Source organism: Neofelis nebulosa, chromosome 2 (assembly GCF_028018385.1).
Source record: "Neofelis nebulosa isolate mNeoNeb1 chromosome 2, mNeoNeb1.pri, whole genome shotgun sequence".
Lineage (NCBI taxonomy): Eukaryota > Metazoa > Chordata > Mammalia > Carnivora > Felidae > Neofelis > Neofelis nebulosa.
Genome location: NC_080783.1, coordinates 56225106 through 56513463, shown reverse-complemented (window position 1 = coordinate 56513463; position 288358 = coordinate 56225106). Strand labels below are relative to the sequence as shown.

The window sequence follows — 288358 nt, the reverse complement described above, 5'->3', positions numbered from 1 at the left end:
TGGGCAAAGATATCACAAGTGCAGGTTATGAGGACATTCAAGTCCCTATCTGCCTTGCTCCATGGAAGCACAGTCGCCTATAACCCGGGCTCTGCCACGCACCAGGCCCTCTGTACTACCTCACTGCAGTTGCTGCAGTTGTGGTGCCTTGCACGATCACTGCACCGTCTCCGCAGAAGACAACCTCTCTCCTCATCTCAAACTCTCCATAGACACTCAGCATTCTAACAGGGAGGACCCAGGAGATTCTCTTGGATCTAGGCAATGAGGAAATCCATTCTGTAGGGAGCACAGCTGTTACTAAACATCTCAAACCAGTAGGTTTTGCATGTTTGCTTATTGCCACCTCCATTCCCCAAACAGTTCCAACATACATACGTTTGCAGCTTAACTTCTGCTCAAGCCTCCAGAGCAACTGGTACTATTGACTGTGCTCAGAGACCAAAACCTCACTGCAGTCCTGGAGGCCGTCCAACTCTGCACAGAAGGACAGTATGTTTTCCCCCAAAACTACACTCTCTTTGTCCAGGACTGGCAAGAGAGCCCAGTTATCTTCAAGGCCCTGGGCTTTAAATTTCCTCTGCCACATGCCTGGTCATGACTGGTCACCACCTTCTCTCTGGGTAAACCTTTATTCTTTTTTTAAATTTTTTTAATGTTTGTTTATTTTTGAGAGAGAGACAGAGCTTGAGCAGGGGAGGGGTAGAGAGAGGGAGACAGAGACTCTGAAGCAGGCTCCAAGCTCCTAGCTGTCAGCACAGAGCCCGATGTGGGGCTTGAACTCACAAACCGAGAGATCATGACCTGAGCGGAAGTCGACACTTAACCGACTGAGCCACCCAGGTGTCCCCAAATCTTTATTCTTAATGCTTTGGACCATTGGGAAGGATCCCAAAGGAGGCCTGGTCATTTCATTCTATATCAAAGACTACTCTCTTTTGGACCAGTTGGCTGGCTTTGATCCGTGGTAGAGAATCCTGCCCAGTGGGCATACAGACTTGAGCCACCGGTCACACAGGGTGAATGAGAAACCATGAATACAGTGAGAAATCTGTCAGCAAAAATGAATGAAATCTCAAAGTCCTTGTCTTTCTGAAGGCCACAAGTGCAATTGTACCATCATCCTTGAATGAATGTTACTTACTGACCTTCAAAAAAAAAAAAGCATTAATATACTTTTTCTAGATATTATTACTATTTTTTTTAAGTAAGCTCTATACCCAACATGGGGCTTGAAATCATGATCCTGAGATCAAGAGTCACATGCTCTTTGACTGAGTCAGCCAGCACCCCTATTATTATTGTTATACTGAGAATTGATCACCTGAGGAGTAAAGATACTTTAAATGTTTTCATTGTTGCTTTCTAAAATAAATGCTTTTAGAATCATAAAAGTAATTTTTGCTTACTGTGAAAAATTGGCCAAGTACAGAAAAGTATATAAAATGTTTTAATAACATCTATCTGCTTCTGTTTTGTGATATAGTTGGTATACTCCCCTCTACATTATATGTTTCTTGAGAAAAGAAATAGCAGCATTTCTTCATCCTTGTGTAACCCATTACACTGAGGCAGAAAGCCTTTAATACAGTAGGGTACAATCACTGTTTGTAGAATGAACACCATTCAATGAATTTAGCAAAGTTGGTATTTTCACCTACCTTTGTGGACCAGGGTTTCCAAAGGCTGAAAACAAAATTTAAAAAGATACCTGCAATAAAGACTGGGTAGAGTGGTGCATGACTACGGACCCTGAACTCAGACGGATGTGGTCTGAAATCCATCCCTGATCTTACTCACTAAATGTGTCTGTGGGTAACTTATTTCAGCGTTCCTAGTCTATGGTTTGATAGGGCTCTGCTTCAAACTGCTCCCACCCCTGGACTGGACCCAAGTTGGTGGAATGATTTCTGCCTGAAATGTTGATGCCCGGAACTGTCCTGATTTTAGCACTAAAAATCCCACATCTCAGGAAATTCTTCAATCTCAGGCAAACCAGAAAGTTTGGTCACCCTACAGAGAAGGAAGACAGATCACACGCTGGCTCTTAAAGCAAAGAAAGGACAACACTTCAGATGTTTTCAGTGACCCCAGCAAGTCACATGGCCACAGAGACCTCCGAGGGATGGTGCAAAGGAAAAACTCAAGTTTTTTCTTTCCTGAGTAGGAAAAAAAAGCCCAGTTCTTCCCTATTCTTTCTTCCCTGCTTATGTCCTTTACTCTCAGAGGACACTTCTGACACTTCTGGTCACCAAATGTGTGGACATGTTTTCCCCACCAACAAATTCTCTGATGCCAGATGGATATCCTACAATTTAATTCAATCCTTACCCTGTCTACCTGGAGATAGTGTCAGATCCCAAAGGCTCAGTCCCATAAGACTGCCTCCCCACTTCAGACTCTAGTTGCAAACCCAGGTTGCCGCCTGTGCTTCTGACCAACCAGCTATAGAATGGAGGTTTCAACGACCCCCTCCTTGGGTTCAATTAATTTGCTAGAGTGGCTCACAGAACTGAGGGAAACATTTACTTACGTTTGCCAGCTTATAATAATAGGATATGATAAGGGATACAGATGTAATCCAAATGGAAGAGATGCATAGGGCAAGGTCTGTGGGGAGGGGTGTGGCTTCCATGCCCTCTCCAGGTATGCCACTCTCCCAGTACCCCCACGTGTTTATTAACCTGGTAGTTCTCTGAACCCAGTTCTTTTTGGGTTTTTATGAAGGATTCATTACATAGGCATGACTGATTACATCATTGGCCATTGGAGGATTCAACTTCCTGGCTTTGTCCTCTCCTCAGAGGTTGGGGGCAGGGGAAGTGGAACTGAAAGTTCCAACCCTCCAATCACAGAGTTGGCTCTCCTGTCAACCAGCCCCCAACCATACAGTAAGGTCCAAAAATCACTTCATTAACATAACAAGAGACACCTCTGTAGCTTGCATCACTTAGCAAATTCCAAGGGTTTTGGGAGCTGTGAGTCAGGAACTGTGGACAAAGATCAGATACATGAGAAATATATTTTAGGCATCTGAATGACCAAATATATATTACTTATAAATCCCAATATCACAGGTGGGGATGTGCCATCCCCACTATATCAGGGGGAGAAAACCTAGACATATTTGGTTGCCAGCTCTTAGGACCACCATACCTGCTTCGCTCTTTCCTCCGCTATCTGGGTTTACAGTCTTCCTCGAGTGACATTCAGCTCTCTCACCTGATCCTAGCCCATTTATTGTCAATGACTTTTGTTTCCCATGTTCCACTCCCAGAACAGTATTGGTAGTAACTTGGGCAGTAGATGTCAAAGACGGAATCAGCCTCTCCTTCAACTGTAAGCATTCATTCATTTATTAATTAGTGGATTCATTTATTAGACAAATGCCAATTGAACGCCTAGTGTGCTGGAGATATACTATGTGATATGATGTGACCTTCAGTACAAAATAGTTAAGTCCAAGAAATAGTGAGCTGCTATATTAGGCTTTTACTATGCCATATAGATAGATAGATAGATAGATAGATAGATAGATAGATAGATAGATAGATGATAGATAGATCTCATTTCCTCTATTCAATTATTTTGTGGACAATTTGATATTTTCTCTCCTGCCTCTTTTCAACATTCACTAAAGACTGCATTTATATAGGGTCAAAGTAAATAACATTACTAAAGTACTCACACCAAGCTCATATCTGCTTAGCCAAACAGCACTGCCCACCTATGGCTCTGTCTCCTGGGTTAGGTGCTGGGTTTGGAGAAGGGAATAGGACTTAAAGTGGGGAAGTTGTGATGCTCTTACGTATTTGCAAATCCCTGCAGCTTGATTTTTATGCTGTAAGTGTGCCATCAGCCATTCCCAGATGCCAGTGGCTGCTTCAAATGTCTAGGTCACAGTAGTTTCCCATCATCCAGGAGACTTGGAAAAACCCGTGTTCAGGCCACATGGTGAATCAATTAGGTCATAATCTCTGGGGTAGGGTAAGACTCAGACATTGGTTATTTTTTACATTTGCCAGGTGAAGCCCTAGGCCTAGGACTGTGGTTTTCACATTCTAATCTATATCAGAATCACCTGGAGGGCTCAGAGATTCCTGGGTCCCACCTCTGGAGTTTTGTGATTTAATAGGTCTGGGGCAGGGCCTGAGAATTTGCATTTCTAACAAGTTCCCAGATAACGATGCTGCTGGTCTGGAGACCACAATTTGAGAATCACTGGTCTAGGAGACCCTCCGTATCCCTAACAACTGAGTAGAATGGGGATGGGATAGGGGTGAGGAGGCCTACTCAAGATTTTTATTACCTCTGGAGGATATGTTCAGGGTGCATGGCAGACTCAGATCTGCTTGAGAGTAATCTGTATGACGGTGGTAAAATAAAATGACCTGTATAGTTGTGTGGTTTAACTGCAAAAAGGCACACAAAGCCCTTAGCACAAAAGTGGCCACAAAGCGAACCCACAAACAATGCTAGTCCACAATGCTAAACTATGTTTCACCAGAAAACCAGAAATGAACTGGAACCTCAGAGAAGGGGGTGAAACCTCCATACCTCAGAGTCTTTCTTCTTTTTTTGCGCCCTCTCAAATAATTATTGAAATAATTATTGAAAAGGCAATAAACATTTAGGATTTAAAATATGTATTTGTACAAAAGGGTGAGAAGTAATTTTGCCTCTCCCAGGAGATCTCCAGTCCTGTTCTGCTCATCAGAGACGAGCCCTAGCTCCAATTTCTTATAGATGCCTCTAGAGATATTTGTTGTAGATACAACTGCAATTGTGTGTGTATATGTATGTGTGTGTCCATCTCTTTTTCAAAAGTAAAAATGATAGCATGCTACATATACTGTTTTACAATCTTTTTAAAATATACATAATTGTGCAAATTATGGGTTTTTTTCCACTCAAGATTGTATCTTGTGGATAATTTCATATTAATGCATACAAAGCTGCATTACTTTTTTTCATGAGTCTGCATCACCCTATTGCAGTTAGGTAGCATAAATTACTTAACAAGTTTCCTATAAATAGATGTTTACTTTTCCTTTTGTTATTATAGGCATTCAAACAACAAGTCAAACCAATCTATCAGATAAATTCGTTAAGGTTAAATGGCTGGGTTAAAGATCATGGCCAGGGGCGCCTGGGAGGTCAGTCGGTTAAGAGTCCGACTTCAGCTCAGGGCATGATCTTACGGTTTGTGAGTTCGAGCCCTGCGTCAGGCTCTGTGCTGAGATCTCAGAGCCTGGAGCCTGCTTTGTGAGTTCGAGCCCTGCGTCAGGCTCTGTGCTGAGAGCTCAGAGCCTGGAGCCTGCTTTCGGATTCTGTGTCTCTCTCTCACTCTCTCTGCCCCTCCCCCACTTGTGCGTGTGAGCTCTCTTTCTCAAAAATAAACATTAAAAAAAAAAAAAAGATCACGTCCAGTTTTCATTTTGACCCAAACTGCCAAACTCCCTAAGAATTATTAAGAGGCTGTACAGAAGCTGGGTTCTGCTGCAGTCTGCTTGGGATCAGCTACTAGATTAGCCACTTAACTAGCTGTGTAACCTGGGGTAAATTACTCAAAATCACTGTGCCTTATTTTCCTCATCCACAAAATGGTAAGGAGGACAGTTCACAGTGTTGTTAAAAAGACTAAATGAGAGAATACATGTGAAGTAGTACCTGACACAAAGCAAGTCTGGGGTAACTCTGACACAAAATAGAAAATACAAAGTCAGAACAAGGTAAGTAGAATCCCTGAGACAAGGGTGGGTGACCCAGATTATCCCATCTCGATTGGGCCTCTGTTTCCATGTAACACCGACAGTTCCCAATGACCCCATATTTGGGCGACACATTGTAGGCTGCATTGATGGGGTTTGTGTTATAGGGCACGGATGCCTAAGGGGCCTGGCAAAGTCACCAAGGTGACTTCCTTGAGGGTCTTGGCTTTCAGTCCTGTCACAATAATTAACATGAACTAAGAGTGGGGGTTCCAAAGGAGCCTCCAAAGGAGTGATGGGCCAAGAGTGAGATTTAATGCTGGTGGCAGGTATGGGAAGCTTGTTTGGGGAGGCTGCACTGAAATAAGTGACTTGCCTAATATTACACAAACGGAAATGCTGGAGGTAGAATTAGTATAAGAGAAAGCATTGTCTTTTCATTGTGGAAAACCATCTCTAGCTATCTCTCTTACTAAACGAATGGTGTTGGCCATGTAAGGAAATGATGGTGATGAGAATTAGGATGACTATGGGCCGGATGTTGTGCTAAACACTTCATATGGATTATTTTACTTAATTCTCACATTCCTTGATCCCTAGTACCCTCTCCTCATCAGTCTCTGCAAGGCCCCCATTGTTTTTATCTATCTATCTAATAATAGAAAAATGAGATTTTTATTTGAACCTCATTTTATTTAAACCTCCTCCCATTCTCCTCCCTCTGCCTAGAAGCAACCATTCTAGTATACTTAATTTAACGTATATCTTGTTTTCATAAGATGTTGCAAATATGTGTTGTAACACAGGTTGTGTTGTTATGTTCTGTACAGTTTTTCATCCACTTTCCAAGGGTAGCAAGGCCTGTGTCACCATTATGCAAGACTGCGGCTGTTACAGGCTGTCCCACGATGCTTGAACTACTGTACTAGAAAAGTTAACTCACACAGTGCGCTCTCTCTCTCTGTTGATGTGCAAGGACCCAGCAAGAGAGTCTGAGAATATGAAAATCATGTAGTCTTGGTTCCATTTCCAACTAACAGATTTGGGTTCATTTAGTTACAATAGATCTTGAAAGGTCAGCAAAACGAAAGGATAAACTAGAGATCAGTGGAAGTCCGCAGGTTGGCTGGAAGTATGGTCCGCTTTCCCTCCATCAGCTCTTCTAACCCCAGGTCACCTCAAATAACAACAAACTATGTAGATATGACCCATTTGCCATAAAACATAGCTTTAAGACAAGTCTCCTAGCCTCCCGCTTCCAACCAGAGTAGCATCCCAAGCCTCTGCAGAGGACCAGGTCCAGGTACACTGGTAATTTGGTAAAGCACCTAACTCACATATCCAAGTCAATTCCTGGTGGTTAAAAAAGTGATGCTCTTTTTATTTTCATTTTTTGTTTTTTTCTTTATTTTAAAGAAAGAGAGAGAAAGCATGAGTGGGGAGAGGGGCAGAGGGAGAGAGAGAGAGAGAGAGAGAGAGAGAGAGAGAGAGAGAGAGAGGATCTCAAGCAGGATCGATGCTCAGTGTGGAGCCCAATGTGGGGCTGAATCCCATGACCTTGGGATCATGACCTTAGCCAAAATCAAGAGTTGGACACTCAACTGACTAAGCCATGCAGGCACCCCTAAAAAATGATATTCTAAAGCTAGAGGTAGAATTAAAACTGTATAAACCAATATAGTCATACCAAACTAAAGACCCATTTGAGGCCAAAAGCCCCTCCATCATCCCCTAGTGTTTAAAAATTCTACCTGTACCTCTGCCCCACACTAAGCCCCATTCTCCCCCTCACCCCTACCTCACATTATTCTTCTTTCCCAGGTTGAACTGTGTCCCCTCAAAAAGATGTGTTGAAGTCCTAATCCCTAGTACCTCAGAAGGTGACCTTATTCATAAAATAGGACAATTGCAGATGTAATCAGTTAAGATGAGGTCATACTAGAGTACGGTGGGACCTTAATCCAACATGACTAGTGTCTTTACACAAAGGCCATGTGTAGACAGAGAGACGTACATGAAGGTGGAGGCAGAGATTGGAGTGATGCATCTACAAGCCAAAGAACACCAAGGAATGCAAGCCATCACCAGAAGCTGGGAGAAATGCATGAACAGATTCCTCCTCACAGTCCTCAGAAGGAACTAACCCTTCCAACACCTTGATTTGGGACTTCAGCCTCCAGAACTGGAGGAGTATACGCTTCTATTGTTTTAAGCCATCTATCCTATGGCAGTCCTATCAAACCAGTACAAGGCTGGACGATGCTTTCTGGGCTTCATAGGGAGACATTTTAACAAGGCTTTGACCAACATCTCTCATTCCATCACCCCTGCCCTCCCTGTATAGCCAATCCTGCCAATCCCAACTCTGATAGATCGCATCATCTAATTTCTCTGCTCCTGTTCACAGGCTAATAAGGTGATAGTGAAATTTGATGACTCGGTTGTGTTGCAAATTCATTGTCTCCAACAATAACTTGCCCCTCTCTGAGCCTGAGCAATCTTTCATCACACTGAACTAAGCACCATAGAGATTCTCCACTGGACAAGGGAGGAGTGGTGGTTAGAGCTCATAGTTTGAAATCAAAACTTTGCCTCATTGCTTTACTTCATTTAAAATTTATTTTAGGGGTGCCTGGGTGGCTCAGTTGAGCATCTGACTCTTGATTTTGGCTTGGGTCATGGGTCATGGGATTGAGCCCCACACTAGGCTCGGTGCTGAGCATGGAGTCTGCTTAAGATTCTCTCTCTCTCTCTCTCTCTCTCTCTCTCTCTCTCTCTCTCTCTCTTTCTCTCCCCCTCTGCCCCTCTCCCCTACTTGCACATGCTCTTTATATCTAAAATAGAAATAAACAAATAAACAATAAATAATAAACAAACAAACAAACAAATAAAATGTATTTTAAATTTCTTGGGGCACCTGGCTGGCTCAGGAGGTAAACAATGCAACTCTTGATCTTGGGGTCTTGAGTTCAAGCTCCACGCTGGACATAGAGCTTACTTTAAAAAAATAAATAACACAGGGCGCCTGGGTGGCTCAGTCGATTGAGCATCTGACTTTGGCTGAGGTCATGATCTCACGGTCCGTGAGTTCGAGCCCCGCGTCGGACTCTGTGTTGACAGCTCAGAGCCTGGAGCCTGCTTCAGATTCTGTGTCTCCCTCTCTCTCTGACCCTCCCCCATTCATGCTCTGTCTCTCTCTGTCTCAAAAATAAATAAATATTAATAAATAAATAAATAAATAACATGATTAAAAACTGTATTTTAAATTTCTAAAAACATTACAGGAGGTAGGTGATTTTTTTATGTTTTGCAAAGGATTGTAAAGGTCTGTAGCATTTCCCTTTGTGCAGTGTCACCTGTTTGAGGTTAATAAGTAGGAAAACCTGGGGTGCCTGGGTGGCTCAGTCAGTTGAATGTCTGACTTTGGCTCAGGTCATGATCTTGCGGGTTCGTGAGTTTGAGCCCCACATCGGGCTCACTGCTGTCATCCTGTCAGCTCAGAGCCTGCTTCAGATCCTCTGTCTCCCTATCTTTGCCCCTCCCCCCCGCCCCCCGCTTGTATTCTCCCCACAAATAAAAACAAAACAAAATAAGTAGGAAAACTTGGATTTGAATCCAGGTCTGCCTAATTCTACCCTACTCTACAACCCAGCTGCTTTTCTCTCTACTCCAATAAAATTGTTCACTGAAAGATCACCAGTAGCCATTTGGTGGCAAATCTAAATATCTTTTTTCTCATTCTTTGTTCTTAGCTTCTCTGTAGCATTTGAAACTGGTGACTTCCTCCTCTCTCTTGAAATGATCTGTTCTGCATCTGCTTCTCTTCTAGAACTTTCATCTCTCAACAACTGTCTCTCCTCCGGCTCTACTTCCTTCTCTCTTTCCCCAACAGGAGTGTACCCCAAGCACTCACCTAGGTCACCTTTTGCCCCTGGGTCTACCCCCTCTTGGTAATTTGATCCAATCTCCTGTTTTGCCATCTACTGGCATAACCTTGCAAGGCATCTGAAAATCTTTCCAGACCTGGCCTTTTCTCTCAAGGTCCACATTTCTAGCAGCTTCCTGGACACACTGCCTGACTGTCTCTCTACTTTAAACTCAATACGACAACAAACGAACTCACTAAGCTTCTCCCTCCAGACCTGCTAGGTCCTTACTTTTACTTTCCCAAGCCAAACACTTCTCTCTGACTTGTCTTCCACATGCAATACATGTCAAATTTAGCAAATTCTAACTGCTCCAATATCTCCTATCTCTTTTCTCTCTCAGTTCCCAACCACCTTTGGCTTCCTTACTATCAGTAAGGATTAGCACTTTATGGATTGTACATTAGCACTCAGCAGATGTCAACTATTGCCACACACCCATCTCTCTTCCTTCCAAGGCACGTCAAGCATGGTTGCCAACTCAGTTGTGAATGCATGGTTGTGAGCATGCCACTTTTCTGCTCAAAAAAGCTTCAGTGGCTTTCTATGGCCCAAAGTATAAAGTCCAGCCTCCCCTGCCTGACGTATGCACTGCACATGACTCCAACCTATCATCAGAGCTAACTTTTTCACCATTCACTTTTCTTTCATGTGCCCTCCCACCAGCTAAACTGAACTACTATTTCTGTTATGAACACTTCCCTTTCTCACCTCCTTTCCCTACCATCTTTGTCTATAGTCCGTCTTCTGGGACCCTCCTTTCTCCCAACTCTTCATTGGCAAATACTACTTATTTTTCGACGCTCAGTTACAATGCCACTTTCATAAAGCCATCAATGAATGCTTTGCTCTGCTTTGGCCCCTGAAAACTTATTGCTCCAGCCTCTGAGGTTTTGTAGCTCTTTATTTAGACCTCTGACACTTAACGTTTCCTTTTGTATTGAAGTTACTTGTATTAACAACAGGCATCCCTTGTTAAAATCTTAATGCACTATTTCATTTAATCCTCCTAATGGCTCTATGAGGTAACTACATTATCTCCGCTTTGCAGGTTGGGAAAACGGAGGGATGGAGGGACTAAATGATTTACTCAACAATGCATAAGTGGGGAAGCCAGGGTTCAAATGAATAGAGCCCCAGAGCCTACTTCTCACCGCTGCCATATAAGACACTATTGTGGTTTGCTGGACAAGGAGCTCTTGGATGGCAAAAATCCTTGTGTGCCCTATCTTTGCATCTCCCAATGTAGCTAATGACATTCACCGCACTTTAAAGAAGTTTAGCGAAAAGAGGAACAGACTTGGTCAAATGTTCCCTTTCTCTCATCTATAGGGGGGTAAATTAGTGACTATGATAATGGTGTTTCATACAAAGACTGCAGTTCCAAATACTGAATTTCCCTGCTGAGCCCTCCTCCTTGTTTCTTTTTGCTCCTTTTCTGTGTTCAGACTGTGGACAAGGCAATGTTTTGGGCAGAGTGTAAGGGACCTGTTTCTACTCTGAGACAACCTTACACGAGTTCTCTGGGGACTAGAGACTCCCTGAGCAGTTCTCAGGCAGCAGCCCTCTCTAGCTGGCATATGGCTACAGTTTGCAACCTCAGGCAATTCCAGAGAATGAACCTTTTGAAATGAAATAAACAGAGAGGAATGGGACCTTTTATTATCTCCAGATGGGACTGTGCTGCCTTGGAAGCTGTAGAAATAATTCTGTAATGCCTGGATCATACTTCTCTTATCTCCCAAAAGGAAAGAAAAGTTCCTTTCACTGAGAAGTGGTAAATTGTGTTAATTAAAAAGCCAAGATGGATTAAATGCTGCAGATTGAATCCCCATACCCCCCATCCAGATTTTTCTGGTTTGCTTTATAGTTACCTTTGCATTACTCTCCCTCGTTTTAAATAAGATATTAGGTTGAGTTGGAACACACACACACACACAATTGTAAAACTGTTGTTTATGAGTCATTACCCAAGACTTAGATGTTATTTTTAAAATGAGGATGAAATCTGGCAGTGAAATATCCCTTAGGGTATTATCAAAAAAGGAAATATGAAAAGTGTATCTATAGTGGTTTTTGTTTTTGTTTTTACTGTTGGTGGTGGCCAGCTGGGCAGCCTACTCATAGAAGGTGCCAATAAACATTTACTGAATGAATTCCATACTTAAGAATTTTGGGCTAGAACGAGATAAAATGTAACTTTAAAATTGATGGTGCCACCTATTGGTGAAGATATAAAATGTAAAATGATCACTTACATAAGAAATTAATGTTTCCCAGTCTTTTGTTACTTATTCCCACAGAGATTCTAAGAGATATCAAGGAGCTGGAAGGAATAGTTTGCTTGATCTGTGCAGACAAGAGGCACTAATGTTTTCAATTAGTTTGCTCTCTGCTGGCACCTACTAAAAGCTCAATATTTTGGAAGGTGCCAGAGAAGTAAAGACATGGCCCTTGACTTCAAGGAGCATCTTATCTAGCTGGAAAGAGAAGACCTACCTCCTGAAAACAATCAACAAATACAAAAAAACAATAAATACCCTGACATTAAAATGCACGATGTTCATTCCATGCCTATGGTTATATCTTGTATATTATAGAAGTATGGTAGTCAGACTTTTTGGACAGTCCAGGAAGAAATCTGTTTTGCTTACCACTTACTCCAGGCCTAGCATACCACTCCCTGGCACTTAATAGACAACGATAAACACTATAAATACACATCACTTATAGAATATTTAAAATCCAGACTGGCAAACAGATCAGAAAATACATGTGAACACAGGAAGTCCTATGGAGGAAGTGGGGTTTGAGTTGTGTTCTGTAAAAGTCCTCAAGGGATTTATAACCTAATACAGATGAAGCCATCTGTGCAGGCAGCCCTCTTGTAGTCATGGATTTGTGTTTGCACTTGAGATTTCTGTAGTTTGCTGTGCCAACCCACATTTTTTCCTGAGTCAGTGACTAGGTTTTTACTCAATATTGGTGAAGTCCAAAAGCAAAGGAGAAGAGGGCAGATGGTGGGTAGTTGCAAGACTGTAAACACACATTTTACTCCTGAAATCTTATGGACAGGAGTAGTTCCTGGAATACACAGGTAGCCTAGTTAGGTTCCTCCAACTATGTGTTCCAAAGTATTTCTATAATATTCGACAATATGTATCAAGCGTCTTAAGATGATGAATCTTTTGATCTAGTACTTTTTCTTCTAAGAAAGCATGCTAAGGAAATAACCAGAAATGTGAACAAATACTTTCTGGAACTAAGGAAAAATCTGTCCTCAAAATGGAAACAGTTAAGTAAGTTTTTTTGTTTGTTTGTTTGTTTGTTTGTTTTAGTTAGGTTAAGTTTGCTACAGATATAAGACAATTCTCACATGATCTTAAAAAATATGACACAAAATTTGTATATGTTATCCCTGACTAGAAGGAATATAGGTTGTTTTGGTTTTACTGTATTGTAAGAAAATCTTTGAAATTTAGTGAGTGAAATTTAGTTCATCCATTCTGGTTATTTCTGCTTTCATTGTTCTTGGCTAGATTATTTTACAACTTTGTAGAGAAAGAAATTAACATGTAGAAAATTGATAGTAATGCAAATATATCCTGTTGTAGCTGTGTAAATGATTCTTATTAATGTAATGCAAATGAATTTTGTCTGGTAGATAATATAAATCTCCATAAATCAAATCCATTTGAACTTGTTATAACATCTTATTGGTTGTAACACATTAATTAATGTGTTAAATAAAATCTTTGATGTGGGCTCATTTTATATTGATATGAGTCATGATTTTACCTTACTTGAAAGCTATGCTTTAACATTATATATTTTCTATATTCTAGATTTTATACAGTAAACGTGTGTTGCTAATTTTTAAATAAACTTTTAACACATTCTATACTTACATTTAAGTATAACATGTATGCATACTAAATTAAAACATGCATGTTTAATTTACATATGTATTCGTGCATACATAGATTTATAGCTCAGTGAATCACAAAATCTATACAACTATATAACCAATCCTTAGATCAAGCAACAGAACATCATTACCATGAACACCGTTACCACCTCAGAAGTTTACCTTGTGTCTCCTGCCTAGTCACTATCACCTCCCCACGAAATGGGTGAACAGTCCTGAATTCTAACATCAGAGATTCTTTTTGTCTCACCTTTTAACTTTATATAAATGCAATCATGTGGTGTGTACTCATCTGTGCCTGGCTTCCTTTACTCACTATCATGCTTGTAAGATTTGTCCACGTTGCTGTGTAAAGTTTTAGTTCCTTCATTTTCATTGCTATGTTGTATTCCATTCTGTGACTCAATTACGTGTTATCTGTTCTGCCGATGAGCATTCAGGCTGTTTCTGGTTTGGGCTATTGTGAATAATGTGCCTGTGAACATTTTTGCACATATTTTTTGGTGAAAATATGAATATGTTTCTGCTGACTAGTGCATGTATTAATTTAAAATCTGAAAAAATAAACCTAAACTACATAAAAAGTCATGTTCTCTTTTTTTCTCTACAGACTATTCCAACAATATGAAATTCTTTCAATTAACAAATTCTTTTAATATATAAATATATTCCAGAAGAATTAATCCTCATTCATGCCTTATTGTGAATTTCTATAATTCACAATAGTGAATTAGTGGAGCTAGTGGAGAAGTTTCCCCTGGTGCTGGAGGGTGGGTGGAAACTTGCGTGAGGAAAAAGGAGTGGGAGATTTGGGTGTGACAGAAGGCAGTGAGTGTTGGAACTTGATGAGTGCGGCCAGGGAGAAGGAGGCAGGAGAAGGGAGATGTACTGACTTTTCCTCAAGGAAAAGATGTACTTGACTTTTCACTCAAGGTCTTGGCTGTTTCCCTTTGAAAAGAATCACTACAATTATTAATGTGATTTATCTGTTTCAAATAGTTTAGTTGGCAAAGTGCTTTCATATCCATGACCTTGTTTGATCTCGCTGTCACAAGAAGGCTAGTATTTTCATAACTGTTCTTGCTTTAGATGCTTAAAGCTTAAAATTGGATATCACAGCTGGAGGGGTAGGTTAGGATTCCATGTCCTTTCATGGAGGCCAGGCTCCATAAGCTGAGCATATCTAGTTCATCCTCTCCAGATCAATTTGGTATCTCCCTAGTCAGTCCCCATCTCAGAAGTAGGGGAAGAAGGAGGAATTAAAGATCAGGAGGCGTAGAAAATATGCCTCCGGCATCTCTTTTATTATCAAGTATTGTAGACGCTAAGGGACACGCCGGAGGTCTATCATATGTGATTAAGGGGAAAGAAGAGTGGTATAGACTCGCAGAGTTTACACTCTGGCCTCCTTCAAGTGGGCACTGACTGGATGAAGCCAGTGGGGTAGGGAGAAGTGGCTGATGGGGGAGCATGGAGATCCAGGATAGGCTCATCCCAGTAGGCTTGGTAGGGATGGGACACGGGACTAGTGGTGAGAATGGCAGTGGAGCTGCTGAGCACAGTGTGAGCTGGAAAGAAATTTTAGCATATCTTAAGTTTTAGGTGAAATGGTGCAATAGATGGTATGTCCTAGACAGGATGTATTGAGTATGGGGGTGTGGGTGGGTACTAGGTAAGTGGTTTAGCAGCAAGTCTGAGATCTTGAAGGTGACGAACAAAGAGGCCCAGGTTGGGGTGTGGTCAGGAATCTCAGTAAATCTGAGGAGAGAGACTTTTGTCTCAAGAAGGATTTTCAGAACTTTTATTTGGACTTGTAGCTGTTTGAGATTCCTAGAATATGGTTCAGTTGAGCTTACTGTAAAGCACTCCCCATAGTCCTAACATCAGATGACAGGGGAGGTGGCTGTGGTGCAGGCCTCCTGTGGACCGTCAGGCAGAATGGGATTCACCTGCACACCCCTGACAGCTACTCCCCTGTGTCTTTTGCTTCAATGCCCTGAGAAAGAATTAAGGCTGATCCGTACCAACACTGTCAATGGGTTCACTCTACCTGGTAAGCAAATCGTTGTTGACAGTTTCTAGGTGTACATTTTCTTAGAGATGGATTCTATGCAAGAAAAATGAGATTGTTGTTGCCAAGGTATTAATTTAACAAGCAAACAAGTTGCAAAATGCTAAAGAGGAACATGAAAATGTTTCCAGTCTTGCTTCCCACTGGGCTCATCAGGAACTGCTTGTCTGCTACCTCCCACACTACAAAAGCCCAATAACTTTGCTATAGAGTGTTCTATCCTTTTTCTAAAATATGTATTTTAAAGCTTATGGTACCTTGGGACTCCAGCACTATATACCCATAAGGAGCCTCTCAATATGCAAAATAAATAAAGAGTATGTCTTCCATTTTAAATCTATAAAAATAAAGGAGTCCGGGAGATTAAAGCAAAGTGTTTTGCATCACAGAATAAGGATTAAAACTGGATCCTTGATTTGCGATTAGGTACCTATCCAAGTACCTATCCTCCACAGAGAACATGCAGTCTTGGAGTCTTGCTTTCTACAGACCCGAAACATTAACCCTGAAGCCTGGCCAGGCTATCAGTTTGGACAGATTTCATCAGGGCTTGGCCCCCGAAAGAGCAGACAGTGCTCAGCTGCTTCTTCCTCTCTAACTTCTAAAGTATCCAAAGGATTTGGCAATCCCATAGGCCTCTGAGATAAGTGCTTGATTGCCCTTCCAGGATTTCAAAGTTGTTCTTTGGGGACAGCCCAACCCTGATTGCTCAATGTTGTAGGCAGAAGCAACAGATTAATCATCGGTATGTGAGTTCCTCTTCTATGCTATCTGAAGTTTCTTGGATGACTTTTTAACTTATAAAATAAAGTAGTAGCCTCTTGAATGTTTCTGCTAAAAATGCCGTTCTCTATGTTTTTTTTCAAATTCCCCCCCCAAAACAATTTTCCTACTGATGAATATAAATTTGAGTTTCTTAGAATTTCATTGAAGCACTTTATATAAGGAAAAAGAAATTGAGGGACTAGTTACATATACCATTGATGCAGATTACAGTTGAGTGAGTTTTGTAAGGCATAAAATTAGTATGTTACAGCATCTTATTACTAAAAAAGGGCTCCATTTGGGGCAGCAGGAGGAAAGGAGATAGCTCTTCAAGTTGGGTCATGAAACCTGTTGCCTTTGGGAAAGAGGAGCCACTGGATGCCCACCAGCCAGGTGAGGGTGGGATGAGAGCGCTAGGTACTGTTACAATTTTTTTCAAATACAGTTTCCTTATTAAAAAGGAAGACTTTCTCATATTTCAAATAGAAAATATGACAAAAGAGGGGGAGAAAACAAAATACACCTTACTACCACCACTGATTACTAATTTCTGCAGTAGCTTTCCATAGTTTTGGGAATTGACTTCAAAATTCAGGGAGGAATGATAATTATCCTTGAAAAATACCCTAAGTCGTTCAGTGATGGAACAGAACGTTGCTTCCTCAGTTGAGCAGCTAATGAAGTAGTTGTGTTTATAAGCCATGTTATTTAAATGCAAACAAACAAATATAAAAGGTTCTGTTAAACTAGAATCACACTCAGCATGACTAGATCCTCAACGCATGAAAAGCACATGAGACCAGAAATGGATCAAATTCATATTATTTCCTTCATATTTACTTTGGGTTAAGTTTGAGCTAACTGAAAGGAAGGTAAGGCAGAAATCACCGTACCACTTAAAAGGTTCTCACTTACTCTCCCCTCCTCTTTTCCTTCTCTCCTTTCCCTCTTTCCTTTATTCTTTCTCTTTTACCACTAACTCTACTAAGTTTAGGTGAATCCTAGCTGAGGTAAATGCTAAATGTGATGCTACTGTATTAATACATTTGCATCTATCCTTCAGTAATTTTGAGTTATAAAAATACATACATATTAATGAAAACATTTAAATAGTACAGAAAGTATGAAATGAAAAGTAAGAATCTTTTTCCATCTTCTCGTCTCATTGCTTGGATTCTTTCCACTTTGAGAGAAGGAGTAAGCCCACTGGAAGTGAAGCTGGGGGCAGGGGGTAATTTCTGCACTCTTATAAACTGTGTTCTTTGTGAATGTGTGTTTTAAAATTATTTTAATGGGGTGCGCGCGCTCTCTCTCTCAAAATACATAAATAAACTTAAAAAAAAAGTGCACCTGGGTGGCTCAGTTGGTTAAGCATCCAACTTCAACTCAGGTCATGATCTTGCCGTTTGTAAATTTGAGGCCCTCAAGGAGAGAGGGATTCTCTCTCCCCCTCTCCTTCTGCCCCTCCCCTACTTGTACACGTGCTCTCTCTCTCTCTCAAAATAAACAAATAAGCTTAAAATAAAATAAAATAACTTTAGTGGGATTTGGAGAGCAAGAGGGGATTAAATGCATATTCTCAGCCTACTATCTTGAACCAGAAGCCCTTTAAGAGCTTTTAAAACCATACTTATATTCACACATTATTTATTTTATAAAATTGGAACCATTGAGTACATATTGGTTGTCACTCGTGTTTGTGTTTATTTTTTTTTTTTTTTGAGTTGACGGTAACTTTTATTTTTTTATTATTTATTTATTTATTTATTTATTTATTTATTTAATATATGAAATTTACTGTCAAATTGGTTTCCATACAACACCCAGTGCTCATCCCAAAAGGTGCCCTCCTCAATACCCATCACCCACCCTGCCCTCCCTCCCACCCCCCATCAACCCTCAGTTTGTTCTCAGTTTTTAACAATCTCTTATGCTTTGGCTCTCTCCCACTCTAACCTCTTTTTTTTTTTTTCCCCTTCCCCTCCCCCATGGGTTTCTGTTACGTTTCTCAGGATCCACATAAGAGTGAAAGCATATGGTATCTGTCTTTCTCTGTATGGCTTATTTCACTTAGCATCACACTCTCCAGTTCCATCCATGTTGCTACAAAAGGCCATATTTCATTCTTTCTCATTGCCACGTAGTATTCCATTGTGTATATAAACCACAATTTCTTTATCCATTCATCAGTTGATGGACATTTAGGCTCTTTCCATAATTTGGCTATTGTTGAGAGTGCTGCTATAAACATTGGGGTACAAGTGCCCCTATGCATCAGCACTCCTGTAGCCCTTGGGTAAATTCCTAGCAGTGCTATTGCTGGGTCATAGGGTAGGTCTATTTTTAATTTTCTGAGGAACCTCCACACTGTTTTCCAGAGCGGCTGCACCAGTTTGCATTCCCACCAACAGTACAAGAGGGTTCCTGTTTCTCCACATCCTCTCCAGCATCTATAGTCTCCTGATTTCTTCATTTTGGTCACTCTGACTGGCGTGAGGTGGTATCTGAGTGTGGTTTTGATTTGTATTTCCCTGATGAGGAGCGACGTTGAACATCTTTTCATGTGCCTGTTGGCCATCCGGATGTCTTCTTTAGAGAAGTGTCTATTCATGTTTTCTGCCCATTTCTTCACTGGGTTATTTGTTTTTCGGGTGTGGAGTTTGATGAGCTCTTTATAGATTTTGGATACTAGCCCTTTGTCCGATGTGTCATTTGCAAATATCTTTTCCCATTCTGTTGGTTGCCTTTTAGTTTTGTTGGTTGTTTCCTTTGCTGTGCAGAAGCTTTTTATCTTCATAAGGTCCCAGTAATTCACTTTTGCTTTTAATTCCCTTGCCTTTGGGGATGTGCCGAGTAAGAGATTGCTACGGCTGAGGTCAGAGAGGTCTTTTCCTGCTTTCTCCTCTAAGGTTTTGATGGTTTCCTGTCTCACATTCAGGTCCTTTATCCATTTTGAGTTTATTTTTGTGAATGGTGTGAGAAAGTGGTCTAGTTTCAACCTTCTGCATGTTGCTGTCCAGTTCTCCCAGCACCATTTGTTAAAGAGACTGTCTTTTTTCCATTGGATGTTCTTTCCTGCTTTGTCAAAAATGAGTTGGCCATACGTTTGTGGGTCTAGTTCTGGGGTTTCTATTCGATTCCATTGGTCTATGTGTCTGTTTTTATGCCAATACCATGCTGTCTTGATGATTACAGCTTTGTAGTAGAGGCTAAAGTCTGGGATTGTGATGCCTCCTGCTTTGGTTTTCTTCTTCAAAATTACTTTAGCTATTCGGGGCCTTTTGTGGTTCCATATGAATTTTAGGATTGCTTGTTCTAGTTTCAAGAAGAATGCTGGTGCAATTTTGATTGGGATTGCATTGAATGTGTGGATAACTTTGGGTAGTATTGACATTTTGATAATATTTACTCTTCCAATCCATGAGCAGGGAATGTCTTTCCATTTCTTTATATCTTCTTCAGTTACCTGCATAAGCTTTCTATAGTTTTCAGCATGCAGATCTTTTACATCTTTGGTTAGATTTATTCCTAGGTATTTTATGCTTCTTGGTGCAATTGTGAATGGGATCAGTTTCTTTATTTGTCTTTCTGTTGCTTCATTGTTAGTGTATAAGAATGCAACTGATTTCTGTACATTGATTTTGTATCCTGCAACTTTGCTGAATTCATGTATCAGTTCTAGCGACTTTTGGTGGAGTCTATCGGATTTTCCATGTATAATATCATGTCATCTGCAAAAAGCGAAAGCTTGACTTCATCTTTGCCAATTTGGATGCCTTTGATTTCCTTTTGTTGTCTGATTGCTGATGCTAGAACTTCCAGCACTATATTAAACAACAGCGGTGAGAGTGGGCATCCCTGTCGTGTTCCTGATCTCAGGGAAAAAGCTCTCAGTTTTTCTCCATTGAGGATGATGTTAGCTGTGGGCTTTTCATAAATGGCTTTTATGATCTTTAAGTATGTTCCTTCTATCCCGACTTTCTCCAGGGTTTTTATTAAGAAAGGGTGCTGGATTTTGTCAAAGGCCTTTTCTGCATCGATTGACAGGATCATATGGTTCTTCTCTTTTTTTTTTGTTAATGTGATGTATCACGTTGATCGATTTGCGAATGTTGAACCAGCCCTGCATCCCAGGAATGAATCCCACTTGATCATGGTGAATAATTCTTTTTATATGCTGTTGAATTCGATTTGCTAGTATCTTATTGAGAATTTTTGCATCCATATTCATCAGAGATATTGGCCTGTAGTTCTCTTTTTTTTACTGGGTCTCTGTCTCGTTTGGGAATCAAAGTAATACTGGCTTCATAGAATGAGTCTGGAAGTTTTCCTTCCCTTTCTATTTCTTGGAATAGCTTGAGAAGGATAGGTATTATCTCTGCTTTAAACGTCTGGTAGAACTCCCCTGGGAAGCCATCTGGTCCTGGACTCTTATTTGCTGGGAGATTTTTGATAACCGATTCAATTTCTTCGCTGGTTATGGGTCTGTTCAAGCTTTCTATTTCCTCCTGATTGAGTTTTGGAAGAGTGTGCGTGTTTAGGAATTTGTCCATTTCTTCCAGGTTGTCCAATTTGTTGGCATATAATTTTTCATAGTATTCCCTGATAATTGTTTGTATCTCGGAGGGATTGGTTGTAATAATTCCATTTTCATTCATGATTTTATCTATTTGGGTCATCTCCCTTTTCTTTTTGAGAAGCCTGGCTAGAGGTTTGTCAATTTTGTTTATTTTTTCAAAAAACCAACTCTAGGTTTCGTTGATCTGCTCTACAGTTTTTTTAGATTCTATATTGTTTATTTCTGCTCTGATCTTTTTTATTTCTCTTCTTCTGCTGGGTTTAAGCTGCCTTTGCTGTTCTGCTTCTATTTCCTTTAGGTGTGCTGTTAGATTTTGTATTTGGGATTTTTCTTGTTTCTTGAAATAGGCCTGGATTGCAATGTATTTTCCTCTCAGGACTGCCTTCGCTGCGTCCCAAAGCGTTTGGATTGTTGTATTTTCATTTTCGTTTGTTTCCATATATTTTTTAATTTCTTCTCTAATTGCCTGGTTGACCCACTCATTCGTTAGTAGGGTGTTCTTTCACCTCCATGCTTTTGGAGGTTTTCCAGACTTTTTCCTGTGGTTGATTTCAAGCTTCATAGCATTGTGGTCTGAAAGTATGCATGGTATAATTTCAATTCTTGTAAACTTATGAAGGGCTGTTTTGTGACCCAGTATATGATCTATCTTGGAGAATGTTCCATGTGCACTCGAGAAGAAAGTATATTCTGTTGCTTTGGGATGCAGAGTTCTAAATATATCTGTCAAGTCCATCTGATCCAATGTATCATTCAGGGCCCTTGTTTCTTTATTGACTGTGTGTCTAGATGATCTATCCATTTCTGTAAGTGGGGTGTTAAAGTCCCCTGCAAGGACCACATTCTTATCAATAAGGTTGCTTATGTTTATGAGTAACTGTTTTATATATCTAGGGGCTCCGGTATTTGGCGCATAGACATTTATAATTGTTAGCTCTTCCTGATGGATAGACCCTGTAATTATTATATAATGCCCTTCTTCATCTCTTGTTACAGCCTTTAATTTAAAGTCTAGTTTGTCTGATATAAGTATGGCTACTCCAGCTTTCTTTTGGCTTCCAGTAGCATGATAAATAGTTCTCCATCCCCTCACTCTCAATCTAAAGGTGTCCTCAGGTCTAAAATGAGTCTCTTATAGACAGCAAATAGATGGGTCTTGTTTTTTTATCCATTCTGATACCCTATGTCTTTTGGTTGGCGCATTTAATCCATTTACATTCAGTGTTATTATAGAAAGATACGGGTTTAGAGTCATTGTGATGTCTGTATGTTTTATGCTTGTAGCGATGCCTCTGGTACTTTGTCTCACAGGATCCCCCTTAGGATCTCTTGTAGGGCTGGTTTCGTGGTGACAAATTCCTTCAGTTTTTGTTTGTTTGGGAAGACCTTTAGCTCTCCTTCTATTCATATGACAGACTTGCTGGATAAAGGATTCTCGGCTGCATATTTTTTCTGTTTAGCACACTGAAGATATCATGCCAAGCCTTTCTGGCCTGCCAAGTTTCAAAGGAGAGATCAGTCACGAGTCTTATAGGTCTCCCTTTATATGTGAGGGCACGTTTATCCCTTGCTGCTTTCAGAATTTTCTCTTTATCCTTGTATTTTGCCAGTTTCACTATGATATGTCGTGCAGAAGATCGATTCAAGTTACGTCTGAAGGGAGTTCTCTGTGCCTCTTGGATTTCAATGCCTTTTTCCTTCCCCAGGTCAGGGAAGTTCTCAGCTATAATTTCTTCAAGTACCCCTTCAGCACCTTTCCCTCTCTCTTCCTCCTCTGGGATACCAATTATGCGTATATTATTTCTTTTTAGTGTATCACTTAGTTCTCTAATTTTCCCCTCATACTCCTGGATTTTTTTTATCTCTCTTTCTTTCAGCTTCCTCTTTCTCCATAACTTTATCTTCTAGTTCACCTATTCTCTCCTCTGCCTCTTCAATCCGAGCCGTCGTGGTTTCCATTTTGTTTTGCATTTCGTTTAAAGCGTTTTTCAGCTCCTCCTGACTGTTCCTTAGTCCCTTGATCTCTGTGGCAAGAGATTCTCTGCTGTCCTGTATAGTTTTCAAGCCCCGTGATTAATTTTATGACTATTATTCTAAATTCACTTTCTGTTATATTATTTAAATCCTTTTTGATCAGTTCATTAGCTGTTGTTATTTCCTGGAGATTCTTCTGAGGGGAATTCTTCCGTTTGGTCATTTTGGATAGTTCCTGGAGTGGTGAGGACTTGCAGGGCACTTCCCCTGTGCTGTGGTGTATAACTGGAGTTGGTGGGCGGGGCCGCAGTCCGACCTGATGTCTGCCCCCAGCCCACCGCTGGGGCCACAGTCAGACTGGTGTGTGCCTTCTCTTCCCCTCTCCTAGGGGCGGGATTCACTGTGGGGTGGTGTGGCCCGTCTGGGCTACCTGCACACTGCCAGGCTTGTGGTGCTGGGGATCTGGCGTATTAGCCAGGGTGGGTAGGCAAGGTGCACGGGGGCAGGAGGGGCAGGCTTAGCTCGCTTCTCCTTAGTGATCCACTTCAGGAGGGGCCCTGTGGCAGTGGGAGGGAGTCAGATCCGCTGCCGGAGGGTTGGCTCCGCAGAAGCACAGAGTTGGGTGTTTGTGCAGAGTGAGCAAGTTCCCTGGCAGGAACTGGTTCCCTTTGGGATTTTGGCTGGGGGATGGGCGGGGGAGATGGCGCTGGCGAGCGCCTTTGTTCCCCGCCAAGCTGAGCTCTGCCGTCCGGGGGCTCAGCAGCTCTCCCTCCCTTTGTCCTCCAGCCTTCCTGCTTTCTGAGCAGAGCTGTTAACTTATGACCTCCCAGACGCTAAGTCGCGCTTGCTGTCGGAACACAGTCCTTCCGGCCCCTCCGCTTTTGCCAGCCAGACTCGGGGGCTCTGCTTGGCCGGTGAGCCGCCCCTCCGCCCCGGCTCCCTCCCGCCAGTCCGTGGAGCGCGCACCGCCTCGCCGCCCTTCCTACCCTCTTCCGTGGGCCTCTCGTCTGCGCTTGGCTCCGGAGACTCCGTTCTGCTAATCCTCTGGCGGTTTTCTGGGTTCTTTAGGCAGGTGTAGGCGGAATCTAAGTGATCAGCAGGATGCGCGGTGAGCCCAGCATCCTTCTATGCCGCCATCTTCCGGAACCACTTGTGTTTGTCTTTAAAAGATTTTAGAAATCTTTATCACATTAATAAATATTTATCTATAACATTACATTAAATACAAATAGTACACATCATCTGGATGTATTTAACTAAACTCTTATTATTGGATATGTAGTTGCTTTTACTATTCCTGTATGATGCATATTGCTTCGGTGTGTTCCAGGTAGTTTCACTATAAACATCTTTGCTGGAGACATCTTTGCATTACCACAAACATTTTCACTGCATAACTAATTGACTATAAGGCAATTCTGTCATAAAATATAAAATAATGAAAAAGAAAAAAGGGATATTGAAAAGGACATAATGAAACATGAAAAAACTAATAAAATTATGTATTAATTTCTTCCTTCTTTAAGAGAGGTATCGGTTTTCCAAATACTAAGATGTATATTTGTAACTGAGCTTTGTATTGGGTTGTGAAAGCCTTCTACATGGATGTTCATTCTTCACCTATTGTCACACGTCCCTTGATGGATGTTCCAAAGTTCCATGGGAAATGTGGAAGAAATGCTAACTCTGGGATGCATTTGTAACTGAACTTTGTTATCATTGTAACTGATATGTAATCATTTTCTAGTAGTGTAGTGTGCAGTCTGGCTTTATACTCTCTTATTTCACACTTCTAGTAAGTTTTGTTACCATATTTTCTAATAAGACAATGTATGTATTTATCATCTACTATCTTAAGACCACTATGTCTACTCATCACTCTTCAGACCATTATGAGAGCTAGCCAAGATTTATATAATATAAAAATGGAAACTTTGCCAATGGAGAAATGAAACCAAACTGTCAACCAGTTATTTTATTTTTCAATGCAAAATTGCCTTATAGCCAATTATTACAGGGCAAAAATGTTGGTGGCAAAGATGTCTTTGGCAAAGATGCTTATGGCAAAAAATACTGGACATAATTGAGATGATCTGCCTGGTAGTTCAATCTTTGCATATATGCTTAATTATTTCTTTTTCTTTTTCTTTTTCTTTTTCTTTTCTTTTCTTTTCTTTTCTTTCTTTCTTTCTTTCTTTCTTTCTTTCTTTCTTTCTTTCTTTCTTCTGAAAGAGAGAGAGAGGGCACGTGTGCGTATGTGGGTTGGGAAGGAGCAAAGACAGAAGGAGAGAGAATCTTAAGCAGGCTCTAGGCCCAGTGCTGAGCCCAATGCAGGGCTCAAACTCACCAATGGTGAGATCACGACCTGAGCCGAAATCTAGAATCTGACACTTAACCGACTGAGCCCCCCAGCACCCCAATTTCTAAAGACAGAGTTCTGAAATTTAAATTGCTCCCCAAGAGATATGTGCATTTCTAAAGCCTTTGAGTGTGCTGGGTATTTACCGTTTTTACATCTTAACTGTGTACTCTAAGAAGTTAATTTAGCTTATTTTCTAGGGTGGGACACTACTTCAAACTTTTTTCATGTCAAGATCTGCCTCATCTTCCAAAATGGGGAGTTCCCAGCACTAGCCTTGTGGGAGTGGAAGCATGATCTATCTCCTTCCAAAAACTGGAGGGAGTGATTTATCAGCTTTCTTTTCTCCACCTTTATATCCCCTCCTTTTTTTTTTTTTTTTTTTTTTTTAAGAGGTAGAATTCAGCCTAAGGGTTCCATTGGATTGGAATTGGAAAGATGTATCTGTTCTAGGTCACTCTTGGTTCCAGACTGGAACTTATCTCATCTCTTAAAACAGCATTCTTAAGGTAAACTCTTATCTAACGGCTAATTTAAGATATCTAACCAATTTAACAAAGCAAAATGAAATCTCCACAAGTCTATGCAACTATTAGCAATAAAAATGGCTATTTCAGAAAATAATAATGACCCTTTCTCACTCCCAGCCATCTTGGCTGCTGCTCTCGGTTGGGGCCATCCCACACCTAAAGCAGGAAGATGGTAGCCACCAAGAAGACAAAAAGTCAGTGGAGGTGATTAACCCCAGGCTTCAATTCATTATGGAAAGTGGAAAGTATGTGCTGGGGTACAAGCAGACTCCGAACAGTCAGACATGGCAAAGCGAAACTGGTCATCCTCACTAACAACTGCCCGGCCTTGAGGAAATCTGAAATAAAATATTATGCCATGTTGGCCACAAATACAGTGGGAATAATGTTGAATTGGGCACAACATGTGGGAAATACTACAGAGTATGCACACTGGCTATCATTGATCCAGGTGATTGTATTATCATTAGAAGCATGCCAGAACAGACTGGTGGAAAGTAAATCCTGTAAAATTTTTCTTTAATAAAACCAGCCAGAGCTAGTTTTTTAAAAAAAAAAAGTGAACTGAACTTGCAATGGACAGTTATTTTGGTGGTAAGATTAATGTGAGTTCTGATAGCTGGGTAGATTGCCCATCTAATTTGTGTTCATTTCCCTTTGAACACAGGACAGCTTTCACAGAAAGTCTTGCGACACAAAGAAAATCCAGCACAGGGGACAGCACACACACATACCCCACCACTCATACTCCTCTTTCTGTTTTTCTTGCTATTGCTACTATCATCCCACCATCATCAAAGTCTAGCAATGCTTTTAAAATAGGTAATGGGGTCATTATGGCTGATCAGTGCATTTTCTAGGTTAAAAAGCAAAGGAAATATAAAAATGAATTTTCAAAATCTGTAGTGGTATATACTGTTTTAAATTTCATAGAGGAGTTTCACATAACTCTTTTGATCTTATAATATTCCTGTTAAATAGGTATCAAGACCCCCTTTCACATATAACAAAACTGAGGTGGATGGAGACTTAAAAATTCCTCAGGACAAAGTTTAAGGTTATCCTCCATTTCAGTACTCTCCCCTTCCTGCAGATTCTATGCTCAGGGATCTCATCTTACTGAAATTGTTCTTCATCTGAGGAGGAAGCAGTAAGATGAACTGATCACTCTCTGGGATCAGGAATTTTATATTTCTTCTTATAAAGCCCTGACATTCTGCTTTCCATCAGGATCATGGACTATTTGAGCAGGCTCCTGAACCAGACCTACATGACGGAGAGAAGCAAATGGTTCTGAGTTTCCTTTCCCTAGGACTAAGCTCATGGTCACAGAAATACAGAATAAAATGTTCCAGTAAAACTAGTTTCCACAGTAGGTCACCTTACATTCAGCTAACTGGGGATTACTTTTGAGATAAATAAGTGTAATTAGAACTCTGTAAAACACTTCTGTAAAGTCTTAAATGATTCCTACCAGAGAGCTCTGTTTTCCCTCAAGTAGCTAGAAGCACTAATTTGCTTAAGTTGAGAATTGGTGTCCAGAATAAAACATCTATTTCTGTCTAAGAATAGAGAAAATATCAGAAGTTTCCTTTTAAAGAGGCCAGGTTTAGGGGCGCCTGGGTGGCTCAGTAGATTAAGTGTCCAACTTGAGCTCAGGTTGTGATGTTACGGTTCACGAGTTTGAGCTCTGCGCTGGGCTCTGTGCTGACAGCTCGGAGCCTGGAGCCTGCTTCAGATTCTGTCTCCCTCTCTCTCTAACCCTCGCCTGCTCACACTCTGTCTCTCTGTCTCTCAAAAATAAACAAACACTGGGGCGCCTGGGTGGCGCAGTCGGTTAAGCGTCCGACTTCAGCCAGGTCACGATCTCGCGGTCCGTGAGTTCGAGCCCCGCGTCAGGCTCTGGGCTGACGAAGCCTGGAGCCTGTTTCCGATTCTGTGTCTCCCTCTCTCTCTGCCCCTCCCCCGTTCATGCTCTGTCTCTCTCTGTCCCAAAAATAAATAAAAAACGTTGAAAAAAAAATTAAAAAAAAAAAAAATAAACAAACACTAAAAAAAAAAATTTAAAAAAATAAAGTGGCCAGGTTTACAACTTAAGGTATCTGAGAAATGCGAAGAATTTAACATGGTTTATAATCGAGGAGTGTAACCAGATTGGATTCCAAATTTGTTTTGGGGGAATATGTTCCTATTTTTCCATAAAGAGCTTATATTTGGTGGTTAGGTTCCAGAGTCATCCCTAAAACCTATCAAAACTACATTGACTCTAAAATGGCACTTTGAATTTCTTAAAGATTTCATCCTCATTCTAATCCCTATGGAAGCCTTGAGCATATTAGAGAGATGGGAAATTGAGACTTGAGACCCACTGGACCCTGAGGAGGACTGTGGGTGGAGGTGGGCCCTTTGGGGTTTAGTAGCTCTCAAATGAGCATAAGAGAGTTATGCTACATCTGGGACGTGACCCAGAAGAAAGAACCATCAAAAACAACAATAGCTGTTTGTATGTTTGAGTCCCAAGTGTCAAATTAACAGTTAACGATTGAAGAGCTAAGGTTTCTTTCTAATTAAATTAAATTACATTTGTATTTCCTATGAAAGGGACTCTTGTATTTCTTTTGCACATTAGTCATCAGAATTTATGTTGAACATATAGCTGCTGCCTAGAAATACTTGCTTCGTGAGTTGAATAAGGAGATTAACTAAGATGACTAGCGTGTCTTGCTATGCTGGGTTTTCGCAAAGATAAATTTGAAAGCAAGTGGAAATGATAGCAAGGGGTTTCTCTAAGATCTGAGAGGCAGAACAAGAGTGGGAAAATGAATTATTAATGAGAATTCACACAAAAGAGTAAAGGGAATCGATCCACAGAGAAAGCTTTACCCCTAACAAGATAGGAGAGCTTTGAGCATATTACCTAACCTCAAAGTCCTCATCTATAAAATGTGAATAAAAATAGGTACTATCATATTAGATTATTATGAGGATTAAATAGGACAATGCATATAGAGTAATTAGAGGAGTGCCTGGCAAATGGGAATTGGAAGAACCTAGAATGGCTGTCAGGTGCATCTATGCAGTTGGTTAAAACTCTAGGGGACCCAGAAACAACAGAAGCTTCTTAGACATAAAGGGGCCATGGGACACCTACAACATATATCAGTCTTGGACATATCATTGTGAACTAATTAAGCACCAGCTAAGATACCCATCCCATTCTAGGGGCCACGGAACTATGTAAGATCTTGAAACTGTGTAGTCTGGTTTGGAAATGACCATTTCAGTGTGTTTTGAAATGACCAGTGTTAATTTTCCTAATGGTCCAGAGATATTAGGACATGAAATAGAAGTTGAGCTGAATAATAAAAGAGTCGTATTTCACAAGCCACTTCACCTGATATTATTTGGGAACAAAGGATATATACAAACGTCAAAGGGAAGAGCAGGGATTCAGGCACAAGGCAATTGAGAATTTTGCTTTAGACATATTTTATTGTTCTAGTGGCCACCCCATAATTTCCAGAGAAGGACCCCACAGGGAGAAGTCTGACCGTACGAAAGCTAGGGAACTGGTTTTAAAACCTCCTTTGTATAATACCATATATCAGATTGAGACATCAATTGCTCTACATGAAAAAACAAACTTCAAGAGTGGTTGTGCCTATAAGCAGGGAGAGGTAATAGCATTAAGGAGCTTGTTTAACCCACTTGGGAGAACCCACTTTTCCTCAAGTCTTTTATTTATTTTTTCTCAGTATTTTTGAGATATAATTGACATACATCATTGTTTAAGGTGTACAGTGTGATGGTTAGACTTGCACACATTGTGAAATGATCACACAATAAGTTTAGTTAGCATTCATCATCTCATATAGATGTAATAAAAAGCAAAAATATAAAAATAAAAATATTTTTTCCTTGTGATGAGTCCTCTTAAGATTTACTCTCTTTAAAACTTTTATATGCATCATATAGGGTGTTAACTATAGTCATCATGTTGTACATTACATTCCTAGTACTTATGATCTTATAACTGAAAGTTTCTACTTTTTTTTTTTTTTTTTAATTTTTTTTTTCAACGTTTTTTATTTATTTTTGGGACAGAGAGAGACAGAGCATGAACGGGGGAGGGGCAGAGAGAGAGGGAGACACAGAATCGGAAACAGGCTCCAGGCTCCGAGCCATCGGCCCAGAGCCCGACGCGGGGCTCGAACTCACGGACCGCGAGATCGTGACCTGGCTGAAGTTGGACGCTCAACCGACTGCGCCACCCAGGCGCCCCTGAAAGTTTCTACTTTTTGACCACCTTCCTCCAATTCCCCTCTCCTCCCTGTCTGCCTCTGGTAACCACAAGTCTGATCTCTTTTTCTTTTCTTTTTTTTTTTTTGATTTTTTAATGTTTATTTTTGAGAGAGAGAGAGACAGAGAGCAAGGGAGGGTCAGAGAGAGAGGGAGACACAGAACCCAAAGCAGGCTCCAGGCTCTGAACTGTCAACACAGAGCCCGACGCGGGGCTGGAACCCACTAACTGCAAGACCATGACCTGAGCCAAAGTCGGACACTTAACCAACTGAGCCACCCAGGTGCCCCCTCTGATCTCTTTTTCTATGAGGTCTTTTTTTTTTTTAATGTTTATTTATTTATTTTGAGAGAGAAGGAGGGAGGGAGAACACAAGTGGGGGAGGAGCAGAGAGAGAGGGAGAGAAGGAGAGAGAGAATCCCAAGCAGGCTCCGTGCTGTCTGTGCAAAGCCCAATATGGGGCTTGATCCCATGAACCGAGAGATCATGACCTGAGCCAAAATCAAGACCTGGATGTTTAACCAACTGAGCCACCCGGGCACCCCCTGGCCTTTTTTTTAAAGATTGTACATGTGAGATCATACAGTGTTTGTCTTTCTCTGACTTTTTTATAGATGTTTTTATTTATTTTTGAGAGACACAGAGACAGAGTGTGAGTGGGGGAGGGCAGGGAGAGAGGGAGACACAGAATCTGAAGCAGGCTCCAGGCTCTGAGCTGTCAGCACAGAGCCCGACATGGGGCTGGAACTCACGAACTATGATATCATGACTTGAGCTGAAGTCACACACTTAACTGACTGAGCCACCCAGGCTTCCTGTTTCTCCGACTTATTTCACTTAGCATAATGCCCTCTAGGTCCATCTGTATCTGTCACAAATGGTAGGATTTCTCAGTTTTTATGGCTGAATAATATTCCATTGTATATTTATACCACAACTTTTTTTTTATCTATTCATCTGTTCATGAACTCTTAAGTTGTTTCCATGTCCCCAAACCATTTAGAACAATGACCTGTACTTGACCACACTTTCTTAGAATGGCTAGTAAAACTACATTTCTTTACAAGTATACTGACATTCACATTTACCCACCAAGTCTAACTCTGGTCTTCTTTTCATTTATTTGAAAGCAGATCAAGTCTTGCTACAATTTCTGAAAAAGACCACAGTGCTCTGACCACAGTAATGACATTCCAAGAGGCGGGGTAAGAAAGGAGAGGCAAAGCAACTGCCTGAGGTGGATCGCTAACATTGGGGAAGGGTGGAATGTGGGAAATCACTATCATAAAAGATCACATTTGAAAAGAGGTTCAGGAAAATTCACAGTCTGGAGATACCTATTTTACAGTGTAAAAATTCACCAGCTCACTGTGTCAGACATGGTCTCTTGGCACTCATCATTCATTTTCACCACCTTCCATAGATACCCCATTCCCATTCTACAATATTACAGGAGATGGAAGGCTTAAAACTACATTTCTTACTTTTCTTTCTTTTTTTTTTAAGTTTTATTTATTCATTTTGTGAGTGAGAGAGAGAGAGAGAGAGAGAGAGAGAGAGAGAGACAGCAGGGGGCGGGGCAGAGAGAGGGAGACAGAGGATTCCAAGCAGGCCCTGAAACCAATGCGGGGCTTGATCTCATGAACCATGAGATCATGACCTGAGCTGAAATCAAGAGTCGGACACTTAACTGACTGAGACACCCAGGCACCCCTTCCTTTTCATCATACACAAAAATCAATACCAGATGAATTGTAAATCTAAATGTGAACAGTAAAACAATAAAGTTTTCACAAAAAAACATAGGAAAATACTAGAGTGATCTTGGAGTCAGCAAAGATTCTTAAATTGGATACATACAAAATAAATGATCCATAAAAGAAAACATCTGGTAAACTGAACTACATCAACATTATGAATGTCTTCATCAAAAGACACTACTGAAGGGATGGAAAAAACAAGCCATGGAGTGACAAAAGGAGTTCAACAAAGGACTCCTAGAATAAAGAACTACAAAGAAGAAGAAAAAGTCAGACAAGCCAATAAGAAATTGGGTGAAAAACAAGCATTTCATAGAAGAAGACACCCATATGGCCCATAAACATATGAAAAGGTGCTTCACTTGTTAGCCATCAAGAAAATAAAAACCAAAACCACAATACAATTTTAATACATTGCATTAGACTTTCAACAGAATAGCTAAAATGTAAAAGAAGAAAACACAAAGTTTTGGTGAGGATATGGCATATCTATCACTTTGGAAAATTGTTTGCCAGTGTCCAATCAAGCTAAACATACGCATCCCCCATAACCCAGAAATCCCACTCTTACATATCTACCTGAAGTGTATACATATATTCACCAGTGTTCATAACAACACTATTTGTAATAATCCGCAAATAGAAATGACCCAAATGTCCATGTGCAGTAAAATGTACAACCAATGTTATAGTTATCCAAAAGAATGCAATATAGCAATAAAAATGAAGATGCTATCACTATATACAATGTATGAATCACACAATTATAATGTTGAGTCAAAAGAGCCAGTCATAAAAGAGTACATACTGCATCATCCCATTTTGTCTAAGGCTTGAAAACAGGCAAAATTGCTCTATGGTGTGAGAGACCAAGATTGCAGCTACCTTCTGGAAATATAATGTCCAGAAACGAGTATGAGGAAGGCTTTCTGGTGTGTAAGTGATTTCTGTTGTCCAATCTGGGTTATAGTTACATGGGTACATCTGCTTTATAAAAATTCATCAAGCTGTACCTGATTGTGATTTGTGCATTTTTCTGTAATTATGTTATACTTCAATAAAAATTGACTTTGAAGGAGTGCTTGGGTGGCTCAGGCAGTTAAGCGTCTGACTCTCGATCTCAGCTCAGGTCTTGATCTCTGGGTCGTGAGTTCAAGTCCCACGTTGGACTCCATGCTGGGTGTAGAGCCTACTTTAAAAAATTGACTTTAGAAAACCCCAACAACGTTTCTTAGACTTCCCTGCTAATGGGATTCTGTATACAATTTACATTTTGCCAATCAGGTATAATGATGTGAGACTGGAAGGTAAAAGCGAAATGGAAGCTATTTTCCCTGCCTGTTAGTTTTCCTTTGTTAGTTTTTGATGAGCATGCTACATGAGGCGTGATTTTCAATGATCAGACTTTCTGCGCCTCTGCAGTGACACCAATTCTATTGGTGAGAAGTGGCTATGATGCCAGCTGTGTGGTCTCCATAGGTTCCTGATCTCTATCTAGGTTGTTGCTGTGTGGTCTGACTTGGAAGCGGAAAGGCAGCCCTCTTAGCCTCTGTTTTTCCAGCCCATCTGTTTTGTAAGCATCTAATTCCTTGTATTCAATACCTAGAGTGGTGTCTGCACCGAACCCCAGTTGATACATGAACTCATAACACAGCTGATAGGCAATGTAGGGTCCAGGTTGGTTTTAAAGATGTTTGAAAAACGAAATTTCCTTGGCAATCCTACCACCTAGGATCATCATTATCATAGGATCTGCTTTATTTTTTTAAGTGTTTGTTTATTTTTGAGAAAGAGAAAGAGCGTGAATGCGGGAGGGGTAAGAAAGAGGGGGGACAGAGGATCCAAAGCAGGCTCTGTGCTGAGAGCAGAGAGCCCAGTGTGGGGCTCAAATTTATGAATCATGTGATCATTACCTGAGCCGAAGTCAGACGCTTAACTGACTGAGCCACCCAGGAGCCCTAAGATCTGCTTTAGAGCTAACCTAAATCCATTCTGATGCCTTGATATGCTGCTTTATGCTGCCATTCGAAAATGATTCTTAAGGTATCCTTTGTCCCCTTTCCACAAGCTAAATAATGCCAGTTCTTTGAACTTTTCTTTGTACATTCTGCAGCTCTTTCCAGTAGTGGCTATTTGAATTAAGTATTCATATAAGGACTGCCTATTCTGGTAGAATGAGCTGTAGTTTTCTTTTTCTTTCTTTTTTAAAAATTGAAGTATAATTTATATACACTATATTAGTTTTAGGCATACAGTATAATGATTTACTAGTTGTATATATTGTGAAAGTGTCACCACAATAATTCTAGTTATCTGTCACCATACACAGTTACAGATTTTTTTTCTTGTAATGAGAACTTTCAAGATTTACTCTCTTAGCAAATTTCAAATATGCAATACAATATTAACTATAGATAATGCTGTACATTATATCCCCCTGATTTACTTATTTTATAGCTGGAAGTCTGTACCTTTTGATTCCCTTCACCTATTTCCCTTCTCATACCCCCCATCTCTGTGTTCTTCTATCTCAAGATTGCTTTGGCTATTCAGGGTCTTTTGTGTTTCCACACAAATTGGAGAATTGTTTGTTCTATTTCTGTGAAAAATGCCATTGGAATTTTGATAGGGATTGCATTGAATCTGTAGATTGCTTTGGGTAATATGGACATTTTAACAATATTAATCTTCTCATCCATAGGCATAGCATATCTTTCTATTTATTTGTGTCTTGTTAAATTTCTTTCATCAGTGTCTTACAGTTTTCAGTGTACAGGTCCTTCACCTCCTTGGTTAAATTTATTCCTAATTGTTTTCCTCTTTTTGATGCAATTGTAAATGGGATTGTTTTTTAAATTTCTCTTTCTGTTACTTTGTTATTAGCGTACATAAATGCAACAAATTTCTGGATACTGATTTTGTATCCTGAAACTTCAATGACTTCATTTATTAGCTCTAACAGGTTTTTTGGTGGCATCTTAGGGTTTTCTATATATAGTATCATGTCTTCTGCAAATAGTGATGGTTTTACTCTTCCTTTCCAACTTGGATGTCCTTTCTTCTTCTTGACTAATTACTCTGGTGAGGATTTCCAGTACTATGTTGAATGAAAGTGGTGAGAATGGGCATTCTTGTATTGTTCCTGATCTTAGAAAAAAAACTTTCCTCTTTTCACTGGTGAATATGATGTTAGCTGTGGGCTTGCCATGTATGATGTTTATCATGTTGAGGGATATTCCTTTATACTCACTTTACTGAGATTTTTTTTAGAATTTTTATCACAAATGGATGCTGAATTTTGCCAAATGCTTTTCTGCATATATTGACATGATCATATGATTTTTCCCTTCATTTTAAAAAAAGGTTTTATTTAAATTCCAGTTAGTTAACACACAGTGTAATATTAGTTTCAGGTGTATAATATAGTAATTCAATACTTCCATATAACATCTGGTGTTCATCGCAAACATGCTCTTTAATCCCCATCACCTATTTAACACATCCCCCCACCCACCTCCCCTCTGGTTCTCTATAATTAAGAGTCTATTTCTTCTTGGGCATCTGGGTGGCTCAGTCAGTTAAGCATCTGACTTAGGCTCAGATCACGACCTCACTGTTCGAGCCCCATGTTGGATTCTGTGCCAACATCTCAGAGCCAGCAGCTTGCTTCAGATTCTGTGCCTCCCTCTCTCTCTGCCCGTCCCCCACTTATTCTCTTTCTGTCTCTCTCTCAAAAAATGAATAAAAATAAACAAAAAGTGTCTGTTTCTTCTCCTTCATTTTTTAAATGTAATGTATCTTGCTGACTGATTTTGGGATGTTAAACCATCCTTGTATCTTGGAATAAATCCCACTTGATCATGGTGTATGATCCTTTTAATGTATTGTTGAATTTAATTTGTTAATATTTTCATGAAGATTTTTGCATTTATGTCCATCAGGGATATTGACCTCTAATTTTCCTTGTGAGACCCAGGAATGTAAGCCCCCCTGGCATCTAGATCCAGACAATCAAAGGGTGTCCCCTGGGTGGTAGCTGCAAAAACCAGATCACTGGATATAAAAACTGGGGCATCAGATGTGTGTAGTATCTCCCTGCTGGGAGATACTGGCACTCTGGAGAATGGCAGAGGGAGAGTGCCAAGTGGTGCTCACTGGTTGGAGCAGGGCAGATGGAAAATGCAAAGATGGCACCTGCCAAAAAAATGGCAAGCAAAGAAAATAAAAAAGAAATAGAAAAAAAAAAGGAAAGAAAAAAAAAGATGGCACCACTGGTTTTAGCAAGGTAGAGGGAGAGTGTGCAAGATGGTACTTGCCTCCAACCATGGAGAGTAACCCAGAAGGCCCCTGTCCCTTAGACCAGTGCTTTAAAATTAGGAAATAAGTCTCTTTCACATAAAGTCTGGGCCCTTTTTAACGGGCTGTTTCTGCCATGGGCCCTGGGAAGGGAAGCCTGCATGTAGGCCCTTTAATAGATGTTTCTTAGTTTATCACAGATCCATGGGCCTCCTGAGCATGAACCCCAGTGGTCTTCAAAGCCAGGTGTTTTGGACGCTCATCTCTCAGGTGCCATCTAAAAGGTCGGAGTGCCTCTTGTGGGGTTTGAACTCTTTGCTCCTCAGGGAGAAGCTCTGGGTTTTAGTTCACTCCCAGTTGTGGGTTGCTATAGCAGGGATGGGGTTTATGGCAAGATTGTGTTTCAGCCTTTCCTAACCCCCTTTGATGTGGTTTCCCTCTTGTTTGCCTGACGTGAAGGGGTTGCTCTGCCAATTTTTCCATATACAGCTGTAGATTTGGTGTGTCCCTGGGAAGAGGTGGGTTCAGGATCTTCTTATGTCATCACCTTGAACTGGAACTAGCTGTCCCTTTCTTTTGGTTATACTCTCAGGTTCATTCTTGCTTATCGGACCAAAGTCTTACACTGCTGACTCAAGTCTAGGTTCTGGTCTATAGTAAGTTACTGCTAGCCAAAATTTTCCATGGATTGATACAGACTTGTAGAAGGTTGAAAAATAAAACCTGTCAACCTTAAGCAAGAGTGTTTTTCTGGCTTTCCAATACAGAACAATATCCAACATAACCACTTATAAACAATGAGAATCAGGAGTCTAAAGAAAAATTAGTTAACAGGCAAAGACGGATTATTGAATTGTGGATTCATACATTTAGAAGGGACCTTAGAAATAGTCTGTATATACTAGGAAACTGAAGCTCAGATATGTATTCAGGCTTCTAGTCAGTGCTTATTCTGAATACTCTTGTGACTCAGAGTGTAGTCCTCAGACCAGCAGCATCAGCACCATCTGGGAGCTTGTTAGAAATGCAGAATCTCAGGCCTGAAGCCCCCCCCCCCAAATAAGAATCTGCATTTTAATAAGACCCCCATGTAATTTGTGTGCATGTGAGTATTTGAGAAGATACTGTATAGGCAAAGACACCCCAGATTTTTGTCCTGCTATTTAAAATCTTGCCTAAATCATATTACATACAAAATGTGATCTCTTTTGGGCAAGACCTGTATTGTTACAGGTCCTGGTCCAATACATTATTTGAAAAGCTGGATTAAATAAAAAGAAAAACTAATGATCTCTGGAAAAAGAGGCATCTATTTGAGCTTTGCTTGTTTTTAATGTACCCATTCAGATTTTAATTCCCTAGAAAAATTAATAGCCTATTTGGTGGTAGCATGTCCTGCAAAAAATAAGTGCAATAAAATGAAAGTATTTAAATGGATATTTAAACTATGCAGTCATCAGTGATTTAGTTTTCAATTACACAAAGGTAATTACGCTAGAATCCACCTCATTCACCCTTCCGTGAGAAAATGCTGGAGTGTTGTAATAAGCTGATGCTTTCAGGCAATGACTGATCTCCACTCCTTGTTGGCCAGGATCTGAATTCATTTACTTTAAACAGTTTAGGGTGTATGCTAGGAATATAAATGATGGAAACACCCTTTGTGACCCTTCTTACAAAGAAAGTCACATTACTAGTAAGGGGGCATGTGAGGCCACAGGCCCAGCCTCTCAGATTGGGAAGGGCTCACACAGCATGCAGATTGGGTCCACGAGAGAAAGGTGGGACTGTGGTAAAGAGGGCTGCATTGCTGGGCTTTTCTAACAGTGGTTCTGAAAGTTCATGTGTGGAGAAGGGTTTCTGGGGTGCTGGTAATGTTCTGTTTCTTGATCTGGGTGCTGGTTACATGGGTGTGTTCAGCTTATGAAAAGTTGCTGAGCTGTTCACTTGTAATAAAAATAATTTTCTAGGGGCGTCTGGGCGGCTCAGTCGGTTGAGCGACCGACTTCGGTTCAGGTCATGGTCTCACGGTTTGTGAGTTCGAGCCCCACGTCGGGCTCTGTGCTGACAGCTCAGAGCCTGGAGCCTGCTTTGGATTCTGTGTCTCCCTTTTTCTCTCTGCCCCTCCCCTGCTCATGCTCTGTCTCTCTATGTCTCAGAAATAAATAAACATTAAAAAATTTTTTTGAAAAAAATAATTTTCTAAGTGTGTGTTATACTGCAATAAAAAATTTTAAAGAGCTGAAAGTTAGGGGCACTGAGGCAGCTCAGTTGGTTAAGCATCCAACTCTCAATTTTGGCTCAGGTTGCAGTCATGAAATGGAGCCCCACGTCGTCAAGTCCCATTGTCAGCACAGAGCCTGCTTGGGATTCTCTCTCCTCTTTCCTCTGCCCCTCCCCTCAAAAATAAATGAATAAATAAAGTGCAGAAAGTTAGAGTTGCATAAGAGTAACTTTCTGTCCTCTCTCCCTCCTATTCAGATGCAGCTAGTCTGTGTCCCTTACTTTGAGAAATACTGCTTAGAGCAATCTAGGGGGCTACAATCAGGGAAAACTAATGAGCAAGCTTCATTAAGCCACCATATTCATAGAGGGGGACAAGTAAAACGAAACAAATAATAATGCATAACGCAAGGTGCACTATGTTCTAGGTGGTATGTAAATATATTCTTTTGGTCTTCATAACATCCTTGAGAAGATGATATTATCTTCATTTCACAGATGAGGCAAATGGTGTTCACAAGAGGCGGGGCCAAAAGTCCATGGCAGATTTATCAGGACCAAAGTTTATTATCTTATTTCCACTAATGCCACTACCAGGCAGCTTGAAGGAGCAAATAAGTCACAAGGACAGTCTGAGGGAAGTGAGAGTGGACAGAGAAGGAACATAGGACTCTTTGACAAGGTAGGAGATAGTCATTAAGTAGGCATCCCTGATCATTTTAGAATCTTCCGGGAAATAGATGGCTACCTCTCAGAGGCCAAACCCATGGGACCTCCAACCTCCTGGAGAGAATCCTGGACTGTATCCCAAACTTGGTTGAATATCAGTATCACCTTGGTAAGGTTTGAAACATACAGATTCACCAGCTCTACCCTAAAGTTCCAGATTCAGTACCTTTGCAGCAAAGCCTGAAGACTCTTTAAAAACCACCCCAGGAAATTCTGATGATCAGCTAGGCTTAGGAACCACTACTACAGTTATGCCGACTACATGAAAGAGTAGTAGTCAGACCTGGACTGACCTTGGTAGTTGTTCATCACAAGCCAACCAGGGGAGAGCAAAGGGCACATATGGGGCGCCCTCAAATTGTGTAACTACAACCAGATGTCAGGCCAAGAAACAAAGCAGAATAAAAGGAAACTTGCTATTGTGAGAGGGAAACTCGTGACTAGTTTACGTCTGCAGATAAAAAGCCTGTTCCTGTTGTGTCTTAGGCATTTACACTGAACTAGAGTTTTTCCTCTGCCTTGTTCATAAGGAGGGCATCTAAAGGGTTAACTTTTTAAAAAAAAATTTACCTGTTGAAAAATTAAGATATAATTGACATAGCATTTAATAGTTTTTAAAAAGATTATATGAGGATTTTAAAAAGTATTATAAAAAGGAGTCAAAAGGTACAAACTTCCAGTTATAAAATAAATTAGTCATGGGGATACAATGCACAGCATGGAGATTATAGTTAAAACTGTAAAAAAAAATGTAAACAGTAAGGAAACTTAATATCTCACATCTCAATATGAAATCCTTGGTCTAGGCTGTTTTTATTTTAGAAGTTTGAGGAATTGAACAGAGCAAAAATGGACTTTGCAAAATTTAAGGAGACAGTATTGCAAAGGAAACAAGATCCAAGGGCACCCTCTTCCATCCCCATCAACCTGAACTGGTTTATTCTAGATTTAAACGAGGACCTTGAACAACCTAGACTTCCATTTGACCCTACTGTTAAGTGGTAAAAGTACAAGGTGATTATGTACAGTCAATAACTTCCCTATCTCATCTGTCAACTAGAATAAATAGCTAAAACTGATAAGTTGATAAAGTACTTTTTTTTTTTTTATTGGAGAGTTAATAACTTACTCTGAAGTAGACTTTAATTACTGGACCTTGCTAACCACTGACATATGAATTAATTACCTTAAATCATCGCCAAGTTTAATCCCTAAGCAAGTTTAAAGGAGAACTTCACAGTACTCAAACCTAGAGGAAATATTTATGATATAAATGATAGAAAACAATTCAATCCATTGTTCATCAGTATAAATGGGAACAAAATACAGTAAACAATAACATAAGCCTAGAATTGAAGCTAACTGGGTTTAAGAAAACCGTCTCAATCCAAAAATGTTCTCATCCCAAACCCTGTCGCATTGGAGGAAACAACTCTAGTTCCTCATGTAGGAGAGTAGAGGCCCATGTTTAATTTCTTCCAACATATGAAAGTGTGGGAAAGGGATGCCTGGGTGGCTCAGTTGGTTGAGCATCTGACTTTGGCTCAGGTCATGAGTTCAAGCCCCACATTGGGCTCTGTGCTGACAGCATGGAGCCTGGAACCTACTTCGAGTTCTGTGTCTCCCTCTCTCTCTCTCTGCCCCTACCCTGCTCTCTCTCTCTCTCTCTCTCTCTCTCTCTCTCACACACACACACACACACACACACACAAATAAACATTAAAAAAAAAGTGTGGGGAAGAGATCTTTGAGCCAAGAAATATATTCTGGCCCCAAACACTAGAGAGATGATCAATCTCCATGAATTTTGTAAATGGTTAATATTACTCTTCTGGATATAAGAAAAACGAGGACAAAAAGGAGAAAATAAGATCCTTAGTGTGTCCTCAGTTTCCAGGTTTAAAAGATCTCTGTTTCCTGTCTGGGTAAAATGCCTCTAAAGAGAAAGAATGTTTTAGCTGCAAGTAGACTTTTCTAAATAGCTCTAGGGGAGCGAAAACAATTGTTAAAGTAGTTTCTTTCTTTCTTTTTAAAGAGATTTTATTTTTAAGTAATCTCTACACCCAACATGGGGCTTAAACTCAGAATGCCAGGATCCAGAGTCACATGCTCCACCAACTGAGCCAGCCAGGCACCTCCCAGGTAGTTTTTATTGCAAACCTTCTGATGTAAAAGAGTCATAGAAATCTGAGATATGACCTATTGCATATCTCCTTAGAAAAGAAATTATAGATCTCAGAAAAGGGGTATTTTAAAAACTCATACATCCTCATACTTAGGGTCAATTGATTTTTGTCAAGGGTTCCAAGATAATCCAATGGGGAAAGAACAGTCTTTTCAACAAATGGTTTGGGATAACTGAATATTATATGCAAAAAAGAAAGTTGGACCTTTACCTCCTCTCAAATATGAAAATTAACACAAAATGGAGCAAAGATCAAAATGTAAGATCTAAAACTCTAAAACTTTAGCAGAAAGCATAGGTATAAATCTTTGCGACTTTAGATTAGTCAATAGTTGGTTAGATATCACACCAAAAGCACAAGCAACAAAAGAAAGCATAGATAAATTTGACTTTATCAAAATTAAAAAACTGTGTTTCAAGGGACACCAACAAGAAGTTTACAGAATGGGAGAAAATATTTGTAAATCATGTATCTGACATGAGGTTTGTATCTAGAATACATTAAGAATTTTTACAATTCAATAATAAGAAGACAAACCAATTTAAAAATGGGCAAAACATGGGGCACCTGGGTGGCTCAGTATGTTAAGCATCTGACTCTTGATTTCAGCTCAGGTCATGATCTCATGGTTTGTGAGTTTGAGCCCCGCGTTGGGCTCTATGCTGACAGTGCAGAACCTGCTTAGGATTCTATCTCTCCCTCTCTCTTTGCTCCTCCCCTGTTCTCTCCCTCTCAAAATAAGTAAATAAATAAACATTTAAAAAATGGGCAAAAGATCTGAATAGAAATTTGTCCAAAGAAGATATATAAATGGTCAATAAGCATATGAAAAGATGCACAATATCATTAACCTTCAGGAAAATGGCAGTAAAAATCACAATGAGATACCACTTCATACCCACTAAAATGGCTAGAATAAAAAAGACAGCTAATAACAAGTGTTGATGAGGAAGTACAGAATTTGGAACCTTCATACATTGCTAGAGGGAATGTAAAATGATGCAGCCACTTAGGAAAACAATCTGGCAGTTTCTCAAAAGGCTAAAACACTGAGTTGCCATATGATCCAGCAATTCCCTTTTTAGGTATAAAACCCAACATAAATGAGAACATATGTCCGTATGAAACTGGCCTACAAATGTTCACAGTAGCATTATTCATAACATCTAAAAAGTGGAAACGGCCCAAATTCCATCAGCTGATAAATGGAAAAATTAAATGTGTTATATCCATACAATGGAATATTATTTGGCAATAAAAAGGAAGTGCCGATACATGCTGAAGCACGGGTGCACCTTGAAAACATTATGCTAAGTGAAAGAAGCTAGTCATAAAGAACCACATATTATATAATTCCACTTATATGTAATGTCCAGAACTTGCAACTCTAAAGAGACAGGAAATAGATTAGTGGTTGCCTAAGGCTGGGGCAGAGGGTCTTAAACTAGGAGTTACTCCTAATGGGTACTTGTTTTCTTTTGGGTGTCAAGAGAATGTCCTAAAGTTGACTGTGGTGATGACTGCACATACCTGTAAATATACTAAAAACATTCACTGATTCTTTTTACAAAATTTACCCTAAATATGGACATTAGTAAATCAGGGAAAGATACTCTATCAAATGACTTCACTTGATATCAAACATTGGGAAAAGTGCTTAGGGTACAAAAACTTTTTAGAAATACAGACAGGATTTTTAATGGATTTCTATTTTTTACTATCTGGGATACATTTTGGACCTATCATGTCAAATAAACCTAGAATAATAATTTTGAAGAGCTATACTTCACAACAGGTACGTAATATATTGCAGGAGCCAGGACCGCCCCTAAAATTTGTGGGACCAAGGGCAAGAGTACAAATGGAGGTCCATATTTCATATGTCTAACTACATAAAAGTTATAAATAATTTATGTCCTGTTTTCCTAACTTGATAACTTTGTCTCCCTAATGACCTAAAGGCCAAGTGTGAATATATAATTCTTGGACACCTTGGAATTCTGCACCAGGACATGAGGGCATGGGAAGAGCTGAAGCTGCTCCCCTTTTCTTCCCATCCCCAGCTCTGACTGAGAAAGGCCTGCCAGGCATGTGTGCGTGCCCCAGCCCACATATCCATACTCTGTGCATATCCCTGAGGCTTTGCTTGGCTGCCTTCAGGCTGGGGAGTGCATACACTAGTGGTATCCCTGGGGAGGATAAGACTGGAGAAGAGTAGGCAGGCCTTGCAAGTGGACTTGGGGCATTGAGGAATTCTAAGGTGGTCCAAGTTATCCAGACTGCGGTCTAGTAGTGATCAACATGAGTTCTGAGTGGGTACATCCCCTTGGTCCTAGCCTCCTTGTTCTGTGGTGGGGAGCTCAGCCAGGAAGGGTCAGAGCAGGGCCCTCTAGAAGCTGAAAGGCAGTATCAGCAGGAGCTCCACATTGTGGAATGTGATAATTAGTCTAAGACACGGAATCCTGGCGCATACCTCAGGCCTGCTTCAGCAGGAGGAAGGAGGCCAGATCAAGCTTGTCCAGACAGGGAAGATGGATCATGCCTCACTCACCCTGGAGGGTTCACAGAAGCTTATCAATTCTTGGCAAAACAGAACAACCCAACCTGGGAGAGTCTGCCCAGATTTGAATGCCAGTATAGTTAATGATTCAAAGAGGCACTCACTTTTCATTTTATGGAGAAAATGTCTGGAAGATTCTGATGTTATTTTTGTAAGGGCCACTGAACTCTCTGTTTGTCCTTCTCCACGTTGTGACTTTTGCTCTCTCACCCACCACTGTTCTCATAGTGCCAAGAACCCATCAGCCCTTGTCTTCCTCTCAGCCCGATATTAGCTTTCATGATTTCTGCAGTGATCCTCATCCCTTTGGCCCTTCATTCATTCCTGTCTTCCTAATCCCTACCCTGGATGAAATCCACCATGTATTTTCTGTATTTGCTCCCAAGCAGAAGATATTACTGGAGAAAATTTAGAAATCTGATCCAAGCTATGTCAGGTGACTGCTCCCAGCTCAGCCCTTATAACTAACAGCGATTCTTTGAATTTTTAATCAAGGTGTGTGCCTTTCTACCACATTCTCCATTGCTCCTTTTCTAAATCTTTCCTACTTCCCTCAAGTGCCAATCCTACCTCTTGCATATCACTCTCCCATCTTGCTTAATGGAAGAAATTAAGATTCTACAACATAAGCCTCCTCTTTCTGTTTCTCTTCCCTTCCCTACTCCCTTCCTCTCTTTCTGCCTTCCTCCTTTCCTCCCTTCCTAACTCCCTTTTTTTCTCCTTCCTTCTTCCCTTCCTTCCTTTCTTCCTTCCCTTCTTTTGCATTCACCAAAATCTGGAATGCACTCTATATTCCTCTCTTTATTTTCTACCCCAATCAAATTAGTAACCACATCCTGTTGAGCTTCCCTCCTAAACATTTCCTAAACCCATAATCCCCTCCTCATTTTGTCATTTTCTTAATTCAGGCCTTCATCAGTTCTTCCTGGCCTCACTCAATTGTCTCCTAAATGGTATACTGATACTAACCTCATCTCTCTCCAATTCATCCTGTAAAATCTCCCCAGAGGGATATTTCCTTAGAGAAGGAAGTAGAGGCTGAGTTGGGGGTGATGGAGCAGGGAGGAAGGGAGAGTCAAAAGGGAGGAAGACCCAACATGTGGAAATCAAAGAGAGACATTGAGCGGACACTAGAAATGCCTGCCATTTAAACCCACTCTGTCTCTTTATAAAATCTTCAGTCAAATCTACATAAATCTACATCGCTCACCTCTGCTTTGTGGGGTTGGCTTATGTTTAGAGAAATACAATGAAGTGCCAAGTCCTGAAGCCAGCTGTTATCTGGGTTGCAAGTTCAATTTATTCTTCATTCATTCATTCATTCATTCATTTGTTATTTAACAAATATTTAATGAGCACCTACCATGTATCAGACACATGTTAGGGGTTGGAGTGTATACAGTGATCAAGATAGAAACAATCTTTCCTTGAAAGCATTTATAGTCTAGTCAGAGAGCAGAAAAATTAAAAAAAAATTAAAATATGATAAGCGCTATGACCTGACAAAGTTGTGGGAATACACAGAAGTGACACATCAAAGTCAGGGGTGGGAGGAAGGTCAAGGAGGACTTCTGAGGAGCTGGCATTTAAGCAGAGGAATGCGTAGGAATTAACCAGGCATAGAGAAAAGTTGGAGGAAAACTTACAGAAATGTGAGAAAGTCCAGAGGCAAAAGAGAGCATGGTGAGCCCAGGGAACTGAAAGAAGAGGGAAAATTGTGGGAAATGAACTGGGAGAGGTAAGCTGGGAACGGATCTTAGCTTGTAAGTCAAGTTTAAAAGTTGAGATTTTGTCCTTAAGGCAATGGGAAGGTACAGACAGGCTTTTAGCAAGTGAATGACCTGATCAGATTTATGATTTTGAAAGAACACGTGATAGGATGATATGTGAAGTATTAATGGAATGTGCTCTCTCCGCTCATCTTCTTGGGTGCTGGGCTGCCAACCTGTACCCTGACACAAAACCAACACTCACACAAACACACACACCACCACCACCACTACCACCACCAGACTCTTATTAGTAAATTAATTCTTCTGGAGATAATCTGATGCTGAGAGAGACCCAGACTCTACATAATAAAAATGAAATAACAAAGGACTCTCCTCTTAAACTCCGAGATTAAACTGAACTTGAGAGAGCTTTAAATAATCTATTATTTGAGATTATCGCAATTCACACATGTGAGTTAGTGAGATTAAACACTTTATACAAATAGATAATTATGAATCGATTTTTCTTATCTGTGCTATGAGTGGAGAAGAAGTAACCTGATATGAAAGGGGATATGCTGGGCAAAAGGAAGAGATGTTTCTGGATTGCTTGCCGGGGTTGTGGGGAATGTGGCTGCCCCTCTGCAAGATGAAGCTACATGGGGCCTGTATGTACACCCCACCAGCCCATCACCATCCACCAGAGCCAACAGGGTCAAAAACCTGGAGGGGAGGCCACCTGGGTGGCTTAGTTGGTTAAGGGTCCAACTCTTGATCTCAGCTCAGGTCTCGATCTCACAGACATGAGTGCAAGCCCTGCAATGGGCACTGGATGTGAAGCCTACTTAAAAAAAAACCCACTTGTATATATAAAACAAACAAAACAATCCCCCCCCCCCAAAAAAAAAAAAACCCTAGAGGGCACACTGGGCCCTTCTGGTGCTCACAGAGTAGGCAACAGTGGCATTAACAACTCATGCCAGCATTCGGACCACCCAGATGAGACTAGATGAAGAGCTTAGACTTCATGACAATATGCAGCCAATCATACATGGACGTCCATCCTCTCTCCACCAGTCAGGGATGATACACAAGTTTCTGGCTGCATCAGTGAGTCTGTGCTCAGCACTCATAGGGGAAATTCAGGAAGAGGTACATGTTTGAAGAGAAAATGAATTCACTTTAAGATGCCAGTAGAACCTACAGGGTGAGCTGACTAAAAGGTAGCTCTTTGGGTTTGAAGCTCAAGGGAAAGGTCTGGGTTAAAAAGATATCCAGGAGCATGTAGGTGGTGTCACAGATGCCCAGGAAAGAGAAAGCACCAAGAACAAGAACATGTCAAATGCTGTATAGGGTCAAATAAAGAGAACTGACAAGTGTCCCTTGAGTTTAGCTACAGGGAGATCACTGGTTATCTTAGAGAAAGCAAATTGGGAGAGTGAATGGAAAGTGAGGAAGTTGAAACAGTGAGTGGAGATAACTTTTCCAAGAAGTTTAGCTGGCAAGGAGAGAGCAGGCTATATAGATGGAGGAGAATGTGGCTTTTCTTTTTTAACCTGAGGAGGAAGGAACCAGTAGAGAGGAAGTTGAATATATAGAAAAGAGTGAGAAGGAATAACTGAGAAATCAGAAGGAGATGGGACCCAGAGCATGGGCCAAGAGATGGGCCCTAGAGGGGGGAGGGCACATCTTTCATAAAGAGGCAAGGTTGAGGAAAGAGGTGAAGTGGGCAAAGATGCAAGTTGATAGGCTGTCATGGTACACTGAGGCTGCTCCCATCTCATAACTTCTATTTCACTCCCTTGGTAAGTGGAAAACAAAATCACCTGTAGAGAATAGTAAAGAAGGCGAGCATGGGGGTTTGGAAAGAGAGAGGAATTCTCAAAATAGCTGCTCTGGTGACTCAGAAAGAACGAGCAAGCAGGCCAGGGGAATGTGGTAGGATTGCAGGCAATACTGAAGTCCCACTTAAGGTTGCTGAACATGAATTTAGGGCAGCCCGATCTGCGTGACCATGTGGTTTTCTCCAGCAGTGTCCAGCAGCCCAGGCAAAAGAATGGCCAAGGCAAACAAGTAGATTCAAGTTTTGTCAGGAATATGAAACAAAACAATAATAGAGTAATGGACTGAGGCCATAGGGCTAAGATTAGAAAGCATGGAATATTTTCTGGATAGAGAAGGAAAAGGAGACAGCAAATGGATGACAGATAAAGAGAAAACAGAGTTCTTAGTAAGTTTCAAAAATCAATAGAGTAAAAATAACCAAAGGAGAAGAACTAGAGGAATAGAAAGTCATGGGTTCAGAGGTGCTATGGTTTCTTGATGACCAAGTCTGGAGTGGTCATGGGATTGGGTGACTGAAACAGAGTAGGGAAGGAAACCAGAGATGGAATCAAGGAATTGAAAGAGGTCAACTATGCCTCATGGATATACCAAATGTGCTAGACTGTTAGCAGAATTTGGAATGAAAAGGGATACTGGGGTTCGTTGCTAACGTCTCTAACAAACATAGGGCATGGCTAGGCAGTCAGTAGATGACAGGTGGGGTAGAGGGTGTGACCTGATAGCTATGTGGTCTGGGTCTCAGAGGGCAGAGAACTGAGACCCCTGGAAATGACAGTGTGTGACAGAAAGAACCCAACTCAGCAGCCTCCACTTGTAAGGGATGCAGGGGAAGCAGTGAGCTTGCAGGGAAAGCCAGGTTAGGGTTAGAAAGCTAAAGAATGTCCAGTGAAGAGGTTAGGAGTATCAGGGTTTTTGTTGATGATGAATGGGATTTCTGAGGTCACAGAAGAGAAGTTTAGGAGGAAAAGGAGGAGTTGGAAGCTGAATCAAGTATGAAGATGATGTTTCATAGAGGTTATAACTCCTTGAAAGGGCTTCCCTCTTGGGCACACATTAAGGATACCAAGGGTCTCAGGAATGGCGGGTTTGGCGGCTGTACAGATGCAACAAAATTAATGGGTCAGGACTCTCAGGATTCATCTTTGTGCTGGGTATGTGACACCTCCAAGAGTCCTGGGTCTCAGAAGGAGTAACCTGGGTCTTGGCTACACAGAAAGTCCCAGAGCTGAGGGCTGTTGGCCTGCAGCTCTGGATGGTGTGGGATGGTGTGGCCCTTGAGATGTATGCAGGCCAGTGACTGGGTCATACTCAATATGCCAACTTCCTTCACTCTCTCATATCCTGCATTACCTCAGTACCTCTCCATCTAGTCATTTTAGGACTCAGTTTTGTCTCTAAACCTACAGCCCAGGGAAAAGCATTCAGTAGCCTTAGAGCACCAGGAGACTCATCATAACTGATTATAACCTGAGGAATATTAAAAGGTATTCCTTCAAGGAAAGATGTGGTGTTCAGAGTAATTTTCTGGAATGTTTGCTTTCATTAAGAAAGAAGAAAAAGAAGAAGGAGAAGGGGAAGAGGAAGGGGAAAGGGAAGGAGAAGGGGAAGGAGAAGAAGAAAGAGGAGGAGGAGGAGGAAGAGGAGGAGGAGGAGGAAGAATTTAAAAAGGACTCTGATACACTGCAAATAGATTTTTTCTTGGATGTGAATGACAATCTACTTGGCCTCAGGTTGGTTTATTTATGTACTATAGTTATGTTCACTCTCCATGGTGAGAGTTTTTTGTTGTTGTTTGTTTAAAATTTTTTAAATGTTTATTTATTTATTTATTTTTGAGAGAGAGGGAGAGAGAGGGGGAGAGAGAGAGAGAGGGAGAGAGAGACAGAGTGTGAGCTGGGGAAGGGCCAAGAGAGAGGGAGACACAGAATCTGAAGCAGGCTCCAGGCTCTGAGCTGTTAGCACAGACCTCAACACAGGGCTTGAACTTGTGAACCATGAGATCATGACCTGGGCCAAAGTCAGATGCTCAACCGACTGAGCCACCCAGGTGCCCCTGTTGTTGTTTGTTTAAAGGCACAGGTCACCTTTTAGCTTCTATCCAGGTCATTGCACATGAACAATTTAGTGTTCTTTAGTGTACTCTTGAGCCCTTGAAATGCCATGTGTTGAAGGGGCACCTTCCCTATGTTATGTTTTTTTGTTATCAACATCTTGCTGGTAGACCCCATTGTTAAAAAAAAAGAAACAGCAGGCCCAAAATGGAGTCATTTGTGCTAAGCCTACATCACCAAACCAATACTTAATACCTAACCTAACTGCAGTTTCAGCCTCTCCCAGGAATGTAATCTTGAATCAATCAATCTGAAATTTCCTGGTTAGCAGTAGTGAGGTAATCCACCTGATAGGCCCCTTCCACCCCGCCAAAGAAAGATAAGGTAATCTGCCTTTTCCTTATCTCTGCCCCTACAAAAGCCTTCCATTTTGTATAGCTCCTCAGAGCTCCTTTCTATTTGCTTAAATGGGATGCTGCCCATTCATGAATTGTCAAATAAAGCTAACTTGATCTTTAAATTTACTCAGTTGAATGTGAATGTTGTTTTTTTAACACCATGAGGAATAATGTTTCAAAAAACCTTAGTGGGGCTTTGATGTAAAGTATAAAGGTCTGTTCCACTCCTTTTCTCTTCCATTATTAATTCAACCATAAGTTGCATGCTTTTAATGAAGTGTTACCTTCTTGCTAACTTCTTAAGCTTCAGTGCAGCATCTGGTGACATGGTGATCACTTTACAGCAGATTCAAAGCATCGGTTGACAAAAGGGTCAGTAAATAGCACTGTTTATATCTTAAATGAATCCAGTACTCACAGCAAAGCAGGTGGCTTGGAGCTTGGCTGTATCAGATGCCCAGTGTCATGACACAAATGACCATGCTTATATGACATTCTGCATGACATAGGAACACTGATGACATTATTGCTGAGATACAGAAAATACAACTATATGGGAGAGATGTTGCTAAGTGGTCAGTTCCTCATTCACTGATATCAGTTTGTCATTAATTCTTTACATCCCCATGTCACTGATTATTTAAAAAGGTTAAGTGTAATCATCATACCTTAGATTTCACTTTAAAAAAAAAAAAAGAAGGGTGAGCTGAGGGTAGGCAGTTGATAGCTGCTTGTTGCTCTGGAAGTCAGTTGGCTCCAAGCTTTTCTGGCATTTTTTCATCTGTGCTGCCATCTAGAGAGGAGAATTAGAAATACACAAAGGTAAACTGGAAGTCCCAAGATGGAGTTGTAGGAAAATGGATTCTGTGTATTAATTTGTAGGAAACTGTAAGAAACATCAGTGACATTTGGGGGTGATAATTATATGTTTTTTTTCCTCTTTCTCTGTCCCTCCCACATACAAAACAGGACTTGGATATCTGTATACCAATCCAATATTGATTGGTTTTTATGACAACATTCCACGCATTGCTGGGGAACCACTTCCTGGATTCAAAGTGACTTCTTACATAAGTAAAATTCAACTGTGTTAACTTTCTGGTACTTCCAGACTGGTGTCTTTAGTTAAAATATTCCCGAAAATGCTCACATTCTCAGTCCTGCGGGATTTAGAGATAAAATGCCAGGATTTTTGTATGTGTGTGAATCAACAAGGTAAGGAAGTCCTTTCAACACTGTGGGGCAGTTTCCTGAAGTCAGTGTGTTCCATAGAAACTACTAGTTCTGCTTATATGTGAAACGTTCGCCACATAAATTCAGGGGAATGGTAGGTAAACAATTTTAAACACTTTTCTTTATTATAGGCAGGACTTCTGGTAAGCTTTAATTTACCAATGTACACTGTGAACTTTCAAGACAGGAAAATGCTGGGCAAAATTTCCCAAAGTTATTTGACCTTGAAACCCTGGGCTTTTCCTAGAACTGGCATTGTGTGGAACAAACTTCAGGAAATATTCCAACAGAGAAAGGAAGTTGGCCTGCTGCATGCACACCATTTACAAACATACCCATTCTCTCCTGATCTGCCTTATTCCTTTTCTCTATGTCTAAATACTCTTGAGGCTTTGCTTTGGCTTGAGTAGAGATTGGGGAATTTAACTTTTTTTTTTTTCCCTAGCAGAAATGTTATAGGAGTAGAATTTGTTTGATAATTGCTATTTCTAGGTGAAACAAAGTAAGTTTACCTAGAATTTAGGCCAGAGTTTCTCTTGCAGCTTATATATCAAATAGCACATGATAAGATATGGTCTTCTTAGCCACACTTAGCACGCTCTAAGTCTATGCAAAGTACCAGTGGGTGGAGAGAACAGGGAAAGCTGAGTTCAACATGATTCCTGTCTTTGTCAAACCATTACACAGGTGGAGTGATAAGGTTAGATACAATTTACTAAAAGATCCCTTATAAATAATGGTTATACCAGATTTATTCATCATAACTGAAATAACAGGGCTTTGTCTCTGTGGAGCAAGGACATGTTCCCCCATAGAAGAAAAGAGCCTTAAAGAAATACTGTTATAGTAGCATCCACTGTTAGAGGATTTTGCCTTGTTATTATTATTTATTATTATTTTAAGTTTATTTATCTATTTTGAGAGAGTGTGTGGGAAGGACAGAGAGAGAGGAAGAGAGAAAATCACAAACAGGCTCTACACTGTTAGCACTGAGCCCGACGTGGGGCCTGAACTCACAGAATTGTGAGATCATGACCTGAGCCAAAACCAGGAGTTGGATGCTTAACGAACTGAGTCACCCAGGTGCCCCTTTATTATTTTTTTTTTTCAGTTAAAATGTCAGTGGCCATGAGTGTATTTCTGTATTAATTCTGAAAAGTGACATTCTTGGTGAAACTAAGTGAACAATATTAATGTTTCTCTTCCGATAACTTTTCTGCACTTTGGGAAAATAAATATATAATTCATGCTTTTGACTTAAGAAGTAGTGCCTCTGTTTAGGTATTAATAAGGATAATGATAAACTGTCATCATTCACAACGGATACTTATTATTTCATTTAATAGAAGAAACTGGGGCTCAGAAATCAGTTTGTCCAATTGCTTATAAATTGTGGGGTTGAGGTTCAATTCCAGTCCTGTTTGCCCCAAATTCTAATTGTTTATGTCCCTTATGGTGGGGCGGAGTGATTTTAGAAAACGTTTACATATCCTGATTTCCATAACCTAAAAATATGGCTTGCCAAACTTAAATGGGAAAAAGTTTTCTTGTGATTTTAAAAATTACACACATACATATGTATGACACTGTAGGCTTTATGAGAGCAGAAACCACGGAATCATATCTGTTCTCTTTGCCATACTAAACGCAGTGCTCAGTACCTGCTTGGCATATAGGTCCTCAATAAAGATTTGCTCAATGAAGTACACACACAAATGATAACGTTTGGGATTGGGTAGTAGACACACATGAACACCTTCAATATCCAATTGTCATTTTTTGCAAAAGAATTCACAGTGATGGGTCTGTAAAGTCTTCTCTTTTCATGGAATGATCTGAACCTGGTCAAGGGCAGTAAACACATTTGCAAATGTACTTTCCAATCAAATCTCAGTAATGGATTAATCACATTGTGAGTCAATTTGTGGATGACTGAGAACCTATCCTGGCATGGTTTACGGTCAGTCTAACAAATCCAGTCCCTGAAAATGGATAAAATTAGTGGGCTTGAAAGAAAACTAGATTTGAAGGCAAAGAGTAAATATTTTTGTATTTGTATTCTTAGTGCCCTGCTACATAATAGGTGTATAGCACATGTTGAAAAAGAAGGAAGAGAGCAAGCAAGCACGTGACCGCCTTGCGGTGGGGAGGGGATAAAAGGATGTTGAAGAGAAAGAAAAATGAGAGTTAGGAATCTTGGATTTTGGCCTTGGTTTGGCCATGTAAACTTGGGCCAATCATTTCTCCTTTTTGTTTCTCAGTTTGCTTATCTGGAAGCTAGAGTGTTTACCTAAGTTGATCACTAAAGCCTCTTCAGATTGTTTCCTGGTATAAGCAAGACCATATTTCTTTGTGTCCACTAGGGGGCACTGTAGTACTTGTGCAGTGGCCACCATCTTCCAATTTATCCAATTCTGGTAATTTTTTCTTGAATTTACTCCCCTTAGAAACATTCCTTACCCCTTTAACTTTCAAACTCAAATTTATACCACAAAGTATATGATTGAATTCAGTAATAGATGCTGGATAAACCTGGGAAGGATTTAGCTCAATGGTTCATAATTTTGGTAGGAAAATGGGAATTATACAAGGATTTGCATCATAAAATTATGAGATGTTGAGATTTTGCTCGAGCCAAAAGAAGGGCCTCGAAACTTTTAAAGGAAAATTAAATGGAACAAAGTCTAACCACCCTAACAACAAAGACGTAAACTTAAGAATTGTGCCAAATCTGAGTTAAGACAGCTATATAATTATCCAGGAGTATAAAAGAAGGCTTAAGAAAATAGAGACATACCATGTTCTTGGATAAGAAGATTCAACAGTGTAAAAATTTTAAATTATTCCCCAAATGTATTCAGAAAAATAATACAATTCCAATTCAAAATCCCAATGTGATATTCTTGGAAACTTGATAAAAGAGTTCCAAAATTCATTGAGAAATATTAAAATGAGAAGAGCCAAGAAAAGTTTTCTAACCTTTTGAGTTATCTGATGTTAAAACATATTATACAATGTCTGCAATTAAAGCAGTGTCATAGTGGCAACAAAATAAACAGCGCAATAAAACAGAATAGGAAGTCCAGAAATAAACCCAAGTATGGTGGCCTGGCCGTGTGTGTGCGCGCCCGCGCGCACGCGCCCGCAAGCGCATGCGTGTGTCAGCTATCTACCATCCCAACACTTTTCCCAGTATGGAAACTGAAGAAGAGCAGATCTTTACTCTTCTAGACAGCAAAGGTATCAGGATGTAGCTGAGGTTTTTTGAATGGGATTCTGACACCGAATCCAAAAGGATTGATACAAAGGTTCAGGGACTAGCAAGTTATTTACAGAAATGATAGTGATCTCAATCATCCAGGAGAAGAGAGTGTCTGCCGGTGGCAGTGTCACTGAAAACATTCTGCCTAGCCTCTTCCTGTAACAACTCTTGGCCAAGCTTTGGCAGCATTCTAACCAGACTGTTCCTAGAGGTTCTTGGCTGAGTTTTCTGTTGCCAGCCTCTTTTAGCTTCTATCTGTTTTCTGAGCCTGGTTTTTAACTTTCTCATAGATTTTGTGAGCCCATGGTACTCTTCCATCACATTCCATTCTGTTTCAGCTACCTAGAGTTGATTACTAATGCTTGCAAATATGAATCCTGACTTATAGAGAAACAGGTGATGGGGAGTTGGTTAAAAACAACAGACTCTTGAGGAAATGATGAGACACTAGTTATGCAGACTCATTATGTTTGAAGATAATAACCCAATTAAAATTCAGAGATGGGATGCTGGAAGTCCATGGCTTGCTATAGTGAAACAGCTAAGGAAATTAATGTCTGTTGACATTAGAACTAAGGTGGGCATTGAAGACAAGACCATGGAGGACCCAACTGTTGTTACCATAGAACAGCATGAAGAATATGAGGAATTCAAGAGCTGTGTGGTGAGGTTAGTTGTTTCCATTGAAGAGAATGACAAATGGAAACCTCAAGATGCTCATTTTTAAAACATGAACTGAGGGGCACCAAGCGTCTGACTCTTGATTTCAGCTCAGGTCATGATCTCATGGTTCGTGAGTTCAAGCCCTGCATCAGGCTCTGCACTAATAGTGTGGATCCTGCTTGGAATTCTTTCTCTCTCCCTCTTTCTGCACCTCTTCTGCTTGTTCATGTGCTCTCTCTCTCTCTCAAAATAAAGAAATAAACATTAAAAAAAGAACATGAAATGAAACCCAAACTGTGAACTTGTTAAAGGAAATTCTTATAGCCCTAGGACTGAGATAGCTGTAAACCAATATTTGCTTTTGCTGATTGCTTACAAATCAGTTGAATTCACCTCCTTACCTGTGTTATATAAACATACGCTAAGGTGCCGATCCAGAAAGAGTTACAGCTTTAAAGTTAAAATGCTACCTAGGAGAGAATTCGGAGAACTTAGATAACTGTCACCCCTAAACTCCACTGAGGCTCCCTTGCTGGCTGAAGCAGTTATCTCCTTTTGCTTATGAGGCTGTTTGTACTTTGTCTGATGATACTAAAGCACTCTAGCTTGAGGGAGTTACCTTTTAAGAGGAGGCCAGTTCTCTTATGTCCTACTCTTACTCTGCATATCTGCAGATCTTTAATTCGAGTTGAATTTTAGTTTAGTTTAGTTTAGTTTAGTTTAGTTTCAAGAGGCCAATTACAAAGTGAAATTCAGGAAGAGGTGGCTCAAGCACCAAAGGAATTGGAAAAGTTTTGCTAATTAATCTGTGGACTGTGGATTAGAATAGATTTTAAGAATGCGGAATGAGGAAGAGGACACAATTGTAGCATGGATGGATTTTACAAATAGGGCTCACAAAAGATTCTGGATTAACTGTTTTAGCTTCAGAAGCTGGGGGTAATTCTATTTGTTCTGCTAAAGGTTAACTGAAATCTGGATATAAGGGTGACTCACGTAAAATGAAGTTGAGATGCAAATCTCTTCGATAAAATGTAAAAGAATGAGTTTAACAATTTCAGGAGACAGGAATGATGGCATGGATTGATCATTTCTGACCCAACCACTCACCTCACCTGTGCCTTTCAAAAAGGTCTAAAGCCATTCTTCACAAAGGCCTTTAGAAACAAATCTGTAAGGGGCGGTCAGCATTGTTGAATGGGCTTTGGAAAATGTTCCCTGTAGACCAGGAATGATGGTGAAAGAGGCTAGAGCTGAATTTGGCTTACAGAGTTACATGGGATAGGAGGATCCCAGAGCAGCATGGGCAAAGTAGCAGCATTTAATATTTGCATGTGGCTAACTTGAAAGTAGTAGAGTCAGTGTGAAAATCAGAATGATGTAAGCCATAGGTGACTAGCTGGTTATGGAGTTCCTAAGACGGAAGTAGATGGGCAGCCCACTAAGGTCCTTCTGGATTTATATATCAAAGAAGCAAACAAAACCCCTCAGGTCTAGAAAAGAGAGACATTATCCAATTTCCAGACATAAATCTGTTCTCAGGCACAGTTTAAAAAAAATCTGAGTACCCTTGAAGTGCCTACTTGAATCTTCCTTCTGCCATGCAAAGGGACATGTGGCCGTTTATTATGGTAATTGTAAATGAAAAGGCAGAAAAAGTTTGCTTTCATCTGATATGGGCAATAGTGTATGTAGTTTTACCTTCTTGCCACAGGATTATATCACCTTTGAGGCTCTGGGCCACAATTAAACAGAAAGCTTGCTTATTTCCTCCTTACAGGACATCACACTGACTTACTATTAGATTGTTAATACTAGGCAGGCTGGGGGCAAAAGAGTAAAAGTATTATACATCTTTGAAATCTTGAAAAAACATGTAAGATCAAGAGAGTGGAAAATTTTCAAGGATCCAGTGGTATACAGAATATGTGTGGTTGTGATTCTAACGTGAGAGAGAGGGGTGCCTGGGTGGCTCGGTCGGTTGAGTGTCTGACTTCAACTCAGGTCCTGATCTCACAGTTCATGGGTTCGGGTCCTGCACTGGGCTCTCTGCTGACAGCCCAGAGCCTGGAGCCTGCTTGGATTCTTTGTCTCCTTCTTTCTCTGCCCTTCCTCTGCTCACGCTCTCTCTTTCACCCTCAAAAATAAAAACATTAAAAAAATAAAAATAAAATGAGGGAGAAAGCATTGTACCTGAGCCCTTGACCAATATGAAGAGGCACTATTTTGGTGGACCTCTTTGGATTTTTAGAGGCTTGCTACTGGGTCCCTGTGCAACAATTAACCTTGAGACACCAAGTGACTGCAATCTGAATTGCTCATCATGATCCAGGTGTTATCTGAGACTCTTGGCCCAAGTTGAAAACGTAAATATAGAACCAGGCCTGACTGGCCAGACTGACTCATGTCAGAATGCTGTCCCTTACATATATCACCTCATGGGAGTAGTCACAATGACCAATTAACTTAGGTGGAAAAAATTAAAACCAAGATTTACAAATGTTACTTACTGGCTTGAGGTGGATTACTCTAGCATTTACAGCTCACTCAGACACCAGAAGGATAAAGGAAAAGGATAATCTTCACAATGGGCAGAACTTGAACTAATATACTTCATTGTTCAATTTGCCTGGAATCATCAGTGGCTAATGGTTTGGTCACCTGACCAGCAACTTGGGAGGAGTAAGAGTAAGACTGGTGACAAGGAAGTTTGAGAAAAAGGTATGTGAAAGGACCTTTAGGAATGGGCCAGGAGATGTGAATATATCCTATATAGTTGAAAACAGAAGTAGAGATGACTAAATTCCCTGGTTATAATATGTAAAATTTTAATTAGCTTTGGAGCTTCTACTGAAGATTAATAATTGAAACAAACTTGATCCGGCAGTAGTTGACTGCGGGTGTGTGTGTGTATGTGTGTGGAAAATATCACTTATTTCTTCCTCACTCTTCTCTTATAATCCCCTAAACCAATCTAGTCCATCCTCATTTTAGAGATGAGAAAATGTCCAAAGAATTTGCTTGACCTGTCTCAGGCCATACATTAGTGGCATAGCCAAGATGAAACTCAGTCTGCCTTTTAAGTTAGTGCCTCTCCAGAACAGCATATTAATTCTGTAATTGGGAAAAGTCCCATTTAGTGGCTGCTCCATTCTTCCCCGTTACCTAATCTGTAACTCGTCATGACAGAAAAGCACCACCATTTACCATTCTTTAAAAACTGGAAAACAGAATGGCAGGGGCAGAATAAAAAAATGAAATATTTGAATGCATATTTGTAATATGTATGTAAGCTTTTCCCCTCAGACTTGAAATGGCCTTCCAGCTATAAGTGGCAAACACTGTGCGAAGCATGTTGTAGTCCTCATGTAATTTAAAGGGAAGGCAGATTAAGTCTTTTAAAAGATGCTGTCTCCAGTTGTAACTTTTCTCTTACCTAAGATTGTACTGTCCAATATGATAGCCAGTAGCCACATGAGGCTACTGAGCACTTGAAATTTGGCTAGTCTGAACTAAGATATGCTGTAAATGTAAAACATACACCAGATTTTGAAGTATAAAAAAAAGAATGTAACACATTTCACTAGTAATTTAAAAATACTAATTGTAGGGGTGCCTAGGTGACTCAGTTGGTTAGGCATTGGACTTCGGCTCAGGTCATGATCTCACGGTCCATGAGTTTGAGCTCCATGTTGGGCTCTGTGCTGATAGCTCAGAGCCTGGAGCCTGTTTCCGATTCTGTGTCTCCCTCTCTCTCTCTCTGCCCCTCCCTGCACATGCTCTGTCTCCCTCCCTCTCTCTCTCTCTCTCTCTCAAAAATAAATAAAAACATTAAAAAAAAATACTGATTGTATGTTCAAATGATAACATTTTGGGAAAATTGGTTAAATGAAATATATTATTAAAATTAATTTCACACATTTCTTTTTACTTTTTTCTTAATGTAACTACTAGAGAATTTAAAGTACAAACATAGCTTGCTTTAATTTCTCTTGATCAATGTTGATATAAGGAAATTAAACCAAACCGAGGGGAATTTGCCCAAAGTTCCTGGTAGTTCATTAGAGTTGTCAGAATTCTAAAGATATCAGTTTATTCCTGTGAGAAATAAGCCCACTGGCCCAATCAAAGGAGAGACGTGGAGATTCAGAGCACGTGAAACGAGGCTTGCTACATACTTGCAAGAGTGGGTGTCATATCCGGCAATTTATCTCCTAGTGTGCAAGTCCCTCCCCTGATTCCTCATTGGCTAAGTACTGCAGAGGTTACAGCCTTACCTGGAAGTCGCCTATGCCCATGTAGGGCAAAAAGTACATTCATTGAGGTGATGCAGACTTCAGTTCTTTGGCTCATGCTCATTGGCAAGCCGGAGAAAATAAGCGCTCGAAAACAAGCCTGCGAAATGGAGAGGGGAAGAAGAACCAGGAACTGAAGTGTCTAAGGACTTGGAATTCCATTTTGGGGGGTGGTGGTTCATACATATTTCCAGGAAGTTGTAAACCTATTGTTAACTAGACAGCACTGCTTTTATTTGTATTTCTGAAAATTAATCATCTCACTTACTTCTCACAATTCCCAAGTCTATGAGCTGCTGAGATTTTACTGTTGACAAAATTGCCATTCACAAATTGGAATCCTGCACTTTTCAGAAAATATTGGAATGGCAGTGAGCAAGTCGGGGCAGTGTCTAATTCTGTTTTTATTTTTTATTTTTATTATTTTTTTAAAATTTTTCTTTTTTTAACGTTTATTTTATTTTTGAGACAGAGAGAGACAGAGCATGAACGGGGAAGGGGCAGAGAGAGAGGGAGACACAGAATCGGAAGCAGGCTCCAGGCTCTGAGCCATCAGCCCAGAGCCCGACGCGGGGCTCGAACTCACAGACCATGAGATCGTGACCTGAGCCGAAGTCGGACGCTTAACCGACTGAGCCACCCAGGCGCCCCATCTAATTCTGTTTTTAACACAGAACAGATTACATTGTTGGCATTTGATAATTTTGCTTTAGAAATCAGGTAGATAAGAGCTCTTTAGCTCTCCTGGGAAGGTATAGTGAAAATGTGCCTTCTGGTTAATTGCTTTGAACATAGAAATATTTACACTGAAAATTTGAGCCTCATATCAGTTTATTATATTCTTTCCAATTTTATTTCACTATAAAATTTTAATTTGTCTGCCTGTAACCATGAACGCAGACTAGACAATTTATGGGATTCTTTATGATGTGTGATATACAAATTTTAGGTTGGCTATAATTATTCTTTTAGTTATATTCACTAAATAAAACCAATAAATAAATAGAATATACTATCTTAGATATATTACATATAAAATATATTATTCCAATACACACCAGCATGACAAGACCATGGTTAATGCCTTCCTTAACAGAGACCAAATAGGAATCCTAAATTTCCAGAATTTAATGACTTTCTTGGCCTCCTGCCTTGTGGAGGGATTCCAATAAAGTACAAACAACCTGCCAAGATATAATCATACTATGATTGTCTTTGAAATGAGAGAGATTGTGAGTGTTACATAGGGTCAGAGCAACCACATCTTCTAAAATGGACCATAAAGATCAGTGGTGATGTTCTGTTAGATTAGTGTCTTCTCAAATCTGTTCCTCTGCCTTCTCCTGTGTTGATGGTATCTCCATTTACTCACAGTCCTTCTATACTTCCTCACTTTCATTCCCTGTGTCCAACTGGTCCTTCAGTAGTGCCATGTCTACTCCTGAAATTTCTCTTGAATTCTTCCCTTTTTCAACCAGGTGAGTCCCTTATCAACTTGGCCTCAGATATCTGGAATACCCTTTAAGTGATTAGGTTTCCGGAATAAGGACCAAGGAAACTACTTTCCCATTTTAAATGAAGTTGCACACTGCCACCAGGATACCCCAAAGATCCAAATGCATCACTTCCCTGCTTGAAAACCTTCCAATTAGACTTCTAGTACTTACAAGTTGAAATCCAAACTTCTTAGCATGGCATTTAAGGCCCTACATGTTCTAATTTCAGTCTCCTTTTCCAGACTTATGTCCTGCCTTTCTACCACATCCCAGACTAAGAAAACCTAAGTTTAAAAAAAATCACATAATCAAAAATCCATTAACATTCTGAATTTTTTAAATTGATGATAGTGGGGAACTGAGAGGATTTATATGTAGTGTAATAAAACTGACATTACTCCAATATAAATCTATTACTTACAAAAAATGTATTCTATGTATTGCCTTTTGTCAAAGAAGTGAGAGTTCTTTTGATAGCAATTGACAGAAATCTAATTTCAATTAGCCTTGGTGAAAATTAGAAATAATTGGCTTATGGATGCCAAGGAAGCATTATGAAGCTAACCTAAGAGATGGGCAGGCTGCCGCTGGCCCCAGGAACAACTGCAGGAACTCCACTGCTGTCAAAATTCCTTTTCACAGTTGGTTCGGCTTTCCTCTGTGTGTCAGCTCCATCTGCTCTCATTGCAGACAGGATTTCCCCCCAAACCAGAAAACATGGACAACAGGTCTTTGGGTCAGTATCTTTTAAAAACCCTATAACTGACTCTCTTTCTTGACTCCAGCTTGAAAAATCCACAGGAAAGCTTCTGAATGTACTGGCTGAGGCCAGCTGCCTATCCCTGGACCCATCAAGTGTGCCCAGGGGAGTGGTGTCAGGTAGCAAAAAAACTTCTGCTTATAGCCATGTGATGGTAGTGGGGAAGGGGGATACCGGTTCTTAGGAAAGAACTTTTGGGGAAGGCAGCATCACTGACATCCACTATGGTAATTCTTCAGTGCTTTGAGTGGAATTAAATCAAAACAGCTGAAAATCGTAGAATTAATTACATTGAACTTCAATTATAATTACTAACCGATCTAGGCCTGTAGCTGGCTCCACCATTTGTAGGCCTGCTTGCCTACAAATCTGTGTTCCTAATTTGCTTATTCTATCTAAGATTTTCTGTTTGTTTTGTTTAGGGTATCCAATCATAATGGTTTCAAATACTGTTCATTTTATTTCCTAATAGTTACAACTTGTGTTTCTGTTTTGTTGCTTCTTTTATAGGCCAGAGCTTCCAGAATCATATAAAATAATCATTTGTATAATCACTGTAAAAATTTGTAAAATTTTCAGATATATGTATAAAAGTCTAACAGGGTAAGGAAGCAGGAAAAGGGTACCTCAATTGAGTGATGTATAGTTTCCTGTTGGAGCTAGAAGGGAACTCAGATACAAGATACCAAAGCTTAACACAAGCCAGGATGCAGAATATGGCATTCCCAGTTTTTAAAGGGTTGGAACAATTTTATATGGGTTGGTGAATGGCTCATGCCCTGAGATATTATCCCTTTACCACCTCTCCACAGTCCAACAACTAAAGGCTTATATCATGGTATAGTAGGGGGATGACTGGTTCCAGCTGGTTGTTTAATATTTTGAATACAGTGATATTAAAACACAGTGTATAATATGACTCCTGGTGGGAATATAGTACCAAAACCCCCCACAAAACAACAACAACAACAACAACAACAACAACAACAAACACACCACCACAACAAAAAAACCTACAAAAAAATGTTTCAAATTATCTTTAAAAACCAAATTATCCATAAAAATTCTGAAAGTCTTAAAGTATTCTAAAAGGAGGGACCAACATTTTTAGAAAAAAGAAAGGAATACAACTGGAAAATCAAAGAAATAAAACTCTGTATTCCTAAATTTGAATTGAAAATATCAGTATGAACTCATAATGCATTTTCCTATCTCTGTTCACTGAAGAGGCCCAGAAGTGAACAACTCCATAGAAGTGAATATTATTACTGCCCAGATTGTGATCCTTAGGGATTCTTAGAGAAATGTATGATTTGAAATCTGGGGCAAGAAATGTATAAGATGAGGCTGGACATCTTGTCATACAAAAAGTGAACAAGCTGTCAAAGACTACTCCAGGCCAAAGGACTCTGGAGCCAACTTGAGGAGGTTCCTATAATTTGAGCATCAGTAAGAATAACTGCAACTGATCGAACAGATCAAATGTGTTAAACTCCTGAGATCATAATGGTATTTAAAAAAATAGTTTCATCAGTCACCTTTGGAAGATGATAATGAACCAACTCATTATTCTGAAAATTGGTTAGTAAAGGGAGAGAAGCAAGCATTTAACCTGACTTTCTTTTATAAACTGTATCTCATGTTTATAAGTAGTAGAGTTCAGGAAAGGTATAGAAATAGATATTATAGAAATAGTATAGCTATTAAATGAAGAAGAAAAGATATAACTAGAACACTACCATTTTGCAAACCCCTGATGGAAATAGTGGAATTAGGCAATTAGCATCAAGGATTGTTAACAACAACAACAACAAAGACAATTAGACATCACTATATCCTGATGGAGATACTCATAACCCTTGTGAAGCATTTTTGTAAAGAAAAAAAAAAATCTAGTCTGAACCAAATCAAGCCTCTAGACTGCACTAGAAGGTTACAGGTGAGAAAGGGAACAGAGAAACATGTTAATCAATGCCACAAGAATGCAATCATCTCCAGATGTGGAAACTCTTTAGGATGAATACCCAGTTTCCTCAACAAATATATTGCAAGGGTAACAAAGATGGGGGACATGAGGAAACCACAGATTAAAAGAGACTTAAAACACACAGCAGCCACATACAATATGAGGACTTCAGTTTCTGATTTAAACAAACCAATCATTAAAAAATCAGGGAAATTTAAACACTAGGTATTTATGATATTAAGAAATCATTGGAGGGGTGCCTGGGTGGCTCAGTCAGTTGAGCATCTGACTTGGGGTCAGGTCATGATCTGACACTCGTGGGTTCAAGCCCCGTGTTGGGCTCTGCACTGATAGCTCAGAGCCTGGAGCCTGCTTCAGATTCTGTCTCCCTCTCTCTCTGCCCCCCCCCCTCAAAATAAATAAACATAATAATAAAAATTTTTTTAAAAAAGAAATCATTGTAAATATCTTAGATGTGCTAATGGTATTGGACTATGTTTTAAAAACTCTTTCTCTTTAGTGATAAATACTGAATGACTTACAGATCAAATAATATATTTAGACTGTTCCACAAGAATCCAGTGGGCACAGGGATGGGGGCGGAAAGTGGGTAGAGAACAGATGAAGGGGAGGGGCTGTGAGGAGCTTACTATTGTGGCTGGGGGATGGGTCACTGGTCTTGACTCTTGGGCAAATTTGAAAATTTCCATAATGAAGAGTCAACAAATAAGTTAAATTATTTAATATTATCAATGGATGTCACATAATTCCCCAATTTTACGAATGGTACAAACTGAGATCTAGAGAATTCAGTCAGTGGAAAAAACATCTCACTTACTCTACTAGCTGTGTGACCTGGGGTGAGTTACATAACTTCTCTGAATCTCAGTTTTGTCATCTGTATAAAAGGCTGATAAAATTTATCATGAAGGGTTTTGTGAGAATTAAAGGAAATCATACCCGTAAAGTGCCTGGCACAGTGAGCAGAGAGTAGGTGCTCATAAGTGGCAACTGTCACTTACAGCACCTAAGATCACACAGCTTGTAGTGGCACAGTCAGATCTAGAGCACATGATTCCTAACTGATAGTTCTGCCATATTATGTTATTTCTTTTGAGTAACAGTCTTTTAATAAATACCAGTTGAACTGGCGGCACCTGGGAGGCTCAGTCAGTTAAGAGTCCGACTTCAGCTCAGGTCATGATCTCGCAGTCTGTGAGTTAGAGCTCCGCATTGGGCTCTGTGCTGACAGCTCAGAGCCTGAGGCCTGCTTCAGATTCTGTGTTTCCCTCTCTCTTTACCCCTCCCCTGCTCACGCTCTGTCTCTCTCACTCTCAAAAATGAATAAATATTAAAAACAATTAAAAAAAATACAAGCTGAACTGAAAAAAAAAAAAACCCCACCAAAATAGAAATTAATTGGGAATTGACAAGAAGTTTTACCTGAAAAAGATTTATTTCTCCAGATATCATATCATATCATATCATATCATATCATATCATATCATATCATATCTTTGATAGTGGCAAAATGTAGTTTCTCACCTGACAGTCATGGCCTGACAGAGTCCTTCCACAAGTCCACACCTGATTCCATGAGGGCTGGTTTAAATAAAAGAAATTCCTTTAGGAGGCTTTCTATTTTAAAACGTGTAGCATGGGGCAACTAACTATAGATGGTAATCTGACTTGCCCAAGTCACTGTGCTAGACAGGGGCAAAAGGGATTAGAATGTGTTCCAGGTCTATATGTTTGGTTTCAGTGAACACATCATTTTTAGATGTTGACACGTTAGGGAGGATGCCAGAAGCCGAGCTATCCAACCAGCCTGATGGCAGGGCCCGGGTGTGGACGGATCGGGACTGCAGGGCGGCCCACCGACAGTGAAGCTTCTCATACTCCCGCTTTTATGTAATTTGGCCTTAGTAAAAGTACCTGGGGAATTGTCTGTTGGGGAACTGCCCTCGACAGGCCCCCTGGGAAAGAACCATTGGGGAAGGAAATAAGGTTCCGCAAGGAAACTGTGCGGCCCTACATCTAGCCCTTGCCACCCCCTATAAAGACTCCTCTACCTAAAGGAAGGATAGCCCCATACATTTCCCAGCCAAGGAAGGAATAAATGGATTTAAAAGCCCCACTCCGGCAACTAAGAAGTGAATCTATGGGCACAAGATACTCCAACCCCTAGGCCCACTTGGCCCCCAGGAGGCATTCCAGGTGATGACTGAACCTAGTCGGTTAAAGTACAGAATGGTTAATTAGTTCCTAGGTGCATTGTCTCTCTGAGAATGCATAAGGCGTGGGTTCCTAACTCCCTCTTGGCCTCCTCCTCACACTCGGACCGAGGCGAACACTTGTTCCTCAAACCACAAGTGGTTCAGGAAAACAACTAAGAGGTCATGTCCTGTAACTGTTCCACCTGAGGTGTTGAGAGATAGATGACCTTTCATGAAAACAGCAAAGCAAATGCTTTATAGATTACAGATAAATGTAGATACATAATGAACATAATGAAAATAATGTAAGAAATTAATCAATAAGCAAAGGGCAGAAGGGAATGTTATGAGAAAATAACCATGTTATTCCTTAAAAGGTGATTACACATAGGAACATTTTTAGAATTAGGTAATGCCAGAAAACATAGGTGACGCACGCTACAAGGAAATTGCTAACAAATATATAATGCCACATTTGCCACAATAAAGTGGTCAGTCCAACACACTGCTGTTGTCTGTGTCCATTTTTTTCATTTTATTTTATTTTCACTTTGTTGCCAACGCCATTCATCCTTCAAGAACCCCTGGACCTACTGGAGCGGGATTCCGGCAGGAGGATGATTTCCATTGCAAAGCATACCATGCACATTATTATCCTTCTAAGAATCAACAATAAGGCATGTTCAATTTGTTGGCACACAGGTTACTTCTTTTCCTTCTTTTTTTAAGATATTAGTTTTAGCAGATGCCCCTGCTATTTTAAACTTATCACTTTTTTTTTTTTTAATTTTTTTTTCAACGTTTTTTATTTATTTTTGGGACAGAGAGAGACAGAGCATGAACGGGGAAGGGGTAGAGAGAGAGGGAGACACAGAATCGGAAACAGGCTCCAGGCTCCGAGGCATCAGCCCAGAGCCTGATGCGGGGCTCGAACTCACGGACCGCGAGATCGTGACCTGGCTGAAGTCGGACGCTTAACCGACTGCGCCACCCAGGCGCCCCATCACTTTTTTGTTTAATGTTTATTTATTTTTGAAAGAGACAGAGAGACAGAGAGTGAGCCAGAGAGGGATAGAGAGGGAGACACAGAATCCGAAGCAGGCTCCAGCCTCTCAACTGTCAGACCAGAGCCTGATGTGGGGCTCAAACTTATGAATTGTGAAATCATGACCTGACCTGAAGTCGGATGCTTAACCAACTGAGCTACCCAGGCACCCCAAAACTTCTTATCATCTGATTTGGGAAAGAACCATGGGACTTTAAACGTGCACTACACCCAATGTTATGTATTTATTGGCATACTTGGTTTGTTCTGTAGTTTTATAAACTTCTTCTTTCTTCTTACCTAGTGATTTTGGCAACCGTTTGTAAGAAGGGCAAAGAGGACAGGATGTCTCTATTCTCTGCAGTTCTTTGTGGTAGCGAAGGAGAACACATGATGAAATTGATGAACAGAACCGATAAGGCTAAAGAACTTTGCCCCAGTCTATCACAATGGAAAAGATCAATTTAGTTTAATAGACACCTAACATTGTGTTAGATAGATACTGAGATACAGAGAGGATTCAGACAATATTTTAGTTCAGTGTACCTGCCCTCAGCACAGAATTTAGAAGGTTAGGTAGATGGGTATCAAAACAACTGTGATTAAAAAAAACAAAAAAAAAAAAACAAAAAAAACCAGAATATAACTGCCTAACAGGGGTAAATACAAAATGCTTTGGCAAGAAGAGAGAAGCTCTGACAAGATTAGGTGGGATTTCAGAGAGAAAGTGGCATGTGATTGGGACCGTGACAGACCTTGCTTCATCTGCCTGAGAATCAGAATTCAAGACCTGCCACCCAAAACTCTTAGTGATTTCAGTATATAAAGAACTGGGAAATGGCCGTGTGCGCTCTGAGAACACTGGTATGGCTGCAACTGCCAGTTGCAATTCCACCCGAGGGCTCTTTCTCGCCTTTTGGAAACAAAATATAAAGCACAGAGGATAAAAATTAGCAAACCAAATCAAAATTAAGAGTAACAACACAGGGGCGCCTGGGCAACTCAGTCGGTTAAGTGTCCAAATCTTGATCTCAGCTCAGGTCTTGATCTCAGGGTCATGAGTTCAAGCCCCATATTGGGCTCTGTGCTGGGCGTGAAGACTTCTTGAAAACAAAAAAGTAATAACAACAGACGATACAATAAGAACAGGGTGGTTTCTCTCTGCTCAGAACTAGTGTGTCAGGAAAGGTGCTATGTCCATCTGTAGGACACAAGTGTGGCCATTCATTCAACAAATATTTAACAAGCCCCTCCTTGTGCTGGGCACTGTGATAGATACAGGGGATAGAGCAGTGAACAAGACCACCATGGTTTCTGACTTCACTAAGTTTATATTCTGACTAAGGAGGCAGTCTTTAAACAACAGCTAAGCATAGAATTTCAACTGTAATAAGCATTGTGAAGGAGAAGTGCAAGATGTTAGGAGAGCTTCTGACCAGGGCCCTTATGTATTAGGGAAGTTGTCCCGAAGAAGTGACATTTGAGCTGAACCCTGAAGAAAAAGCAGGGGTGTGGGGGCTGGGGTTAGGGTTAAGGGCAGGGGGAAACAAGACTGGTGGTAACACCAGTGTGGGTGGCCCACAGTGAGAAGTCTAAGGAGGTGGGTGAAAGCCTCTTTGTGCATGGCACTGGGGGCCACACCATGATTTGGGTCATTACCCTTGCACACCAGGAAGCAATGCATTTTTGAAAGGTCGTTCTGAGTGCAGAATAGAGAAAGGACCAAAGTGAGACAAATAGGTGTAGAAAGGCCAGTCAGCAGGTTATTGAGGCCTGCCTGCTAAAGCCCAGGCAAAGAAATGAGGGTGATTTGGACTAGGGTGAGAGACAGTGAGATGGAGAGAGAGTCCAGAAGAAAGGGAGGAGGATGGCACGATCTGAAGAGAGCATGGCTTGACAAGGCCAGATAGTGTATGTGTATAAGTCAGGACCAGATTTTATATCAAGTCTGCACTGTTTTTAGTTATACTCTCCTTCTTTTCATGCCAGAATCCCCACACTCCCCACAGAGGCCCCAAGTCAGACCAGAACTTTAAGAATCAGTCATTCTTTTCCTAATCCCCATATACAGAAACTGTGCAAGATTTGGCCTGTGGGGTCACACCCTAGGCTTTCTCACTCCTTTCCCAGAATCTTGTGCTCAACTTTATTTATTTAATATAATTTATTGTCAAGTTGAAGAACATACAGTGTATATAGTGTGTTCTTGGTTTTCGGGGTAGATTTCTGTGATTCATCGCTTACATACAACACCCAGTGCTCATTCCAGCAAGTGCCCTCCTCAATGCCCATCACCCATTTTCCCCTCTCCCCTGCCCCCCTCATCAACCCTCAGTTTGTTCTCTGTATTTAAGAGTCTCTTATGGTTTGCCTCCCTCCCTCTCGGTTTGTAGCTATTTTTTCCCCTTCCCTTCCCCCATGGTCTTCTGTTAAGTTTCTCAAGTTCCACATATGAGTGAAAACATATGATATCTTTCTCTGACTTATTTCAATTTTGTGCTCAACTTCAAACAGAAGCAATAGTCAAGGATGCTAGGAAGATGTAAGAGGAAAAAGGAAACCTGTGATCAGCTAGAAAGAAAACAGAAGCTAAGTAAATGTGGGTAAACTGAATGCACTGAGTTGGAAAAATATATTAATATGAGTTCCCCAGCCTCCCTGTCTTGAGCGGAGATGAAATCACCCTTTAGAGAGAATGTTAGCTGCAACCATGGTTGAGGCTCTTATCTGCTGGAGCAACACCTAGTACTAGGCTTGGACCTTGTAGTCACTTAGTTAATATTTGCTGAATGGAAGCATGATTACAACAAAGTGTAAAGGCTGCCCCAAGACCCTGAAGGCTATATATTCTCAGCACAATTTACAGTCCTCAACTCCTATCATTTTATGGTAGAAAGGAGAAGGAAATAGGGAACACATAGAAGCTTGGTTGCTGTTGTGGTAACAGGAACTTTGTGGCATATGAAGTAAGTTTTGGGCCAGGAGTTCTAGTAATAACTAGCTGACCAACTCTGTGTCTTTGCTTTCTTAAAGTAAGGAGATTATATCAAATGGGCTCTAAATGTAATGTTTAGTCTAATGTAGTACAGAAAAGAAGGCCCCAAAACCCACTATGTTGGGGAGGGTAAAGAAAAGAAAGCAAACCAGTTACTGGAGGCAACTAGAGAGGTTTCCCTCCTATATTTCAAAATGCTCAAGTGAGCATTCTTTTTTTTTTTTAATTTTTTAATGTTTATTCATTTTTGAAAGACAGAGACAGACAGAGCATAAGCAGGGGTGGGGCAGAGAGAGAGGGGGACACAGAATCTGAAGCAGGCTCCAGGCTCTGAGCTGTCAGCACAGAGCCCGATGTGGGGCTCGAACCCACGAACCGCGAGATCATGACCTGAGCCGAAGTTGGACGCTCAACCAACTGAGCCACCCAGGCGCCCCTCAAGTGAGCATTCTTACGTTTCAAAATGCTCAAGTGCACATTCCAACATTTCAAAATTCTCAAGTGCTCATTCCTCTCTCTGGGCCCGACTAGGAAGGGGTTCCTGTTACCTGTTTTTGTTCATACCAGCAGCTATTATTGTCTAAAACAAGTATTTTCACTTCACCAAAGTCCTTTTTCCCAACAACTTTCCTTACAACACAGGAAACCCAGCCTCCTTGCCAAGGACCTGGGTCCATCTCAGTTTCTTCAGCTCTGTACAGCCTGTGCCCTTACCCAGGACGGCCAAACCTCCAGCCTCCTTTCCAGGCACATCAGTCTTTAAGGACCAAGGGGGAAATTTTTCTTTTAACCTTTAGCAATAAACATGATTTTATAATTTCTAATGAATTCTATTCTATGTGAGAATGAGCACAGGTATGGTGAAACTGGCCAGGGATCTCTATGCATATCTGCTCTTGAAAACAGTGGCCTCTGTAGCTAGGGGAGCTCACTGGGCTTTAGGCTACAAGTAATAGGTAACTGAGGCCCTGGCAAGCTTAACTGTTCCAAAAGAACAGTTAATATTTCATCAAGGTAGAAATTAATGGCTAGTGGTAACATGTTATAACCTTTTTATTTGAAACACTAATGGGCAAGCATTTCTCTTATCTTTTTCTTTCTTTCTTTCTTTCTTTAATTTTTTAAATGTTTTCCATTTATTTTTGAGAGACAGACTGTGAGTGGTGGAGGGGCAAAGAGGGAGACACAGAATCTGAAGCAGGCTCCAGGCTCTGAGCTGTCAGCATAGACGCTGATGCAGGGCTCAAACTCACAAGCCATGAGATCATGATCTGAGCCAAAGTCCAACACTTAACTGATTTTTTTAAATAGAAACTCTTATCTGAGGAGTCAGCAAGCATAATTCTCAAAAAGGGATTTTGACAAAGAGCCTTTAGGTAAAAATGTAATTATCATGGGGTGCTTCAGTGGCTCAATCGGTTAAGTATCCAACTCTAGGTTTTGGCTCAGGTTATGATTGCATGGGTTTTTGAGATCCAGCCCTGCCACGGGCTCCAGGCTAACAGCACAGAGCCTGTTTGGGATTCTCTCTCTCCCTCTCTTTCTGCCCCTTCCCAGCTCTCTCTCTCTCAAAATAAATAAATATGAACTTTAAAAAAAAGAATAGACAATAGCCATAGTCTCCTCATTCCATTGGTCAGAAAAAATTATGATTGCAGGGCATCTTTGGTCATCAGAAATCCTTTCAAGATCTTCTGCAATGAGGGTTGACAACAGAAACATGAAAAACTCCCAGTAGACACAAATTTAAGAAACCAGAAAGCATTAAACTGGCTCTATTTGGATCAGGCCTATTGGAGTCTAGTTAAATAGCAATATACTGGTTTGCCCTAAGTTTTTCCAATTGGGTTTCCATGGCAATTCTGCAAATTTTCTGGTTTGTCAATAGCAACTGCCTTTGAGTTGACAATTAATGTAATTACAATGGACCTGAAATTCTAAAGACATATTCACCCTACTTGGATGAAGTTCTCTTGTCAGGGTCAGAATAGGGTATTTGGCACCAAATCAGCTTCCACAAAAAATCATCTAGAATTGTGCTAATATCATATCCATTAGCCAAATATAGCTATTTAAATTAAATAAAAATTAAAAATTTGGTTTCTGAATTTCAAGTGCCATATTTCAAGTGCCCAATAACCACATGGGGCTAGTAGCTAACTCCTGGGCAGTGTAGTTATAGAACATTTCCAACATCATAGAAGTTTTGTTGGATAGCACTGATCTAAAAGAATCCTTTATTTATAAATATATCAATTACTAATTCAACCTGTAATTCATTTAAATTTAGCCTTACTTTTAGCCTCACTACAAAAACTGAAAAAAGCACCTCTCCACCTCTTAAAAGGGTTCATTAATATTATATCTCTTCTAAGGCTTGTAGTAATTGGAATGGTCTTTCTGTAAGTTATTAAAAAGTTAAAACTATATTCAAATGTAGCTCTAAGTAGAGAGAGAAGTAGTCCTTATTAGTTAAGCTTGGGGAATGCCCATATTAAAGACATAATCCACATTGTTCCTGAATTTGAAAGACTCCCGGACAAAGGCTCTCTGTACCTCGTATTAATTTAGGGAACTGCAGAAGATCATTTTGTCTTGCTTTAAATATGCCTTTTCTACCTACTTATTGATGTATGTTCCTTCAACAGGGAGAAAAAGCTTTTATTAAACAATTACATATAAAGATTTAGTACAAATATCCTTGGGAGAAATACTCTAAGCTGTAATGACTCCTATCTACCATTGGAAATGGAAGAGAAAATTCAAAGTTACTAAATTCCTAGATTGAGGGAACGATTGAGAAGAGAAGGATCAGAAGAATGGTATGGAGTAAGGATAGGTTTTTATTGCTCAATTTTGTGAAAGCTTGGCCTTTGGCATTTAGGGAATATATAATGACAACTGAATTGACAAGAGTATTCAGCTCTGGTTTCTGTTTGCTTTGAAAGCGGGGTCCTCTTAGACCCTCAAGAAATTTACTGATTGTTCTCAGCATGAGAATGGTCAATACTGGTTTAGGGTGGGATCTTAAAGATGCAGTTGGCTCTTGATGACATTATATTACAGAATTTCAGAATGAGGAATTTTGGGTAGCATCTGGTCTACTCCATTAAACCAAGAATTTGCAAATTCTCTTCTTTTAAATCTCAGGAGGCATTTCAGGGATATCACAGAATTTTACCTGAATTTCATTTCTAAGTTGTAAAACCCAGAAGACTAGACTAGATACTTCCTACATGTCATCTCTGGTCTCCACCACATGGCAAAACACCTACTAATGTTTGTGGAACTGTTGAGTTACAGTCCCCTACTTTATTTTTTTTTTTTTAATTTTTTTTTTCAACATTTTTAATTTATTTTTGGGACAGAGAGAGACAGAGCATGAACGGGGGAGGGGCAGAGAGAGAGGGAGACACAGAATCGGAAGCAGGCTCCAGGCTCCGAGCCATCAGCCCAGAGCCTGACGCGGGGCTCGAACTCACGCACCGCGAGATCGTGACCTGGCTGAAGTCGGACACTTAACCGACTGCGCCACCCAGGCGCCCCTACAGTCCCCTACTTTAAAGATAAAGAAAATGAAGGCTAGGGAAATTAAATGCTACCCCTAAGGTCACAGAGTTAGGTAACAGTAAGACAGTAGTAGGACAAAATCTCCTGTGTGTACTTTCCACTCCACTCTGCTGATTGCTCACGACTGCTTTCTTTCTTCAAATACTTAGTTCTGGAGGCTGGTACAACTCCCCACAGTTTAACTGGGTGCAATTATTGTTTCTCTTCTATTTTTGCATGTTTTATTCATTTCTTGTTCAGCAGTGTTGAAATTATCAAATGACACTGTTTTTCTTGTACTGAACAAACAGTGTAACATTAAAGAAAAAACAAATACTAGAAAGGAATACAACAAAATATTATCAGCATATCTTTCCGGATGGTGAAATTATAAATTATTTTTATTTTCTCCCTTGTCTTTTTTGGCACATTCCAATTTTTCTACACTGAACATTAATTTAACAACCTCTTCTGGAAGAATCTCTTCTGAAAGCCACTTCTTAGTAACTCTAAGAAAGGGGGTTTCAGGAGGCCCAAAGCAGTCAGGGAAGGCTTTTCCTTCGTGTCTCCCACTTCCCTGTGCCCCTGTCTCTCCATCTGTTGTCTCCATTTTTCTTTCTCTCTTCCTCCTCCTCTTCCTTCTCCTCTCCCTCTGCTCCTTTTATTTTTACCACCTTTTCTCCCTTTCTCCCTCCCTGCCTGCTATTGAATTTAGTGATGTAACAGATGGATGGGCCCTTTATCGTTAAGATCTTAGTATATAGCCCTCAGGGATTGTACCATGAGACTGTGGGAAAATAAACTCCTCACATTTACTACTGTTAATAACAATTTTTACCACTGCTACCAATAAAATTATTGTAACTATAACCATTCCTTATTTTCATATCATGATACTCATCAAATAATGTTTCCATCTGATATATATCTGGTTTGATGTAGGGCCACCTTATGAAGAAGGGGAGCAGGTATTATTTCTATTTTTCAGATGAAGAAATAAGACTCCAAGAGGTTGGCCTGCCTATAATAGCACAGGTAGCTAACAGTAAGTTTGGGACTAGGACCTGAATTCTGGTAGCTGTTTTCTTTTAGATGGAGTTGCAACTGGATTACTGTAATTTTAAGTTATGGTGAGCGGTGTCCAAGAAAAAAGGTTTGTGTTTAAAAATAAGTGCAAATGTAGATAAAGGAAGTGGTGCCTAACCAACAATTCTTTATACACTTGGCAGATGTAGTTGATGTGGCTTTTGTCTCATCTCACCTCTATAGGCTATTCCTAAAGTAGTCTTTGGTTGCCTCTACATGTTTGAGGCTTTTTTTTTTTTTTTTTTTTTAAAGAGAGACACAGCATGAGCAGGGGAGGGGCAGAGAGAGGGGGAGACATAGAATCTGAAGCAGGCTCCAGGCTCTGAGCTTGGTCAGCACAGAGCCTGACCCCATGGACTGTGAGATCATGACCTGAGCTGAGGTCAGACACTGGACTGAGCCACCCAGGCATGCCACACATGTTCGAGTTTTAAGATGGAAGCCTGGGATTTAATCAGGCAAAAACATACACAGGGAATGGAGTTTACTATAAAACAATTAAAAAAATATATATATATATATTTTACAAATTTGTTACTCTTGGGTTTCTTTATGTTAAAAATAGGCTTTTAGGGCAGAGAGGCATAAGTGAGGCAATGCAGGGGGTGAAGGACAATGAAGATGGCAGAGGTTAGAAAAAGTTATGGGACAGCATTGGTGCCTCAGGGCCTTGCCCAATCATCTTGGGCTTACTACTGTGTGGGGGAAAAGCTTAGGAATTCCCTGAGCTTGCACGAATGGGTTAACAAGGCATAAAGAAATAGAAAGCCACAGGATGTACACATCCCAGATTAGGTAATACAGATTAGGTGAATAAGGCAAAGGTTCCCAGTATAGGACAAAGGTATAGGAATAAGAAATCTCAGGATGGAAACATTCAAAATTAGGTAACCAAGATTAGGTACTAAGGGTGGAAGTACACCCCCCCCCCCCACCCCCAGCAACTTAGTACAATAGCAGAAAGCTGCTTTCACAGGAAGGAGGGACCAAAATAGGCAAACAGGTAAACAGGGCTATAGACCACAGAAGGGCAAAGTTGCCCAGAGCAGAGCTAATTAGCAAAAGAAAGGTGCTTTGTTGACCCTGAGGTAGCATGCTGTCTTGTCCCCTAGGCTAGCTAAAATAAAAAGATGTGGCACCTCATGCCTGCAGTAAACAACCAGCTGCCTGGCACCAGGACTTTGTTTTGTATTGACCCAAACCCCTAACACTGCATATGTTCAAAATCCCCTTTCCCCCACGCGCATGAGTTAATGTTCACGATTTCATTGTCTCTTTGTGCACATCCATCACGCTTCTAAGCCTTCTGATCCTAATAAAAACAGAGCAAGGACCCTTACTCGGGGCTCTTGTCTCCTCCTGGATATTAGCCTCTCTTGCATTTCAATCCTGCGTCTGCTCTCTTGCTGGACAAGAGAGAACTCCAGACCCAGAGTCTACGACAGATATTGAACCTGGAATAATTTTGCTGTAATCTGTGAGGCTGGCTCCAGGCAAGTTTGAGAAAGAAGGAAATGTTTGTTATTTTGTAGTTTTTCCAGGTACCACCTCCCTCTATATAGCCAGAAATCCTTTCTAGACCCCTTATGCAATCTCCTAATCACTCCTAAGGGCTCTACCAGTAACCCTTTACCCACTCCATGCCCTGAAAGTATTTTAGGCCTTTTCTCCTTTTCCATTGTGGTTTCACTGCCAGAGAACTGTGCTCCAGTGCCCAGTGGTACCATTGTGTTACTCTGATTATACCTCAAGTGGCCATGTTATCTTTATGCCCATATTTGTGAGGAAACTGTGAGATAGCTTTGTGTTCTCTTTCCACTTTCTCTGTGTGCCAGTAACTTGGTGTGTACAATCTTGAACTATTGCCTTTAGGTGATAACTTTTAAGTCCAAAATCAACATGTCTGGAAATTAGACTTATGGTTTTCACCCAAACTTGATCTTCCTTTTGTGGTCTGTCAATTCATTTCTCAGTAGAGTAGGCTTGATATTTGCTCAATTTTATATGGCAAGAGCCATATTTCCAAAATTTCCCTAATATCCCTAGATTTCTCCAATTCCCTCAATTGGAATGAATCGCTCTCTTAACTCTGTACCTTGGAGCCCTTTGCTCAGATCTATAGGAGAGCAAACCGAATTGTATCTACTGGTGGTCACTTCTGAGGATGTGTGCATCTCTTCTCAAAGAGCCTGCAAGACATAACCTATCTTTTCTCTGCCCTGTTATCTAGGTCCTAGTATAGCAAGTGGGGGAGCTGGTGGAATGGGCTGGAGTGTCACAGGTTATAGGAATTAGTCTCTAGTAAAGCTTGTTCCTCAACTTAGCTAGGCTCTCAAATGTGTCCTTAGGAAGAACTCTCCCCCATTCTTCTCTGCAGGTATTCTGATTGTGAGTATGCTGTTCTTTAGACATCCCTACCTGCCACTCCCTGGCTTACTCTCAGGAAATAGCCTTGCCTTCATTCTGAAAATTGAGAACACTGAGGAAGAACTTCCTTCCTAGACAGTACTCGTTAGGCCAGATTTTTTTTTTTTTTACCCAACTGTGCATCTTTACTATATGATGAGATGCCTTTTCTCTCTCTCTGTACTGTAATTTCTTCATCTGTAAAATTGAGATAATATTAGTGCCTTTTCTAAATGGTTATTTTAAGTATTAAATGAGACAACCTATCTAAACTACTTAGCACAGTGCCCGGCACAGTGAATATTAATTAATGTTGCTACTAATAACTTTCTTTCTTACCACCTACAACTTTTTCTCTTAGCCCATCTTTTCTTCTTTTTTTCTCTATCTGGGGCTAATTCCACCTCACCTGTGATTCGTTCCCTACTCTGTCTTCTCAGCTATGAAGCACCTCTCACCCCACTGCCCTGTTTCTTAATCTTTCCTCTCTATTGACTTCTCCCTCCACATACAAAGAGGTTCCAATTTCTTCATCATAAAATAACCCTCCTTTAGTGCTGCAACTCTTTCCCCTCGCTATATTACTCCCAACCTTTTACAGCCAATTTTCTCAAAAGACCAGTCTACACCTACTGTCTCTACTTCCTGACAGTCTCAATTCACTGCAATCCCAATGCCTTCCATTTCCTTGATAACACTCTTGCCAATGTCCCTAATAACCTCATGATTGCTAAATCTGGGGGCATTCTAATGTCTTCCTCTGGAGTTCTGATGTTTCTAGTCAACCCATCTTTGAAATTCTCTCTTCTCCCTCTGCTTCTGTTTTTCCACTTTGTTTGGGGTTTGCACATCCCTGGCCAGTTCACCTTAGTCTCCCTGTGGGCCACTCTTTTTCTACTCCATGTTTAAATGGAGTATCTTCCGGGGCGCCTGGGTGGCGCAGTCGGTTAAGCGTCCGACTTCAGCCAGGTCACGATCTCGCGGTCCATGAGTTCGAGCCCCGCGTCAGGCTCTGGGCTGATGGCTCGGAGCCTGGAGCCTGTTTCCGATTCTGTGTCTCCCTCTCTCTCTCTGCCCCTCCCCCGTTCATGCTCTGTCTCTCTCTGTCCCAAAAATAAATAAAAAACGTTGAAAAAAAAATTAAAAAAAAAAAAATAATAAATGGAGTATCTTCCTTGTTCGTGGTCCCAGTGCTCTGTTCTCCCTCCATTCCTCAGTGACCTCACCTATCTAGAGGTCTCAGCCACTACTTTTCTCCTGATGACTGGAACATCTCTATTTCACATCTGAGGTTCTCTACAGGTTTCTTTACCACACGACTCCTCTAAGACATCAGTGTGCTAATGAGCTTTGTGGCTCTTTGGCAGAGGGAATGACAGTGTCCAGGGTTTCTCATTTATTTGACCATGAAAACTTGTTTTTTCCTTCTTTCTTTTTCTTTCTTTCTTTCTTTCTTTCTTTCTTTCTTTCTTTCTTTCTCTCTCTCTCTCTCTCTCTCTCTCTCTCTCTCTCTCTCTCTCTTTCTTTCTTTCTTTCTTTCTTTCTTTCTTGGAGAGTCTTGCAGACTAGTGCTCTGGGAAGCACACTTTGAATGATGTTCCATTCCTTACTATTCCCAGTCTGATTTATCGGTGTTTTCCTCTGGGTGCCCATAGGCATTTGCACACATTCTATTCTATCCTCACCACACTGTACTTCTTGGAATCTCCCACCAGCAACTTGAAGGCAAGACTTGTATCTCTTTGTATCCATTGCACAATGCCTGGCACACAGTTTGCATGAAAATACCGGATGAGTGAATGATGCAGGAATGGATGGTAACATACTTCTTCCTCCTGTAGCACAGAATATTATACAGCACATTGAAGGTGGTACTAATTGGGCAGTACTTGATCCTGAGGGTTGGTCTTGGATGAGTCTTGTGTTAAAGGCTATAGCAGCTGAAAGAAAATATGAGACAAATTCTCTTTCCTCAAGGAAGGCAAAATAAATTCAAATAAAGCCATGTGAAAATATTTAAGGGTTAACCTGTATGGATGTAAGTATTATGGGTACTCTGAGTTTGTAGAGGTCACTGAAGTCTGGAGAAGTCAGAGTTGCTAAAGGGTTTTATATATGGCACCTTAGTAAGATTCTTCTGGCAGTAATGTAGGTAAGAATAATTAAAAAGTGGGCACCTGGAGAAAGTTATAATGACCAGGAGTGAGGAGATGTGGCCCAGCATAAACTGTGGTGGTGGGAATAGTGAAGAAAAGGCAATTCCTTTGCTGCTATAACTTGGTGATGGTTAGAATGGAAGTGGAAGGACTGGAGACAAGTAAAAGATGGTTTTCAGGTTTCTATCTGAGCCTGAGAAGAACAGTGGCAGCACCAGCAGATTTGAAGAAATTATTTATTGCAGGTGCAGCCAATGCATGCACTTGGAAGTTGCAACTCTAGAATATAGTGAGAAGACTGTAAAACTAATTACTATGCAAGGTATAGACCATACAGAGATTGTAAATGTAATGAGTATATCCAAGAAGTGAGCTGATATCACTGACTTGATAAGGTCTGTAGAAAATAATGACTAATAGCTGGCATAAATTTCAGACCAGGCTTGCTAAAAATGTTATGCATGACAAACCATGAAAACAGTAATGAGAAAACAGTTCATGATTTCACATAAGCAAGTAGTAATTCGTTTTGTGATCCACTAATCTTGCTGTTTGCTGCAAGTTCTCTGTCTCCCCAGCCAGGAGAGAGATTAATAGAACAAAACATGTCTTGACCCGATATGTCTTCAAAATACTTGGTATTTCCATGATAATTCAGTACAATGAAATCTGCTGGCACTGTAAGTTAATACTTAACAGAACTACTCGAGTAAATTAGTGAAACAAAAACCAGTATGTTTTAAAGCCCAAGACACAGGTTAAAAGCAATGCAAGTGAGGTCTGGCTTTGCTGGAAACTCAGACTTTCAGAGTCCTGAATTGAACCTTATTAACTCTGACTTTGCGCTTTTAATCTAAGCTTCTTTTTCATTGTTTGTTGAACACCCCCAGCATGCTTACACCCACTAAGAGCATGCCAAGGATGCAGTCTTAGAAGGTCACTTCTAAAAAAAAAAAAAAATGGAAAAATGTACAAAGATGGTTCTTTCCTGGATTAAAAAAAAGCTGAAAGAGGCGAGGATAGTGAGGATTATTCATGAAATCTAGGTGGGAAATTTATACCTAAACTCATAAAATTTACGTATAAAATCTGTCCATTTATACAAATATGACATTGTGTTCAAATCTGCCTATAACGTTGCCAATTCAAGTAAAATATCAAGGGCACAGCTGTTAATATCTCATCCTCCACCATATACAACTTTCCTATCATCTTCTCAAATGAGAAATACAGGAGTACCTTTGGAAGCATCGTGGTTCTTTCCATGTGCTGAGCTCCTTCCTTTCCTTTTTCCAACATTCTTATAAATCTGCACCCCTACCCTCCCTTCATCCTAACCAAGAAGTAATGGACTCGTTGCTTCTTCTATTCTACCATTTGTATATCATTAATTCTTGTTCTTTCATGCAGGGAACGAGCTCACAAACCTTGGTCACCCATCTTGATTATGGGTTCCACGTATAGAAACACTGAATTTATATGTGCACATTGAGTGTGTGCAGTAGGTTTTCTAGGTCTGTTTATACGGGTCAGTTATGCACAACTGACTGAATTTATGGCTAAGAGAAAAAGGTTTGATTACACAGATTAAGCTTTAGTCTCATATTCAAATGTTAAGAATATGCTCCCATGACCTTCATCCAGGACATTAATAATTACACTTCAGATTGACCATTTTGGGCCACCATTCACCAAATTATTCATTAATGATCACTGTTCTTTGGGTGCTGGCCTTGGTTATCCATATCTTGAGCACTTACTCTATAGGACCTTAAAATTAAGTCAATGTATCCCAAAGGGATATAAGTAGGTGTCGGAGAAAATCATTCTATGGATGAACACACTGTATTATACAAAGTTGCAAAGAATTTCAGAACCTTTAATAAGTAAATGGGCAATGTGACTTTTCAAGGCAGCAGAATTATAGTGGGAAGTGTTTCCCAAATTTATGACAGGAGAACTATATAAACATGCTCTGTCCCCAGAAGAACTAGCATCCTACAGAATTTACACTGGGAAACCTCCAACTATCTAAATTTCCAAAGTGGCAGATCCCTGCAATCCACATTCTTTTCCCCTCTTCTGCCCAAGGGAAAAATGTAGAACATTCCATAGGCCTCTGGAAAATGCCAAATGGTTGTTTGGTGTTGGGCCAACTTTCAGTCAGGCACCAGAACCAGATGTGTAACTACCAAACTGGAATGGTCACCTATTTAATTAGTTCTAGGGGAGAATGAAGGAATCCAGACTCAATGTAGACAGTTTTATCAATACACTTGGGGTGTGTGTGTGTGTGTGTGTGTGGGTGTACTTTACAACTGTATGGAATCTTCAACTTAAAAGATATTTTATATTAAATTTCCCATTTAGGGGCGCCTGGGTGACTCAGTCAGTTAAGTGTCCCGACTTCGGTTCAGGTCATGATCTCATGGTTCATGAGTTCAGGCCCCACATCAGGCTCTGTGTTGACAGAGCCTGGAGCCTGCTTCTGATTCTGTCTCCCTCTCTCTGCCCCTCTCCCACTTGCGCTCTCTCTCTGTCTCTCAAAAATAAACATTAAAAAAATTTTTTTTCCATTTAGCACTCTAGATACTTCAACACTCTAGCTTAAGGCTAAAGCCAAAAGCTTTGCCTAAACCAATTAGCAATTATTAGTCATAGGCTGAGAAAGGGAATGTGAAATAGAATATAAAGCTTTATTAGTTTTTCTACAATCATATTAAATATTTGTGAGCATTTGAACTGTGGCTGAAGCAGACTTACCTGTTATTTTTCTCTTATTTGGATAGCCTGTTATTATGTTATAAAATGAACCTATTTGTTGTCATTTCTCTTGAAGAAGCCATTTTAATTATTATCTTAGCAAGGAATTGGTACTTTCCTGATGGGTTAATATATTATTTTATTTTATTGATTTGTTTTAGTATTATTATTTTTTTTGAGAGAGAGAGGGAGCAAGTGAGAAAGGGACAGAGAGAGGGAGAGAGAGAGAGAATCTCACAAAGGGCGGGGGGGGGGAAGTGGGGGAGAGGGAGAGAGAGAGAGAGAGAGAGCACGAGAAGTGGGGCTCGTGTTCACCGAAGCCAAGCTTGTACTCACCTGATGGGGGACTCGAACTCACAAACTGTGACATCGTGACCTGAGCCAAAGTCAAGCGCTTAATGGACTGAGCCACCCAAGCACCCAGTTTTAGTATTTTTATGTATATCAAAACTAAAATAAACTGGGATTGTCCTTTCTCTTCTTTTTAGCGTTAATAGCCTTTTGCTAGTTTTAGGAAGCCTTGTTTATCTTCCAACGGGTAAAATAGAATGAAAACAACATGTTCTTAGGAATACTGATATTTTTACAGGACTATTAACTTTGAACAGTACTTTCATTTGCACTACTTCAACCGAATTTAACAATAGCCCAACAGGGAAACAAGATTAAGATGTCTACCCAAAAGGTAAGTACTGTGAATAAAGGTAAGGAAAAGAAGAGAGCACAAGCAGTACTCGTGGAGCTTCAATCCAGGTCTTCTGACTCAGAGTTTTGAGTTATCTCTATAAAAACACGTTTCTTTCCCTCTCTAGTATTGCCAGCTGTATAACATCAGACCCTCATGCTAAATATAATCAGCAGTTAAAAATATACATCCGCCATTGCCACCCCTGATCCAATGTTTGCTTTCTACTCTATTTCACCAAAGCCAACTGCTGTACCTAACTAAATTATTTTAAGATTTAGAGATAAAACAACCACCACCTAGAAACCATTAAAAAAGAAAAACAACATGGTCAATTATAATCACTTTTCCTTCTTTGTTTTGGGGAGTATGTGTGAGATTTTCCTCTCTCTTTCTCTAATATATACAATTGAAGAATGCTTTTCCTCTTTATATCCATTTTAAATTGCATCTTATTTTTTACTTATCTTTCTCTCATCTTTTTTTTTTTTTAATAAAATGAAAACCATCCTTCATGTTACTCAGGCAGCTCAGCCTCAAGGAGTCTTGTCTAAGTATCAGAGAAAATTACCTAAAATATAACTGACTTTACAATTAGGTTTTATTAAATGAAAAAACAAGGAAAAGAGTTTTAATGGGTTGACAATAGTTTTGAAGTCATAAGATGAAGGAAAATTTGCATATATTCATTTTGATTCCTCTGGAAGTCTTTGGGGAGCTCTGTCCTTAGGCAGAAACTGGATAAGAGAACAGGACTGATCTTAGATGTAGGTATGTTCTACCTGACCTCTTAACACCCTCTTAGGTGTCTGTGTGCTTGTGGTATCTCTATTTCTGACCTATCAAAATTTGCTGTTAGGAAGAATCTGATATTAACCACTTATTCTCTGGTGAGATGTTACCTAGCTTATTCGAGCGTTCTCTTTCATGTTTGTTTAAAACAAGATTTGTTTCCTATGCTACCCTCATTGTCACTTCACACACACACACACACACACACACACACACACACACACAATCATATAGAATAAACTTCTACCTATGGTTAAGGACAAGCCAGTCTGTGGGAGTTCTTCAAAAATAAACACATGAGAAAGGAATTGGACCTACTGCTATGATCAACAACACTGTTTTTCCCTGGGAAAAAGTGTCTGCTAAAGTGAACCTAAGAGGAAAACCCAAATAATTTGGCTGCATAAACATAGTTATGCATACAGTATAAATCAGAGAGGAGAGTCTCTTCATCCTAAACTATTTATTTTTTTTTTTTTTTAATTTTTTTTTTTTCAACGTTTTTTATTTATTTTTGGGACAGAGAGAGACAGAGCATGAACGGGGGAGGGGCAGAGAGAGAGGGAGACACAGAATCGGAAACAGGCTCCAGGCTCCGAGCTGTCAGCACAGAGCCCGACGCGGGGCTCGAACTCACGGACCGCGAGATCGTGACCTGGCTGAAGTCGGCCGCTTAACCGACTGCGCCACCCAGGCGCCCCCATCCTAAACTATTTAATTCTCTGTTAAAGAATAAAAAATTTTCATGGGGGGGGATGTAGTAAATACCTTATTCTTAGAGTGGTACCAAAAAACACCAAAAAACCAAAACAAACAACAACAGAAACCCCAAATCTCCTGTAAAGAGATACCAATGAATTACCCTGACAGGAAGAAAATATCTTCAATATACAACAATATACAACAATATAATTCCACATGTTCCGATAACATCAAGAGGACTCAAAAAGGAATCTGTACCTCAGAATTGTAGGATATTGCGAGAACCATTGGACTGGGAGGAGATAATGATTAATAGTGACTATTAGATTCAGAATGAATAGTCATATGCATCAAACTCATTCCATTAAAAAGAGTTTATTATTCAAATGATTGTAAAAATGATTAAGTCTCTTTTACCAATGAGTAAAATTATCATAAAACCTATTTCTTTCATGATAACTATTATGAAAGTGAGAAGATGTCACTCATCTGTCCATTTTTCTTCTACTATAGTTAAATAATCGTTCTTTGATTTGCACAGTTTATCAATTTTAGAGTTACTTTTGAGTATTAGTTTTTATTTTATTTTTTTTAGAGAGAGAGAGTGTGTGTGAGCAGGGAGAGGGGCAGAGGGAGAGAGAGAGAGAAACAGGGAGAGAGAATCTCAAGCAGGTTCCACCCTCAGTTCCACCCTCAGTGCAGAGCCCAAGGCAGGGCTCGATCCCACAGCCCTGGGATCATGACCTGAGCCAAAATCAAAGTCGGATGCTCAACCAAAGAGCCACCCAGGAGCTCCTAGTTTGTTTGTTTGTTTTTAAAGATTTTTATTTTTTTAATGTTTGTTTATTTATTTTTGAGAGGGAGAGAGAGAATGAATCCCAAAGCAGGCTCTGCACTGTCAGTGCAGAGCCTGATGTGGGGCTTGAACTCACAAATAGCAAGATCATGACCTGAGCCAAAACCAAGAGTGGGACACTCAACCAACTGAGCCACTCAGGTGCCCCAAGACAAGGTAATTTTAATAATCCCATTTCAAAGCTGGGAAGCAGAAATTTACCTGTTGTCCTTATGGACTGGTTCTAAGAAAAATGTGCCTTAGCTGAAATATGTTTTTATTTTAAAGCAAGTTATGTAACCTATATTTTATGAATTCCTGTAAGGCAAAATGAAATTTTCACATATTTTATGGTGGCTTTATGTATTCATATCTGTAATTCTGGGTTTCTGAAATTTTTTCCTGCATTTTAAGATCATAGATTGGTTATAATAAATAAACTCCCTCAATGATGGAGTAATCTTTAGAAAATCACGGATAGAACTTGGGATGCTGACTGCAAATGTACTTGTAGCTAAGTAGCCAAAGGGCAAATCAGTGGGCACTTCTTCAGATACTGAAGGCTGATTTCCCTGACCTGTTAAAATCACCATCCAGGGGCGTCTGGGTGGCGCAGTCGGTTAAGCGTCCGACTTCAGCCAGGTCACGATCTCGCGGTCCGTGAGTTCGAGCCCCGCGTCAGGCTCTGGGCTGATGGCTCGGAGCCTGGAGCCTGTTTCCGATTCTGTGTCTCCCTCTCTCTGCCCCTCCCCCGTTCATGCTCTGTCTCTCTCTGTCCCAAAAATAAATAAAAAACGTTGAAAAAAAAAATTAAAAAAAAATAAATATTGTCACTTCCTGAGCTAAGTCAGTCTCCTTTAATGGAGCAGACAGCTAACCATAGCCCAATGCTTTCCTGTCATTCAGAAACATTGTTAACCTCTTTTGTAGTTCTTTAGGTCTTCATCATTTGCTGGTACATTTCTTACAACTGCCAACAGGTCTTCAGGTATACCCAGTAGGCTGACTTCCACTTGAGAATGAATTCCAAAGTAGTAGACTTTCCCATGCTAATCCCCTGCTCAAGAACTTATAATAGTTCTCACCAGATCAAGTGTTTATCTTCCACTAAGTTTTCTTTTCTTTTTTTTTAAATTTTTTTTTAATGTTTTATTTATTTTTGAGAGAGACAGAGTGTGAGCCAGGGGAGGGGCAGAGAGAGAGGGAGACACAGAATCCGAAGCAGGCTACAGGCTCTGAGCTGTCAGCACAGAGCCCGACATGGGGCTCAAACTCGTGAGCCATGAGATCACAACCTGAGCTGAAGTCGGATGGTCAACTGACTGAGCCACCCAGGTGCCCCTCTTCCACTAAGTTTTCAATGCTCTGATGATTTGGTCTTATATTACCCATTCAACCTTATTTTTTCTTTCTCTCACACCTATTGTATTTTCTAGGAAGACTGTCATCCTTATACCAGCCTATCTTTCACTTCTATAATAGCAATTAAAATTCACTATATTTTTGCTCATTAATCCTTTAATACCCCTGGGAAGTAGTCATTACCATTCCAGTTTTATTAGATGAGTAGCCAACCCCAGAGATTTTAATATGACAAGCTCAAGACAACATATCTGCTCAATGATAGAGCCAATATTCAAATTCAAGTCTGTCTGGCAATGAGGCTAGTGCTCTCAGCCATTATACCAAATATATTAGTAAGTCAATTAAACTTAAATAGGCTAAGTGACCCAATATTTTATACTCAGACTGCTTAAAAGAAATCACCTAAGCTGTTTACAGACGACATATTTAAATATATATAGATACAGAAAGATTAAAAATTAAAGGATAGGGGGGCACCTGGGTGGCTCAGTTCTTTAAGTGTCCAGCTTTTGGTTTCAGCTCAGGTCATGATCTCACAGTTTGTGGGTTCGAGCCCTGTATTGGGCTCCATGCTGACAGTGCAGGGCCTGCTTGGAATTCTCTCTTTCTGTCTTTCTGCCCCTCCTCCATTCATGCTCTCTCTCTCTCTCTCTCTCTCTCATGCACTCTCTCTCTCTCTCTCTCTCTCTCAAAATGAATAAATAAACTTTAAAAAAAGTTAAAGGATAAGACCACAACACATGCTAATGTAACTAAAGTTAAGACAAAAATCATTATTAGAAACAAAAAGGGATATCTGATAATTATAAAAGGTTCAATTCATCAGGAAAATATAATTTTGACATGTCTAATATATAGTTTTAAAGTACAGAAAGCAAAGATTAGCAGCAGTACAAGGATAGATAAATCCATAATAATGGTGGAAAATTTTAACATACTTCAATAACTGATAAAAATAAGTAGACAAAATACCAGTTAGAATATCAAAGATTTGAACAATACAAATGATTAGGTCAAATTTGTATTTGGGAAACAAGTACCCCAAAACAAGAGCAAATACAAATCATTCTTTTCAAAGACAAATAAAAACTACTTGAAACAAAATAATAATGAAAATACTGTTATCAAAACATGAATGAAATTAATTACTTAGAGAAAAATTCATAGCCCTAAACACATATATATCAGAAAACATATAAAAAAGGTGAAAAATCAAGGAGTAGGGCATTCATTTCAAGAAATTTAAAAAATAAAAGGTGGAGGATAGGAAACAAGAAGGAATATTTGCAGAAATTAATGAAAGAGAAAGCATACATATGATAGGATCAACAAAGTCAAAAGTTGGCCCCTTAAAAAAGTATTGGGAAAAATTTTCAATGAGCAATAATCACACCGTGGATAAACTTCATTGGCTACAATGCTGCCACCGTGTAAAGTTGGTCCTTTAAAAAGGTAATAAAACTGATAACTGTCTGGCAAACTGATAAAAAAAAAAAAGAGTAGAATAACTAATGTTGGGAATGAAAAGTGGGACATTACTAAAGATCTTACAGCCATTAAAATGGTAATAGGACATTCTATAAAAACTGTATGTCAATACCTTTGAAAAAGTAAATGAAGCAGATAATTTCCTACAAAAACACTGTCAAAAACTGAAACAAGTAGAACCAGAAAATATGAATAACATTAAACTATTTAATCTATAAGTAAAAACCTTCCCATAAAGAAAACTCTAGGTTCAGACCATTTCTTTGGTGAATTCTAATGAACATTTAAGAAAAATAATGACCAATTTTACACAAACTCTTCCTGAGACTTATAAAACAAAGGAGCCTGGTTTCACGAGGCCAGCAAAAGCTGACCTGTTCCTATTAGAAGAATAATAGACCTTATTATATACAAAATTTCAACAAAATTGTATTCAGTATTCAGTAATATATAAAAAGGGCTATACTTCATGACTAGATTGGACTTATGCTAGCACTGCAAGGTTGGTTGACAGTGGAAACCTATCCATGTAATTTACTATACTAACAGAATAAAAGAAAAATCATTTCATCATCTCAACAGATGCAGAAAGAACGTCTGACAAAACTCAATATCCATCCATGATAAAAACTCGCAACAAACTAGGATTTGAAAAGGAATTCCTTAATCTGCTAAAAGGTTAAAAAGAAAAAAAAGAAAAACCAGCAACCCACTTTGAACAATAGTGAAATGTTGAGAGATTTTCCTTTGAAATGAGGAACAAGATAAGGATGCTACTTTCACAACTTCTATTCAACATTGTACTTGAGGTCCTAATCAGCTGGTGTAAGGCAAGACAAAGAAATATAAGGTATGACGATTGGAAATAAATCAACTATTGTCATTAACAAATGATATAATCTTATGTAGAAGATCTAAAAGAATATATGATAGTTAAGACAGTGTGATACTAGCATAAGATAAATACATCAATGGAATAAAATACAGAGCCCAGAAATAGACTAATGTTATATGGACATCTGACTTATGACAAAGATGGTTAATGTAGAACAACAAGTTCTTTTCAACAAGTGGTGCTAAACCAGTTGGCTACTCATATGGAGTATGAAACCTGATCTCTACCTCGTAAATAAAAATCAATTCCAGGTAAACTATAGGTGTAAATGTGAAAGGAAAAGTAATAAGGCTTCTAAAAGGCAACTTAGGAGATGTATCTTCATTACACATTCACAAACGATGATATCCAAATGGTCAACAAACATATAGAAAACACCCTTGATCTCATTAGTAATCAGGAAGATGTAAATCAGAACCACAATTAAGATAATACTATATAATAGCTAAAACTATACTGACAAGAGTATATAGTGGAAAATGGCAATTCTCATATGCTGCTGTGGTAGATTTTGTACAATCGCTTTGGAATACAGTTGTCATTTCATTATCTATTAAACAAATGTATACTTGGTGACCTAGTAATACTACTCTTAAATGGATACTTAACAGAAATTCATCTACATGTCCACCTAGAGACATATGCAGAAGTGTTCATAGCAACCTTATTCACAATAGTCCCAAACTGGAAACATCTTGAATGTCCATTAATTATAAACTCTGGTATATATATTTAAAGGAATACTATGTGGCAAAGAAAAGGAATGCACTACAACTACACACAATGTGGATGAATATTACAAACAGAATGTTGAGTGAAAGAAACCAGACACAAGAGAACATACTGTAAGATTATACAAATTCAAAAACCAAGTAAGGGATGTATGCTTAATTGTTAGAACCATAAGAAAAACAAGGAAATGTATATTATAAAATTCAGGATGGTGCTTACCTCTGGCAGGTAGGGAGGGTAAAGAGATTGAGAGAGGGCATAACAGGGATTTCCAGGATACTGGAAAAGTTCTGTTTCTTGAACTAGATGGAAGTTACATGGGTGATCAATCTGTGATAATTTATGCTTTGGTTCACTTGTCGGTTATATTTTATAATAAAAATGTATAAAAATGCAAGAATTCCTTAATTTGGGGATAACTTAGCAGCTCTGTAGGGAAGTAATGGGAATCAGTGCAGTAAAGAAATATGGTGCATGTTTCAGATGCTAATCTGTCCTATTTAGACTTTTTTTCTTCCTCATATTGGAAGAGATGTCATAAATGCAAATATAAGTCATTCCATTTAAAATTCCTCATGTTCTTGGGTTCACCATGCTCATGTGGTCTGCTCTCCATTGGGATCCATGTTATTAAGGACTAAGTCAGGACTCAGAAGGAACAGGTGTGTTGAGATGGCCCTCCTGAATGTTATACTCACTGAAGTTTTGCTTTATGTGGGAATCACAAACATCTCAATGGACCACACTTCATGTGAAGCATTCCTTCCTTAAAATAAATTTCAAGACACTCTGCTTGGCCTTTGCTCTTGTAAGGAGAGGGCGTGGGGGTGGGGTAGGAAATACTTCACCAAGGTCACCCACATCACACTTATTTCATCCAACAGTATAATATAGTGCCCCCACCCCCCACATATATCCCAACTCCTAATCAGCCTGGTTATGCCATGTAGATGAGGCATTGACTTACATACTTTCCATCTCATAGCACATAGTAATGAATTAGGTACATAATAGGCTCTTAACAAACGCTGTTACTGCCTGTATTTCATTACTGTATACATATTTGAAAAAAAAAATCAGTTTTTCCACTGGTATATAATTTTGATTTACATCAACCTTTTCATCACCCAGGAGAAAAGGCTTTTCGTTATTCTGTTGATATGTGCAAAATTTATAAATTTTGCCTCCTGAGAGTTGGTGAGAAGCATATTCATATTTTAATTTGGACAACACTGAAGAAGTCAGTTAACTACTCACTAGTGTTAGGCTAAGCTCTCTGGGAGTCAAGCAAAAATTAATAGACCAGTCTCATTCTAAAACAATTCTGAGAAAGTTGTTGCTTATAATAGCATTTTGGCAAGAAAAATATGAATTTTGCGATTGCAAGCAAATGTGCTAGTTGGTATTTCAACGCTGTTCTAGTAACATCTAAAAAAGGTGTAAGAAGCTTGAGGATTAAAGTGGCTAAACTCTCAGACTTCAGGAGGCTTTCTCTTTCAGGCACTCAGCAATTTACTCCTCCTTTCTGTTTTCTTAGCTCCTAATCCAATCTGAAATAGCCAATGGAGAAAAGTAGCAGCTACACAAGAGTGGGGCTCAGTGATTCTAGAGCTAGACTGGATATTTAATGCTGAACTATCTCTTAAGACCTGGAAAGCTGGCATTCAAATCAAGTCCTTCTCATTGTTGCCTGACTTTTTCAGAACTATTAAATAGTTCTTTTGTATTAGTCAAATTAACTCCTGGAATGTCTTTCATAGAGTCTGTGTTATAAAGGTGATTATTTGGAAAGAAGGTGACTTTATTGGGCTTGGAAAGCTTATGACAACCCTTTTTCTTACCGTTCCCAAGACTCATTTTTGAACTGCACATTATGCAATAAGGTATTTTATTTCTATGGTTAGGTCTTTAAGGTGCCTTATAAAAAGTCTACCTAATCCACTGGCTGAAGATGGTTGTGGAGCATTGCCTTTTGAGATCCTCTTATTTTCACCAAGTGCCATTCTCCATAAAGTTAATTTGCAGACAAGAGAGAAGTTCTAAGAACAACTGTTAGGTAATTCTATCTGTAGCCATAAAAAACTTTGCTTCCAATAAGGTAAATAAGGGAGTAGCATTCAGTAATGAAAGAGAATCTCCGTTGCAACTCAGCTTTACGCCCTCAGGCAAGTTCATGTCTCTGAGCCTCAGTTTTTTCAACTGTAAAATGGAAATTACATGAGAATCTCCAGGCGCGAAGTAGGCGATGAGAAAATGATAGCTATTTTCTCAAATGGTTACAGACAACGAGTCAGTTTCAAGTTACTTTAGTGACGCTGCTGGGAGGGGAACATAGGGGAGCAGCAGGAGCTCCTTCAGGAAAAGGATGGCCCTGCTTAAGTTGTCGGGTCCAGCAGCACCCTGGTCCTAGGCGTCTGCCCCAGAAACCTACTCCAGAGGCCAAGGGGACACCCAACGACACCACCCAGGGTATCTGGACACCTCGCGGACACTTGTGGTTGGGATTCTGGTCCAGCCCAGCTAAGTCTGAGCCAATCCGGGTGCAGCTCAAACTCACCTGCTTGGCAGGTGGTCGCCGTCCCAGGCGTGACCGCGGAGGGCGGGCGGATGTGGTGGGCGGGAGCAAAGAATGTGAAGCTCCCGGCGCATGGCACCCGCCGCCCAGTCGCCGCGGTGGCTGCCGGGATGCGCCGCAGCGAATGGTTGCGCCGGGCCGCCGCTCTAACTGACCTTTCACCCGCGCCCAGCGGTCCCGGGCGGCGGCACAAGGCGGAAGCCATGGCGGAGGCGGCGGCTGCAGCGGGCGGGACGGGCGTGGGCACAGGCTGCTGTTCTGCAGCGGACCGGGACCGAGACCCGGACCCGGATCGAGACCGTGCCAGGCGGAGGCTCCGGGTTCTCTCCGGTCATCTGCTGGGCCGGCCCCAGGAGGCTGTGAGTACCAATGAGTGCAAAGCGCGGAGAGCCGCGTCGGCGGCCACGGCGGCTCCCACTGCCACTCCCGCCGCGCAGGAGTCGGGCACCATCCCCAAGAAACGGTGAGTAGCGGCTCTGTGGCGCTGGTTGGCGGCGGGGGACCAGGCCAGGCCTGTGCTGCGGGAGGACATGGGCAAGGTGGAAAGGGAAGTGACACGGGTGGGAGAAAGGCACCCTGTTCGCTGAAAGTGAAGACCCATCTCTGGAGGGAGTGGACGAGACCCTGGACCCTGGCAGGAAGGGGGAGGGATGGAATGGTGGGTTTTGGTCACTATGTGAGAATAACAAATATGAAGAACTCTCACTGGGGAAGACTTTAAGGGGACCATTTTTCTTGGATTCTTATTGAATGCTAGGAATTCATTATCTTGAATTAATACTTGGGAGATAAGGTCTTTCATTGGATAGAAAGGATTCTATTATGATCTTCCAAGATTTGAGTTTGTACTAGATGATGAATCTCTTCTAATTTACGCAAGTCTCGATGCGGTGCGGGGAGAAGTGATGGTTTTTAGAAGGTGCTGACCGGTTTGCAAGGGGCAGGTTTCCACTTGCTCAGGGGCATGCATGGTCTTTGAGTTTGAGGGAGGAAAGGGATGGGTAAGAAGCAAAAGACTTGACACTAGTTAATAATTCTGCTTGCTCAGGGGCATGGTCTTTGACTTTGATGGGGGAAAGGGATGGGTAAGAAACAAAAAACTTGACACTAGTTACTGATTTAGGCGGTGGTGCTAGCTACTGAGCTCTGGTATAACTAGAAGCTGAAAGACCCTTGCCTGCGGATGAGGATGTTTTTAGGAGATCTTGACTTCCTGTTTTTTGGAGAAATCTTAAGTGCTGATGGAAGCTACTAGGAAAAACTTTTCTGAGATGTGGCTTTGTCAGGTGGATGAACTTCGAGAGTGAAAAAAAGTGTTGCTGATGTTTAATGTGTTCTGTCAATGTGCCAGAAACCATGTTAAATCAGTTATTTCTTTTACTCCTTTCCAAAGTCTGAGGTAGGTGCAGTTATCTACAGATGAAGAAATAAAACAGATTTAGAAGCCTGCTGCAGATGTACAGGTTAGAATTCCAAAGCACATCATATTAACTTTAGGGCTAAGTTCTTAACCTTCACTATTTATGGTGAATTCATTCACTAATTCCACATTCATGAGCCCTTCCTCTGCTACATGCAAAATACAGTATTTATTTAAGGAACTAATAGCCTGTGATAAAATATTTAGCTGATAACCATAGCAAATGGTCAGTTAACCCAGTTTTAGGTATGTATTTGTAAAGGGGAGGGGGCTTCCCAGAGTAAGAATTGAGTAAATCTTGAAGTTTGGGTTAGGAGTAACCTGCCAAAGGAGAAAAGTGTTCTTGGGAGAAAAATAGTGTGTTCACAGGTAAAGCAGTGAAAGACAGATTAGAGAACTGTTGGGAGTTCAGTATGGTAGGACGGGGTGAGAATGATAGAGGAAGAGGGCTGGTGGCCAGTCTTGTTTGCAGGATTTTATGTGGGGAAAACTTGAATGCATTTACCTTTTAGAAAGGTCACATTGGGGGCTGAATTGAAGAAGGTTAAGCAGTTATTGGGAAAGGAAGACCTGAGTTTGAATTTCCACTACATAATTCCAGTTGCATGACATTGGACAAATCACTTCACCTTTCTTAGAGCATCAGTCCTTTGTGAAAATGAGGACAGTAATTCCTGTTTTGCACTATTGCTGTGAGAATTCAAAAATACAGAGTTAAGTGATCAAGTGCTTAGTGCACTGTCGGTTATATAACCCTTCACCAAATGAAATGGTAGATGCAATTTTCATGAAGTCCAAAGACAAGGAGACAAATTAGGAGACTATTATTCTGATGAGAATTACTGTTATTCTGAACTAAGGCATAATATTGGGAGTAGGCAAGCCTGTTAAAAAAATTTTAGGACGTAAGTTTTTTATAACTTGGTTACTGAATAGTGGGGGAAGGGAGGAATCAAGGATCCCATCCTGGCATCAGGCTTCACTTGATGTATTAGCCGTCATTGGTTTTAAAACTTTTTTCTTCCTAAATGGCTTCATGTATGTAACAATGGCTTCCTTTGTATGTTTCTGTACATTGATATGATGTTCACATTCTTAGAACTAAGTAGGTAGGTCAGGTGTTCCTCATAGTTGGATTTAGGGGCCTTGGTCTGCAGCAGTCAGAGAAAAATAGTAGTGTTTATAAGGCACACTGGCCTAACAAATGAGGGTTCCCATGGCTAAAGGTGACTGGTCTGTGACTACTCCTTAGAAGACACACCTGTAACCTCTTGTTGGCATAGGTTTGGTTCAGACTTAGGTGTGGCTAGTGGTAAAATCTAGTCCTGTATAACTGTTCTGAAGTTTGACTCAATATATGAGGGAACATAAAAACTTTCATTAAATGGAACATCAAAAGCTCCCTTGAAGAGTGATCTACTTAATGTATTGTTAATGGGGAACCAAGGTCTCCCTTCTACTCCCTCCTGCTTAGGTGGGCCTCAGTTTGCCAGCAGCAAAGCTGAGTCTAAAGGGAAGATAAATGGAGCAAAGAGCCAGCATGTAAATCTAATAAAGTATGAGTGTGACTGTATGTCACTTATTTTGAAAGCATTTGGTGATGTTATTTGTGTAACTCCTTCTCTCTGATTACCTTAGATGATGTCCTTGGTTGTAATTCTTCTATCTTATGACTGGTTGCCATCATGGAATTGGATGAGTGACTTCTTGAAACTTCATGTTTTCATTTCCTTTACAGGGTACTCATGCATATGTTAATTTATTTAATGTTTATATAATACTTGCTTTATGACAAGTATTGTCCTAGACACTGAGAGATGAATAATAATCCTTGGCCTCAAAGAATTCACAATAGTAAGGGAGATACACATTCTAGTACATTTTGAATAGAGCTGCTATAAATACAGGTACAGATATAACACAAAGGAAAGGAAGAGCAACTATCCATGGGGTCAGGGGAAGCTTTCTGGAGACGGTTTTAAAATACGGTTGATAGTATAGCAGGTTGATTGGATGGTGAAGAGAATTCCAAGCAAAAGGAATAGCATATGGCAAAGCAAGGGGCATGAAAGTGCGTATTGTATTTAGGTAACTAAACAATTCATATTGTAGAGGTGGGATTGAAGTAAACAGAGGAAGGCGCTGGCAGGTCATGGAAGACTTTGGCCTGTAGGTCATCAGTCAGTTAATTCATTCACGCATTCACTCATGTGTGAATATTTCAGTGCTTACTGTGCAACATAGCAGTGAACAAAAACTCTGCCCGTATGGACTTATATTTTAGTTGGAGCAGGGATAGCAAAACAAACAAGTAATATGGTATGTCAGATGGTGATAAATGTAATGAAGAAAAATGAAGCAGCGAAGGGGGTTTAGGTAATGGCAAACCCTTGAGGCAGTTAAGCTGGGAAGAGATTCAACTAGATTGGGTTTGGGTTTGCATCCAGCTGCAGTATTAAGAATGGATTGAAGAAAGATAAGGATGTACATAGGAAGACCAGTTAGGGAGCCGTTGTAGCAGTACAGATGAGAAATAATGAAGTATCAAACTGAGATGGTGGCCGTGAGAACAGAGAAGGGAGGATGGATCTGAGTTTTGGAAATTAGTGCATCAGGGGATACTTAACATTATGTGACTATATGCCAGGGGAATTTGGAGACCGAAGATCTCCAATGAAGAGATCTTCGATCTTTCCGATGAAGATCGAAAAGGGATGATAAGAGTCCTGACAAATGTGGATATTTAAGATCGCAACCTGTTGTACTTGTCACATTAGTCTCCTGCGAGTTGGTTCTGATTGCTTCTATCTGGGAACATATACGCTTATTATTTGAAATTACTGAGCAGAGTTTTGAGAGTGATGGTTTACTTTTGGACCTTCTGTTTTTAAGTGCACGCTACTCCATGAACAAATTCTTTTTGGTCTTGTTACTGGATGCAGTTTTAGATTCTTAAAAATCATTGTAAATACCAATTAAGTGTGTGACATTTTTATGCCTTGGTTTTGGATTTTTTCAGTTTTTAAAAAAGCTATTGTAATGCTACGAAAAAGAGAAGAAAAAATCCCTTGTGACATCCGTTTGTCCTCACTGTTAACGGCTTTCCCAGTTGTGGTTTGGGTTAGTCAGAACTGTTGGCAATTTTTACAGAGGTTATAAATTCTTCTGTTCAGATCAAAAGAAGATCTGATTAAGAATGCTACTAATTGTTTAATTTACTTATACTGCCATTTATAAACACAGTTGTTTAAAAAATAATGTATTATTTAACATCTACCAGAAGCCTTGGTAGGTGCTTTCCAGAAGGAAAAAGGCTGAGTTAACCTCTTCTAAATGTTTCCTAAGAACATTTTGTCATGCCAGGTTTCAACCTTTTGTGATTAAAGAGATCATGATCAAATACAGTGTCATATAGTTAAGGCATTAGTTTATATTGTACTTAATGAATTATAAAATATTGATCCTATCAAAATGCAATTCATAATTTAAGAAAATGTAATGCATGGTTTAAAAAATAGACCAACTATTTCCTTCTGTGAGTGAATTTTGCTGTTTGATTTGTAGGAGAAAACAATGTTGAGAATAAAAGAGAAACTTCTCTTAGGCGGCAAGTATAATTTTGGGATAGACCACATTTTCTGCAAATAGATTTCTTTATGTCAGGAAGTTACTTAGTATAAAGCCACCTACCCCAGTCACTTAATAAAAATATCTAGAAATAAAATAAGTGATCTATTTTTAGGCTGCAGAGAAATGGAGTGCTCTTGTAGTCAGAGGAGATATTTTATGGAACACTTTAAAAGCAAGTACTAAGCAAATATTACTCCTGTCAATTTTGTTTTCTTATTATTAAGAAGAGAATTTCTGTTGTTGGACAGATTAGTATGTTAATTCAACTCTAAACCCAAACAAAGTATCCTGAGTAGAGTTTATTCTTTTGACATAAAGTACTAATCACACTCCCCTCATTAGTACTCTATTTATTTGTTGGGCTTTAGGAGTCATATTTAATTATGTCCCTGTCTCACATCCAAATTCAGAATCTGTTGAGAAGACACAGAATATAGATAGATGGAGGTAAAAATGTCAGCTTTATTACAAATAAAGCTGGCTGAAGAATGTGGCTTAGATTTGAAGTACTTAATAATTACCCTGAATTGGATAGACTCAGTGACAGGTAGTGCTGAACCACAGAAGGCCTCCCCTGGGAGGGCAGAGCCAGCTCCAGTAAGCCTTATGCATGGCCCTGATAGAGACTGGAGTATAACCACTCTATAGATGGATTCTAAGGAGAGAGAAAAGGCTGATTCCAGGTACTTGGTGCCTGTTCTCAGAAGTTACTAATGAAGTAAATCACTCCTCCCATGGGAAGGGATGACTGTGTGATGGTTGGGGAGAGGTGGCCAACCTGAAGTCCCTCCAGATTGGAAACTGGATGTCAGAGAATGGAGGTATTGCTGGTATATTTTTGGAGAAATTAAGGGAAAGGGCTGAAAACTTTGTAGTAGGTAAAAAGTCTTCTACCTCTATCATTTGCATGTCTCATCCCTATTGTCTAACGTCCTCCAGGAGAGCAAATCAGGCTTTCTAGGCCCCTTATTTCCTTGCTATCTACTATGTACTCTAGCTACACCCCGGAATTATTGCTATTCCTGGGACATGCCCTTCCTTTCCCCTCTTCTTTCTTTGATATGTTAGTGTTCGGAAAGTATAGTGTACATGGCACTAATAGTCCTGGGGTAATTTGGGGTGGTTCATGATTACAATCTCACTTGGATAGTTATAAGTGTTTGTATACATACTCACTTTTTCAAAACTTTATTGAACTATTATATAATTTATTAAAAAAGTAAATGTGAAAATCATAAGTTTTCAGCTTTCCACAAAGTGAACACATCCATCTTATCAGTATTTGGATTAAGAAACTGCATTACCAGTCCCCAAAATACTTCTTCACGTGCCTTTCCAATGCTTCCTCCCACCAGGATAACCACTCCCTTGACTGAAGTTTATATTTGCTTGTTTTGAGCTTCATAGTAATGGGATCATGCAGTGTGTATTCTTTTGTGTATGTCTTCTTTCCCTCATCATCATATTTGTAATACTCATCCATGTTACGTGTAGTTGTATTTTTTTCATCCTTCTTGCAGAATAGTATTTCATTGGGTGGATATATACCACAGTTTATCCATTCTGTTAAGGATGAACATTTTAGGTCGTTGCTAGTTTTAGGTCTGAACAGTTATTTATTGATTTTAATATGGAGTGCATATCTAACTAGTATTTTTATAGATATTGCTGTACAGAATAGGCTAAAATAATTAAAATAGCATTTAGTATATAATATGTTCAATTTTCTTAAGTATTTCCCTTGTCTGAGGTAATAGAATGCTTCTAGGTACTAAATCATTCATGTAAACATTAAATTGACTTTTTAAATACCATGACGTGTAAGTCTTTGCAGTGTTCAAATATTATTTATGAACTTACAAGATTTCAGCTTAGGGGCACCTGGGTGGCTCAGTTGGTAAAGCGTCCAGTTCTTTTTTTTTTTTTTTTAACGTTTATTTATTTTTGAGACAGAGAGAGACAGAGCATGAACGGGGGAGGGTCAGAGAGAGAGGGAGACACAGAATCCGAAACAGGCTCCAGGCTCTGAGCGGTCAGCACAGAGCCCGACGCGGGGCTCGAACTCACGGACCGCGAGATCATGACCTGAGCCGAAGTCGGCCGCCCAACCGACTGAGCCACCCAGGCGCCCCAAGCGTCCCGTTCTTGATTTCAGCTCAGGTCATGATCTCATGGTTCATGAGTTTGAGTCCTGTGTCAGGCCCTGTGCTGATCGTGCAGAGCCTTCTTGGGATTCTCTCTCTGCCCCTCCCCTGCTTGTGTTCTCTCTTTTTCTCTTAAATAAATAAACTTAAAAAAAAAAAAAAAGATTTCAGCTTAAAATCACAAGCCTAAATCTGTAACTTAGTTACACATTTTAAATTTGTTACAAGCCAGTCATAAGACAGATCCTCTTAAATTTTGTAAGTATATAAAAGATCAATTTTTGCATAGCTTTCTTAAAACAAAAACATTAACATCTGACTTTGATTTCCTTCTTAAGAATTTGTATATTTAATTCTAGATCTTTTTATAGTTGAAATATGTGTACTCATTAAGGAAGTCTGCTACCATTCTAGCTTAACTGCAGTTACTTTTGACAAGGAGTTTTGCTTCTTGGATGAGATTTGGAGCTCTGGGTATCTTATCACTCACTAAGAAAACTATTGTATTGCATGTAGTATTTGCCCTTGGTGGCATATCTGAATTTACTAACCAGAGATTTGAGCCAAGATGCTGACCAAATTCTTGTTGGCAACTTCATTGGGCCTCTCCAAACTCTATTTTTAGTTGCCATATCAGTGACCTCATACCATCAACTGGGGAGTGTTCATGTATTCCAGGACCTTGTAATCAAATAATATGAATAATTTCATTTGTTATATTCACAGTTTACAATCCCTACTCAGATTGTTTATGTGGTTGGTTTTGCATTTCTTCATCCTGAACTTTCCAGGAATTCAGAATCAGGAATATTAAAATGACACTCGCTTGAATTCTATTGTGTCAACTCAAAGTTTATAAATCAGCACTGCACTAGAGCTTTCTGTGATGATGGAAATCTTCTGTAAACTGCTGTCCAATATTGGTAGCTACCAACCACATGTGGCCATTAAGCACTTAAAATACGGCCATTTTGACCAAGTAGCTGAATTTTAAATTTTATTACATTTTAATTAAATTTAAATAGGCACATGTGACTAGTTATATATACCAAGTTGAATAGCACAGCTGTAGATTGAAATCTAACTCATTATCTGCCCTTTCTCATTTCCAAATGAAGTTACTTTTCTGAGTTTTCTTACTTCTCTTAGTGTTGGTATTAGTCCCATGGTCACATTCTTCAGCCCTTGCTCTTGAACTTCTTTTCATTTTTTTCTTTGAAGATAGAACTCCCTTTTGAATTAGTTTGTTCAAGTAATTAATTCTGTAGTTACTTTGTTTCCGTTTATACTTATCTCATCTGATCTTCACAACCACTCATTTTACAGATTAGTAACTGAAGTTCGTAGATGTTTGCCAGAAAATAGTCACTTGCTAGCTAGCTGGTTAGTAAGTGGCAGAACCTAGATTTGAATCTAGATCTATTATCTCAAGTCTAGAGCTTTTTCCTTGATACTGTGCTGATATCACCAATCCTGGTCATTTTTTCTTCGCAATCTTTCTCACATACATTTTGTGCATTAAACAAATTTTTATTGGCTGCTGTATTCAAGGTGCTTTGGCTACTTCAGTTAACAAAATGAACAAAGATCTCTTCTCTCATAGAGCTTACATTCTAATGGGTGAAACGCATAATTAACTACCCATAATAAATAAGTCAATTATTAAGTGTTAGAAAATGATAAATGCTATGGAAAAAAGACAAAGAACAGTAAAGAAGTAGGGTTCACATTTTAAGTAGAATATTACTGGAAAACATGACATTTAAACAAATATTTGAAGATGAGTGTTGAGCTGTATGGATATCTTGTGGATGAGCATTCCAGGCACAGGGATAGTGTGTGCAAATACCTGAAGGGGAGGTACATGTTTGTTGTGTTAGGAGAGTGGCAAGTGTAGCTGGAGTCAATTCATAATCCCCCCCAGCCCCACAGTTTAAACTGTGTACCTTTGAAATCTCAGCTTCTCATTCACCTGTCTCATGTTTTAATTAAGGTCTCTTATCCATGCTACATTTTCTAGCTTCCACAACTTTTCTTTTGCCACTCTCTGGAAGATCCTTGCTTGTTTGACACCAGGCTTCAGGGTCTGTGTGTTTTGGGGATCTTTTATTTTTATTTTTAAATAGTTTTTTCTTAATGCTTATTTATTTGAGAGAGAGTGCAGGTAGGGGAGGGGCAGAAAGAGAGGGAGACAGAGAATCCAAAGCAAGTTCTGTACTGTCAACACAGAGCCTGACGCAGGGCTTGAACTCACGAACTGTGAGATCATGACCCGAGCCCAAATCAGACACGTGAGCAATTGAACCTCCAAGGAGCCCCTCTCTTGTTTTTGAGAAGAGGTGATATTGGGCTATTGTCTGTTGCCTCTTCCCCATGATTTCTCATATTATGAATTGTAACTCTAAAATCATTAAGTTTCATGCAATATAGTATCTAGGCCTGGAGACTTTAATTCATTTAAATCAGCTAGATACCCTCTTGGCATCTTCTCTTCTGTTTGAAACTTCATCTACCCAAGTTTGTTGGCAATTTATTCAGTGTTTTCTATGTGCTAAGCACTGGGGAGGATTAGCACATAGTTTTTGCCTTATGAGACTTGTAGGTCTACTAAGGAAGACTGATTTGTCTTCTGTTACTGCAGGGTGCTAAGTGCTATACCAGAGGCATGGGAAGGGAATGAAGACTGGTACAGCAGTGGAAGGGCATTGTCATTTCAAAGAAACATAGATGAGAAGGGTTGAGGAGTACTGTTCTATGTTACGATGCTATGTGAAAATTCTTAAACCTCAAGGTAAAAACATTGATGAGAGCATTTGGATGAGAACTGAATCAGATGATTATAATAAGAGAATGTGGACAATAAAATTTTGGCTGTAGTGATGATGGGGACCTTCAGCTACCTGGATAGCTTTTAAAAGTCTTACTCTGGTAGCAGGATATCTGGCAGTTATTTTACCATTAAAAAAAAAAATGGGAGGATAAATAATTGATGCTGAAATGTTATACATTTTTATTGGAGAAAAAACAGAAAATAATAATAAAAATGAAGATTTACATCAAAAGTAATTAAGAGGTAACCACTACAGCATCTTGGCATCTTTTAGATATGCTGTAATGATGTGTTGAAACTACCATTTTTCACTATCTTGTGAATAACTTTCTCTGTCAAGAAAGATTAATGGGCAACCTCATCTTTAGTGACTGCATGATATGTAGGTACTACAAGTTCAATCAGTACATTATCACTTTTAATTGTTTCCAGTCTTTCCCTATTATAAAGAATACTATGATAAACTTTTTACAGTTAAAAGCCTAAAAATTTCCTTAAGGCATATGTTTAAAAAGGGCTTAATGAATTAAAGAGCATACTGGAATACATTATTCATTCATCTCAGTGGGCAGAGGCAGAAATAAAGGACAGCTGCTTGTTTGTATTTAATTTTGACCAAGAATAAAGAAATGGAAATTATTGGAATCCCAGGAGAAAGACTGCTATCATGTTTGAGCAGATTTATGTCTTACAATTTAGGAACGCATCTTTCCTATAATTCATATAAAAGGGAATGAGGTGTTTTGGCCTGAGCTGTTAAGGGGAAACCAAGACATGACCACAGAGAGCCTAGGAAATATTGCTTAACTTTGCCTGGGCCTTGGAGGTGATCAGGGGAGAGAGCTGAGGCGGCTGGCTTAGATGTGCCAGTTCAAACCACTTACTGTTAAAAGTAGATACTGTAGGGGCGCCTGGGTGGCGCAGTCGGTTAAGCGTCCGACTTCAGCCAGGTCACGATCTCGCGGTCCGTGAGTTCGAGCCCCGCGTCAGGCTCTGGGCTGATGGCTCAGAGCCTGGAGCCGGTTTCCGATTCTGTGTCTCCCTCTCTCTCTGTCCCTCCCCCGTTCATGCTCTGTCTCTCTCTGTCCCAAAAATAAATAAACGTTGAAAAAAAAATTAAAAAAAAAAAAAATAAAATAAAAATAAAATAAAAATAAAAGTAGATACTGTACACTGCGTGCTTGTTCAGATGTTTTGTGCTGTTTGGTCGTATCTTTCTACATGATGTGATGTACCTTGAGGATTATAATGTGAGTAGTTTTCTTTTTCTAACATACTATTTTGAAAAAAATTTAAACATTACAAAGTTCAATTTTATAATAAACAATTTCATACCCACCACCTAGATTCTACTGTTAACGCCTTGCTATACTTGCTTATCACCTATCTGTCCATTAATTCGTCCTTTTCTCCATTCTATATTGTTCTGTCTTATTTTTGGTGCATTTTATGTTTTTATTTTTTAAGTGTTTATTTATTTTGAGGGAGAGAATCTCAAGCAGATCCACGCAGAGCCTAACACGGGGCTCTGTGCACAACCATGAGATCATGACCTGAGCTGATATCGAGAGTCAGGCGTTCCAACAGACTGAGCCTTTTTGATGCATTTTAAAGAAAATTAATAGCTTCATTTTTGAAGTAAAATCTCCTGTATTAGCTTTCACTACTATTAGGGGAACTTTTAAGTTAATACCTCTAACTCTTCAGTCTCCATTTTCACATTTTCAATTATTTGGACATTTTTATCTGGGAATGTCTTGGTGTTTTGACATGATGGTAATCTCTTCTTGAAGTAAAAATTTAAAAATCTATATTTTTGAAGTAAAAGGTTCTACTTTTGTTCTTATATATTGGTCTTGCTTTCCAGATAGTATTTTGTTTGCTGTGTCTTCACAAAATATTTGTAGCTTCACAACATAATTATTAGACTGCTAGTCTGATTTTGGTTTTATTTCCAAGTTCTTACCTGCCATCTGCTACTATTTTCAGAAAGTACATTCTAGTTTGCTATGCCTATGTTTAGATTTTATACAAATGGTAACCTTTCTTAAGAATGAATTCTTGTTAGAATGTGTGTTAATTAGGACTTTTGTTTATGAGTATTAATTAATTTGAGCTTGGTGAAAACAGGGGGAATTTAAGAGTACAGGGGCACCAAAGAACTCCAGGGCAGGAGTGGAGCTTGGCCTCAGGATGAAATTAGAACTAAAAACCAGAAAGCCGTCAGGTTTCTTGCTAGCATCACTTCTTGCTAGTGTCTGCTGCATGTTTCTTTAAGCAGACAAGCCTTTTTGGCTCTTCTGTCCAAATGGTAAAATATGGCAACCCCACTCCTCCAGGATGTTCAACCAGTAGCAATGAATAGTTGAACCCTCTTGTTCCCAACAACTGGGGCACATGCCTACATTGTTCTAATCAGCTGTTGCTTGGAAAGGAGTGGTGGTGATCTTAGTACAAAAATAGCTGCCCAGGCAGTTAAATGAGCTGAACTAACTCTGGTTATCATGCTTTGAAAAATGTCACAGCCAGATCATCTGCTCATCTTTTTTGATGCTTCCTTCCCCAGAATCTTACTCCATGAGTTATCCTTTTGCTTTCCCCTTGTGTCATCAGTTTTTTTTTCCTTTTCCTAGTTGATGAATATTTTTTAAATTAAAGTATAATTAACACAGTGTTATATTAGTTTCAGGTGTACAATATAATGATTCAATTCTGTACATTATTCAGTGCTCATCAAGATAAATATAAGCTTAAGCCCCTTTATTTTATCCATGCCTCTGCCCACCTCCCCTCTGGGAACTACCAGTTTGTCCTTTGTATTTAAGAGTCTGTTTTTGTTTGTTTGTCTCCTTTTTCTTTTGTTTGTTCATTTTATTTCTTAAATTCCACATATGAGTGAAATCATATGGTAGTTGTCTTTCTCTGGTTTATTTCACTTAGCATTTTACCTTCTAGGTCCATCCATGTTGTTGCAAATAGCAAGATCTCATTCTTTTTTATGGCTGAGTAATATTCCATTGTAATAATATACCACATCTTCTTTACCCATTTATCTGTCGATGGACACTTGGGTTACTTCCGTATCTTGGCTATTGTAAATAATACTTAAGTAAACGGGGGTGCATATATCTTTTAGAATTAGTGTTTTTGTTTCTTTAGGTTAATACACAGTAGTAGAATTACTGGATCATATGGAAATTCTATTTTAAAATTTTTGAAGACTCTGCATGCTGTTTTTCAAAGTGTGTGCTGCACCAATTTGCATTCCTACCAACAGTGCTCGAGGGTTCCTTTTCTGCCACATCCTTGCCAACACTGATTATTCTTGGTATTAATTGATTAATTCTTGGTATTTTGATTTTAGTTATTCTGACAGGTGTAAGGTGATATCTCATTGTGGTTTTGATTTGCATTTCCCTGATGATTAGTGATGATGAGCATGTTTTCATGTCTGTTTGCCATCTGTATGTCTTTGAAAAAATACTTATTCAGGTACACTGGCCATTTTTAATTGGATTATTTGGGGCGGTGGGTTGATGTTGAATTGTATAAGTTCTTTATATATTTTGGATATTATTATTGGATATATTATTTGCAAATATCTTCAGTAGATGCCATTTTGTTTTGTTGATAGTGTCCTTTGCTGTGCAAAAGCTTTTTACTTTGATGTAGTCACAATAGTTTAATTTTGCTTTTTTTTTCCTTTGCCTGAGGATATGTATCTACAAAAATGATTCTATAGCCAAGGACAAAGAGATTACTCCCTATGTTTTCTTCTAGAAGTTCTATGGTTTCAGGTCAGAATTTTAGGTCTTTAATCCATTTTGGGTTTATTTTTGTGTATGGTGTAAGAAAGTGGTCCAGATTCATTCTTTCACATGTAGCTGTTCAGTTTTCCTAGCACCATTTGTTGAAGAGACTGTCTTTTCTTCACTGTATATTCTTGCCCTTTTGTCATAGATTAATTAACCATATATGCATGGATTTATTTCTGGGCTCTCTATTCTGTTGATCTGTATGTCTCTTTTTGTGCCAGTACCATAGTGTTTTGATTACTACAGCTTTGTAGTATATCTTGTAATCTGGGATTGTTATACCTCCAGCTTTGTTCTTCTTTCTTCATATTGCTTTGGCTATTCAGGGTCTTTGTGGTTCCATACAAGTTTTAGTATTATTTGCTCTAGTTCTTTGAAGAATGTTGGTATTTTGGGGCAAGTTGCTCAGCTGGTTAAGCATCCGACTTCGGCTCTGGTCATGATCTCACGGTTTGTGAGTTCGAGCCCTGAGCCTGGAACCTGCTTCAGATTCTGTGTCTCCCTCTCTTTTTGCCCCTCCCCAACTTGTGCTCTGTCTCTCTTTCTCTCAAAAATAAATAAACATTAAAATTTTTTTAAAAAAGAGGAAAATGTTGGTATTTTGATAGAGATTGTATTGAATCTGTAGGTTGCTTTGGGTAGTATAGACATTTAAAAAATATTGGGTCTTTTGGGGCACCTGGGTGGCTCAGTCAGTTAGGCGTCCAACTTCGGCTCAAGTCATGATCTCAATGCTCATGGGTTTGAGCCCCACGTCAGGCTCTGTGCTGACTGCTCAGAGCCTGGAGCCGGCTTCAGATTCTGTGTCTCCCCCTCCCTCTGCCCCTCCCATGCTCATGCTCTGTCTCTCTCTGTCTCTCAATAATGAATAAATGTAAAAAAAATAAATAAATATTGGGTCTTCCAATCCATGAACACGGAATATCTTTCCATTTGTTTGTGTCATCTTTAATTTTTTTTCCATCAGTGTTTTATAGTTTTAGGAGTACAGGTCTTTCACTTCCTTAGTTAAGTTTATTCCTAGGTATTTTATTGTTTTTAGTGCAATTATAAATAGGATTGTTTTCTTAATTTTTCTTTTCGTTACTTCGTTATTAGTCTATAGTGTAGAATCTCAAGTTTTTTTTGTTGTTGTTTTGTTTTTGTATTCTGTGACTTGACTGAATTCATTTATTTTGGTGGAATCTTGAGTGTTTTTTTTAATGTTTTTATTTTTTTATTTTTGAGAGTGAGAGAGAGAATAAGAGAGAGAACGAATGAATAGGGGAGAGGCAGAGAGAAAGGGAGCCAGAGAATCCCAAGCAGGCTCTGCACTGTCAGTGCAGAGCTGCATGCAGAGCTCAAGCCCATGAACCAGAGATCATGACCTGAGCTGAAATCAAGAGTCGGCCACTTAACCAAATGAGCCACCCAGGTGCTCCTTGAGTGTTTTCTATATATATTATCAGGTCATCTGCAAACAGTGGAAGTTTTACTTCTTCCTTACCAATGTGGATGCCTTTTATTTCTCTTTGTTGTCTGATTGCTGTGGCTAGGGCTTCTAGTACTATGTAGAATAAAAACAATGGTAAGAGTGGACATGGATATCCTTGTCTTTTTCCTGATCTTAAAGGAAAAACTCTCAATTTTTCCCCATGAGGATGATGTTAGTTGTGGGTTTTTCATATATGGCCTTTATAATGTTGAGGTATGTTTCCTCTAAACCTACTTTATTGAGAGCTTTTATCATGACTGGATGTTGTAATTTGTCAGATACTTTTATTTGCATCTATTGAGATGATCATATGATTTTTATTCTTTCTCTTGTTAATGTGATGTATCATGTTGATTGATTTGCAAATATTGGACCACTCCTGTATCCCTAGAATAAATCCCACTTGATCAGGGTGAATGATTTTTTTAATGTATTGTTGGATTTGATTTGATAATATTTTTGTTGAGTATTTTTGCATCTGTATTCATCAGAGATATTGGCTGGGTTTATTTGTTTTTGTTTTTTTTTTTTGTTTTTTGTAGTGTCTTTATCTGGTTTTAGGGTAATGTGTCATTTGGAATGTTTCTTTCTTTTTTTTTTTTTCTTCTATTTTTTGGAATAGTTTGAGAAGAATACATATTACCTTTTCTTTAAATTTTTGGTAGAATTCACCTGTGAAGCCACCTGGTTTTAGACTTTTGTTTGTTGGAAGTTTTTTGATTACTGATTCCATTTCATTGCTGGTGATCATTCTGTTCAAATTTTCTTCTTTCTAATGCAGTATTGGAAGGTTATATATTTCTGGGATTTTATTCATATCTTCTAGGTTGTTCAATTTGTTGACATATAATTTTTGATAATATTCTTTTATAATCCCTTGTATTTCTGTGGTGTTGGTTGTTATTTCTTCTTCAGTTCTGGTTTTATTTGAGCACGTGCATTCTCTCTCTCTCTCTCTCTCTCTTAATGAATACGGCTAAAGATTTATCAATTTTGTTTCTCTTTTCAGAGAAACAGCTCCTGGTTTCATTGATCTATTTTATTGCTTTTAAAATCTATGTTTCATTTATTTCTGCCTTTATCGTTATTATTTCTTTTTTTCTACTGGCTTTGGGCTTTGTTCTTTTTTCTAGCTCCTTTAGGTGTAAGTGTAGCCTGTTTATTTGAGATTTTTCTTGTTGTTTTTTTAAAACATTTTTTAATGTTTATTTTTGAGAGAGAGAGAGAAAATGAATATGAATGAGTGGGGGAGGGGCAGAGAGAGAGGGAGACACAGAATCTGAAGCAGGCTCCAGGCTCTGAGCTGTCAGCACAGAGCATGATGCAGGGCTTGAACTCTGAACTATCCAGGTGCCCCAAGGTTTTTCTTGTTTCTTGAGGTAGGCCTGTAATGCTGTAATCTTCCCTCTTTTTTTTTTTAATTTTTGTTAATGTTTTTTATTTATTTTTGAGAGAGAGAGAGAGAGACAGAGCATGAGCATGAGCAGGTGAGGGCCAGAGAGAGGAGGCACAGAATCTGAAGCAGGCTCCAGGCTCAGAGCTGTCAGCATAGAACCCAACATGGGGCTTGAACTCGTGAACTGCAAGAACATGACCTTAGCTGAAGTTGGATGCTTAACCAACTGAGCCATCCAGGTGCTCCTCTAATATTCCCTCTTAAAAACAGCTTTTGCTGTATCCCAAATACTTGGGACTGTTCTGTTTTCATTTTCATTTGTCTCTACGTATTTTTTAATTTCCTCTTTGATTTCTTGGTTGACCCATTCATTGTTTAGTAGCATGTGAATTTAGCCTCCATGTGTTTGTGTTCTTTCCATATTTTTCTTGTGATTGATTTCTAATTTCATACCATTGTGGTATGAAAATGAATTATATGCTTTCAGTCTTTTAAAATTTATTGAGTGGCACTTGGGCGGCTCATTCAGTTAAGCATCTGACTTTTGATTTTGGCTCAGGTCATGATCTCATGTTTCATAAATTCAAGCCCTGCATCAGGCTCTGCACTGACAGCACAGAGCCTGCTTGGGATTCTCTCTCTCCCTCTCTCTCTGCCCCTTCCCCATCTGCTCGCTCACTCGCTGTCTCTCAAAAAAAAAAATAAATAAACATTAAAAAAATTGAGACTTGTTTTGTGGCCTAATGTGTTATGTTCTGAAGAATGTTTCATGTACATTCCGCTATTTTTGAATGGACTGTTCTGAATATATCTGTTAGGTCTGAGATGTCATTTAAAGCATTTCCTTGGTTTTCTGTTTGGATGATCTATCCCTTAATGTAAGTGGGTGTTAAAGTCCTCTACTATTATCTTATTACTGTCAATTTCTTCCTTTGTGTCTGTGTCTGTTGATAGTTGCTTTATGTACTTAGGTGCTAACATATTAGGTGCATAGATATATGTAATTGTTATATCCCTTTGTTGGATTGTTCTCTTGTTATGTAGTATCTTTTGTCTCTTTTTACAGTCTTTATTTGTTTATTTATTTATCTATTTATTTATTTTACTTTTTTAAAATTTTTAAGTAGTCTCCACACTGGGATGAACACAGGGCTTGAACTCACAATCCTGAGATCAAGACCTGAGCTGAGATAGAGTCAGACACTTAACCAACTGAACCACCCAGACACCTCAATTACAGGCTTTATTTTAAAGTCTATTTTGTCTGATATAAATATTGCTACCCAGCTTTCATTTGCTTCCATTTGTATGCTGAATGTTTTTTCCATCCCTTCACTTTTGATCTGCATGTGCGTTTAGGTCTGAAGTAAGTCTCCTGTAGGTAGCATATAGATGGATCTTGCTTTTTTTATCCATCTAACACCCTATGTCTTGCTTTTTTATAATTTAAAAAACTGCAGCATACTTAACCCTGTGTCTTTTGATTGAGCATTTAGTCCATTTACATTTGAAGTAATTTTTTTTTTTTTTTTTTTTTTTTTTTGAGAGAGAGAGAGAGAGGTCATGCACATGCGCAAGTTGGGGAAGGGCAGAGGAAGAGGAAGAGAGAGAATCTCAAGCAGGCTCCATGCCCAGTCCAGAGCCCAAAGTGGGGCTCAATCTCATGACTAGGAGATCATGACCTGAGCTGAAATCAAGAGTCAGACATTTAACTGACTGAGCCATTCAGGTGCCCCTACATTTAAAGTAATTATTGATAAGTATGTACTTATTGCCATTTTATTACTTGTTTTATGGTTGTTTTGGTAGTTTTTCTTTCTTTCCTTCTTTCCTTCTTTTTTTAAAAATTTATATCCAAGTTAGTTAGCATATAGTGCAACAGTGATTTCAGGAGTAGATTCCTTAATGCCCCTTACCCATTTAACCCATCCCGCCTCCCACAACCCCTCCAGTAACCCTCTTTTTGTTCTCCATATTTAAGAGTCTTTTATGTTTTGTCCTCCTCCCTATTTTTATATTATTTTTGCTTCCCTTCTCTTGTGTTCATCTGTTCCGTGTCTTAAAGTCCTCATATGAGTGAAGTCATATGATATTTGTCTTTCTTTGACTAATTTCGCTTAGCATAATACCCTCTAGTTCCATCTGTGTAGTTGCAAATGGCAAGATTTTATGCTTTTTGATTGCCGAGTAATACTCCATTGTATGTATATGTGTATATATATATATATATATATATATATATATATACACCATGTTTTCTTTATCCATTCATCCATCGATGGACATTTGGGCTCTTTTCCATGCTTTAGCTAATGTTGATAGTGCTGCTCTAAACATTGGGCTGCATGTGCCCCTTCGAAACAGCATTCCTGTATCCCTTGGATAAATACCTAGTAGGGCAATTGCTGGGTCGTAGAGTAGTTCTATTTTTAATTTTTTGAGGAACCTTCATACTGTTTTCCAGAGTGTCTGCACCAGTTTGCATTTCCACCAGCAGTGCAAAAGAGATCCTCTTTGTGTGTATCCTCGCCAACATCTGTTGTTGCCTGAGTTGTTAATGTTAGCCATTCTGACAGGTGTGAGGTAGTATCTCATTGTAGTTTTGATTTGTATTTCCCTGTTGATGAGTGATATTGAGCATTTTTTCCATGTGTCGGTTGGCCATCTGGATGTCTTCTTTGGAGAAGTGTCTATTCGTGTCTTTTGCCTATTTTTTCACTGGATGATTTGTTTTTTGGGTGTTGAGTTTGATAAGTTCTTTATAGATTTTGGATACTAGCCCTTTATCTGATATGTCGTTTGCAAGTATCTTCTCCCATTCTGTTGGTTGCCTTTTAGTTTTGCTGATTGTTTCCTTCTCTGTGCAGAAGCTTTTTATTTTGATGAGGTCCCAATAGTTCATTTTTGCTTTGGTTTCCCTTGCCTCTGGAGACGTGTTGAGTAAGAAGTTGCTGTGGCCAAGGTCATAGAAGTTTTTGCTTGCTTTCTCCTCCAGGATTTTGATGCTTTCCTGTCTTACATTTAGGTCTTTCATCCACTTTGAGTTTAGTATTGTGTATGGTGTAAGAAAGTGGTCCAGGTTCATTCTTCTGCATGTTGCTGTCCAGTTTTCCCAGCACCACTTGCTGAAGAGACTGTCTTTATTCCATTGGATAGTCTTTCCTGCTTTGTCAAAGATTATTTGGCCATATGTTTGTGTGTCCATTTCTGGGTTCTCTATTCTGTTCCATTAATCTGAGTGTCTGTTTTTGTGCCAGTATCATACTGTCTTGATGATTACAGCTTTGTAATACAGCTTGAAGTCCATCTGTTCCTTTCTTCTTTTACTCTCTTCTCTTGTGTTTTGATAGCTTTCTTTTAGTTATGTTTGAATTCCTTTTTCTTACTTTTTGTGTATCTATTAAAGGTTTTTGATTTGTGGTTACTATTTAGGTTTACATATAACATCTTATGTGTGTAGCAGTCTGTGTTAAGTTGATGGTCGTTTAAGTTTGAACCCATTCTAAAAGCAGTAAATTTTACTACCCCCCCCCGCACATTTTACGTATATGATGCTATACATCCTTCTATTTTGTGAAGTCCTTGGTGGATTTATGTAGCTATAATTGACTTAACCGCTTTTGTGCTTTAACCTCCATAGTGGTTTTATAAATTACTAATCTACTTTTATTGTATGTTATCATTTGCCTGTGAATTTTTTTCTGTTTATAATTCTTACTACTCATTATGGCCATTTTTTTTTCCACTCAAAGAATTGCCTTTAACATTTCTTGTAAGGCTGGTTTAGTGGTGATGAGCTCCTTTAACTTTTGTCTGTCTGGGAAGTTCTTTATCTCTCCTATTCTGAATGATAATCTTGTTGGGTAGGGTATTCTTGGTTGCAGGTTTTTTCCTTTCAGTACTTTGTATACATCATGCCCTTCCCTTCTGGCCTACTAAGTTGCTGCTGAAAAATCAGCTCATAGCCTTAGGGGTTTCCCTTATATGTAACTTTTCTTTTGCTGCTTTTAAGATTCCCTCTTTATCATTACTTTTTTGCCAATTTAATTATGTGTGGACCTCCTTGGGTTCATCTTGTTAAGGATCCTCTGTGCTTCCTAGATCTGGATGTTTGTTTCCTTCTATAGATTAGGGAAGTTTTCAGCTATTTTCTCAAATATGTTTTTTTCCCCTTTCTCTTTCTTCTCCTTCTGGGGTCCCTATACGGGAAAGGTTATTACATGTGATGATGTTGCTGAGTTCCCTTAACTTATTCTCAGTTTTTGCTATTCTTTTGCTATTCTGCTTAGTGGCTTTCCATTACCCTGTCTCCCAGAATGCTGATTTGTTCTTCTGCCTGCTCTAATCTGCTGTTGATTCCCTTTAGTGTATTTTAAAAATCAATTTATTTATTTATTATTATCATTTTTTATGTTTATTTATTTTGAGAGAGATAGGCAGCATGAGTGGGGAGGGGCAGAGAGAGAGGGAGAGAGAGAATCCCAAGCAGGCTCTGCACTGTCAGTCAGAGCCCACTGCGGGGCTCAAACTCACAAAACCACGAGATCATGACCTGAACTAAAACCAAGAGTTGGATACTTAATCGACTGAGCCACCCAGGTGCCCCTAAGATTTTTTTTTTTTTTAATTTTTAAGTAATCCCTATACCCAATTTGGGGCTCAAACTCCCAATCCTGAGATCAGAAGTCACAGTTCCACTGACTGAACCAGCCAGAATACCCTCTCTTGGTATATTTCTAATTTCAGTTACTCAGTTCTTAATCTCTTTTTATCTTATCTATCTATCTATCTATCTATCTATCTATGTTTGTTGAAGGTCTCACTGGCTCTTTTCTTGAATCCAGTGAGTATCTTTATGACTGTTACTTTGAATTTTTTTTTTTCAGGCATATAATTTATCTATATTTCATTTAGCTCTTTTGTTGCAGTTTTGTCCTTTTCTTTCATTTGGGACATATTCTTCTGTCCCCTCATTTTGTCTAATTCTCTGTGTTTGTTTCTGTGTATTAGGCAAGTCAGCTATGTCTCCTGATATTGAAAGTAGTGGCCTTATGAAGAAGAGGTCCTGTGGTGTCCTGCAGCTGAATGCCCCTTGTTCATCAGAACCAGACACTTCAGGTGTCTCCTGTGTGGGTTGTGTGTGCCCTTTTGTGACTGATCCACATTTGCCTTCAATTCAGTTGGCTGCCATGGTCCACTTTGCCTGTTGTGGGTACACTGGGCAGCGTTCAGCCCCTGTGCTGCTCAGGGGCCAGTCTGGGGCCACTGTAGGTTTGTGGTGGGCAATGTCTACAGTCAAACCAGATGCCTGTCCTCAGCCCATCTGCTAGGGCTGCAGTCATACTGACCTGCAGGGTGTTTTCCCTGTATTCTCTCTTGAGAAGTTTTCATTTGTGCACAGGGTGGGCTCTCAGACCAAATGCCTGCTCCTAGTCCAGGACTAATTGGGAGGGCACATTCTCTGCACTGCCAGCTATAAGGTTTGCTGCTAGGACTGCAGGCACACAGGTGTGTGATTATCTTCCCCTCTTCCCAGGGTAGGAGTCGCTTTGGAGTAACACTGGTGCCTGTTGGGGTTGCTTGTACGAAGACTTAGGGGAGGAGTGCTTTGAAGTGACACCTGCCAACTGGGTCCGGTTGGGTAGGGTGGATCTGAAGGAGAACATTTACACGGTGTCCAGTGCTAGCAGGATAGATGGAGAGTGTTCATGCCGGTTCCTGCAAGTGTCTGGCTATCTAGGTTTGGGCAGGGGGAGAGAAATGGTGCCTGCCACCATTTTTGTTCTTAGAGAATTCTCCTAAGTATCCCTGTCCTTCCAGTGCACTTCGGAGATTAGCGAATAAACCTCCTTCAGTATATGCCAGGGGCTTTTCAGGCTGTATATGCCAGGGGCTTTTCAGGCTGCTGCTTCTATTGTTGTATCTTGCTGGGTTATTTGTTATGCTGTCTCTTTAAGGGTGGGGACTATTTTTTAATCTCCCTCTGGGTGTCTCCTATAGCTAAACCCAGTTATTTTTAGAGTACCTGGAGTTAAGCCCTGCTGATTGCAGAAACTTCCTAAATTAAGCCCCACTGGTTTTGAAAGCCAAATGTTACAGGATTTGTCTCCTTAGGGCCAGGTGTGGTCTGATCCTTCCACTTCTCTGTGCTTGTGATATCCCTCCTGTTTGTGGTTAGTCCTGTGGAGACATGGGTTGGTGGGGATGGTGGGGATGGTGGAGAGGATGAAGGGTCGAGGAGAAGGAGTGGGGATGGGGAGCAGAGTTTGGTTCCCAATTACATCTCTGCCTGTCCTGCCCTTTTTGATGTGGCCTTCTCTTTACAATTAACAGTGGAAAGTCTGTTCTGCCAGTCTTTGGGTGATTTTCAGAGTTAGTTGCACTTTTGGTAGCTGTTATCTCAGTGTGTCCATGGGACTAGGTGAACTTAGGATCCTCCTACTTAGCCATTTTTTCCAGAACCTCATCAGTTTTTTTTCTTTGTTGACTTTGCCTGCTTCTTAAAAACACACTCAAATAACTTACTGAAATTGTTTTCAGCCTATAACACTCTTGTGAAACAGTTGTTTTAAAAGCCATCAATAACCTAGGTATAAAATCGTTAGGTCATTTTCTTGACCAGTTCCCAATACCTGGTACCTAATATTTCTTTCCTTAGCTCCCATGTCATACTATCTTGGTTTTCTTCCCACCCTACTGGCCATGATTTTGCTGACTTTTCTTCCTTCTGCTTCCTAAATTTACAAATTCTTAAGGTTAATTTTTAGTCCTTTTTTTTTTTTTAAACATTTTCTTCCTTAATAACTTCATCCACTCAGACTGTATTAGCTTTTACCACTATTGGGGGAACTTCTAAGTTAATATTTCTAACTCTGTCAACTTCCATTTTCACATTTTAAATAATTGCACATTTCTATCTGACTATCTTGCTAAATTCTCCAATCTAGTATGCATGTATAAGGCTGTTATTTTAGCCCTCAATCCTACTACTCCATTATTTCTGTTTACTTCTACTGTTATTGAAATACACAAGCCCAATGTCTCAGTCATAAGGCTTTGCCGAACTCCATTCCCTCTCCCTCATCCACACTGTTGACAGAGCAGATAGATTCTAAGAAAAAATTTTTTTAATGTTTATTTATTTTTGAGAGACAGAGAGAGAGAATGAGCAGGGGAGGGGCAGAGAGAGAGGGAGACACAGAATCTGAAGCAGGCTCCAGGCTCTGAGCCGTCAGCACAGAGCCTGACGCGGGGCTCAAACTCACGAACCGTGAGATCATGCCCTGAGCTGAACTTGGACGCCCAACCAACTGAGCCACCCAGGCGCCCCCAGATCAGGCAGATTCTATTACTTGTGATTGTCAAGACACTTTTGTTTTTCTCCCATAGATGCCAACGTAGATGAAATATATATTTTTTAATGTTTATTTATTTTGAGAGAGAGAGAGCGTGTGTGCAAGTGTGCAAGTCAGGGGGGAGGGGCAGGGAGAGAGAGAATCTCAGGCAGGCTCCACACTATCAGTGCAGAGCTCATGGACCGAGAGATCATGCCCTGAGCCAAAATCAGGAGTTGGACACTTAGCAGACTGAGCCACCCAGGCGCCCCTAGATGAAATCTTCAAATTGTCTCACGTCTGTTCTGGTCTTCCTTTATTTTTTCCCCTTCAAATGATTCTCCATTCCATTACCAGACCAATCTTTGTTCAGAGAAAGTGTGAGTACATGCTGCCTGCTAGTCCTGTGCTACATTCTGACACTGCAAAACTGATTGACAGTTCAGTAGAGATACATAGATAGATATATAGAAGGTATGACATAGTAAATGCTACAGTGTGTGCAGAAGGAACCATAAATTCTTTCTGAGGAAGATAGGAAGGCTTTATAGGAAGAGTAACTTTTGGAGTGGTTCTTGATGGATAAATAGGAGTTTTCTAGAGAGAGAAAGGCATTTCAGACAAGGGATATATGTATACATGCAAAGACAGGCAGACATAAAAGGTCATGGTGTGTATAAGGAATTGTGATAACTTTTAGTGTGGCTGGAAGAGTAGTTAAGGAAGGTGAAAATGTAGTTTGGAGCCAGATTGTAAAGGACATTGTATGCTATGTTAAAGAATTAGAATTTCATCCACACTGGAGAGCAGCACAACTTTAAAGCAGATACTGTTAGATTTTTTACTTTTGGTGATGGCATGGTACATAGAAAATACTGTTTTGATGAAATAAGGCTTAATCCCTATAATTTGACATCTCTGCTGTTCTCCATGACTTTCTTGCATATGTTCTATGCTTCAGCCAATTTGAGCTATTAGCATGGGAAAGTCCTTGTGCTTTTCTGCCTCTGCTTGATTATTGAATTTCTGTCATCTTCCAAAGCAACTAGAATGAAGCCTTCTTCTCTCGGCTAGAGATGAACACTATATTCTCTGAGTTCTTGTAATACTTCTTACTCCACGTGTGGCAATCAGCAAGTGTATTAAAATCATAGCTTAGTAGTTAAGGAGTGTTGGAGCCAGAAGAACAAGATTTATCCTAGTTGTGTCATGTACTGTTTGGACAAGCTACTGTTTTTCTAAGCCTTTCTTATGTTTTAAATAGGAATAATAACACCTACATCATCAATCTCACAAACATTGATGTGAAAAGGAAATGAAGTCATGATTGTAAAGTCCTTAGCTTTATAGTATTATACAGTATATTCTATTGCAGTATACTGTATAGAAAGCATAAGGAAAATCCAGTGCTGACATAGTGTCTGAAGGTGAAAGCATAAGAAGTTGGAGGTCCTCAATGACAGCCGTGACATTTTAATATTGAGAACAGGTTTCTAATTAATACCACCTTATGTGTTAGGGAGAAAAGGAAGAATGCAAAGAATGAAGAGAATTAGCAATTGCTTGTACTGCAGGATGCGCTGATTGTCAGTATCTTGTACACAATAGTCACCATTGTGCCACTTGGCATTTGCACGCCTTCTTCAGTTCTACTTGGTGTGTGGCATTGGTGAACACATGTATTGAAATTTGAATAAACATAATTGTGCTAGAGATAAATTATTCGATGAACCATCGCCTTTTTAGTTTTGTTACCCTTTTAACATGTATAAAGTAGGAACATTTCCAGAACAGATTGACTTTCTACATTTTGGATCAGAAAGTATTATTTCTATATAGCCTTCATTCGCCCTTCTTGGATAATCCTTTGTAAAATTGGGTACGCACCTGTCTACCTCTGCTCTTATGGAAAACGAATCTCCATTTCCTGTTACCCTCTTTCCCCTGTCTTCCACATTTCTCACTTTGCCCTCTTGCTGCCTTGTTTTGTCACAGAACTCCACGCTGGTCCATCCTGTCCTATAGTGCAGTGAATTTAAAGTTATCGCCCTTTCCCTGCAGTTCCAGTCCCTTCTGATTTTCATAGAGTTTGGGTGAGAGCAACTTTATAAACCATTTACATTAATGCTTTGTATCTCTTTGTGGCTATTCAACAGATGAGGCTTCTGCTGTCAACTTTACCTCGTGCCTCAAGGCAGTGCTTACACAATTAGAGTCTGTGGATGACCTGCCCCACAATTTTCTGGCTGGGCTTGTTTAAAAGGTTTAGATTCTAAGGCCTCAGTCTCAAAGATTCTAATCATTGGCTAGGTCTAGAGTGACATCCAGGACTCTGCTTTTAACATGAATTCCCAAGGTGATGTTTATACTCCCAAGACGATTGGGAATTTCAATTGTAATTGTGATTGGGCCTTGATTTTAATAAATATTTTTTTCTCCCTCCGAACTTTGTGGGGTTCATTTTTTTCCTGTGGCTTTTTCAGAAGCAAAGGTGAAAACGCCAACAACCTGTTCATTTAAAGTAGAAGGGGCTGCTGCTTACTATTGTATTAAGTCAAAAAACAAACAAAACATTTGTTGTAAGAATACTCTATATCAAGCAGATATGGATTTTAGTCTTGGCTTTTTTAGGGTCTTGTCAAGATTATTGGGTTGTACCCTGGAAGACAGCTGGAAAAGGGAACTCAGAAGCTTGGTTTCTGTTGAAAAATGGCATACAGACTTTTGGAGACATTCATGTTTCTTTGTTGTTTGCAGAAATGTAAGACTGTACCAGAAATGGTCTTTGGTCGCTTACAGATCGGTCAATCCAACATGCTTGTGATACAATTCCTATTTCAATTACTAGCAAACAGGTAGGAAAGCAATAAAAGTGAATTGGCATTTTCCAGCTGGTGGTAGACAGTCTGGAATTCTCTGCCTAAATCGCCATATTGATTAGATTACAAGCGGACAGTAGAGGGAATAATTTAAAGTATAGATCAGGGAGCTCACGTGGTCAAGGGAAGTGTACATCCTTGTTCTTTGTCTTTTGCCAAGACAACTCCCTGATACTAATTAGTACTTTTGTACTTGTTACATAGACTAAGACATGAAGGTAAAAGACAGGATAGTTGTGTCTTTCTAGGCCTTCGGAATGGCAGGTACCAGGCTTTTGGGAGTATGTGCTTATATAACATGCCTGCCCTAGCATGAAATACTTGGAATTTCTTTTTTAAAGAGATTTTTCAAACAATAATGAATTTCCAGTTAGAATTTGGTGTGTGTGAAGAAAGATTGGGGCGTAAGGGAAGTCATCCCAGGAGCCTCAGTGAGTAGTGAGTGCCAGATTATTCTGTCAAGGTGTAAGACTGGCTTTGCCTTATTTGCCCCAGACCTCCCTTCTTTCCCTGCTTCTTTGTGCCTCTGTCTATAAGGTTCCTGCCCCTCTCCCCCATACTTATACATTCCTTTTTCTTCCATTCATTGATTCATAGCAAATGTAATAGGATTTCAACCTTGGGGACACAATTTTTGACCCTTGAATTCAGGTTTTGAAAAGTTTCTTCTGAGAAGTACCACTTTCTTGTGAACTCTAAAGAGTCGACTGTAGCAAGTTAAATACATATTTGGTTTGCTGAATATTTGAAGTTGATTCATTCTGAATAGAATTCTATTATTTAAAAAAAATTGTGGGGATTGCTAAGAAATCCAACAGTGGGTTTTATAATAAACCATCATGGAATATCTATGTATATGTGAAAGAAAGAATTGTTTTCTTGAAGAGAAACTGCACTGAGATTCAAGGGCTGAGCAACATATTTGCTTCAGATACAGAGTTGCAGTAATCATACCTTTTTAGTCCATGGTATTTGCATAATAGTATAATACTATTAATAAAATGCTAATAAAGTAGCATAACACTATTTAATCAAATTAAAAATACATACACAAAGTAACACTGCATATTTTACAAAACACATACACATATACTTGAGAACATTTATGGATGCCCATAGAAGGGGGCAGATAGGATTAGAAATCAGAGATGGAGGAAAAGAAAAGAGAGGCCTCTTTTGTTTATAGACAAATGCCATGAACTAAAAAAAATAGTATGTTGTAGATCTTTTACCTGTTTTCTCCTTTTGTGTTCTCTGCTGTTTAACCTTTCTATGTTTCTGTATATGTATCTATCTTCCTTATTGCTTTTGGTTGCTGCATATTCTTTCACAGAATTTACTTAACACTTATCCATTCCTTTAGTGATGCCTCTAGCTACTCTTACAAATAATGCTCCAGAGAATATATCAAAGTTATTCCCTTATGGAACTGTCTGTGAATTCCTCCTGAGTATAAACCCAGGAGTTGTATAGCTGGGTCATAGAAATGGCATTACCTATGAAAACTTAACACACGATTGATCCATGGAGTAGTTTATCAGTAATGCATTTGGGTTTCCTTCTCCATGTTCTTGCTAACAATGTTCTCTGTCATAAATCTTATATTTAGTCCATTTTACACTATCACATTGGAAGAAATTAGAAAGCTGATTAATAATTTATCACGTGCAAGGACCAAATTTTTATTATGGCCACTAGAGATTTAAAACTTATAATGAGGATGTGGAAGGAAGATTGAAATTCATGTTGAAGTTTAAAGTGTCACAGAATCATGTCCATGTTTTGCAAGGAGAAGGTATACTGTCTAGAGGTAAGGGATATTATCTTGTTGAACTGTCCAGAAGCCTAATCTTGTCAGGGTACCAGAGTCAATCATATTCAGGTGGTCTGTCTTGTGTAAACTATCTTCATTAGTGACCAAAGTTAATTAGAATGCCAATAGACTAATTCATGGTGAAAAAGCAAAATTATCAAACCTGGTAATTTATTTGGTTTATTTGGTTCAGTTGGTCACTTTTTCTTGGTAGAAAATAAAATATAATCAGGAGAGTTGGTTGGTGAGTTTTATATCAGGGCAAAAGGAAGTATTCTGTGATTCAGATGTTTGATTATATCAAGCTGTCGAAGCCTGATGACATCTATTTTCTAAGTAAAATGTTTTAATAGTCTTGGAGTCATGAGATTTGTAGCAGTGTTAAGTGATGATAATTTGTCCATACCTTTAAAAAATTTTTTAAAGTTTATTCTGTGAGAGACGGGGGGCGGGGGAAAGAGAATGAGAGAGAGAGAGAGAGAGAGAGAGAGAGAGAGAGAGAAAGAAAGAAAGAAAGAAAGAAAGAAAGAAAGAAAGAAAGAAAGAAAGAGAGAGAGAGAAGAGAGAAAGAGAAGCCCAAGCAGGCTCCACACTCTAAGTCCAGAGCCCAATGTGGGGCTTGAACTCATGAACCCTTGAGAGCATGATCTGAGACAAAATCAAAGGTTAATCATCTGAGCCACCCAGGTGGCCCTTCCATGTCTTTTTAAAAAAAATTTTTTTTCTATTCTTTTTTGTAAAGGGGCTTTCTCTTATAGTATACATAAATTATTGTACTTATAACTAAGTTACTTAGATTAACAAAAGAGAATTAGTTGCACTGTTAGATCGAGGCAGTAAGTATTGTAAATGGTTTTACATAGTTTTGCTATTGAATTTTTAGAAATAATTTTGTAGGAATTATAGAATAGACATGATATTTAAATTTATTTTAAAACATGTACATTTTAAATTAAATTTAGAATTAGTGTTCCATAGTTTTTCTCCCTCATTAGGCCTTTATATTTCTAATGGTAACTTAGCTTCATTTTTTTTTTTTAATAAAAGAAGTTAGGATTATTATTTCATTTATAGGGATATTTTTGTAAAAGATCTTTTTAGGGGTATATTTGTTGATCAGTTCTTGGTATCTCAACTCTTTATTTACTTCACTTTCATGATTTCCTTTAGGTTATTTTGGTCCTAAGGTAATTAAGCACACAACCTGATAGTAAGGATTTTTAAATAGTACAAAAAAATCCTGAAAGTTTTTTTAATTTTTAACTTCTACATATTGTACTACATATGGGATTAATTTGAATTTATCTGATGCTGAGCATGGTTTGTTAGAAATCCAGCATTGAGGCTTAAGTTTCATACTTCAGTTTTTATTTTCTAAACGCTCTGAGATCATAGTACCTTTTTCTCATTGTTTGAATTAGAAATGATAGATAAAAATTTGATTTTCATCAGAACTAAGTAATGAAGTATCTTTTATTAGAATTTTGATTATTGGAATTATATGGAAAAAATTCTTTTTTTTTAGTTATCACTTAACTGAGTTTTTTACTGCTGAGCCAGAATAAAATTAGGTTAAAGCATGTTTTCCTTTCCTTTTTTTCTAGTGAAAAGTATAATTAGAAATAGCAGTGGTAGAAACCATGCATTTATATCAGGATGCTTGAAATTTATTAGTATTAGAGGAGTAGTAATCTATGTGTATATAGAGACTTAAAAGTGAACATCTCCCAATTTAAGAAAAGATCTCTGGTTTTCTTAATAATAGTGCTAAGTCTAAATACTTCAGTTAAAAATTGTGCAAACCACAGCACTGGGAAATAATATATATATCATGGGAGAATACTGCCACCTTGTGTATACATGATGCTACATTATGTCTCCATTTTCTTTTGTTATGCCAGCTAAAACAAAGTGCTTCTTCACCATTTGGTACTGTGGTCAGATATGTAAATGGGTAAAACATTTGTTTTATTTTTTTCGTGTAACAAAATCAAACGGACTTTTTTCTTGGCAGGAGGAAGGGTCTTATATTTTGAAGACCTTAAATTTAGTGTAAAGTTAGCTCTAAGAATTGGAAAGTCTGAGGGATCAGTCTGGTTAATTGATCTTTGGGGTCAGTAGAAAATTGAATCTTTTTATTTGAATCTTATGGTATGTTGATATTTCTTTGATCATTCCTCATTTTAGTGCTTGCCATGCTTTTGGGATCATTATTCTGAATGCCAGAATTCAAATACGGTACATAAAGGAAGTGAGGGCACTGGGGTTCCTGACGGCACCATAGTCCTTGATTTTCAAATGTTTCCCTTAAGATCAAGTGCAGAAGAATGGCTATAATAATAACATGTAATAGTGCTTTGAAAAATATTGATGTCAAGGAAAAAGGGTTCCTTTAAGTCATTTTGGTTACTTGAGGGCATGATTTGGTGGGTTTAAGACATTACCTTTCTTTTTTTTTTTTTTTTTTTTTTTTTTTAACATTTTTTATTTATTTTTGGGACAGAGAGAGACAGAGCATGAACGGGGGAGGGGCAGAGAGAGAGGGAGACACAGAATCGGAAACAGGCTCCAGGCTCCGAGCCATCAGCCCAGAGCCTGACGCGGGGCTCGAACTCACGGACCGCGAGATCGTGACCTGGCTGAAGTCGGACGCTTAACCGACTGTGCCACCCAGGCGCCCAAGACATTACCTTTCTAAAGAGGAAGAGTCACAAGACTAGGGATTCACTTTCTGATGCTTACAACTAGCTTAGCTGTTTAATCATGAGAGCTTCTCTGGGCACAAGTTTCTTCATTTGAAAAATGAGCAATTGAACTAGGTGATTTCTCAGGATCTTTTTTTTTTAGTTTTAGAATTCTGTGATTGTGTGAGGTTTTACTTTTAACTTTTTTAAAATGCTAATGCTATAATGCCCTTCAAGTTACTCATTATATTTTCTGTATAAGAAGTTATTTTGAAAGTTTAATGTAATCACATAGTTGTGTTTAACTGTCATAGAATATATTAGTAATTTGAAGGGATACCTGTGTACAAAAGTTTAAAACCAGAAGCCCGGGAAATTCACCTACTTTTTTATTTAACACATGGGGTACTTGAAGATATCAGAAGATTGATTTGGGGGTAACCTAGATTTTAAATATATACTATTTTAAGCAATGTAACACTGTCTTGGGAGTGTGGGGGTACAAATGGATTCCAAATGCTTACATTTCAACTTCTGGGATGGCTCTAAAAGTTGGTATAAATATGGTAAGCCCATATCATGGGCAGAATTTTCTAATTGAGACGAAAAGAGAGAAAAAAAGTAGCTTTAGCCTAGAGTTGAAAACTTGGGAATTCTTTAGGATATTACCCACCTGAAAATTTAAGGCCAGTGATTCTTCAGAATGTAAATCTTTTCATTTTTGATTGCACAGCAGCAGATATTTCCTGCTTCCCTTGATTCATTTTTCTTGTGCAGTGCCAAGAATGAACACATGTAGTCAGGTTTTGCTTTTTACTTTGAGGCCATATGGGAATAATTGTTTAAAATTCTACACATAATTTTAAGGCAAAGGATTCTCATTGTTAAGTTATGTAAACATGCCAAATTTAACATCTGTACTGAAATAATTTCCCAGTGCCTACTGATTGTAATACCAAAGCAAAAGAACTATATTGGTATTTTTGCATTTATTTTGTGTAACACCAAACTGTTGTTTTATAGAATACAGCCTTCGTGACAAATGTTTAAATTCAGTATTAAAATGCATTTCAGAAATGAAAATTTATGCACATATTATAAAACATTAAAGATATTACGGGGGTGCCTGGGTGGCTCAGTTGGTTAGGCCGCTGACTTCGGTTCAGGTCATGATCTCGCAGTTTGTGAGTTCGAGCCCCGCGTTGGGCTCTATGCTGACATTTCAGAGCCTGGAGCCTACTTCAGATTCTGTTCTCCCCCTCTCTCTACCCCTCCCTTGCTCACGCTGTGTGTCTCTCTGTCTCTCAATAATAAATAAATGTTTACAAAAATTACAAAAAAACATAAAAGATGTTAATTAAAATGTACATATATATATCATCTTCATGTAAATTATTATGGAAATATAATACAATATTAAGTGAATTATATTTCATAAAAGTGAAGAGAATTATGAAAAAAGTAAAGCAGATGATATCTTATTCAGTCTTTAGAAAATGTAATCTTAAGAAAATGGGTATGTTAGTGGTGATATTAGCCATGAGGTTTTTCTGTAGAGATTTTTCCAAAGCTTTCTTCCATAACCTCCCTCTACAATGAGGAATGTGAAATTAGAAGAAAATATTGGGCAACAGTTCATAACAGGCTCATCTACAAATCCAGTCTCTGGATTGATACTCTTGAGATATTTTTGAATAGTTTGTTTTTATATAGGGACTATAGTTTTTATTGATAGCAACTTTAGTTTTAACGAGATTATGCCTGGTCTCTAATTTTCTTAATCTTATGTATGACCTTTACTTGGTTCAGTTTTGTTATGTTGGTGTTCTACTTGTTTGAAAAGCCTTTGAATTGGGTGAAGAATTATGATTGTAATAAAAAATTTGCTTGTCAGTTGTCATTTTCTTCTTCCTTGGGAATTATAGAGAATTAAAATGCTTTCTAATGAGTAAATCTTTGTTTATTTTGACATTAAAAAAAACTGAGATATAATTGACATGTAATTAATTTCAGGTATACCACATAATGACTCAAAATCTGTATATATTGTGAAATGATCACCACAGTAAGTCTGGTTAACATCCATCACCACACATATTTACAGGTTTTTTCTTGTGATGTAGTTTGAAATTTTATTTTTTTTAATTAAAAAAAATTTTTAATGTTTATTTTTGAGAGAGAGAAAAAGACAGAGTGCGAGTGAGGGAAGGGCAGGGAGAGAGGGAGACACAAAATCTGAAGCAAAATCTGAGCTCCAGGCTCTGAGCTGTCAGCACAGAGCCTGACGTGGGACTCAAACCCACGAACCGTGAGATCATGGCCTGAGCTGAAGTCAGACGCTTAACTGACTGAGCCACCACCCAGACACCCCTATTTTGAAATTTTAATGCAGCAAATAATTTCTGTGTAGAGAAGAGTTTTCTTTTCTTCATCATAGACTGCATAATTGAATTTGCAGTAAGATTTGTTATCAGTTTATTTTAGTAGCCCAGATATACTAGGGCACCATGCTAAAACACAGCATTAATAATAAATGCTGACAGAGTACTTCAGTACTTCAGCGTGGTTGCTTATTGTGTTCTGCACAGGTCCAGATCTTATGTAATGTTCAGAATTGAATCAATTATTGATTTGGCTGGAAATGCTTTTTAAGACAATGAAATTCAAAATACCATATTGTTTTGGAATACTAAAAACTGGTATAGTCATTAACTGTTACGTTAATATGTAGGTCAAGGTAGAGATTGGTGGTTACATGGAAATTGAAGGATTTAGAATGTTTGTAAACGCATCTTAGATTTTTTTATATACTTTATTAAGTGTCTACTACTAGTAGTGCCATTACTAGTGAACTTATTCTGTAAATTGATCTTTTCATCATAGCAGATTAATAATTGTGATTTTTCTAATATATGCAAAAATTTGTTTCCTATTCAAGTGAGTTTTATTTTAATTGCAGAATTTTTTAGACTGTCCTATTATGTAAACTAATAACATGTACAACATGAAGCATATTTGTACTCTAATTATATTTTTCTCCCTTTTTCCTTCTTTTTCCTTTGAATTCATTAAATGTAGTTGTTGCCCTTTGTGAAGCAGGTGCTGCTCATCAGAATGATTCTGTATTTGAAATATTAATTAATACATGGACATTTTGATCCATATTCATTCTATTTAAACTGATATACTGTTAGTGGGATCAGGTCTTTTAAATGATTGTGAAAGTTAATATCAATGATATACTATTCAGTTTTGAGATATTAAATGTAGTCTAATTTATGTATTTTTTTTTATTATTATTAGGCAAGAAGTTATGAAATGGAATGGATGGGGATATAATGATTCTAAGTTCTTCTTCAATAAGAAAGGCCAAGTTGAGTTGACTGGGAAAAGGTAACTGGTTGGTTTATTCTTTTCCTTTTTTTCCTCTTTCTTTCTATAAAAAATTTTAAACATAAATAACAAATGTATGTCATGTTAAATAACAGACATGCATAGAGAGGACAATATAATGACTCCTCCCTCGACTTAAAGTTATCAACATTTTGGGGTGCCTGGGTGGCTTGGTTGGTACACCATCCGATTTCGGCTCAGGTCATGATCTCATGATTTGTGGGTTTGAGCCGCACATTGGGCTCTGTGCTGATGGCTGAGAGCCTGGAGCCTGCTTCAGATTCTGTGTCTCCCTCTCTCTGTCCCTCCCTTGCTTGCACTCTGTCTCTTTCTCAAAAATAAATAAACATTAAAAAAATAAAAAGTAAATAAAGCTATCAACATTTTGACATAATTGCTCCTTCTTTTTTTGGTAGTAAATTCCATTGTGTCACTTCTAAATATTTACATATGTCTCCTTTGAAAGTGTAGGGATCTAATATTAGCTAATCATAATAATATCATTATCATATTTCCCAAAATAAGATAATTTTATAATATCTGATTATCCAGTCCACATTTCCCCTGATATCTAAAAAAATACCATTTTATAGGTAGGTAGTTTGAATCAGGATCCCACCCAATTTCCATGCCACTGACTTGTTCAAAGTAACTCCCAGTTTAAGACTGGGAATTTAGGGGCACCTGGGTGGCTCAGTCAGTTAAGTGTCTGACTCTTGGTTTCAGCTCAGGTCATGATCTCGTGGTTTTGTGAGTTCAAGCCTTATGTCAAACTCTGGTTGGGATTCTCTCTCTCCCTCTCTCTCTGCCCCTCCCCCACTTGCACTGTCTCTGTCTCTCTCAAAATAAGCAAACTTAAAAAATTTTTTTAAAAAGACTGGGAATTTACTTTTGGGTGTGGGTTATTATGGATGGTGAACAATTTTAGGTCTTTGTGAATATAAATAGTATTTTTAAAATTAATTTTCTGAGACACATTAGGGAAGAAGTGGTGAAGAAAGAACAATCATTTGTGTGATAACTTTCACATTTCTGAAATGTTTTTGGGAATGTGTTGATAAGAATTCTAAAGAATATTTGTATTGTTACTGTTCCGGATGCAGACAGAATTGTAAAGTAAGTTCTTAGTTGATTTTAAGAACCAATCCTGCCAAAGCTGGTATTTTGGGTTTGTCTGTTGAAATCGTTTTGGAAGGACAGTGAGTATAAACACGTAAGATTTGAATGCTGGCTCTATAAATTAAAAATTGAGAGTAGGTAAAAAATAGGATCAGATTTTTTTTTAATCTGTTCCAGGATTGTGTTTTGACTTAAAATCTATTGGGGATTAATATGATTAGGTTAATATTCTTAAAACTTACATGGTATGTCAATATATTGAAATACCAGTGAGAAATGTTTTATTCCTTTGGAGGAATTCTTTTTCTTTACAACATAATCATTCCAGTTTTCTGACTTGAACATACTTTGTAACTGAACAAAACCTCGGGAGTAGTAATTAGGAACTAATTGTAATGAAGGTGTGAAATGTACATTTGACACTTGCTTTTTAATAGGAAAAATAAATATTACACGTATTCTCATTCCCATCTTTAAGTTTGACTGGGAAGCATATTGGTGGAGGCTTAGTTAAGAAATTGTATAATTCGGGTAGGAGGAATTTCTGGTTAAAATTAAATTTACCAGTGTTCTAAATGTTGAACGTCCCACATTTTAAATAGAATAATGTCTAATACAGAAACTTATCAGTGTAGAAGCTGGCTTTGCCAAATCTTCTGAGGGGAAAAGAAATCTTCTGAACTTAGAAAATCAACTTCCTCTCCTTTCAGATACTGTCCTCATTTCTTCCTTTCTTTGGATCTTGAGAGAATAGCATCTTTATTTTATGGGAGGGGGCAAATAGTCCCTTATGCACAGTGCTGTTGAAAGCATTAGACACTTACTTCTGTAGGGTACTGTAGGCTATTTAGTGGTTTGTGTTGGAAGCGTATGTGTGTAAAATGAACGATTAGTCACAGAAAATATCTCAAGTAATTACATTTTAGTAATGCCATGGGTTCAGAATCTGGTTCTTATTTCTGGTGTTCTGACACTTGATTTGTCAGTTTTCACAGAGAGGATCAGGTTTTAGAGGTCTGACATGTGCCACACTCACAGTACACTCATTAAAAACATTAGAACCCCAGTGTATTTATTCATAGTTAGATTCCTTTTTCAGTGTAGAGAGCACTTGTTAAAGCCCTTTCTGATTTTAAGATATATAGAATACAAAATTTGTAATTCAGATGTTGTTCAGAGAGCATAGATTAAGAGCAAAGGAGATTCTGTGGTCTTAAGAGAGATTTTTATCCAGGTTGTAATAGAACCGGAGAATTTTATATGTTCGACTTCAGACTTTGGAAGATTGCTGCTGCTGCCATTCTAACCAGAATGACTTCCTTAAAGGCCTCATTTCTTTGTATTAACTCCTGAGTTGGGTCCAGTGGGAGAAAGGGGAATAGAATGGGGTGCATCCAACTGGCAGAGCCTAGAAGGGAGACCAGTAAAGTAGATATCAGGTACATTTGCTTTAGTGGAAGGTAGCCTTTGCTCCTCACTACGACTCATCCGGAGGGTAGCTCTCCAAATACAGAAATGGAATTTAAATGCTCTAGGATTAAATACGTACTACATAAACTATTTAATAACTAAAGCCAATAACTAAATAATATTCAGTTCCCATTTTAGTGCTGCCAGAAGTACCATTACCACAGAGGATAATAAACTGGATTGAATTGGATCATAGCTTTCTGTTAACCTAGTCTAGTTTCCTGGGGATAATGGTTGAATTAGTAGATTTGTCTGATTTGTATCAGAAAACATTTACAAACATTCTTAAAGATAATAATAGCTATTTCTTAATTGAATGGCTACTGAATTATCTTAAAATAACCCTAAGATGGGTAGTCATATTTTCTTAAAAATAATTAGGGGATTGAGGGTGAGAGAGGTTAAATAGCTTACGTGAGGTCACTTGCTCAGTGGAAAGTTGTGAGTGATACCCAAATGTTTTTAAGCTTCATTCTTGTGCCGTTTCTGTTGTTATTGTGCTTCTGCAGATAACCATACTCATTCATTGTACTGATCTTGTTTTCTCTCCAAACTCTGGGAGCACTTTATGGTAGCCTTCTCTACCCCTATACAGTAGCACAGTAAAGCTAGTCATCTTGTAAAAAATTACCCTGTGACAAAAATTGCTGTTGTTCTAGTGGAAGGCACAGGGCATAAGCAAAAGAAGGTTGTGATATTCTTCAAAGAGAAAATGGAATTTGTGACTAGAAAGGATGAATTATAAGAAAATACTGATCTAAACTGAACAAATCTTTGCTCTCTATAACTGCATAGAAAACATGAATAAAATACCCAAGAATGAAATAAAACAGAGCTGGGGAAAAAGAATTCTTAGGTGCCAGAAACCAAGAGTGAGTTTTAATGAAAATTTATGGGGATTCCATTTCCATTATTTCTGATCCAAATAAATTTTTATAAGCAAATGCGGTTGATTGTATGTAGTTTGGGGAGGGCAACACTGACATTTCAAACCCAGCCAAAGAAGCAATTATTATAAGCTGTTCTAGATCTTTGGGAAATATCATAAGTTTTTTCCTGAACACAGTCTTATCTTTTGAACATATTTGTAATTTGTCAGTTTATAAATCCTTAGTTTTTTTTTTTTTTTTTTTTTTTAAGTTTATTTATTTATGTGGCAGGGGGGTCAGAGAGAGAGGGAGAGAGAGGAAATCCCAAGCAGGCTTTGCGCTGTTAGCACAGAACCCCGTGCGGGGCTCGAACTCACTAACCATAAGGTCATGACCTGAGCCCAAATCAAGAGTCTGAGGCTTAACTGACTGAGCCACCCAGGCACCCCTAAATCCTTAGATTTAGAATCTTGCTATTCTTACTCCTTCTAGATATAGATGAATTGAGTCCTCATGGGTTTAAGCAGCAGAAGGCAGTACTTCAGAGCTAATGCTGTAGCTTTCTACAAACTAAAATTTTTGAAAAGTGTCATTTTTCTTGGACTTTAAAGGTATTATACATTAATTGGTGCTTACAAAGCACAAGTTAGTGTTTAGATGGAGAGACTTTGGGTTTGTTGTACTTTATATTTTCAGTGGTATTAAAGTTTTATCTGATTATAAAAGACTTTTAAATTGCTTAGCAATTGTGGAACTTACTCTGGGATAGATAGTTGTGTGTACTAATAGTTTGCTGCCTCTGTGCACTGCCGCAGAGTGAGAGTACTTTGTCTTTAGTCACAGTAAATCTTGATGTGCACTTCATTCTTGGATATTTATGTTCACAGAATTTTCTTTCCAGACAGTGATTTCTTTGGTCTTAAAAGCTTCCCCTGGTTCTATATCTTCCACAATATAGGTCAGTTCTGTCCTGAGGAAAGGTGGTGAGTTGATCTCACCTTATATTTTACAACAAGAACTATTTCTTTTTTTTTTTAATTTTATTTTTAATGTTTATTTTTGAAACAGAGAGAGAGAGAGACAGAGCATGAGCAGAGGAGGGGCAGAGAGAGAGGGAGACAGAATCTGAAGCAGCTTTCAGGCTCTGAGCTGTCAGCACGGAGCCCAACGCAGGGTTTGAACTCACAAGCCGTGAGATCATGACCTGAGTCGAAGTTGGGTGTTTAACCAACTGAGCCACCCACGTGCCCCAACAATAACCATTTCGTAAAGTTTTCAAACTAATCTTCAACCATGAGTAAAGATCCATTTAAGAGTCACCTGTTTCCAGCGAGGGGAAGATGGGGGCGTAGGAGGATGCTGGACTCCCCGCGCGTCCTGCCGATCACTTAGATTCCACCTACACCTGCCTAACTAACCCAGAAAACTACCAGAAGACTAGCAGAACCATTCTCCGGAGCCAAGCACAGATGAGAGGCCCACGGAAGAGGGTAGGAAGGGCGGCGAGGCGGTGCGCGCTCCATGGACTAGCGGGAGGGAGCCGGGGTGGAGGGGCAGTCTGCTGGCCAAGCAGAGCCCCCGAGTCTGGCTTGCAAAAGCGGAGGGGCCTGACGGAGTGTGTTCCGACAGCAAGCGCGACTTAGCATCTGGGAGGTCATAAGTTAACAGCTCTGCTCGGAAAGCGGGAAGGCTGGAGGACAAAGGGAGGGAGAGTTCCTGAGCCCCCGGACAACAGAGCTCAGTTTGTTGGGGAACAAAGGCGCTAACCAGCGCCATCTCCCTCGCCCATCCCCCAGCCAAAATCCCAAAGGGAACCAGTTTCTGCCAGGGAACTTGCTTGCTCCCCGCAAACACCCAACGCTGTGCTTCTGCGGAGCCAACCCTCCGGCAGCGGGTCTGACTCCCTCCCACTGCCACAGGGCCCCTCCTGAAGTGGATCACCTAAGGAGAAGCAAGCTAAGCCTGCCCCTCTTACCCCCGTGCACCTTGCCTACCCACCCTAGCTAATATGCCAGATCCCCAGCACGACAAGCCTGGCAGTGTGCAAGTCGCCCAGATGGGCCACGCCACCCCACAGTGAATCCCGCCCCAGGAGAGGGGAAGAGAAGGCACACACCAGTCTGACTATGGCCCCAGCGGTGGGCTGGGGGCGGACATCAGGTCGGACTGCGGCCCCGCCCACCAACTCCAGTTACACACCACAGCACAGGGGAAGTGCCCTGCAGGTCCGCACCACTCCAGGAACTATCCAAAATGACCAAACGGAAGAATTCCCCTCAGAAGAATCTCCAGGATATAACAACAGCTAATGAACTGATCAAAAAGGATTTAAATAATATAACAGAAAGTGAATTTAGAATACTAGTCATAAAATTAATCGCTGGGCTTGAAAACAGTATACAGGACAGCAGAGAATCTCTTGCCACAGAGATCAAGGGACTAAGGAACAGTCAGGAGGAGCTGAAAAACGCTTTAAACGAAATGCAAAACAAAATGGAAACAACGACGGCTCAGATTGAAGAGGCAGAGGAGAGAATAGGTGAACTAGAAGATAAAGTTATGGAAAAAGAGGAAGCTGAGAAAAAGATAAAAAAATCCAGGAGTATGAGGGGAAAATTAGAGAACTAAGTGATACACTAAAAAGAAATAATATACACATAATTGGTATCCCAGAGGAGGAAGAGAGAGGGAAAGGTGCTGAAGGGGTACTTGAAGAAATTATAGCTGAGAACTTCCCTGACCTGGGGAAGGAAAAAGGCATTGAAATCCAAGAGGCACAGAGAACTCCCTTCAGACGTAACTTGAATCGATCTTCTGCACGACATATCATAGTGAAACTGGCAAAATACAAGGATAAAGAGAAAATTCTGAAAGCAGCAAGGGATAAACATGCCCCAACATATAAAGGGAGACCTATAAGACTCGTGACTGATCTGTCTTTTGAAACTTGGCAGGCCAGAAAGGATTGGCACGAGATCTTCAATGTGCTGAACAGAAAAAAAATATGCAGCCGAGAATCCTTTATCCAGCAAGTCTGTCATTTAGAATAGAAGGAGAGCTAAAGGTCTTCCCAAACAAACAAAAACTGAAGGAATTTGTCACCACGAAACCAGCCCTACAAGAGATCCTAAGGGGGATCCTGTGAGACAAAGTACCAGAGACATCGCTACAAGCATAAAACATACAGACATCACAATGACTCTAAACCCGTATCTTTCTATAATAACACTGAATGTAAATGGATTAAATGCGCCAACCAAAAGACATAGGGTATCAGAATGGATAAAAAAACAAGACCCATCTATTTGCTGTCTACAAGAGACTCATTTTAGACCTGAGGACACCTTTAGATTGAGAGTGAGGGGATGGAGAACCATTTATCATGCTACTGGAAGCCAAAAGAAAGCTGGAGTAGCCATACTTATATCAGACAAACTAGACTTTAAATTAAAGGCTGTAACAAGAGATGAAGAAGGGCATTATATAATAATTACAGGGTCTATCCATCAGGAAGAGCTAACAGTTATAAATGTCTATGCGCCGAATACGGGAGCCCCCAAATATATAAAACAATTACTCATAAACGTAAGCAACCTTATTGATAAGAATGTGGTCATTGCAAGGGACTTTAACACCCCACTTACAGAAATGGATAGATCATCTAGACACACGGTCAATAAAGAAACAAGGGCCCTGAATGACACATTGGATCAGATGGACTTGACAGATATATTTAGAACTCTGCATCCCAAAGCAACAGAATATACTTTCTTCTCGAGTGCACATGGAACATTCTCCAAGATAGATCATATACTGGGTCACAAAACAGCCCTTCATAAGTTTACAAGAACTGAAATTATACCATGCATACTTTCAGACCACAATGCTATGAAGCTTGAAATCAACCACAGGAAAAAGTCTGGAAAACCTCCAAAAGCATGGAGGTGAAAGAACACCCTACTATGAGTGAGTGGGTCAACCAGGCAATTAGAGAAGAAATTAAAAAATATATGGAAACAAATGAAAATGAAAATACAACAATCCAAACGCTTTGGGACGCAACGAAGGCAGTCCTGAGAGGAAAATACATTGCAATCCAGGCCTATCTCAAGAAACAAGAAAAATCCCAAATACAAAATCTAACAGCACACCTAAAGGAAACAGAAGCAGAACAGCAAAGGCAGCCTAAACCCAGCAGAAGAAGAGAAATCATAAAGATCAGAGCAGAAATAAACAATATAGAATCTAAAAAAACTGTAGACCAGATCAACGAAACCAAGAGTTGGTTTTTTGAAAAAATAAAATTGACAAACCTCTAGCCAGGCTTCTCAAAAAGAAAAGGGAGATGACCCAAATAGATAAAATCATGAATGAAAATGGAATTATTACAACCAATCCCTCCGAGATACAAACAATTATCAGGGAATACTATGAAAAATTATATGCCAACAAATTGGACAACCTGGAAGAAATGGACAAATTCCTAAACACGCACACTCTTCCAAAACTCAATCAGGAGGAAATAGAAAGCTTGAACAGACCCATAACCAGCGAAGAAATTGAATAGGTTATCAAAAATCTCCCAACAAATAAGAGTCCAGGACCAGATGGCTTCCCAGGGGAGTTCTACCAGACGTTTAAAGCAGAGATAATACCTATCCTTCTCAAGCTATTCCAAGAAATAGAAAGGGAAGGAAAACTTCCAGACTCGTTCTATGAAGCCAGTATTACTTTGATTCCTAAACCAGACAGAGACCCAGTAAAAAAAGAGAACTACAGGCCAATATCCCTGATGAATATGGATGCAAAAAATTCTCAATAAGATACTAGCAAATCGAATTCAACAGCATATAAAAGGAATTATTCACCATGATCAAGTGGGACTCATTCCTGGGCTGCAGGGCTGGTTCAACATTCGCAAATCAATCAACGTGATACATCACATTAATAAAAGAAAAGATAAGAACCATATGATCCTGTCAATCAATGCAGAAAAGGCCTTTGACAAAATCCAGCACCCTTTCTTAATAAAAACCCTGGAGAAAGTCGGGATAGAAGGAACATACTTAAACATCATAAAAGCCATTTATGAAAAGCCCACAGCTAACATCATCCTCAATGGAGAAAAACTGAGAGCTTTATCCCTGAGATCAGGAACACGACAGGGATGCCCACTCTCACCGCTGTTGTTTAACATAGTGTTGGAAGTTCTAGCATCAGCAATCAGACAACAAAAGGAAATCGGCATCAAAATTGGCAAAGATGAAGTCAAGCTTTCGCTTTTTACAGATGACATGATATTATACGTGGAAAATCCGATAGACTCCACCAGAAGTCTGCTAGAACTGATACATGAATTCAGCAAAGTTGCAGGATACAAAATCAATGTACAGAAATCAGTTGCATTCTTATACACTAACAATGAAGCAACAGAAAGACAAATAAAGAAACTGATCCCATTCACAATTGCACCAAGAAGCATAAAATACCTAGGAATAAATCTAACCAAAGATGTAAAAGATCTGTATGCTGAAAACTATAGAAAGCTTATGAAGGTAATTGAAGAAGATATAAAGAAATGGAAAGACATTCCCTGCTCATGGATTGGAAGAATAAATATTGTCAAAATGTCAATACTACCCAAAGCTATCTACACATTCAATGCAATCCCAATCAAAATTGCACCAGCATTCTTCTCGAAACTAGAACAAGCAATTCTAAAATTCATATGGAACCACAAAAGGCCCCGAATAGCCAAAGTAATTTTGAAGAAGAAAACCAAAGCAGGAGGCATCACAATCCCAGACTTTAGCCTCTACTACAAAGTTGTCATCATCAAGACAGCATGGTATTGGCACAAAAACAGACACATAGACCAATGGAATAGAATAGAAACCCCAGAACTAGACCCACAAATGTATGGCCAACTAATCTTTGACAAAGCAGGAAAGAATATCCAATGGAAAAAAGACAGTCTCTTTAACAAATGGTGCTGGGAGAACTGGACAGCAACATGCAGAAGGTTGAAACTAGACCACTTTCTCACACCATTCACAAAAATAAACTCAAAATGGATAAAGGGCCTGAATGTGAGACAGGAAACCATCAAAACCGTAGAGGAGAAAGCAGGAAAAGACCTCTCTGACCTCAGCCGTAGCAATCTCTTACTCGACACATCCCCAAAGGCAAGGGAATTAAAAGCAAAAATGAACTACTGGGACCTTATGAAGATAAAAAGCTTCTGCACAGCAAAGGAAACAACCAACAAAACTAAAAGGCAACCAACAAAATGGGAAAAGATATTTGCAAATCACATGTCGGACAAAGGGCTAGTATCCAAAATCTATAAAGAGCTCACCAATCTCCACACCCGAAAAACAAATAACCCAGTGAAGAAATGGGCAGAAAACATGAATAGACACTTCTCTAAAGAAGACATCCGGATGGCCAACAGGCACATGAAAAGATGCTCAACGTCCCTACTTATCAGGGAAATACAAATCAAAACCACACTCAGATATCATCTCACGCCAGTCAGAGTGGCCAAAATGAACAAATCAGGAGACTATAGATGCTGGAGAGGATGTGGAGAAACAGGAACCCTCTTGTACTGTTGGTGGGAATGCAAAATGGTGCAGCCACTCTGGAAAACTGTGGAGATTCCTCAGAAAATTAAAAATAGACCTACCCTATGACCCAGCAATAGCACTACTAGGAATTTACCCAAGGGATACAGGAGTACTGATGCATAGGGGCACTTGTACCCCAATGTTTATAGCAGCACTCTCAACAATAGCCAAATTATGGAAAGAGCCTAAATGTCCATCAGCTGATGAATGGATAAAGAAATTGTGGTTTATATACACAATGGAGTACTACATGGCAATGAGAAAGAACGAAATATGGCCCTTTGTAGCAACGTGGATGGAACTGGAGAGTGTGATGCTAAGTGAAATAAGCCATACAGAGAAAGACAGATACCATATGGTTTCACTCTTATGTGGATCCTGAGAAACTTAACAGAAACCCATGGGGGAGGGGAAGGAAAAAAAAAAAAGAGGTTAGAGTGGGAGAGAGCCAAAGCATAGGAGACTCTTAAAAACTGAGAAGAAACTGAGGGTTGATGGGGGGTGGGAGGGAGGGGAGGGTGGGTGATGGGTATTGAGGAGGGCACCTTTTGGGATGAGCACTGGGTGTTGTATGGAAACCAATTTGACAATAAATTTCATATATTGGAAAAGTAAAAAAAATTAAAAAAAAAAAAAAGAGTCACCTGTTTCAATAATTGGTACAAGCACCTGGCTTTCCTCTTATCACATTTCTGGCAAAATTTTCCTATTTTTTGCCCATATATTCATCCTATCAATTAAGTGTCTTTGTAGGTTTAACTAAACTAGATTGTAAGTTTCTTAAGAACTGAAGTTATAATATTAATTCTGTGTGTCCTACAGTGCTCAGTACAGTCTTATATGAGTGTAATATGCTTTTCATAATTCTGGATATATATCTAAACTATTTTACTGTAATAAGTTGTTCCATAGCTGTTTCTTCAGGTAAATACTGCTGATTCCTTTAACTTTTCTTATAATGTTTCTTTTCAGTCAATTTACTTCTTTGATTTCAAAGTTTTAATTTTTACTTCATGATCTTTTGTGAGATTTTTGGAACCCTTGGCAGTATGCTAGGTTTATGATTATGAAGTCAGGTTTCTTTTACTGTTTTTCAAATCCTGGGGCATTAGGTGCAAGAAAAAGTACAATTGAAAAATTTACATTCTGACATGGATCTCTTGTATGTTTTGTGCTGGACTTGTAGTTAATGGAGCAAAATCTTAAATAGAATATTCTGTGCAAGATACTTCTTCAAAGTCTGAAATACAATGCATTTAGATGTAGAAGTATATTGTGTTTTTCTTAGTGGTAGACTGTAGTTTTAAATTTTGCATGAAACAGTAACACCAACTCTATCTGTTAATCCAAGTATCTTGAAGGGGTCACCTTTTTATTTTATCGGTAATGTTATTTGTTAAGGGATTCACAATGGTCTGATTCTGTCATGAATATCAAGTTTCTAATAACTTTACAGGGACTCAAATTAATTGTACATTTAACATATAAAGATCCGGCAATAAACCTAATAGTTCCAAACTGGTCTTTTTGGAGAGCATAACTAACACATAGCGGTGGCATATCTGTTATAACCAGCTTTCCAGAATTTGTACTGTTACTTCAGCTGAAATGAAGAAAATTTTATATGCTGAATGACTATCTTTAGTTGTTTTAGCTATGAGTCTTATACTTTCTTCCATTCCAGTTTCTTTAGATTTATGAAAACATATTATAGTACTTCAAACATACCCGTTTAGTTTGATTTTTAGCACTTGTGATTTTTTTTTAGCATGAAAAGAAACTTAACTAGTTAAAACATATGTGTTCCTTATGTATTTTTTCTCCTTTCCACTGTCATTTTTGTTTTGTTAATGTTTATGTAAAGACTATTTGAACCTCTCTTACACTGTTGGTGGGAATGCAAACTTGTACAGCTACTCTGGAAAACAGTGTGGAGATTCCTCAGAACGTTAAAGATTGAACTGCCCTATGACCCAGCAATTGTACTACTAGGTATTTATCCAAAGGATACAAAAATACTGATTGGAAGGGGGCACATGCACCCCAATGTCTATAACAGCGCTATCAACAACAGCCAAATTATGGAAAGAGCCCAAATATCTATTGATTGATGAATGGATAAAGATGTGGTGTGTGTATATATGTATATACACATATACATACATATGATGGAATATTACTCAGCCATCAAAAAGAATGAAGTCTTGCCATTTGCAACAATGTGGATGGAACTAGAGTGTATTATACTAAGCAAAATAAGTCAGAGAAAGATAAATATCATATGATTTCACTCCTATTTGATATTTTATTTTTTTTATTTTAATTTTTTTATTTTTTTTAATTTTTTTTTTAACGTTTATTTTTATTTTTGAGACAGAGAGAGACAGAGCATGAACAGAGGAGGGGCAGAGAGAGAGGGAGACACAGAATCCGAAACAGGCTCCAGGCTCTGAGCTGTCAGCACAGAGCCCGACGCGGGGCTCAAACTCACGGACCGTGAGATCATGACCTGAGCCGAAGTCGGACACCCAACCGACCGAGCCACCCAGGCGCCCCCCTATTTGATATTTTAAAAAACAGATCAATATAGAGGAAGGGAAGGAAAAATAAAATGAGATAAAAACAGAGAAGGGAGTACCTGGAGGGTCAGTAGGTTGAGTGTCCAGCTTTTCATTCGTCTTAGGTCATGATCCTTGGGTTGTGGGATGGAGCTCCATGTCAGGCTCTGTGCTGACCATGGAGGCTGCTTGGGATTCTCTCTCTTCCTCTGCCCCTACCCTGCTTGTGTGCTCTCTCTCTTAAAAAAGAAATAATAAAAAAATCATAGAGGGGGCAAACCATGAGACTATTAACTATAGAGAACAAACTGAGGGTTGCTGGAGGGGAGGTGGGTAGGGGGTGGGCTAAATGGGTAATGAGCATTAAGGAGGGTGCCTGTGATGAGCACTGGGTGTTATATGTAAGTGATGAATCACTAAATTCTCCTGGAACCAATACTATGCAATATGTTAACTAGCTTGAATTTAAATGAAATCTTGGAAAGAAACAAAAAGTAATAATATAAAAAGAAAGACTGATTTGAGAATTTTATTTTATTTTATTTTATTTTATTTTATTTTATTTTATTTTATTCTTTCTTCAAAAAAAATTTTTTTAATGTTTATTTTTGAGACAGAGAGAGACAGAGCATGAATGAGGGAGGGTCAGAGAGGGAGACACAGAACCTGAAGCAGGCTCCAGGCTCCGAGCTGTCAGCACAGAGCCCGACGGGGGCTTGAACTCACAGACCGTGAAATCATGACCTGAGCTAAAGTCGGATGCTTAACCTACTGAGCCACCCAGGAACCCCTCCTTACAGCTGTTTAGTTATTTCCAGGATTTCACCGTTTTTGATGAGAAGCCAGTCATAATTTTTATTGTTATTACACTGTATGTAATGTGTCATTTTTCTCTAGATTCTTTTAACATTTGTATCCTCCTTCTCTTTCTCTCTCTTTATATTGCAATTTGACCATGATGTGTGTAGTGTGTTTCTTGGCATTTATCTTCTCAGTGTTCTCTGGCCTTCTTGAATTTGTAAATTTATGTCTTTCATCAAATTTGGAAACTTTCTGCCATTAATTTCTTCAAATACTGTTTATTTCCTTTCCCTTTTTTTTTCTTTTGCTTAGGACTCTATATGTATGTTATGTATATGTTATGTTTTATGTATGTTAGTCTTTTGCTGTTGTTCCATAGGTCCTTGAAGCTCTGTTTATTTTTTCAATCTTTTTCTTTGCTCTTCAGATTGTATGTGTTTTATTGCTCTGTCTGTAAGTTCACTGACATCTCCAGTCTGCCCTTGTGTTCCTCCAATGAATTTTTAAGAGTTTTAATTATAGAATTTCTATTTTGTTCTTTTTATAGTTTCTGTTTCTCTGCTGAGATTTTTTCTTTTACTCACTGGGAACATAGTTTCCCTTTTGCCCTTTAACATAGTTATAACTGTTTTAAAATGCTTGTGTGCTAGTTCCAGTATCTTAGATCATCAGAGTCAGTCCCTATTAATTGCCCTTTTTCTTGATTATGGATCATACTTTCTTGTTTGTCTTTGTCTAGTAACTTTGGAGTACATCTTGGACATTGTTAATGGTATGTTGTAGAAACTCTGTATTCCATTATATTCTTCCGAAGAGGCTTTATTTTTTTAACATCATCAAGTAATTAACTTGACTGTTCCTCAGATTCCCATTTCTTTCCTTTTGTGGTGGTGAGCAGCTGGGTTCTTTTAAACTTAGTTGGACTGCCTCGAGTCTGCTCCATACGTCAGTCAGACATCTGGAGAAAGTTTATGCATACATCACTCTCTGACTCTCTCCTTTCCTGTGATTTCTCTATACTCTTCCCAGCTCTTGTGTTCACTGCAAACACTGCCTTCTGGTTCTTCAAGGCAGGAAGACTAGAGGTTTTCTGTATTTTTGTTTCCTGTTATGGCACCAGCGGGGGCTGTCCCTCAGGCTAAAACTTGTTTTAAAAATAAAAAACATCTGGAAGGTATACTTTTCTAAGCCTATCACACCCCTTTATCCCCTGTTGCCTGTTTTTGTCTGCCTGTACTGCCTTCAGAGTTGGGTTTTGTTTTTGTTTTTTTTTGTCCAGAGTTTATAGTTATATGTGGGAGGGTCATTTTGGTAGGAACTACTTGACCATTACTAGAAGCCAATTTTAAGATTTAAATTTAAATGAAGATACCTTACTCCAGTGTTTTATTTTCTTTGTAATCTTAGGTACCCTCTTAGTGGCATGACTTTACCAACTTTTAGAGACTGGATCCAAAATACCCTTGGAGTAAGCCTGGAGCATAAAACTACCTCTAAAGTAAGAAATAAGAATGATTACTAGCATACTTAACTCTGTGTTGTGTCTCTGTGTGTGTGCACGTGCATGTGTTTAATCCTAAATCAGTTAGATTTATCTTTGTAATTTGTTATAATTGCTTTAATGCATTTGTTGTAATTTTTTTGTTAAGAAGTTTACTGGTTTAATTGGCCTTGCTAGGTTTTCTAGAGATGGCTTTTCAGCATCGCAGATATAGATCCTGATCTCAGAATTTATCTGAGAGTTGCCTGGCAAACTTTTTATGTTCTCTGAGGCTCAGTTACCTTAATTTGAGAAGTGAGAATACTTAACTGTCTGTTCTATGTCTCTTAGGGTGGTAGTGAAATGCAAATGAATGCATTCTGTGAGAGGACTGCTACAAAAGGATAAGTTGCTATCATTTTTAGGATATTTAATGAACTGACAGTAATCCAGGATTAATATAGGATAATTTGAAATAAAAATGTAATGTTACTTTTAATATCAAAACATTCACAATTTTAGAAGACTTACAAAAAAGTAAAAATTTGATTAAGGTATGAGTGATAAGATATTTAATGAACTGACAGTAATCCAGGATTAATATAGGATAATTTGAAATAAAAATGTAATGTTACTTTTAATATCAAAACATTCAGAATTTTAGAAGACTTACAAAAAAGTAAAAATTTGATTAAGGTATGAGTGATAGAGAACTTTGGTTTGTTCATGTAGTTTCATTTTTCTGTAGTTGAGGTTAAAAAACTTTAAACTGTATTCATATCAAACTAATGAAGTAGCATTTCTCTATATTATTATGATTTTCATTTATTGTTGTTATTATTTCTATGGCATGGTATTCTGCCTGTCCCTCTAAATTGGGTTTAAGTTCTATAAGTGCAGGGACTATGGCTTACACTGTATTCTTTTTTTTTTTAAGTTTGTTTTATTTTGAGAGAGAGAGTGCATTTGTGTGAATGGGGAGGGGAGAAAGGGAAAGAGAATCCCAAGCAGGCTCTGTGCTGTCAGCGCAGAGCCTAATGTTGGGCTCAATCTCACAGCTGTGAGATTGTGACCTGAGCCGAAATCAAGAGTCAGACACTTAACCGACTGAGCCACCCAGGTGCCTCTATGCTATATTCTCTGCTGTATCCAACACGCTATTGAGGGCTATAGGTATTTAGTGAGTACTTGTTTGCTTTATTTATAAATCCACCGTTACATGCCATTCTACTAAAGAAATTATGTGAACAGTTAATTCCTACCCCTCCAAAACCAAATTCTTTCAACTTTTCTTACAAGATTTCTTTTTTATTTCCTCAGTTCTTTCTTTTGGCTGTTTATAATTATCGTTTTTTACATTGATGTAATATGTATACCATTTTCAGAAATTTCACCAGTTTTCCATGTACTTTTTTCTGATTTTGAGCCCTTCTCAATTTTTAATAACTTAATAAAATCATAACAGTGTATCTTTTGTTGGGGTTCTCTGGTCATTTCCTCTCACTGTAATGTAAATTCCATGAGGTCAAGGATTTTTTTCCCTGATTATCTCACTGCTATATCCCCAAGGCCTAGAACAGTGCCTAGTATATAGCACACACTCAATAAATATTTCTTATATAATTGGATATTAAATACAGACTCTTTAATAAGATACCAACACTACATAAATATGTATTTTTTATACATCTTTTAAATGTTATTATAAAATATTATTATCAAATGTTTATTTTGAGAGGGAGGGAGAGAGAAAGAGAGCGAGATAGCAGGAGAGGGCCAGAGAGAGAGGGAGAGAGAGAATCCCAAGCAGGCTCTGCACTGACAGCACAGATCAAGGTGGGGCTTGAACTGTGAGACCATGACCTGAGCCAAAATCAGGAATCAGCTGCTTAACCATCTGAGCCACCCAGGTGCCTCTTTTACATATTCTTATATTTTCTTTTTTCCAGATACTGTATCATAGCTTTTTTTAATAGCAGATTTTATTTGGCCAGCCTTTTCTCTGTGGTAGGCATGGTATTTGGTGCTTTTCACAAAAATTACCATCTTTTGACCTTTCTAATTCCTTATGGTAGCTGTATAAGTTTAGTGGTGATAATCTCACTTAACAGATAAAGAAGCCAAGGCTCAGAGAAGTTGGGTGATTTGCCCAGTGTCACATAGCTTTAAAGTTGAAGATTTATTTTTCAGGTTACCTGTTAGTTGAAACTAAGTATCAAATTATAATTATGTTGTGAGTTTTAAAGCAGTTCTATAAAAATAGACGAGGTTTCTTGTTGATCATTTTAAAATGGTAATTGAAATCTAAGAAATGGTAAATTTTATCTGCAGATGAAAATGTAGATGATGCAAAAGTTAAGTAGCTTTTCCCCAGTTTCCTTGATCTAAAATGGAAGATTTGAGACTTTGCCATCTTCTTTGTTCTTGATTGCAATCTTCAAAAATAATGAGAAAGTGGGCCAAAGATGTGAAAGAGGAAACATAAGGCATCTATTACTTATATAGAGTATGATTAACCAGACCATTTGTAATTTGTTATTTATTGTCACAGAGTTGGTATCTGTATGGGTTGTTACTTTTCCATGCTTTTGTCTCAGTTACGTTTTATGGTCACTGTCTCTAACCAGGTATTCAAAAGTTATTTTTCTAGAAATAAGTCAAAGAAACCAATTTTATTTTCTAGGCATCCTTAAATCCTAGTGATACACCTCCTTCTATTGTAAATGAAGATTTTCTTCATGACCTTAAAGAAACTAATATTTCATATTCACAAGAAGCAGATGATCGAGTATTTAGAGCTCATGGTAAGCAACTTTATATAAGCAGTGTTTTTAATTTTAAAATTTCTTATAAATTAAGATGTTTTTAACATGTTCTTTTTTAAATACAAAACAGGTCATTGTCTTCATGAGATATTTTTGCTCAGGGAAGGAATGTTTCAGCGAATTCCTGATATAGTTTTATGGCCAAGTAAGTTTTTTTTTTTTCCTTTGTATCATTAATTTAGTATTGTGAAATCTTAAATAAATTTAGTTTTGGAAATACATACTTGTAAACATAGGAGTTGTAAAAAGTATAGGTAGCTGTATTTTTAGTGTACCAAAAGTTGTGTAATTCTTGATCTGATCTTCCTGAACTATTGGTTTTAATGATTGATTCTGTTGTTGCTGATTAAGTCTTCATTTTAAATGTAAATATCATATTGGAAGGTGGGTAGAAAAATGTATTTTTGGTTAGTTTGAAAGCTTAATGAAATTAATATTGATCAATGATGAATATTCAGATATAAAGAAACTCTTAACTATTGATTACTATAAACTAGTAAGTAATTTGTTGATATCACTTCATGGGCTGACAAGCATTGTCTTCAAATGGTGAAACAAGTTGTTTAAGATACCCATTGTCTTTGATATAAACAGTTAAATTCTGAAACATTAATTTCATTCCTGATTTTGGCTTGAGATAGAAGAAGGATGAGCTTTGTGTTGTTATTTTGCTCTTGCTGATGATTAGGCAGTATATTTATATATATGATTTTTGTACCCATCTCTTTTAGTAGAAAATTTAAGGTAGAATTGGTATATTTGTACCTTACTGTCCATAATTACCTTTTACAAAAGTTCCAGTGATCTGATCCTTTTTCCCCTTCAAACTCCATAAAGGAGTATAGGGAGTATTTTATTTTTCAAAATATTGTCTCATCTGTTTTTAGTTGTGATCCCTCTACTTCACAGGGAATATCTGAGGGGAAAAAAAGCATACTTTAATATGGAGGTAGGAGGGAGGTGACATACGTAGGGGGAAAATGCAAGAGCCTGTGTAGCTGAGATTAAATTACTTTGTTGATACCTGTGGGGTATATTCTTCTAGTGTTCTTTTAGTAGCTTTAGGCTACTTCATTACCAAGATTTGGGCAAGATTTATTCCATTTTTTTACTGGAAAAAAATGAAAGCAAAATTTATCAATTTTTGTTTCTCATAGGAAACCTTAATAGATGATCTTTTGATAAATCTTAAGTAGAACTTGGAGTGTGCCTTCTAGGTATTTTCTTCATGTGTCTGAATATTAAAGTACTGAGGATTTACCATAATGAAAATGTATGTCTTACTTTAGAAAATACAGATAGTTCTAAAAATCCAGATTTAGGAAACATGCAGAGTTAGTTGTTGTACAAAAGTTTCTTTGTTCTATAAAATCCGTTCTTTATGGCAGTCCCTACCAACCTTGTCCTTCTATTTTTTTTTTCCATGTTAGTTTTCAAACCAGGCCCTTATCAATGCATAGCTGAATTTTCGCAGCAGTCTATAATGTTGTCTCTCATACCTTGAGTTTCTTGTTCTTCCAGGTCACCCTATATATATATTCTTGAGAGGTTAGTTTTTCTAAAATATTCCCTTTGTCATCATGTTTCATACCTCAAGAATCTAGGTGAGCAGTGGGATGAAGGAGTGCCATGTCAGATGACGTGGTCAAAGAAACTTTTTGATTAGTTGACAATCCTAGAAGTAGTTTTGCCTTGTTAAAGGTTTTTGATAGTCATGTTTGGGTATTTTATTAGTTGTTAATAAACTAAGATTCCATTTAATACATTTTTTACCACAAATAGTAAGTTTTATAAATTTAATCTGAAAGCTTGAAAGTGAATCTTCATTAAAAATTGGAATGATACAAATGACATATTCCTAGCTTTAAACAAACCTAAGAAATGATAACTTTTATAGAGCAGTATTTTTACTTTCATAAATGGATATTCATTTGTATATTTTACATCCTTAAATTTCCCTTTCAATCCCTTAGCAAATAATACTTGATTTTTGCATAATTTCCTTGCCTCAAGTCTTTTTCTCTTCCTTGCCATTCCATGTTATCAGGAGATTAATCTTTCTCAGATAGTTTCTTTGCCATGCCAGCTCCCTGGCTTAATGCCCTCTTGCTAGCCAAATTGAGGTTTAGCATCTTATGCTTTGTATTTAAAGTCGCCTGCTGTCAGGTATTTGTTATTTATATAGTTTACACTCTGATAAAGAGTACTCTGCCAGTTGTGTACAATAGAAAGGAATATATGTGGTATATTATGTATAGTATTTTAAAATTTGTTTAAAAATAGAATGAAACACCATCAGTGAATGCAAAAATAAGTGGGTGAAAGTATGATGAGAAATATTTATATAGATTAAGTGTCTCCCTACAAGATACTTACTAATTAAAGCATTCTTATAGTAGAGAAACCTGGCAGATTTCTTTATAACCAAATGATGAAAGTTGACATTACTAGAAATGAGACCTGTCTATATCATGTGCCTCTAGATGTAGCTCTTAAGAAAGGCACAGCATCACTTCTGTGGAATTCCTGCCTAACTGTGTACCTGAATTTAACCATGAGGAGACATAGAAACCCAAATTGAGAGAGATTCTATGAAATAACTGACCCGTGCTTTTCAAAAGTGTCAAGGTCATGAGAATCCAAAATAGACCAAGGAACTGTCTTAGATTAAAGAAGAGTAAGGAGACGTGGCAGCTAAATGCAGCGTGTGATTGGCAGTTCCAGAAAAGGGGGCGTTAGTGGAACAATTGGCAAAATTTGAATAAGGTCTGTAAATTAGTTAATAGTATCGTGTAAGTGTAAATTGCTTGGTTTTGTTAATTGAACTATAGTTATGTAAGATATTAATATTTGTGGCTGCTGGGTGAAGGAAATTTTTTGTACCTTATTTGCAACTTTTTTGTAAGTATGAAATCATTTCAAAACAAGAAGTTAAAAAGATAAATAATAAACATTTTGTTTTAATATAGCCACTTAATGTGTTAAAGAGTACATAAATGATGAAAAAGACACTAAAGAACTTAATAGACCCTCATTTTGCAGGGTTACCTAGCGTTTACTCATGTCCCTGTGATTAATTTATTTCCCTTTTCTCAACAGCATGTCATGATGATGTAGTTAAGATTGTGAATCTAGCGTGCAAATATAACCTTTGTATCATACCAATTGGTGGTAGGTATTATGCCTTTTGAATTTTAATATTATGTAAATGTATTGTTTTTAATTTAAGATATTTATATTCTAAATATTTGTGCCATCCCTTTGAAAGCAAACATTCTTGTAATTATGATATGTTTTTTCTGAAAAATTGGTTTATGTTGTTCATTTTATAGTAGGTCTGTTTACCTGAACTGTTTGAGACATGTTGCTCATGGCTTCTTTCCCATATGGATGCTAGTTGACGCTGTGACTTAATGTTTAAACAAGAAAATGTTCCCACTTCAGCAATTACTTTATAACCTTTGTCTTTATGGAGAGAATGTTATTTTTCAAAGGCTAAATATACCCAATGTATACTTTTGAGAAGGAATGCTATGCAGTGTGAAAGATCAACTAAGGCAATGATGACCAGATCACAATACCTTTTAATGTTGAAAAACAGCATTGCTTTGCATTTAAAGACAAATTTGATCTCTCTTGATCTTTTATGAACCACATTCTTTTAATAATTTACACAAGCCAAAGGAAATTGCCTTCACTAACTCAGTTAGCATTGATGGAATGGAAGTGGGACCCCAACAAATCAGAAGCTCCAGATTCCTTCTTCCGCTTATACTTTGGGTTGAATTAAATTCATGGAGAAAAGGCACTACAGTGTCACTTTCAGGGAAATATTTTTCTGATATCAAAGGACTGTGATAAGCAAATAGTGTTTACTGAGAACACGGTATTATTTTGTACTGGTATTAAGAAAGCATTTTTCGTTTGATAACAAATGTTAATGTGAAACAGGAGTACTTTGTTTACATACTTCTATATATTATTTATTCTATATTAAAATCATCTTTTCACTATTGACATATAAATTTGTTTGAATATTGTGTAATCCAGGCAACTTTAACTTGTTTATATTCTAGTTTATTAAAGTCTTTCTGTATGAGAATATATTATTTCAAATGATAAATGAATCTCATAATTAAGGTAAGGTGTCTTTAGTTGAATTAGGAAGGGTATTTTTTCTTTTAAGCGATATCTCCACAGTAATCTTTAGCTTAGAACTTTTCTAATCATGTTTTTGGAGTTTCACAAATTGCTAGGGGCTTCACTTGAGTGTGCCCAGGGGATGGAGCCATATCCCATTGCTTTCAGCTCCATAATATTTCTTCATTTTGGCATGCAGCATAAAATAAAGGTGAGTTTGCTTTTAGTGTGTTAGCATTTGCAAATTACATTTTGCAAAGTAGAAATAGGTATTACTTTTCTAGTGGGCCTATTTATATACTTTGTATTAGGAATTTGCCCTAGAAACTTAGCTTAAAAAATAGAATATTAAACATAGCGTTGTTGTTTCCTATTTTGGCAGGAGGAACAAGTGTATCATACGGCTTAATGTGTCCTGCAGATGAGACAAGAACAATTATTTCTTTGGACACTTCACAAATGGTATATGAAAATTTTAGACTTATTTGAAGATAATGTTTGGTTTAAAAAACTCCTTATGACTCAGTCTTAGTAGTCATTATAAAGGTATATTTTTCATTTTGTTTTAAATTTATTTCATCATTATATTTCACCCTTGTCTTCAGGTCCCAGAAAGCTTAGTTCACTCACTTTTAGGCACAGATATTGGTGGTTTCTACCAAATTAGCCTGAGAAATTGTTAATTTGAGAGTCATGGATTGGACTATTGATACAGTAGATGACCTGATTTGTATTGTTAAAAGCAAAACACATAATATTGGTTAAAGTTAATTTGGAACACCAAAACTTGTCTCCCCAATTTGTTTTTAAAGTTTATTTTCTTTATTTATTTTGTGAGAGAAAGGGGGTAAGGGCAGAGAGAGAGGAAGAGAGAATCATAATACCAAGCAGGCTCTCTACTCTCTCAGCACAGAGCCCGAGGCTAGGCACAGGGCTCAACCTCACAAACCATGAGTTCATGACTTGAGCCAATATCAAGAGTTGGATTTTGACTGAGCCAACCAGGCACCTCTGGCCCCCAATTTTTTAAAAATATTTTTAGATGTTTATTTATTTTTGACAGAGCATGAGCAGGGAGGGGCAGAGAGAGAGGGGAAACACAGAATGAAACAGGCTCCAGTCTCTGAGCTGTCAGCACAGAAGAGTCCGATGCGGGACTCGAACTCAACGAGCTGTGAGATCATGACCTGAGCTGAAGTCGGATTCTTAACTGACTGAGCCACTCAGGTGCCTCCTGTCCCCCCAAATTTTAATGCTGTTGCATTTTTGCTTGTGGAAGAATAAAGAGCTAATTTGAATGATAGGATTGTTTTGTGACATGTTGGCTGATGGTGGTCCAAGAGTTGGACATTGTGCCATGTTAAAGCTTTAATTTGGGTATGAACTTAATCTTTATATGAACAACAATATTCATGGTTGCATATTCCTTCATTAGTATAAACAGGTTTTTAAAATTTAATTAATTGATTAATTAGAAATTTTTTTCAAATGGCAAAGTAAAATAGTATATCCATTTTCTAGATTAAGGAATTATTAACATTTTGTAATATTGGCTTTATCTTCCTTTGTTTCTCTACTATTTTATTTTATTATTTTTTCCCAACATTTATTTATTTTTGAGAGACAGAAACAGAGCGTGAGTGGGGGAGGGGCAGAGGGAGAGGGAGACAGAATCTGGAGCAGGCCCCAGGCTCTGAGCTGTTAGCACAGAGCCTGACACTGGGCTTGAACCCAAGAGCCGTGAGATCATGACCAGAGCCGAAGGTGGACGCTCAACTGACTGAGCCACCTAGCTGCCCCCGTTTTTCTACTATTTTAAAAGCAAATCCTGATATTATGCTACTTACAAGTAAATACTTCTGTGTATCTGTTTTTTTCCTTTTGTAACATTTTATTATGAAAATGTTTAACCACACAGAAAAGTTGAAAAAAATTTACAATGAACACTCATATACCCACCACCATCATTCTTTCCCTCTGTCCATCCATGAACCCATCTTATTGTTGGATATTTTTTAAAGTAGTAGACATCACTACCATTCCCCCCCAAATACTTTGGCTTGTATATCATTACTAGGATTGAAAGTTTATGATTTTTTATAATTCTTTTTTTTAGGTAAAAGACATGTTTACATAAAATACACACATCTTAAGCGTACATTTCCGTGAGTTCTGACAAATGTCTACACCTGTGCTAGTCAAATCTCTATGACCAGAAAATTCCGAACAAATCCCCAGCCCTCTTCGACTACCCAGAGTAAATCACTTTTAGTTCTAGAACTTCATATAAACAGAATCATATACTACATACTCTTTGGTGTCAGGTTTCTTTCACACAGTATAATGTTTTTGAGATTACTCTGTTCCTGAGTTTATCACTAGTGCATTTCTATTTCCTTTTGAGTGATTCTGTATTATATAACTATACCATAGTTTGTTTATCCATTTTTCTATGGATGGACACCTATGTTCTTTCCAGGTTTGGCTTTTATAAATGAAGTTATTATGAATATTCTTGAATAGGTGTTTTTGTAAACATAAGCTTTCATTTCTATTAGGTCAATATGTAAGAGTGGAATTAAATCATAGTAGGTACATAGTCAGTTTTACAAGCAATTTCCAGGTCTTTGTTCACAGTAGTTGCACCATTTTACACCCCCACAAACAATGGTAGTTTTAGTTATTCTGTGTATCTGTTTTTAAAAGAACATTTTCTCACTATATTATTGTTGCTCCTGGCAAACTTAAAAACAGTTCCTTGTGTCATTTAACATAGAGTTTCACATTCAGATTTTACAGTGGTTTCAAAATTGTTTTTATTTTATACTTCATCTGTTCATATGGGGATTGAAACAAGACCCATGTTAGCTTTTGGTTGTTTCCTTAAGTCCCATTTTATCTTTCTTCTTTTTTGAATATTGCTGACTTTTGGAGGAACTAGGTGATTTGTAGTATAAATTATATCATATTTTTAATTTGCCTGTCACTTCATCTTAGTATCATTTAACTCTTCCTCTAGGTTTTGTATGTCCTCTGACCTGGAAGTTAGATATAAAGTCTAGTTAGATTCAGGCATAGCTTTAAAATTTTTTTTCAGCAAGGATTATCTTGTAGATGATGACATATTTTTCTATGTCATGTCACATCACACATAATATCTGCCCACTTTAAGTATTGCTAAAATTAATCAGCAGGGGGAGGGAGGGGAGGGTGGGTGATGGGTATTGAGGAGGGCACCTTTTGGGATGAGCACTGGGTGTTGTATGGAAACCAATTTGACAATAAATTTTATATATTAAAAAAAAAAAGTGGAAAAAAAAAACAAAAAAAATCAGCAGGTGTTCAGATGGTGATAGGCTGATTATTCTGTAAAGTTTCCCATTAACCTTTGTCCTTATTTCTGAGTTTAAGAGAAGAATCGTCCTTAGAAGATTACCTAAGAGTAGCCTGTTCTGGAATAGACTTTGGAATGTTTTTGAATTTCTGTGTACTGTGTACAAATTTACCACTAAATCTGTTACTGAATTTGTAAAATAGTAATAATACAGAAAGTAATTGTGAAGATTAAATGAGATAAAAGTCTTTACATTGAGTAGATAGATGCTGAAAATTCTGTAGCAGAATTTTAAATGGCAGAATTTTAGCCGTTTATTTTGTAGAAAAACCTTGTGTATTCACTGCCTTTAATGTTAAACTCTCCTAAATATTGTAGTGGATGGGTGGTACTTATAATTGTGATTTGCTTTGAAGTTGATAAGGTATGTGTGCGAGATTTTGCACGAGTACTTCTGATACAATGTGTACAAAATATGATAATTAGTAATGCCAGTTTTCTACTTAAATATCTACAATAATACTAAGACTTATTGATCTCAAACTTTTTATTTTATTATTAACTTGTATTGGGTAGTGTATACTAGATATAATAGGGTATCCTATATATTTTCTATAGGTTTCTCTATGAGTGCCCATAAAGGTGTTTGTTTGTTTTTCTTTGCCTCCTTTCAGTTTCTTTGATCTACCAAAAATATGTTTGGACCACTGGTAGATACAAGGTGTATAATTACCACAAGCATGTAATCACTTTAACAACCAGTCTACTAGGGGAGAAGTGTGTAAGTTATTCAGATTACTGGATTCTGTCTTTTTACTTTACAGTTTAGTACAGACCAAAAGACTCATTTGCCATAGTTATATTGAAATTACTATGTCTTATTGTGAGAGTATAATTAAAATGATAGCTTTACATAACATAAAACAAAAATTACATTCACATATGTCATCTTATTTAATGTTTATCATAATCCTGTGAATTAAACAGTACAGTGATTTGTGTGTGTTCAAATTTGGGTGTGTTCAAATAACTGCATTAGTTATTGCCATGAAATTGAAAATATCAAAGTGCAAAGAAAGCTTCTGTGGGATCCAGAAGAAGGTCTATATGTTAATCTGTTTGCTCAGCCAAATAGAAGGGAAAAGAAGTCTGACTTTAATAGTACAAAGTAATTCATACATATAAAAAATTAGGTCAAATAAGAATGTTAAAAACATTCTGTAAACATTTTGTAAGTTGAGCCAGATGATATTCAGTTTCTTCTTTTCAAGTAGGAAGCAGGGGTGTGCTTTGTTTCCTACCCAGAGCCTCTGGTCCTATTTTGGATTAAAAATATAGTAGGAATGCCATTTACTATATGCACATGTCTTTTTTTGATCTCACAATGGCCATCTTTTGATATTCTTAAGTTAGATATGATTTATAACTATTAATAGTAGTGCAGATGGTATTTACAGAATGCCAGGAACTTTGTATGCTAAGACTTTTTTTTTTTTTTTGAGATTTTATTTTAAGTAATCTCTATACCCAGTGTGGAGTGCTCAAACCCACAACCCCAAGATCAAGAGCTGCACACTTCACAAACTATGCCAGCCAGGTGCCCCCATATACTAAGCTTTTATGTGCAGCATCTCATTTAATCCTTACACCAACCTTATGAGTAGTATTACTATTCACACTGTACAATGAGGAAGCACTAAAAGTAGACAGTTAAATAATTTGCGTAAGGTAAGTACAGTTTAATTCAAATTGATAATGAATAAAGACAGAGTCTATCTTTTAAACCAACTCTTGTGCGATATACTGCCTAAGTTGCTATGTCTGTCATGTTTTATAGTCTGGGATAAATGGAATTTTGTAGTGAGGGTAACCCTACTTGCTTATTTTCTGTCTTGTAACTTGCTACCTTGAATTAGGAAGCTATATTTCCTGAGAAAATGTCAATAGTTCATGGAGATGAGAATTTTTTCTTCATTTGCAACAGAATCGAATCCTCTGGGTTGATGAGAACAATCTGACAGCTCATGTAGAGGCTGGTATAACAGGACAGGAGTTGGAAAGACAGGTATGTTACTTCCTTTAATTGACATTTTCAAAATTGCTATATGTCCTCTCTATGAATGGAGTACCTTTCACAGTACATTCACTGAGCAAATTTGTTCAGCTTTTATTGTGGGTCAGGCATTGAGCTAGATACTGAAGATATGGTAGTGAATAAGACACCATCCCTTACCTTTGGAAGGCTTACATTACAATAGAAAATTAGATAAATAGACACTTATGATTCAGAATGAGAATTGCAAGGTGAAGGCTGAATGCAGGGTATTATGGCTCATCACATGGGGTTAGGAGGGAAGGAACTGGACAAAGAAGGTATTGCAGAGAATGCAGCTTTTAAAACGAGACTTCAGGATGAGTGAAAGCAAAAAAGTTAATGGGAGTGGAGAGAGCAATCCAGTCGGAGAAAGCAGCAGGTGCAGAGGCTTTAAAGGCAGCTGTTGCTCTTGGGCACCTGCAGACAGCTGAGTGTGGCTGAGGTCTAGTGTGTGTTTGTGGGAGAACACACATTCTATATGTTGGGTGGGTGTATGTATAGCAGTGGTAGAGGATGAAGCCAGGAAAACATGAAGAGATCAGACTATAAAGGAGCCTTATAAAGCCCCTTCTAGAAGTTTGAACTTTACCTCTGTATTCAGGTAGTTCTGGCTAGCTCCTGTGTGGAGGATAGATGGAGGGCACATGAAGGTGGGTAAGAGGCTCTGGCATAATTCAGGCAAGAACTGATAGTGACAATAAAAGAGTAGAAATGGAGCAAAGTGAAACATATTGGACATAGAATTCTCAGAAGTTGATGATAAATTGGATCAACTGGGTAGATGTTGGTATTTGCTATTGAACTTTCAAGTGCCTAATTTCATTGAAAACTGCCCATCTCATGAATTAGTCAAACTCTTGGAGACCTTGTAACACTTTTTGGTATCCTGATGAATTTTTGGAAAGCTTTTGGTTCCTTTCATGGATTCTAAGCATGTAATTATTAAAATGTATTGATTTTCAACCTCCTCAAACAGGGTCAGGATGACTATACCTCAGCTGTTGTAAATAAAAATCAGAAAGTTTAATTTGTTGTTGATAATACTGACCACTTTGTTCTACTTGAGTTACAGAGACTCCTCCCTTCTACATTTTAATGGGACATGGAAATGAGATGGTTGTCGATCTTTTTTTAATTGTCTTTTTCCTTATTTCTTGGTAAAAAGTTGAATGAAATTGGTATGCTACTGACCATTTCTGGATGAAAGGCTTTGAAAAAAAAATTAGATTATTATCTTTATTTTTGATTTAATGAACTAAGAACTGGATGAAATTGAACATCTTGGTTGAGGCAGTGTTAAGATCTTCAATAAGCCAAGGTTTTATAGAAGTCAAAGTAATTACCTTTGTTAATTACTATAGTTTATAATATAATGAACTTAATACACACACACACACACACACACACACACAAGATGAACTTAAGTGGGGCAGAATAATAGTATTTAATGAAAAAAAACCTGTAAAAAGTCCTGTATTAGTCTTCCATTATGTCTGAATGAGGCCCTAGCAACACAGCAATTTTTTTATAACAAAAAGTGGCCTTTCATGTCTCTAATTTTATGTCTTTGATTATAGCATTTGATGTAGTATTTTAACCTTTCCAAGTTTTTTTTTTTAAAGGTTAGAATTAAAATTCAACGAACATATTTCCTTGAAATTTAAATGACATTTTCCTAGACTAGGAACTTCTGATATTTTACCTACTAGTTCATTTCCCTAAATGCCAATATAGAACTTTCTTTTTTGCCTCCAGTAGACTGTAATGTAGTTTCTATAGCTGTTTCAATCCCAGTTCAAGTTTTTCCTCATTAAACTTCTGTACCCTTCAGTTTCTTAATCAGCTGAGGTAACCAGCTTAAAACATCCTGCTTTTTCCTTCTAGAAATTCTTAAATGACACAAATATAGTAGCTGGGTAGCACAGGTTTTAATCTCTTCAGCTTATAGATTTACACTGATTTTAATATATATAAAATTTAAGAGAGGTCATTAATATGTCAATTGTGGATTTGGGAATTTGTTTCTAGGCTTATTAAAGTTTTGGCTACTGTATTTTATTAGTTAATAGTCTGGGGATGTGTGACTTACGTTTTTACTCCCAAGGACTCGTTTCCCTGTGCCTTAGTTTCTTTATCTATGAAATAGAGGTAATAATTCCTACTTTATATATATTTTAGGAAGAAATAAGTTAATCATGTAAAGTGCTTAGAACTTTTATTCATTTCACTAATTTTTATTGAGCACTATCTGTACTTCATTGAAGCACAGCTGACTTTATTCCTTTTATGTGCCAAAGACTTCTATATTTATAACATCATCTTAGAGTTCTTTCTTGAACTCTGTAGAGACTTATATTTTCAGTTGCCCTGTTGATGTCTCCACTTTGCATATATAATAGACATTTTAAACTCAATATTTTAAAAATTGAATTTCCATTTTCCCTTCACAATTTGCTTATTCTTTATCCTTCTCATTCTCAGTTGATGGGAATTCAGTTCTTGTGCAGCTTGGGGCAATATCCTTGGAGTCATTTGTTCTTGTTTCACTTTATAATAATTTCACTGAGGTATAATTGGCATACAATAAATTCCACTTATTTAAAATGTACAACTTGATATGTTTTGGTACACAAGTATAACCATGAAACCATCACCACAATCAAAATAATGAACACATGTACCAAACCCAAAGATTTACTCTTGCTTCTTTATAATCCTCTCTATCCCAGTCTTACCCCCACCCCTGGCAGTCATTGATCTGCTTTCTATCACTGTAGATTTGTTCAAATGTGCTACAGTTGTACTAAATCTAATCATGCACTCTTTTTTGAGGGTAGATTGAGGGTATGACTTCTTTCGTTAGGCATAATTGAGATTAATGAATATTGTTGGCATGTATCAATTAGTTTATTCCTTTTTATTGCTCAGTAGTATTCCATCATATAGATATACCACTATTTATCCATTCACTTATTGTTGAATATTTGGATTATTTCCAGTTTGAGGCTGTTACAAATAAAGCTGCTGTGAACATTCATGTGCAAATCCTTGTATTGACGTATACTTTCATTTCTCTTGGGTAAAAAAATCAAAAAATGAAATGGCTAAATCAAATGGTAGGTACATATTTACATTTTTGAAAAACTACCAAACATGTTCCCAGAGTGCATCATTTTATATTCCTACTAGCACTGTGTAAGAGTTCCAATTTCTCTACATCTTCTCCAATATTTGTTAATGTTTTAGTCATTCTAGTAGATGTGTTACAGTATCTCATTGTGGTTTTAATTTGTATTTTTCTAGTTAGTAGTGATGTTGAACATCTTTTCAAGTGCTATTTGCCATCCATATATCTTCTCTGGTGAGGTGTCTGTTCAAGTTATTTGCCCAATTTTTAAATTGGGTTGTTTGTTTTCTTATTGTTGAGTTTTGAAAATTCTTTACATATTCTGGATATAAGTCCTTTTGCAGGTATATACTTCAGAAATATTTTCTCCCAGTCTGTGGCTTGTCTTTTCATTCTCTTGACAGAGTCTTTTGAAGAAAAGATGTTTTTTATTTTGATGAGTTTCAAAACATATTTAAGTTTTTACTTTATATATCATGCTGTTGCTGTCATGCTTTGCTTTAGCTTAGGATACAAAAATTTTCTCCTATTTAAGTTTCATAGTTTTTATTTTACATTCAAGTTTCTGATGAGTTTTGAAGATTTTTGAGTTAATGTTTATGTATGGTGCAAAGGATGACGTTCTTTTTTTTTTTTTTTTTTGCATATGGCTATCCAGTATTTTCAGCACCATTTGTTGAAAAGATTACCCTTTTTTCATTTGACTTAGCACCATGATAAAAAGTCTGTTGTCCATATATGTGTGCATCCTGGGCTCTATTTTGTTTCATTGATCTTTTGTATATCTTTATGCCAGTACCAGATAGTTTGGATCACTGCAGCTGTATCATAAATCTTTTTCAAAGTTGTTTTGGCTATTTTAGGTTATTTGTATTTCCCTATGAAATTTATAATCACCTGTGAACTTTTGTTTAAACAAAAAAAGCCTGTTGAGATTTGATTGGGATTGCATTGACTCTGTGTCAATTTGGGGAGAACTGACCTCTTAACAATATCGATTCTTTTGACCCATGAACATGGTACGTCCCTAGTTTTTTTTATGTCTGTAATTTCTCTTAGTAGTATCTTGTGTTTTTTTTGTAAAATCCTTCATGTTTTTTAAAATAAGCTTTATCCCTAAGTATTATATATATTTTTGATGCTATAGTAAATGATATTTAAAAAATTTGGCGCAGTGGGGGGACACTTGGGTGGCTCTGTTGGTTAAGCGTTTGACTCTCGGTTTTCGCTCAGGTCACTATCTTGCGGCTTAATGGGTTCAAATCCTGCATTAGGCTCTGTGCTGGCAGTGTGGAGCCTGCTTGGGATATTCTGTCTCTGTTTCTCTCTCTCTCTCTCTCTCTCTCTCTCTCTCTCTCCCCTCCCCCCACCTCCTGTTGCTCTCTCTGCCCCTTTCCCACTCGTGCTATCTCTGTCTCTCTCAAAATAAATGAATAAACCTAAAAAATTTTGTTTTCAGTTTCTGAATGTTCTTTATTAATATGTATAAATACATTTGAGAGTCTAGAGATTACTAAAAAAGTACACAAGAAAAAAGTGTAGAAATACAATTGATTTTTGTGTACAGATCTTATATCTAACAACCTTGCTAAATTCATGAATTCTAAGTTTTCTTATAGCTCCTATTGGATTTTCTATATATATGATCATGTCCTTTCTTAATAATGACAGTTTTACTTCTTTCCTTCCAATCTGTATGCCTTTATTCCCTTTTCTCACCTGATTGTGGTGGCTTGTGCTCTAATACAATGTTGAAAAGAAGTGAAAGTGGACATCCTTGCATTATTCCTGATTTAGGAGAAATGCATTTAGTCCTTTACCATTAAGTGTGATGTTAACTATAGGTTGTTGTTGTTGCTTTGGTTTTGTAGATACCCTTTATCAAGTTGAGGAAGTTTTTTCTGTTTTAGTTTTCAGAGTTTTTATTAGGAATGGATTTTGTATTTTGTCAAATTCTTTTTTGTGTGTTAGGGGGGAAGATAAGGTAATTTGAGGCCATTCCTCTTTTTAAATAAAGCTGATTTTCATTACTTTAAATTTCCCCCAACTACTGCTGTAGTGGTATTCTACAAATGTTGATATGTCTATTCATTTTCATTCATTTCAAAGTACTGTATTTTTCTACTTCCTTTTTGATTTTTTTCTTTGACCATTGGATACTTACAAGTTATTTAATTTCTAATTATTGGGGGGATTTTTCCAGGCATCTTTCTGTTACTGATTTCCATGTTAATATCATTGTGTTCAGAAAACATTTATATGATATGAATCCTTTCAACTTAATTGATATTTCTTTTATGGCCCACAGTAAGGTCTGTCTTAAGAATGTTCTATCCATACTTGAAAATAATTTGTCTTCTGATGCTATTGGTTGAGAGTAGTCTACAGTTGTCGATTAGGTCAAATTGATTTACAGTGTTGTTTAGGTGTTCTGTATTTTTTCTTATTTTCTGTCTACTTGTTCTATCATTTATTGAGAGAGGAGAATTAACCTATCACCTATCATTGTAAACCTGTCTTTTTTTTTTTCCTTGCAGTTCTATCAGTTTTCTTCTTTTCATCTTGATTAATGAACCATTTTCTTTCCTCTGAAATCTGTTTCATCTAATAGTAAAATAGCCATTCAAGTTTTCTTTTGATGGTTGTTAACTTGGGATATCTTTTCCTTTTTCCATTCTTTTAACTGATTTTTATTTTTATATTTAAAAATTTTCTTGTAGACACCATAAAATTGGGTCTTTCCTTTTTATCTAACCTGACAGTCTCTACCTTTAATTGGGATATTTAGACCATTTACCTTCAATGTAGTTTATTGACATGGTTCAGTTTAAATTGTCATTTTGGTATTTGTTTTCTGTATTTTCCATCTGTTTTTTTTTTCTTTTCCACTTTTACTAACTTTTTGGATTAAACATGTTTTTTGATACCATTTTATCTGTTTTGTTTCTTTATTAGCTATAACATTTTGTTTTATTGTAAAGGTTGTTTTAGGGTTTATAGTATATGTCTTTAATTTAAAACAGTCTATCTTCAAGTGATAATATAACACTCCAGTTCAGAGTTTAGTAGAAGAACCTTACAGTATTATATTCATTTTCCCTTCATCCAATTTTTGCTATTGTTGTCATATATTCTGCTTTTACATATGGTATAAAGCCTACAATATATTATTACTACTTTTGTTGAAATAATCAATTATCTTATTTTAAAGATATTTAAATAACAAAAGAAACCATCTTATATATTTATCCATCTAGTTACCCTTTCCAATGTTTTTAATTCCATTTGATGTTATTTTCCTTCTGCTTGAAGGACTTCTTTTATTATTTTTTGTGACAGCATTGTATTTATCTTTAAGTAAGCTCTACATGCAATATGGGGCTTAAGCTTATGACCCTGAGATCAAGAGTTGCATGCTCTACTGACTAAGCCAGCCAAGTGCTCCCTTCTTTTATTATTTATTATTTTTATTTTTTTAATGTTTATTTATTTGGGGAGGGGGGAGGAGGAGTAGAGAGAGAGGGAAACACAGGATCTGAAGCAGTCTCCAGGCTCTGAACTGTTAGCACAGAGCCCAGCGCGGGGCTTGAAGCCACAGACCACGAGATCATGACCTGAGCCAAAGTCGGACACTTAACTGATTGAGCCACCGAGGTGCCCCTCTATTTTTATTGTTTTAAGTTTGTTTTAATTCCAGTATAGTTAATATGCAGTGTTATATTAGTTTCAGAGATGCAATACAGTGATTCAGCAGTTCTGTACATTACTCAGTGCTCATCATGATAAGAGTACTCTCAATACTCTTTACCTGTTTCACCCATTCCCTCACCAACCTCTCCTCTGGTAACCATTAGTTTGTTCTCTATAGTTAAGAATCTGTTTTTTGGTTCATTTCTGTTTTTCTTTGTTTCTTTGTTTTCTTAAATTTGAAGGATTTCTTTTAAATATTTTTAGTGTGAGTCTGCTGTTCATGAATTCTTTCTACTTTTATTTGCTAAAAATCTTCATTTCATTTTTTTTAACACTTTATGGTTTTTTAGAGAAGTTTTAGGTTTACATCAAAATTGAGAAGAAAGTACAGAGGTTTCCATATGTCCCCTGTCCCCACACGTAACATAGCCTTCCTCATTATCAACATCATTCACCAGAATGGTGGGGTTTTTTGTTTGTTTGTTTTACCAAGGATGAACCTATGTTGGCACATCATAATTACCCAAAGCTCATAGTTTATCTTAGGGTTCGCTTTTGTGTTGTATATTCTATAGGTTTGGACAAATATGCAATGACATAAGTATCCAACATTATAATATTATATAGAATATTTCCACTACCCTAAAAATCCTCAACTCATCTCTCTCCCTCCTACTCCTGGAAACTTCTGACCTTTCTATTATCTTCATAGTTTTGCTTTTTCCAGAATGTCTTATAGGTGGAGTCATAGAGTATGTAGCCTTTTTAGATTGGCTGCCTTAATTTAGTAATAATTCATTTAAGGTTCTTTCATGTCCTTTCATGGCTTGATAGCTCATTTCTTTTTAGCACTGAATAATTTCCTTTGTCTGGATTTACCATAGCTTATTTATCTATTTACCTACTGAAGGACATCTTGGTTGCTTCCAAGTTTTGGCAATTTGTGAATAAGCTGCTATAAACATTTGTGTGCAGGTTTTTATGTGGACATAAGTTTTCAACTCCTTTGAGTAAATACCAAAGTAGAGAATTTCTGGATGGTAAGAGTATGTTTAGTTTTGTAAGAAACCACCAGATAGTCTTCCATAGAGGCTCTGTGCCATTTTGCATTCCCACTACCATTATATGAGAGTTCCTGTTGCTCCATGTCCTCATCAGCATTTAGTGTTGTCAGTGTTCTGGATTTTGGCCGTTCATATAGGTGATATCTTGTTGTTTTAATTTTTGTTTCCCTGATAATATATGATGTGAAGCATCTTTTCTTATGGCTTATTTGCTATCTTTGGTGAGGTCTGTTAAGATCTTTGGCCCATTATTTTAAATTGGATTGTTTTCTTATTGTTGAGTTTTAAGAGTTCTTTGTATTATTTGAGATAACCGTCTTCTATCAGGTGGGTTTATTATTTTTATCTTTGGCAATCTTTTTTTTCCAAGCTTGTGGTTTTTCTTATAATTTCTTTATATTATTTTTGCAGAGCAGACATTTTTAATTTTAATGAAGTCTAGCTTATCACTTATTTCTTTCACGGATTGTGTCTTTGGTGTTATATCTAAACATCGTATCCAAGTTCATTGCAGTTTTCTTCTTTGTTATCTTTTGGGAGTTTTATAATTTTGCATTTTACATTTAGGTCTATGATCCACTTGAATTCATTTTTGTAATGGATGTTTTTAGATTCATTTCTTTTTTTGCATGTGGATGTTTAGTTGTTTTAGCAACATTTATTGAAAGGCTATTTTGTTCCATTGTATTCCTTTGCTCTTTTTTTTATTTAAAAAATTTTTTTAAATGTTTTTATTTATTTTTGAGAGAGGGAGAGAGCATGAAGCAGAGGAGGGGCAGAGAGAGACACACACAGAATCTGAAGCAGGCTCCAGGCTCTGAGCTGTCAGCACAGAGCCCAATGTGGGGCTCGAACTCATGAACTGTGAGATCATGACCTGAGCCGAAGTTGGATGCTCAACTGATTGAGCCACCCAGACACCCCTTGTCTTTGCTCTTTTATCTAAGATCAGTTAAGTATATCTCTGGGCTCTCTGTTCTGTTCCATTGATCTATTTTTTGGTTCTTTCCCCAAAACCACATTGTTTTGATTCCTTAGTTTTGTAGTAACTCTTGAAGTTGGGCAGTGTCAGTCTACTTCCTGGCTGTTAGTTCTCCTTCAAATTGTGTTGGCTATTCTGGGCTTTTTTGCCTTTCTATATAGACTTTAGGATTAGTTTGTCAATATCTATAAATAACTTGGGATTTTGATTGGGATTGTTACACTGAATCTATAGATCAATTTGGGAAGAACTTACATCTTGATAATGTTGAATCTTCCATGAATATGAAATATCTCTTCATTTATTTAAACCTTTGATTTTATTCATCAGAGTTTTCATCATAGATCTTGTACACATCTGTTAGATTTATACCTAAGTATTTCATTTTGGGGGGGTTCTAATGTAAATGGTATTATGTTTTAAATTTTAAATTCCACTTGTTCCTTGTTGGTATATAGGAAAGCAATTGAATTTTGTGTATAAATCATGTATTCTGTAATCTTGCTTTAATTGGTTATTAGTTCGAGGTCACCACCTGTGTTTTCAAAGATATTTTAACTGAGTGTAGAATTGTAAGTTGACAGTGTTTTTCCTTCAGTAATATAAAGATGTTGCTTCGCTCTTGTCTCACTTTACTGTTTCTGACAAGAAATTAGATGTTACCCTTATCTTTGTTCGTATGTACATTCTGTGTTTTTTTTCCTCTGGTTGCTTTTAAGATTTTCTTATTTCTGGTTTGAATATTTTGATTGTGATGGACTTGGTGTCGTTTTTTGTGTGTTTCTTATATTGAAGATTTGTTGAGCTTCCTTTATTTTTTGGTTTATAGTTTTCATCACATTTGGAAAATTTTTGGCTATTATTTCTTCAAATATCTGTCCCTCCCTGCCTTACCTGACCCTTAGGGACTGTTTACTCATGCATTAGGCTGTTTGAAGTTCCACAGCTCACTGCTGCTCTTTTCAGTTTTTTCTTTACTTTCTTTTGCTATGTCTTAGAGTTCACTAATCTTTTATTTGCAGAGTATGTTTTACGCTTAACCCCATCAAGTGTATTTTTTTTTTTTATCTCTAACATTGTATTTTTTACTTTTTTTAGATGTTTAATTTGGGTCTTTCTGTGTTTTCTGTGTCGACTCTTTGAACATACGGAATACAGTTAAATAACTATTCTGATGTCCTGGTCAGCTAATTATAACATCTCTGTTAGTTCTAGGTTGGTTTGATTATTCACCTCATAATGATTATTTTCCTCATTATAGGTTGTGTTTTCCTGCTTCTTTGTATGCTTAGTAATTTTTTTTATTAAGTACCAGACATCATGAATATTCTCTTACTAGGTCTTAGATATTTTTCAATTCTATAAAAAGTATTTTTTAGCTTTTTTCTGGGATGTAGTTATTTGGAAATAGTTTGATCCTTTAGTTATTGCTTCTGTGATCTTTTAGGTGGATTCAGAGAAGTGCTCAATCTGAGACTAATCATTCCTCATTACTGAGGAATGACCATCCTGGGTGTTCTACCTCATGTTCTGTGAAGGAAAAGTATTCCAAGTCAGGCTGGTGGGAACAGGTTTCTGGCCCTGTATGAGTCCTGGTACTTTTCTCTAATCAGTTTGGATTATTTTTTCCTCGGGTCCTGGGTAGTTTCCTCACTTGTATGTGCTTTTCATTGCTCTGCTGACTACTTGAGGGGGACCATCTGCCAGTCTCCAGGGTTCTCTCTGTGCTGCTCTCTTCTCTTTGGTACTTTGTCTTGTGAATTCTAATGCTTTGGTTTTCCACAACTCCAAACTCCCATCTCCTCACCTCACAGTGTTTTCCAGAGTTGTGCCTGGATTCCCTTTCTCTGCATTGCAGCCGGGAGTTAAGCCAGGGACAGTCATAGTGTTTGTTTCCTTTATTTGCTTTCTCATAAGCAGTCCTTTGTTACCTCATGTCCAGTGTTTAAAGACTTTTGTTTGGGGTTTTTTGTTTTTTTCATGTGAGAGGGTAAATCTAGTTCCTTTTTGCTACAACTTGGGTAGAGGCAGATGTCCCTGCTGTACTTTTAGTTTCTTCATTACACTTCTAATTGTTCTGTCTTAATTTAATTATGTTTCTTGTTAACTTCAGTTCCCTTCTTTGTCTGTATAATAACAAGCTCTACAATCTAGGATTTGCTCTTAGTAATATTTCTGAGCCTTAGAGCATAGGAGTCAGTAAATATTTGTTGTCTTAATATTGAATGGGGTACAGAAGTGAGTAAGATAATATTCTTATTCCTTTTTATGGCATACAGATGGAGAGGAGAGGTGATTCTGTTTAAAAGGGATATTTGGGGGCGCCTGGGTGGCTTGGTCGGTTAAGCGTCCGACTTCGGCTCAGGTCATGATCTCACGGTCCGTGAGTTCGAGCCCCGCGTCGGGCTCTGTGCTGACAGCTCAGAGCCTGGAGCCTGTTTCAGATTCTGTGTCTCCCTCTCTCTCTGCCCCTCCCCTGTTCATGCTCTGTCTCTCTCTGTCTCAAAAATAAATAAATGTTAAAAAAAAAAATTAAAAAAAAAAAAAAAGGATGTTTGGTTAACTGTATGAATTAAATCTGTAAATCTTTCTTCAGACTTTTCTTAGCAGCTAATAGCATTAACAAAGACAGCAAAGGCACAGACTTTTAAAAGAAATGGCTGAATGTATATGGTCAGAGATACCATTAATTAAGCACTTAACTATATGCCAAAAATTGTTTCTTATTAGTGTACTGTAGCATGCAAATTTTCTGGGAAGCATAATAATAAATGACAAGTTTCAAATTCAGCTTCTTAACCATTCACTTATTCACTTAGCTAGTAGGCAGGTTGTTAGGTTTTAAAGAAGTAGATTTAAAATGGTGTGCTGGGTAGAGCTCCCTGAGCATAGAGACAGTCTTTTTTCTCCCTCCCTCCCTCCCTCCCTCCCTCTCTTTCTTTCTTTCTTTCTTTCTTTCTTTCTTTCTTTCTTTCTTTCTTTCTTTCTTTCTTTTTTGTATCCTCATTTCATAGCTTTACATGACTTTATAATTGGAGAAGGTAATGAACTAGCCTACCAGACATAGGAGGCATATTATTAGTACATCTAATATTGATGTACTTACAGAAGCAGTATAGATTTAATTTGCTTTGGTGTAGGTAATGTGGAGATTTTGTCATGAGAATATGTGAAAACTCCCTGTTTAGTGCTTAGGACATCTAAGTGCTCTATTGCCGGAGTCCAGCTCCAGCAGGTTCCCGAAGGATGAACGGCGTTGGCGAAAAAGTGAAAATAAAACAAAACAAAAATAAAAATGGACACAGACAACAGCAGTGTGTTGTTTATGAAAGCAGGCCGCTTTATTGTGGCAAACATGGCATTATATTTGTTAGCAATTTCCTTGTAGCATGCGCCATCTATGTTTTCTAGCATTACCTAATTCTAAAAATGTTCCTATGTGTAATCACCCTTTAAGGAATAACATGGTTATTTTCTCATAACATTCCCTCCTGCCCTTTGCTTATTGATTAATTTCTTACTTTATTTTCATTATGTGTCTATGTTTATCTATAATCTATAGAGCATTTGCTTTGCTGTTTTCATGAAAGGTCATCTATCAGCACCTCAAGTGGAACAGTTATAGGGACATGACCTCTTAGTTGTTTCCCCCAACCATTTGTGGTTCAAGGAACAAAAGTATTCGCCTTGGTCCGAGGTGCCAGGAGGGGGCCAAGAGGGCCTTAGGAACCCACACCTTATGCATTCTCAGAGAGACAATGCACCTAGGAACTAATGAACCATTCTGTACTTTAGCCCACTAGGTTCAATCATCATCTGGAATGCCTCCTGGGGGCCAAGTGGGCTTAGGGGCTGGAGTAACTTGTGCCCATAGATACACAAATCATCAAATCCATTTGTCCCCTCCTTGGCTGGGAAATATATGAAGCTATCCTTCCTTTAGGTAGAGGAGTCTTTAATAGGGGGTGGCAAGGGCTAGATGTAGGGCCGCACAGTTTCCTTGCGGAACCTTATTTCCTTCCCCAATGGTTCTTTCCCAGGGGGCCTGTCGAGGGCAGTTCCCCAACAGACAATTCCCCAGGTACTTTTACTAAGGCCAAATTACATAAAAGTGGGAGTATGAGAAGCATCACTGTCGGTGGGCCGCCCTGCAGTCCCGATCCGTCCACACCCGGGCCCTGCCGTCAGGCTGGTTGGAGAGCTCGGCTTCTGGCACTCTATGAATGTTTTTTCTTTTTCTTCTAATTTCAGAAAAATTGAGTAATAGTGGTCTTTTTTTTTTTTCTTTTTTTTTTTTTTTTGAGAGTAAATAGTACAAATATAGATTGGGAACTAGAAAGAAATATAAAATAACAGTCTGATAATCTTCATTTTAAAATTGTTCATTCATGTATTTAAGCTCCTTATTTGTGAATAGTTAATAACCTCTTAAAATTAAATAAACATTTTGAATATTTAGTGAAAATAATCTGTTAACAGTTGATGTCTTTCTAAATCTTTTTTTCCTAGCAAAACAATTAGAAAAGATAAATAATTTGCAACTTACCAGGTTCTCTCACTTTGGATCACAACTTTTACACCATACTTAACAGATACAAACATAGCTGACATATTCTACATCTCTGCATGGCTTACTTGAAAAATAGAAGCAGTTGCTTAACTGGATGACTATCAAAACGGTCAATACAGATTGATGGGCTTGAGTGCAGTAGACAGTGGATGTGCAGATGGTGGTGTCTGTACCATTTGACATGAGATGGCTGAGTCTTTAAAATGATTTCAGTGGAATGGCTTTGGTGGTGTTGCAGTAAAGGGCATCCATTCAACTTCAGGTGCTGTGCAGATGGCAAAGCCAAGCTAATATAGAAAAATGAGAAACAAGTGACTATTTAATGTACAGGAATGCATGATCTGCATCACAAATAAATGATGGTATTACATACAGGAAACCTAGCCAGATGGCTGTACATTAAAACACATGACTCCTTGAGAGAATTAAGTGCAGGCAATTTGCTTAGATTTTGTGCAGGCCTGCTGCATATTATATTAGGGTAGGGAGATCAGGAGATTAAGTGCTTTATTTATTGAAAGTGTTTAGGTGAAGTTGGCAGTTATTTAAGCATAATCTGATCTCCATAAGTACTTAAGTTGTGTCTTTGTGGTTAAAAACAAAGTAGGGAGAGTAGTTGGTATTTTAAAATAAAAGGATCTAATGAAGAAGATTGGCTAGCAAACCTGTGGAATTGTCTTTTGGTCCACATTTTTCAGTTTTGTAAGGTTTTCCACTAGGCAAAAGCTTAAAAATTGTTTTAGATGAGCATGATAAAAGTATTTCTTTTTCTATATAGGTTTTAATGAGTCCAAATACCAGTGACAAGTAGACATTTTAAAGTGTGAAGAGTTAATGTGTTGAGTGCTGTGTTAAATGGGATCATTTTCACTAGTAAAATATTACATTTTTTTTGTTTTTCAGCTTAAAGAAAGTGGTTATTGTACAGGTCATGAACCAGATTCCCTGGAATTCAGCACTGTGGGAGGATGGGTATCTACTCGGGCATCGGGCATGAAAAAGAATATCTATGGCAATATTGAGGACCTGGTAAATTTTTTTCTGGTTATTATGTAATAATTGATAAGTCTATTATTGTAAAGTGATTAAAGCCTTTTTTTTTTAGAGTTGGATGGTAGAGCCCTACCAAAAGTATACCCTTTTTGGTTATAGTAAAGTTGACTATGTATAATGGAGGCAGTTAAAAGATAAATGTGGTCATTATTTATGAGTGCTCCTTTTCAAGTGACTGATATTTAAGCTTTGTAGATGCTTCATAGTATCAGTTGTAAAATGTATAAATATTATTTTATAAGCCTCATGGAGCCTCAGTCTTCAGCTACCAAGGTTTTAGTCTATTTAGGTGATCTCATCACTGCTACTCTTTTTGTGCCTTAGGAGAGTTTATACTTAATTTTCTTAAAAATTGTTTTCTGTATACAATTAAAGAGCCTGATTGAAAATGTCCTAGTAGGTGGCAGTATCACCAATAATGGTTTATGTGCACCCCATTTTATTTTAGCTCATCTGGTACCAGTGGTCTTGGAATTAGTGCGAGAATAATTTAACTATGGACATCCTGGCTAGGGATTAGGTATCATTTGTTCCATCTGTAGCTTTTCCAGTGAGTAGTTGTATGATCTTGTACAAATTGGATCACCTTTCTAAATTTCAGTTTCCTTTTCTGTAAAGTAGAATGACATTCACTGCACAGAATTATTTTAAGTGTGTATTATAAACACTTAAAATGTTTGCACTACCTTGTTTTTTTTTAATTGAGGATATTTTAGAAATCACTATTTTTTTTTTTTTTTTTTTTTTTGCAAATTCAATTTCAGAGGAGAGAATTTAATCCTTTTGCTATTGGATTGTTAAAAACTTTATCATAGTTAAGCAAACATTTAGTACTGCTAAAGCATGTAATTTATTTTAATCCTTTTTTTGAAAATCCTTAAGATCACAAATTATAAGCACATATCCTAATGTGCTTATTTGCATGCGTATACCTAGCTTTTAATCTAAAAAAGAATGATGCTGTGTTTGATCTACTCTTTAAACTGTTATCAATATATTAACTTATAAATGAACATAGATGTACACATCATTTTTAGAATGCATATAATTCTTTTACCAATAATTCATGGTTTATTAAAGTAACTCCCTATTAATGAATGTTTAAATTATTCTTGATTTTAAAATTGTAGAAAATAAAGGGGAAAGTATCCTTTTTAGTAATTTCTTTAGTATACATCTTTTTAATCACTTTCTTTGGGCAGGTTCCTAGAGCTTAATTTGTTGCATCAAGATGTTTATATGTTTTTGTGTCTTTGGGTCTTTATAGCCAAGTTGCTTCATAGAAATTGTTAATCAGCATTCCCACTAGCATTATGAGAATCTTGATTTTACTGGACCTTTTATTTATATTTTTGTCTTTTAATTTTTTATTTCTTTAATTGCTTCTGAATGTAAACTTTTAAAGTGTGCTTATTGGTGATTTTTAGTTTTTATTTTGTGAATTATTGATGTCCTCTGCTCAGTTCCTTAAATAATAAATAGACTATTTTTGTTTATCTGTCAAAAAGGCATTGCAAAAATGTGTTGGATTTTCACTTAACCATTTCCTGATTTGGATCTCAGGAACTATTTTTGAGTGACCCTTCAATATGCTTACTTCTTTAGTGGTGTGAGACCTATACTACACACATATCTCTTTTCTACTCTTTTTTTTTTTTTTTTTTTTGATTTTTTAAATGTTTATTTTTGAGAGGGAGAGACAGAGAGACAGAGAGAGACAGAGCATGAGTGGGGGAGGGGCAGAGAAGGGTGAGACACAGATTCTGAAGCAGGCTCCAGACTCTGAGCTGTCCTCACAGAGCCCCATGCAGGGCTTGAACTCATGAACGGTGAGATCATGACCTGAGCCGAAGTCAGATGGTTATCTGACTGTGCCACCCAAGCACCCCTCTTTTCTTCTCTTTAATTCAATCACATCATCTCCTTCTTCATCCCATTTTTGACCTGATCATAATTAATATTTCATTCTTTTCACTCTTTTCTACTAAGTGGGCAAAGCAAATAAGTTGTGGGTGGGAATAAGGCAAGAATAAATTTTTTCTTAGAATTCTAAGCATGTGGATCAGTGCTTGATGTGAATAATAGTGCTTCATAAATATTGTTAAATGAGTGAAGGAATGAACCTGTTAAAATATGACCATTGCTTATTTTTTTTCATCCTTTAGTTCTTTAAACCAAACTAAATTTGGTTTAAAGAAAAGTGCTTTTCATTTTTTAAGATGATGAATATACCCAAACCATTAATATTATTAGAATGATTTCCCCCCCTTTTAAAGTTATATAAAACTTATTTTTAGTCTAAGAATTATTAGAAGGTACTAGAATTCTGAAGGGTGTCATCATTTATCACTTAATCCAATGTTTTTAGAAGTAGAGTTTTTTTTAAATATATATGGACGTGTGTATACACACACACACCATTCACTGACAAATATGTATAATTTATATCGTGCATTGTATTAAACAGGTGGTTCATATAAAAATGGTAACACCTAGAGGTATAATAGAAAAAAGCTGTCAAGGACCTCGTATGTCAACAGGCCCTGATATCCATCACTTCATCATGGGATCTGAAGGTAAATATAACTAAATTTATTATGAAAAAATAGAGGTTAGTGACTAGTTTTGTGAAAATCTGTGATATTGTGATATAAGATCTTTGAAAGAAAGGTGTGTTTTATGTATGTAAAGGTGATTTTTTTTTAGTTTTATTACTTTAATTTAGTACTTCATAGTAGTTTTTATTATGAGAACATCTTATTAAACATCCTTTTACATTTTGGTTTTTTATAGTTTTAGAGATAACTTAGTCTTTTTGGTATTTTATTTTTATTTTAGATGTTTCAGTCCATGATTTTAGGAAGAGTAGCTGTTAAGATTTAAAATAGTTTGCTTTAAAATTTTATATTATTCTCTATTCTTGTCTGAATTATCAGGGGGGAAGGGACTGAGAAAGTATTGTGTTAGTGTCTTGTCTTTCTATAGTTGTATCTTTTGTTACTTGCTATTTGATTCTTTGAAGAAGTGGAATTTACAATTCTGTTGATTTACATATCTTTTAAAACTTGGTTTTTTTTGTTTGTTTTTGTTTTTACTACTTAACTAGTATTCTTTGCTTGGTTACTTAATGCTGGGTGAACTAGAATGTAGTTCTTTATCTTATACAAAACATTTCATTCCTGTACTGATCAGGAAGAAACTAACCTTCCTTCTATATTGCAAACTAACTGTTATGTGGTGAATTTTATGGATAAGATGAACATAGTCTTTATTTTTCAATTTGTAGAATGGTAGAGAGGGATATCCCTTAAATTCGGAGAAATAAGATAAAACTAGTATTTCTAAATTAATGGAAGAACTCATTACTAATTTAGAAGGTGGTACAAGCTAAAAAAAAGACTTTCAAAACATTTAGCTTATTCATGGATATGAGAGCAATTATAATAAACTAAGGTGAAAGGGCATAAATTTTAATTTTTGATAGTAATATCAAGGAGGGAAAAAATTAAACTGTGTCTCAGTGACATGGTAGAGGTCACCATTGATTTGATGACCAGTGGTACAGCTTAGATATTTTTTTCATAATAATGATAAACCTTTGTCAAGATGTCTCAACAGTTTACTCTCATTCCTTTTCTGATAAGTATACTCTTCTATGAAACAATAGAACTACATTTTTAATAAAAAATGTTAAATTCTCTTAAAATAATACAATTCTTTGATAAATATTCTACAACTTTTCATACTAACACATCTAAAAGTTAACTAAAATATGTAACTTTTTGCTATCAGGTGTCAAATTGAATAACAAATAGGTATTAAAACTGATAGGTATTTTTAAAAATATTTTTTGTATAATTTTTTTTAATGTTTATTTTTGAGAGAGAGTGAGCTAGAGTGAGCAGGGAGGGACAGAGAAAGAGGGAGAGAGAGAATCCCAAGCGCTGACAGCACAGAGCCCGATGCAGGACTCCATCCCACGAACCATGAGATCATGGTTATGATCTTAACCGACTGAGCCATCCAGGCACCAAAAGTGATTGTTATTGATTATACTGTTGATGCAATTGGAGTCAACTTTATACATATATATTATCTTTTCAGGTAACCATATCAAACATTTTGTTTTTCTTCCATCACTTAGTATTTTAAAAATTTTGGTTGCTAGGTATTATGCTGGCACACTAAAGGACACAGGTAATAATTGACCTTTATAATACAGTATGATAAATTGTATGATAGAAGTAAATATAGGAGAAATATAGACAAAGTTTGCATTGATGGGTGCTTAAGAAGACCTCTCCAGAGGGGCCTTACCTAAAGCGGTCCTTGAAAGTTGATAAGGAGTTGAGGGAATAAGGTGGGGAGGGAGTTGCCTACAGAGAGAACTGCATGGCAGACTTAAAAGTGAGAACAAGCTATGTCTGCCTTGTGAAGCTGTGAATTTTTCAATATAACTGGAACATAAGATCCAACTGTAGGGTGGAGTAGGCAGCAGGTCTAGGGGTAGAGTGGAAAGGATTATAGGGTGGCTGGAGAGATAATTTGGTCTTTCATGCCTTTTAAAATAGTTTAAACTGGATCTAAAGGACTGGACTACCTCTCTCAATAGTAAATTATCGTATGAATTTAAGGAAGGTAAACTAATAATAAAGTAAGATAAAAAATATGATTTATTAAACATATATGCTAGGGTAAATTACTGTATTTAAATGAGATCTTATTATAAATATACATGTAAAATGCCATACTGATCTAAGAGCATAACATGAAATCTTTCAGATCTGGATTTCAGTCCTGGTTCCACCACTTACATTTCTGTGACTTTGTGTCAGTTAGGTAATTCTTTTTTTTTTTTTTTTTTTTTCAACGTTTTTTATTTATTTTTGGGACAGAGAGAGACAGAGCATGAACGGGGGAGGGGCAGAGAGAGAGGGAGACACAGAATCGGAAGCAGGCTCCAGGCTCCGAGCCATCAGCCCAGAGCCCAACGCGGGGCTCGAACTCACGGACCGTGAGATCGTGACCTGGCTGAAGTCGGACGCTTAACCGACTGCGCCACCCAGGCGCCCCAGTTAGGTAATTCTTTATGCTAGTGTCCTCAGCTATAAAATGGGGATAAAGAAGAATCCGTCTTCATAAGCTTTTTGTGAGGATTAAATGAGATTATGATAAGCAGTCTATAAGCATTTAGTAAGTACTCAACAAATGTTAAATTTATTACTATTGTTGCTGTGTATTACTTTGGCATCAGTGATCTTTCCAATGTATTTATAGTCCCTAATCTCCATCTCTGTTTGTATGTGGATATAGAGTCATCTTAATATAGGCCAGGAGACAGCATGATTGGGAAAGTAAATTTATGCGAAATCATTTTTTTTAAGTTTTATTTATTTATTTATTTATTTTTGAATTTTATCTTTTTAATCTTTTTATTTAAATTCCAGTTAGTTAACATACAGTATAACATTAGTTTCAGGTGTACAATATAGTGATTCAACACTTCTTTGTATCACCCAGTGCTCATCACAAGTTCAAATTCTTTTATAATATGTATTTTCATCTGCTATCGTGAACTATCTAAATAATAACCTGCTGCCTTAAGGGTGTCATAAGCTTTTCCTCAAGCTTTGGAAACATTTTTTTCTTGCTACAGTTAAATCATGTGATGACAGCCTTGAAAGTATTATCGTTCAAAAATGTATTTTCCTGATCCTACTAAGTTGTACATGTGACTAACCATGTTAAATTTAATGTTTTTGTCTTGTTTTGAGTTACGAATTTTTCATAATGATTTTTTTCAACAAGCAGCTTCTTCCCATTTTAGATGCTAGAATGTGATCAATATAATGAAAATTATAATAAATAGTCAAAGCATCTGAAGTGCTTTGCATTTTTTTTTCTGATGTATGGAATTGACTAGTAACTTCAAATAGCTTGCTCTTTTATTTGGAAAATGGTTAAAAGTACATTTGTATTTTTTAACCCATGACGCACCCTTGTTTTAGCCTTTGCTCTGTGTTGAAATAAGTAAAATGCTTACTATCGGTCCTTTTATGTAATTTTACTAGTCACCTTTTGGTTAAATAAAGCTAACCCTTTACTAGATTCCTCCAGAAGGGCACATTGTGTATCTCATGAGTTCTAGAATGTTTTAAACTGTTTTCCTCTGACCTGGATACCAGCAGGACAGCTTGGGTGGATATAACATCCATGGGTTGCACTTTCTTTCCTTGTTTCTTAAAAATGCTGCTCCAGTGCTGCCTGGTTTTATATGTTGTTTTAAAGAAATCTAATGCTAGCTCTTTTGCCTTGTAGCTTCTTTCCTTTTTTTTTTTGCCTGGGTGTCCTGAGGATTTTGTTCTATATTATTGAAGTTTACTACTTTTATAGATCAGAGTTGATTGTCCTAGGTTGTTTTGCGTGGTACCCATTGGACCCTTTCTGTGTTTATATTTAGGTGTTCTTCTATTTTGGAAAGGTTTTTTTATATTGTAGTGTCAGTGATTAGGGGTTTTCTCCCAGTGTTTTGATTTTTCTTCTTTAGGGATATAAGTTCTATTTCAGCCCCTATTTCTCTGACCTTTTTTTCAACTTTTTATTTCATTTTCTTTGTCTTGGTTATTTTCTTGCTTTTCTCCAATGCCCTTTATTAAGTTTTCATTTGAATCTATTCTCTGTTCTCCTTTGAATATCTTATAACTTAGCCTTCATTTTTTATATGTTTTGTGTTGTTGTTGCTGCTGTTCTATTTCTTTCCTGAGATCGGTCATCTCTTATTTCATTGCTTCTTGCTTTTTGTCCATTTATGTTTTTAGTGTTTGTGTTTTTTTAAGTATATTATTTTGAGAGAGAGAGCATGCACGTGCACGAGCAGGGGAGGGACAGAGACAGGGAGAGAGAGAATCTCAAACAGGCTCTGCGTCCTCAATGCAGAGCCCAACATGGGGCTTGATCTCATGAACTTTAGATCAAGTCCTGAGCCGAAATCAAGAGTTGTATACTTAACTGAGTGAGCCATGTAGGCGCCCCTTTAATGTTGTATTTCTGATTCAAGTATTGTTTTTAATATCCCCAAATGCTTGCTTGACATTACTTAATTCAGTTTGAAATGTTGTTTTACGGTTTTTTTTTCTTCAGGATCGTGGTTGGTTTAGGGGAGAGACTTTTTATTAGCAGAAAAGCTTTTATTTATATTTTCTGACTTACTGCAGTAGTTTTTGTGGATTTGGTGTGCCTTTTTTCTGTTGCTATTTATTACTTAGAAAGGGTTCCTAGTTTGGAAATGTCCTTTTCTGTCACTCCTACTCTCTTTTGTGCTACTTGTTTTTGGATGGTGGTATTGTTGGTGGGAGAAGGCATGATGGCACGTCTTCTTTCTGTCTTATTTCTATAGGATCTTTAATTTTTTCTATTATACTTTCCCTTCATTACCTTTTCTCCAAGGAATAGCACACTTCTCTGAATATCATGCTCCCCTTGCTTCTCTAAGACTGCCATTTCTGGTTCCTCCCATTTTCAATCCCCTCTCCATAGCCAGGGCCTGTATAGCATTTTGGCATTATTGTTGCATTTTTGCTTTCTGTGATTCTGTCTATGCTTTCTTCAGGTCCTATAATACCCTCTTCCCTTTCTTATGAAATCTTTTAAGCCTCCCATTATTTTCTACCCTTACAAACTTGCAGCAAGTAGAAGGCCGTAGAAGGTCTTTTGGAATTTTTTCGCTTTATTTCTACTTCACAGGTAATGTGAAGGTCAGAGTGTTTTTTGTCTCCTAGTAGTATTGAAGGTTTTATTTCAAGCTATACAGAGAAAGACAGATACCATATGTTTTCACTCTCATGTGGATCCTGAGAAACTTAACAGGAACCCATGGGGGAGGGGAAGGGAAAAAAAAAAGAGAGAGAGAGAGAGGTTAGAGTGGGAGAGAGCCAAAGCATAAGAAACTTAAAAACTGAGAACAGGGGCGCCTGGGTGGCTCAGTCAGTTAAGCGGCCAACTTTGGCTCAGGTCATGATTTCGCAGTCCGTGAGTTCGAGCCCCACGTCAGGCTCTGTGCTGACAGCTGAGAGCCTGGAGCCTGTCTCAGATTCTGTGTCTCCCTCTCTCAGACCCTCCCCCGTTCATGCTCTCTCTCTCTCTGTCTCAAAAATAAATAAACGTTAAAAAAAAAACTGAACAAACTGAGGGCTGATGGGGGGTGGGAGGGAGGTGATGGGTATTGAAGAGGGCATCTTTTGGGATGAGCACTGGGTGTTGTATGGAAACCAATTTGACATAAATTTCATATATTAAAAAAAAAAATGATTGAGAGCCAAAAAAAAAAAAATGAAGGTTTTATTTCAGCATTATTTGTGGTTTTGTTTTACTTGTTGATTTTTATGGGGTTTTTTTTTTTTGGAGGGGGGGGGAGTAGAGAGGGGAGAAGTTTCAGAATCAAATGACTGCCATTTTCTTAGTCCTGAAGTTACCTGAAAGTATATTTTCAAATTACAAAAGGTTGTATTTACTTTAACCAAATACTTGCATTTTATGTCAAGTAGCAATTGAAGCTCTTAGTTTTCTTGAGAACAAACATTACATTTGAAAATTATAAAACAGAAGATATTTAAATTTATTGCAACATATTTTGGATAAAAGAGAAAGAAAAGTGAATGATATATAAGCCTCTATGATGTCATCTTGCCATGGAGTTATCTATAAGTAATAATACTAAGTAGATATAAAATATGAAGTGTATAAAGTGGTATAATGTACACATAATCAAGTGATAAGTAGTCCAAGTCTTTTATATCACTCTGTTGACAATACTCCCAAAACAAAAGAATCAATAAATACAATAAAACAGAACAGAAATGAGCCTTTTGATTAAGTGAATTTAGATATATCCATTTGTGATGGGCTAATTTGAATGTAAATCTGAATGGAAGCTGCCCTCCTTCAAACTGTGTTTGAGACCTGGATGATTTTGCTTTCACAGTGGGACCCCCTGTAGAGCTGATAGCTAGATAGTTGCAGAGACTCACCTTAGGCATTTCACTAACCTTACAATAATGCAGTCTCATTTTACTGATTTTCATCTTTTTTAACCTAACTTATAATGTTATGGTGGATTTTACCACTTCAGAGTGCCTGCTCTACTACATACGAGGCAGTACAGGTATATAGGGGTTTAAGGCATAGTCACTTTTCACTGTTACCTTAGAATTTTGATGTAGAATTAGAATTTTAAAGGAAGTTTGCTAATGTAAAGGCATATATATTTTAAAATCAACTTTTTGAATAATCACATGTACAAAATTAAAATATGGACAAATGTACAAAATTCAAAAGGTACTGAAGGATGTACAAGGGAAAATCTGCCTTCTATCCCTGTCTTCCAAGCATCTCCCTTGTTCAGAGTAAACACTTAACTGCTGTATATCAGTATATATGTATGCAGTTTTAAAAACACAAACAGGAGTTTACTACTCTTTGCTTTACACTTCATTTTATAAAGCTGAGTCCATGTAAGTATCATTACATTTAGAGCCACTTCATTCTTTTTGACAGCTACTTGAATGTATACCGATGTATTTAACCAGACCCTCATTGATTGGCATTTAAATGGTTTCTGGCTTTTTTTCCTGGGTCATATTTAGGTTATGTTTAGATTATATTCTATAATTCAAAGAAATATTTTCAAATGGCTTCACTTGTCAGATGTTAAGGAAATATTTCACAAAAACCTGGGAACTTGGAGTTTAGTTTTAAATAGATGTTTTCCTGTCTACAGTCAAGGCTTATATTGACCTTTTCCTTAATGAATTTCAATCTGGTGACTGTTGAGTTTCAGCAAGTATTTATTAAGGTTTTCTGTAATCTGTGGTCAGATTAAATAGAGGAGATGATTCCTGTGTTTAGGAGTACATGCCTGTCAAATTTCAATTTATTTGTAGAAAGAACTTTTAACATCAGATGTTAGTTCCAAGGCTATAGAAGCTTCTAAAAATGTTGAAAAGAGTTGAAAGAATTACAAATAAGTTTAGTGATGGTGTCACTGTAGTAGTTGGAAGATTAGCAACATTAAAAATTAAAGTAGTACTACTTGTATTGGTAAGAAAGAACAGGTATGATAGAAAATTCTGTGCTGGTGGATGAGGAGACAGCATAGTATTAATGGTTTACCTGTCAGCCTTTTGCCTCTTTGGCAAAGGTTTAGAAGTTCTCTTAGACTCTTTCTATAGTCTAAGATATCTATTTCTTAAAATTTTTCTATTTGTAAAATGCATGATGGTTAGTTCCTTATTTAAGGAAATAACTCTGAAGTTTCATTTGTAATTCATTTGGAGAATTAAGTTATAATGGTTATTTTAAAATAGCTTTATTGAAATACAGTTCACATACCATAAAATTCACCCATTTTAAAGTGTATCCCTTAGCAGGGATAGTTCCTGAGATTAGTGTTTGAGAGTCTTTTCTGAGCATGGTTGGGGTCCTTCCCACTGTTTCTATACAGGCAAATTAACTGGCCTACAATATTGCCTTTATTTTCAATAAATTAACCTATGTCCTCCCAGTTGCCTTTTACCAAATCCTCCACTGTTTGAGAGTGTTTTAGGCTTGAACTTCTTCATGCTGTGTTGCAAACAAAGTAATTTTCTTTGGAAAGAGATTAGGAGCTATTTTTTGGTTTGTGTTCCCTCACCCCCTCCCTCCTCCACCCCTGTAAAATCTCTGAGCCTTGATCCTGGAGGCGAAGGGAGGAGAGAGGAGCAGCAGAGCAATGGCATGCTTTTCTCTGAGGACATCCCTGCTTTAGTAGCTCAGTGCTAGGGAGAAGAGAGAAGGAAAACACATCTTCTTCGTTTGCTTCTCCTGGCAAGATACCAACTCTTTGCAAGCCAGGCCAAGGGTGATTGGGATCCCAGTATTAGTGTAACACTCCAAGTAGAGCCTCTGCCCCACCAGCTAAGATTGGGTACTAGAAGTGAGCCAATCTCTTCCCCACTTCTCCCACATCTTGGTGGTATGTGCCTGGAATGTAACTTTAGGAAAAGGTAGATGAGGGCAGTGTTGTTATATGGAAAAGGATCACAGGTTTTTCTGAAATGAAAAAAGTCTTCACGTATATATTTCAGAGAAAAGAAAACATACATCCACACAAAAATTTGTGTGTAGATTTGTATATATATTCACAGTAGCATTATTTATAGCAGCCAAAATGTGGAAACCTATGGAACTTTCAGCTCTGGGAGGGGAGAGGGACTGAACATTGAATTAGTGGTTCAATCAGTCATGCCTCTGTGATGAAGCTTTCATAAAAATCACTAAAATGCAGGTTTTGGAGAGCTTCCATGTTGGTTAACACATGGAAGTGCTGGGAGGGTGGTGCATCTGGAAAGGGCATGGAAACTCAGCCCCTTTCACCATACTTTGCCCTCTGCATCTCTCTTTTTTTTTTTCCATCTTAACTCTTCCTGAGTAGTATCATTTTATATTACATTGACAAGCTAGTAAAAAAAAAAAAAAATGTGGAAACCCAAATGCCCATCAACTAACGAATGGGTAAACAAAATGAGTTCTGTATACATTGGAGTAATAGTTCATAATTTAAAAAAAATGAAGTACTAATACATGTTATAACAGGGATAAACCTTGAAAACATTATCTACGTGAAGCCAGTCACAAAAAAACACATATTGTAAAATTCCATTTATATGAAATATTCAGAATAGACAAATTTATAGAAGTTAGCGGTTGTCTAGGGCTGAGTATGTATGTGGGGATGGGGGGGTGATGGAGAATGACTGTTTCATGGATATGGGGTTTCTTTTTTGGGGTGAGGAAGATGTTCTAAACTTAGATTTAATGATAGTTGCATATATCTATGCATATACTGAAAAACATTGAGTTTTACACTTTAAATGGGTGAATTTTATGGTCTATGAATTATATCTCAATAAAGATGCTAAAATAAAAGATAAAGTCTAGTCACTTGTTATCTTTTAAAATTTACAAGATATATCTACTTTTTATTCAAATACTAATCAGGCCAAACTTGCAGAGTTTCTGTAATTTTACAAGTCATAATGGGGTCATATTTGCTATCTCCATAGGCAGTCATTTGTATATGTGAGGAACATATTGTGATCTAATGTAATTTACTTTTTACATAGTAAAAAGTTTCATAGTTTTCTATCTTGTATTCTATACTGACATTTTGAGTATATTATAAATTTATTGAACGCTTTTTTTGTGATACTATTTATTTATTTATTTCTAGTGTTGTCATTTTCTCCAATTCAAAGATTTCCCTCTTTATTCTTTTTTTGTGATTCTCCGAAAATTTACTGCTAGTGTTAATAATTTCTAACATTTGTACATCAGAAATCACTGATTTGAAAAGTGTGACATTGTGAATATAATAATTTTTAACCATGTCTCTTCAAATATTTTAGCATAGTTATTTAAATCATGTAGAATATAGTTTATATTTAACTTGCTATTTTCCTCTTTGATTTATCTCTCCTCTGTGTAATAAAGAAAAGAGCATTTGTTTCACTAGTGGTTCTCTTGTGCTAGATATTTATAGTAACTATTTTGTCTCTGAAATATCTGTTTTTTTTTTTCTTTTTGTTTTGTTTTTTGTTTTCTGTTTTACAAGGGCATCCCAGTGTTGCCTTTGTCATTGTATGAATTCTTAGGAAAAAAGGCAAGGTAATAATAGTCCCTCTAATTTCTTCTATCATTTTAAATTCTCATAGAGGTTTCTTTTTGCCCCAGTAAATTGTTCTCACAGTAAAAGTAGGCACAAATATCAAAATATACTTTTGTCTGAATGTATATGAGATATAAAAACCTGTTGTTTTTAAATTTGTTTTCTTTTAGTAGGTTGTAATGCTTTTCAAATGATTTAAAAGTAACCTTGGAGAAGGGTTACCTTAAAAATGTCTTAAAGTATATATAACATAAGAAAAATGTATTCCAAAAACTTTTTTCAGAAATTATAAAATGTTTGTTTTTCTAAAAAGACTTGAGTAGCCATTATTCCCCACATAGAATAGATTAAATAGATTTAAATATGAATAGAATAAATTAATAGAATAAATAGATAAAATAGATTTAAATATGACTTAGAAAATTGGCATGTGATATATTGGATTATTCCCCCTTCTTTTTCAGGAACTCTTGGTGTGATAACAGAAGCTACAATAAAAATCAGACCAATCCCTGAATACCAAAAGTATGGCTCAGTAGCTTTCCCTAATTTTGAACAAGGAGTAGCCTGTTTAAGAGAAATTGCAAAACAGGTAAAAACAAACAAACAAAAAAGAACAAAAACCCACCCATATATATTTATAGTTTAAAAATTCTGCGTAACTGATTTTGTATGTCACATATAATCTTCATATTTAGTTGTGTTATATATGTGGTTTTTCCCCAGTTCTGTATGAAAAGGTAATGTAAAATCATCCCTGTAAGTGCAGTTGCTATTTCTTTATTTCTTGGTTTAAAGAGTGCTGTGTGATTTTAAGCCAAGGTAAGGTATATACTTGGGTTGATGGCTTTGAATGACTCTGCCTTTAATGAATGTTATGTTTTCTTAAATTTTTTTTAGGTAAGATATTTTGTGATTAATTTGAAGTAATATATAATTTTTCTTAAACTAAGACATTTATTGAAATTAAAATAAATGGCTGATTGTCAGTGATCAAAAATATAGAAATTAAATATAGGTAATCAAACTTTATCAATACTTAGAATATGCTACTACTAGACCCTACTTTGTTTTATAATAGTACCTAGGCTATAGCTTAAGTTAAATAACATAATATAACATAATATATTTAGCTATAAGTTAAGAAGAATTCCCATTTTCTGTTCCCTTATTTAAAAAAAAGATATAATATTAAGGATTTTTAAAAGATTAGGCCATGTCAAGTAATTTTATTTCTGTATTCTGTGTATCAGTGTAGAAATTCTTGCATTTCTTTAGGTATTTGGTTCATTATTTGAACTACAATGGTTTGTGAAAAATTCTCATTTCAGCATTTCACAGTGGGGAGGAAATCAAGGGAGTATACTGCAGCCTGTTTCTTCTTGCTTTCTCCAAACTCCTGGAGTTCTTTAGTACTTCCCATCAGCTATATACAACTAGAATCTTGAGGCAAGGGACCTTTCCAACCTGACCCATATAGGTCAGCCTCCAGGTATATCATGAGCAGAGTGAAGCGAGGATCTGCTGAGGCAAAGGAATGATATCCAGCAAATACTCCATATTCATTGTGGACTCTTTCAAGTACGGAAATGGAAAGTGGTCAAGAGTCTTATCTTCCCACCATTCTACGACATAAATGCCTTAAAGAAATTTAAAATAAGCAAAAATATTTCACAGTTACTCACATATTTACCATTTTTAGGGTTCTTTCTTTCATATATTCAGTTTTGCTTTCTGAGACATTCATTTTTTCCGTTAGTTTTCTGCTTTGAGGAGGTTCAGCTATATGGTCATTTAATCTAACAGTTGACAAGGATAATTTCTATAATTTCCAGGTAGCTTCAGTTACTTATCAGTTAAATTGCTTCCTGCATTAAGATTTAACCATAGGCCCCTTAGTCTTGATTGTCTTCCTGCTGGGTGGGAGAATAATTTAAAAAAGAAGTATAGTCCTAGAATGAACATTCTTAAACTACTGGCAGGTTAGTTTGGTGGTGGTAAAGCAAAAACAAATGTTAATAGTTGAAACTTTTACAAGAAGAGCTCCTAATTCCTAGAACCTTGGGGATATTATGTTATGGTTAGGGTGCTAGAATATATAGTTAAGTATTATGCTATTTGCTAAAATAATGAGATGATATAATATTTAAATATTATTTAATATATAAATATGTAATATACATTACATATTAAATATCAATATACTTCAGGAGTAAATACTATTTGTTATTCTGACATGATATCTGAGCACTGAGTAGTAAAGTTCAAGCGTGTCCTGATACTTGTCACTAAAACCTTCCACATTTAAAGGCAAAGGAAGACAATTTCAAATTTAAGATAGCCTAGATGTTAAGGAATAAAAGAACTAATTGCAAAGTGTTATGGTTTTGCCTGTGAGTTAAAACCTAGAAGAATAGAAAGCTAAGTTTTCATGTTGTTTTTTGTTTGTTTGTTTTGCTTTGTTTAGAAAATTACTGTAAGTAAGTTCACCAATTAAAAATCAAAACAAACCAAACATTTCCCATTATTAGATTATATTTTCTTATCAATTTCAATCTCCCTTAATGATTTTTTTAAGTGTTTTCACCTTGTATTATAATTTATTCTTGGTGTTAAGTACTTTTGTTTCTGTCTTTGTTAAGCTTGATTATTTCCCCTCCCCAAAAAAGCTTTATCATAAAATTTATAGTTCGTAGTATCTCTCTTTTTCAGGTTTTGAATATGACATCTTTTTAATTGGCTATTGCTGTCTCCATATTTTATGGTAAAATAAGCAAGAATGCCACATTGGATTTTTAAAAATAATTACAGAATCGATAAAACTATCTGATTTGTATGTATTTTCAACAAAAGATCTTTGATGAGGTCACATTCAGTCTATGTTGGTCAAATCTGCCCCTTCACAAGCTCTCCACTCTGTAGAACACAGATTTAGTAGACTTGTGAAAAAATGTTGCTAGGTGATCTTGGAAGTAAAGGTAGACATATTTATGCTTTCCTCTTTTCTGCATTGTAAATATGTAAATATATCTTAGGTTTCATTAATGAGAAATGATGTACAAATGTATCAGACTCCTAAATTTATAATTTTATTAAAATGGAAATATTGGATTTAAACATAGTTGCTATAATCTGATGCAGTTTTTGTTACAATTTAATATATGCCCCTGACAGAAAGTAATAGAGAACTACTTGTGCTAATGAAAAGCAGGGGGTGAAATTTTCCTTCATCTTTGCATAAGTCAGTAAAAATTGCGCTTTTACTCGTTTTAAAAAATTCTTTGGATGTTCACCAGTGACTGTAATCGAAATTGACTACACAAAACTGTATTGGGTATATAGTTTGGAATAAACAAAGGTGATAGCTGATAGAGAGTGCTACCCTGTGGTTAAAGACCTTAATGGAAAGCTCCCCTCTAATCTATATTTTTAATAAATTGGTCCTGTGTACTTGGTAATAGACAGTTTTTAAAGGCATACATACCACGTGACTAGAAAGTTTGTCTTTCTTGAAACTGATTAAAAAGCCTAGATAGATACTATTTTATTTTCAAATATTACTTGTATGAATGAAACAATTGCTAAGAATAGTTACTGTGATTTGGAGATATTCCACTGTTTGAGGAACATATATATTTTACTTCTGCACAGATAGATAATTATGAATGTTTACCTGCCCTGGAAATGGGCAAATGCTTGTATTATGGCTTAGAGACATTTACATATTAGTTTACAGAATGTACAAATCTCATATGTCAAGAATGGAACGACGTGTGCTGCCCTGCTTTGTAACAGTATTCTCAGGCAGAAAAATTGAGAAAATGATCAGATTTTGGCACTAGTTGTTCAATTTGCAATTTGGAATTTCAGCTGATAGGAAGAGAATTAAGATCCATTAAAATAGATGATACATGGTTTGTGATTGTGCCAAATTCTTGATTGAATAATGAGTTGGCTGGTTGTAATTCCTCACTGTCATTTCATAGCACTTCCATTTTTACGGTATTTTCAGACTCAAGTTGCTTTTGAAATGGGGAACTGTATTTTGGATATGTATCTTTGGGAAAGGAGTATACATGATTGTTTACAAATAGCAAAGTGGGCTCTTTGTATATTTTCATCACTATTCTTACTGAAGGAAATAAATTAAGCAACTTTATACTGACAGCAGAAGGATTCTACTAAGGTCTCTCATCTAATCTTTGTCCACGTGAGGATTGTCCTCTTTCAATACTTCACTGCCTTGTGAGGAGCTAGAAAGGAAGATTTAGTAGAAGATTAATGTGATTCTATCTTATAAATGGCAGTCCAGTATAATCTCCAACTTAACTCAGTAGATGGGTAAGTAAGTGATTTTTAAGACTTTGAGAAAATAGATTTCTTACTGTAGCCTCTCAGGTGAGAGGAAATAGTGTTTTTTAATCAGAATATCAGTTTCAGGTATATTTTATTCTCTTATTGTTTGTTTAGAAATAACAATGATATCTTTATAAAGTTTTAAGGGAAAAAGGGTTGAAATAAGCTCAAATTGAGCAGTTTTTGAAGTCTGGGATTTTCCCTTCCCAGTAAAAACTTAAGAGTTATGCCCTGTAGTATTGAGGGAGGACCATATGTTCCATTAAGAGGAAACACTGTACGTGTGGCACATTTCCGTATGCATTCCTCCGAAAACTGTCTTTCTCAGTATCAGCACTAGGTTTGTAGAATTACAGATTGAAAAGGGAGGTTTTTCTCTCCCTGTCTTTTGGCAAGGTGTGGCCCATTCTACCTACCATCACTTTTATTTTAAACAGTTTTAAACTGATAGGGTGTTGTTGTTTTTTCTAGAGAGTTTAGACCATAATTTGGAAAGAAATACATAGTTCATATTTGACACCTCAGACTATTATGTCTCAATTCTGAATTGTTCTGTCTTAAACTTGACTTATCCTGGAGGGGTTGAAATAAGTTGAAAGGAGTTAGGTTTAGCAATTACATTATAAAATAATTAAAACTGCTTTATATTCAGTGGTAATTCTTGGAAATAATAATTTGTCATGTGTAGAAAAAGGCATTGTTATTTTAAATCATTATGTGTGTGCATGCACGTGTGTGTGTGTGTGTGTGTGTGTGTGTGTGTGTGTGTGTGTGATGCTTTTCTCCCTCTGAGGCAGAGAAAATAACCTAGCCCCTAGCCAAAAGTTTGATTAATTGGATTCTTTACTATGTGATCCAGCAGAATGTGTTAAACTTGAGGACAGTTACAAGACACGCTTTTAAGCAGGAGCTACTCAGAACAAGTCATTATACATGTACAAAGTGAAAAATGAAAATGATGAACCAGAGACCGTTTGGCATTATTGGCTCTTCCCTTATATAAATGGAGGGAAATATCTACTGTATAATATGTAGCTGTAAGCCAGTATGTGACTTCCAGTAGGACTAACCAGTTATACAAATAGCCTTAAATACTGTCTGATTTTATCTGTGGTACCAGCTCTGAGGAAGAACCAATTATCTGTCTACATTTTAAGTTTTTATATATAGAAATTTGCAGTTAGCAGAATTCTTTTCACATATCCTTTTTTAAACATTTTTTTGTTTATCCGTATGTGAGATAGTGTGCTCTTAACTTTATATTCAATAAAGTATATTGGATATTGTGTAAGTTAAATAGACATGATTCCTGTCTTCTAGTAATCACTACAGATGTTGCATATCATGATAAATTTTATATGTTTAAACTTTTGTATGGCTAGGTACAAGGAGTTTGGTATTGGAGCTTTGGCTTCTGATATAGTGTGAGGTTACTAGACTATCTCCAAAATAGACTCAAGGTTTAGGAGTTTGGGCCGTTCTAGAGTCTACACTGAATGTGTGATTTACTTCTTGAAGAAACAAGCCTTTTCAATTCAAAGGTGTTAAACAAGGCACCAAAGATACAGGACTACCATTCACTGCTTATATTTTATGTTTATGAAGTTGGAATAGTAGAAATCCCGATGCCTTTTGAGATACGTTAATATCGAATTTCTTTTGCTAGTATTTAGTAAACTAAGGGAAACCCTCACAAATAATGTGTCACATCTGCAGTGCAAGTTCTGGTTTTCTCTGTGATAAGAAAGAAATACGAATTAGTTCCATAAAAACAGATTTTGCAGAAATCTTTTGATGTGTTTCTTATAGGGACTTTTTTTTTTTTTTTTTGGAGAAAATGGTTAGATTGAGAGATCTGTTGCTTTTTTTAAGTTGTTAGTAAAGAGAATTGTACTCAGAATTAAATAAGACTAATGAGAGTGGTTGTTATTTACCTTTCAGGTTTATATATTAAATTCCTGGTTGTAACATCATTAAAGGGAAGAAATTGTCAGCAGTTTGACTTAGTCAGTCTCGTACTAGTGCTTTGAGGTCAATGTGATTATTTATTTCTTCTTTGCTTGGGTAAAACAAAAATAATTGATATTTCCTCAAGGTCCATAATGAGTTTCTCATCTCTTTTCAGACTACTTATTGTATATAAAGTATACTTGGGTACACGTCAGATGACATCAGATATTCTAGTAAAAATAAATTTATCATAGTAGGAAATAAATCAGTTATTTTATTAACTCCATTTTGAGTAAACAGTTTTTGTGTGATGTTCCTTAAATTCCCTGAATGTATTATTAACCCACCAAAAAAATTACTTGGTAAAACTATTCTCTCTCAGGTTATTTCTGGTCCCATACCACTAGGGGTCACTTTAACTCAAGAACCCTTTTCCCCCTTTCTTCATCTATGGAATACTCAGTATAATTGAAAAGCATGGGAGTGAATTTAGAGCTTAAATTCTCCGAATTTGTGATGTCTCTAACTTTTAAAGGAAATATTTTTAGGTTTTCAAATTAGTTTCATAGCAATTGAAACATAATGTAGTCTTAACCATAGGTAGTGTTACCCAGATTGTTGTTTTTTAAGAATAGAAACATTATTTTGGTCTTTCGATTATAGGAACTTACAATTAGTGATACTGGCAAGTTTTCATATAAAATTCTAAGAGACTTTTCTGCTTTTTTTTTTTTTAGAATGATGCACAGTGATTTGCAAATAATCAATGGCCAGAGGATCATAAAACAATCTAGATGCTGTTTTTTAATTTGGGTGCTTTACTTATGAGAATTTACTTGTGATGATAACTAAAATACTCATTTACTGACTTTTTAAAAAATGACACTATTAAAACATGAGACTTAATAAAGCTGTGGTTTCATTTTGATCATTTTTAAAAAGCCAGTATTGAAAACTAATATTTATTATCTACATACAACAAATTCTCTTTAGCTTTTTATTCTTTTTTGATAAGTATTAGTAGTTATTCTCATTTGATAAGTATCTGTAACCATCTACTCTGCCTCAGTACAAATAGGAATAGTCCATGACTGACTCAGCTTTATATGACTCAGCTGTCAAGTTAAAATCATATTCAATATTATTGAATATTGGTTGTTATGTGTGCCAAGTGTCCTGAAGCTTCCTTACTTATTTTTCCAACTTTTTAATGTGAAAGTTTTAAGCATACAGAAACTTTGAAAGAAGAGGATGGCGATCACTTGTATGTTTATCTTGTATATTCAACAATTGACTTTTTCTTATGTTTGTTTTAAATGTTTCTGTATGTGTTTTCTGGGCCGTTTAAAATTAAGTTGCAGACATCATGGCACTTGATCTCTAAGTATTTAAACATACATCTCCTAAAAATAAAGGTGTTTTTCTTCACAGCCACAATACTATTATGTCAAAGAAAATCAACAGTAATTTCTTTAATGACATCCAGTGTTCATTCTATAAACAGATCATTTCAGTTACCCAAGATGTATTTTATGGATAGTCTTTTCAAACCAAGTTTTTATCAAGGCCTGCATATTGATTGTATTTTAGTTGTTTCAGAGATTGATTTCCACTACAGATTTATTGTACTAAACATACTTTCCCCCATTTTCTGATATATGTGTCTCTGTGCTGAATGTTTTCCCTAATAACACTTGATATAGGTACAGGGGTAGTAGAAACTAGGTGACGGTAGGAGATGGAATTTACAAGTTGTTGGTACAAATTTAAAAGTTGTTTTTGGGGAGAGTAGGTGCTTGGCTGGCTCAGTCAGTAGAGTGAGGATTGTGAGTTCAAGCTCGACATTAGGTATAGAGAACTTAAAAATAAAATCTTAAAAAAAAAGTTTCGTTTTTTGTTTTTTGTTTTTTTCTAAGAATGACAGAAGGGCTCTGAATTCTTTCGCGTATGTTACTGGTGTGCTTAAGCCAAAACATATAAATATGTATGTAATATGATACTGTTTATTTCATGCAGAAAAGAAACTTGGTCTAATTAGGCATCATATGTGTTATTAGAAGTTGATACGCCTGTTTGAATAAGAGCATTTTACGAAAATTGATTTTTCTGTAGTATTTTGGAAACTGGTTTGGCTTTTAGAAGCACAGCCTAATTACAAAGATACCCTTATACCAAGATTTGAAATTACTCAGGTTGTGTGTGTGTGTGTGTGTGTGTGTGTGTGTGTGTGTGTATAATAACTGTATAACACATAGTTTTCATGTAATTTTTGTTTCAGGTATGACTTTAAAGCTCTTTGTGTTGTGTGTGTGATGTATGTATATGTGTGTTAGGTGATTTTTTGGGAAGCTTTGTGGTCTATTTGAAATATTCCTCATCCAGCAGTCAAGATATCTTGGTCCTAGTTTGTGTGCTTAACAGTCATATGACCTCAGACGAGTCTTTTAATCTCTCTGGTTCTTATGTCCTCATCTGAAAAATGGGGATAACACCAGTTCTGCTACCCTGATGGGTTATTTCTTATATTAGAGATGTGAAAACAACCTGGACATCACAAGATTCTATAAAAGTAAGGCAATAGGTTATTGTTATGGTATATATGTAAAATTACCTAATACTGTTTTCTTTAGATTTGGCAGTGACTTTTTAAAATATAGATTGAATAATATCACCTTTAGTACCAAAGGTGAGTAAATTGTGTAGTGCTCAAAATAAGAATCTACTCAGTTATTTTGTTGGATGAAATAAAATGTGTATTGTGAGTGGTTTTATAAAATTATTTGTTCAATTAAAAGTAAATGATAGCAAAAATGTTGTAATGCGCAGTTATGTGTTAAGTTTTGTTCTTTTGAATGATCTGCATATATCTTAATGTTGTATGGATACAAATTTTATTTATAAATGTTATTAACAGAAGATAAATGTTTAAAAAGTTTATGACAGTCAAAATTTTGTCATGTGAAAGCAACCTTTTGGTAGAAGTTTAACCATGTTAAAAATTTGCATAGAAAATAAAATTGTCGTTAGGGTGCAGCTCACTTTAATACTATGGAAAAGCTGTAGCTAACTTAAATCTTGCTAGTGTTTGTATTGTAGTATTTCAGCATACAAAATTTATATGACTATCTGTTCTCATTTTTCTTTCCTTGCAGCTTTTAGTGTGGTGACTAGATTAAATTTAACACTGGTGCAGTTCTAGATACATAATGTTACCCTTCAGAATTTTGTTGCTATTTTCATGCCTTGAAAGATTTTAGAATTCTGGTCACTGATAGTTTTTCTTTTTAAAATGGATTATTGAAAGGGATAAAAGGAAAACAACAGTTCTTAGAGTTATGTATGAAGACATCACGGATAATTTTTTGAGGTGTTTTTGCTCAGAAAAATTCTACCATCATCTTCTTCATTTTAAAAGTATATAAGAATCTGAAGATACATTATAATTCACAAATGGTATAATGTTGATTGTAGTCTTTGAAATTTCTACTTTGTTCTAAAATAATCTACTTCAAGGCCCAATATTTCTTTTAGGTATTTCCATAGATCTTTGCTAGGCATTGAGAAGATCTTGTTGCTGACAAAGATCTGGCAACATACATGTGTGTGTATTATATATATAGATTTCTCTTCCAAATATTTTATAGAAGTCAGTGATGTTTTATCATCTTAAAATTGTATAAAAAGTTAAGATTTTTTTACTGTATATATTCTTAGGAACTAAGCTCTTGATGTCACATACAGAAAGATGGCATTTACATTCTACCTGTGTAGCTTCTTTACAGTATTAAATTTGTATCACATTTTTTCTTTTTAAAATAGAGATGTGCTCCTGCATCTATTCGCCTCATGGACAACCAACAGTTTCAGTTTGGTAAGTAAGGAATGGTCATTTTAAAATCTGCTCATGAAGCCCCAAAATTTGTGAAACAGCTGTTACATGCCAGGAAGAGTACTGAATACAGAGCTAGGAAGATGAATGTCATAGTTCCTGTCCTTCAGGAAGCCCTTAGTCTAATGGTGACAGACAATTACAGAAATGAATGAGTGCAGGATTGTTAGAGATGCTATGAAAGAAGAGTGCACTGGATACCCTGGGTGCAAATGAAGGAATGGTTGAACCTGCTGGATTTTGCTGGATGTCAATATGGGGATTCAGGAAAGGTGTTTTTTTTTTGTTTTTTTTTTTTTAATGTTTATTTTTTAAGATAGAGAGAGACAGAGTGCAAGTGGGAGAGGGGCAGAGAGAGAGGGAGACACAGAATCTGAAGCAGGCTCCGGGCTCTGAGCTGTTAGCACAGAGCCTGATGCAGGGCTCGAACTCATAAACCACGAGATCATGACCTGGGCTATAGTTGGATGCTTAACCGACTGAGCCACTCAGGCTCCCCTAGGAAAGGCTTCTTAAAGGAGGGTAATGCTTACATTAAATCTTAAGGGGAATAGAAGTTTGCTTGGGATGTTTTCCTCTTCCCTCCTACCAAATTTGTTCACTCATCCGGAAAAAAATATGAAATTGTGAGACCTCAGTGGCATCTTTGTACTTCAAGTAGTTCGATGTGGCTCAAATAGAGGGTGGGTGAGAGTTGTTACAAGAGATGAAGCTGGATGGGTGGAGTAGGGCTTTGCAGGATCGATTTGGATTTTACCATGTCAGCAAAGGGATTTACATCTGAGAATGCTCCATTCTGCTAGCATTATGCAGGGTGGAGTAGAATGGTGCAGACGGGGAAGAGGAGTGGAAATGGTTCAAGAGGCCAATTTTGGGGGCCTTGATCAAGGAAGCAGAGATGGAGATAGAGAGTAAGGCATAGATTTCCCAGAGCTCAGTTTGCCAACTAGATGTGGAAGGTTCAATAAACGGAAGGGTTGAGGGCAACTCCAAGATTGCTGATTTGACTGACTGGGTGGACTGATGAACAGTCTAGGAGAGAGATGATGATTTGGGGGAAAAGACATTACAATGGGTTGTTTTTAAGGTACTGTTAGAATATTCAGGTAGAGAATTGAGTAGCAGGTAACCATGTTTCTTTTTCCCCCTTTTTGCGTTAAAGTATTAAACTTTCTGACTCTGTTTATCATCTTTTCAATTCTCATTTTATTGCTTTTATATTTTTTTCCATATGCTGAAATTGAGTTTGGAACTTACGTTTATAGAATTTAAGTATCTTCAGAACAGTCCCTGAAATTATAGGAATGATTGCTCAATAGTAAACACTAATGGCTAAGATAGGCAGACTTTTGTTTGTTCTATTTAAGAGTAGTTTAGGTTTTAATTTAGGGAAGAGTGATTATATAGTATAGAAGCTGAAAGAAGTCAGGGGTGCTTGGGTGACTCAGTTGATTAAGCGTTCCATCTTCGGCTCAGGTTGTGATCTCACGCCTTGTGAGTTCAAACTCCAGATTGGCCTCTGTGCTGACAGCTCAGAGCCTGGAGCCTGCTTCAGATTCTGTGTCTGCCTCTCTCTCTGCCCCTCCCCCTCTCACACTCTGTCTCTCTCAAAAATAAATAAACAGGAAAAAATAATTTTTTTAAAGAAGCTTATGGAAGTCATGTTCATAATATATCAAGAGTTAGTTTTAAAATTTGATTCTTTTAAGTCATAGCTGTTATTTCTTTAAGTAAATTATTTTCAAAATACTATACTACTGGTAAAAGTTTAAGATAAGTACATCCTTTAAATAATTAAATAGTTAAATCAAATGGAAATCAAGCCTTCTGTGTTTTGGCCTGCATTTAGAGATCTAGGTCTTAAGAGAGCCATGTATCTGATTAATAATGCTTTTACCCATTTATATGCTATTATTATAGTGAGTTATAGTCATAAACACCTTTGTAAAATTAACTATAATTTGACTAGATTTTACTTATAATTGGGATATATAGCAATTTAAGATGAAGGTTTAAAGAAAATGTCCTTCTGGCTATCTCTCATCCCTGTTCCACATTCTCATTGCTGTATCTAGGAACATGCTCTAAGGTAGGCTCTACCCTCTCCATCTTGACTATATCTTTTGTCTCCTTCCACCCTTGTCTCCTTTCTGCCGCCAAAGTGATTCTTTGGAAAGACAGATCTGTTCCTGCTTCTCAGCTATCTATAACCTTTTTGAATTCTCACTACCTGTCGAAGCCTTGCCATCTACATATCTTGCCATGGCTCCGTGATCACGCAGCTAAACACAGCAAGGGATGTCCAGGACTTTGTACCAGCCATATGGCTTATTGGCAGTGTTTGTACCATACTCCTTAACAAATCACAAGCCTTATTATTAGATGTTAATATTTTAAATTTCATTCCTACCTCTTGACACAACCCTTAGTTCATTATACTGAAATGATTTGTTTTCAGTGTATTGAAGTGATAGGTATCATTGAGTATATTGAAATGATCTGTAGAATTTCCTCTGAAACACTAAATTTTGTCAAATTTAGGGGATGTTTTTTATTCATTTTTATATCCCCTGCACCTGTCATATGACAGGTACTGACATGTTGATTGACTTAATCATCTACTTAGCCAAAGAGGATGAATAAATCTTGGAGAGCACATAGTGTAGTCCTAAGCACAATGTCAATAGCACAATTTATCAAATACTCCTTACAGCTGTCCCTAAAAGTAATATTCTCAGTTTAGAGATGACTCAAAGGCTAGATATTTCAGCCCACAGGTCATATGTGGTAGAGCAGGAGTTGAACCCAAATCTGTCGGACTCCAAGGCCCAAAACTTTTGCCACTGTTTGAGATCATTTCTTTGAAATGTAGATATTTATTAAATAATTTAAATTAAAAAAATTTTTTTTAATGTTTATTTTTGAGAGAGAGAGACACAGAGTGTTGAGCGGGGGATTGGTCAGAGAGGGAGACACAGAATCCAAAACAAGCTCCAGGCTCTGAGCTGTCAGCACAGAGCCCGACGCAGGGCTCAAACTCACAAACTGTGAGATCATGACCTGAGCTGAACGGCCGCTCAACGGACTGAGCCACCAGGCACCCCAATAATTTAAAATTTTAAAATTAACACTGTAACAACACAGCATTTACTAATCATACTGTTTAGTAAATCTGAAAACTTAGTTCCTTCATTTACTATAAAAAATAAAACACAGTAGTCAGAATATATTTAGAATGTAATTAATTTGAAAGACAATATTAATTTAATAAGTAAAAGATATAATATTCCCTTAGGTTAATACTAATGCTGACCCACTTAAAGTTAGTATCACTTTTATAATAATTGTTCTTCAGAGCTAATGTGTCAACTCCATATTTGGGATACAGGTGACTAAGTCCCACTAGTGTTAATGGAAATTGTGCAAATGAATTTCCATGTGTTACGAACATTTACCCTTAAGGACTATTCCACATCAGTGTAGTAACATTCGGAGTCCTCATACATGGTGTAAAGATGTGTGGATCAGAAGGATCAATTGTGGATCAATTTCTTGCAAGAACACAACTCACACACTCATACATTTATGTTTATGTATTTCCAGTTGTTTAAGTAGATGAATTCTATTTAGGACAGGAAGTGAATATTTTGATATGTTATTTCTAACTTTATACTTGTTAGAAATGGTATCTCTTAAGGCACTGATTATGTTGGGAAAGCATTTTTTGACAGATTACAGTAAAAGAAAAAAATTTTCCAAACATCTTGCTTGTGATCCAGGTACTCAAAAAGATTTCTGGGTTGATCTCTATCTAATCTGGCCTTCATTTGTCTTTTGTTTTTTGTTTTGTTCAGTTATAACATGGATATCTAACTCTTAATCTCTGGTTAAGACTTATGTTACTTGGTCTTTTATATCACACAGTTTCCTGTTGTAGTCAGTAAAAATGCAATAAGTATTACAGATTCAGAATCGAACTTAAAAAAAAAAAAAAGAATGGGGGGGAAAAAAGACTACATACAAATCATAGTCTTTTCCCCCTAGAAATCTACCCTCTCACCCCCAAAGAAACTAGTTTGCTATTTGCACCAATCTTAAAGAACAGATGTATACTTTAAAAACAAACAAAATCCCCAAATCTTAAAGCTTATTAAAAAAATAAACTTTTTACTTGGAGTTAATTTCAGATTTACTAGAGACTTTAAAATTCTTTATAAAAATTCTATATAAATGGTATGCCCCATTTTTCTGAATTGGCCTTATAGCACTAAAGCCAGATGTATCTGACTCTTAAACCTAACAGTCACGGGAGTTAAGAAGTTGCTCTGAAAACAATGAGAAAACAGTAAAAGACTTTCACTCAATTAAACTCAATCCGCAGGCAAAGATGTTAATTTAACAGACTCTGAGACACCGTTTATGTTATTCTGGCAATTTTAACTCTCTGGGTGTGATTAAGGAAGCAATTACTAGTTTTATGCCAAGAATTCTGGAAGAATTAGGAATTAATTAAGAAACAACCTTAAACTTGGCATTGACTCCATATTTGGTTATAGTTCTGAATGGTTTCTGCATAATTAAAAAAAAAAAAAAAGTAAAACCAGCCACCATTGGGTGTTCTTAATGAAATAAAAATTAATGAAGTGATTTTACTATGTATAAACTATACCACTGAAAGATAACCTAAACTATATGTAGTATTAATTACATGTGGTAATTTGAGTTCAAAAAGAAATGAGAGGTTTAATAAACAAATAGTTGTGACTTTTGAAAGAAGATAAAGATGAAAGATGTAAATCTTAATATCAGTATGTTATACATAAAACATAGGAAGATTTTAAAAATTTGGAGTCATGAAACATTCACTTTTTTTAGGATACTAAATTACACTAGCCTCTTAATCTTCTGAAAAACAGAATTTGCTATTAATTTAAAATATGAACTTTTCTCTTCTTAGGTCATGCTCTTAAACCTCAGGTTTCCTCTATTTTTACATCATTTTTGGATGGCTTAAAAAAGTTTTATATTACAAAGGTAAGAATTTTTATTAAATGCCAAAATTTTAAATGCTTATGATACTAATTTTGTCTCCTGCCTTCTCACCCTTCACATGTACCTATTATTATCTTTTTTCATGAATGTAAATTTCATAATAATTATTTTTCATGTTGGAATAAATATTTTATTGAGTAAATCAGTTATTCATTTAATTTCAGAAATTTTCATTTTTTCCCCAGATTTGAAGTTTCTAAAAATAACAGTACATTAAACACTTTCATGCATGTACAATTTTCTATAGTTTGACTTTTTTTATAGTAGATGTCGATATCTAGTGTAATAAGAGTATGGATTTTTTTTTTTAATTTTCACTGAATTCCTTTTCTAAAGGGTTATTTATACCAGCTTACACTCTCATGATACACAGGTGCTGTTTCTTTGTTGCATCCTTGCTATTCATGTAGGAGTTTTGTTTTTGTTGTTTCAGATTTACTGAATCCAGGGGGAAAAGTGGTATTTTTAATGTTTCTCATTGAAACTCCAATGAGACTTAATCATTTCCTTGTATTTCCTGGATGTACTTTTTGTGTGAAGTAGTTGAATGTGATTATTTTGCCAGGGGTGGCAGCTTCATGGTATTTTTTTCTTGGTGCTTTGCTGTGTACCCTTTGAATAATGGAATTACTAGATGCCTTTGTTACAAATGTTGTAAATAATTGAGTCAAGTGACTCCCTTTTTTAAAAATTTCGTTTAATATTTATTTATTTATTTTGAGAGAGAGAGAGAGAGAGAGTGAGTGAGCAAGTGCCGTCACAATCGGGGGAGGGACAGAGAGAGAGGGAGACACAGAGCAGGCTCCAGGCTCTGAGCTATCTGGACCGAGCCCATTGTAGGGCTCAAACTCATGAACTGTGCAATCATGACCTGAGCTGAAGTCGGACACTTAACCTACTGAGCCACCCAGGTGCCCCCAAGTGACTCTTTTTTTAGTAAGAGTTTTTCTTTTTGGTTCAAAAGTTTCAAGTTTTTACATATTTTTCTGTGATTATTTAATCACTTCTTTTTTTTTAATGTTTGTTTATTTTGAGAGAGAGAGAGAGAGGGAGAGAGAGTGAACTCACACATGCGGAGTGGAGGGCGGTTTGCAGAGAGAGGGAGAGACAGAATCCCAAGCAGGCTCCCGTTGTCTGGGTGGTCAGTGCAGAGCTGGATGCAGATCTCATCCCATGAACCGCAAGATCATCACCGGAGCCGAAATCAAGAGTTTAGATGCTTACCTGACTGAGCCACCCAGGCGCCCCTATTTAATTACTTGTAAGCTTAGAAAAGTCTCCCTTTCTCCAGAGCTATAATTGGGACCATTTCTTCTCTCTCTTGGGTTTTTCTTAAGTATGAATTTAAAATTTTTAATCTTTGTTACTATTTGAATTTATTTCAATTTTATGGTGTGAGATGAAGATCTGAATTAAACTTCACTTTCTGCTCCCCCAATTGCTAACCAGTTGTAACAGCACCATTAACTTCCTTACTTTGCTTACAATTGATTTGTCATGTCTAAGACATCTTCTTATATACTTACTCAAGAAGTGGACCCCATTTTAATGTGTCAAATACTGTATGATCTCTTATACATAAAATCTAGAAAAAAAATATTAAAAAACTAAGTTCATAGATACAGAGAACAGACTGGTGATTGCCAGAGATGGGGTGAAGGGTAAGAGAAAAAGGCAAACTGTTTTTGTTTTCAGGGGTGGAGGGGTAGAAGGAGCGGGTGAACTGTTTTTGTTTTTGTTTTTAGTTTAAATAAATTGAATTTTAAAAAAGGTATCACTTTTTTAAAATGAGTTTTTATTCTTGAAAAATTAAGTGGATTTAATTACTATAAATCTACTTGGTTTTTAGAATTTTTCTTGTTACCCATCATTACCTACCTGTTTATCAACAGAAAAATTTTAAAAACTCTTCACCATTTTAGGAAATCCGTTAAGGTTTCTATCAGAATTGGAATAAATCTGTATATTAATTTGAGCAAGAATTCACAGATTTATTTACTTAGTTCAGGCATTCTAGAACATTTTAGACACATTTTCCTAATGAGGTTATATATTTTCTTTTATGATTCTCAGATATTTTTCATTTTAATTTTATACGTAAGATCTCCTTTGAAAATGTTATTAAGAAGTTATAGTTGGTATGTAAGAGAAGAAATGGTCCCTGTTAGTTTTTACTTTTATCTACATCCTATATCTTGCTAATTCATTATGTTCTATTATTTTGGTATTTTTATTTGATTCTTTATTGCAGTTATAATTCTTACAAGTTATTTGCTATATTACATATCAATATGTCATTTCTACTGACACCATGGCATACTTTGAAATTAGGTATTTTCTGTAGTTTTGTTTATAAACAACCTGAACAGGTATATTAAACATTCTTTTTGATTGACATGTGAAATTCCAAAGCTCGATTTTTAGAGTTGGTATGTTTGAGCCCAGGTCAGAAGGACAAAAAGAGCAAAATGTTTTTGATTTACTGTTTCGCAGGAAAAGATTTATCTATCAATCTAAGTATATGTCTTTTTTTTTTTTTTATTTTGTAGTTTAAAGGATTTGATCCAAATCAGTTAACTGTTGCTACATTACTATTTGAGGGGGACCGTGAGAAGGTTCTTCAACATGAAAAACAAGTGTATGACATTGCTGCAAAATTTGGGTATGGCTCTAAGTTCATAATGCCAAGAGAATGTTAATCGAAAATTCTGGTATCTGTAAGCAGTTGTTAATGCACCCCTAAAGGATTAAATTTGTAGCAATATATGATAGTCAACTTAAAATGTTGTGTTGGTTTACTTCCAAAATTTGCAGAAAATTTGATTGGTATGTTGCTCTTACTTGTGTAAGCATATATATTAGGATATATTAAATATTTTATTACATTTTTCCATTAATTTTATAATATTTGCTTTTGTTATGCTAGAGTAAAATATGAAAAAATTCATAGTCATCTTACTATTTAATGGTAATAGTATATATATATAAAACATGTTATTAGTATGTTTGTGAAAGGAAATTTTTTAAACAAAAGAATTTGATAAATTATCTGTACTCCACCCCTTGTCACTTACTGTTTTCTGCTGGTATAAAGAAACAGAAAACATTTCACATATATAACCAACTGAATAATGACTGGGTGGTTTCTGTCTGTCTGCTTGATGGATTATGAGATTGATCGATGAGAACTGTAGTGAAAATGCCATTTATCAGGACTACATTTTTCCCTTCCCTTTTTAAATACGTAAACTAAGTTTCCTGGATACAAGTCGTCGTCTTCTTCTTCTTCTTCTTTTATTATAATTTCAGAGTTTAAAATATGTATGTATGCTTAATCTGAGTTCTTTGTAAATATTTACTTTAGTTTCCCTTTTTTGCTATGTATGAGAACAAATGAGCACTTAATTTGTAGCCTTGTGTTTTAGAATGCCTCACTTTTATATATTTTTCTCACTATGATATTCAGCTCTTTATTTTTAGGATTTTCTGAACTCTGTGTTTAAAGTGCCGAATTCTTAGAAAAAGATCTAATCATTGGCTTAAGTTTTGATTTACTTTGGTACTGTGTTTGAGTATTGCAAATCAGCCTCTCAGTTTTATTCTTACCTTATTCTGAAATTGGCAAGTCGAATTAGTAAAAGATGAAATTCACTACTCTTTTACTTTTCCTCTCTCAGAGTACCTTTTTTGGGAATTAACTGATTTTTTTAACTAAATTAATTAAGAGTAATTGTGCCATAAAAATTCATTTAATAGCCAGAAGACTTAGATTTCAGGTTAATCTCTGAATTTATTTTTGAAATATACATGTACCTATTTTTTAGTTTCTAAGTTATGTGAAGTATATATATAATTTGATTTTTAAAACATTTTTCTTAAAATCCATGGTATTAGAAATAAGGGGATTTAAATTAAAATCTTTTATATATAAATTAAATCTTTTAATTTCTGTTATAGCCTTAAATATTAGAGGCTGAAACTTTTAAAAATTTTTTATATATTGAAATATTTAATTGGGACTTCAAAATTATTTAGGAGCACTTGTAGGGAAATGGATGCTATAATATTTGAATCACTTTATATGAGGTTAAATTTGCTTAGTTTCACCTCAGTCCCCCCAGGGACCCTTCTTGCCTCCAGCATACACACCAACACATGCATACAGATGCAGAGAAATTCCACTTTGTAGTACCTCTAATTGTAATTAAAATTCAGAGTAGCCAACAAAATCATTACTAGTTAGTAATGTGCTACGTTTCCTCTTGGACTGGGGTAGGATGATGACAAAATGCTTTTTTGTGTGAGGTAAGATGTAATTCTTCAACTGTCTCTTCTTGGACATCACTGTTGATGCCTGGTATATACTAGACACTTAACTGAACATTTGTTGAAAGAATTAATGAAACTGAATGTAATTCCCTGACATTTTAAATTCTATTTCAAATATGTCTAACTGCTGTGCCACCCTTAAAAGAGCATATTTTAATCTTTAGGTATTTATTAGAGCCATTTTGTCAGTTTTAAGTTGAGCCACTAACTGTCATGAACTCCCTTGTCATGTAATGTAAGTCTTGTTTTTCTCAAGTGATTCCAGACATTTACAAATTAAAAGTAAGAATGAACTTCTTTAAGGTGAATCCAGGTCTTTCTGGATACGGATAGTGAAGCCCCAGAACTCTTGATTTAATTCCAGCAATTTGTTTATACCAAACAAAACTTATATCAAATTCATCCATTAAAAATAGAAAATGAGATACCTATTTAAAGCAGGAGCAAAGCATTAAAACTCAGACTCTGATTGAGGTCTCATTTTTTTTGCTATTGTTATTTGCTACTTACTAGTTATGTTGTAATTATAATTTCTTAATATGCTTTCATCCTGTCTTCCTTCATTTAGATTGCAGAAATCTTCTGTATTGATAATCCAGGCTGTAATTAGATGACTTAGGGCTATTTTGATTTTGATTTGATACTTGGAAATATCTCCATGTAGTTTTCTAGCACTCTTGGTTTTCCTCATGTTTCTCTGTACACACTAGTTCTTGGTTCTAATCACTGAAATATTCAGAAATATTTTTCTTTTCTTTTTTTTTAACTTTTTTTTTTTTAATCTTTATTTTTGAGAGAGAGAGAGAGAGCACGAGCATGGGAAGAACAGAGAGAAAGGGAGACACAGAATCCGAAGCTGGCCCCAGGCTCTGAGCTGTCAGCATAGAGCCCAACGTGGGGCTCGAACTCATGAACCGCGAGTCCATGACCTGAACTGAAGTTGGACACTCAACCCGCTGAGCTACCCAGACACCCCTATTTAATTTATTTTTTTAAATTTGCATCCAAGTTAGTTAGCATATAGTGCAACAATGATTTCAGGAGTAGATTCCTTAATGCCCCTTACCTATTTAGCCCATCCCCCTCCCATAACCCCTCCAGTAACCCTCTGTTCTCCATATTTAAGATTCTCTTATGTTTTTGTCCCCCTCCCTGTTTTTATATTATTTTTGCTTCCCTTCCCTTGTGTTCATCTGTTTTGTATCTTAAAGTTCTCATATGAGTGTAGTCATACAATATTTGTCTTTTTGTGACTAATTTCACTTAGCATAATACTCTCTAGTTCCATCCACATAGTTGCAAATGGCAGGATTTCATTCTTTTTGATTGCCGAGTAAAACTCCATTGTATAGCTATACCACATCTTCTTTATCCATTCATCCATCGATGGACATTTGGGCTCTTTCCATATTTTGGCTATTGTTGATAGTGCTGCTCTAAACATTGGGGTGCATGTGCCTCTTCAAAACAGCATCCTTGTATCCTTTGGATAAATACCTAGTTGTGCAATTGCTGGGCCATAGGATAGTTCTATTTTTAATTTTTTGAGGAGCCTCCATACAGTTTTCCAGGGTGGCCGCACCAGTTTGCATTCCCGCCAGCAGTGCAAGAGAGATCCTCTTTCTCCACATCCTCGCCAATATCTGTTGTTGCCCCAGTCGTTAATGTTAGCCATTCTGACAGGTGTGAGGTGGTATCTCATTGTGGTTTTGATTTGTATTTCCCTGATGATGAGTGAAATTGAGCATTTTTTCATGTGTCAGTTGGCCATCTGGATGTCTTCTTGGGAGAAGTGTCTATTCATGTCTTTTGCCCATTTCTGCACTAGATGTTTTGTTTTTTGGGTGTTGAGTTGGATAAGTTCTTTATACATTTTGGATACTAACCCTTTATATAATATGTCATTTGCAGATATCTTCTCCCATTCCGTTGGTTGCCTTTTAGTTTTGCTGATTGTTTTCTTCACCGTGCAGAAATTTTTTATTTTGATGAGGTCCCAATAGTTCATTTTTGCTTTTGTTTCCCCTGCCTCTGGAGACATGCTGAGTAAGAAGTTGCTGTGGCCAAGGTCAAAGAGGATCTCCTTGAGGATTTTGGTGGCTTCCTGTCTGACATTTAGGTCTTTAATCCATTTTGAGTTTATTTTTGTGTATGGTGTAAGAAAGTGGTCCAGGTTCATTTTTCTGCATGTCACTGTCCAGTTTTCCCAGCACCACTTGCTGAAGAGACTGTGTTTATTCCATTGGATATTCTTTACTGCTTTGCCAGAGATTAGTTGGCCATACGTTTGTGTGTCCATTTCTGGGTTCTCTATTCTGTTCCATTGATCTGAGTGTCTGTTTTTGTGCCAGTACCATACGGTCTTGATTATTACAGTTTTGTAATACAGCTTGTAAGTCCGTCAGACATATTTTTCTTACTTACGATGCCACTGGGCCAACCCTTGCTTCCCAATGATTTCTTCTACGTAACTAGAAGGAGGAAAGTACCACTGAATTCCTTTCTGCTAAAGTTTCATAAGTTAGTTTAGCTCATGTATTTTATTTTGAATTAGGGCATTACTAATCTATCCTTTATTTTCTGTTCTTTAGTTTTATCCTGTGTTCTACCCCCTCATTAACTCTGAATTGATTATTTTTAAATAAACTACTCCCAACAGTTTAGGACATTTTTATGCGTCATTTCAGCCATTTTCCTCCTTGTCTTCCACCCCTACGCTAACACTGTTAAATACCTTTGAATACATATGATCCAGTGGAAAATAATAGGCAAATGTTGAGTAATCATACTTCGGTTGTTTATCTATGCTTGCTAGTAATATACTTTAACTTCTCTAAGAGCTAAACAGAATAAACATTCCCTGTCAGCAGTCATGACAGATGTACTGACATTTACCATAGAACTTAAGGTAATGTGTTATTGTTATTTTTAAAGTGTGTGCTTAAGTTGTTTAATGTAATTCAACATGAAAGTGATTAGGTTCACCAGATGGCTCTTTTATATAAAAAGATTGTCTCTCATTCCTCTTTCATTAGTCTTCCCAGCCTTTTCTCATGAAACAGGTTTAAATTTAAGAACCTTGTTAATTGATGTTTGAAATTTGCGACGGGGAGCAGAAAGTAGGGAATCGATGTTGCTACTTTAGCGTAAAGCAGTTTGAATCTTCGTATACCTTTTTGGAGTGGCTACTATGTAATTGGCAACTTAGAAGCATTTAATTTCAATGCCCTACTATTGTTTACATGTTGTATTTTAAGGCAATCCTGTCTAGAAGATGGAGTTCTGAAAGTTAAAAATGTAAGACAGAGAATAAGTGAGAAAGAAGTTACAAAAAGCTAAATTTGCAGGGAAACCTATGATTCAGAAAAGCAAGCCCAGAATGACTTTCCTTCTCCTTTGGGGTTTGTTTATTTATTTATTTATTTATTTATTTATTTATTTATTATTATTTTAATGTTTATTTATTTCTGAGACCGAGAGAGACAGAGCATGAGTGGGGGAGTGGCAGAGAGAGAGCGAGACACAGAATCCGAAGTAGGCTCCAGGCTCTGAGCTGTCAGCACAGAGCCTGACGTGGGGCTCGAACTCACAAACCATGAGATCATGACCTGACCCGAAGTCGGTCGCTCAACTGACTGAGCCACCCAGGCGCCCCTGGGGTTTATGAATTTAGAATGGACATCAATTTCTTCCGGTTTGGGATAAGAAAATGCATGTTTCTGTGTGGTTTGTCACACTGAATTCCAAAGTGGAACTGATCCTCCTGACCCCTTTGCTCCACCCCTCCCTGCTCCAAGAGATTCTAGAAGAGTATCTAAAGAAAAATGGCTTGACCTTGAACTGTAAGAAGGACTTTTTCTCATCCAATATAAAAGAAGCCTACTAAAGGTTCATATCTGTTATTTCTCACCAAATATCCGCTTAGAATGCACCTTCTCAAGGATTCCCAGCGCAGATCTCTTGCACCATTTGCTAGTCTTCACTCTCTTTCTACCACTAGGCCCAGAATGAATTGTTCCTATTTCCCAGCTCAGTAGTGCTTTTTCTTTCTTGGACTCAGTATCTGACTGCTTCGTGTCTATGTGAGGTATAGGCTCAGATATTTTCCTCCCCGTGCTTGCCACAGCAATTTTCTGACTAGTTGCCTTTTTGTTTTGGAACTTTGACTTCCTACCTCTCACCTCAAATCCATTTGTATCCAACCCAGAATTATATTGTTGCTTCTTACTTTTCACTCGCAACTGCTTGACCTAGGTTCTGTCTTCTTTGCTCATTAACATTCTACTAATACGAACTACCCCTCTTGTTTCATCTCTTTGCACCCCATCTCCAAGTGGTTCTAGACTAGAGCCGCTTCCATCAAGTGTTTGCCACTTCTCTGGGTGATACTGATTCGTGTGTATGCAGCTATAAGGATATCTGATTTGGCCTATACATCCTAGCCTACAGTTGCCTTACATTATTTGTATAGCACAAGGGCACATCTATGTTGTTCACTTACTATGTTTACTTACTGCCAAATCCAAGCAAAACTTCAGGGGAAGGAAGAACTTCACCATAGGTGTTAACTGAAGTAATAAGAAAAATGATTTTTCCAGAAGAGGTGTAACTAACAGAGGCTCAAGACCCGAGTCTTGGGAAACACCATGGTTAAGGGTTCAGCATACTGAGACGAAGGAGGAGCAATTAGGGTACTGAGGGGAGAGGCATGGAAGTTAACCATCCATTATGACCCAAGAAAGTCACAGTTTTCTATCTGGTTTTATTGAGGGATTTTTTTTTTTTTTTGGTAGATACTTTGGGAGTTTGTGGTAAGTTTTCTTTAGTTGACTAAGAATAGTTAAAATTTAATTTCTGCCTGATGATGAGAACAAGCAAAATTAAAAGCTCTTTACTGGGGGCGCCTGGGTGGCTCAGTCAGTTAAGCGGCTGACTTCGGCTCAGGTCATGATCTCGCGGTCCGTGGGTTCGACCCCCGCGTCGGGCTCTGTGCTGACAGCTCAGAGCCTGGAGTCTGTTTCAGATTCTGTGTCTCCCTCTCTCTCTGACCCTCCCCCGTTCATGCTCTGTCTCTCTCTGTCTCAAAAATAAATAAAACGTTAAAAAAAATTTTTTAAAAAGCTCTTTACTGAAGGTAGTAAAATCCATAATCATTTTTAGTCTTTTAACATAAGAGTGACTTTCACAAAGCAAAGTGCTTGGACTGAATTATATGTTATATGGGATTAGTTCTAATTAGATCACCAAATATAATTTCTGTGGATAAAACTACTTTCAAATTGAAATGGATAGTTGATGTGTTCATAGTAATAAAACCTTACCTGTTTGTCTGGTACTTATCTGTATGCTGCTTCATAAACTTTAATATTTCTGTGTAAGTATGTTTTGTCATACTCTTCATATTTTCATAAAATAAACAGTGTTTCTAATATTTCATATACTATGTACCCAGGTATTCAGAAAACTTCTTGGTATTTGGAAGATATAGTCAATCATTATACATCTTTAAATATGAATAGGGCTACAGTAACACATGAATATATGGATAAAATATATGAATAAAATAAGTATTTTAAGTATCTTGTTATGCTTGTAAAGATTATTAAAGTTTACTTAAGCTTGTTTCTCATGGCTAATTCTCTGTACTTTTGTCAATGTTGGTAGAAGTAGTTGAGTTCATGAGTCAGTTTTGTTAGTTTGATGGATGCAAGTTTGAAATTAATGACCAAACTGAAATATTAAAAGTATCTTTAGGTTTTTGTTCTCCAATTTATTCTTTTGACAACTCTTTGATATATTTCTGATAAATTAGATTACAATAAAAATGAGATGCAGTGTAATATTTGTTAATCTGTTAAACAGTTACCTTGAGGTATTATATTAGTTTGGTTATTTTTGTATATTTTTCATAAATACGTATGAAATATATTAACAGTTTGTTCTTTAATTACAGTGGGTTGGCAATTGGAGAAGATAATGGACAGAGAGGTTATTTGCTGACCTATGTCATTGCGTATATTCGAGTAAGTTATCTCATATTTCCTTGTCAGTTTATATTGCAAATAATCCTTTTTCTTACTTTGAATGAATAAAATTATTTTCTTAAGTTTTAACCTAGTATGAGGTAGCACATCATTTGACATGAATGTAGGACTAGCTACAAACCTTCAGAATCCCAATTAAATCTTCCATATATTGCTTTTGAGGAATTTGAAGATTATATAGATCATTCTCCTCTTTAAAAGAATGGTGACTTTCTCTATCTGGAAGTTGAATATGCCATTCCTAACATTGCTTGGTTAGAATCGAGCTGTCTTATTTAGCACCATTTCTTACTTGGTTCATAATCAAGTTTTAAATATGTATAATCTTTCTTTAACTCATTAAAAATTGGTATTTAACTTGATTCTAAGTAGTAGTTGGTTCACTGGTGATGATTACTATGTAGAATTAAAGAAATAATTTGTCTGTATTTGGGCTCTAAAGTTTTTCTAATTCCACATTTTCTACTTGTGAGAAACTTTATTAGTCCAAGAGTCTACTATACTTGTTGATATGAAAGTATTCTTTCAAAAGTTTATTTACTTATTTTGTTTTTCTACTTTGGCTGTAATAAACTCAGGTTTCTTAGTTGTTTTCTGCTATTGTTAGGGTTATATTTTTTAAATATTGCTTGTTTATGTAATTTGAAAGGTCTTATTTTAAAACATGAGTTCTCAGATATCCTATTGAGAATTTGACTTTCCCAAATACCGCATTTTCTAATTTTTCACTTGGAAATTGTTCTGAAGGAAATACTTACATAAATTTATATAAAACTTGTTTTTACTTCTCTAGAAAGCTTAAATTGTATTCTTATTTCAAAACTAATTTTAGGTAAGATCTAAATTTTAGGTTGCAGTGAATTTGAAGCATATGCATTTTTCTGGGCACTCCATTCCCCCACGCTGATAAGGGAAATTACATTTATTGCTTGTTTGCTATGTTAAAAATTGTAATTAAGAGATTTACAGATCATGAAAAGTAATAGATGATTTTAGGTCTTATAATAATGTTTACCTCCATAGACTGTTACTACCCCAGGGTCTCCCATAGTAAGCATTTTGGTTATCCACAAGTTTTTGTTTGTTGAGCATTTTCTAAGTATATTGACCATTTTCCCATATTACTAAATTCAGAATTCTAGAAAATGATGTGTAACTGTAACAAATACAGCTTACACACTGTTAAAACTGAATCAGAAGCAGTATTGAGATGGGAGGGATTGTTTTATTTTTTATTTTCCCAGTGCTTAATACCTTTGTCACCACATATGTGTTTACTGCGTAAATGAATGCACAAGAAAAAAAGCAACGCATTTTAGATCAGTTATTTGGGGATTTTTCCTGCCAACCAGTGGTAGAGTTGAAGTGAATCATTTTACTAGAAGTGAAAACTTAACATTTATTGATTTTTCTGCTTATAAAATATTCTTTCTATCTTTGCATCTCTGGTGGCTTATGAATTGCTCTTTCCAGTTTTGATATTAAAACAGAATTGTATTCTGGGTATTATAAGTTACTTATCATATAAGCATTATATCTTATGTGTTATAAAACATATTTTCCTAGCAGAAGTGCTTCCAGATATCCTATCTTATTTAGTTACTACAAAGAGAGGCACTATATTTTCTAATTTGTTTTTTAAAGAAAAGTTGATTTCAGGAAAGGGAGATCTACCTTCTTCCTTTAGTCCCCCCTGCTCCTACTTTCCTGCTGCCCTGGTCCTTCCATCCTGATGACCACTTTTGAGTGTTGTTTAATTTACTATTTAGGCTCCAAAAAAAATCTGTTCTGCTAGTATCCTCTACATGTACATAGACAGTTCTCAGAGGCTCCATTCCTTGGAGAAATATTTGAGTTCCTGCCATGTATCAGGCACACTGCCTGGTGCCAGGGGTACAAAAGAGAACAAGACAAAGTTCCTGTCCTCCTGGAGGTTGTAGCTCACACTCAGGGCCACTTTCCATTGCTTTTATGGGGTGGAGAGTAAAGAACAGTGGAGGTTAAATTAGAAACATGTGATATTAACAATTATGTGAAATACTAACAATATGACAGTATTCTTTTTTTTTTTTTTTTAATATGAAATTTATTGTCAAATTGGTTTCCATACAACACCCAGTGCTCATCCCAACAGATGCCCTCCTCAATACCCCTCACCCACACTCCCCTCTCTCCCACCCCCCATCAACCGTCAGTTTGTTCTCAGTTTTTTTTTTAATTAATTAATTAATTTATTTTTTAATATATGAAATTTACAATATGACAGTATTCTTGATTCTTCTGCATCTGTTGTAATTTCTTGATTTTTGTGTCTTTTTTTTAATAGGACTTGGGTTTGGAATACTATGTATTAGGAGAGTCTTTTGAGACTTCTGCTCCTTGGGACAGGTAAAATATAATAAAATGTCTCATATTATGCTATAGGAGTTGTTGAAATAATATATCTTTGCACAAATATACAAATTTTAAAAATTTTATAAAGAAACATTGAAACAAGGTGATCACTTTTATTTATATTAACACCTTCATCAGAATGTCATATTTGCCAGCTTTTTTTTTTTTATTTAGACAGATTTGTCCATGTCCCATAGAAGGAAGGTGTTATTGAAGTCTATATTTTAAAGAATCTTAGTGAGCACTTAAGTGTCAGTCTATAGTTTTATTAGCTTTGATTTAAATTCTTAAGTGCTTAATATGCTTGAAGGTTCTCTAGAACATCCCCCAAAATTATAAAACCAGTGTTAAACTTCTTTTGTAATATATGATTTAGCTTTTGATTTTGGATGGTTACTATTAAGCAAGATCTTAACTTGCATTTAAGAGATTTCTAAAAGAAATCCAACTTAAGATATTATGTATAGTTTCTATTTTTATGTTATGCACATACACATATACACAAATGTTGGTATACAAATATTGGTTAGGGAATTAATAATAAAAACCGATGAGGAAATGTGAAGTGGTTTTATTAAAAATGGACTTGGGGTGGGGCGCCTGGGTGGCTCGGTTGGTTAAGCGTCAGACTTCGGCTCAGGTCATGATCTCACGGTCTGTGAGTTCGAGCCCCACGTCGGGCTCTGTGCTGATAGCTCGGAGCCTGGAGCCTGTTTCGGATTCTGTGTCTCCCTCTCTCTCTGCTCCTCCCCTGTTCATGCTCTGTCTCTCTCTGTCTCAAAAATAAATAAACGTTAAAAAAAAAAAAAATGGACTTGGGGCGCCTGGGTGGCTCAGTCGGTTAAGTGGCCGACTTCGGCTCAGGTCGTGATCTCACGGTCTGTGAGTTCGAGCCCCGCGTCGGGCTCTGTGCTGACAGCTCGGAGCCTGGAGCCTGTTTCGGATTCTGTGTCTCCCTCTCTCTGACCCTCCCCCGTTCATGCTCTGTCTCTCTCTCTGTCTCAAAAATAAATAAACGTTAAAAAAAAAAATTAAAAAAAAAAAAGGACTCATGAGGGGCGCCTGGGTGGCTCAGTCGGTTACGCATCCGACTTTAGCTCAGGGCGTGATCTTGCGGTCCCTGAGTTCGAGCCCCGCGTTGGGCTCTGTGCTGACAGCTCAGAGCCTGGAGCCTGTTTCAGATTCTGTGTCTCCCTCTCTTTGACCCTCCCCCATTCGTGCTCTGTCTCTCTCTCTCTGTCTCAAAAATAAATAAACGTTAAAAAAAATTTTTTTTTTAAATGGACTCATGAGTTAACTCAGTAATAAAAACTGTTAAGATTGTTAGTACATTTTTATTCTAGTATGCCTTACATTTTATGTTTTCTTTATAAAATTTACAAATTAAATCAATAATAAAGTACATGACAAATTTCCATGAATCTACCTTTTAGATATTACATATCTTAACATTTTTGTTCTACCCTAACTCTTTTTTTCCCTTCCCCAGAGGACTTTTTACTTTCTGCATTCATTCTTTGTCTACTATGGGTTATGACTTTTGGTGCATTGATGTTCATATTCCATGCATTGTAAAACAACAGTTTATAGTATCAATCTGTTATTCACAATTTTTGGTAACTAAATTTTAACAAGGGGATAAATCTTGTAAAGAAAAAAAGTTATCAACTTACTGACATCTGACTGTTTTATACAGGTTATATATTTGGTTTCTTTTCAATTAAAACAACTTCATCAGCTAAAGTTTTCATAAATAAAATGAATGGAAAGCAGCTACATTCCTGATAGAAACTTTACTTGTTACCCATTTAACAAATTGTTTTTTCTCTCTAACATTTACCTAGGTAGAGACCATGTTTAGCAGAAACCCATGGAGTCAGAGTCTTCAAGTCTCACACGTTATTAGGTTGCTTAGCCTTTTCATGTATAAGTCTCTTAAGGGGTTATTTGCCTTACTAGTTTTTGTGTATTTCTCAGTAGTCCTACCAAAATAACTGTATCTGTTGAGTGCACAATGAATATTCTGAATAGACTCCTATGAATGAACTTGGGAATAATGTAAGAATGTAGCCTATAAAAATAGCTGTCTAGGGGCGCCTGGGTGGCTCAGTCGGTTGAGCGCCGACTTCGGCTCGGGTCACGATCTCGCGGTCTGTGAGTTCGAGCCCCGCATTGGGCCCCTGTGCTGACAGCTCGGAGCCCGGAGCCTGTTTCGGATTCTGTGTCTCCCTCTCTCTGACCCTCCCCCGTTCATGCTCTGTCCCTCTCTGTCTCAAAAATAAATAAACGTTAAAAAAATTTAAAAAAAAAAAAAATAGCTGTCTAAACAGTCTGAATTGGAGATTTAAAGATTTTGGAGACATTAGCATGAGGCTTGTGATTAAAACCAAGGGAGTAGATACAAACCCTTATAGCTAGTATGGATGAAGAAAAAAAAGAGGACCTAAGAAAGAAGTCCAGAGAACCCCAAAATTTATTTTGTTTGGAGATACAAACAAGAGCTAGAAAAAGAGAATAATATCTAGAGGATTTGGAGGAAAACCAGTGATGTGAAAGAAGCCCAGGAAAAATTTTTTCAAGTAGGAAATAGTCAACAGGGTTAAATTTGCCAATAGGTCAGGTGAAAAGTTAAATGTATACACAGTTATGTTTATCTTACATAGAATGATTGGTCCAAGTGGACTGTGTTGGCTTTCGTACAAGTTCTATGCCAGAATACTTCAAGAACTCCCCTCTGGGGGCACCTGGGTGTCTGAAGTCAGTTAAGCATTCAGCTCTTGATTTCGGCTCAAGTCGTGATCCCATGGCCATGACCAGAGCCCTGCACTGGGCTCTGTGCTGAGCATAGAGACTACTTAAGATTCTCTCTCTCCTTCTGCCCCTCTCCCCCAGTCCCTCCCTCTCTCTCCCTCTCTCTCCCTCCCTCCCTCTCTCTCTCTCTCTCTCTCTCTCTCTCAAGTAAAAAAAATTGAGAAAAAAAGAACATCCTCTGTACAAATCATTTCTAGAAAGTATCCTATTAAGGGTTTTAACCATTTGGTCATGTTATTTGTCCCATCTCCTCCTCATTATTACTGTAAATTATCATATATTATTATGTAGCACTTAAATTCCACTTTCTAGAGTCATGATAAAGAACTTATTTATAAATTTATAATATTCATTAATCCCTGTAGCTATTAAAGCTTACCTAGTAGGTTTTATTTGTGTTTAAAGTATTTGTTTTACAAGTTGGATTTTCAAAATAAAGACACAATAAATTCCAATAATCTAAATACTTTAGTAGGAGATATTTTAAAAACATGCATCCTTACCCATTTCATAGGTGAGGCATAAATAACACTGATAAATTGTATTTGTCTACACTCTCATAGAATTAAGCACAATTTAACTGAAGAGAATTGTTTTGTAAAATTAGAATTTATAAAACTTTCAGACACATATATTAAAAAAATAAAATTTGACATGCTAATAAAATAGCTAACAAACCATTAAACCCCTTTCCGTATTTATATTTTAACCATATATTCTTTGTTCTTATTGGAAATATGGATAACTTTAATGTGTTTTATAAAGCATAATCCATGTAAATGTTATGGTTTTTATCAAATTGGCTCTCACACAGTCAAATCAGTCTTTAGACTAGAGATGGCCCAGTCTTTTGTGCTTCTTTGTTACCTTTTCCATTCTCCTGATTCTAAACAGACTAAGATTTGAAACACAGAATCAGCGTCAGTATGTTGTCAGGATGTTTATTGAAGAATAAGATGGCTTATATGTCCCTTAGGAGTTTTATTTTCCAAATGAAACAAAATACAGTAATAACAAAATATTACGGCTCACATTAAAAAATAGATTAATCTTTTGTCAGCCAAATCTTTTGTCTCTCCATCTCCAACCTAGAAGCTCTGATTGACATCTGTTTTCCATTTTAGAACTTTTTCCTGAGCATGTTCCCAAAGTATGAATGCATCACTATTAGATCTCTTGCACTCCAAACTAGGGCCTTAAAAATTATATCAAAAACTAAACAAAAGAGATTCTGGGGAAGATGGCGGCGTAGGAGGACGCTGGGCTCACCGCGCATCCTGCTGATCACTTAGATTCCACCTACACCTGCCTTAGGAACCCAGAAAACCGCCAGAGGATTAGCAGAACGGAGTCTCCGGAGCCAAGCGCAGACGAGAGGCCCACGGAAGAGGGGAGGAAGGGCGGCGAGGCGGTGCGCGCTCCAGGGACTGGCGGGAGGGAGCTGGGGCGGAGGGGCGGCTTGCCGGCCAAGCAGAGCCCCCGAGTCTGGCTGGCAAAAGCGGAGGGGCCGGAAGGACTGTGTTCCGACAGCAAGCGCGACTTAGCGTCTGGGAGGTCATAAGTTAACAGCTCTGCTCAGAAAGCAGGAAGGCTGGAGGACAAAGGGAGGGAGAGCTGCTGAGCCCCCGGACGGCAGAGCTCAGCTTGGCGGGGAACAAAGGCGCTCGCCAGCGCCATCTCCCCCGCCCATCCCCCAGCCAAAATCCCAAAGGGAACCAGTTCCTGCCAGGGAACTTGCTCGCTCCGTGCAAACACCCAACTCTGTGCTTCTGCGGAGCCAACCCTCCGGCAGCGGATCTGACTCTCTCCCGCTGCCACAGGGCCCCTCCTGAAGTGGATCACCTAAGGAGAAGCGAGCTAAGCCTGCCCCTCCTGCCCCCGTGCACCTTGCCTACCCACCCCAGCTAATACGGCAGATCCCCAGCAACACAAGCCTGGCAGTGTGCAAGTAGCCCAGACGGGCCACGCCACCCCACAGTGAATCCCGCCCCTAGGAGAGGGGAAGAGAAGGCACACACCAGTCTGACTGTGGCCCCAGTGGTGGGCTGGGGGCAGACATCAGGTCTGACTGCGGCTCCGCCCACCAACTCCAGTTATACACCACAGCACGGGGGAAGTGCCCTGCAGGTCCTCACCACTCCAGGGACTATCCAAAATGACCAAACGGAAGAATTCCCCTCAGAAGAATCTCCAGGATATAACAACAGCTAATGAACTGATCAAAAAGGATTTAAATAATATAACAGAAAGTGAATTTAGAATAATAGTCATAAAATTAATCGCTGGGCTTGAAAACAGTATAGAGGACAGCCGAGAATCTCTTGCTACAGAGATCAAGGGACTAAGGAACAGTCACGAGGAGCTGAAAAACGCTTTAAACGAAATGCAAAACAAAATGGAAATGACGATGGCTCGGATTGAAGAGGCAGAGGAGAGAATAGGTGAACTAGAAGATAAAGTTATGGAGAAAGAGGAAGCTGAGAAAAAGGTAAAAAAATCCAGGAGTATGAGGGAAAAATTAGAGAACTAAGTGATACACTAAAAAGAAATAATATACACATAATTGGTATCCCAGAGGAGGAAGAGAGAGGGAAAGGTGCTGAAGGGGAACTTGAAGAAATAATAGCTGAGGACTTCCCTGACCTGGGGAAGGAAAAAGGCATTGAAATCCAAGAGGCACAGAGAACTCCCTTCAGACATAACTTGAATCGATCTTCTGCACGACATATCATAGTGAAACTGGCAAAATACAAGGATAAAGAGAAAATTCTGAAAGCAGCAAGGGATAAACATGCCCCAACATATAAAGGGAGACCTATAAGACTCGTGACTGATCTGTCTTTTGAAACTTGGCAGGCCAGAAAGGATTGGCACGAGATCTTCAATGTGCTGAACAGAAAAAAATATGCAGCCGAGAATCCTTTATCCAGCAAGTCTGTCATTTAGAATAGAAGGAGAGCTAAAGGTCTTCCCAAACAAACAAAAACTGAAGGAATTTGTCACCACTAAACCAGCCCTACAAGAGATCCTAAGGGGGATCCTGTGAGACAAAGTACCAGAGACATCGCTACAAGCATAAAACATACAGACATCACAATGACTCTAAACCCGTATCTTTCTATAATAACACTGAATGTAAATGGATTAAATGCGCCAACCAAAAGACATAGGGTATCAGAATGGATAAAAAAACAAGACCCATCTATTTGCTGTCTACAAGAGACTCATTTTAGATCTGAGGACACCTTTAGATTGAGAGTGAGGGGATGGAGAACTATTTATCATGCTACTGGAAGCCAAAAGAAAGCTGGAGTAGCCATACTTATATCAGACAAACTAGACTTTAAATTAAAGGCTGTAACAAGAGATGAAGAAGGGCATTATATAATAATTACAGGGTCTATCCATCAGGAAGAGCTAACAGTTATAAATGTCTATGCGCCGAATACCGGAGCCCCCAGATATATAAAACAATTACTCATAAACATAAGCAACCTTATTGATAAGAATGTGGTCATTGCAGGGGACTTTAACACCCCACTTACAGAAATGGATAGATCATCTAGACACACAATCAATAAAGAAACAAGGGCCCTGAATGATACATTGGATCAGATGGACTTGACAGATATATTTAGAACTCTGCATCCCAAAGCAACAGAATATACTTTCTTCTCGAGTGCACATGGAACATTCTCCAAGATAGATCATATACTGGGTCACAAAACAGCCCTTCATAAGTTTACAAGAACTGAAATTATACCATGCATACTTTCAGACCACAATGCTATGAAGCTTGAAATCAACCACAGGAAAAAGTCTGGAAAACCTCCAAAAGCATGGAGGTTAAAGAACACCCTACTCACGAATGAGTGGGTCAACCAGGCAATTAGAGAAGAAATTAAAAAATATATGGAAACAAACGAAAATGAAAATACAACAATCCAAACGCTTTGGGGCGCAGCGAAGGCAGTCCTGAGAGGAAAATACATTGCAATCCAGGCCTATTTCAAGAAACAAGAAAAATCTCAAATACAAAATCTAACAGCACACCTAAAGGAAATAGAAGCAGAACAGCAAAGGCAGCTTAAACCCAGCAGAAGAAGAGAAATCATAAAGATCAGAGCAGAAATAAACAATATAGAATCTAAAAAAACTGTAGAGCAGATCAACGAAACCAAGAGTTGGTTTTTTGAAAAAATAAACAAAATTGACAAACCTCTAGCCAGGCTTCTCAAAAAGAAAAGGGAGATGACCCAAATAGATAAAATCATGAATGAAAATGGAATTATTACAACCAATCCCTCCGAGATACAAACAATTATCAGGGAATACTATGAAAAATTATATGCCAACAAATTGGACAACCTGGAAGAAATGGACAAATTCCTAAACACGCACTCTTCCAAAACTCAATCAGGAGGAAATAGAAAGCTTGAACAGACCCATAACCAGCGAAGAAATTGAATCGGTTATCAAAAATCTCCCAGCAAATAAGAGTCCAGGACCAGATGGCTTCCCAGGGGAGTTCTACCAGACGTTTAAAGCAGAGATAATACCTATCCTTCTCAAGCTATTCCAAGAAATAGAAAGGGAAGGAAAACTTCCAGACTCATTCTATGAAGCCAGTATTACTTTGATTCCTAAACCAGACAAAGACCAAGTAAAAAAGGAGAACTACAGGCCAATATCTCTGATGAATATGGATGCAAAAATTCTCAATAAGATACTAGCAAATGGAATTCAACAGCATATAAAAAGAATTATTCACCATGATCAAGTGGGATTCATTCCTGGGATGCAGGGCTGGTTCAACATTCGCAAATCGATCAACGTGATACATCACATTAACAAAAAAAAAAGAGAAGAACCATATGATCCTGTCAATTGATGCAGAAAAGGCCTTTGACAAAATCCAGCACCCTTTCTTAATAAAAACCCTTGAGAAAGTCGGGATAGAAGGAACATACTTAAAGATCATAAAGGCCATTTATGAAAAGCCCACAGCTAACATCATCCTCAATGGGGAAAAACTGAGAGCTTTTTCCCTGAGATCAGGAACACGACAGGGATGCCCACTCTCACCGCTGCTGTTTAATATAGTGCTGGAAGTTCTAGCATCAGCAATCAGACAACAAAAGGAAATCAAAGGCATCAAAATTGGCAAAGATGAAGTCAAGCTTTCGCTTTTTGCAGATGACATGATATTATACATGGAAAATCCGATAGACTCCACCAAAAGTCTGCTAGAACTGATACATGAATTCAGCAAAGTTGCAGGATACAAAATCAATGTGCAGAAATCAGTTGCATTCTTATACACTAACAATGAAGCAACAGAAAGACAAATGAAGAAACTGATCCCATTCACAATTGCACCAAGAAGCCTAAAATACCTAGGAATAAATCTAACCAAAGATGTAAAAGATCTGTATGCTGAAAACTATAGAAAGCTTATGCAGGTAATTGAAGAAGATGTAAAGAAATGGAAAGACATTCCCTGCTCATGGATTGGAAGAATAAATATTGTCAAAATGTCAATACTACCCAAAGCTATCTACACATTCAATGCAATCCCAATCAAAATTGCACCAGCATTCTTCTCGAAACTAGAACAAGCAGTCCTAAAATTCATATGGAACCACAAAAGGCCCCGAATAGCCAAAGTAATTTTGAAGAAGAAGACCAAAGCAGGAGGCATCACAATCCCAGACTTTAGCCTCTACTACAAAGCTGTCATCATCAAGACAGCATGGTATTGGCATAAAAACAGACACATAGACCAATGGAATAGAATAGAAACCCCAGAACTAGACCCACAAACGTATGGCCAACTCATCTTTGACAAAGCAGGAAAGAACATCCAATGGAAAAAAGACAGTCTCTTTAACAAATGGTGCTGGGAGAACTGGACAGCAACATGCAGAAGGTTGAAACTAGACCACTTTCTCACACCATTCACAAAAATAAACTCAAAATGGATAAAGGACCTGAATGTGAGACAGGAAACCATCAAAACCTTAGAGGAGAAAGCAGGAAAAGACCTCTCTGACCTCAGCCGTAGCAATCTCTTACTCGGCACATCCCCAAAGGCAAGGGAATTAAAAGCAAAAGTGAATTACTGGGACCTTATGAAGATAAAAAGCTTCTGCACAGCAAAGGAAACAACCAACAAAACTAAAAGGCAACCAACGGAATGGGAAAAGATATTTGCAAATGACACATCGGACAAAGGGCTAGTATCCAAAATCTATAAAGAGCTCATCAAACTCCACACCCGAAAAACAAATAACCCAGTGAAGAAATGGGCAGAAAACATGAATAGACACTTCTCTAAAGAAGACATCCGGATGGCCAACAGGCACATGAAAAGATGTTCAACGTCGCTCCTTATCAGGGAAATACAAATCAAAACCACACTCAGATACCACCTCACGCCAGTCAGAGTGGCCAAAATGAAGAAATCAGGAGACTATAGATGCTGGAGAGGATGTGGAGAAACAGGAACCCTCTTGCACTGTTGGTGGGAATGCAAATTGGTGCGGCTGCTCTGGAAAGCAGTGTGGAGGTTCCTCAGAAAATTAAAAATAGACCTACCCTATGACCCAGAAATAGCACTGCTATGAATTTATCCAAGGGATACAGGAATACTGATGCATAGGGGCACTTGTACCCCAATGTTTATAGCAGCACTCTCAACAATAGCCAAATTATGGAAAGAGCCTAAATGTCCATCAGCTGATGAATGGATAAAGAAATTGTGGTTTATATACACAATGGAGTACTACATGGCAATGAGAAAGAACGAAATATGGCCCTTTGTAGCAACGTGGATGGAACTGGAGAGTGTGATGCTAAGTGAAATAAGCCATACAGAGAAAGACAGATACCATATGGTTTCACTCTTATGTGGATCCTGAGAAACGTAACAGAAACCCATGGGGGAGGGGAAGGAAAAAAAATAAAAAAGAGGTTAGAGTGGGAGAGAGCCAAAGCATAAGAGACTGTTAAAAACTGAGAACAAACTGAGGGTTGATGGGGGGTGGGAGGGAGGGCAGGGTGGGTGATGGGTATTGAGGAGGGCACCTTTTGGGATGAGCACTGGGTGTTGTATGGAAACCAATTTGACAGTAAATTTCATATATTAAAAAAAAAAAAACTAAAGAAAAGAAATCAGATGCCTTTATATTTTAAAACAGTGGTATCTTGGAGTCAAAATTAAGTGGTGAAATATAAATAAAGTGTTCTAGTTAATAGTGATGTCCTGAAGTCAGTTTCTTAGTTTTGACAAATCTGTCATGGTTATATATTAACATTAGAGGAAACCAGGGAAAGAGGAACACTTTGACTGTCTTTGTGACTTTCTGTATCTAAAATTATTTCAAGGGGAGCCTGGGTGGCTCAGTCGGTTGAGCGTCTGACTTTGGCTCAGGTCATGATCTTCCAGTCTGTTAGTTGGAGCCCTGCGTCAGGCTCTGTGCTGACAGCTCAGAATTTGGAGCCTGGTTCAGATTCTGTGTCTTCCTCTGTCTTTGCCCCTCCCCCACTCATGCTCTTTCTCAAAAAAATAAATAAACATTAAAAAATTTTAAAAATAATAAAATTATTTCAAATAAAAATTTATTTAAAAGATAGAAAAAGTATTAATATTATTAAATATTATCAATCCCCCCATTCCCTTTATGAACTATTTCTTACTTATCTGTTTTCACTGACTCTTAATACCAGTCTAGCACAGCTTTATACATTGCTGACATCCAGTTAACATCCAGTAAGTCTTTGTTAAAGTAGATTTTAGCTCAGAGCTTCACAAAAGGCTATTGAACATTTGGTATAACCTCATGATTATTGACTAAATTATATTAAGGGAAATATCTTAGACATGGACACAGATTGATATTCCTGTAAACCCAGAATTGAATTTTCATTAACCTGTTCATTATAGCTTTTTAAAAAAGCTTTTTGGGGCGCCTGGGTGGCTCAGTCGGTTAAGCGTCCGACTTCAGCTCAGGTCACGATCTCGCGGTCCGTGAGTTCGAGCCCCGCGTCAGCCTCTGGGCTGATGGCTCGGAGCCTGGAGCCTGCTTCCGATTCTGTGTCTCCCTCTCTCTCTGCCCCTGCCCCGTTCATGCTCTCTCTGTCTCAAAAATAAATAAAACGTTAAAAAAAACAAATTAAAAAAAAAAAGCAGCTTTTAAAATCTTGTGATAAATTTATTTTGAAATTGGGTTTACCTAAGTGTAGGAAACTGCCTTCAGGAAGCTTGAGTGTGCTCTTCTGACTTCTGTCTTTTCTATGGCAAAGAAAGGGAGAACTTTGCCCCTTTAAAGCTATGAATGGAAGACTCAATTTGAATGATCAACGCTCTTGTTCATTCTTGACGGAATAAGTATGAAAGTTTCTTAGAATTCCTGACTTGAAGGATGCCAGATAAACTAGCATTTGTTAGAATTTTGTAATTTATTTGAAAACTTAATATTGTATTCAATTTTGTTTTCTAGGGTTGTGGATCTCTGTAGAAATGTAAAAGAACGAATAACAAGGGAATGCAAAGAGAAGGGTGTTCAGTTTGCTCCTCTTTCTACATGCAGGTGAGGTTTTTTGTTGTTGTTGCTCTTTTACTGCTTATTCCGGGGGGGAAAGCATATTTTAATTAATGGAGAAATGTAATTCGCCACCAGAGGAATAGCTTCAGTCTGTTCCATTTAGCAAGCTTCCTTTTCTAAACTTCACTTTTGCCACCTTCTTAGGATTGTGCCACTAGGGTTTTAGAGCAGTCCTGAGCCCTTTAGGAGTGAGCCCTTCCATAAGTGAGCGTTCTACCCCTTCAGGACAGCAGGACAGTGAAAAGCCAAACCTTGGAACCCCAGGAATAAGTAAAGGAGTGCCTTTTAATTCACTGAAATTATAAATCATGTATATATTCAGGAAACTATAATTTAATACATAGTCAACATAGCTTTTTCTTCAATAGACAAAAAGCACTTTAACCACTTTATTAGTTATTGATTCAATGTATGGGCATGGAGTAAAGGAATGAGTAGAGCAAAATATGCAAATGAAGATTAACTCTTTGCTTTCAATAGATCTTTCTGCAGTAATGGAAATACTCTTTATTTGTCCTGTCTGGTATTGGTGCCACAAGCCACATGTGGCTGTGGGGCTGTCGAAATGTGGCTAGTGTGACCGTGGCACTGAATTGTAAATTTTATTTAATTTCTAATAATTTAAATTTAAAACACTGCATGTAGCTGGTATCTTCCATAGTGGACAGTTAACTGCAAATCTTGTCCTCTTTGTTAAATGGCAGCAGTCCAAAAGGAGGTTTTCTTGCAAAGGACCACTTTGTATTCAATCACCTGATAATTAAAAGACCTGTATAAACACAAGAAGATTAAATGCATCAAGATTAAATCAAGCATATAACTTATCTATAAAGTTATAGAATTAATTGGAATGGAGAATAAAGGGAAATCAGGACAGATTATGTGAAGGGGATCTTTAAAGTAGATGATTCAGTCATAATCTAGCACTTTAAAATTTAGTAAACATTCTGTGTTGTATAACTGCTTCTCCTTTTTTTTTTTTTTTTCCCATGTGTCAGGGAAGGGGGTTTCAAGAATATAACTCAATTAATTTGTAGAAACAAAAAATTTTCAATATAAGCACAAATGCAAATTAAGTAATTTGGGAAATAATATAATATCTTTATTGTTAAGTGCACCAGATGCTGACTCTGAAACAGCAGATATGCCTCACCAAAATGTCATTTCTGTGTATTTCTATTCATGATACTTGTTCTGATCTGCCTGGGATCACTTAATCTCAGCCTAAGAGGGCAGACCTGGGCCTCTTCCAGCCCAAGAACCAGGCCCTGCTGGCCTACTGTATTACTGTGGCAACTGCCTGCTTAGTTTTTGAATTTCTTTGTTTTGTAATACTATATGTGTCTGAAAAGTGAAAGCACTGTTTTGCTGTTTATTAAGAATTTAATCCCTTTGAGCTCTAAGTTGATTATTAGTAAAGCAGTGGTAATAGCATCTACTTGATGAGACTCTTGTGAGAATGAATTGAGAAAGCATATGAAGGGCTGTATGAATGTCATTTTATTATTGTTATTATTATTGTTTATTATTTATTATTGTTATTATTATTATTAAACTTGAGGTAGACAACCTATACTAGAGCTAGTAAAGGAAATCTGAATATTTTTCTTCTCCAATGACAAATCCTCATGAAGGTATCCAATTCTTAAGTCTTTGATATTTTCATATAGCATGATAATTTGCATGTATTTGCTTTGCAAGACCAGAAATGTTTCTATATTCTTCAAACTGCTGTCTCTTCTGATTTTTTTTTTCTTCTATCTTTTACACCCTCATCTTGTAATTCCCTGGTACCATATTATGTTTCTTAGTTCTACTTATTGCCCCCTTTGGGACAGATACCTTTTAGAATTTGCTAAATTTTTGTGCTTCCATTGGAGTAAGAGAGCAAAACTCTAACAGAAATGTGAGGAAATCATCTTTCGTATACATTAACTGTTCATGTCAACCAGAAGGATCTCTTTGAAATTGTGTTTTTTGCTTCTGTGTGGGAGAGACAGTCAGGGTTTAAAGAACATTTAGAGCAAGTATATTTGAGGTTGAATCTGAGAATATGTAAGCTAAAAATGTGGACTTAGAGATAATTGACTGGTCGTTTGATATATCTGAAGGATGAGAAAATAGGGGTCTTTATGCTAAGTGAAATTAGTCAGAGAAAGACAAAAATCATATGACTTCACTCATATGAGGACTTTAAGAGACAAAACAGATGAATATAAGGAAGGGAAACAAAAATAACATAAAAACAGGGAGGGGGACAAAAACATAAGAGACTCATAAATATGGAGAACAAACTGAGGGTTACTGGAGGGGTTGTGGGAGGGGGGATGGGCTAAATGGGTAAGGGGCACTAAGGAATCTACTCTTGAAATCATTGTTGCACTATATGCTAATTTGGATGTAAATTTAAAAAAAATAAAAAATAAAGCCAGTTAAAAAGAAAAGAAAATAGGGGTCTTGTTCTGTATAACAAAAAGCTTATAACTTGGTAAACCTACTGGTAGCTTAGGACTAATCTTGGAGAGAACCTTTCCAAATAAAGGTGTAAGAATGTACATGTTCTTTGTTTCTTTGTTTCTTTCTTTTTTAATTTGGAGATATATTTAAAAATAAACCTTTTATTTTAAAGTCTAAGAAAAAATTTTGTGTTTGTTTATTATGAACCCAAATTGATACTTAATTCTTCTTTTGACAGTCTAGTCTGTCAGGCCTCTTTACTATAGTTCAGAAAACAGATCAGGCCTAATAATCCAAGTCATTTGTTACAAGTAAAATTTGAAACGTTTTAAATAGTAGAATCTATTTTTGTGTAGCTGAGGATTTTTTTATTTTTTATTAAATAGCAATTTAACAGATTTTATCCCCACTTTCTCTTTCTGCCCTATCTCCCTATTTCTCTCTCCAGACTCCCCCCCTTCCATTATCAGAATATCATTGTGATAGGGGCGCCTGGGTGGCGCAGTCGGTTAAGCGTCCGACTTCAGCCAGGTCACGATCTCGCGGTCCGTGAGTTCGAGCCCCGCGTCAGGCTCTGGGCTGATGGCTCGGAGCCTGGAGCCTGTTTCCGATTCTGTGTCTCCCTCTCTCTCTGCCCCTCCCCCGTTCATGCTCTGTCTCTCTCTGTCCCAAAAATAAATAAAAAACGTTGAAAAAAAAAATATCATTGTGATAAACCAGTACTTATTGAACATTATTGGGAAGTAAAATATTCTGCCTCAGGACACCTTCTATAACAACACAAGTCTTGGTTTTTCAGAAGGAGCTCATAAAGTCTAAGTAAGGATCTTCATTATGCATTATAGGTAGATGGACTTAGAGTAAATTTGAGATATGTCTTTTATTCAGTAGCTATTTTTTAAGAATGATTTTCTGATAAAAACTTATATACTCAGCTTTTATGATCATTTTATAAAACCAAAGTTTTGAATGTACACAGTCTAGTTATTTGAATGGTTTTAATAAATGGGAGCTTTAAATATAGTCCTTACATCTCATACTTGATAAAAACTAACATTTCACCAGAGTTTGATTTTAGTTTAGTTTGATTTGAGCTGCTTAATAGTGTGGCCAAGGAGGATATTGTGTGTTGAGTATAAATGTTGAACATGTGAAATCCATTTTGTAAACTAGTTTTTTTTTTTTTTTAATTTTTTTTTTTTAACGTTTATTTTATTTTTGAGACAGAGAGAGACAGAGCATGAACGGAGGAGGGGCAGAGAGAGAGGGAGACACAGAATTGGAAGCAGGCTCCAGGCTCTGAGCCATCAGCCCAGAGCCCGATGTGGGGCTCGAACTCACAGACCGTGAGATCGTGACCTGAGCTGAAGTCGGATGCTTAACCGACTGAGCCACCCAGGCGCCCCTGTAAACTAGTTTTTAAAAAGTTATTCCAAAACTGACTTGAAATAATTCTAACTCTCATTGAAATTGAAGATCCCAAGGAAAATAACTAGCTGTAGGGTGCATTTATTGAGTTCATTTATTTCATTTTCATTTATTAAAATGTATTTTGTATATTGGAAGATAAATTCTAACCCAAATTTTCCAAAGAAGTTTTATGGGAAGGAATTCCTAGCTAGTGTGTCTAACATAAGTAAAGTACTCCAAAAACCTGTTAGAAATTAAAGAATAATACTATGACTTTGGTAGCCATGCTATCACTTGTCCAGATGATTTTTGGAAGAGGTTGATGTTAAGGGTCTTAAATGATAAAACTGATCTATTAAAAGGTGTTGGATTTGAGTCACTTTCTGAAGTACACCCAAATTGAGGTTTTCCTAAAAATGTTTTTGTATTATTTTTACTTTATCTTTTCTTGAGATACTGATCACTGAAGCTTTGTTGTGACTTTTAAAAGCCTGCTTATTGGGGCGCCTGGGTGGCTCAGTCGGTTAAGCGGCCAACTTCGGCTCAGGTCATGATCTTGCAGTCTGTGAGTTCCAGCCCCGCGTCGAGCTCTGTGCTGACAGCTCAGAGCCTGGAGCCTGTTTCTGATTCTGTGCCTCCCTCTCTCTGACCCTCCCCTGTTCATGCTCTGTCTCTCCCTGTCTCAAAAATAAATAAAACGTTAAAAAAATAAAAAATAAAAATTAAAAATAAAAGCCTGCTTATCTGTTAAAAACTGAACTCTTTGGTATACATTCTGGATTTGTTGGAAGGTAGCAATGCTTTCTTAATATTGACTGCATTTTCTGTTGATTGATATTGATTCAAATATAAGTGATATATATTTTACTACTTGCTATAAATTTGTTTCATTCAGGTATCCTTTCAATTTATTTATATTTGGTTATTCCTAAATGATAGTGCCCTCATAGTTAGGATGGTTCTCCAGTTTTTCTTAAACTTTGTAAATCTGGTACTTAAAATGTAAACATTCAAGGGATCTTTTTTATGAGTGTGAATTAACACTAGAAGAAAAACACAGCTGGCAAATTGACAGTAGCATTGTTAAACAGTTCATTTCTTCTGTTCTGAGGCACCTAACATTTGGCCTAAAAGGCCATTAAAATTTTAGATTAGATTCTATTTGTATTGTTGTAGTAAAAAGAGTATTTCCTCTGTATTCTCTCCTTCTGTTAAATTAAATTCTTCGTAGGAACCTCTGTAAATTGCATTCACAGATTTGACTATGATTATTTTGGCACTCTTCTACATTTTTTCTCGAATGTTTATTTATTTATTTTGAGAGAGAGAGCATGTGCACAAGCTGGGGAGGGACAGAGAAAGGGGGAGAGAGAATCCTAAACAGGCTCTGTGCTGACAGTGCAGAGCCCTACATGGGGCTTGATCTCATGAACTGTGAGATCATGACCTCGGCCAATATCAAAAGTCAAACACTTAACCGACTGAGCCACCCAGATGCCCCTGAGGTTGTCTTAAATGCTTCACCTAAGTGCATTTGGTAAGCCCAAGTATATATCATATATATGATTTAATAATCTAATGTTCTTGATGTCTTTTGTAAACACACATACAACATGCACACGTATGGGGCCCAGAGTGTAAAACCTTCAGAGACAGTACTTTAAAGCCATATTGCTACATTTAATATGATCATTAAATTTGTTTCCAAAGTCCTTAGTAATTATTAGTGTGAAGTTGGAGAAGATGCTTTATTTATTTTACCCAGCCTGATCATTTTTGATATTTGAACATTTCTCTTGTTTCTGAGTTTGAAGTTCTCATGCCTATTTCTGTTGACTCAACGAAGTTTAGAAGACTTATAATGTCCCATCTAGTCTGTTTGGGGCTTCTTTAACTTTGCTATCTATTTCATTTAAAAAAAAAAAAAAATCCTCTGAGGAGGTTGGTTGTTTCAGGCCAATTAGAGAAACATTTACATTGTTTTTAAAACTTTAAACTCTTTGGGTAATAATCCAGACTTACCTCAAAAAAGTTGTTAAAAACAGTACAAATAGTTCCTGTATTTCTTTCAGCCAGCCAATCTACATTCCTTCCATGGAATTAAGAAGGTGGGTAGAGAATGAGATTATGGTTTAAGCTAATCAGATGATTTTGCCTTTAAAGTTCTAGATGTTAAATCTGATTTCACTTAACTTAAAGCCTTCTGGGGATTGTTTGTTTTTTAGGGTGACGCAGACTTATGATGCAGGTGCATGTATCTATTTCTACTTTGCCTTTAACTACAGGGGAATAAGTGACCCACTGACTGTGTTTGAACAAACCGAGGTAATTTTGCATACATGAATATATTCTTACATTCTTTTATTAATTTAAATAAACTTTCCTATCAATTTATGAATTTTAGTGCAACTCTGTTTAATCACTCCATGACTTACCTGGTTGATAGTCAATAGAAATTAGAAACATATTTGTTGCATTGAGTCGTATATTGACTTGTGAGTCTAAAATTAATATTATCTATAGATATTAGATTTAATATTCTAAAATTAATATTCTGTAACCTGTGATTCTTTGGTTGTTACTTACAATTTGTAAGACCGTATTAAATAACAAAGGACTATAGGAATTCTTGATGTCATTTTGGCAGTTCACCCATTTCCAGATGCACGCTGCAGTTGAGGTCAGCAGCCCTAATGTTCTTGGTCTGTGTTGCTGTAATATCCTCATTCTGGGTTTATAATTGTTTGATTGTTATAGCTATACATAGACTATAGAGGTTCATTTGCTACTAGTTTCGTTACATTCCTTAACTGGCCTTAAGATTCCAGTTTTTATAAAGCCTTCTGTTTGCCGGTATTTCTTGTAAGTATGCCTAAAGTTGAAGAGACAGGCTGGACTGGAGGAACTGGGAGGAGACTGAGGTTTGTTAAAACCTCAGGTGTCCTAGTGTTTAAACTAGTGTTTAAAACCTAGTGTCTTAATGTTATTGCATGCCTGCCAAAGGCAGCACCATGTGGTGATTTCAATGGCACACTTTTAGACTCAAAGCACAGACAGGGTTTGGTTGGCTCCCTCCTATGCCTTACCCCCCCCCCCTTTTTTTTTACAGTTTTTTTGAGGTATATTTGCAATACAAGTAACTGCACATATTTAAAGTGTACAATTTAATGAGTTTTGCATATGTATACACCCAAATCAAATGTCACTCCAATTGAAATAATGAACATATCTGTCACCCTCAAAAGTTTGAGTACTTACTTCCCCATCAGCTTAGCCTTTCAGTGTTTTGGTTGACCTCTGGCTACTCAAAGGCCCTGTGAGATTATTCCTTTTTCCCCAATCCAAACTGCCATTCTCTAAGTACTACTAATTTCAAGTAATTGTTGCTTTGTTTAAAATCATTTGTTTAATTCAGTAATTTATTAAATTTAAAATAATGTTATTTAAAATAATTTGTTAGAAGGTACAACGCTGGCATATATTTGATTCATTTGAAAAACCCTAAATCCTAAGTGATGAATGTTCATATAAGTTACTTTGCTGTGAGATGTGGTCCATCTGTCCTGCCTGAGCCCTGTCACCCTGGTCTAACTCCTGTATACACACCTGAGTAATTGAGAGGTTCTAGGCACTCTAGATACTTCACCTCATGGCTGATATATACTCATGAACTGAATGTAATTCTACTTCTGTTCCCCTTTTTTTTCCACTCTGCACTTTAGTCATTCTCTGTTTTGCTGTAAGTGTTTATTTTTCTAACCTTAGTTGCTCTATAAGGAGCTTAGGACCTAACATGTTAGGAGGAGAAAATAAGGTTTGTTTGGTTTTTTACACTTAGATATCCATCGGTCTGACAAGTAACTTGTTCCAAGACATTGACCTAAGAAATGGTCTCCGTAAGGGTTTTTATGGTTGATCTCTGATAGCTTTGCAAGGAATTTTGGGTCCAATACCCACTTTATGATATTTAGGGAGTAATTTAAACATCTAAGCCTCATTTTCTTTGTCTGTGAAATAAGGATAATGCAATTATTACACAAGGCTATAGTATAAAATAAATAAGTTACTACAGGTAAATTGCTTAGTACTTTTCTGCATATAAAATAAGCAGTCAGTACATGTTAGTTACTAACATTTGCTGGTGTAGAGAGGTGTTTACTTCAGAGTAAGACTTGACTATCTTCACAAAACTTACTATTAACGATTCTGTGCTGCTGAATTGATCATTTTATCTTTTCTTTTCTAGAATCTTGAAGTGACTGTTGTAGACATTGTGACCATTCACTAGAAAAAAATGTATAAAACTAGGCTGCATATTTTAATTGCATTTTAAATGTAGTTAACCAAAGGAAGATAAAGGAAAATTAGAAATCCAGTTTGTAATTTAACCTAGGAAGTACATGCCTCCTTGGGGGCTTGGTCTTAACTTTCACTTCAGAGTGAAACCTAAGTAGCAACTATTTGTTGTGTTGTTTCCAAATACAGGCAGCTGCTAGAGAAGAAATCCTTGCTAATGGAGGGAGCCTCTCACATCACCACGGAGGTATTCTTTTTGGGGGTAGAATTTCTACTGTACCTACTATTAAAAAATAATTGGTTTGATAAAATGTTGGGGAGAGCCATAGTACATAATTTGAAGGCACTTGATATTTCTTGAGAGTTTTTATGTCTGCTACTGAGGTAGCCTAAGTTGTGGTAGTAACCAACAGAAGAAATACTAAACATTACCATTTTTATTTTCAAGTATAAAACCTCTGTTTCTTTAATTTAGAAATGAAGTTAATTATTTGCCCTGCTTTAGATGTTAAAACAGAAATGAGTCAACATTTTAATTTTTGCATCATAGACCTTTCCTTTTTTTCTGTCTTGCATGTAAATCAGTTTGACTTTCTGGTGGTTTTTATACTCCCTGGTTGTAAGTTTCTAACATGTTGGCAGTATCAGGTAATAAAACAAATATAGGTCAGATCATGTTATGATAAGACTTCTAAAATTTATGTGCATTTTCAGGTTCTAGGCCTATTGGTCTTTATTTGTTGAAGACTCCCAAGTTTGAGGAAATGATATATTTTTAGAAATTATTGGCTTGAACTTGAATGTATCTAGGTTTGATTGCATATTAATTTATTAAGAAATTCTACCTCATTTAAATAGAAATCTTTTACTTCTGTTGTATTTCTCATATTTTTATTTTCTATGTGGTCAGAAATATAACTGCATAGAAACGAACTCTAAACTACCTGGTTTCCTCCATTGCCTAGAAAAAGAAACTAGGTAAGCCTAAATACAAAATATATTTCATATGTGCTGGTAAAATGAAGATGCTTTCCCTTTGCCAGCTTGTCCTCTTCTAAACTGGTAAATATTGGTGGGCTCCAGGGCTTGGCGCTGAGCCAGTCTGTTCTTCTGTGTTCACTCCCTCAGTGATTACCTCATTCCCAGGATTTAAAACACCAAGTATATCCTGATGACTTTCAAATACCAGAAAGCATCACCACCACGACATTCTAGGTCAAATCACTATTTCTTCCTGCTGAGTCTTCTGCAATAGCATCTTATCTGGTCTGTCTGCTTTCGCTCTTGCTCCCCTCAGGCCATTTCTGTTACTGCTAGAGTAATCTTTTTAATAAAACTCAATGTTTTCTCCTCACAAGGCAGAATAAAATCCAAACTCCTTATCAGGACCTTCAAGGATATACATGTGTCTATCCATCTGTATCTCTTACTACTTTTTTACTCTAGCAGCATTGGCCGCCTTGCTATTCCTCAGACATACCAACCACCTTTCCTCTGTAAGGCCTTTGGTGTTTGTTCCCTCTTTTTCTGATGTTCGTTCTCTTGTCCCCCCCACCCTGCCCCCCAGATATTTGTATGGCTCACTTTCGCCATGATTTAGTTCCCTGATAAAAATGTCACCTTCTTGGGGCGCCTGGGTGGCGCAGTCGGTTAAGCGTCCGACTTCAGCCAGGTCACGATCTCGCGGTCCGTGAGTTCGAGCCCCGCGTCAGGCTCTGGGCTGATGGCTCGGAGCCTGGAGCCTGTTTCCGATTCTGTGTCTCCCTCTCTCTCTGCCCCTCCCCCGTTCATGCTCTGTCTCTCTCTGTCCCAAAAAATGAATAAAAAACGTTGAAAAAAAAATTTAAAAAAAAAAAAAAAAAATGTCACCTTCTTTGAGATGTCTTCCCTGTTCTCTTGTTTAGTTTCTGTGTTTCTCATTTGAATAAGTTCGATGAGGTTACTGACTTTATCTTATTTGTGGGACTGTGTTTCCCAGTGCCTAGAACAGTGACTGTCTCTTTCTATATAGGAAATGCTCAATGAATATGTTAAGTGAGTGGGTAAGGGCCCAGGTATTCACAGAATTTGGGGCAGTTTTGCAAATTCTTAAGCAGCTCTGAGTCTTTCATATTGGAATGGCTGTAGTCTCATTACTAATTTAGCTTCAAACATTTAATAATCAGGCCTTGTTTGAATATAGGGTCGTGTTTAATCGTGGAAAGGCTCAGTTTGTCCCATAATATTTCTGAGAAAGTATATTAGAGCCAGTTATTCAGTAGAAAAGTAGGGTAAAATAATGTGCATTTCTCTACAACTGCACAACAGCAGCCATTTTAGTGTTCTTCCATAGATGCATTATGTATGTAAGATCCCGTTCAGACTTTGTCTTAAAGCAAATAAAAGGTCAAGAGGCTTATACACAAAGGGGAAAGAACATAGGCTGTGGAATCATATCTGTATTTGACTCCTGGGTCTTCACTTAACTAGCTCTGTGACCTTAAGGAAATAACTTCTCTGAGCTGGTGTTCTCTTCTGCAAAATAGGAATAATAGTACCTACCTTGTATATTATTATAAGAATTAAATGTAATAGTGTACGTAGAGCATCTAAAGTGCCTTGCGTGTTGTAGGTACTCAAACAAAACAAAACAAAAAACACAGTAGCTTAAAAAAAATAACAATAGACAACTCCAGGTGGAAACTCTGGCTTGTATTCTTAACCATTGAAGAAAAGGTTACTGTTTATATGAAAAAGATTCATACATTCAAGGGATATGATACAATTGTCTTAACATGTTTTCAACTGTAACCTGCAGTTGGTCTCGTTCTATAGGAAGTTCTATTATTATATATATGAAAGAGAAATAAATTTCCTTCACACTCTTGGCTACAAAATATACTATAGAAAAATGTCTATTTTCATAAATGCTTCTCTGCTTAAAGTTAATCATCTAATTTGTAAATGTCAAATACCCTGTGCTATTCAGTATAGTTTCATAAAGCAGAAACCTTTCTATATAAATTTGAAATAGAATGGGTTTAATTGTCCTGCTAAACTTAACTAATGATAGAGCTTTTGAGAGATCACTTCTTTTTATGTGAAGAAAAGATTTTCCTTGATTTGCATCCGGAACTGAAAACTCAAGTTGACCTCTTAGTGTCATCTTTATTTACTGACCTTCAGGCAGTGTCATGACATTCTCAGTACCATTTTTGAGTTTGAGAGTAGAAGGGCTGGGGGTTGGGAGAATATTGATGCAATTTCTCTTAGAGGGTTTGGCCTGTAATTGTGATTAATAACAGTTGCTTTCACTATCTGGAAACAGACAGGCTGGTTTGTCTGCCTACAATCATGCTGTGATAAATGGAGCTATTTTAACTCTGGTTTTGTGTATCAAAGAAAACAGATGTAGTCTGGAACTGGAGGCTATAGGAAATATAAAGCCTGCTTAACTTAATCTTTGTAGTGCTTGTTTATGTAACTGACGAGCTGGTCAGTTTAAAGAGCAGAGTTTATATCAGCCACGTATTTAATTTCAATTTATGACTTTTTTAAGTTGTTCATTGGCTAAATTTATACCTAAGTCCTTGTCAGAAAGTAAAATTCTTTGATTGGATATAACCAGCCCTAGTTTAAATATTGGTATCTTTGCCTAACCAAAATTATTTTTTATTGTTCAGAGAATAATTATAGGCTACCTCTCCAAACTTTTTTTGTAATATTAACAGAAATCCAGTAGTATCAGAAACTTTAAAAGTAAAAAGAGACTTCTCAAAAGAATGAGGAAAATATTGGCTTTGAAGCCATTTGTTAAAACCTGTAGTGTGAAATAAAAGATATATATTGGAAAAGAAGAAATAAAATTGTTGCTACTTATAGATGACATGATTGTCTATGTAGAAATCCCAAAGAATCTACAAAAACAAAATTAGCAAGATTGCAGAGTTTAAGAGCACACACAAAAATCAGTCACATTTCTATTATTAAGAACAAACCTATAGAAACTGAAATTTAAAATACAATACCATTTCCAGTTACTCCAAAGAAAATGAAATGAGCATATATCTAACAAAGTGTGCACATACTTAGGCATAAATATAACAAAATATATACAGGATCTGTGCTCTGAAAATTATAGAATGCTGATGAAAAAAGTCAAAAAAGAGACCTGAATAAATGAAGAGATGGTACTGTGTTCATGGACTGATAAAAAACTAGACATAGTGAAGATGGTCATTTCTCTCCAGATTGATTTATTTATTTAATACAATTCCTATCAAAATGTCAGCAATAATAATAGTAGGCATAGAAAAGATGATTCTAAAAGTTATATGGTGAGGCAAAGGAACTTGATAGCCAAAATAATTATGAAAAAAAAAAGGCTAAAGTCATAGGAATGTATCTACCTGATTTTAAGACATTATATAGCTCCAATAATCATTACTGTGCTATTGGAAGAGAGAGACATCAGTCAATGGAACAGCATAGAAAACCCCCACAAAGAAGTCCAACTGTTTTTGACAATAATACAGAAGCAGTCCAATGGAGGAAGTGTGTGTGTGTGTGTTTAACAAGCAGTGTTGGAGTAAACAGACATCCATAGGCTCAAAAAACCAAAAGCAAACAAACAAAAAAATCCTTGACCTAAATCTCAAATCTTCTATCAAAATTAAAGTAGATAATGGGCTTAAATGTAAAACATAAAATAATTAAACTTTTAGAAGAAAACAGGAAAAAATCTTCAGGGTCTAGAGCTAGGCTAGGCAAAGAGTTCTTAGACTGGTCACCAAAAGTACAGCCCATTAAAGGAAAATTGATAAGTTGGATCTCATCAAAATTAAAGACGTTTATTCTGTGAAGGATTCTGTTAAGTGGATGAAAAGGTAAACTACAGAGTTGTAGAAAATATGTGCAGGCCACATATCCAACAAAAGGCCTATATATGATATATATATAAAGAATTCTTAAAACTCAAGAGTAAGATGCAAAACAGTCCAATTAGAAAGTGGGCAAAAGATATGAAGAGTCATTTCACTGAAGAGGATATACAGATGGTAAATAATCACTTGAAAAGAGGTTCAACATCATTAGCTATTAAGAAAATGCAAATTTAAACCACAAGGAAAATCACTACACATCTATCAGAAAACTAAAATTAAAAAATGACAATATCAAATGCTGATTGAGGATATGAAGAAACTAGATTAGTGATACATTACTGGTGGGAATGTAAAGTGGTACAGCCACTCTGTGGAGACTTTGGCAGTGTTTTATAAAATCAAACATGCAGCTACCATTCAACCCAACAATTGTACTCCTGTGTATACCAGAGAATTGAATACCAGAGAATTGAAAGCTTGTGTTCACACAAAAACCTGTTCATGAATAATCAGAGCAGCTTTACCTATAATATCCCCAAACTGGAAACAGCCCAGATATCCTTCAGCTAGTAAGTGGCTAAACAAACCGTGGTACATCTATACCATGGACAACTCCTCAGCAATAAGAAAGAACCAGCAATCAGTGCATGAAACAATTTGGATGACTCTTCAGGTAATTGTGATGAGTAAAAGAAAGCCAATCCCAAAAAAGCAAATACAGTGTGATTCTATTTCTGTGACATTTTTTAAATGATTTACAGAATTACAGAAATAGAGAACACAATGTTTCCAGGAGTCCCTTGTGGAGAAGAGGTGACTGTAAAACAGGCAACACAGGAACCCTTGTGGTGATGGAATTGTTCTGTATTTGACTATATCAATATCAGTATCCTGGTTGTGATTTTGATCTTTTGATGCCTACCAGATGAGTATAGCCTTTCCAGTATTGAATATCAGATTACCATAATATAGCAGAAAGTTTGTTTTGTCCTTTAAATTAATTTTTTTTCCTTTGGTTTCTTCTTTGTGGCTGGCTTTTTCTCACGAAACGTATTAGTTGATTATATTTTTCCACTGAAGCAGTGTTGTAAATAGATTCCAAGACCAGACTGTAAAAGCCAATTTAACCCATTATTTAGCTTAACATTTAACTATTAAAGCTATATCCTAGGATAAACAGATTTGAAAACTGACAGAAAATCTGTTGTTAAAAATGTATTAATCCCTGCACCTTTCCACGTATGCAATTACAGTTGTCCATGTGCTATACTTGTAGTAGCCTCCAGCCTCAGGTGTGTCACTGGAGTAGAAGAAGTGGCTTAGATACTAATACTTCTCTTTGGTTTTTTTTGTTTTTTGTTTTTTGTTTTTTAAATATGAAATTTATTGTCAAATTGGTTTCCATACAACACCCAGTGCTCATCCCAAAAGGTGCCCTCCTCAATACCCATCTCCCACCCCCCATCAACCCTCAGTTTGTTCTCAGTTTTTAAGAGTCTCTTATGCTTTGGCTCTCTCCCTCTCTAACCTCTTTTTTTTTTTTTCTTCCCCTTCCCCATAGACTTATGTTAAGTTTCTCAGGATCCACATAAGAGTGAAAACATATGGTATCTGTCTTTCTCTGTATGACTTACTTCACTTAACACTCTCCAGTTCCATCCACGTTGCTACAAAGGGCCATATTTCATTCTTTCTCATTGCCACATGGTATTCCATTATGTATATAAACCACAATTTTTTTTATCCATTCATCAGTTGATGGACATTTAGGCTCTTTCCATAATTTGGCTATTGTTGAGAGTGCTGCTATAAACATTGGGGTACAAGTGCCCCTATGCATCAGCACTCCTGCATCCCTTGGGTAAATTCCTAGCAGTGCTATTGCTGGGTCATAGGGTAGATCTATTTTTAATTTTTTGAGGAACCTCCACACTGTTTTCCAGAGCAGCTGCACCAGTTTGCATTCCCACCAACAGTGCAAGAGGGTTCCCATTTCTCCACATCCTCTCCAGCATCTATAGTCTCCTGATTTGTTCATTTGAGCCACTCTCACTGGCGTGAGGTGATATCTGAGTGTGGTTTTGATTTGTATTTCCCTGATAAGGAGTGATGTTGAGCATCTTGGACCTCTAAAGAGAACTTTTCTTCCCAGCAATTTTATGTCCAAGACTCTTTTCAATAAGATGTTTGTTTACTCTCAGAATGTCTGTACTACATTATTATATTGTTAGAGAATAATTAGTAAACAGATAATGCTAATTAGCAAACAGATAATGCTAATAGATATTTTCAGGTGTGAATCTATAAAAAGTGACTTTAGTTACAATTTATTTATTTCAAAATTTATTTTTAATGTTGTTCTGTGTTACCTAATACAAAAGCCACTAGGCTACCTGTGGCTATTTAAATTTAAGTCAGTTAAAATTAATTAAAATTAAAAATTTATTTTCTCACTTGCACTAGCCACATTTCAAGTGCTCATATCCTCATGCAGCTAGAGGCTACTGTGTTGAGTAGTGCAGATAAAGAACATTTCTGTCATCCTAGAGATTTATATTGGATAGTGCTGTGAAGCTTTATATTCATATTTATATTCATATTCATATTCATATTTATATTCACCCATTGTCTAGGAAAATGGCCCAAAAAATGACCTATAAGTTTTTTTCAGTAGATATTAAATTCAAGTTTTTAGGAATTAACTTTTATTTTATTTATTTTGAGAGAGAGAGAGCACATTTCCAAGCAAGCAGGGGAGGAACAGAGAGAAAGGAAAAGAGAGAATCCCAAGCTTGACGTAGCAACATAGGTCTTGAGCTCACAAACCATGAGATCATGACCCAAGCCAAAAGTCAAGAGTTGGACGCTCAACTGCCTGAGCCACCCAGGCTCCCAGGAGTTAACTTTTAAAATAAAGTAGCATTTGAAAAAAATAAAGTAGCATTTGTCATTAATGGTTGATGTTCTCAGATGTAACTCCTACCTACTCTACCACTTTCTCCAGAATTTCCCTCTTTGGTCAGTAGCCTCGATTTAGAGCAAGTTCACCTTGCAAATGGCAGTCAGCCATTTGCTGCTAATTTTAGTTGGTTGTAACAGTGAAGTGAAGGTATGTTGCCTTTATGGAAATTGTTTGGGCTTCTAAGAGATAGCCCTTTGGAAGCACATAGTCCAGGATTTCTTCATCTTAGCACTGTTGACATTTTGGGTCAGGTAATTCTTTGTTGTGGATGTTTACAGCATCCCTGGCTTCTTCTACCCATTAAATGCTGGTAACATCATCCCAGTTATAAACAACCAAAATCGTCTCTAGACATTACTAAATGTCCTCTGGAGGGCAAAATTGCCCCCATTGAGAACGACTGATATAGCCCAAAGAGTCCTAGAGATTTGAAGGAAAGAGTTTTAGGTTCTGTGCCATACCTTCTGTTTTAGCTACTGTAAAATAGCTCTGATTATATCCAACAGATAATGTCAGAATACAGGGAGTACAAGGCAAATAGAAGCAAAGGAAATTAAGGAAACCCACATTGCTTTTCCTAGATATTTGAATTTTTGCTCCTTATCTAACATGACTTCTACATAACCATGGCTCAATATTTTTTAGTTCAACTAACATTTATTGAATTCTTACTGTGTGGCATACTGTCTTGAAATTGAAATGCAAGAATGAGTGAAACATGGCTCTAGGCTTCAGGGAGCATATGATATTGTCTATCCTTTTCTGTCCTTATCTATCGCATGTTATTTCACCTGTTTACTTGCTTTTTACTTTACTCTGTTGTATGTGCAGTAATTGCCACCTGGGTGTAAATATCAAGTGTGTCAAGCCATCTTTTGGGGCGTGTAGCAGAATTAGCACTTCATTGTGTTCTGATGACAGATCTCCTGTGATTGCCCTAGTAATTCAAATTTTTATTCTGTTTCATAATCATTAAAGACCTATTCAAGGATCTATAAGATCTTAGAGCTATTATGTGAACTGCACAGGTGAAATTTTAGCATGAAGAAAATTGACATTTTAAATTATTTAATAAGATAAAAATCCCATTAGATTTTAATTGTTTTGTTAAAGTCTGTTGTAGCCATGAATTTGTCATCTCAATATCAGAAGTTTCATTTGTAGAAAATAAGTCAAATGACTTAGTAAAGAAATGGAAACATGACTTTAAGCATCCACGAAGCACTAAATTAAACTCTTAGGTAGGTATAGTCCCAACTCATATGCCTTTAAAGCCTGGATGTTAGCATTCCTGAGTTGGTGATGTGTTGGCCAACATTCAGCATGTACCCCTACCAGAACCAAACATACAAAAATGTGCTGTAGAGCACAAACACATGGACAGCTACATCCTCTTTTCAGCTTGAAACCTCCCTCTGAAGAAGCATCATTGCAGTCAGATCACCTCAAAGAGTGGAAACTACCCATGCTCTCTGTTCTTACCACTACCTAACAAGTATCATGGAGCCAGAGCCTCATCTGGCAAGAGGTTGTTGGGTGTCCTTCCAACTTTAATTGGTTGGATCAATTAAACCTTGAAATACAAAGTTAATGCTCAGATCACTCATACAAGCAGCTAAGTCTAGATTGTCTTTTTAAAATCTGACCAATAGAGGTGCACCTATTGAGAAGGTGGCTCAGTTGGTTAAGCGTCCAACTTCGATTCCGGTCATGATCTCATGATTTGTGGATTCGACCCCTGCGTCAGGCTCTGTGCTGACAGCTCAGAGCCTGGAGCCTGCTTCGGATTCTGTGTCTCCCTCCCTCTCCCTCCCTCCCCTCCCCCCGAAATAAATAAACATTAAAAAAAATAAAATCTGACCGATAAAATAGTGCTAAAGTGATATCCAGGATACTCAAACTAGAACTTTCAAACTGTAGTTGTTATAATATTGGTTAGGTGCTTTTTGCTTTGGCTAAATTCTGCTTTTGAGCTCCAGCTTTGGTAATCAAAATATATAATCTGTTTCATAGTTTGTTTTTTAAATAAGCATATAATCTTTTCAACCTTATAATTAAATTCATAATTCAAATTCAAAGGTTTTTAATTTATCTAGCTAAAAAGAACTCTGGCTAGCAGACCCCAGATTTTTCCCTTTTAAAACGGGACTCTTTGGTAGCTTCTGCTAAGTTTTCAGTCCCTTAGACCATAAAGAGTAGTTCCAGATAATTCTTGGTGACTAGGTTGGCTACCATGTCCACATATCTCGCACCCAACACTCCCATCACTGCCCATACACATCTGTTCATTCGTACCACAAAATGCATACATGTAACACACATGTGCACAACTATATTGTAGCTCCAGAGCTACAAAAAGTTAAGATAGGGATCTTGTATTCCACAATTCACAATTATTCTAAATATGTGATGCCCAAAGTACTTAAGCCAGGTGTTCTTTCTTGAAGCCGTTAGCATCCAAAGGGGACTGTTGAACCTGTGATTTCAAAGACTATCCCTGAAGCATCCATTTCCTCTGTTCCAAAAGTAATTTTTTTTAATGTACTGTATGTTGTGGAGGAACACAAAATATTTGTCTAATATGTATATATATTGTTAGATTTTAAATTGTAAAAAGGTGAATTCTACTTTTAATTTAAGCAGAAAAAGAACTTTTCCCCCTGTTAGTTTCTGTAATGTTCAGTATTTGGTCTATATTTTTTTGTATCTCTAAAAATATATCTGAGGCTCTTAAATATCTGGCTTATGTACTTTGGGCATCACATATTTAGAATAATTGTGAATTGTGGAATACAAGATCCCTATCTTAACTTTTTGTAGCTCTGGAGCTACAATATAGTTGTACACACATGTGTGTTACACGTATCTAGATCAGTATAGTCAGCTAATGTCTAAATGCCTATAAGTGCAAATAAGGATTGTACAAAGGGCATTATTATTGTTATTTAGCTCTAGAATAAAGGTCTTGGGATTCTCTCTTTGAGATTAGGGTCTTTGGTATTTTGTTGCTGTTGTTACAGTTTATTGATTCATCAGAGATAGCCACCAAAGGTTCTTTAGCATTTTATGAAGACCTCTTTCTTTCTTTCTTTCTTTCTTTCTTTCTTTCTTTCTTTCTTTCTTTCTTTCTTTCTTTCTTTCTTTCTTTCTTTCTTTCTTTCTTTCTTTCTTTCTTTCTTTCTTTCTTTCTTTTTCTTTCTTTCTTTCAAGTTTATTTACCCACTTAGAGCACAAGTGAGGAGGGAGAGAGAGAAGGACAGACAGAATCCCAAGCAGACTCTGCACTATTAGTGCAGAGCTCAACATGGGGCTCAAACTCACAAACTATGAAATCATGACCTGAGCTGAGATCAAGAGATGCTTAACTGACTGAGCCACCCAGGCACCCTTGTGAAGACTATTTCTGATAATCATCTTAAAGGCTTAAAAGCCTCATTGAAGCATTTTTACTTAAATTGTGTTTTCTGTCTGCACTTCTGTAGTTGACTTAAATTGTCAAGCAAAACCGAAAAGATTCCTAGTTGCTTTATTACATAGGCCATGATTTCTGACCTCAGTTATCACTGATGGAAGCTCACAAACCTCTGCCATCAAGGGGTTAAATTCTTCCATTAAATATCTTTATGAGGGGCCACAGCCATGCTGCCTATACTGTCTTGTCTTTTTTTTTTTTTTTTTTTACTTTCTAGTTCACTAATCAAATGTATGTTAGATTGATTATTGTAAAAGTATAAACCATAGAAAATTTGACAAGATAGATGTGTAAATTATCCTTCTGACAGAACTAATGATGCACTCCAAGCACCTTCTGTTTTCCAGCGCTTGGTGAGCAACTTCATTAAATATGCAATGGCTGTTGGGTGGCTTCTCAGCCGATGGTTCAGTTCCTTATGGAATTGCATTATTACTAGAGGTGTAAAACCAGGCAGACAAGCTAGCTGTTGGGCATCCTGCTGAGGTTCTAATGTGCTCCATCTTGTTGGAGCAGTTGTTTGCAGTCTTTTCAGGACAATTACATCCATAACAACAGGACACATTCAGTGAAACTATATTACAGATAACAGTGGAGACTAGCATTGACTGCTCTTCACCCCTGTCTCTTGAGCTACCTCATTGTGGGTAGCTAGTAATAATGCCACTTCTGTCACTCAGAGAGTAGTTGTTTTTTTTTTTTTTTTTTTTTTAATCCCTTGGAGCAAATCTGGCAATAACTGATTTGCAGCTTTTTTGAGTGCTTAGAATCATAGGCTATTTGAGGTGAAAGACTTCATAGACTCCAGTCCCTTTGAAGATGAGAAAACCAAGGCTAGAGCATTGTGGTGAGTTGTCCCTTTGAGAGATAGGAGGACCAGGTAGACCATCTTGTAGGTGGCAGAGATTGCATGAATAAGAATTTGTTCTGTTTGGCTTCCAGTTTGAGAGCTCTTTTAAACATTACTTTCTTTTTGAATTTAAGATTTTTTTTCTTCTGTAAATCATTCCGCTCCCCCCCCCCCCAATATTAACACAGCAAACTCTTATTTCTAGAAGCCAAGCAGAAATATCTTGCTTTCTAAGGATTTCATGCTATAATTTTAATGACAATTTGATGGCTTCCTGGAGAACTGGACACAAAAGATGATTTGAGTTGAGTCTGAAATGGTATTTACCGTTCCAGATGGCAGGTGCTACAGTGTATCACTGCAGCCTGATAAATGGCAGTGCGTTTTAGAATGACAGGCAGAATACTTTAATGAAAGAAGGTTTCCCATTTCGGTTGTCCAATTAAATCACTGTTGATGACTTTGGATCATTAATGAACATTTGTGGAAAATGACCACTTGAATTCAATTATTACAATATGTTTGAAAAGTAGTAGCCACAAAGAATCCTATCTGTAAATTAAAAGATTTATCCATTTTGCCACAGATAAATTAGCACATTGCTTTGCATAATGCCAAAGCAGGTTAACATTTCACTTTTTTTTTTTTTTTACAGGTTAAGTACATATCCTTTCTTATGAAAGTTCTACTTAGAAAAGTTTGTTTTTTTATTGGGTGCCTTTTAAAATATAATTTATGCTACGGACCATTATATTCTCAATAAAATATTAATTTATTCTCAATAAATTAGCAAGAGCTAGGAACAACGAAGAAGAACATTATACAATGTATAAAAGTAGAAGATTAAGTTTAAGATGGATTAGGTGTTTGATTTATTTAGTGCCTAGGAAGAATCTCTAATTCTGGAAAAATAATAGGAAGAATTATTTGGGAACATGCAAATTTATTTAAAAGTAATATGAAAGTAAAATGCAAATAAAAGTTTTATAACCAGATTTTTTTCTTAAACCCATTAAAGGTTCAGATTTTCTTAATTATTTTAAGCTTTAAAATATTTTGTGGATGTATATCCTGCCATTTTTGCTATAGTATACCCAACAAATTCATCTGGTTATGTTTTTCTTTAATTAACTTCATTTTCTCTGAAACTTTGGGATGTTTTGGTAGTTCAGACAGGGGGTGGGTTCTTTTGAAATGCATGTTTTTCTCATTTTGTTATTTGTAAAATGGGCTGCAATCTCAACCCAAGCTTCCTTCATCTCCATTTCATAGTTTCTAGAGAAAGGAGACACTGGAGCACAGGCTTCCCCTGGGAATACATTGGGCTTAATGAGCTTGATAGTCTGGTGGGCTCAATAAATCAAATAAAGCAAAACATTTCTCATTTTTGAATAAAAGCATTTATCACACAGTGTTTGTTCATTCATGGTCACAAGATTGATTGGTTCCCAGCAACATAGTGTATATTGAAGCATTTTTTATTTTGTTTTTCCAGTGGGCAAGTTACGGAAGCAGTGGCTAAAGGAAAGTATCTCTGATGTCGGCTTTGGGATGCTGAAGTCTGTCAAGGAATATGTGGACCCCAATAACATCTTTGGAAACAAAAACCTTTTATAAATCCATTACTGTTGTTACAAAAAAATGTCACTTTTTTTTTTTTAAGTCTTCAACTATGGTTATACCAGTAATCAAATATATCATGGATTGTATTTCAGCAAAATTTTTTTGTTGGTTTTAAATAAGTTGTTTCTGTATTTGTTTTGTTTCTACATCTATGGATTGACAGATGGTATTCCTAAATCTCTCTCATTGTAGGTGCATCAGTTTACAGCCAACTGGTTGTCATTTCAAATTTTAGTCAGGTGGCACAGGGCTGCTAGTTGTTATTTCAGAGGAAGATGCTGCCAGCTGTTTCGTGTTGATGCTTCCCCTTGGGAACAAAGGGAGATTTTGGTGTCATCCACTGCTTATCTAGCCTCTCTTTTAAGGACGTTTCTGGAAAGCAGTTATCTGGGGAAGGATGCCACTGAGGAGTGATAACACATGTATGTTTTTTAAGAGTGCATTCTAGTGTGAGTAGGTCATTAAGAAGAATACTAATGAGGGGCGCCTGGGTGGCGCAGTCAGTTAAGCGTCCGACTTCAGCCAGGTCACGATCTCGCGGTCCGTGAGTTCGAGCCCCGCGTCAGGCTCTGGGCTGATGGCTCGGAGCCTGGAGCCTGTTTCCGATTCTGTGTCTCCCTCTCTCTCTCTGCCCCTCCCCCGTTCATGCTCTGTCTCTCTCTGTCCCAAAAATAAATAAAAAACGTTGAAAAAAAAAAAAAAAAAGAAGAATACTAATGAAAGAATATAGGCAACCTGTTATTTAGGATGCCTTCAGTTCGGTGAGATGCTTGGCCTACATTTTTCTTTGAAATTAGTATACATTTATAAAACCTGAAATGAGCAGAAAGTTATTGTTAGGGGACATGTTTCTGTTCTCCACATTTCTGTTTCTACTGGGGTATGAGTTGAATGTGTATCACCGAGATAACTTCTTGTTATATCCTAGTTCCTTCATAGTATGTTTTGTAAGAAAGCTGACTTATCACTCATTGTATGTGAACAGCAGGTTTACCATGAAACGAATGCCTTTATTCAGCTTAGAATCCTAATGTTTCTGATTTCACATTCTTGTTGCTGAGATGCAGAAGAAACTGCAACCGGAGCAGAAGAAGGAAGACTCCTTACACTTAATGTCTCCAGTTTGAAGAATTGTTTGACTGATGAAACACACTTACCATTTAGCTGTTGAATTTGAAAACCTCAAGAGTTTCAATGACAGTTTTTTTTTTTAATTAACCCAAACAACCTGGTAAATTGTCATATAAAAGTAAAGTTTCAATTTAGTTTTTAATAGTGGTTTAATGCCTTTTTTGAATTACTGGTTTAACCTAAATTTTGAAAATATGTATTAATACACAAACCATAATCAAAAGTTTGAAATATCATATTTCTTAAGTAATAGGGAGAACATTAATCACATTTCATAAACATTTTTACATTCAAGCCTGGATGTTACAAGAAGTGAAATGGTTACTTTGAATCACTGTCTGTCAAGGTTCATGATTCACATTTCGGGATGGATTCTTTTCTTAATGCAATACCTAACTTTTGATAATTTTTTTAAATTAATATTTGATCAGATAATGTACGTCAAGATGCAGACGATCCTTTAAAAGGACACACTGTCTGTCTACATAGCAACAGCTCCAAAGTATTTTGGGGCAGTTTGATACCTTTTATATCTAAAGTATACTTAACCAGAAAAGTAAAAATTTAAATTGACAACATAGTATTTTTAAGACTTCAAAATGATAAGCAATTTTTAATAAAATTGGCCTCAAACTAATAAACTTAAAATCTGTAAGCAAATCAAAATTAAATACTAGTTTAACAACAAAAACTAAATATTTGTTAGAAGCTGCCTCTCTTCATTGGTGATTTATTTTTAGTTACAAAAATTCCAGCAAATCTTAGCATTAAAAGCCCTTGATATTTGAAATAGTTGGATGCTTGATGAGGAAATTACACTTGCCTCTAGAATTATTAAAAAAAAAATCAGCTTTATAAAATGGATCTATTCATGAAGGTAATTTCTCTAACTGGTGATCAAAATGTAAAATTTAATACAGTATTAATATCTCACTGGAGTGTATACTTGTTTCTGAGTAATTTTTTTTTAAATAAAATTTACAGATTCATAAGCAGATCCATTCCTTTGCAAGTGATTGTTATAACATTGTTTCCCAGGGAGTTCAGATTTCAACAACCTCAGAAATCTGTATTTGGTATTAGGAAACTATAAATGTCACGGCTGAAAGTTGTGTTCACTGTTCTACATGAACCTTACGGAAATTAGTGATTTATGTCTTTGTTTTTCTTCTTCCATGTATGCAGAACTCCCCAATCTTGATTTTATAGTGATGACTACATTCTGTTGTTGGAATCATTTCTACAGGGATCATTTTGAAACACACAAACACTCACCAGTGCTGTTTCCCTCTGATTTAGTAAACCAGAAAGCCTTTCCCCACTTCTCACACCTGCTTCTGAGAGGTACCTCGGCATATACTTAGTTTCCGTGGAGAACTGAGTTCTTGAATATGCACAGAAGCACTTAAACCTTGCCTCGTATTTCTGAAATATCTGAAAATGGCTTCATAAAAGTTAAAGCCTGGAGAACATTGTTTATGTGAGGCTTTTAAACTCATTTTGAATAAGTTTGTTTAAAATTTTAAAAGCTCATATCCTATCTGGTTTTTAGTAGTGCATAAACGTTGACTTGTCTTTCTTAAATCAGTCATATTTCTAATAATTCGTTGATGTCACATTTGGGTTGAGGTTTTAATGGGACTAGGAACTTGCTGCTAGTGAGAAGTGGCATTGAATACTAAAGACTCAGTATGAACAGGCTTTATTGACCCTTAGAGAAACTGTTGCCTTAATGTTTGGTGCACAAGTACAGGCATAAGTGAATTTTGTCTTATAATGAGTAACTTGAGCTTTTTTAGTTTCATAAGAATTGTAGAAGCCACATGTTTATTGTGCCCAGCATTTTACCACAGAGAAAGAGGATTGAATTCTTTCCTCTTTGGAGGAATTGGGAGTTTGCTTCCTAACTGCTTACAGATTACACTATTACTTAAGAGTTATTTATGAAGCTGGAAGCTTTCTAGTGCACATAGTTGTGTTGATATATTTTGGAAAACAAAAGTGCAATAAAGGATGAGCTTCCGTCAGTATGTGTACTGTGTCAGATACAGATGGTTGCAAGGAAACCTGTGTTTCAGAGTATTTCCTTAGTAACTGCTAAGTCCTAGCTTGCATTTTTGAAAATGCCTTTCTGCATGTTGGCTCCAGAGATATTTCTTCGTCATTTTCTTTCATAGCTACAACTTCTTAACCATAGCTTATCAAAGAAATCCTGTAGTCTCAAGCTGAAGTGTGTAACCTCAGCTGTTAAAAATGGGACTGGGTTTGGTTGAACATCTATTCTATTATAAATGTAGAAACACAAATAGTTATTTATTATGGATTGATTCACAAACTGCATGTGCTTGGTACGTGAAGCAGCCAAAATGGAATGCTGTGGAAAGTGTTCTCTACATTTTAAGAAATACTGAGATGGGCATTAAGGACAGCTTTAATAGCTTTTCATTTACCACTTGATCTTTGGTAACTTTGATTTTAATTACGGCTTAGCTCATGGTGGGAGAAAAGCTGAAAACAAGTGCCAGTTTCAGATTGAAGAATACAGAATCACCTTTGGCTTTACAAGTTAGGGAAGCGAGGCTTTGCTCAAGGCTCCAAATGAGCCATATGTCAATATATTCATTGAATTCTTATTAATTTCAGTGTCCTGAATTAATGTATACATTGATGCTAAAATTCAGAAAATGTAAGTCTTTTTCTTAACTATTGAATAGGGTGTCTACTATGAAGGATGTAAGTTACTCGGCTTTCTGCTTCCTAAGCCACAGTGTTTGTCTTTAGCTTGGAATTTGTAAAAACTACTTGTAACGTCAACAGGTTATATTAACGTATATTATTAATAAAATGCACCCGGGTCTAAGAGATTTTGTTTTCTTCAAAGGGAGTGGGAAGCTCACTGTTCTGTTTGCATATGGGTTTTTCTTTCAATTTTCATTTTTCATCTTCATATTTCTGATTTGAAAACAAAATTTTTATAATTTTATTGATGAAGCATAATCAAGTCCCTTTAGAGTATATTGTTAGCTAGGTTTTATCACTCTAATTATTTTTTAAATCAGTGTTCTATTTCTTGGAGGTGTTCAGTCTCCTGTGAACCTGAAGCATTCCAGTTTGAACCTAGAAAGCTCCTCAGAGAATGAGCACTGCTCTTCTGACCACAATAATTCCTTAACAAACGTCAATGAGGACCACTGACAGATGGAACACTCAAGCCAAAGAACATCACAGAATGAAAGTAACTTTAGTTCAGTGAACATAAAAAGATTTCTTCTTTGGTTCCCAAAGGAGATTGTCTTACACGTTTTTTTCTCACAAGGAAGAAAATAATATATTAAGCATCATTAAGAACATTTTTCAGAGACTGAACTTCCAAATCTAAGAGGGAAAGAGGAAAGAGAAGGGAAGAAAATGCTTTAGTGTGGATTTCTAAGCAGCATGCATACCTGTTTTTCAGGCATCTTATTGTTAGCAGTGTTTTTCATGAACATGAGCACCCTTGAAAACGTGTTGTTTAATCCTTAAAGTAACCTTGTTCACATATCTATGAAGGACATGAAATTCTTCTACTGGTATACAGTTTCTATAATTATTTTTTGGGCTACTTAAAGAATATCCCCAAAAGTTCACAGTGCCTTGTTGGGATTTTTTTTTTTTTCCATGAAATAGCCATTATTTAAAATGGGTGGGAGAGGATAAGTGTTTAAAGACTGAGATTGTTTAGTAGTTCAGGGCTGTTCCTCTTCAAGAATATGTCAGGAATTAAGTAGTTATGTGTAGAAACACTGAAAATCCTTTCCACAGTGTGGGTTTGGATCACCTATTCTAGTATGTTTCACTAGTTATATGGTGGACCTGTACTCTCATATGTTCAGTCAGTGGGATTTATATGTACTTTCATTCTGAGATTTTCATTCCTACTGTCCCAACTTCGTAGCCCTAAGATGTGGCTTAGTAGATGTGGCATACTCACTCAGTCCCTGAGACACCCACTATATGCTTCTGGATGTTTGCTCACACAGCTCCTGTGGAGCAGAGCCTGTGGGGGGAGGGGGGGTTCTATTCCTTATGTTGTGTGTCAGTCCTTTTTTCTGTGACGGTGCCTTCAGAAAAATGAGTATCTCTATTCCTGGACAATGGTAAATCTTATGAGAAATCTGTGTAGATTATATTTCTTAATTTTTGTCCTTTTTAGCTAAGCCTGTGGAATACTTTGGCTCTGATACAACTTGACTTGAATAATATCTTATCCTGAGTCTTCCTCCAAGGCAGTACATATTCCTGCCAGTACTGTAGTAATCTTTTGGGAACTACATGTGGGTAAGCTCTTGTATGTAAGCCATTATACTGCTGTAACTAATGCATACAAACAGTTCTTCTCTTTACATTTATGGTTTAAACATTGGTATGTAGTGGGAAGGGAAATTCCTGAGAGATCTCAACATAGTTTTGTCAGTTCAGACTGAGCCATGTTGTTTTCCACAAGGGCTCAACACATGGTCTATATACTGTGCTTTTGGTGTATGTTTGGATTCTCCTTTTATCGCTTTTCCTAGACTGTACTGTTCTATAAGCAAATGCCCATGTGTGATTTTTAAGACATGCTGGGAAGAAATAAAACAATACCAAAACCACTCATTGTTACAGAAATTGTTGCTTATTTCATGTTAATTCCATGTAACCTTTGTTGGCAGCATCATGCTATACTCACAGAGAATGGATAGAATATAATCTGTACCCATGAGTAGCCTCTCTGTTAGTGAAGGACATGTGCACAGATACTGGTTTTGTCCCTGCCTGTGGCTCCTACACTAGAGGGCGGGTTGTAGTTTTCTGGGCTCTGAAATGACTGAACTTTGTGTTGAACCTAGTCTTCCTTGGTACATTGAAATAATCACTTGTGTCACTAAGATTTTGGCTCTTACAGTAATTAGTTAAAGAAATTTTCTTCCTGGCTCATATAAACTTGGACTGAAAAACCCTTAGAAATCATCTCATCTTTTCCCAAACATAATTGACTACTTTCTCCTATCCCCCAGGCCACAGATAACTAGTCTTCCTGAACATTTGTTGTGACCAAATGGGAGTGTATTGCTTATCTGGGAAGCCTTTTCCAACTTGAAATCTTAAGAGGTTTTAAGGTATTAAAGAGGTGTTAAGAGGTTTTTGTTTATTTGGTTGAAATCTGTCTCCTCTATCCATTGATGTAACTTTTGTCTTCTGTAGTCATAAGTTACTGTCCAGTTGCTCTAATGAAAGGCAGCTCTTCCAGTGTTTAAAGGCAGCTCATGTTCCCCCACATTTCCAACCTTTGCTCCTATGAGTTCTAGATCCTTCACCATCCCAATCGCTCTTTGTATGTGCCTCTTTGATGTCCTTAAAGTGAGGTATCTAGGCCTGAATGTGCCAGAGTAGAGCCAATGATTCCCTTTTTCTGTCACTAATAAACACATTTTTGATGGACACATTGCACTATCACCTCACACTGAACTTGAATTTCACAAAGGTTGTCTTTTCTGCATATGCCGTTTTGGCCATGCCTCCCTGGAAGCTGATTTTTCAAAGCCCCCTTACCTATATCCTTACTAAAATTTGTATCTTACTGGATTTATTTCCAGATTTTCAAAACTTTAGAATCTTGACTCTTCTCCAGAATATTTTTTGTCCCATCCAGTTTTAGGTCCATGGAAGTGAGACATGTTATGTCTGGATTCCCTTGCCAGTAATGGCAGATAGCTATGGTACACAAGGGCCTGCCCAACAACACATCCGTGAGAGAGCATTCAGGGCTCAGGCAGTACTCTTCCACTTGACATGCTGTTGTCTACCTTACTTACATGTTTACATTTTGTCCACAAATAAGCCCTTTTTTTCTCAATGATGAATCAACTATTAAGATAACATTAAAAATGCAGTTTCACTTAACACTGTCAGCTGCCAGAGTGAAATCCTTTGGTAAAGCTCGCTGGTCCAGCTTCTTACCCTATTGGGAAAGCAAATGAGGTCTTACTGCCAATCACATTTACTTTTGCCTGTGTTTGGCCTCAGGGATATGCCTCTTTCTTTGCAATAGTACTCATAAACCCATTTTCTGATGTGACTTGTTGATTGGGTCTAGTGTTGGCTGATGGACAAGCTCTTTAATTCATTCTTACACAATTCTGTCACATCTTTGGTATCTCACTGCGTCCGTATTACACCTGGGAAGGTACTTCTTAAAAACAAATTTTGTCACAATACAGCTGTAAAATAAGAGAAGATGGAGTTCTAAAGTCTAAAAACACAATGGAAAGAGTTCTAGAATTTTGGGTGTACTCCATTTTTCTCTTTTGGACCTGATTTCTTTTTTATAATGAAAATCTCTAAGGTTCCTTCTAATTTGGTCTCAGTGATTCTGATTAAGTTTAGATATTTTTGCTGAATACTACCCTAAAATGACTATTGCATTAATAATCTTTTTAATTCATTCTTTATTAGCTAGACACTGTGCTGAGCATTTAACCCTAGACAGGAGGTCATGTCACAAAATGTGCTGTTTGACTAATACTATGGGTACAGCCCAATAAGTGAATACAAAAAAGCCCAGATGTCACTTTAGTTCCAGTGATAGGTCAACAAAAGCTAAAGGCAGTTAGGGAATGGTAGATAGCTGTAAGTCACACCATTTCTAGGAAGCTACTCTGTGTGTCAGAGAATACCATCAAGAAACCACAGTCTCCCACATGTTTCCAGATCATCCATAGCCATTAAGAAAAGGATGAGGGAACCTAAGACAAAAACTTACATTCAAAAATGCTGGTGTTCCCCTGAAATGAAAGGTTTCACTTTCAGAAAGTTATTCCTTTAAAGCTTCCCCTCCATTATCTCACATTTCCTAGTAAGCTGATTTATTTGGGCATCACCCCACACCCCATAGCCCTACATACACAAACAAACAAATTGCTATAATCTTGGGCCACGCCTATCACTGGCAGTTCTACATGGATTCCATCTGAGGTGCTCTTCTGAGGTCTGAGAGGCCATACCTATATATTCCTATTTCACCCTGCAGGAAGGGAGTATCATCTAGGATTTCATTGCCCAATGACCCCACCCCTTCAGTCCCCACACTCCCAGTTCCCAGTTGTCTGCTTCTTACGAATGGATCAGAGATGGCCACTGTACACCTGACCTCACAGATGGAGTTAGGGTGAACATTCGTGCCACAGCTGAGGCCAAATTCAAAGAAGGGCTGGCTGGAGGAATAGGAATCCTTTGACAGTCTTGTCTGTTCGTCGTCCTGGGAAGATCAAATTGTTACTCATGTCTGAGAAAATGGAAATAACTACTTGTTTACAAACACATGCTTATATTCTGGACATGTGTGAAGATGGGGGTTTGACTAAGATCACGAGATACTAGATTTAATATTTGATCCCTTTGAAATACACTGTGCAGGGGGCACCTGGATGGCTCAGTTGGTTAAGCGTCCCACTTCAGCTCAGGTCATGATCCCGTGGTTCATGGGTTTGAGCCCTGTGTCAGGCTCTGTGCTGACAGCTCAGAGCCTGGAGCCTGCTTCAGATTCTGTGTCTCTTTCCATCCCTCCCCCACTTGTGTGTGCTCTCTCTCTCTCTCTCTAAAAAATAAACATTAAATAAAAATAAAACACCATGCAGATAGAATGAAAAAGGAGTAAAAGCTTTAGAAATACACAGAGATCTTTTTTTGTCAAGAACAGTGCCTTAGCACTGAACACATAATGTTCTAGGAGCATAGAAAAAAGCTTTTCATCAGAACTTTAGGGATGAAAGCCTTTGGTTAAATGGCAAAATATAGAGTCTGTTAGTATCATAGTATCAAAAAGCAGAGCTAAGTACTTCCGAAGGTGAGTTTAAAAGAAATATATCCTAAAGGACAATACGTTTCTGGAGAGTTAGGAATGTCCTCACCCTTCAGTCTCCTCAAGGACTCAGAAGGCTAGGCAGCTTTGTAGGTGTGGTTCAGGAGTCTTTGCTGTTGCTAGGCAACAGTCTGTCAATCTGAGGGGGTGCCTCTCCAGAGAGCATGGGTAAGGAAGGGGACAAATGCCTTGATTGACCTTTATTCCTGTACTCAGTGTTAGGAGCAGTCAGGATTTCCTGATTCATTGCTAACCAGGAAATCCCAGCTGCCCAGCGGCAAGGGGTTAAAAAACAGTTCTGAAAAGCTTTTTATGTTCTGGAGAGCAAAATTACACATACATGCAAACCACAAACACATAGCACCTGGGTAAATAAAATGTGGCTGAATAAAGGCCAGGCTATTTGCAAAAGGGAATCTGGAAAACATTTGCTTTTGGGTGGTTAACATTACTTACACTTTATGCATTTTTTTAAGAAAAAAAAATAGAGGAAATGTGCAAAAAAAATCAGAATTTTAACATGGCTGTTGAAAATGAGATTTCAGTTCATTACTTTCCAAATCCTAAGGAGTGATGGAGATTGAGAGGGGCATAGAGCTACTACTGCACAAAGAAGTAGCAACACTTTTAGTACAAAAGTTGTTAAACAAAGACCATTTCCCAGAGATAGAATTGTGCTATGGGATACACTGAAGAGGTCATTAAACACTGTCCTCCAAACATGGGATGAAACATCAATAGTAAATAGCAGTAAATAGTAAATAGTGAATGGTATCAGTGTACATAATAAAGACTAAAAATGCTTAGAAATTCAAAACCATTGGACTTCATGATAAGTCAGATTTTCTGATATGACAGAATTTAAGCACCCAGGAGTTCATGCTAGAGGATTTATGTTGAGCATAACTTGTCTGGGAACCTACATGCCTAAGTGATTTCTCCTTGAAGGAAAAAATCATCATCTCATTATGGGAGGGGTTCACTATCAGTAGAAAGCTATTAGATTGAACCATAAGAAATTGCTAGTTTTGTAGGTAGGTAACTTTCAAGATCAGCAATTTCATATACTTCAACCTAAAACTTTTGTTTTTTTCTAAGCCATGTCAAGTTGGGGTTCACAGTTACATTTATGGAGAGAAAGGGGGTAGGTGAACAAATAATTTTTATATAGTTCAGAAAATAAAATGCCTAAGCAGAATGAGCAGCGTTCTAATTGGGAATGTTGCAGGTGTGAAACCAGCATTCTGAATCTACCAGAGAAGGTTTCAGAACTTTTCATCTGTAGTAGAGGTAGAAGTTTGGTGGCGTCATGGGAATAAGGTAGATTTTTCCATAACAGAGCGGTGACAACACAGAAATAACTCCAGCATTAACCTATCCTAAGTGGCAAACACAAAAGTAGGAATTAAGAACTAAGTTCTCAGGTTACCTCTGCTATTAGTTGCTATTTGGAGATAAATGAGAGCAGAGTTACAAAAAATAGTAACAGTACATCTTGTTAATATGTACAAATTATTAACAAATGGAACAAAAGAAAACTACATAAAGTTGTTTCTTAAACAATTGTTTATTGTCTTTATACCATAGCACCATAATTTTGTCAAGGGCACAAGACTGCCCACTGAATCTTGCAGGAACCCAAGGAACCCAAACATTTATCACCTAAGGAATTTGGTGTTACATTAAGCGTTACCTCTATGTAGAAAAACTCTGCTAAAACATCTTACACTCTACGCAAAATGTGTGCATTCCAAATAAATAGAATAGAGCACAATCTCTAAACCTCTTAAATGCCTAGAAATCCTATATGTTAACTACTCTGTTCTGGACTTGATAGTGCCAAGTCCCTGTAAATTGTAATCCGTGTGCAGGGGACTCTCCAAATACAACCAAGCACAAATGATAACAAAGGAGAGGGAACATAGGCACTACAAGTTCTAATAAACAGAGAATCCCAATTCAGCTTCGAATTTTTCGTATCTTTCTAGGTTTCAAATTTTCAGTATTTGTGAAGATTTTAAAAATAAGGTTTATGATTTGCAAATGTACAAAGTTTAACATATGACAAATGTAAAAATGCCAATGGCTACATATATTTATTTTTTTTATTACTGTTTTTTTATTTTTGAGAGAGAAACAGAGCATGAGCAGGGGAGGGGCAGAGAGAGAGGGAGACACAGAATCCAAAGCAGGCTCCAGGCTCCAAGCTGTCAGCACAGAGCCCAATGCAGGGCTTGAACTCTGGAACCTCGAGATCATGACCTGAGCTGAAGCCGGACACTTAACCGATTGAGCCACCCAGGTGCCCTGCCAATGGCTAAATATAGATAAAATAATACCAAATATAGATATATAAAGCTATTATGATAAAAGACATTATCAGGCATCTCTATATATTCCACCCTATAATCTCATAAATCAAAGCTTTTAGCTGTCTGGATTCATATGTGACTGTATTCTTTCCAGTATGCATTCTTTCTTCTTCCAGAGGTTGTTCAATAATGGCAGGTATGTTCCTGCCATAAAGTTCACATTGTTCTAGAAACTGGACACATTCTTGAATAACACTGTCACGAAGCACGATCGTGTGTTTTGACATGTTTTCTAATAAGGACAGGAAGCATCTTTTGGCAAAATACCAGGTATCAGTTCCCAGTTTCTTATGATAAGGCTCCAGGCTTTTGATCACCCGAGAAATACCAAAGTCATAATTTCCTTTGGCACAATAAAGTGTGCCTATCACCAAATTCACAATGCAGAGGTGGTAGATTTTCTTATCGGGGTCATCATAGGACAGCTGCTCTTCTTCCTTTTCAATCTTCCTCATCAACTCCTCAGCTTCTTCATTCTGACTTGTCATAATATATGAAACACACAGGTTAGCCAGCACAACAGCACTGACATTCAGGATGTGGTCATAATGCTTCTTGACTATGGGTTCATAGAAACCTATAGCTTCTTTGTATTTGCTTTCCTGCATGAACAGGACATGAGCCACGTTCAACTTCCACACATCATGGTCATTACAGAATTCCACAGATTTGCGGAAGATCTTTTCCACCATTGGATAATTCTCAAGGTTCCAGTAGATTTTGGCCTGGGCCATCAACACAGGAATATACTTCTCCAGAGTGTCATCATATTCATTCACTGCCTTTTTGACAGCTTCGTCATCTCTGTGGTGTCTTGCTTCCTGTACTTGTTTGGTGAGTCTCCGGAGCTGTTCAGTCAGCATCCCCGCTAGCCCATCAAGCTTAATGAAAGCCTCTTCAGGGGCTGTCTGGCAGGTGATCAAGGCATCCAAGAAGTCATAGAGATAGGGTGTGAGGAACTTGTAAGTCAAATGGGCATTCTCGGCCAGGACATCTGCTGCCAGGTCGAAATACTCATACTTACAGTAGAGCAGCAGCAGGTTGCCAAAGGTCTCCGGGGGAAAGGGGTTCTGTTGGAGCAAAAACTGTAGCTTTTCAAACCCTTCTGTAGGCCTGGCATCCATGTTCATTAGCGCCTGGTTGTGCAGGGTCACAGGGTCTAACTCTTCTTCTGCCCTAGGTGGCATGTCAGTGAGGGCTTCCTGGGCCGCCTCATAGTTTCTCAGTTGGTATTCTATGGCTGCTTTGAGGTTGAAGGCTTCCACCAGGGCAGTCTGGTGAAGGACTAAGGTGTTGCCAACACTTCGAACATCGATGCCCTCAGTGGTCATGCCTACACCTAGCTCCGGGTGCTGGCGGATGCCACGCTCAATAATGTCTGCGATGTGCTTCAGGGCCGGGGCATAGTGCCGGCTACTGTAATAGGCCAAAGCCAGGTTGTAGGAAAGGTCAGGCCGGTAGCCCGAAGCCTGGAGGGCCGCAAAGAACTTGGAACACGCGGCCTCATACTGTCCCTCCTTGTAGAGCAAACACCCCAGGTTGACCTGACCATCGGGCTCGTTCTCGCCCCCACTGTCCTCTCCCCCTTCCCCGCCCAGTAGCTGCTCCACCAGGCTCTTGGCCCCGGGCAGGTCGCCCTCGCTGTACTTGATCGCGGCTTGCAGACGGAGGACGCGGTTGTGGTAGGCGGGGTTGTCCAGGAGGAGGAAGGCGACCCGGGTGGCCTCTGGATAAAGGCAGGCCTTGTACAGGGCCTGGGCCTGGTACAGACGGTACTGCTCCAGTTCCGGGTGCAGCTGGCCCAGCTGCTCATAGCACTCGGCCGCCAGCGTGAACTCCTGCAGGCGGTAGTAGCAGTAGCCCAGCAGCGACAGGCCGGCGCGGCTCCTCGGGCTCCGCTGGAGCTCGCCGCCCAGCAGCTGCACGGCCTCGGCGTAGCGCGAATCCCGGATGAGCCGGTACACGACCGCAGTGAACTCCCCATCGGGGATCTGTGCGCCACTCAGCCCGGCCATAACCGCTAAGCTGGTGGTGCGTGCTGGTTACCATGGCAACAAGCCCACCGGAAACGGAAGACACAAAGATTATTCCGGGTTTATATTTGTTGGTTTGCGTGCTCCCAAAGTTACTTTGCTGGGGGAAGACCAGACTAGGGTTGGAAAGGAATCACTAATGTGAGGGTCTCCTATATGGACTCATCCCCGAAGACTCCAGAGTGTGAGCGGCGTTAGCAAAGAGGAAATTCCTTCGGTTATTCAGTGACCGAAACTCCACTTCCCGGCATGCACCGGCCAATCGCGCAGCTGCCCAGGACGCTGCCGCGCTGCATGCTGGGAGGCGTAGTCTCTGCCGGAAGGACCTGCGGTCGTCAGAAGGTGAGAGTTCAGGGACCTTTTCTTTCTACAGACAGCAGGATTACTGGCTCCCTGTTCTGTCACTTAGGTCTCTGGCGCGGAGAGGAAGGTTTAAGGGCTGAAGTCCCTTGCGTTTTTGAGCCTTTATAGACTATGTGGTGTATATCAGTAGTTTCGTTGCACGTTGTTTTAGTGAAAGAAACGGGAACTGAAAATGCGGAATGTCAACTTGGCATTCTCCAATTAGAGAAGGTTCAGTTTTCAGGCCTCATTGAGGACATAATAAGAACAAAATAGTGCAGCGACCAGGAGTCCTTATTTTGTTATTTCCAGAGGTTCACAGAAGGAAAGAGTGCTGTGGATCTTATCTGGTGCTGGGGGAGGATTGCCTTTAGTTCCAAGTGTCTCCCTCATACGCTACTCCCCCTTTTACACGACAACAAACATTATTAAGCACATATTAGTGTTTAAACCTGGCCCTACACCTTGCCTTACTCCAAATTTCACTACCAGATGGAGACAATGGAAAAATCCATGACCTAGTCTTTTCCAAGGTGGAGTGGGAATAAAAGCACGACCAAAAGTATTCTCTTCTGACTCTCCAAACCCACTTAGTTTGTGTGTGCTTGTGTATGTGTGATGGGGGGGGGGGGGGGGAGGGAGAGATCCATCCAGCCTGTACTTGTCAGGCTTTAATGATGTTTGGGATATCACTGAACTGATAAAAATTGGATTTTCTTTTAGTAAAAAGAAAAAGAAAATTTCCTACACTTTAATTTTTGCCCCTCAGATTCTTAGTTTGAAGATCTCTGGAAATTTGCTACTGCACACACACACACACACACACACACACACACAAATTCTGAATTTCCTTTTGTTACTTTGTCTTTATTTTGAATAGATGCTCTAGATTCCGTGTTACAGCCTCAGAGCTATTTTGTATAAATCCTTTTGAATTTAATAGTGCCCCTCATAGAACAGTGGAAAACTAGGGACTTAGTTATTCTATAAAGTTATAATGGATTACTAATAAAAAACATACCCATAATTTAGATTGATGTGGAGACTGTAAAATTTGTGGGGGATGAACACAATTTTATCAGTCAAGAATTAGAGAAGTAGACAAGATAGCAGAAGACAAAACTGGCTTATCCCATTGAGGTAGTGGCAGTTCTTAAGATAATAAAATTAGCTATAACTTATGAATATAATAGGCAGTGCCTCTGCTGGTGGCCTAAGGTAAGGGGGTTTTCTTTCATAGCCTTCCACAGTCTTTCAGATTTCCATTGGCCTTGGTACACTCCAAGATAAACATAGTCCAGGTAAAAGCGTGTCTTTGCTATATAATTCAAGAATTCAATGCAAATCTCTTATTGCCTCAGTAGTGTTGCAGCCTGTAAGTCTTCTCTATAAACAAATTTTGGTGCCAATATCAACCATATTATAGGGCACTCTATTAGACTATTTACATATATTTTTTCTAAGCTTAATAAGCACCCTGTATTCTGCTTAGTAGATAGAGAAAAGAAACAACTGGACCATGATATCCAAAAGCTAAGTTATTAGGAAAGAGTGACTGTTGAATTAATTCAATATATGTTTATTAGCTAAGGTCTTAGTTTTTCTTTTTTCAATTTTGTTAATGTTTTTATTTTATTTTTGAGAGAGAGGGACAGAGTGTGAGTAGGAGGAGGGGCAGAGAGAGAAGGAGACACAGAATCTGAAGCAGGCTCTGGGCTCTGAGCTGTCAGCAGAGAGCCTGATGCAAGGCTCATACTCATGGACTGTGAGATCGTGACCTGAGCCAAAGTTGGACACCCAACTAACTGAGCCACCCAGGCTCCCCTTTAAGGGCTTAGTTTTAAGGGAATACTAGTATGTTGGTTTTTTGGTTGTTATTTTCCCATTAGAACAACCACCTTGGGGTTCCTGAGTGGCTCAGTTGGTTAAGCGTCCGACTTCGGCTCAAGTCATGATGTCATGGTCTGTGATTTCCAGCCCTGCATCAGGCTCTGTGCTGACAGCTCAGAGCCTGGAGCCTGCTTCAGATTCTGTGTCTCCCTCTCTCTCTGCCCCTCCCTCCACTTACACTCTCTCTCTCTCTCTCAAAAAATAAATAAACATTAAAAAAAAAAAAAACCAAAAAACAAGCCACCTTGGTTAGATCAGTAAAGTGTGAACTTCCTGGCCTGAGATGCATCTGTAAGTAGATGTTAAGAAGTGACTGGTGGATGGCAGCATAGTTTCTAGTCACCTATTATAGCTAAAAAGAGATTTCAATAAGGCATCTGGATGCTATACTATCAAGAAACTGATTTCATTTATTTATACATTATTCTCCCTTGCTGAGAAGTTTGTCAAACTTGTGTTCTTCTAGATGGGACCGGATGAGGAGCCTTCTACTGCATGAGTACTGACAAAAGGACAAACTCCACCCATTTCAGAGGAATTGAGGGGGACTCTGGGCCACTCAAGATTTCCAGAGAAAGCAGCTGAGGAAGACCAGTATAACCCTACTCAAAGACTTCTTCCAACCCAATCTCTGGCTGCAGTCTTTTCTGGTCTTCAGCTAAAGTAGGTACATGATTTGAGGGATGCTAGCTAGTGTGCCTGAGTAATCAGGAAATAGGGTGCCTTCTCTTTTATGACTGCCTGATTGACACCTCTTGGGAAAAAAAATTAACATCCACAAGACTCAATATTTAGAAATCCTAATGTAGTTTAAATTCTTATGTATTAAGCTGTTACCTTTGGTAATTTGCTATTAAATCAAGGTAAAATGACAGAACATGGAAATTGGAAATTGCCTTTTATCTCTTTAGTCTGTTTCAGAGTTGTATCATGAAAGCATTCACCTTCAAATGGTTTCTTGGAAATGTATGAAAAACTGAAGAACTGTCTTCCCCAAATTTCTCTGATCCCTTCAGGCATCAGTTGGGGTCCCCTCTTTGTGTCAGTATCTATCTGTGAGTATGGCAGCTAGTGGGGGCAAGAGGGATGCCATCCTATGTTTTCCCCCTTATTTCATGTGCTGCTGTTCCTGAGGCCTGGCTTGAAAAAAGCAGGACATTCGGCTTAGACAGATGGAGGGCAGGGTCATTTTCAAAATGAAATGAATGCACAAATCACACTGTGAAATTGGCATGACCATCACTGCTGCTGTGATAGACTGACTTTTATTTAGTCTATGATGGGCAGTTGGGGAATAGATTAGTTTGGGGGGAGGGGCAGCAGTGAAAGAAGGCCCTTTAATTAATGAAAGAAATTCTGGAAAGCAATAAATGGGGTGGAATATTATAAAATGTCATAAAGGACCGTTTTGTTTCCAACAAAATCTTGAAAAATTGGAGCATGTATCAAAAAGTAAGTGTATCGTACCATTCCTAGCAATAAGAAAGCATTTGGTGGTTGCAATGAAATGATTTAGTGCCTTATTGAAAGGATTTAGGCTTTGACTCAGGGTGGATTTTGCTACATAAAGGGCAGCATGTTCACCATATAGAAGAATTCCATTTAGGCAAAATGTGTAGGAGCTAAAAGCATGATGTTTGGTTCTTCATATGCTTTTGTTTCTCCCTGCCAAAACAAGAGGTGATCAGATCCCATCTCTATTGGCATTCTCTTGTAAAGCTAATTGGAAATGATTGTTTCTTATTTATCCTGTAAAAAATAGCCACTTCCTCTTAGTAAACACTTTATTTATAAGTGTTTCAACCTTAGCTCTGATTAAACATTTTCCTTAATAAAGGAAAACCGTCTGCAAAACCATTTGCCAAGTTATTATTTCTGTTTCCCATCCATTCCAGGCCATTTTCTGCAGGATGGCCAGATTGAGAGGCTCAGATTCCTTGCTTCCTCTAGAGTCCAGCTTGATTTTTTTTGTTCCTCTGTGTCTATTGATGATGATAGAACTGACCCTCTTTCTACCACCTCTCACCTCTTATCTGTAAATAGGGAAGAAAAGAATAAATTACTGCCAAATTTGCAATGTAGTTCACTGACCTTTAGGGGCATCTGTTCAATCTTTTATGACATTTGGAAAAGATTGTATGCTGAATCCACACTGGGGAACATACACACTCAGATGGTGAGAAATTTAACCTCAATGAGACTTAATCTCTTTTCTCTGGTAGCTCCAGCTCTATTAATATTTTATATAGTAATTAATATGTTTTCTTCTTCATATATCTTTCTTTTCATCGAATAGTTTCTATTTTGAGGTTTATGGTGTTATTATCCAAACTAATTTATTAGGCAGAACGCAATAACACGGTTTATAAAAAGGAATTAGTGGAGTAGACACAGTTGTGGTACTGCCATTGAAAAATGTATTCCCCACAGCTGGAGTGTGATGTGGAATGCACTGCTGGGACTGGTGCCCACATCACTTCATTTGAGCATTTAAACTGAATGGGAAAGGTCTGTGAAGTCAATGGTCAGAGGAGGATATTCTTTTTTTTTTCAATTTTTTAAAATGTTTTATTTATTTTTGAGAGAGAGAGAGAGAGAGAGAGAGAGAGATGAAGCATGGGAGGGACAGAGAGAGAGAGGGAGACACAGAATCCAAAGACAGTCTCCAGGCTCTGAGCTAGCTGTCAGCACAGAGCCCGGCGCGGGGCTCGAACCCACGAACCGCGAGATTATGACCTGAGCTGAAGTTGGACGCTTAACCAACTGAGCCACCCAGGTGCCCCTCAAAGGATGATATTCTTAAAGTTGTTATCAGCCTCAGAACACATTTTCTGACTTGCAAAGCCTCCAAACTGTTTTTCCACCAGGAGCCATCCATGATGGTTTTGACAACCAGCCATCCAATTGTCTCAAAAGTACAGTACTCTCGGGGCGCCTGGGTGGCGCAGTCGGTTGGGCGTCCGACTTCAGCCAGGTCACGATCTCGCGGTCCGTGAGTTCGAGCCCCGCGTCAGGCTCTGGGCTGATGGCTCGGAGCCTGGAGCCTGCTTCCGACTCTGTGTCTCCCTCTCTCTCTGCCCCTCCCCCGTTCATGCTATGTCTCTCTCTGTCCCAAAAATAAATAAAAAACGTTGAAAAAAAAAATTAAAAAAAAAAAAAAGTACAGTACTCTCTTTTAAGGCTTTCTCTGCAGAAAGTTGTGGAATGTACTCCTAGGGCCTGTGCTGGTGGACTAGGAGACCCAACTCAGAAACGCAGCCTCTCCTTCAAGCCTTCTGCTCCCAAACTCCCCATATCCAATAAGTACACATCTGACAGTCTGCCTTTGAAGTATATTAACTCTGTATATTTCTCTCCAAATTCCATTACTGTTGCCCTGCTTTCTGCCACCACCATCTCTCTTCCAGATCTGCAACAAGTCTCCTAAATGACTTCCCCTCATCTCTTCCTAGGGCCCTTACAAAGATTTCAAGGCACTTTATCTCCCTTCTTTATTAAGGGTTTTACTCTGGGGATCTCCTTGTGCAAAACAGAATTCCCACTGGCTTTGCTTCATCAGTCAGAGTTTCTGTCTCAGGTGTCATTCATTTTAATGATTCTTGCTGCCTGAATGTAGGGGAATGTCTTGGGACTGAGACTCCAAATGGTTTTGAAGTGATGGTTGCTATATGTGGAAGTAGAAGTTGAGAATGATGTAGAACTTCAATTGATTTAATCACCTTCTCCTACTGAATAATTTAATAACATTATTTTGTTTTATAAGCACATCAAATGCTTTTCTTACCTCTGGACTTCTGTGCATAGAGGGGTTCTTTGCCTTTTCTGTGACTATAGAAATGATTTTATTCTTCTCTAGCCTCAGCAAATGGAACCCTGCAGACCTTGCCTTTTATCTGTAAAGTACCCTTAAAAACAACAACAGCAACAAAAACAGCAACAAAGAAATAAAAAACTGAATGAAGACATAAATAGGTCCCCAGGTGGCATAACACAGTTGAAAGAGGCTACTAGTTCAGCATAAAACCATCTGAAGTCAAATACCTGTCCTTCCATGGTCAACAGTATAGCCATGGAAAAGATTCTTAACCTAAGTTGCAGTTCCCTTGTTGGCAATACAGGGACCAAAATAATTTCTTTGTTCAAGATAATACAAAGCATCTGGCTCATAGTAGGTACTTAATACATTTCAACAGTTTTTGTTACATAAATGGAGATATTGCGATCCCTTGGGATTCTTATTAGAGTATCTTAAGCTTAAATAACTATAGGTCAAAACTATTAAGTTGAACGTCTGCATCCAGGAGTTTGCATCCAGGAGTGGACATTCTCCTGACATTTCAGATGCTGTATTCGTAAGAGTGCCTGATAAACTCCAGAAAGTGGAGGAGCTATTATCTGTTGTTCTTCACTAAACCTGCTTCTCTAAGAAATTAAAGAATCAAATTTAATAGTACAATTTGTTCATTCATCAAATTAGTGAGTGTTTACTTTACCCAAGGCTCTGTGCATTGTGGAGAATCCAGAACCTTCAAGAAACTTACAGTCTAGGGGAGATACTATAAATACATTAAAAATTTGCAACCCAGACAATATGTGCAGTGCCTCATGAGTGGTAAAACATGACATAGAGGTTCAGAGTTTATAGTAAAAACAAACCAGCATTTGGCTAGGGCAGCAGTTTATAACTGTATTAGGTACTTTGCTTCTCCTTTTATAGCAAATATTTTCCAAGGCCCTCTTTATTGTTTTGAAATGAAATTTATATACGATATATAGCATCCTATGCACATAATTTCTCTTCCTTCTTTCCTTCCCTTTTTTCTTCTTTTTATTTTTTTAATGTTTATTTATTTTGAGAGAGAGAGAGAAAGCACATGCGTGGGAGGGTCAAGGGGGGTGTGTAGAGAGAGAAGGAGAGAGAGAATCCCAAGCAATCTTCATGCTGTCAGCACAGAGCCCAATGCGGGGCTCAATCTCAGGAACTATGGGATCATGTTCCGAGCTGGAATCAAGAGTCGGACGCTCGACTGAGCCACCCAAGCGCCCCGTGTTTTTTCTTCTTTTAAGGAAAAAAAAACCCTTAGGTTCATGAACTGATCAGTCATAATCCTTGATCACCCACACAATCTCCATTATTGGTCCATGCATGGTCCTCTTCTAGTCTCTCCTTATTTAGCTATTTTTAATAAAGTAAAAACCACCAGTGATGCCACCACCCAAAATAAAAGGTAGGACCTTTACCATAATCTACATCTGACTCTGGAGAGGTTTTCCAAACCATCCTCCTGTCTCTCATCCTGATTAACCAAAACCTGAATCCCATGTTTGGTGTTGTCTTGCTTCCATTTTTATACAGTTTCATTGAATCTATATGAGTTTCTTGAACACATTTTTATTTTAGCTTTATGAAAAAGATTCACATGTATCTCTTTTGTAATGTTATAATTCTAAGATTCATCCATATTGTTGCACGTGTCACTGTGGTTCACTGGTTTCAACTACATTGTCGTTTGCCATTGTGTGAACATTCCATGGCTTACTCATTTACTGTCCTATTGATGGGCATTTGGGTTGTTTCTTGATATTTGCTGTTTTGAAAAGTGCTGCTGTGACATTTTGATGCATACTTCTTGGTGTATGTGTCCAAGACTTCTTCTGTATATATGCCTAGAAGTGGAATTGTTGTGTTGTTAGAGTATTTGGATATTTAATGTTAGTATATAAGCCCAACTGTTTTCTATAATAGTTGGTCTTATTTATATTCCCACAACAGCATATAAGAGATTCTAGAAATCCACATTATTTCTAATACTTCATATTGTCAGAATTCATATTTATTGGTCATTTATTGTATCTCTTGTGGAAAGCCCAGTCTTACATTTTGCTCATTTTTTAAATTAGCTTATTAGTGTTTTTCTTATGATTTTTAGGAGTTCTTTGTATACCTATGATAGTAATCCTTTATCAGTTATATGAGTTGCAAGCCTCTTCTCCCAGTTTGTAACTTTCACTTTCTTTAAGATAAAGTACTTAGGGGTGACTGGGTGGCTCAGTCGGTTAAGCATCTGACTTCAGTTTAAATCATAATCTCACAGTCAGTGAGTTCGAGCCCCCCATCAGGCACTGTGCTAACAGCTCAGAGCCTGGAGCCTGCTCTGCATTCTGTGTGTGTGCCTTTCTCTCTCTTCTCCTCCCCTGCTCACACTCTGTCTCTCTCTCTCAAAACTAAACATCAAAAAAAAATTAAAAAAGATATAGTACTTAAGTTTAATGTAGTCAGATTTATTAATCTTTTATAGTCAATGCTTTTTATGACTTCTTTTTAAAACTTCTTTATTTCATGGCTACATTATATTCACATGTACTTTTTTTAAGTTTATTTATTTTGAAAGAGAGAGAAAAAGCACAAGTACGATAGGGTCAGAGAGTGAGGGAGAGAGAATCCAAAGCAGGTTCCACACTGTCAGCGCAGAGACTAATGCGGGGCTCAAACCCATGAACTGTGACATCATGACCTGAGCCAAAGTCAGACACATAACTGCCCCTATTCATATATATGTTTTAAAGTTTTGTTTCTTTTGGGGCGCCTGGGTGGCGCAGTCGGTTAAGCGTCCGACTTCAGCCAGGTCACGATCTCGCGGTCCGTGGGTTCGAGCCCCGCGTCAGGCTCTGGGCTGATGGCTCGGAGCCTGGAGCCTGTTTCCGATTCTGTGTCTCCCTCTCTCTCTGCCCCTCCCCCGTTCATGCTCTGTCTCTCTCTGTCCCAAAAATAAATAAAAAACGTTGAAAAAAAAAAATAAAGTTTTGTTTCTTTATTTAAAATTTTAATGCATCTGGAATTGATTTTTGTATATTATGTGAGGTAGAGACTCAGATTTTTTTCCAAATGGAAACCTTTTTGTCTCCACTCCATTTATTGAACACTCTCTCCGTTTACCTCAATTTGACATGCCTTCTCTGTAGTATACAAAGTTCCATATGTATGCAGGCCCATTTTGGGGCTCTCTATTCTATTCCATTGTTAGTTTATCAAGTTTTGGACTGATGCATCATTGTCTACAGTTCCATCATAAATCCAAATATGGCTGGGCAAATACCCCTTCTGTACTTTCCATTTTCAGAAGTGAAGTGTCATGGCTACTCTTGGTCCTTTACTTTTTTCTTATATGTCTAATTTTTAAATCAACACTACCAACATAATGTTCCTGCTGTAATATGAAGAAGACATAAAAGGAAATTTCTATAAAACAGTACGTAGTTTAATATACATATAAATGCTAGGCCATGACAACACCGGAAAAACATCCCCACAGATATTCAAAATGCCCTCTTAGAGTAGTGCAGCCCCCACTGAGAGCTGACAGGCTAGGGAAGTGGGGTGATGCCATCAAGGAGCCTTCAAGGATGGGTAGGATTTAAGTTTGCAAATATGAGAGAGAGAAAGGTAGGGTTCCAATGCAAAGGTAAAAAGCATAGGTATGTTTATAAAAAGCTCATCCTGATGAAGTTGGGAGTGAGTTGGAAAGATTTTTTGGAATGCGTTTTGTTTGGGAGTGGCTGGCGCGGGCCAGAGGTAGTACCTATATCACAACCCCTTGGCTAGTATAGTCTAACGCCCAGCTGACCCATCTGCTTTACCTTTGGGCAAATCATCTAGAGACTAAATTAAATTCTGGGAACATAAACCAATAAACCAAAGCAATAAATCCAGCTTTAATAAAAATGAAATAGGTTCCCCACATTTCACTTTAAGCTATGACTTTAAGTGCATTTACCTTGTATTTTATTAAGCACCTTTGTAATAACCTTTTTTTAATTGGAAAATATTTCCTATTGTTTCACTTTGCCTCTGTGGATGGCTTAGATCTTTTTTAAAACAAAATTTGTACATTTTAATAGTGTGATGATTGTTGCCTGATAAGGCTAGGTAGTAGGAGAGTGGGGAGAGGGCCTCCAACTTGGTTATTTGGTGACTAAGCTAGTTGAGAATTGCAGTCTTCGGTAGGTAGGGTCCCCAGGCTGCATTTCATTCTGTTGATCCTAAAGGTAGGAAGTCAAAGAAGAGGCTATTGACTTGCCTCTCTAGGAATTAGTTTTTCTTTAAGCTTAAAGGTCTAAGTAGCAATTCCCTTGAATGATAAAATAGCTCTTTTTTAGACATATCAGTAAGACAGTCATGTTAGGACCTCCTTGATCGTCTCATAGCTGGTGTTGATGTTGCAAGGATATATTCAGATTATGTGTTTCATAGTGAAAGGGCTTTGAACCTGATTCTAAATACAGTACCTTTGAAACAATACAATATTATTTAACCCAGATGTTCACTGTACCCAAATCATACTCTTCTGTGCCATTTAAAATGGTTTTTCCTGCTAACATATTCAGCATCCCCCTACTCTAGGTTTGCCAGCTTTTGCAAATAAAACTGCAAGACATCTAGTATAAGGAAAAGTATATTTGGGATATATATTGAAAAGTCACCTGTTTATTTGAAGTTCAAATTTAACTGGGCATTCTGGATTTCAACTGACTAACCCACCCCCAATGTTTCATACTCAGATTTTTCACTTCCACTGACTTTTTGAATTATTGCTTTTCATTGCATATCCTCTCTTTAGATCTAATAGCTATACAAATATGGAAGACACTCATTTTCTTTCCCCTCTCCCCCGTACCATTCCCACTAGGTACTGAGTAGGAGTAACATTGGCTAAGGCGATGTATGTGAGAATGATTGTGTTAAAGAGAAGCAGTTAAACCCTATTTCTTACCCCAGGTACAGTATATAGCTGTGTATAAAAAAGAATTTCAGCTTATTTGGGTGCCTATGTATATGACATGTTTTGATATATTGAGCTAATTAAAATGGTCTTCATTAATTAGTAATGATCTTCATTATTTTTAAACCTACTGCTTGTTTCATTGAATGGATTTAATTCAGCTCCTTTTAATATAAGACTGGTGTCCATGACAGAATAAACAACTTTATATTGAAAAGATTAGCTATTCCTATTCTAAAAAGTCCATCTGTCGTATTCTGCACTGGGGGTTTCTCACTCACTTTGGCTTCTCTTGAGTCACAGACTCCCTGCTCTCTTCCTGGGTCATCTCTTCACATCACCTCTTCTCATTTCTCCTAGTTTCTCCCCTTTCTCAGGCCCCATCTTCTTCCAGCACTGCTCCTAGAAACTCAAAACTTCTTCTCACTTTATAAACCTTCTTGTCTCATTCAGCTCATCTCCTATGGACCATCTTCTGTAGCCCATCTGCTATAGCCAAAGTGGCTTGTCCAGATGTTTTGGTATACAAAAAATAAGTCTCCACCAGATGAATTCTGCTACTAGCTTCTAAAACAATATTCCTCTCTCTGATGCTGTTACTAAAGGGGAAAGAGGAGGGGATTTAAAAAAATGTCTGTTGGGCCAGGAGGATGAAGAAAGGAAAGATCCTCTGTGGTCCTTTGGATTAATTTTGAGATCAGAAGCTGATGGAGTTGCTCAAGAGAGACTTCACTGGGCCTGAAACAGGTGATAAGGTGAGGGTCTGAGGGGACAGGACAGGAGGAGGGCTTGCTTGATCTCCCCAACTTTCTTCTCATACCTGGAGCTTAAGAAATCTTGCTGGCACCCAGGGACATACAATGGCATTCCTCTGATGGGCAGTGTCCTCTTCAGCCTGGGTCATAGGCAGCTGAAGGGGGTACCATGACTGAAGAAGGATGGGGGACTGCTGTTAACAGGCTTGTTCTAGGACTTCTATGAAGATGCCTTTTGGATTGCCCAGTAATAACTAGGAGACACTATGGCAAGTGACAAGACAGGTCAAGGGAGAAATCATACCTGGTTATTGGGTCTGTAGAGGAACATTAATTAACTAGAAGGAATTCTCAGAAGGCAGCCTTACTCTAAGAAGTAGCATCTGTTATGTAAAGAGAAGTGCATCCATGGGTTTTTTTTTTTAAGTTTATTTATTTATTTTGAGAGAGAGCACACTCAAGCACATGCACACATGCGCATGAGCGGTGGAGAGGCAGAGGGAGAGGGAGAGAGACAATCTCAAGCAGGCTTTGTGCTGGCAGCATGGATCTCAGGAACCTTGAGATCATGACCTGAGCTGAAATCAAGAGTCGGATGCTCAACTGACTGAGCCACCCAGCCGCCCCGCATCCATGTTTTTTGTTTTTTTAGTATTGTTGTTACTAGCTAATGGGATGTGACTTCCTACTAAGAAAATGATTGCATTACTTTTAGTAGATTATGATAGATTTCTTTCTCTATGTTTTTAACAGATAGGTTAGTAATGTTGCTGGCATACAAATGAAAACACTTGGGAGAATATGATGGACTAGCCCACTAAGACAGTGACCATGGGCCCTTTTAGATTATTCTATGTTCATGGAATCAAGGACTATACAAACTTTTGATGTTCCACAGAGAATATTCTTTTTTTTTTTCAATTTATTTATTTAAATTCAAGTTAGTTAACATACAGTATAGTATTGGTTTCCAGAGTAGAACCCAGTGATTCATCACTTACATACAATACCCAGTGCTCATCCCAACAAGTGCCCTCCTTAATACCCATCACCTATTTAGCCCATCCCCCTATGTACCTTCCCAGAATGTTCTTTAATAAGTCGCCTCCCAAATAAGAAACACAAGCAAACAAAACTCCCACCAGCATAGAAAAAGACAAATGACAACCAAGACATGTCTCTGAGGGTCATAGGAGCAGGGAGTCTGTCTCCTCTCTTTTGAGAGCCACATTCATTACAGCTCCTCAGGGTGACTCTAACCCTGTTGCTTAGAACCTTAGTGAGGTGTGTGGAGGAAAAGCTGCCAGCGCTGGGTGGCCGCATGGAAAGCAAATCCATTTGGCGGGTGGACATTTTTAAAACCTGCCACATATGTTAGCTATTTTTATGGCAATTAAATTGTTGGGGGGATCTGTGAGGTGAATGTGCAATAAAACCCTTCACAATAAACCATGTGGAAAATCATCTAATCCAACCCCTGGAGGTCAAAAGCCACAGTAACATGTTGCTTTATTCCATGAAGAAGAATTAAGACTCTTTAGACAGCTTTCTTTTCCCTTTCTTCTTTATAGATCAGTGCTCCAGATTTGGGGTGGAAGGTACATTGTGTGAAATCGCAGTGGTGGGGCTGGGGGAGGGTGGGGAGGCCTCCCTCGTGAAGTTGAGCCTAGGAAGTGCTTTGCCGGTAACCCTCAAAGCAGCATCATTTCTATGCTACCCTTTTGCCAACCTCAGGAAGGGGATATTCTTCCCAAGGGATATATGGAGGGTAATAAGACAGGAGGTAAGGCATATAAGTCAGAACAGGATTTCACAGTGAGAGGACCTGGAGTTTGGGAGGTATAAAGGAGGCTGTGATCATGTTTATTGAGTCATATGCATGGGAATACAAAATTTCAGAACTTTGGGGATGCCTTTTATTTTCCCCGGAGGCAATGTAATGGTCTAAACGAAAATGAAAACTTGTAAGAGTTCTAGGACACTTTCTTACTGATTTGCACTTTGAGAATTTAAGCCTAAGTCATTTAGCTAAATGAGAGTCTTGGAAGTCATTATAGCTAAAAGAAAGTCTTGGGGCTAAGAAACATTTGAAGTTTCACAGTAACTTCTCAGAAATGATTAGTTGAGTTTATTTATCCCCATTTGAACTTCATTTTGAATACTGTCATTCAAGTTTATTATTTTTATTTCCTAAAATAGGCTCCTAATGAAGTTAGCATGCTTTTCAGTCCTCTTTTATCTTTTCTACCCAGTTGTTTTAAAATTTGAGATTTAGAGCACATCTGAATAGCATGAAATGCATGGTTAGAAATGTTTACAAAGAAAGAACACGATTGCTGTTAAGAATCAGAATACCATCAGATGTCAAATTCTCATCTCAAATAACTGAGAAACAGTCTCACTCTCATTCTCACTGTGTGATGGCCTAAGTTCTGCCTGAGGAGTGGCACAGACCTTCAGGCCATGCTCAACTGACCTCAGGTGCAAATCCAGGCTAATTATGGATGAATAAAGGTATGAGGATAGTGCTCTGTCACCCTGTTCTAAATACCTTCACAATGTAGTTCATTTCATTGAAGTATTATTTCTGATCAACAGAGGATATTCAGTCAAACAACCAATCAACAGATCACATTTTTATTTCTTGGCTGTCAAGTGTGATCCCAGGGACCTGAACTGTACCATTCTCAGAACAAACCTTCAAGATCTTGGTTGTGGCCCCTTTTCTGGACTGGATCTTAGGAAGCATTTAGCACAATACTATTTTACATATGACAAAGCTGAAGTTCAGAGAGGTGGGGGGGGGGAGGGTGGCTTTTCCATTCAATAAACTAGGGCAAGAACCAAGGTTACCTGAATTCAAACCCCAGGTCTTCCACTAAACAGTTTGGGGCCAGTCATTTCCTCTGGATCTCTTGCTTCTCCTATAAAATCAAGTTGTTGGATGATTTAATATATTGCCTCTTGGTCCCAACATTCATGTGTTCTTTCCATTGTACTGTGTCTTTGATGTCATTCATTTGTTTGTTCATTTATTCATTCATTCCGTAATAAGGAGTGATTGTTTGGAAGCAGCTGCCCATCAGAGACCATATTTATCAGCCTGCTCCCCTTGCCCTCTCCCCTCTTGTATATGGCTGGATATCCATACCCACTTGTTACCAATGGGATGTGATTGGAAGAGAAGCATGTCACTTCCAGGCAGAAGTGATTAGGCAAGAGGTATGTTGTTTCCATCCTTTCTTTCCCATCTGCTGACTAGAATAGCCCTCTAAAGCCTTAGTTAGGGGTTGGTGGAGCCACAGGTGGAAGGAGCCTGAGTTCCTGAATCACCCCATGGAATGCTTCTTGCCAAACAACTGCACTGGACTGTTATATGTATGAGGAATACACTTCTTTGTCCTACATTTTATTGTTGTTTGAAACAACTAGTATGATCCTAACTAATGCAGTCAGGCAACAGGTGTTAAAATGCTTACTAGGGGCGCCTGGGTGGCGCAGTCGGTTAAGCGTCCGACTTCAGCCAGGTCACGATCTTGTGGTCTGTGAGTTCGAGCCCCGCGTCGGGCTCTGGGCTGATGGCTCGGAGCCTGTTTCTGATTCTGTGTCTCCCTCTCTCTGACCCTCCCCCGCTCATGCTCTGTCTCTCTCTGTCCCAAAAATAAATAAAAAACGTTGAAAAAAAAAAAAAATTAAAAAAAAAAAAATGCTTACTGTATGCATGTTATTATGTTGAGTAGTAGGGATCCATCCGTGAATAATACTCAGTTTCTGCCCTCAAGGAGTTCAGCCTGGCAGGAGAAGACCTATAGGTATACCAACAGTTGCATTACAGTGTGAGAAGTACCATGATAAACACAGGATGATGTATGAGAACATAGCCTTGGGCATTTTGGGAAATACTCCCAGCAGAGGTAGCATTTAAGTGAAGTCCTGAAGCAAAGCCTATTTGATAGTGGAATGGTGTTAGGAACTGAATGTTTGTGTCCCTGCAACACTCATAAGTTGAAGCCCTAAGACCCAACGTGAAGGTATTTGGAGATAGAGCCTTTGGGAGGTAGATTGGATGAGGTAATGAGGGGAGGGCCCTCCGGGTGGGATTAGTTTCCTTATAAGAGGAGGAGAAAGCGATTTCTCTACACCTTGTAAGGACACAGTGAGAAGGCAGCCGTCTGCAAGCCAAGAAAAGAGTCCTTATCAGAACTTGACCATGCTGGCACCCTGATCATGAACTTCCAGCCTCCAGAACTGTGAGATATAAATGTCTGTTTAAGCTGCCCAGTCTATGGTATTTGGTTATGATAGCCCTTGCTGACCTTAACATAGGGGTATTTCTTCCCAAGTGACCAGTCTTTGCAAAGGCCCAGAAATAAGGTAGAGCATGACTTGTTCAAGGAGTTTGGTGGCTGCCAATGAGGATTGAGAGATAAGCTAAGGTTGGATATGCAAGGAGAGAGCCTCCCATTACACTGAAGCCTTTGAATAAGGTTTCTGGGAAGATGGCTTCTGTCAGGCACATGCCTTGCGGTGGCACCCAAGGATGATGGGAAGATCAGAGAGGAACCTGGGAGCATGCTCTAAAGGTTAAGCAGGCAGAGAGAAGAAAAGGATTGGCCTAGAAATGGTACTAGTGGCATCTATAACATCTTTCATGAAGAAAACATCCAAATGCTATTGGCTTGCAGGTCAGTTGGATTTGACACAGTTTGGCAGCAAAGAGAAAAGATTAGCGTCTCCAAAAAATACAGTTCACTTATCAGTAATGTCATTTAACAGACACGGGCTTCAACTTTCAAATTCATGGAATGGAATACTGTGTGGCCTGTAAGGTTGGCTGTGAAAGCAAGTGCTTCAGGGCCCCAGCAGGACTTTAGGTCTAACACTAATGAATTCCTCACTCCAGAGAGAGAAGTCATTATTTGCATCATGATTTCTGACTTGGCAAATCACCAGAGGGAATAAATCTGAAATCTCCCAACCCATTTTCCAATGAGCATCATCTGGTGGGCTTTTTTTATTATCTTTATTCTAGGCTTTTCCTCACCCTCAAATCTTCACAAAAGAGGGAAGAAAAACAACAGAGCCTCCCTTCTCTCAAACCTTGTCTAATCCTTTCATAATTCAAGATCACAGAGCTGCTGTAAAAACCCAGCCTCACTGCTGTGCTTATTCCCTGTGTGCTTGGCAGAGCAAGCAATTCCATTTACCAGCACTCCAGTGAGCATGTGGTGATAAATAAAGCTGCCACCCTCCGCTTTGCCCACCGTGTTTAAAATGACACATTGGACAAGTGGGTCTCTATTGCCTCCACTTTTTTCATAAAAAGGCTAAAAATGGTCTGCAGATGCAGTAAATCTTAATTTCTAATATAAACTCCAAACACAGAAAAAAATCATAGACCCGTTTACACTGCAATGAATTTGATGATCAGATAGTGGGGATTTGAATACTAAAGACATAAAGCAATCTGAAAACTAGTTCCAGTAGCCTCTTGAATGTGTGGGGTTTCTCCTTTTCTCTCCTTGAAGCAAGCTTGCCTTCTCCCCCTGCAACTTTATTGGAAACTAAAAACACAAATGCAGGGAGAACAAAGTCAACATGAAAAAAGCTAAGTTTCTAACTGCATAATCCCAGAATTTCAAAATGACCTCTTCTTGTGGTTATGCATACTAATAATTAACCTTCAGTTGAACACTTACTGCATGTTAAGTGATTCCATGCATATCTCACAGAACTTCTGATTCTGTGAAGTTTCTTTTCCAATCTTCCAATCTGGTATCAAAGGCATTCTTTTTCCTTTATTACCATTAACAGGAGAATTGACTTTGAGTTACCCATTTAGCACTAAGGCCCGGAAAGATGATATCTAACATGAATGGGTCAACATGAAACCATCTTGTTGATCTACAATAGTAGATCCCTTTCTCTTTCAGTCAAAGCCTTCCTCAGTCTTGTCCAAACCTACCTGGGAATCTTATTTCCAGCCCCTCCGTTTCATCTCTTCTGTGCTCTAAGCTCCTTGTACAATGTTCTCTTTCCCCACGCACAATCCATGCTTTTCCAGCTCTCTGCCTTTGCCCTAGGTCAGTCGTCTACTTGGATTGCCTTTTTCCCCATCCTCACCTCATAAGTTTTATCTGACCACCAAGTCCAGCTCAAATTCCATATGTGCCAGGAAGCCTGGAACATAATCTTCCTCCCCAGGCTGAAAGTCACCTTTTCTCTTTTGACCATCCAATCCTCTTTATTAAGTTCAGAAACTATCTTTGCAAGGATGTTCACGGCAGCATGGTTATAGTAGCAAAAAATGGAAGTAACATAAATGACCATCAATGGAGTGTCAGTTAAATAAGGTATTGTGTTCTTTCTTGTACATTGTGGAGAACGATACAACTGTTAACCATGGTGATGAAGATCTATATACCTATTGATTTACAGAAATACCTACTCTAGATTGATAAGTTCAAAAACAGGTATGATCTTATCTTTAAACACAAAATAATTTAAATGTCACCTGCTTCAGTCTTCAGTAGCTGAAAGATTGGACCTTAGAAGTGGCCCAAAAATTGTTTCTGAAAGTCTGCAGAGGTCAGGGAGGGAGGTTCACAGATGCCCAGAGCTGCAGTCACTATACCATGTCTACTCTTAGAGGTGCTCTAAGAAGTTTCATTGCTTTCCCTTCTGATGGAGCCCATCATGAGACACCGAATTGCCCAAAGCCATCAGTCTCTGAACTGGCCCTGAGTCCCTCTGGGTGCCTCAAATCTTCCTGACTGCTCTTCCTCCGTCATTCACCATATGTGATGACAGTATTCCATATACCAACCCCTGAGACAAAAGTAAATAGGGCATGATCCCTGTTCTGGAAGGGCTCTTAGATTGTCCAGGCTCCTATTCCAAGTCCTGCTTGGAAGTTCTTTTGTAGTCCTCTGCTAGCTGCTGTAGGGTAGGCAGAGTGGACAGTGCTGAGAGAGCAGATCTGGGTTCAAATCTAGATCTGTCATTTACTAGCTTACCATCTTGGGCAAGGCATTTTCTCTGAGGCTTAGTTTCTTCATATAAAATGGTAATGACAATATTACTTACCATATAGCTTTGTTGTGAAGGATAATGGAGATGTGAATATCAATGTTATTCATACATCATAAAAATCTAGAAAGGCCACTTAATGTTTTATAACACATACTTAATCCTAACCCTACTTCTCTAATCCCTAATGAGGTATCTATCAATTCATAATACTTCTGAGAATTTTTCAACTCTAATTTTTTTTTTAAGGCCCAGGATGTTAGGAATGACACCTGCTTGACTTTGCAGATCTGACCTTCAGCTGAGCCCCTGACCTCCGCTGTGACCTTGATTCAGGATGTTTCTTATTATGTTAAAGGTACCCAAGGTGACAGCACCTCAGTGGCCCAGCAACTCTTGGTAGGAACACACAGCCCATCCTCAAGTTCTCATCTAGCCTCCCAGGTGGGATTTAGAAACCCACTATCTCACATATCAAAGAGGAGCTCTTCACTGAAATACAAAAATGTGCATTCCCAGGATTTGAATGGACAAATCACACCCAGGAATGTTGAGGGACATTAAAAAAATGTCCCTATATTCTTTTACTTCTTCACTGCTGAGCCTTTCTGGGAAGAATTGTCTGTTCTGCTCCAGAGACTGCAATCACTTCTGGGTGTGTGGATTGTCATATGTTCCCGCTGTGGAAGGGTCTCTTTTGTGGGTGTCAGTTAAGTTATGAGGTGTTAACAGGCTCCTGGAAGAGCCATCACATCAAGTAGAAGGTGTTGGGTTTGATTTCTGGCTGTGGTTCAGGTTTATTTAATTTCTGTCTCCTTTCCCCACCTCCCTACTCTCAACCTATTAAGATTTGAACCCTCAGGCCCATGACTCCAGTTGTCTTATTTATATCTGTTTTAGGGCTGCAGACACTACCATGCTTGCCCTTTACAGGTTTGGAAAGAGCCTTTTCTTTCCATGCATGAAGAGGTTGAGCCTTGATGGGAAAACCTGCCATGTTCAAATACTTGTGCTCTTTTGATTCTTTTCTCCTGGGAGTGGACAAGAACTGAGCAGATCCTTAGTGCTATGGCCCAAGTGATTGACTTAAAAACAACTTAAAAACAGCACATGGTTTTATGTTCTCATGTGCACAGTTTTAATTTTGACCCAGATGTCCCCCAACCCTTCTTCAGAAGCTCACTCTGGGTCAGATGTTAGGGAGGTTTACCAGCTGGTCATTTTTCATCTTGATAAACCCAGACCTTCGATGGCAACTCTGTTGATGGAAGATCATTCTCTCTTATGTTTTTTATTTAAAAATAGTACATCTCTATTATAGAAAATTTAGAATATAGAGATACATAAAGCAGAACATAAAAATCACACATTAGCTTGTCATCCTGGGACAACTACTGTTAACAGCTGGTATGTCTTTTGTCTAAGATTGAATAGAATTGGAACCATCCCATTTATGCTCTTTTGCAAAATACTTTTTTTTCACTTAATATATCACAGCCATGTTACTGTTCCTGTGCCTGGTCAAGCATCACTTACTCTCTTTTTTAAAGATTTTAAAAAATGTTTATTTATTTATTTTGAGACGGAGCATGAGTGTGAGTGTAAGCAGGGGAGATGAAGGGGAGAGAGAGAAGGAGAAAGAGAATCCCAAGCAGGCTCCACACTCAGCACAGAGCCCGACACAGGGCTCAATCTCAGGACTGTGAGATCATGACCTGAACTGAAATCAAGAGTCCAATGCTTAACCGACTGAGCTACCCAGGTGCCACAAGCATTCTCACTCTTAGACATAATTCTTCATGGCAGTGGAACACTGGGAGCTCTTGTCTGCACCAGCTCCCCTGTGTAGACTTCCTCTGGCTCCTGGGTTGGAAGTAATGGCCCAACTCCTAGGGCTGGATACAAGTTCATTGGAGCCACTGTCCCAGTTCTAAATATGGCTATATACTCACATACAGAATAAATAATAGCATAAAAATGTAAAATATTTCTGGGGCACCTGGGTGGCTCAGTTGGTTAAGCGTTCAGCTTGTGATTTCAGCTCGGGTCATGACCTCATGGTTTGTGGGTTTGAGGCCCAAATCAGGCTCTGTGCTGACAGCACAGAGCCTGTTTGAGATTCTCTGTCTCCCTCTCTCTTTATCCCTGCCTCTGTTCATTCTCACTTGCTCTCTTTCTCTTTCAGAATAAATAAATAAACTTTTAAAAATGCACAATATTTCCATGTCAAAAAGAACCTAAGAAATCTGATCAGGGCCTTAGCTGAGAAACTTACCTATCAGATCCACTCCTTTCTTCAAGTGTTCACAGGTTGGAATGCCATTTTCTCTTATTTATTCATTTGTTTGTGGCTTTATTCTTTAGAGTTTTAGGTTCACAAAAATTGAGCAAAATTGAATAGAAAGTATAGAGAGTTCTCATTTACTCCCTTCCCTGCCGACCACCAGCCTCCCCCACCACAAACATCTCTCAGCAGAATGGTACATTTGTTACAGTCAGTGAACCAACATTGGCATATCGTTATCAATCAAAGCTCGTAGTTTACATTAGAATTCACTCTTGGTGTTGTACCTTCTATGGCTTTTGACAAATGTATGAAGACATGTATCCACCATTATGACATTGTACAGAATAATTTCACTGCCCTAAAAATCTCTTGTTACACATATTCATCCCTCCCTTCCCCTAAGCCCTTGACAGCCACTGATCTTTTTACTGTCCCCATAATTTTACCTTTTACAGAATGTCATATAGTTGGAATCATATAACATGTAGCCTTTTCAGATTGGCTTCTTTCAGTTAGTAATATGAATTTAAGTTTCTTCCATGTCTTTTTAATGGCTTGATAGCTCATTTCTTTTTACTGCTGAATAATATTTCTCTTGCCTGGATGTACCACAGTTTATTTATCCATTCACCTACTGAAGGACATCTTGGTTGCTTCTAAGTTTTGGCAATTATTAATAAAGCTGCCTTAAAAACATCTGTGTTCAGGGGCGCCTGGGTGGCGCAGTTGGTTAAGCATCTGACTTCAGCCAGGTCACGATCTTGCGGTCCGTGAGTTCGAGCCCCGCATCAGGCTCTGGGCTGATGGCTCGGAGCCTGGAGCCTGTTTCCGATTCTGTGTCTCCCTCTCTCTCTGCCCCTCCCCCGTTCATGCTCTGTCTCTCTCTGTCCCAAAAATAAATAAAAAACGTTGAAAAAAAAAATAAAAAAAAAAAAAACATCTGTGTTCAGGTTTTTGTTTTCAACTTCTCTGGGTAAATACCAAGAATACTGGAATGTATATTCCAAATACTGGAATGTATAGTTTTATAAGAAACCGTCTTCCAGAGTGGTTGTACCATTTTGCATCCCCACCAAAAGTGTATGAGAATTCCTGCTGCTCCATTTCCTTGGTGTTGTCAGTATTTTGGATTTAAAATTTTTTTTTTCAACGTTTATTTTATTTTTTGGGACAGAGAGAGACAGAGCATGAACGGGGGAGGGACAGAGAGAGAGGGAGACACAGAATCGGAAACAGGCTCCAGGCTCTGAGCCATCAGCCCAGAGCCTGACGCGGGGCTCGAACTCACGGACCGTGAGATCGTGACCTGGCTGAAGTCGGACGCTTAACCAACTGCGCCACCCAGGCGCCCCAGTATTTTGGATTTTAGCCATTCTGATAGGTAGTGGTAACCTTTATTCTTTTTCTTTTTTTGTTAAAGATAAAAGCCTTTCCTGCTTGGAATAGCCTAAAAATGAGTGTGTGACTATGAATCTAAGTTCTCTCCTCTCTATTTTTAAGCACATGTACACTAACTTCTCCATTTCTTGTGCTTCCATTGTGCTGATTCTTCACTACTTGCCTGGCACATGATAGGTGGTGATCAATGTTTCTTGAATAAGTAACGACCTTTGGTCTGATGCAGAAGTCTAGAGTTTGCTAGTAGAGAACCACATAACATTGTTAAATTCATTGTTGGAACTACTATTGCAGTTCCTTTGCAATAGCAGAAGTCACTACACATTTGCCCTCATGTGCCCATGTCCTTGGCCAAATGTGGAGCCAGTACTCCCAACTCCCCACCTCCTGCTTATTGTCAAAAACACACCACACATTGTAGCAATCATATTGCCAAAGCTTTATGGCATCCATAAATTGAAAATTACTGCCTCTGACAGTTATGGGCCTGTGTCAACACCAGATCATGTTGACTCTCCTGGAATGTGTTTGTGAATGCACCATGCCAGCCTTGGAAGCTGTTGACATCAGAGGCTCTAAGTTAATTGGATGTGGCCCCAGAGCACTGTGGGCTTTGCTGTCTAGGAGCATTTTAACTTTTTTTCTTAAATTCCTCTCTTCTTTGGTTTGGTCTCAGTGCAGGAGCTATCTTGGCTGCCATGTTTGGCAGACAAGAAAGCCAGTTTAGAGGAGGAGTCCACATTGCTGAGCAAGTGATAATGATGTCAGTGAACTGCTTCCCTTTCTTCCCCTCTGGCAGATTGCGGTATGAATGGCTACAGATAGTGAGAAATGGTGCTGGTCGTGACTTCTGCTGTGAAGGAGAGACACAACCTGCACAGTCTGTGTGTTCTGAGTAGGTTTTGTCTGACTCTGCTCTGCCAGGGAAGCCATCTGGACATGATGTTCATGAGACCTATGTTGTGACTCCACTCTAGTGGCAGTGCATACTGTGGGCTCCCTGGCCTGTGTGCCTCTGTGTGTGCATACATGTGTACACATGTATATGTAATGCATTTCCTGAGAGGACACCCAGCTCTTTGGAGGTCCTCTTGCTGCTTTATTTTTCCTCTCTGCTCTAACATCCTTGTCACTCACAAAAATAAAAAGAATCCCCACTAGCTAGAATATGTTTCAGAGTATGTGTATGTTGTATGTGTGTAGAAACTGTATATACTATGTACACTAAATATACATACATATGTATATGATAAACTATATATATACATATACATATATATGTAGTTTATATATTATATATATATTATACATATATACATATATATACGTATATGTATAATATATACAAATATATTTATATATATTATACATATACGTATATATATGTATATATGTATATATATGTATATATATGTATAATATATATAAATAGAGAAACTACATATATATATATATGTATTATACATATATATATATATGTAGTTTCTCTATTCTGGAGAAATCAAGAAAGAAAGAAAGACCTAGCCAGTTCTATCAAACTTCAAAGAAAATGGCTGCCTTCTGACACCTTCAAGACTTGGGTCCTTCCCCCATCACCCTGGTGCAGGGCATCATCCTAAACTGACAGATCAGCACAAGTGCCTCAGCCTACAGGACCCAGACAGAGGCACAGAAAGAAGTGGGGATCTTGGGAAGTGGGAAATGAAGCCAACAAGTTCAGGGAGAGCCCCACAAAGCTGTTCCCTGCCAACTAACTTCCTTGCTTTGGTCAGTATTCCTTGAGTTCCCTGTGCAGAGCACTGAGCAAGACCCAGTAGGAGACAGAAACCCATTTTGGCCTTCAGGTAGTACATTCTAGTAGTGGAAAAGATACACTCCTATGCAAAGGCAAGGTAATGGGAATGAAGAGGTATGTTCAGGTAATGGGGAGCAGGTGAGGAAGGAAGGTGAAGGGAGGTGGGGTAGATAAGGCTACAAGGATAGAAAGTCCCTGAGGGCCGGGAATTCATCCCTTGAATTCACTCCTGGGAATACCTAGAACCAGTTCACTTTGTTGACTATTACAGAGAAATAAATTGAGGCTGGAAACCAGAAAAGCTTAAATTCCTCCGACCCAGTTCTCCACATATGTGGAGGATTGGGGTAGCATTGTGGGTGGAGTGAATACCCCTGGCATTGCTATGCAGAGTGATTAAAGAGGGGCTTGCTTTTAGGCCACTGTCCTAATTAAATAAATGATAATTCAAGCATGAGAAACTAAGGGGCTCTTCTACGTTAGAGAGAGCTCAGAAAGGGGGTTTAGTGGGAGAGGCAACGAGGGTTTAGGGAGCAGGCTCACCAATGCAAGTTCCAGAAATCTCAGGAGACCCTCTGAGCCATCCCCCCACTTCTGTGAAGCAGCTCAGTTGCTCAGAGCTGCTTTAGCCACAGAGACTTCACGTTTCATCTTTGTGAGACATTTCACATTTTGTCACTATCCCTAAGAATATCCCACAGAAATAACTGCTGCTTTATAAACTCATTTGTGAGTTCATTCATTCATTCATTCACTCATTCATTCTTCCACATTTACCAAGCATGTACTTTGTGCTTCTCCATCTTCTAGGCCCTGGGGACATGCCAATAAATCAGACCTCCTCCCTGCCATCAAGGACCTTACAATTATGTAGGGTCAAACATAAACATGCGTGGGAGTAATAAAGGGCTGTACATCTGCAGAAGGCATAGTGAGCGCACAAAGGAAGATGTCCACGTTGAGGTGTGATGCCAGGAGCATTTTAAAAGCAGAAGCAACAACTAAGTTTTGCTTTAAAGAGTTCACCAGTTAGGCAAAAGAGAGTGGGGAGAGCATGTTCTAGCAGAAAACAAAGTGTGCAAAAGCTTTGAGGAGAACAGCTGATGTGGGCTTTGAAACTGCTGGTGGAATGGGGTGTGGTGGGCTGGGGATACTAGAAGTCAGCAGATCACTATGGCCTGATTCACTGCATATGTCTTAAAACTATATATATATATATGTATATTATATATATATATATAATATATTATGTGTATATATATGTATATGTATGTGTATATATATATATATATATATATATCAAAACAAATACGACTATTATGAGACAGAATGCAAGAATACCAAAACTTATTCTAAAAAAAAAAAAAGACTTCAAAGAGATGTCAAGGATTACATGGATTCTTTCACAATTTGCCCCTTAGCTCTGGCTGCCATGACAAAATCTCACAGACTGGGTGGCTTAAATAACAGAAATTTCTTTCTCACAATTCTGGAGGCTAGAAGTCCCAGATCAAAGTCTGGCAGGGTCAATTTGTGATGAGGGCTTTCTTCCTGGCTTGCAGACTGCCTCCTTCTTACTGTGTTCTCACGTGACAGAGAGAGTTCTGGCACCCCTCATCTTATAAGGACACAAATCCTATTATTTTAGGGTCTTACCCTTATGATCTCACTTAATCTTTATTACCTCCTTATAAGCCCTTTCTTCAAATACAGTCACACAGGGGATTGGGGCTTCAGCATATGAATTTCGAGGGACACAATTCAGTCCCTTAAAATCTAGGCAATGTGAGAAGATAACTCTTTTATCCACCTCTTCAATGCAAACAATTAGTCAGCACTAATAGTGCTTCAAGAAACTTCATGTGAAAGTTGTGAAGAAAGGAGAAACTTACAAGAAGGCTGAAGAAGTAAGCTGGAGACTAATCAAGGGGCCCTGTGTGTGCGCCAAGTCTTTCCTGAATGCAATGGAAGCCCCTGAGAAGGAGAGACATGATCAGATTTGGGTTCCCAAGTGATCTCTCTGGCTGCAGCATGAGAGAGTATTAGAGGAAGCGTCCTGGAGGCAAGGTGATGGATTAGGAGGCTCTGGCCCTGGGCAGATGAGAGGCTGGAGGCCTGAAGGGTTGTGTAGAGATGAGAAATGTTCAGGGCATAAAGTGAAAGAACTTGGTACCCAATCTGATTTGGAGGGAAGAGGAAAGAAGATGGAAGCATCTGGGTTTCCCCCAAGTTTCTGGCTTGGATGAATGAACTTTAATTCTGGTTTTCAAGGAAGTAGAAACAGTTCCAAGACTCCCCTGTCAAAGTTTATTGGACTTGCCAACAGTAATGGGTCCTTTCCTGTCCTTGACTCCCTTACCTCCTCCACCATATTTCTCACAGTAAAATCCATTTGGTGGCAAGTTAGAGCAAATGTGGGAGTGAAGAGAAAGGGATTCTTTGGGTTTGAGTGATGGACACCTGTTGCTTTGGGCCACCCAGTAGTTGACCAACTTTCTCCTGGAAAAACTCTTATTTCCCTTTGAGGACAAGCCCTCCCCTGTGCTCTGTGAGGTCTTGGTAGGTCTCTTCATTACTTTGTCTCTCACAAGTGAACTCCTTGTCAATCAAAGTAGGCCAACCTGATTGGCTTTGTTTAGGTCACTTGATCCAAGGAAAGCCAATAAGATTCACCAGGAAAGTTGAACAGCTTGCAGCTGGTACAAAAATGTTCTGAAGGGATTAATATGTGCTTATGCCTTGTTACCTTGATCCCAAGACCTTCCCTTTTTCTGCCCTTCCTAAGACTAAGCTAATCAACCTCTTCTGCTTTGTGAGCTACCCTGTACCCTTTCAGCAAATCCCTTTTTTAAAACTTAACATACTTTTTTTCTGTTGCTTGCAACTAAGGAACTGCAGCTGAAGCCCAGAGGGTAACAAGAGAGGCCCTATATGGCACAACTATCTCTGTTCAGTCTGCCTTGGACTACAGAAGAGACCTGAGATCACTCCTGCTGCCCCATTATGAACATCTCATGTTCTGCCCAGGCCCCTCTACCCATCTGTGGTAGGGAGTTTGGTATGTGCACTGCATTCTAAACCATTTCCTCTCCACTCCAGTCTTAGCTGACAACCCTTATGGGAATTACTTCAGCTGTCTTGCCCAGCTGTCAAACTGTAAGGAGGAGGGAGTCATAAACCAGGAGACAGTAGAAGACCACAGACCTCTCCCCAGTGAGGGCATGGAATGGGCAACAGAGGCTTGGACCACTAAAGAGAAAGTAAAATGGAGAGCCATAAAGAGAGGGGCCGACAGATGGAGGTGGCCCCAGGTGAGCTTTGCCAATGCGACATTAGCTTTCTCCACAATTTTTAAAGTTACTATTTTGCAGGTTCTGCTGCCAGAACTTTCTGAAATGCCAGGCCTGAGTGCCAGGGCAAGCTAGAAAGCCAGCCAGCATGGGCTACAAGTGCCAGAAGATCACAAACACAGACACTAATAGCAGCTTGCCTGATATCTCAGTGCCTTTTTGTTTCTGCCAAATTGATGTGGCCATCAAGGTAATATTCCAGGCCTCATGGCCCAGGTGGTGTACCCAGAAAGGCAGCCCCAGCCCGGAACCCTGAAACTGGCTTCTGGCAATGGTTTGGGGGATCTAATGAATGGCCTTCCTGATCACATTCAGGCAGGTTTGCACCCACCTGGGAACTTCAGCTCTCAGAGTCTTCAGCAGCCAAGAGCAATTGCAGAACATCTGTCAGTAGTTGGATCAGGACTCACTTCTATCTCTATAAGCCTTTGAGTTTCCTTTAAACAAAGAGGCCTCCCCCACTTCTGTCCCCATCCACACCCTGCCAGATGTTTGTGTTGTATTTCTACAAAGAAATATCAAAGGGAGATCATTATCTCTTAACAATAGCCTTAGAATTGCCCAGAGCAGCTCTGCACTGACTGTACAGAGCCTGCTTGGGATTTTCTCATTCTCTCTCTCTCTCTCTCTCTCTCTCTCTCTCTCTCTCTCAATCTCTCTGTCTCTCTGCCCTTCCCCCTACCCTCTCAATAAATAAATAAACTTAAAAAAAAAAAAAAAAAAAAAAAGGATTGCCCAGAGCAGGCACCTGCTACCTATCCCAATATACATGCCTGGTCTAAAAATCAGACAATTTATAGCCTGAAGTGTGAATTTGTTTTATCATTAATTGAGCATGTACTATGTTCCAAATATTATGCTAGGTGCCATCAGGAAAGCCTTTGAGGAACTTGGTTGTCTTTCTAGTGAGGGACAAGATTATAAATAGACAAGGTTATAAATAACTGACCTCAAGGTCTAAAACTCAGCTCAAGTTCAGCTCAAAACATAGAAGTTGTGGTGGGGAAGGGCCAATTTTAAAATCTCTGTGCTTGGTAGTAAGATGTTCAGCTCATACTATCAGAGTATTGCCTGTGCCACTCTTTGGCACTTATCACACACCTCCTTGGATGGTCAGTTCCCTTTGTAGGTATGTGGGTATCTTTCTGTTTACAAGGGAGAGAACAGGGAGACTAACCTTTAATCTCATGCCTTGAAAAGTGCATCATGATTGATGGAGTAGTTAGCTGAGGCAAACTCAGGCATCACCAGGAGTCACTTTAGGGCTCTTTATCTGTTTCAAAGTTCAAGGCAATGGCTTGGTCAACTGTCACATCATTTAACATGTGGGGTTACCCAAACCCTGCTGTTTTAATCCATAGTGCTTAAGCATGTTTGCACAAGACAAAAACCGTATGAAACTCCAACTAGTCTTGTCTTGTATTTTATACAAAGAAGAACCAAACATGCCCCCAGTTGGAGTACAAACAGTATATCTTCTCCTTACTTGATACACATACATTACAAGAGTGATTCTTATCAGTGGGGAGAGACTTGGTTAACCAAGGTTAGGGGTCCTATTATAAAGATGAAGGCCAAGCTGCAAAAATGGATATTAGCATTATGGTCTATCACTGGGAACCACCAGGCTATATGTAGCTTAGTTCTTACAACAGTCCCGTAAAATAGGTGATGTCCTTCCCATTCTGTTGTTTGTGAAACTGAGGCTGAGAGAAGTCAAGGAGCCTCATCAGCTGTAAGTCTATTGAGTGAAAGAATCAGGATATTAATGCTTATGTGTCTGATTCCTTTGTGGAGAAAAGGTGAGCTCTCCTACATTCACACTCCCACAGATCTCAGTTGGGTAGGGAAGAACCTTCCAGATACCAGTTTCCTTCCCCCCACCCCCGGACCTTTGAGTTGGTTAAGATCTTTGTCCCTTTGTGGTATGGGGTGGTAGAGATTGGCATCCTGGGGTACTCTCTGGAATGGGAGGTACAGAGGGCCACCCCTGATGGGAACCCTAGCTGCTTGGCCAGCAGGATGTCATAGTAGGGACTGAGGAGGGAGTCAGGCAGGAGTCAGGAGCTTGCCTGTGGGAAGGGTGAAGATGAGGAGACCATGAAGTCAGCCTTGGTTGGGCTTCCCACTCTGAGGTCCCAGAGGCAGGTTGAGATTCTAGGGATTTCCATGGCGCATTGCAACCTGGAAGGACTGGTTGCAGGTCAGCACCCTCCCTAGATTAGTACTTCCTGCAGCTCCTCCAAATGCACCACCCTCCCCCAGTGTGGAATTTGGTGGAGAGACTAGAGCAGAGAAGTGCAGAAGCTCCAGACCCTGAGAGCTATAGCTCAGGAATGTGGTCAGATTTCATTCCTTTACACTAACAGGCTTGGAATGAAGGTAGTCTTTGTTTTGGCAGCCCAGGTGTTTGCTAAGGTAATTAATAGGAATCTGATGTAAAGTCTTCAGAATAGGTTGATATGCACAGGACTGAATAAGTAGCATAGGAATCTTGCTTTTTCCCTAATTAAGAACCTGGCCTGAACTTTATTCAGAAAAAAATGTTTTTAGTATCAGTGACAGTCTATGTATAGAATTATCCTGTAGGAGTGCCCGAGTGGCTCAGTCCGTTAAGCGTCAGAGTCTTGACTCTTGATTTCAGCTCAGATCATTATCTTTTGGTTCATGAGTTTGAATCCAGTGTTGGGCTCTGCACTCACAGCAGGGAGCCTGCTTGGGATTGTATGTTTCCCTCCCTCTCTGCCCCTCCTCTGCTTGCTCCTGAGTGCATGCACTCTCTCTCTCTCTCAAAATAAATAAACATTAAAAAATTAAAAAAAAATTAGCCTGTAACTCAGACTCGTTTCAAGTAAATTAGTGAGATTTTAGAGATATATGCTTAGGTTGTCAATGAAAAACCAAAACTGCTTCTTCTCTTTCCTAGACCCATTTGTTTGGGATTTCTGGATGAAGAAGTGGGGTGGAAGTCAATGCTCACATGCTCCTACTTGACTGACAGGGTAGTCACCTTTCAAAAACCAGAAAGTGGGACTGATTGGGAAATAAGAGCAAGGTCTGTGTATAGTTTATAGCTAGATGATCATTTTAGCACCATATCAAAGCATACAGTATGTGTCATTCATTTATTCATTCATAATTCATTTATTATTTCATTCAAAACTGTTTAATAATGAATAGTTTATATTGTTTATAGCATGTATTTTGTGGATATATCAAAGTACAAAAGTACATCTATAATATGAACTCATTATTTTTTTTTAAAAAAGGATATACATATTCTAAACAAGCTTATATGAACATGGATACATTTCTGGAAGGATACATAAGAAACTGTCAAAGTGCCCCTCTGGGGAGGGAGTGGGATGGGTGGCCAAATGGATAGCCGTTCAGGAAGGACACACTTGCATTTTATACATTTTACATTTTATACCCTTTTTTACATTGACATTCTATACTCTTCTGTACTCTCTGAGTTCAGTTAAATACCCTTTAATCTCTAGTGCCTGGTACCACTTGATTCAGTAAAATTGTCACTGGTTTGTATGATGAAATTTACAATGAGAGGGAGTAATTTTTAATGGTGTTCTATAAGTAGCACTATGAATTCTGGGTACCCTATTAGAAGAACATATTTGAGCATCAGTGTATTAGCGGTACCAGGCAGCTCAGATGTGCTTCTGATATGTGAACAAAACAAAACAGGGACGTGACAGATAAGACTAGTTTGGTTTCCTTACCAATAACAAGCAGCCTTTAAAAACTGTACATTCTAGACCAGTAGTGGTACTAGAAACCTCCTTTCCTATGTAGACAATCTTTGCTAGCCACCTTCCTAGCTGACAGCTGTAGAGTCCTGTCCCTTGCCATTCTCTCCATGTTTTTCTTGTCCCCAAACAGGGAAGACCCCACAGGACAAGGTGGGGCGTTCCAGGTTTCCTCAAGTTCAGTACAGTGCACACTTCCCTTAGTTTTTTTTAAAAGTTTGTATTAGGCTTTATCCTTGAGAATCTTGGCCCAGAAGAAGCTGCTTATTCTCAGAAGACGACTTATAAACTCAGTCCTTCCCATGGTCTTCACGATAGTGCCTCACTCCCAGCGAACCTTTCACTTCTCCCCAAAGAAAATGTATGTCCAACCAAGGCAAGTACAGGGTTGGATAGGAGTTCAGCAGCTAGAAAATGAATGCAAAATCACAAGGACGCACCCCCTCCAGAGCTGTTATTATTAGCTGGGCACTGAGGAAACAGGCAGAGGTGGTGTGGGCTCGAGAGCAGGCCTTTTGAATCCAGACTGTGGGACTGAGGGTAACTTATTTACTTAACCTCTAAGTCTTAGTTTCTTCCTCTGCAAAATGGGAGTGAAAATACCTGCCTTGCAAGATTATTGTGATGATTTGCAATAATTAATCCACAGTGATCTGATTAATTATTCATTCATCCTTCAAACGCTGCATTAAGCAGGGTGCTAGGTACCAAGAGAGATTTCAACTATTAATAAAACATGGCCCTTGCCCTGTAGGGATTCAAGTCTAGAAGAGGAGATGTAAAATTTAACAAATACATTAAATCAGGGTGATAAATGCAATAATAAAACACATTCCAAACTCATTGGTGTTACAATAGGAGTGAAATTCAGAATTTAGAAATTACTGTAACAGGTAGTGTTTTGATAAGTAAGATGGTTTCTTTCTTTTTTTTTTTTTTAAGTTTATTTATTTTAGAGAGAGAGTGAGAACGAGCAGGGGAGGGACAAAGAGGGAATCCCAAGCAG

General features: G+C 37.9%; 2 protein-coding genes, 1 long non-coding RNA gene and 1 pseudogene across 4 annotated transcripts; 1 reads left to right on the top strand and 3 right to left on the bottom strand.

Annotated features, from left to right (window-relative positions):
- Positions 1-87444: 87444 nt before the first annotated feature.
- LOC131505746 (U4 spliceosomal RNA) lies at positions 87445-87611 on the bottom strand (annotated as a pseudogene).
- A 4356-nt stretch (positions 87612-91967) lies between these two features.
- Positions 91968-242630, top strand: AGPS (alkylglycerone phosphate synthase). 2 transcript variants are annotated; one of them, XM_058713031.1, is made up of 21 exons: positions 91968-92326; positions 126586-126675; positions 141529-141619; positions 144285-144405; positions 144497-144571; positions 147526-147597; positions 148949-149028; positions 153885-153965; positions 168332-168457; positions 170949-171057; positions 181646-181773; positions 191307-191358; positions 196334-196410; positions 198978-199090; positions 206711-206780; positions 209128-209189; positions 220508-220597; positions 226552-226587; positions 226705-226804; positions 228965-229022; positions 242417-242630. In XM_058713031.1, exons 1-21 carry the CDS (start codon positions 91974-91976, stop codon positions 242536-242538), a joined length of 2106 nt encoding a protein of 701 aa, XP_058569014.1. In that variant the 5' UTR covers positions 91968-91973; the 3' UTR covers positions 242539-242630. The 2 variants fall into 2 exon arrangements, with proteins under 2 accessions (XP_058569014.1, XP_058569023.1); XM_058713040.1 differs by lacking the exon at positions 226552-226587 and having other exon boundaries at positions 91972-92326.
- A 10494-nt stretch (positions 242631-253124) lies between these two features.
- Positions 253125-256167, bottom strand: LOC131502300 (intraflagellar transport protein 70B). The gene has a single exon (XM_058712998.1). The coding sequence runs from the start codon at positions 255939-255941 to the stop codon at positions 253944-253946; it is 1998 nt and encodes a 665-aa protein (XP_058568981.1). The 5' UTR covers positions 255942-256167; the 3' UTR covers positions 253125-253943.
- A 19708-nt stretch (positions 256168-275875) lies between these two features.
- LOC131502317 (uncharacterized) lies at positions 275876-281094 on the bottom strand. Its single transcript, XR_009257005.1, has 3 exons — positions 281013-281094; positions 278558-278680; positions 275876-276011 (listed from the first exon to the last, which is right to left on the bottom strand). It is a non-coding gene; the product is annotated as an uncharacterized LOC131502317 (long non-coding RNA).
- Between the last annotated feature and the right edge of the window lie 7264 nt (positions 281095-288358).

Excerpts from the sequence above, each read along its gene's own strand:
- AGPS (XM_058713031.1), top strand. The coding sequence starts at position 91,974 with ATGCGCCGCAGCGAATGGTTGCGCCGGGCCGCCGCTCTAACTGACCTT. Across the intron at positions 144,406-144,496 it reads TCGAGTATTTAGAGCTCATG|GTCATTGTCTTCATGAGATA; the intron begins GTAAGCAACTTT and ends AATACAAAACAG. Across the intron at positions 196,411-198,977 it reads AAAAGTTTTATATTACAAAG|TTTAAAGGATTTGATCCAAA; the intron begins GTAAGAATTTTT and ends TTTATTTTGTAG.
- LOC131502300 (XM_058712998.1), bottom strand. The coding sequence starts at position 255,941 with ATGGCCGGGCTGAGTGGCGCACAGATCCCCGATGGGGAGTTCACTGCG.